This window comes from Sarcophilus harrisii, chromosome 3 (genome assembly GCF_902635505.1).
Source record: "Sarcophilus harrisii chromosome 3, mSarHar1.11, whole genome shotgun sequence".
Classification (NCBI taxonomy): Eukaryota; Metazoa; Chordata; class Mammalia; order Dasyuromorphia; family Dasyuridae; genus Sarcophilus; species Sarcophilus harrisii.
In genome coordinates, this window is record NC_045428.1 from 436,758,252 (window position 1) to 437,046,609 (window position 288,358).

At 34.5% G+C, this 288,358-nt stretch overlaps 2 protein-coding genes across 2 annotated transcripts in view; one reads left to right on the forward strand and one right to left on the reverse strand.

The window, feature by feature from the left end:
* Positions 1 to 14,821: 14,821 nt before the first annotated feature.
* Positions 14,822 to 187,331, forward strand: FLT1 (fms related receptor tyrosine kinase 1). The gene is made up of 30 exons (XM_023499591.2): positions 14,822 to 15,307; positions 38,152 to 38,248; positions 40,719 to 40,945; positions 58,269 to 58,393; positions 61,430 to 61,601; positions 61,691 to 61,827; positions 65,010 to 65,184; positions 66,431 to 66,548; positions 70,748 to 70,917; positions 71,339 to 71,498; positions 91,913 to 92,027; positions 101,002 to 101,110; positions 107,826 to 108,134; positions 113,211 to 113,357; positions 124,292 to 124,423; positions 138,604 to 138,710; positions 144,083 to 144,215; positions 150,621 to 150,725; positions 155,738 to 155,851; positions 157,521 to 157,609; positions 161,724 to 161,880; positions 162,303 to 162,400; positions 164,384 to 164,506; positions 166,002 to 166,113; positions 168,432 to 168,531; positions 178,844 to 178,949; positions 179,037 to 179,179; positions 182,001 to 182,085; positions 184,341 to 184,435; positions 186,411 to 187,331. Exons 1-30 carry the CDS (start codon positions 15,244 to 15,246, stop codon positions 186,610 to 186,612), a joined length of 4,026 nt encoding a protein of 1,341 aa, XP_023355359.1. The 5' UTR covers positions 14,822 to 15,243; the 3' UTR covers positions 186,613 to 187,331.
* A 21,361-nt stretch (positions 187,332 to 208,692) lies between these two features.
* The window catches only part of PAN3 (poly(A) specific ribonuclease subunit PAN3), a 128,622-nt gene continuing 48,956 nt past the window's right edge, over positions 208,693 to 288,358 (reverse strand). Inside the window, 14 exon segments of the mRNA XM_031961360.1 lie at positions 208,693 to 211,716; positions 213,631 to 213,769; positions 216,135 to 216,199; positions 220,685 to 220,814; positions 222,509 to 222,648; positions 227,631 to 227,718; positions 228,422 to 228,587; positions 234,676 to 234,777; positions 234,872 to 234,988; positions 235,164 to 235,325; positions 237,713 to 237,770; positions 239,255 to 239,359; positions 241,768 to 242,015; positions 275,898 to 276,048. Coding sequence (XP_031817220.1) covers positions 211,576 to 211,716; positions 213,631 to 213,769; positions 216,135 to 216,199; positions 220,685 to 220,814; positions 222,509 to 222,648; positions 227,631 to 227,718; positions 228,422 to 228,587; positions 234,676 to 234,777; positions 234,872 to 234,988; positions 235,164 to 235,325; positions 237,713 to 237,770; positions 239,255 to 239,359; positions 241,768 to 242,015; positions 275,898 to 276,048 — 1,812 coding nt within the window. The 3' untranslated portion in view covers positions 208,693 to 211,575.

Consider the following 288,358-nt stretch of genomic DNA (forward strand, 5'->3'; position numbering starts at 1 on the left):
TTGGGGAGAGATTCTAAAAACATCTCTTCTCAGTGGCCAATATACTACAATGAGAAGACATTTTAAAATACTAGCTAAATTGAACAGAACAGAAATGAAGAAAATAACTCTAATATCCTTCTTCTCCTCCAGTCCAATTTACTTAGGGAATTGATGAGTTCAAAGTACTAGCACTAGAAAGTATGCTAAAGACCAATACCCCTCATGTACAGGGAAGAAGAAATTCAATAAAGATTGACTGGCAGGTGATATAAGACATAGGTTCAAACCCTGTCTGTGATACTTAATTGTCCTAAGCTTCTGACTCTAGCTCTATAATCCTATGTGACTTTATCCTGAATTGGTAGAGAAATGCCCATTTTAGCTATCTTAAAGTCTTCTACAGCAAAAAGCAATGCTTCATCTTACTGCATTGGGTTTTGCACCATTGTCATTTGCACCAGTTATATTCTAAGCTACCACATGTGGAAAGTGCAACAGGTCAGAAGACATTGATATATTTCATTATAGTCTTAACTTTAATGTCAGCACATGTCACATATATTAGTTTAGATTTCAAACAAATTATTGCACCTACCAAGGACCTCTACTAAGATCTTATTTCTTTGCCCTGGAGATCCTAGGTTCTTCAAGGTTATGTCAAAGGAGTTTGTAAGCTCTGGGAGAACCTCTAAATCTGAAAAGGATGAATTGCACATCTGTCACCTGAAGTTCAGCCTAGCTAACCCTAGGGAAGCTCAATAGTAGGTTAACTGCAGGCTAATGAATTTTTCAGCCATGGCAACTCTTTTTAAATTACAGAGGGATCATGATCCATGTCATGGTAGTGAGTACCTATATCAATTAAATTATGCAAAATTTGATAAAATTCACGTTCCTATCTTCTAAGAAGTGAAGGGGGACTATGGATGTAGAAAATTTCATTTATTGTCAGAGTCAGTTGAAGGCTTGTGTACTTTTGCTCAACTCTTCCCCCGCTTCTATATGAATCTTTGATATAAGTAAAGGTTTGCTGAGTAAGGGAAGGAAGAGAAATGTATTCAGAATTAAAGGGGATGTAACATCAAAATATATTGATAATTTTAAGAGAAATTGCAAATCAATTAAATTCATTACAGTTAGTTTGAGGTTTGTTGCAGTTTTTGCGGGGGAGGAAGGGTTTGGGGTTTTCTTTGGATCCAGACTGCAATTTTATCAGTGTATGGAATTCCTGGTATGGAAATATCTCTAACATTGCAAAGAAGCAACCTAGTATTAAAGAATCACTTGGAGCACTGAATTGTTAAGTGACTTGCCCATGCTCGCAGAGCTAATTTGTGTCAAAGACAGAATTTAAAAGCCAGGCCAGAATACAAGACTAGCTTTTATATATCATTCGATGGTTTCTCTAGAGATTAACTACACAGAAATGTTACTTTGCTTGAAAAACCTGTCTCCACATAGTATAATGGGAAAAGTAATGCATTTAGAGTTTAGAGGGCCATAGTTCAAATCCCATGCCTACTATTTACTCCTTGATGACTTCTGGCAAATCATTTAACATGATTCAGTTTACTCATCTGTGAAAGAAGGGGCTGGAATATATGGTGTCTTCAGTGTTTCTCTGACACCTCATTTAATGCTTCCTGATTAATTCATTTGTTTGAGAACCAATGTGGTAGAGAAGAAAGAATTTAGCTAAAATTATACATGAGACCAGGGTGCTGTACCTTTTAGGGCCCCTTTACTATTTCTGCCCAGCTTGGTTGGGGTAAATTTAGTAACTCCACACTACCCTACTCCCACAACTATTTAAAAATTAAGCTGGAAATCAATAGCTACTTTGCCAAAAAGACATATTTAAAAAGAGTGGGGAGAAAAAGAAAGACAATTTTAATCCTCTGTTTTCTTCAATAGAAATAGCTGTTTCTGTCCAGCAATTCAGAATCCTGAAGGCTGAGACTGTCCAAATTCTCTGTTGGCATTTTCACCTCTCTCTACTGCTGCCAACATGAGCAGGTTGTTTCCCACAATCTCCTCACAAAAGGATTAACCAGAATTTAAACTAAACCAGACTGGGGCTTATTTTACTGCTCAGCTGCTTTGATAACCTTTCTCTAGAAGGATTTCATAGCATTCTCCTTTCACCTCAGGAGTTTTATCCTCTCCAACAGCTAATGAATTTATAATGCTTGGATTTCAACTAGTCTTTGTGCTGATAGTACATGGGAGCTTAACTCTTGGAGGCTACCACATATGTATCTTACAGTAAAAAAGAAATAAGCTTCTAAGAGCTTTTTAATAGGTAGGGTTAATCTTTTTATCTTTTACACATGACTAAATGAATTAAATCTATGTAGTTTTGTAATTTCAAGGTTTGAAAAAATTCATGGTTTAGAAGGCAGGAATTAAAACAAAATTTGAAAATATCACTGTGAGGCTTATTGTCCTAGGCAATTTGACTTTGGAGGGCTCAAGTACTTAAATATTATTAAGAGGGCTGCTTATCTTCTAAGCAATATGTATGTGATTTGGGCATGATAACATCAAATAGACAGGAATGATTAGGATACAGCCTTGTTTAAAAACCAAGATTCTCCCAGAAGCAAGATTAACATAGTCAATTCAACAAGCACTACTCTTATGTTGTTGTTCAGTCATGCCCCATTTTTTGTGACCCCTATTTGGGATTTTCTTGGCAAAGACATTGGAATGCTATGCCATTTCCTTCTCATTTTAACAGATGAGTAACTTAGGCAAAAAAGACTGAGTAAGTTGCCCAGGGTCACATAGCTAGTAAGTAAGTATGTAAGGCTAGATTTGAACTCATGAAGATGAGTTTTCCTGATCCCATGTTCAGTGCTCTATCCATTGTGTAACCTAGCTGCCCTAAGCAAGATATTGTGATTCTAAAATAAAAATCACATTCTTTTCTTTCAAGAGGCTTGAAGAAATATGTATACAAATAAGTATTATGCAATGAAGAAAGGAGAAATGTTGACAAAGTGCTTTATGAAATTTGTTTAGATGACCTTGAGATCAGGAAGAAAGAATCAAATTCACTCCTATGACATGAAGGTCTAGGTTATTTTTTTCATTTCATTTTCCAGGCATTTTTTTTTTTTTTCAGAATTCATTTGGCTTGAACTCTTATCCAGAAACTTGGAACCATCTTTCAGAGAATCTTGAAATCACAGCTTAAAAAAGCATTCATAGTCCAATTGCTCCTATCTTTAACTGAACAAGAATTCCCTTTACAAACTTGGAGGCAAAAGATCACAATCTTTGCTTGAAGACTTTGTGAGGAATGACATACTCTCAAAGCAGCTCATTACATTTTTGTATCATCAAGCCCATATGTGCCTCTTTGCATCTCACACACTTATTCTTCTTAATTCTGCTTTCTTTGGTCAAGTGGAATAAACTAATCCTAACTCCTTTCCTCCTCCCCCAAATCCTTATTTCTGTTGAGGACTGTCTTTCAACTACCCAGGTACAAATTGAAAGTCATCCATGACTCTCTTCCTTGTCCCCTATTTTCTGCCAATTGCCAAATCTTGAATATTTTGCATCCATTCCCCTCTCTTCATTAATACATACTCCTAGTTCAGTTTCTTGCCCAGACTATTGCAATATTTTCCTAAGAGATCTCCCTGTTTCTAGTTTTCTTTTTCTAAAGTAATATTCATAAAAGTAACAAGTTGCTTCTCTATTCAAATATCATCTTGCTTCTACAATAACAAACTTCTCAACTTGATACATAAAGAGAAACTTCTAGTTGTATTTCATACTCCTTCATGTATTCTTTGTTCCAAACAATATATCCTTCAACTTCTTCTCTGCACATGACATTCTTTCTCTCATCTCTGTGCTTTTGTACACTCATATCCAGAATTCCTTCCCCCTTCATTTCTGCCTCATTGGACCCTAGTTCTTTTACTACCTCCTATATGAGACTTTTCCTGAGACCCCCAAATGTTAATTGTTACTCCCTTTTATATGTATCTTGCATGATTTATGTGTCCATTACTCCCACATGTCACTGGCATTTTAAATGGCTATTGAAATATAGTTACTGGCAAGCCATTCCATCCTAAATCTTTCTAGACTAAAATCCCTCAGTTTCTTTTGGAGGGAATGTAGGTTAGTGGATTAAAGTCCTAGACTTAGGACCAGAAATACATAAGTTCAAATCTCACCTCAGACTCTTTTTATCTGTGCCACTACTGACAAGTCACTTAACCTCTCTGGGCCTCAGTTTTCACATCTGTAAAATAAAGACTTGGATTGAGTGGCCTTTCAAGCTCTAAATCTATGAACCTATCTTTGTAGGACAGTTATCTCTAAAAAAGATAACTTCTTTAGAAAGATTTCCTTCTTTCCTCTTCACATCTTTACTGGCACTAGTTCCCCACTTGTAAACTCTGTGATTGACTTACAAGAACATTTTGTTAGATACTACTACAGAAAATAAAAATCCTTAAACAAGTTTAAATTCTAAATTCTAATCCTAAATTCAAAAGATGCCAGAATTAGCCCTTTGCAAAAGTGACAAATAATTTGGTATCAAGAGTTTTCACATTCTGGGAACCATCAAAGAAGATGCCCCATGATCTTACCTGAAGGACTCCTATCCATGAGTCCATGGGTTACCGTTGTCCACCTGTGCTGCTCAAGATGAGTCTGCCCACACATGATATTTTATACAATCTCCTTTTAAGTTCTGATAATCTCTGTTTCTTAATGATCCTTTCTCTGTTGTTACTTCATGATTATCTCACTGTGGCAGTGATTCTCAGACAAGAAGTACTCCTTAAAAATAACTTGAGTCTTCAGGCAGGAAATTAGCCAGACTTTAGCCTCTATATCTCTCCCACAAAGAGTCATCCCTTCTTTTCCTTTATTTCTTCAGTGCTAACAAGGGGAAGGTCTCAGCTTTTGATCTCACAATATGCTAATTGGATTAGGGAGTCCTACCACATCACTTTTAACATAGTGGTTTTTTTCTAACTCTTCTTGGAACAAGGTGAAGTGCCTTCCCAGAGAATCATGTATTCTACCTCTTTCAAGGGACACATGGGTGCCTTGTTTAGTTGATTCTCAATTACCCTCTATGAAACATTAAGTAATGTAATGACAATTAAGCACATGTAATCAATTTTTGACTTTATAGTAATATTTTCTTGAAGATTTTCTTTAAGGGAAATTAAAAAAGATTAGGATTAGATTGTCTCAATTCCAAAAAAAAAAAAAAAAAAAAAAAAGGCGGGGGATAGACAAACCCGCAAATGAATAAAAGGGAAAAACTACAAGCTGAATTTTTAGATCAGCAAAGAAATCATTTTGAATTCATTTCCATTGTTATATTTATAGTCTATTACTACAACCACTTATTATTTGTTTTTAATCTGTGTTATTGTTAATAATTTGTAATTTATGCATGCACCTTCCCTACTTTACCACATTTGAATTGCTTTCCTGAGTTCTTGGAGTACATAATTGCCCCAAATGGCACTTTTCATAATAATAAAATTATGCAAAATACAATAGAAAACCCAACACATTCCTGCCTTTACCCATAATCTTTAGATCTATGTTAGAAAAGAAATCTTTGTTGTTACTTGTATACAAAGGAATCCTCTTTAATTTTTTTAAAAGTTGACCCCAGAAATCCAAAATGATCCACAAGGGCATTAATCACAGATTAAAATTTTTCTTTCCTCCTCAGAATTGCAAAGTTCTGACCTCAAATTATTTTGAATTAATTTATCTCTCTACTTTTATATTATAGTAAGGTGTAAGTCACAAGCACTATTTTCCATATTTGTTTTTATATCCCTTGTGGCTAGAACAATGCTAGGACACAGTAGGAGTTTAATGCAGGTTTGTTGAACTAAACTGAATTGAACATAATGGAGTAGAAGGAATCACAGCAGAAGCGAGAACAGTGGCACAATCACTTCCTGCCAGACATTCTTTATTGTTCAGTCATTTCAGTCATGTCTAATTCTTGGTGACCCCATTTGGGATTTTCTTGGCAGAGACACTGAAGTAGTTTGCACTTCCTTTTCCAGCTCATTTTACAGATGAGGAAACTGAGGCAACAGGAACAAATGACTTGCCCAGAGTCACACAACTTGTGATGCTAGCACACAGCTAGCAATGACTCTTCTTAAAGTCTCCCTCTTTTGCCTCATAACTTTTAAAGTTCTTTTATGTTCTCTTCAGCATTATTTACTGACTATAGATCATTCTGAGCATTTGCACTTTTTGATACTGTTATAACACCAAGACAGGATTTTGCGTTCATGCTCCATTAATTGCAATCATTCCATCTTCAGCTGTTGTTGAGTTGTTTCAATTGCGATCCATTATTTGTGATTCTATTTGTGGTTTTCTCAGCAAAGATACTGGAATGATTTGCCATTTTGCCATTTCCTTTTCCTCTTCTTTTCACAGATGAGGAAATTGGAGTAAACAGGGTTAAGTGAATTGCTCAAGGACATACAGCTATTAAGTGACTGAAGCTGGATGTCAATTCATGAGGATGGAGTCTTCCTAATTCCAAAACCAATGATTCATCCATGTTACCACTTTGTTTTTTAAAAATCTAAGTTGGTTGATGAATTAGTTCCTTATGCATCCACATTAGAATCCTTTTTTTCTTCATGTAAGAATACTTTGTCATCAAAATCTCATTCTTCAACCTCTTAAGACTGATTTTTTTTCTGTAATATTTTAATCCATAGCATCCTAATTTAGCCTTTCCCTGAGCTCTTTAAAAATCTGCTTTCTCCAACTCTAGATTGCATGACAGGTAGTACCCAGATAAAATTTTCTTTTTCTATCACAAATTCTAAAGTGGAATAATCATTTCCCCAATACTCTTACCATTTCCACTTCAGCAACCAATTACTTCTTGTTTGGTGGAATTAGGTGCAGAATAGAATTTCCCCTTGTCATTTCCCCCACCTCTTGAAGTCCAGCCAGGGTTATATTACCTGCTCTGCTTTTGGCAAAGTGACAGCTGCAGCAGAAGTCTAGGTAATTGAAGTTCCCCATCATACTTCAGTCTCAGATTTGTGATCTGTTTCTTTTTCATCATTTTCTCTTATTTCATTGCAATATAATAGACTTTGATAACAATATCACACATTTTTTAGCCCCAATTGACTTTACACAAATGCTTTCTCCCATACTTCTCCTCTTTGGTTCCTCTATTTCTGGACACAAGTATATTTCCTTAAAGTATAATACTGTTCTCCTTTACTTTTCCCCTTACTAGTCAGAGTCTTTTACTTATACTCAGTGATACTTTTGAGGTTAATTCTGCACTAATTCTTGTCTAATTACTTTGCATGTCAGCCAAAATCTGTGCATGTGTATAGATCAATCTACTGCTCTCTTTCTTGGATTTGGTTTTCTGTGAATGACTAGGTATCTCTACTATTATTCTCTTCCCAATAGTATTACTAGTCTCTATAGTTTGGTGGGTTCATAATTTGTTGAAAAGATCCCAAGAATAGTGATCATTATCAATGTATAGTTTTCAGAGCAGCTAAGTGTAGATAGACTACTAGACCTAAAGGCAGGAAGACTCATCTTCCAGAGTTTAAATCTAGCCTCATAAACTTATTAGCTGTGTAATTAATTTAACCCTGTTTGCCTCAGTTTCCTCATCTGTAAAGTAAGCTAGAGAAGGAAATGGCAAACTATTTGCTAAGAAAACCCAACTCAAATGGGAGTATGAAGAGTTTGACATGACTAAGCAATAACAAGGAAAATATTTGGAAGTATGCTAAGAAGAAATCCCCTTTAAGAATAAACTGTTACAGGGATTAGCATGTATCTAGAAATAGATATTTTATGCTGTTGAACTCAGGTGATTAAAGATATACCAAGAGTATTCCTAATTTTTTCACTAATCTATTATGGATTAATCACCCACAAATTTACTTAAATTCTTTTTGAACTTATTTATCAAATAATTATTTATAAAGAACCTACTATGTGCCAGGCAATATAGCTATACACATGTGCATATATGTGTGTATATATTTACATGCTTAATTTGCCAACTGTGAGAGGAATTTCTATAGCCTTAGGAATTTTATATAGAATATAACTACTTTTCTTTTGGTCATGGGCAATGTCCTCAGGGTATAAGTTAGTGGGATGAGTGTCCCTCCAATCAAGAATTTAAGAATTGTTGACTTCTGGAGAAGCATACACATACACACACACACACACACACACACACACACACACACATACAACCACATACACACATACCACACACACACCTCTCAATTTAGGGCAATGGATAGTGCTACCAGGAGGTAGCAGGAAGGAAGGGGAGAAAGTGAGTGCTGAAGAAGACCTGGGCCTCTTTGTATATGTGCTTATATGGGTTTGTATGTACTTACTATTTAGGTAACCCTGGGCAAATCCCATAGCTTTGCTTGCCTCAGTTTCAACATCTGTGAAATGAGCTGAAGAAAGAAATCACTTCAGTATCTTTGCCAAGAAAGCTCATATGAGACCATGAAGACACAGATATGACTTAAAAACAACTACACAACCATAACTACAAAAACATGTAGTATTAAAGCCTGTGCCAGCAAGATTACAGAAATATCAAGGTTTGTTTTTCCTCAAAGTTTTGTAATGGATTCCCCCATATACTATCTTTAGACTGCTATTTGGGAGCATCTTTTCTTCAATTTTACTTTTGATGTTCATTTGAACATTTCATTTCTAACAAAGCTTTAAACATATTCTAACATTGTTTCACCCTACATAAAGCAGACAGAAACATTGTGAGCCAATAGAGACCCTACAATCCTCTAGAAGTGACCCTAAATTCTGGTGATTTAAAAAATCAAAGCAAAGCCAAACCTCTTACATATACAATCTTTTCACTTCTATGTCCCAACGTCTGAGAGAGAGCGAGAGAGAGCGAGAGAGAGAGAGAGAGAGAGAGAGAGTGAGAGAGAGAGAACGAGAGAGAGAAAGCCTGTTCAAGAAATCCATACCCTTGAGGATTATATAGACTTTAGTTATAGTTGTTGGGTTTTTTGTTTGTTTTTTGTCTAGACGGAGTGTACTTATCTTTTTTATTGTTTTTCATTATTTGGAAGTTGCTTCAATCCCTTGCTTATTTTATCTTCACTGAATCTTTTCTACATTCTTAAGTCTTTGTTAAGGTTGTTGACCAGAAAAAATACTTTTCCATATGGGAATGCATTACAATTTCACATAAGCATAAGATTATGTGTACTTTCTGTTTCATATCCAAAACTTTTCCTGACAGAATCCAGCTTGTTTTCTTTAAGCTAATTATCTAACTTTTTTCTCCCCCCAGAGAATCCATTTTTCACCTCTTTAATCATTTTAGTCCTTCTTCTCTGGACTCTCTCCAATTATTCCATATCTCTTTAAAATGTGAAGAACAAAGCTGGCCACAACACTCAGACTGTCACTAATGAGGCTTTCAAATGTCAAAGCTAGTGAAATTCATCAATCATGAGCAGCAGAATGGTGTAGTGGAAGGAGTGAGTACTGGTGCTAGAAGTCAGGAAACCATGTTCCCAGGCTAAAGTCCACTACCTAGCTGTATGACTGTGGGCAAGTTAATTCACCTCTCTTCTTCCTTTATAAAATTAAAGGACTGGAGAACATTCCAAGATCACTTAAATCCACTCTAGCTTTGTGATTCTAAATGGGGGAGGAGATCTAGGTGAGGGGAGAATATTATATGAGAAAAGATTTATGTGAAAATAGGAATGAACTACATATATTTTGGGACTAGTAAGTAGACCAGACTGGCTGAAATATTGGTTATGATAGTGAATAATGAAATGGAAGGTTAATAAAGGTAAACTATGTCCAAATTGTAAAGGACCTTAAAAGCCAATTGGTTTTCTCTAATTGATAAGAATATTATATGAGATATAATAAAATAAATCATTGAAATATAGCTAGATTATATAATCAGTCAATAAACATTTATTAAGCACTTACTATATGCCAGGCACTTTCTGTCATTCTTATCATGGAATAAAATCTAGGTAATTATCCTAGTTCTGTCACTTGCTTTGGGCAATTCATTTTACTTTTCTAGGGCCTCCATTTCTTTATCTGTAAAATCAAGATGCCAGATTAGAACCCTTTAGGTTCTAAAATCCCAGGATATTATGACCAAATTATCTAAAAGATTCCTTCTACTGCTAAAATCATATAATATTATAATTCTATGATTAAATAATTTCAAAGGTCTCTACTGACTTTAAAATCTTATAAGTTACATCATGTCTTACAGATTTGGGGCATCATGCCTTATAGCTTTGAGTCAATCAATGATGCAAATAATTATAGTTTAGGATATTGGCAGATATTTAAATTAATGACTTGCCCATTCATCCTTAGCTTAAAAGATAGAATTTTTTTAAAAAATCTTTTCCAGTCTTCAGTATGTTTTTGTCCATCACATGTCTTTTCATTGCTCCCTCTTTTGACTTATTTGTAACTTAGATTCTTTCTAAATTATGGCATTACATAAATTATAACACTGCCAGGAAAATACCATTGTGAAGGAGAAATTTTTTTTGTTTTTAAAGAAATTAGTAGGTTGGGGTTATCAAAAACACTACATAATTTTCCAGCTATAACTCAATTCAGTCTCTTCCTACTTTGCTTTATTTTGATAATTGAATTTCAATATAATTGAATTCCTCTATAATCCCATGTATTTTATTTTGCATATTTAAAAGTATTATCCTGCAAAGGGATTTATATGTTTCATCAGATTGCCAAAGGGGTTAATGACCCAAAAAGGGTTAAGAACCCTTGGAAAACTGTTTTTTGGTTGCTATTTATTTAATGACTTTCACACGATGATCTATATTTGATTCAGACTGAAATTTGTACTTTTTTTTTTAGAAGCAATCTGAACTCTTAAAGGCTAGGCAAAATGTTTGCTAATACTGTTAATTACTACTAATTACATTCTCCCACAGTGTGTTGTATTAGTTTGAGAGGAAAACTATCTAAAGCATTTGCTGCTGCAGTTAGCTATTGTTTGTGAGATTAAATATAAATATGAACTAAAGCAAGAATCTTGACCTGATTACTGCATATTTACATTATCTAACTTCAACTGGGCACTCACGGAAATCCTTTTATTCATCTCTTCTTGACCACCTATCACTCATTTCCTTCCCCAGTGGCTGTTCCAAAGTCACTCAGAGCTGTTCTTCTTTCTTCAGCCCTTCAAACTCTATCTGCAGGCGCTTTTGTATCAGCAGATAACCTCCTAGATTATTTGAGAAGACTGAGATCACTATCCAAGAGTTCCCTCATCTCTCCTCTTCTTCTCAAAATAACTGTCTTCTTCCATCCTTTCCTCTTTCCCTCTTGCCTCAAAGAATAATGGTGGCTTTCCATACCTCTCTATTTGTGCAAGATTTCAATCCCTCCTATGTCCTGTGGGACATCCCTACTCTTTTTCTAATTTTCAACCTTTTCTTCCTTATTGCTTTCCTTGGTTTCCCTTTAGTTTAACAAATGGTTAACTTTGGGAGTACACATAGCAGGTGCTTAATGAATGTTGAATTGAATGATTCAATAATAACGATATTTGATTCTGAATTTACTTCAATCAGCCCCTTAATCTAATCTGGCAATTTTGTCACTAAGCCAAGACTGGACATTTATGCTATTAGTGTTAACAATCATGAATTTCCAAATGGAAATTAGAAGGAATCCTCAAGAGAGAATTTTTTATACTTTATAAGAAAAACATAGGGTTTGCTAACTACAAGCAGAAAACAAGCTATTTAGTTATATATTGGCAGAAATAGATTTCAGTTATTTTTACATACATCAAAGAATATTGAATTTTATTTTTCCTATTGATACTATATGTGAAAAACCTATCTCGTTTAGTTTAGATGATTAGTAAGAACTATTACTTTTTTCTCATTCAAGTTCATCATGAAGACAGCATAAACAAATGAAAAAACTCGTTGGATTTGATAACAGAGGACCTGGGTTCCAATCCTTGCTCTCCCACTAAATGCCTATGTCAGGTTGTGCTCAATTAATTCTACATGACTTCATTTGGGGTTTTCTTGGCAAAGGTACTGGAATGGTTTGCAACTTCTTTCTTCAGTTCATTTTACAGATGAGAAACCGAGGCAAACAGGATAAAGTGACTTGTGCAGGGTCACATAGCTTTGGAGGCTAAATTTGAACTCAAATCCTCCTGATTCTGGGCCTACTACTTTATCCACTGCACCACCCAACTTCCCCAAACTATCTGTATACCTTCAGGCAAATCAGCTGTTCTCTCTGGTTTTTGGTTTCCTCATTTGTAAAATGAGGAGTTAAATTACAAAATTGTTAAGGTATATCTCAAATTTTAGCCAATGATCATCCATGTATGAGAGAAGTGCTAGTATGCTTTGATATCTTATATATAATTTGCAATGAAATCACCAACAAAATTTTTTCTGTAGTTATTATTATTTTAAATTCACCTGAGATTATTGCCAGTTACTTAAGTACCTTGAGATAGATCAATTGTGCTGTTTGTGATTAGAAATCTACATTTGGTGTAGTGGGGGGAAATGGTTGTGGAATTGAAGGTCCTGCTCCTTAATGCCTGGATTTTTTTGGCTAAGTCATCAAATTTCTTTGTGTAGCACTTTCTTCAGCTGCTAAAAATAGTGAAGTTGGAATTGGTCATTTCTAAGGCCTCTTCTAAACTTATCACCTTTTCAAATATATACATAATTGTGAAATTTATATAGATATATACTGCAATAGAATGCATGGAAATCCGAGTCTCAGCAAAGCTTTCAAACTGTTCCTTTGTACATTTTGACCCCTATGTAAGGGTTACCAAAAGGGAGTATTTCTACTGATGTCTTAGATCAATTTATCAAATCTGATAGTTAATCCAACTGGCAAACACTTGTGCTGGCTTTCCAAATAACCTACAAGAAGATTCATTTTTGGCAGTGGATTAGAGCGTTTTTTTTCTCTGTTGGTTCAATAGGAAAATGTATTACAACTGGCTAATAAATTATTGATAAGTTATGAGACATAGACACATGTATATACAAAATATATGTAAAGGATAGTGACCAGGAGACAGATTTTAAGGAGAAAAAAGTAGAAGGAAAAACGAAAAGAAAATTCTTAAGAGTGGAAAGAAGCAAAAAATCATCCAAAAGTATGGCAATTCCTAACTTCCCCTCCTCTCCTTTCTCTGTCCCACAAGAAAATGGTGAATCCTACGTAGGTAAGTAGTTTTTTGCAAAGCAGATTTCAATTTCATGTAATGATAATTTCTAAGTCCTGTTCCTCTGACATCTTTCTCGGTGACTTTATATCACTGACTGTCACTGTGACTTTGTACTGGTCTTCTGGGAGCAATCCAGCTGTGTTCAGGGGGCAGAGATTTGCTGCTTTATTAGAACCATTATATTCCCATTTATCATAGTCCTCCTTAACTAGAAAAGTTTAATAAGCTTTTTTTTTTTTTTTTTTTTTTTTTTTTTTTTTTTTTTTTTTTTTTTAGCTGAAGAGTATTTCCATAAGGTTTGGGGAAACAAGTGTTCAAAATGCTTGCTGCTTTGGGAATCACAGATGCATAATTTGGGAATATTTTGGAACTGGTGTCATTGCAAATGACCTAGTGTCTTAAACTTAGTTTGACCCATGAATTCCAACAGAATTGAATTATAAGAATAACAAAGGAACTCATCCTGCAAGGAAGGACCTAGGAGAATCTGTCCTTAATCAAGACATTTGATAAAGATAGAGCTACTTGGTTCTTACTTTTTACTATTTACTATTTACAATGATTGTGGCATTTTAGCTTTTTTGAAAGTAGTAGTGCTGGGTTCAGTACACATTTTTGGTCTTGAGGAGACCCAGTCGCTGTCACTGTCTTCTTGGCCCGTGCCTGTTCCCATAGAAAGTGCCCCAACTGCTTGCAATTAACATGTTTGTCTTTTCCTAAAAGTTTGTCCAATCCCAGTCAAAGTATTGGCAGCCAGTTCTCGATCCTGGTTTCATGCCTACAGAGCATGTCACCGTGCAATAGGAAATGATACTTCAGAAAAACTTTAATTTGGATGGAGTAGGAAAGAATGGGGAGTAGAGGGTGAGAGTGGGAAGAAGGCCAATTATTCAATTAAAATGTGCCAAAGATACCCAAGCCTTATGAGGGTAGATTTGAGAGAAAAGGTGGAAGGAGTTTAACACTCATTGCTGGGACCTGAAGGCTGGGAATAAGGCAGTTTGGATTTTCCGAACACAGGAAAGGGCAAGAAAAGTATAAAGGAGGAAGGGGGGTTCGAAGAAACCAAGTGTGAATCGGGCTTCATCTTTGCCATCTCCTCTTTGCAACTTGTCAGCACTGTTCCTAGTAAGTTGGAGATAGAGGGAGGCTGTATGAAATCTCCTGCTCGGGGTGCGACCGGACTGGACCAGACGGGTTGAGATGGGTACGGAGGGCGGGGGAAGGAAAGACCTGGCTCCTTGGGCTGGCTGACTGTTGGGACCGCAGCCACTAACTACTCAACCCTCCTTGCTCTCCCCTTTTCTCCTGTCCTCAAATCTGCTTTCCTCTCCAAGACCTCAGCGAGCAGCAGAAAAGCCGGAAAGTGGGTGCTTCGCTGCAGGTCCCAAGAGGAAGAAAGAGGTGGGTGGGTGGGGGTGTCCTGGAGGCGGATAAAAGGGGGGGGTGGGGGACCCCTTGACGTCACGGGAAGGAGGTGCCCAAGGGAGGAGGGAGATCGAATGGAGGAAAGGTTATAAATCGCCCCCGCCCGCTGCTCCGCTCGGAATTGATGTCCGCAGGAGGCTAAAAGGAGCGCACCCGTCGGACACTCCCTCTTTTCCTCCTTGGCGGCGGCGGAGGCAGCAGCAGCAGCAGCAGCAGCAGCAAAGACTGCCGCGGCGGCAGTAGCTGAGGAGAGCAGCACGGCGTCCTGGGGACTGCAGCAGTGGGCTCCCCGGCACTCAGTAGCAGACTGGAGGCAGGCGCGGGTTTGAGGATTAAAAATTGCATGGTTACGCTTTTTCCGGGCCCGAGCAGCCGCGCTGCATAGCGCGACAGAGAAACCTTGGGGACCAGGAACCGAAGGCACTGGTGGAGTTGAACCAGAGCGCAAGGGGCCCCTCTCAGGCATTTTTTGGCGCCTCTGGGAAAAGAAGCGATAGTCATCTACCCACCTCGCCGCGTCCCTTACCATGTTCAGCTGGGTGGTCACCGGGGCCGCGCTTTCCGTCCTACTGGGCTGTCTGCTTCTCACAGGTAAGAGTTTTCAACCGGCCGCCGTCTGGCGTGCCAAGGGCCATAGTGACAGAGGGCCCGGAGGATGGAGAAGGGAGGGTACATAGAGCCCCAGGGGAAAGGAACTGAAATGAGGAAGACTATTGGAGTTCCAAACCGCTTCCAAGAAAAGACTGGAAGGTGGGGTTGATGAGACGTACAGGGACGGCAGGTGTGGAAATCTGAGAGGCCGCGAGAGAACCGAACGGCAGACAGATTGGGCAGTGACTCAGGGGACGCTTTCATCTCAAAACTACTGAATTTGCGCCTTGATCTTCGCTCCCAGTTGTCTATTGAGCTGGGAGTTGGTGCAAATCATGAATCAAGATTTGGTTGGCTCCGGGTTGGATCCAGCTCTAGAGCTGAGTAGTGAAATTCAGTGGCCAGTCTTACACCGCTTCAAATCACAAGAGTCCCTGCTCCTCCTCTCTCTGTTCTCCACTTGGCTTTTCTCAGCCTTAAGGGGAGCGCACCGGCAAGATGTCCAAATCAGGGAGAGCGAGCTCACTCCGGGTTTAGACTTGGGGTTGCACATAGTACTAGGTTTCGGGCTATATCTGGACTCAGTAGAACTAATCTAGAAAATTTCTCTGTGCTAGATTAGATTGTGTTGGAAGTTTGTACAATGTATGGATCTGGACTAGAAGAGGAAAGAAAGATAGGAACTAACTTCAACAGTTTGCCGGACTCATATTACAGGAGGAGACCCAAGTAGTGTTCCAGAGTATCCAAACAACCCCAAGATCCCATTCTTAGAATTGGCTCAGAGAAGGCAAAAGGTCCCTGTGGTGTCTGTTAACAGACTCTGACAAACCTCAGGAACTTTTACCGAAACTGTTAGTTGTGTCATCATTGAACAGCGGCTGAGTGGGGATGTCTGGAAACAGACCCCAGCGTTTGGAGACCCCAATCTGTTATCTTGGCTCAGGCGGACCGGCCAGTTCTTTCCCAACTGCTGTTTACGAAGGCGACTCAATTCTCATTGTAGTTAAAAACGAAAAGTCCCTTGCAAAATTGATTAACCTTTAGCGCGACAGTCCCAGACTCTGAGATTTTCACTAAACTGGGTTATATATGACCTTGCTTTAATATTTCAGAGATTATCAGTTTCACCGGTGTGGGTACTCCCCCTACTAATGCATTCGGCAATACTTTAGCAAGGTTTCATCAGGGAAAAATAAAATTTTCACTTGGTAGCCAATCTGCTGCTGCTGACATTATCCTAACTGAAGTAAGCTGGTCCTTGAAGGACCTTCCAAACTCAATCTTCTCTAGCTTGGATGAATTCATAGTCTACTACTTATATTCTGCTGGCATAGCTTTCAAGAATTTCAGGGTCACCTCTCATAGCGTCTGTTTGGCAAAAGGATTAGAAGTAAGATTTTAGTGGCCAAGGGAATGAATAGAAATCAATAAAGGGATAGATACCTTCTTAGAAATTAGATGGACAAATTCCTCTTTGAGATGAAATGTGTCTCCAAAACCATTACTGCTAGGAAATTAAAGAAGTCAGGTGATTGGACACCTTGGGATCAAGAATGTAAAGGAAAATTAATGCAATAATTGAAAAGACCAAGATACTCAAGAAAGGATTGACTAGTTTGGAGCATTTGTGCTTTACTTCTCCCTTTCCAACATCTAAAGGGTGAAGGGATTCATTGTTTTTTGTTTCGTTTTGTTTTGTTTTGTGAAAGGTAACGATCTTAAAGACTCCTTTGCTTCGCAGGAAGAAATGGTAAAAATCAATATGAAGCTTCATAGGGAGAGATGTCAGTATAGCAATGTGGCATGGGAAAATGTTCATTAATCTTAGACCCAGCTAGAAGGCAATAACAATTGAATTTTCTCAGTGGGAAGACCAATTAGACTGTCAGTTCTGAGTAACAAGGAATAACTCCAATTAGACTGGTTAAACTATTAAATTCAGTCAAGAATGGTTTGTAAGGTCTAAAAGTGTCATAAAGATTGGGGGAAATCTCAAAATAACTGTAATAAATTGAATGTTTTGTTTTCTACTCCTAGCAACATTTTTTTAAAAAGTTGTCTGCTACATAGGCATCAAATTCTATTTGCACTTATTAATTAATCACTTAGGAATTGATCTTTATGATTTGTGTAGATGTTGGGCAGCATCTCCCGTTAAATTTCACTAGTTTTACTTTAGGTGGTCAGAAATATTGCATCCCTTTCTTGTCTTTAAAAAGAAACATTCATTGAGAAGAATTTGGGGGGAAAAAAGATTGTCATAGTGAGAGACTATAAGAATACCTCTAAGAATAGAAAACCTCTAAAATCCTAATATATTGCTCCCCTGTTCACAAATCTTTTTCAATGATGTGGCTTTTTTCTTTTTAAAAAAATGAGAAATTTTCTTTTTTCTTTTCATTAGCTAAAGGTTCATTTCCTAACCTTTTGGTTACTATACCTGGAAACAAAAAATATAAATATTTTTATTTTAAAGTTAACCTTTTATCACTTTTAAGAAGAAAGATCCTCAAGATGTTTATAGATTTATAGCTATAGGGCATTTAATTGATACTTATTGTCAAATACTAGCATTGAAAAACTAGGTGAAATCCAGTGTGGGCAACTATAATGAACATTCAAGTAAAGGAACTATGTTTTCCAAGTTGAAAGAGAACTAAATATTAGTGTTGGACTAATTTTTGCTTGACTAAATTTTAAGGTAGGAGTCAGTAATTTTTGCTCTGTTTTGTATGTTAATTGTCCTTTGCTTTTCCTCATATACTTATACGGCAACAAAAAAGGAGATCCCTAAAATTTGAACTGAACTCCAAAAACTGCACACAACAGATTGTAGCAACTCAGTATCTTGTAATCTACATTCTTTACAGGTGTTTCATAAAGGTGTGCTTTAATCAATGCATTTTACAATGTCATTACTTCATCCCTCAAACGGAAAGCCCTGGGAAATGTATTTAAGTGCCTTCTTCTTATTAGTTGTACATTTGAGATCTATATTCCAGAGACATGTGTCTATGATATGTATCATTAATCTAAATCATACTTACTCCCATATACTCCCCATACTCCCATACTGCCATATAAAATGTGAGCAGATCTTACTCTACGCTTCACTTTTTGTGCAGATCCAAATAATTGCCATGCAAAAGTGACTGAAACATTTTATTGTTACAAATTCTAACATTAAATAATAGCAATCAAGTTTCTCCTCTAATAGAAAAGCAGCATGTTTTTAAGTATAGACTTTATGTGTATGTGTATATCTGTCTCTGTTTCTGTGTCTGTCCTTTTCACACATGTCCACGTGCATGAGTGTACACACATACATATCTCAGAGATCTGGAATACTTAGGCACATGCCCATATGTAAACTACAGGCAAAGAATTGTTTTGACCATTGTATTTGATTTTTTAAAAGATATCTTAGTTAAGGATTGAGCAGTTGAGACTGCTTCAATAAACTAATTAATTAAACTAGTTTTTTTTTTAAACTAATAGATTATATCTCTGTGAGCAATAAATTTGCTCTTGGTAAGGATGTATTTTTCAAGAGTTGAGCTGTTGGTATTTGTCACGGATTTTCCCCTGCTATTAGTAATTATTTTATTTTGCTTTTCTTGAACTAGTAGAATTCTGTGTCACGTGATGATATTGCTTGGTATCTTTAACTGTCACCAGTCACTGAAAATGTATATGCTTCAACTTTGGGGAAGAGGAGGGAATGGAATAAGAAAAGTTCACATGAAAGTTCACATATACAATCTCAAAATAACTTTCTAATTAGAGTTTCTTTGGGTGGGGTTCAGGGGGACTGAGCCTCTAAAGCCAAGTTTAACCTTCATTGTATGGCTTATCTTATTTTTTAAAAGAGAGTGCTTTGTTCTACCTTACAGTATTAAGGAAACTGTCAAGACATGACTTCATTTATTTTGGGGACACCATTATGAGTGATGAAAATGCCATGTTGGAAAAATGCTTTTTAAATGGACTAAGAAAAGGCTTAAATCAATGTCATAAAGGAAAAGCATTCTAAACCACTGTCGCCTAAATACCAAATTTTTTATCCATTTTTATTGTTTACTTTGGTTTGGACATTTTATATTTGAAAATAGTAAAATTTAATCCTAAAGTTTAAATAGTATGTGGCAAAGTAAGTTTTTCCTCTTAATATGCTTATTTTCTTTTTACATTAGTTGTGTCTGTATATGGGATAAAGATAGAGATGGATAGGAAATGACTTAGTTATGGAATTCAAAATGTAATTCAATAATATTAATGGAAAACACCAATATTATTTGAATACTAATTATAATTTCGGTTTTTCAGTGTATGTGTCACTAAGAAAAAATAACCAAGATTCTATCAGATTTTTTATTTCAACTTAGAAAAAATGTTCATGACTATTGGATATTTTTTGACATTCTGAATATCATGTCTGCTGCTTTCCAGAACAATTGTTCATTCCACACACTCTTGGGTGGCTTGGAAAATGCAAGCTGCTGATGATTAAATTACTGGATTTTATGCCAGGCTAAGAGAGTGAAAGGAAATAAGAGGGATAGGGGTAATTGAGGAAGGACTTGAAAGGAAGGACTCTGGCTCAGTTTGTGGGACTGCAGTGGGGTTTCATTAAGGAAATGGTTCCATTGAGTCTGCTAGAGATAGTGGGTTAGATTTCCTGCATCACAACTGGAAGCAGGAAGAGGGGATACAACAAGACTGCCTGGGGCTTTCCCACTGGGTTTAGGAAATCTGACAAATCAAATGCCATTTCTTCTCAGTCAACTCCTCTGTTGCCACAGTGGATGCTGAAGTTCCCTCACGCCTCTTGGGCGTTTTTCTTCTGGGAAAAATGTCTTTTTGAAGAAGTAAGAATTCCTCACTTGCAGTTACTTAACACATGGAAAAACATGATCAGGGATGACTATTTTTAAGGGTAAAACATTTTTAGGACATTCATAGTAGAAAGAACTCAGGCTTTGGAAATAGGAGACCTGGGTTCAAATCCCAGATTTTCTATTTTAATCTCTCTGTGCCTCAATTTCCTGGTGTGTAAAATGAGAGAGGACAGAAGAGGCTTGTTTGGATTAGATGGGTTAGGGTCCCTTCCAACTCTAAAAATATGATCCCTTTGAATAGTGGTCATAAAGTTGTCATAAGGTAATGCTATGATTATCACAGAAGAAATTACTGTCTCTAGCTTCCAAGGCCAAAAATAAGGTAAGCCCTCAATTAACAGTAGTTTTTGATGCCTTCATTGTTCATGATAACTTTAGAATAGGTAGTTTCAATGAAGGATTTTTTTTTTTGTCAACCAAAGGTTTAGAGATAGGTTGTCATCTTCTGTTCATGAAAAGAAAACATAAGCTTAGAATCCTAAAACCTGGAAGGAAAGAATCTGAGATGTCCAAACACCTCACTTAATAGCTGAAAATTGATGCCCAGAGAAACTATAAGTTGCCCTTAGAACAATGACAGCTCTTGTTTAAATTTATCTTATTAACAACTTTTTTTTTAAAGACCAATAACTTCCAGATTCCAGCATACAACCAGACATTTATTATCCAAATGAAATTGAGTCAGGAAAATAACTGGCATTTCTACAAGAAATCAGTATGTAAGATAGCAGGTACAGTGAAAGAGTTTCTTAAAAATAATAATCTCAGAACCAAATCAGTTCCAATAGAGCAGTAATGAATTGAACCAGCTATACCAGCGAAAGAACTCTGGGAGATGAATATGAACCACAACATAGAATTCCCAATCCCTCTATTTTTGTCCACCTGCATTTTTTATTTCCTTCACAGGTTAATTGTACACTATTTCAAAGTCCGATTCTTTTTGTACAGCAAGATAACTGTATGGACATGTATACATATATTATATTTAACTTATACTTTAATATATTTTACATGTATTGGTCAACCTGCCATCTGGGGAAAGGAGTGGGGGGAAGGAGGGGAAAAATTGGAACAAAGGTTTTGTAATTATCAATGCTGAAAAATTATCCATGTATATATCTTGTAAATAAAAAGCTATAATAAAAAAAATAATAATCTCAATATTAGGATACCTCTGCCTTAGGATACATATCCATGTAGGCAGCTAGATGGAACAATGGATAAGAATGCTAGACCTGGAGTTAAGAAGATTCATCTTCTTGAGTTCAAATCTAGCCTTAGATACTTACTCGCTGTGTGATTCTGAACAAGTCATTTAACCCTGTTTGCCTCAGTTTCCTCATCTGTAAAATGTTCTAGAGAAGGAAATAGCAAATCATTGTCAAGAAAATCCCAAATGGAGTCATGAAGAGTCAGACATAATTGAAAAACGACTCAGTAGCAAAAGCCTTGGGCAGCGTGTGCAAACTGACTGTAAGAGTAGACAGTGATAGTGCATAAAACAATTCTATTTCCCAAAGCTTTGCTACCAGGAAATAATGGGGAAAACCATAATTGGTTTCTATTATTTCCTAAGGTTGAATTGAAAAAGTACACTATTGCACATAGTAAGTGCTACCCCATCTCTGGTAAATTAGTTTATCAGGTAGAATAATGATCATCACAAATTTCTAAAAACTGGAGATTAGTAAAGATCTACTAAGTCAGAGATATAGCATGGCTTAGCTGAAAGAGCAATAGATATGGAGTTGATAGACCTGAATTCTAATTTCAAGCTCTGCTTCTTACTCCACTTGTGTTTGCTAGAAACAAACAAACAAAAGATGAACAAAACCCTTAGCCTCAACTGTAAAATGATAGAGACAAAAAAAAATAATCAAAACTAAATGCAGTAAAATTTTAATGGCCAAACTTGATCTCAGTGGAGAAATATGATTATGCGCTTCCCTCTTTCCTTTGCAGAGGAACAATAAGTGGAACATTGCATGGTCAGATTCATTGATGTGTTTATTAGTTTTCTTGAACTTTTTTTCCTCTTTTATTTTTCATTACTCACCCCAAGGTTTCCACAACTGCAAATGCTCATTTTTTCAATTCAAACATTTTACTGATTTGGCTGTGAGGCAGCAAGATCATGAATAACACTGCCTCTGAAGATTTCCAGATAAGCGTCATACAGAGGATGATGGGAAGGCATGTAGTAGATGTCAATAGGCTACAACGTAAAGCCAAAGAGGAATTTCTAAAGAAAAGGAATTTTGCATGTTATCAAAGAATTATGTGTCAGACAGAGAAGACAGACTTTCATGTAGTTAGAGTGAGGAATAAAGAGCTATAACAAGCACTGGGACCCTCAAGATATTGGGAGAAAAGCTCATGAGGCACTATGGAGAGACATTCTGTAGAAAACTTTTGGGAGTGCATTGTACAAGAGGAGCAGGCGTGGATAAGTTGAAATATGCATTTTGAAAGGAATTCTTGAAATGAAGTGATCAGAGATTTATTTGAATATTTTGGTTTGCAATATCTGATTGGCACAAGGAGACCATATAAAGGATAGTTTCACTGACAGGATTAGGCAGGAGGAATATATTGGGAAATGTAGATCTTATTAATAACCAAAAAAAGATAAGTATTAGACTAAGTAATATTAAAGGTACCCTCCAGATTTACATTTTTAATATTTACATAGCCTATGGCCGTCTCTCATTTGGAAATAATTCAGGCTGGCTAAATAGGGTGACAAAGACAATGTGAGACAAAAATCTAATAGTAATTCTCCTAAACAGAGGATTCATCCCTCATGGGCTTTGAAATAACTCAGGCTTCCTTCCACCAGGTTCCTTTTCAGAATCCTGTTTCCTCTTCTTTAAGGAGCTTTCAGATCTTAGGAGCCCCAAAGGATCCATAGTTCTGTGCAGCTGCTCCTTAATGGGGCAGGGACAGCTGAAAAAGGATTTTGAGACTTTTCTGACCCTGAGTGCAGGTGGTAACTGCGTGAATCAGCAGACTACTAAAATATACCTCCAAGGAAGAGAAAGGGAGGAAATGTGTTTCAAGGAAATCTTGAATGGGGAAGAGATAGTGGAGTGCATGAGGAGAGAAAAGCAGGGAATGAAGGAACAATGGTCTGCTCTTCGCTAAGAATTCTAAACTCTATTAACTTTGGATAGATAACTAAATAAATCTACACATATATGTAAGTGTGTATATTTGAATACGTGTATGTATATATGTACATATATATAATGTATATATACATATACATGTGTTAATAACTTTTTGAATATAATTGGCTTCCCTTATAATCCTATATATTTTATACACTAAAAATATTATTTTGAGATGGGATCCATAAGCTTTACCTGAGTGTTAAATTTATCCACTATACAAAAAAAGATTAAGAATCCCTGTTTTAGACCAAATGAGAATTTTTAATTCTGAATGAAAGCTTTAATTTTCCCAGACTGAAAGAGGTAAGTGTACTAAGCACTAAGAAGATGTTATTTTTTAGTACAGAACAGTAATAAGCTTCCATTTGATTTTGTGATCAGTGACAGCAGCTATCATCATTATCATCATGATCATCATCAAAAATAAATCTGGTTAGCACTAATTTTCCCATGGTCTGAGCTTACTTCAAAATTTTCTTTTATTCCATGTTAGAGAACCTATATGTTAACTAGAGAAGGCTAAATTGGTACCTAACATCCACTTGTGTTTTCTGCCATTTACAATGAGATATTTTTCAAGTTTAAAATATAGTCACATTTATTAGAATCCATGGAAGATATATAGTATGCCACCTGTAAAGTAATTTCATCTTCTGCATCTAGGAAACATGAAGAGAATAGAATTTTTCTGGTTGTATTGTTAGATAGCCCATTGGCATTGGAGAGATTATTTGGAATTGCAGTTTTCCTTTTTTAAATTGACGTTGGAATAATTGTAACTATGTATGAACACTTGGAAAGAGAGGAAAATATTTGAGAAGATTACAAACAAACAAGTATGATCATCTATAATGAATTTTATTATTTTCTACTTGGGATATGTGGATAACTTTTTTTGACAACTAAAAGCTGATGCTAGATTAGAATTTTTGTCCTTTGTAATTCTTTGGAAACTTCTACAGTTTAATAAATTATCCATTGGGAATTTTAATTTAATTAGAAATTTGGAAAAAAATATTTAGGCATTTAATATTTGCATCAGCCTTGATCTTAGTTTTAAGTCATGAACCAAGTCGCAATTTGAATGAATGTGAAAATTACTTTGTTTTAAGTACCTGATTGTCTCATTTATCCCTAAAACCTCAAATGAAAAAGATCTTCTGCAAAATGTCTGACATATAGGGGTATTTTTTTAAAAAATCTGTGAAAATTTCACGATATGCTTAATTTAAATGGCAATACTTAGAAGGGATATTAAGACTGAAGTTCAATTAATCTATATTTATTTACAAGTTATTCTAGGGGTAAATTTCCAGGACTCACGATGAAAAGGCTTTTTTGTGTTTTTTGTTTGTTTTCAGTTTTTTTTTAAATATGCATTTCCTCTTCAATGTTAAATGATCTACAGGTGTGACTGAATCAATCCATAACTTAGTTAACAATGTAACTTAATAGCTTAAGTTTAACATTAGTAAGAGAGGTTTCTCTTAAGATATACCTTTGATTAAATTATTTTAGAATATTGTACCTCCCTATGTGATTTCACATTGATTAAAAATGTAGTATATTCAACCTAAATTTTTCACTTTATTATTTAACACTTTTTAGTTTGCCATGTATAGCTAACTGGTATGGCAATCAGCTGCTCTAGTCATATTTGTTTTCTGATATGAAATTTACTCTGGTTAGCATAAATTGGCCAACAATTGATACCTGACTAATTTGCATTTAGTTTAGATGAAAGCTTAGTGTGTTTCCTTAACTTTCATTTCTGTGTTGCTTGGCAAATCCACTGGCTACTTATACCTCATTGATTGTTTAAATACTGTAGAATGTGCTGAACCTTAGGAGTTTAGAAATGTTCTGAAGTTTCAGGGATCCCTGGGGGTATACTACAGCCCATCATGATTCTAGAATAATTGTGTAAGAATCAATACTTATCAAAAAGGGTGGGATCCCCAGGAGGAACCTGGGTGGCAGTAATAAATCCCAGGATGTGTTCTTTTTTCTCCTTGAGGTTTCCCACTGGGCACTTTTATACCTTGAGTAATCCTGTCCCTGTTCTGCTGAACCATTAATTTGATTCTAAGATATTAGTCTGTGAGTCATAGTGTTTTGAACTGGAAAGGAGCTTGTAGTACAACCCCCACATTTTATAGATGTACAGCCTGAGGCTCAGAGAAGTTGATTTACCCAGGAGCACAGTCATAGAATTGAGATATGAACTCTGACCCTTTTGAGTCTAAATCTAAATTTACCCCTCCTTTTGCTTTGCTGCACTGCTCTGATTCTTTAGCCGTTAAATCTTTTCTCCTACCCTGAATTCTAATGAAAATCTTTATTTTAAAATTAGTGCATTAAAATGTACAAAATAGTGATGAGTCAATCTGATGAGATGCACCCTGGCATAGTCCTAGAGAGCTGGTCTTGTCAGGAGGACCTGGGTTCAAAACCTGTCTTTGTTTTTGTAACATTACAGTGTCACAGGCAACTGAAACTCTAGTTATAGAACGTTATGACTCGACATTGGCAAAGGGAGCTTTTGTGCAGGATCTTATCTATTGTGATTAAATTAAAAAAAAGGTCAATCTGATGGGAATTATTGATGGCTAATTTTGATTCTGACATTTATTAACAGCTATGGCAAATCACAACTTTTTCAGTCTCATAAAATGGTGATAATAGCTGACTTGCCTCAAAGGATAGTGATGAGGAAAGTGTTTCATGAATCTTAAAGCATTATATCAAAGAGATTGAGTGTTTTCAAGGTGAGAGTCTTCACAAGATGCTAAAGTCTGGCTGTGGTTCACAACCAGCCATTCTCTTCTTGGCTAAAAAGTGATGATTGAAGAGGATGGTATCATGTAAAGGCAGGGAGAAAGTGAATAGAGAAGAGATGGGAACAGTCTCCCTAAAGGATAACATATCAAAGTTTTGTACCTTTTTTCTAATTTTTTTTATTTAACTCTTCATCAGAAGTTTAAATTGCTCATCTCTACCTCTAATTTTCATACACAAAAGCACAAAATAACTAGGATCAGGTATCCAGGAGGTTTAGAAGGGTTGGGTTTTTTGTTTGCTTTGGGTTTTACCTCCCAAAAGCAACTGAATGTGAATATGGATGCCTATGGTGCTTTACTTTTTATAAGGAGCTTGTAAACCAAAAAAGTTTGAGTAGGAAAAGAAACTAATGAAGTTTTTTTCTTATTTTAAAAACTAGAGATGAAAGAGATGTCAAAAAGGCAGGAGTTATTAGACAAGTATAAAGAAAAAACTAACATAAAGGTAAAACTATACTGAAAAAGGTATGGAAGAGAAGAATAAAGAATTTAAAGCCATAAGTAGTTCAATGAAGGTGTAGAAGAAAATTCAGAGTTCTAAAGAGATAAAGTAAAGACAAAATGAAAAGTGAAAAAAAAAGGGATTGTGGACCACTAAAGAACATAGTAGAAAGCAGAAGCAAGAGCTGATTGAGCATAAGGAAAAGTGGCCACAAAGGTAAGTAAGAGGAAAGAGTCTAGGAAGTTATGTCTGTATATTGTATTTAACATATACTTTAACATATTTAACATGTATGGGTCTACCTGCCATCTAGAGGAGGGGAAAAGTTGGAACAGAAGGTTTTGCAAGAGTCAATGCTGAAAATTTACCCATGCATATATCTTGTAAATAAAAAGCGATAATATAAAAAAGGAAGTTATGTCTGCTTAAATGGCTATACTTGGGATCAGATCTTAATCCATTTCTAATTAATCACTACTGTGTTTTATAATTTCTGAAATTTTTTTTCCTAAACAGAATAATTGAAATTGATTAAGAAATGTAAAAAGTTCAGGCTAAGGGCCCTGCATAGGTTAATTATTTGGGAGTATTCATACTTCCAGACTATCAACGCTTTCAAATGATCTTAGACATTTTTTTCAGGAAAGATCTATCATTATATGATAAATTGTACAGACTGCAATAATTCAGCATATCAGCACTCTAGAAAATAACATTTATGATGTGAACATAATTCCTCTAATGGATATGAGTAGAAGAATGCTTGTAAAATCTTAGAAAGGCGCCTCAATTAAAATATGTACAACTCAAGGGAGCCTAGAGAACATATTAAAATCATAGGAATCCAGTATAGAGGAGACCTGTTTGGTCAGCAGGCATATTACTCTCCAAAGTATATGCAAGGAAAATCAATTCATTTTAGCCTGTTAAGTTCAAAACAAAATTAATTTGACAATAGAAAACACAATGGTCTAGTAGTGTTTAATGAGCCTTAAAATGTATGCAAACACAGCATTCAGGAAAGGATTCCCTGTGATGGATAGCTTTATTGCTGAGGGTTGGCAACCTAAAGCCCAAAGGTCAGAGGCTTTGAATATCTCATTTGTGGCAAAGATAGTAAGGTCTTTCTTAATTTACCACCATTAGTATCTAGATTAAAGACATCTCCAAAGGACAGGTTCAAGTACTACAGAAAGATCTCTTCTTTATAGATTAAACTAATAAATATAGAGGAAAAAACAGATGAAAAACAAGAATTTTATTGTTCTCAGATGCCTAGTTAAATATTTCTAATACAAATTCTTGTCTAAAAACAAAGCAAAACCTCATCTTGGCATTATGAGATGACTTATTTTAAAAAACCAACCTTTTAGCTGAAGAATTAGGTGAAAACTAAAATCTGAAAAGTAAAGATAAAACTTTTCAGAATACAAAAATGGCAATAGTTGTAATGTATATTGCATATATTATATATTGCCTGATAATATATAATATATGTAATATTTATATAATCACTACTCTTGTATTTAGAATTTAAAAACAGTCATGAAGATTTTTTTTACTGTGCTAATTACTAAAGCATCAAGCCTATACACTAGAAAAATTAATGTTCATTTTAAAAAAATACACTTTAAGTAAGTTATTTATATAGTTTCCAAATGCTGTATGTGCAACCTTGTTACTATCCAGGGGTCATTATTTACTGAAATGTTGCTTCTGTTCTATTAGACAGCTAGTTTTCAGTTTTTCTTATAACAGAGTTCAATAGACATTCATAAAGCATAATCTGAAAATGATTCATGTATCTATTTGAATAATAGTGTAATACGATTGGCATTGATCAGTCAGATTCTCACTCAGTGGGAAATGGCCCTTCAATTCAGCAATTAATACAATGTTAATATAGTGGCCAATATTACTAATTTTTCCTAATAAATAGAGAAATTAAAGAAATAGCCCTTCTAGAGACAAAATTTCTTTTAAGCATATTTATAGGACTAATGACAATTTTTCCCCTTATCTCCCTATAAATAACTAGCTGAAGGATCTACCAGATTTCTATACCCAACACTTTATAAATTGTATGTTGCATCTCTTATCAACCAATTCTTTGACTTTCAGGTAATTCGGATAACTTGGAATATTATATGACAAATTGGAATGTCATGTTATTAAACAGCTCTGTGAAGAATGTTAATTCTTTTTAATCTCTCCAGTAAAGATTGGTCTGGGCATTGGATGGGCGAAGGATATTTTTAGGGGAAGGTAGCAACACCTTGTTGGCAGGAGATTTCTCATTGACCAAACTTATTAATTGAGGTTGTCACATGAAAAGAAGCTGCGCATGGATATAGGTCATTGTAAGGGTAGACTCTTTAAGGTCACTTGGTGACAGGCAAAATGATAAATGTATATGCCCTGTTAAACTATGACCCTTTAGAGAAGCCAGGGGCAAGTAAAATGCAGCATAGAGAGGCCCACTGAAGATGTAGTCCCCTTATAAATATTGACAGTAAGAATTTCTGTGTTGTCTTAATTTTCCTGGTAAATATTCAAACTATACAGAAATTTCCTTTAAATTACTTTTGTAAGTTAAAGGAAAATGAATTAAGATAATGACCCAATAAATATACGTTATGCAAAAGTTTTAGCTTTTTCCATACAAAGTTCTCTGTGGTGTTGAGACAGTCATCTATTATATGTACTATGAATGCTTTCATTGGTTCCATTGTTGAATATAATCTAAAATATGTGGTTTATATCAAGTCATTTAAAAATAATAAGGCTCCAGTGGAATTGTTTACATTTTTTTTTTGTGGTTAAGTGTTAATTGCTTGTTTGAAATACTTAAAGAAGTTAGTGACTTCTAAATTCACAAGTCTGAATTCTAGACAATAGTTGCTGAAATCCTTTCAATGTGTTTAGGACTGGAAGTATCATATTCTAGATATAATGAAACTGGAACTTTTTATAATAGTTTTGTTAAAACAAGTAAACAATTTCCATTTTTATAAGTTCAGAGAAAGGCTGGAATAAGTATCTTCTAAGTCCAGTTTTCAAACTGATTTTCTGCTGTAAAGTAGTGATTCCAGCATAGTAAAAAGATATATAATAAAATGAAAATCCTTCTGATATTAAACATACCAATATATATTTCAAGTCTGAATTCCTGTGCTGGACAGCTACTTGAATATTTCTGCTCTACTGGCTGGATAGGAATGAAGATCAATTACCTAGTTTAATCTCAGATAGTTTACAATCTAAGTTTGCTGTCTTAAAGTTGCAAATAATCTTATCTGTACAAGAGATTAGTTAGCACTGAATCAGAACTTCATGCTATCTTAATGCACGGGGTGATTTCTCAATCTTGGCATAACAAGAACTTTCTTCACACTCTGCCCCAGCTGAAAGAAAAATGTGATAAAAAAAAATCTAATTCTATTGTTTAAAAAATTGTTTTGAAGTTTTCAGAAAAACAAAATTGTGTGTACAAACACACAATCATTATCACTTTTGTAATTTCTTCCCATGGAGACAAAAGTTTTGGAAACAGAAAAAATTAATATTTTTTCAGTTGATATCATGGTTAGTTTTAGTAGCTACTTTAAGTGCTCTAAGACTCAAGTTGTTCTATTATCATTCAACTTTGTATAGCTTTGACATCTGCTATTTAATCTTTAAGAAAAACAGAAAATGAACCTTTCAATATCCTTACCCCGTTAAAAAAGGAAAATAGAATACTTGTCCCTATTACATGATTGGGAATGTTTTTTTTAAGTTTAGCCAGTAGAATTAAACAGTGAAGAAGAAATGGTTTTATTAACTTCAATTTAAAGACCCCCAACAATTTGAGTCTGGCTAACCATATACTTTGTATTGGCAGATGAATATATAATTAATAATCATAATACTAATAGATTATTATTAATTTATTATATAAGAATTATAATGTGTGATAGTTATATAATTGTGCAATACATAATAAAAATAATAAATCAATATATAATTAAAATAAACCACATAATCCAATGATCTATATGGCCATGTTTATTCATAAATGTTTTTGAACTTGGTTTCTAATTTTACAATAAATAATATAAAATAATTTAAAATATTTTTTAAAAATTTAAAATTTTTTAAATTTGAAATATTTTAAAATAAATCATTAAATTAATCATAGAATAATAAAATGTAAGAGTTGTAAAGAAGCTCTGGCAATTATCTATGTAAGTGGTTCTCATTTAGTAATTTGTGAATTCTTGAGGGTCTGAGACAATGGTCCAAAGGATCCAAACTGGAAATTCTCTATTGGTGCCTTAAATAGTAAATAACTACCCAATTATATTACATATATTCTTTCTCTGTGACAACAAACTGTGTACATATTAGAAATATTAAGTGTTTTTATACAGTAGTTTAAAACTATCATGATCAAGTATGCAACAATTTTGATACTTGTGCAGTGATTACTGCATTAACTCTGCTTCTAAATGCATTGTGTTCTTATAATTTCTCAACATGTCATCAAATTGTTTGCAAGATGCCACAAGGGTTTGACATTAAATTCCCAACATCTGATACAATGAAAATTGCATACTCACATTTATGTTCTGCATACTACAGCTTTTTCCTTTTCTGTATTATCCTTTAATTGTGTGCCCACTAACTGTAAATTCACATGACTAAGATATCATAGTCTACATTCTTGCAGTGCAAATGTTAAGTTGATTGAAAATCATGATTACTAGAACTATACATTATAAGTCATTTTGAAACTATCATAGACCATCATAAATATTCTGCAGAAACAAATCTTTTATTGCCTCTCATTGCAATATTAAAAAACTTTCCATTTTAACTTGTTTTCCAATTTTTTTTTACTTTTCTATTGATTGATTTTCAAATGAATTGGTTAGTTGTTCAGTAGAATTTCTGTGAGAGTGATGCTGGTTTGGCAGAAGAAAACAATGTCATACCTAACAATTTCCTTACAAAGGTTAGTTTATATGTAGAAGTAATACATTTATCATTTAATGCAATATTTGTCATTAGTCAGTAGGGAAAAAAATATTTCATATCATACCTAGCTATTCACTTTTGTCAATTAGTTGTCTAAATTTTTTAATGAATTTTTTGTCTCAAAAAATAACATAAAATTCTCTTATCATTTCTCACATATTTATATGAGAGAATGTCTTCATTTTATTTTTGTTTCATATCAAAATATAGAAATAAAGTTGATTTGGAACCACGTTTAAGACTGTCAAATATTAGAAACTCTTGTTCATTTAAAAAGTCCAACAATGAAATTGTTTACATAAGATTACTATATTAACTTGTATTATGTAACCATGATTTACTTATAACTTATTTCATTTAAAATGTTATTTGATATTTTACATTATTGCACATATACAAACTATATCAGATTGCTGGCTATCTTGGGAAAAGGGGGAAGAGAAGGAGGGAGAGAGAAAAACTTGGGACTCCAAATCTTTCAAAAATGAATGTTGAAAATTCTCTTTATATGTGATAGGAATAAATAAAATACTATTAAAAATAAAATGTTATTTATATTCAACAAGAAACAATTATAAGATAAAGAAACTTAATATGAAGTCTTGCAAATAATAGAAAGCATATGAGATTTTACTGTATTACTTTTAATTCTTACAGAATGTCCCAAATAAAAATTCATAATAATAGCATAATTAAAGTTTTATAATTTTATATTTAGAGTTTTAATAATTTTAGGTAAGATAAAATTTTATATTTTATAATTATATAATGTAATTTTGTATTTGGTGCTTTGGAGGGCAAACGTTATCACTGCAGTAAGCATTTAATGAATAAATCTAAAAGAATGTTATGAATAGTGTCTTAATCTTGGGATTCACAATAGGTTTTTTCCTGTTATTATTGTTGAAATGGTTCATAAACAAAAACCATTGGTAAACAATTGATTTAAAAAAAAACACAAAGCTTAGAAATGTTAAGTTGGACATGTCCACTTGGTAAATATAGTTGATAGACTTGGAAGTCTGACCTCAGACATTTACTTAGCAGTGTGACTTGGGCAAGTGACTTAATGTCTCTCAGCCTCAATTTCCTCATTGGTAAAATAGGGATAATGATAGCATTCACAGGGTTGTTGTGAAATAGTATATTTAAAGTGCTTTCCAAACCTTATAGCACTCTATAAATACTAGCTATCATTAAACCTGTCCAAGGTAACAGGTTATGTTAACGATAATGAGGACTTAAACTCTTATGACTCAAAATCAAATTAATAAAAATGTAGCTTGTGTTTTACAATTTGTATTTGTGGATTATCTTTTTCTTGCATTGGAAATTTACTTCATTATTTTCCACTGAAATGAAAGCTTTGGTATAATTTTAGCTAAAGAAGGTTACTAAGGTCTTAATGGAGCCTAGCAGGCACTGACTTTTTTCATAGCTATCATAGTTAGCTTAATAAAATGACCTAGATGAGGGTCTTCAGATTTCTGGGTAGTTTCTTTATGAAGGATGTATAATAGAACATGGACAAGAATCTCACAAGAGCATAAAGCATGGATGGCTTGTGATCTGTACTTGTGGAGGAAAGAATAACTCCTATTTGTAGAGAACATTTTAAAATTTTCAGTATTTTTCTTACAACAATCTTGTAAGGGTGATAGTGCGAGTATTATTTTATACTCATTTTACGATTGAGGAAACTGAAGTTCTTAGAATTTAATTGATTTGCCCATGATAACAGAGCTAATAAGTGTTCGAGGTAGGATTGAAATTCAACACTATATCCACCAATCCACAATGGCACAGATTTACTGAGGCATTTAAGTATCCTGTTAGCCTGGAAGAACCTTAGAATGGAAATTAATTCTTCCTCTTTCATTTTGTTTAGTTGTAAGCATAAGTTCAGACACTGTTCTTGGACATCACTCACTGCATCTATTTACATAATACATAATTGGAAAAAGAAAAAGAAATGAGAAGTGGAAACTCAAAGTAATTTCTGGATAGCTTCTTTAAAAAAAAAAAGTCTGTGATTAGCAACTGAAGAAATGTTCATCAATTGGGGAATAGTTGAACAAGTTATGTGACAAAATATTATTGTGCTGTGAGAAATTATGAAAGGCATAGTTTTAGAAAAGCCTAAGAAGACTTAAATGAACTGATACAAAGTGATGTGAGCAGAACCAGGAATATAATTTAAGTAGAAACAGTAATATTGAAAAATATGTTATCCACCTATATAGAGAAAACTAATGGAATCAAAATAGAGATTGAAGCATATTTTTCTTTTTTTCTTGTCCTCTTCTCAAACATTTCTAATACAGAAATATGTTTTTCATGCCTTCATATGTAAAATGGATAACTGTGCCTTCTTAATGCATAGTGGAAGGTTAAAATTGAAAGTAAATAAAATATTTTAAAAGGAAGAACAAAAATGGTCAGGCAACCTTCAACTCCATAAACATTTATTGAAAAAAATCATGCAAAGACAACTTTAAAATAAGCAAGTGAAGAAACAAAAAGTAATAGCATAGTAGCATAGAAAGCATAGAATATTTGGTCTCTTCAAAAATGGCTGAAGAGTAAAGTTTTTTTTTTCTTTTGCCACTCAGAAAACTGAACTACACAAAATGCAGTGTGATATAAAGGAAACACAATTAGATTAGAAATCAGAAGACTTGGAGTTCCAATGCTGAATTTATTGTTTACTACCTGTCTGACTTGGGGCAAGACTCTGGGTCTCAGTTTCCCCATATGTAAGGTGAAAAAGATTTATTTTATTTTTTAAAATTCCCGAGATCATTATTATGGCCCAATATGGTTTTAGTGACTTTCTTAACAGTAACAAAAACAATAGTTTCCAGACAGACTATTTTATAGGAGGGGGAGGGAAGAAAGCTATTCTTTTATTCAGAAACCTCAGACTGCTGAAGTAGAAGAGTGGAAAATTCCCATCTGTCCTAAAGCTCCACAGTGGGGTAATTACTTCTAAACTTCATGTGAGATTTATTTTTGGAAATCACCTCCTGATAATGTTAGAATAAGGAAGTGGGAGTCAGTGAACAAAGAAAAAAAATTAGGTTAAATAAAGGTTATGTAAATCCTAATCCAAGGTATATCCCTTTTCAATACTTCAGTTTAATTCAGCAAAGATTTATTGTGTTTCCTTTGTGTAAGGTCTCATGTTGGGCAAAGGAGAGTCAACGATAAAATATAATTTTCGTTTTACATGAATCAATGAGGGAATGAACATTAAATGCTTCTTGTTTGCAAAGTATTAGGGATAATACATACTCACATGTTAATAGGGTGACATGATATAAGGAAAATTGAGATTAAAAAATAGTAACAATTAAAATGAAGGGGAACTATGGAAGGTTTCACAGAGGAAAGGGGTGATTAAGTTAGACTTCAAAAGAAGACAGCATTTTTTGTGAGAGGAATACGAGGAGGGTGTACATTTGAAGGAAGTTGTGTATGTATGACTATGCAAATAGGAGATAGAGTGTTGAGTTTGGGAAACAGCTAGTAACACAGTTTGGCTAGAGGGTAGTATTGGTAGAGGAGAGCAATTGAATAAAGGCTGATTAACTAACTTTCAGGAGGTGCTATAGCCAACAGTCTGATTATTTAGTAGTACTTTCCAAAAGTTACACTCCATAAACAGATGAGATGTTTGTGATGAGATGATGAGAATTTAAGGTTATCTTCATATTATGGTGAGATATTAGGGTAGGATGTTAATGGAAATTAGTAACTTAATATTGTGAAAAATAAACTTAGCCCTAAAGTCAGGAGGACCTGAATTCAAATCTGGCCTCAGACACTTAACATTTCCTAGCTGTGAGACCCTGGGCAAGTCACTTAATCCCAATTGCCTCAGCAAAAAAAAATAAAAATAAAAATAAATAAATAAACTTAATCATTAAGATATTCTCTTGATGCATAGACTTAATCACTATAATATGTAGATAGGAGTATTATGGCATTTAGAGAATTAATAATTTTTATGTATGTAGATAAGATAAAGAGAAGAATATGAAGAGGTAAAATCTTACATTTTTGTTTCACAGACCTATAATCCAGCATTAAATTTGCTACCTTCCTCTTCTACCATCTGTCATAATGTATGAGTTGATGTATTAAGGTAAAAAAAAAATTCTTCTCCTAAAGTGGGGTCAACATATATAGTGCTTTCTCACTCCACCATTATTTTCTGGATCTATAGTTATTGAGTAATAGAAACAACTTCACTTTTCTCATTTGTAAAAATGGGAAGTATATAAAGTTGCATGAATCAAATTATTTTGTCAATAAGTCTGCCAATAATCATTTATTAAACACAATGTGACAGGCAGGGTGCTAGAAGCTAGGAATAAAGAGAAATATAGAGAGAAAGTGAAATAATTTTTCCCTCAAGGCACATATGTTCTAATATGAAAAACATGTAAAAAAGTATGTCACATATAAGAAATATTTGGAGTAGATGAAAAGTAATCTCAGAGAAGAAAACATTAGCAACTGAACAGATCAAGAAAGAATTCCCACAGAAGGTGAGATTGGATCTGAGTCTTGAAGGAAATCACTGAATATAAGAGGTAAAAGTGAAGAGAGAGCATTCAAAGTTTGGGGGTAAGTCAGTACAAAGGCTTGGAGGTTGGGAATGTAGTTTTTTATGTGAGAAACCAGACTAGAGGAGATGGACCTATAGAATGTATGGGTGGAAGTGATGCATGAGAATATTTTGAAGGTAGGAAGAGATCTGCTTATAAAGAACTTTAAAGAAAAAAACACAGGACTTAGGGAACCACTAGAATTTATTGAGTTGAGAATGGAGGTATATGATGTGGTCAAATTGAATTTTTAGCATGTCACTTTGCAGCTGAGTGAAGAACAGATTGTAGTGATGAAATACTGGAAACAAGGAGACTAAATGAAAAGATTATGGCAATAAGTCTAGACCTGTGATGATAATGGTCTGAACCACAGAGGTGGTTTTATAAATGAAGAATTATATTGTGAGTATGAATTGACAATATATGGCAATAGATTGGATAAATAAGATTGAAGAGTTGATACTACTGAGGCTGTAACTGGGAGGAATGATGTTGCCTTTGAATATAGGAAATTTTTAAGAGAGGAGAAAGATAATGAGTTATGTGTTGGACATGATAAGTTTCCGGTGCCTATGGAACATTGGATTTGAGACATCTAAGAGTCAGGTGGTGATATGAGACTTGAATTTTCAGAGGTTGATACTGAAACTATGAGAACTGATGAGATAATCAAGAGGTAGTATAAAGTTAAAGGAGAAATATGCCCTGGGCATGGTGTGGGTAAAGAAACAGCAAAAGATGCTGAGAAAGAGAGGCCATACAAATAGGAAAAGTTTCAGAAAAATATAATATTACAAGAACTCAAAGGGGAAGAGATCTTGAATTATCACGTGATTGACAGTAGAAAAATTAAGAAAGATGAAGATTGAAAAAAGGCCATTTGATTTCGCAATTAAAGGATAACTGGAAATTTTTAACTAGAATAATTTCAATTAAATGTTGAATTCAGAAGCCAAATTGCCGAGTTCAGAAGTGAGTACAAAAAGAGGACAAAAGCAGAGAGTATTGATAGCTTCCTCAAGGAAAGTGTTGTAACTTTATTCAAATGCATTTTTTTTTATTTAATAGCCTTTTATTTACAGGTTATATGCATGGGTAACTTTACAGCATTAACAATTACCAAACCTCTTGTTCCAATTTTTCACCCCCTCCCCCAGATGGCAGGATGACCAGTAGATGTTAAATACATCAAATGCATTGTTAATAGTTTTACATGTATGTGAATATTTCATTTTAAAAAAAAATATGGTTCTATAATTCCATTAGGATAGAGATTTTCTTCTGGGAAAACTCCATGATTTTATAATCTTAGATAATTTCCCAGTACACCATGAATTTTAGCAACTTCATTATACCACATAGCAAGTGCATCTCAAAGGCAGAATTTGAATCCCAGTCTTCTTGACCCCAAGCCAGGACGCCATGCTGTTGCTTCAATCATTTGGACTTAAATGGCAGAGATAGAATTCAACCTGCCTGCTGTCTCTTAAGGCAAGCTTCTGAGAGAGCTGTACTTCAGCATAGTATTCTGACTCTATCTGCTCTCTTTTGGAAAGACTAGAAAAATTAAGCCTTTTTGTTTCTGGAGTATATGGCGTCAGGTTATAGACAAAGAACTTTTCTGTCATGGAAATAAATAATGCCAAGAGAGTAAAATTCAAGAAAGATTTCAACCCTATTTATTATTGTTACTGTTGGCTATTTGAGCAACGTAACTGGGGAGTCTTATCTTAAGAGAAAAATGAGAAAAATTCAAGATGAAAATTTGTTCTTTAGAATGATGGTAGAATTGGAAAAAGAAAAAGATGGGGGCAACATACAAATAATAATTTTATTTTTTTTTCCCTCAGGATCTAGCTCAGGATCAAAACTGAAAGGACCTGAACTAAGTTTAAAAGGCACACAACATGTCATTCAAGCAGACCAGACGTTATATCTTAAATGCAGGTGAGTAATGAGGTTGGTTTGGGATGCTGATTTAAGCAGATGCTGATTTTACTTCCCCCACCCCATGTTTAGTCATTCCCTGGTACCATTTTAAATTAGTCTCTTAGGGAGGAATGGTATATTGAGTGATTCCCCCCAGTATCCAAGAAAGGTAAATGTTGCTTCAAGACACCAATTCAGTTTAATTCCATTCAATCCAATTGAATAAATAGGCATTAAATGGCCTGCTATGTGCATAGAAAGCACTGTGCTAAGTGCTAAAGATACAAAGATGAAAAAGAAATAGTCTCTGACCTCAAAGAATTTATATCCTTTAGAAAGAAATAACATATAAAGTAGTGAGTAAATACTACATTGCCTTTTATATATTTATATATGTGCATATATATATATGCTTGTGTGTTTGTATACATACATATATATTTGATAAGTATAAATACATACAATTATATGTAAGCATATTGAAACTATACATACACATATTTATGTATGTATTTATATAGACACATGTAAATTAAATTTCAAAGGACCAAGAAGGGCCTCATGAAGGAGGTAACATCTGAGGTAAATCTTAAAGGGAGCTAGGAATCCCCAAAAGTAGAGGTAAACATTTCAGTCATAGGGTTCAGCCTGTCAAACACATGGAACAAAGATATAGTTGTTTGTGTATGAGGAACAACAAGAAGGGAAGTCTGGCTAGAATGTACCATGCATGAGAAAGAATACAGGCTAAAAAGAGGTTTGAACTACACTGTAATGAACAATGTTAAATGAGCAGTCTGCATTTTAGTCTAGCATCACTAAAGCTATTTCAGTGGGGGAGTGACATGGTCACCTTTGTGTTTTAAGAATATTGGAATGACTAGTGTGGAAATATGGTTAATATGATTGTACAGGTATAACCTCTATCAGATTGATTGCCATCATGGGGAGGAGGAGGATGGGAGAACAGGAGAAAGAAAAAATGGAAATTAAAATATTATAAAAGTAAATATTGAAAATTAATAAATAATTTTTTTAAAATATTGATTAGGCAGCTGTATATAGAAAAGATGGATTGACAAGGAGGGAGGCTAGAGGTTGAAGTCTAATCAGGAAGCTATGGCAGTAGTCCAGATCATGATAGCTTCATCAATTATGGTAGTTATATGAAAGAGAAGTGCACAGCTTCAAGAGATAATGGAGGTGGAATTGACATCTAGGCAACTGATTGAATATGAAGGATAAAAGAAAGTAAAGAATTGAGAATAACAGCAAGGTTGCGAATCTGCTTAGCTAAAAGGACAGTGGTACTCCTGACAAAAGTGAGAAAGCTAGAAAGAGGGGACTGGTTTGGAGAAAATGATAATGACCTTTGTTTTGGACATATTGAACTTGAGATATTCATTGGACATCCAGGGGAAGGAGATAATCAACAGGCAGTTTGTGAAGTAGAATTGGAGTTCACAGAGTAAAGGACTTGATATATTGAAAACAGCATCCTTGAAAACTGCTCAAAGAGCCAGAGAGTTGAAACAGAGCCCACTGCATACCTGCACATAAAACATTAGATATGGATGGTAATCCAGCAAAGAGACTGAGAAAGAGTTAAGAGGAGAAGTAGGAGAGAGTTATGCCATGAAAATCCATGGAGGGAAAGATGTCAAGGAAGAGGAGATGGTCAAGAAGGAGGTCTGAGAAGAGATCATTGTATCTGGCAATTAGGAAATAATTGATGACCTTGGATAGCAGTTTCAGTAAATTTTGAATATGGAAACCAGATTTCAAAGTGTTAAGGATTGGAAGATGAGGAAATGGAACAGAGAGATTTAAGATAATAGCTTGAGGAGATGGCATGATTAAAGGAAGATTATTTGAGTATAGGGGTGATTCATGCATGTTCCTAAGCAGCAGGGAAGGAACCAATAAAAAAAGATCTAAGGTCAGAGAGGGAGGAAATAATTAAAGGGGCAAATTCATAGGGAATATAGGAGGGGAAAGCATCAAGGATACAAGAAGAAGTGTTGGCTTTGGCATGAAGAGTTCAACTCTTTTTCTGTGATTGGAGAAAAAGAAAAAAGAATAGGGGATGGTTTGGGGGGATTTGAGCTGGAGAATTAGAAACATGAAGGAGTAACCAGGTGGTGTTTATTAATTTGATATAAAGCATGAGTCAGGATTCTCTGTAAAAAGAGAGAAAAGGAGAGGTATAAAGGGTTATGGAATGAAAAGGTTTGGGTTTGTCAGTTTTGAGTTGTTTGGTTATTTTTTTTTAATAACATAGACTAAGGACAAATCAACCTCCAAATCTCTTTGACTCCTTATTTTAAGCATTGTTTTTAAAAATGTATTGCTTTTGTGTGAAGAGGAAGATGTCTACAATTAGAGAGGACCCCAAAATAGCGGTCCAAATAAAAGAATGGTTGGGAACTGAGGCTGTGCCACAATACCCAGAGGTAATTGTTTTTTGTTTCCTTATCTTTGATTACAGGGGGGAAGTGGCCCATTCATGGTCTTTGCCTAAGACCGTGAGTAAAGAAAGCAAAAGGCTGAGCATCACCACATCTGTCTGTGGAAGGAACGGTAAACAGTTCTGCAGCACCCTGACTTTGAACAAGGCACAGGCCAACCACACGGGCTACTATAGCTGCAAATACTTATCCACACCTGTTTCAAAGAAAAAGAGAACAGAATCTACAATCTATATATTTATTAATGGTAAGAATTCCTCTTTCTAAGTATATCCCAACTGGCCACAAATTAAGCATATGTCTTTAGAAATGGCAATATTTCTAGTTGATGTGAATAAGATTAATTGCAATATTGGATATCATTGAAAGAAGAGCTCATTAAAGGATTAGGGAATGACGGAATCTATCTTTAACATTTCCCAAAGGCTAAATGATCTTTTTATGTGATTTTCTTGAGGCCCAAATTTGTCACTTAGAGTAAATAACCTCCAATATATGTTCATTCCTCTATTTGACCCAAAAACTATTATTTAGATATAATGCAAGTCTATTATCCATGCAAATTTTCTCCTTAACAACTTTGCCACTGTTTTTATTTTGGAAGCTTTAATATGGGGTGTTGTTTGCTCTTAATTTAACAATCATCTTGAATTTTCTGGCATATAATAAAATATATTCTATGTCACTGACTTTTAAATTGAGTGGTTAAGCATTAACTACTGAATTATCACAAAAAATAGCTTTGTAGATAGAAAGCTAAAAGAGGACCACTTTTTGTTGTTGTTCCTATTTTTCTTAGATTGCATTTTATTGACAGTGGGCAAATTTAATTGCATGATAGAGAGAAAAATCAAATAAATTAGAATATCAACTTTGTAGAGCCTGAAGAAGTACAAATTAACAAATTTGGGACCTGGAATTTGTCTTCTCAAAAGAGTATGGAAATTGAGTTGCTGTAATTTCATAGTTACTTACTTTTGGGGATGACTGATATACTCAGGGCCTTAAGTAATACTAAATAGAATACAAAGTTGTTAGTGACCTTCTATTAGAGGTCTCAAGCATAGAAGATTCTATCCCATGTGGATCCTATTCCTTATAAGCTAGCTTTGAAGAAGCACTGAGAAGTCAGTGGTACTTGACTAAAAAGGGATTTATATCTTTGATGGGATTCCCACTGATACATTACAAGGGAACACACCATCTTTGACCATTAGTACATTTATTTACAAGTTTTGTTAGCATTTTTCAGAGCTCCTTTCTTTGTGCAGCCCTTTTATTTTTCCTGAGATAGGATGGGGTTCCCACCTCAATTCTTTGACAATTATATTTGTAATGAGCATATTTACCCTATATTTGTATCTCTTTTCTTTCCATTTTTCAAAAAGAGAATTCAGAGTGGAAATTAATTAAAATGCTAGCCTAGAGTGGAAAACTTCAGTGAAAAAATGATTTTTGTGAGGGTTTTGAAAGATATGGAGGTGTGGGAAGAATAAGATGAAAGCTACAAAAAGCAAAGGATCTCATTGAAGGAAATTTGGGGAATTCAGAAGAGAGAAAAATGGTCTAATGGAATGAATGGGAACCAACAAGATTGCTGTGGTTGATGCTATGTAAGAAGCTTTTTCTTGGAAGGGCTAAAAAGAGATTGGAGTACCTTATTGCCCCCTAAAGATATTTGGGGGGCAATAATTTTATAATAAGAATAGGGAGGTAGTATAGAGGGCAGAGTTCCGGGCCTAGAGTTAGGAAGACTCATTCTCCTGAGTTCAAATCTGGCCTCAGGTACCTACTACCTGTGGGACTTGGACAGGTCACTTAACCCTATTTGCCTCAGTATCGTCATCTATAAAATGGGCTGGAAAACGGAAATGGCAAGCCACTTCAATATCTTTGCCAAGAAAACCCCAAATGGAGCTGTAAAGAGTTAGTACATGATTGAAAAATAACTGACAGTTTTATAGCAACTCACATTTTATAGCACGTCATGGTTTACAAAACATCTTCCTCATTCTGACCCTGTGAGATAGGCAGTTTAAGTTTTACTCTCTTTATTCTCTAAGAGACCAAAATTACAAATCAAAGAAGTTATATATCACTCATGGTCACATATTAGTAAGCTAGGATTCAAACCAAGCCTCTAGACACTGAAGTCACAAATCTTTCCACTGCATTATGGCTGCTGTTTATCTACTGTTGCTTTAATTTCCACTATGGTTATTCATGTTTTCCTTCAGTTATTTTTCTCTCTGATTTCTACACTGACATGCTCAAACTGTCTTAATGGCCAAATAGTTATTTGCGAAGTTGCTTGTATTTTGTGCATTTTTTCAATGGAACTAGCATCAGTGACCAACTTTGACTGGAAACTCTGTCTCATGATGTGGCATCATGAAGAAATATTCAGCCTTTTTTTCTTGTGATTGCTAAATCTTGCATGATGAAGCTGAAATCCAAAAGTAGAAAAATGGATGGAGAAGCTCTACAAATGATTGCAGTTACTTTGTCTCTGTCAGAGGAAAAGAGATGTGGAAGAAAAGGTATTTGACAAGATGTACAAGATACAGAATAAAAAAAAAAAAAGACGTTATCAAGAGAAGGAGATGAATGATTCAAAAAAAGTCGTAAGAACCTTTCATGGATTAGGGAAAGTCATACCATACTTTATATGCAGCCTTATATTCTTTATATGCAACGCCTACTCTCCAGGGTTGCTGAAGCAGGAAAGCCCTTCCCACACTTCCCTTATGAGGGAAGAGTTGAAATATTCTTTCTCTAAGACAAATTTCAGAGAACTTCCTTGTAAATATAGAAAGTATAGGTAAGTATATTACCTCATTTAGACACCCCTAGATAATAGAAGTTCTTTCCTCTATTCCTACTCCAGTTAACCCCAGCCAAATTTTTATGTTACATACACAATAGTTCCTGCCTACAACTCTGCCACAGTCTAACTTGTGGACTGGAGAACTGAAAGGAATATAAATTCCTTGTTTCACACTTGCCCTGCTTGGAAAATGACATATAAAACACTTTAAATCCTAGAGTATTTCATAAATGTCAGTTAGTTAAATTTTTTTGGTAATACTTTACCTATGTAATTTGTATTTGCATCACAGCATTTTTAATTGCATGTACTCCATGACCAAAATAACAGCTCCAGTATAATGAATGACTAGCATCTTGTATAACCTTCCCTCATCCAAGTGAAAATTTCTTCACAAACCATAACATAAAACATAGATCTTTGAAACTCAAAGTGAATTTTTAAAAATGTAAGATTTTGTCATATTAAACAAGATAATAAGCCATTCATGTTAGAATGGGACATTAGAATTAAAAGACAGCAAATCTGTAGCATGGAATATTGAACTGGAGTCATGGTGATCTTAATGTGACTTAGGATAAGTCATTTAACCACTCTGAGCCTCAATTTTGACATCCACAAAATGGGGTCAATAATTATTATTATTAATCAATAATGATTAATAATAATATTGATCTTTCAAACATTGTGAAGCCCCAATAAGCTTAATTGACTGAAGAAAACAATTCCAAATTTGTTTCCTAGGCTTCATAGGTACTACTTGAGCAATAGAAAGCAATGCTAGTCAAATCACAAGTTTGGATTCTGCTGGCAGTATATTTATTTTCTCCTACAGTACACTGCACATTTTCTTCCCAATGAATATTTGATTAGTTGATTAATTTGCCACTACATTTAGATTATTTCTTCTCTAGTAAAATATTTTTGACAAGGAAAATTAATTTTATGGGTTGTAATGATGTAGGAAATTTGTGTTTTCTTTCTCTTCAAGTAATCATTCTCTATTACTCTTCCCTTAAATTGTTTTATCTCTGAATGTGAATGTATCAAAGCATTTTCATAGCAGGTTAGATATTTATACAATAGCTTAACTTAAGTTTGAAATGGTACTGTCTGCACTGAAACTAACAGAAACTATGGGAAAATAAGGAAAAATTTTGTAGTCAGCAAAGATTGAGGGGAATCCTAATCATTAAGAATAGCGGGCTTTAACTACAGACAAGTTCATGGTTTTTCTCTATGAGACCATGGTTTAAAACATCTTATTTTTTTTCTTCTCATAAGTAAGATGAAATTGTTCTTTTCTTAAAAGTCTGTCAATTTCTTTTTTACTTTCTTGTTTGCATTGCAGGGGGTGGAACACAACAAATTCAAGAAATGGAAATTTTTATGTTATCTCTTGTTTTAGTCAATTTCCCATTAGCTCCACACAGATAAGCTGTGTGCTTCTTTCCTCTGTTGGAGAATGTCACAAATGAAGGAAAAGTGGGTACTCTATTTATACAGTGAGTAGATAGTTGTTGATCTTTATATAGGAAAATACCACCAACTGAGGGTATTTAACTAGGAAATCCCCTACGGAAGGATGCTCAGAGTTCATTTGCATGCCTTTATTCAGGATTAGGTGGGAATGGAAAGTATCCCTTCTCTATCAGGATGCCTATGTAGCTTTAGCTATTTTGTGACTTTTTGAAATACACCCACGTATTTCCCAGAGATGTGCTTTTCTCAAAGTAGGTTTAATTTAAGGAAAAACACAAGTGAAGTCTAATCTGTTGTAATCTCTTCAATTTATGACATCATAAAATCAATCAACCTATCAATCAGCAAATGTTTGCTGTGTCTCTATTTTATGCAAGGCAATGTGCTCCACAAAGAGCATTCATTATTATAGAGCCTAATGAGAAACTTAAAAGGCAACTATCAAGTTGTAGAATCCTAGCTATAAGAAAAAACTGTATATAATGAATTTTATGAGGTTATAGAAATTCACAGATTTAATGGATGACATGCACCCACATCTATATAAAGGATACACACATTTGTTGTGTATATATACATACATACACACACATATATATATTCATACATACACATTTGTGTATGTATATGTGTACCTCTCTTTCTCTCCCTCTCTGTTTGTCTGTCTGTCTCTCTTTGTCTAACTGCTGCCTGAGGTACTCCATAAATGCATGCCTATTACAAATTAAGAGAGTTTAGCTTGTGAATTTTATAATATGAATGTGACATTGCAAAGTAATGCTCATAGAAACTCAGCACTTTTATAGTACCATATTATGGAACCAATGCAATCTCCTATGGAACCAATGCAATCTCCTATGGAACTTGAAAGTTGAATGAACAGTGCCCTATATTCTCATGGAAGTCAGTTTAGCTTGGTGGATAGAGATGTTTTCAAGATCTGGGTTCAAGTTCTTCCTTGAACTTGAACATACTAACAAAATCACCAAGGGCAGATCACTTAAGCTCTCCGTAGCTCTCAGTACTCCAGGCAACTCAGAACAATGAATGATTTTTTCCTACGATGTGGTGGACATTGTCTACTCCATAAATACTGATTTGCTGATTGATTTGTTAAAGCATTATGATTATAGATAAGGGTAGAAATGAAAAGAATAAGCAAATTTGCACATTGACTGTGAGAAACCTTGTGGTTTTAATATTCTTTTCCTCCTTAGTGAGCTGAAGGGCACTTACCATATGTAAATATGCACAGGATCAAAACTATTCATTCAGAGCTGAAAAGGAGGTGTTAATGTTTTGGCTTGTTTGGCTGACCTGTCAGACACACTGCATTATGCAATGTTATTAATGCAGTTGGGCAGGGAGAACTTTGCATGACTGAAAGGACTCCCAAAGCCTCTAGAAATTTTCAACAGTGTCATTGTTTTGTGAAGAGAAACTTTGAAGTGAAAACATTGGTTTTATTCATGGGAAATTCCTTAGGAAAAACATGCTGAAAAAGTTTACATTTTGTGGGAAGAAAAAAATTAACACACACACACACACACACACACACACACACACACACACCCTCTCCAAACTTGTAGCCTCAATAGTTAGATGAATTTCTTGTAATTGGGTTACCTAATTCTGCCTCATTGTTTCCTCTTTGCAGTCAATTTCTAAAGTTTATGCATTAACCCTCCCCCCATATTTTCAAACATTCATTTTCTTTCTGTTAGTCTTCTTTTCATAGTTGTCCCAAATTGTTCATTTCAGCTATTTCCTTCACTCTTTGCTCTTCTTTCCTGATTTCTGGAATGTTTTTCTCCCAACTTTTTCAGTGAGAACAAATTTCCAAATTGTCAGCTATGCTATTGTCCAAGATCACCCACTCTCTACTAACCACTAAATTGAATGAGAAACAAATTTGTGAATTTACCTGTGGATAAGAAAGAAGTTTAAGTTGTTTGAAAAATTTTTTTGCTAAGTTTCTCTTCTCTGAGAAGGCTGGTCTCTGCTTCAGAAGTTTAGAGGAACTGGGCATGCAATAGAACATGCATGTCTGTAATGGCAGTAGTGGACAGAATGAATCAGAATGTGTAAAGTTCAACCTCTGGTAGTCCAAGAACTGAGAATTTTCTGGTCCCTGAAAATTGTACACAATTTAAATTCAGAAAAGAAAAAATACATATTTACTCCTCTGAAATTTTACAGTTTTCTGGGAGCAACCTGATCAGTTTCCCTCATCCAGCAGGACAATACCAAGAAATGGAAAGTTCAATCAAATGCCAAATAGTATCCAACTGGAGCCAAAAGAACAGAAGAAGCATTATTGACCGAGGAAAAAGAGCTCTAAATTTGGGGTCAGAAGACTTGGATTTAAATTATGGATCTGACAGTGGTTACTTTTTGTGACCTTTGATAAGATGTCATTTCACCACTTTTCTGCTTAATTGAGGGGAGAGGGACGAATGAGATAGCTAAAGCTTCCTATCTTCTCTCAGTCTCTTCAGTCCTTGCCTCAGACTTTTGTGTTCACATAGCTCATTCCTAGAATTTCATTGTAAGTATTTTTTTTGGGTCCCTGCCAGATCTTCTGGCCATCCCCTAATAGAGGGAAAGGACTTAATGGCACTCCCAGAGCTCCATTCTGCCAATTTTGAGTGTGCCAACCTAACAAGCCAACATTGATAATTCATGTTACTTACACTATAGTTATATACCACATGTCACTTAATGTACCTCATATAAATGTTGATACTAAATGAATGGAACATAGTGCTAAAATAGCCACACAAAGTGAATTTTGGAAAGGTTATTTACAGGAGATTGAGGTATAATCTTTGAATTCTGAACACAGGAATGGAGTCTAAATGAAGGAAAATGAAGTGTATTATTTCTCCCCCGCTCCTTGTCATGTAAGATGATTCCAGATGGGAAATGTGAAAAATATAGATACTTTTATCCCTTATTTTATAAATACTTTATATAAAAGTATAAAATATTTATAAAAGTCTGAAGTACAAAAATATCTTGAAGTGTTTATGAATAAAATAAATGGGGAAATTTGTCCAAAATTGTGAAGGAAAAATGTGAAGGAAAGAGAAATGCTTTAAAATTGAGAAAAAATGTTATAAATTTCTGATACTTCATAACTTTCTTTTGGGCAAAAAGTAATCTGGCAGGGAAACAGAATATCCTTCCTACTTAAAGATGAAAAGGCATTGTACTGGTTATTTGGTAATCATTGTAGCTAATCATTGGTTCTACTCACAATCAATACCAACAAAGAGCAAAAGGTATTCATTAACATACATTTATTGATTATTCATTAACATACATTTACATTTACTGATGAAGACTAAAAGGCTTCAGGGAATATGAAAATGATCTAGTAAAGAGGTCTCTGCCCTTCAGGAGAAATGTACAGTCTAGTAGGGGAGATAAGATGTGCACACATGTAGCCACAATAACAAGTGTAAGGCAACACTTGTTGCCATTAGGGATGCTGAGTAGTGCAAAGTGCTGAAGGGATTCAAAGAAGGAAATGATTATTTCAGTGGTTGCTTCTGTGATCTTATGATCTAGTCCAAGCTTCTCATTTTGCAGCTGAGGAAGCTGAGTTCCAAAGAAGTGGAGTAATATATTCACTGTCAATGATAGCAAGTGACAATACTGAAATATGAATAATAGAAGAGGTTTAAGTGAAACCAAGATTGATTGGTAAAAATTTCACAGAGAAGACTGCATTTAAATTTAGCTTTAAAGGACTTTTATAGTTTACTATAGGAGAAGGATAATCTAAGCAAAATGAGAGACATAAAAAAAGAGATGGAGATAGTTAAACAGTGCATGTTCAGGAGATAGTGAATACAGTAGTTTGCCTATAAGATCAGGTCTATGTGGGGGAGAAATGAGAGATAAGACTGGGAAAGTAAGGGAGAATGTTAAATTGTGAAAATTTTGAAATCTAAAAAGAGGCAGAAAAACTGATGCAGCAGAAAATGAGGAATTTTGGGATCCATTGTAGCTTCTTGAGTTAGGTAGTGATAATAGTGAAAACTTCTGGGATATTAATATAGCATTGTAAGTACTACATGATAGCATGCAATAATAAGGACTTGAAGTAGGATATTGATACTCTGATTAAAAAGGAAAGGACAAATTTAAGATATTGCATAAAAGAATTTATATTGATATATTTATGTACTTATATACATGTACATGTATATATTATATTTTTATTTTATATATATATGAAAACAAAGATACCATAACATTGCTTCAAAAAATATAGGTGTTGGCCATATAGTTTTTCCATATTACACATATGTAAAGATTATGTTATGTTTACTGACTGCTGTGTTTTCCTAAGTTGTTCTCTGTCTGTACAGAATTGAAACTCAAAGATCTGGGTTCAAATTTCAATTCCACTGCTCTCTTGTCATCTCTGAGCCTCAGTTTGTCATCTGTAAAATGTTGGGATTGGATCAGTGAACCTCTCCAGTTCTAAATGTTGTGCTTTTTAGATCCCAAGAGCATTTGTTCAACATCAGCTTAATTCTTTCTGGTAGACACTATTCATATCAACTGTTTGAGACTTGGCCATGTGGCAGGTCACTCTGCCATTGTTTTAGTTGTTATTCTCTAGATTATGAGTTTCATTAAACTTAAAATAGTATCTTACTGTGTCTTTTTGGAGTATGTCTTTGATATACTCCTAGAATCACTCACTGTCATGTAATTTTTGGGTTATATTCCTAACATCTATGCTAAATATATGTTCAAACCCCTGAGACTATGTCATTATTCTTCTGTGTTGACACCGCTATAGATATTAACTCAAGAGTTAGGAGTTCTAGATGAGAGAAATAATTATTAGTAACCAATTACTAAAGGAAGGGGGAAGAATCTGGGTTATTTTTCTCGTTTGTTTGTTTTAATTTCCTCATTTAGTTACCAGGTCAAGCAGCCTCTGAAGGGCAGAGCTAATAATGAAATTGCGTTCAATCTTGGGACCCCACTCAATTGGGAAAGCTCAGTTCTGATTAAAGGGTATACCATCTTATCTAGGTGGAATTTTTATTGTAACCCCACAAACCCAGTAAGATCTGCTAGAGCTTTTGTTCTATGGGACTAGTTTTAATGTCAACTATACTGCCAATGACACAATAAACAGTTTGTATTTAAACAGAGTATCCCAAAAGTCTTTGTGCAATTTTAGGCTACTAAAGCCCAATTATTTAAAGTTAATATTTGCTTAATACTTAATTTTGCTTAATACATAATATTTATTATTAAAGCTTAAAACTGAACAAAGACTTCTGGGACATCCTGCAGACACCTATTGGGGTTCTAACTTGATTTTTGCAACAATTCTGTGAAGTAGATATGCAAATATGCTCATTTTACTAGTATAGAAACTGAAACTGAGAGAGGAGAATTGTCTTATTCCGAGATTACATAGCTGAACTAGTTAGAATCAGGAGTCAGCTGCTGGTCCTCTGACTCAAAAGCCAATAATACTCTTTCCATTATATCATGCTGCCTTGGGTGTTCTAGATTCCTCCCTATGCTAATCACTCTCTACTTGATGTGTTCAAACTTGTTAATATAATTTTAAACTGTGGTGCCCAGAATGGAACACAATGCTTCAGATGTGGTCTGACCAGTCCCAAATGCAATGGAAATATTACCTTCTTTGTTCCAAGCACATACTTTTTATAAATACAGCTCAAGATTGCATTAAACTTTTTGGCAGCTCCCTCATACTATCAATGAACTTGCAAGTCAATGAAAAGTTCTATGTCTTTTTCATAAAGACTGCTGTATTGTCATTTCTCCCCTGTGCCATACTTATATAGTTCATTTGTTTAAACTTAAAACATGAGATTTTATATTTGCCTTTTTTTCACATTTAATTTTCTTAGTTAAGGCATACAACCAACTAAGAATATTTTGGATCCTGCTTCTCTAGTCAAGGAAATCTACAGATTTCCTCAACATACTCCTTTTATTTTCATCCAGGTTGCTGCTGATGCACATTGAATACAACAGAAATAAGAGCATGCCATGCCATGCCATGCAAGGCAGTTTTTCTCTTCTATGTTGATATTAATCCATTAAATACTTTGGGTCTAATCATTCAACAAACCACCAACACATCAAACTGTAATAGAATCTGGTCCAAATGTCTCAATCTTTTCCATAGGGAAATCATGAAACACTTCTACTTCAGCCACTAGTGAGTAATGAACACAATGGCAACATGGATATACCATATACTTCATTGGGATTGGGGTGTGCAAGTAGAAAATTGGATTTTGCTTTATTTTTGTGTGTCCTACTTTTCCCACTGTTCTTGAAAATAGGAGCTAAGAGCTCTTTGGAGCATGCATATAATATATAACAAAGCTTCTTAAGCTATAGGTTGTGATGATGAAATCATGATTTATTATCAGTAAATGTTTGATATGAATATCTATTTTATATTCCTATGTACCCAGGGTAGCATAAAAAATTTCTTTGATGAAAAGAAGTCACGAGTGAAAAAAGTTTAAGAAGCCTTGTGCATAGAATGTATATAGAATGTCTTGGAGACCATGGTTGCATTATAAATATTGTTGACCAAATAGAGAATTCTTCTCCAATTAAGAAGCAAATATATTACTTTAGAAAGATATCTTTGCAACCCTGTTCATCAGTTTTTGTTTATTATATTGAAATAGGTACAGAATAGCTTTTATTATATGTATATTAGAGAGTAGAAGAGTGCTGAAATGTGTAGTAATAGCTACCAATACCAATAGAATTCAGAGAAAAGCGAGAATAGTGTGTTCAAAAGTGGTTGAAGGTGTTAAGAGAGAGGATTTAAAGAGGAGGTAGGATATTCCAAGTGGAAGGGACAACATGGACAAGAACCTATAGAACATGGCTGGTGAAAACATCAGAGAGGAGGTTAGCCTCAGTGGAATATTAAGAAGTAGTAGATATTTGACAAGTTAAGGTGGGATTAGAAAACAAAGGCTTTCAAAGTCAGACAGAGAAGTTGATGTGGTAGGAAATGAGAAAAAAAGAATCATATTAGTTTATGGAAGGAAGGAAAAGAGAAAGGAAGGAGGAAGGAAGAGAGAAAGAATGAAAGAAAAAAGAGGAAGGAAGAAAGCAAACTATATACACACATATAAACAAATATAGTTGTCACTCAGTCACTTACTAATTGTGTAACACTGGGCAAAGATATTTAACTCTGTTTACTTCAGTTGCCTCATCTATAAAATGAGCTAGAGAAGGAAATGGCAAACTCCTTCAGAATTTCTGCCAAAAAAACTCTAAATGAGGTCATATCAGACATGACATAACTGAAAGAACTGAACAATATTTTGTTTACCATAGTTGTTGTATTGTGTCCTTACAAGAATTCAGATCTTTCTTTCAAGAAACTTTTTGCAAAAACCAACCTTCCTATTTTTGCCCTTGATCCTTTCCTGTTGCCTACAACCATGCCTTGTTCTTCTCCACCCTTAAAACAAACAAAATAAAATAAAATAAAATAAAATTTGGCACCAACATCCCCTTAAACAATTCTCCTATATTTCTCCTTTCTTTGAAGCCAAATATTTAGAAAATTATCCTACAGTTGTTTCATCTTTCACTTCTCACAATTCTCAACACCTTTGCAATCTGACTTTTAGTCCCACTAACTGAACCTGCCCTCTGCCAGATTAGCAGTGGTTCTTAATTGCTTATTTCAATGACTTTTCCTAGTCTTCATCCTTTCTGACATCCCTACAATTCCCTACAATTTAGAATTTAGAAGACTACCTTCTCCTAAGCTCTGGGTTTTCATGACACTACTTGCTCCTGGTTCTTCTACCCATCTCACCTTTGCTTTGTCATCACGCACGCCAGTCTCTCTGTGTTTGGTTATTGCCTGTGGTTCCCTAAGAGCCTTCTTTCTTTTCTTTGCATGTTTTCTTTCTTAGCTATCTAATCAGGGACTTGGGATTGAATTATCAGTGCATATAACTGCCATCTCTCTTCTGAGCTTTAGACCTCCATTTCCAGTTGTTTACTGAACAGTTTCCTCTGGGTATTCTCTAGGTAGTGGTTCAAACAAAACTCCTTGCCCCTATCTAAATCCAATCTTCTTCCTATTATCTCTGTTTCTGTCAATGGCACAAGTATTTTTCCACACACTCAATCAAGTTCACAATCTCAGAATCATACATGACCTAAATGATTCGGAATACTTATAGCATAGTATAATCTATATAAGACTTGTTAGAACAAACAGATTTTTCAAAATCAATAGTAATAATTCCATTGCAAGTAGCATATTTTTGTTTTTTTTATTTTTAAGTTCATATTTCAAAGAATAGTCCTGCCTTAATCATTTTAAAATCCTTCATTTAGCATCTAGCTATAGACAATATAGCACTGGACATTATAGAGGGAGGATTTCAATAGGCTAGCCTTTGAAGATTTATCCTCTGAGAGTTAGTCCACCTAAATACTTCTGTCTTATAAGAGGGTGTTGCTTTATTTTTACCTCTTACCCTTAAAGATGAAACCAACTCCCATCTTCAAAATAATCATTAGGTGCCCTTATGCCTGCTAAGAAGAGGAAAGGAAAATGAAATCAAAGGGAATCAGGAGAAAGGCTTACAAAAATTATAAGAACATAAATATGCTAGGAAATAAGATGTTTATTGTTGGATCCCTTTAATCAAAACCAGGAAAATGTCCTAACTGCTTTGTGCCACCCACTGCCTTGAGCAGAATAACGGAACTCCCAGCTGATGTCAGTGGGAATTCTATGTGGAATGATGGCAATATCTGAGCCCTTTATGTTTAAATACTTTTAACCTAACACTCTATGATTGCAGATTCAGAAAGAAGAAAATTCTTTAAAAATAGATCCTATTTTTCTTGTGCTTTTCTTTTCTATGTGCAGCATAGTTGTGGAAATATGTATAGAAGAATTCCACATGTTTAACATATATTGGATTACTTGCCATCTAGGAGAGGGGATGGAGGAAAGGGAGGGAGAAAAAAAAATGAAACACAAGTTTTTGCAAGGGTGAATGTTGAAAACTATTTATGCATATGTTTTGAAAATTAAAAGCTTTATTTAAAAAAAAAAGATAGCCTTGGAGGAAAAAATAGATCCTAACTCTATTCATAGGAGCAGGAACCTGTGTTTGATCTTTTTCTATTTCAGAGCCTGCCTGTGGGCTGAAAGGTGAGTGGCAGCATTGATACTTCTGGGTGAGAAATCTTAATATTTGGTGCCAGTTTCCTGCCACTGCTTTTAGCTTGGAAAGTTCAGAGAGGTTATGTGGTAATATGGTCCCCACCTAGATGTTTGTTGGCATACACCTCTGGTGACAGTGTGTCTGAGCCAACAGGACACCGGTAGTCTTTGGAGCAGCTCTTCCTCACTCTTGAAATGTTGAGGAGATGTGGCTTCAGGAAATCGCTCTGTATTGCTGGCTGGTTTTGGAAGTCATTTTTAATTTCATGACAAAGATAAATGAGTCCTGAGGGAGTCGTAAGTGGGTTTCACTGGTGATATTAAAGGAGCAGTGACCTTTTCCGTATCTAAGATCCTTGCAAAACAAACCAAAAAAAAATGTTTTGTATTATAGTACGGCTGGCAGGTTCTTTCTTAGCCTTTCCTTGAATCAAATTGCAAAGGAAATGTATCATTAACAAGTTCACAGAGTATTTTTGTAGCATATGCAGTCAAAAACTCATATAACAACGCAATAGATTATAACCTCACTATTTACTATGACACTAACCAATGTGTTTCAAATGATGTCTTTTTGACTTTTGCTGGAGTGGATATAAATCTCTGAAGTTCTGACATTGTAATTACAGGGAATCCCATATTAGGACTATGTGGTTTTTTGAAATATGGCTAAGTGAGATGTAATAAAAATTTATATTTTTGAAAGAGCCCTATTAAGTGATAAAGAAAAGGAAACAAATTTAAAGAAGCATTGAATCAACCTTCCCCTTATTTTCATTTGGAACTGGCATTCAGTTTGTTAAGAGCCACAAAAATGTTTACTGTTTCCTGTAGGAACTCCTTATGCTAGTGTCCTTTGTTGAGGATGATTACTTAAGGAGACAGTCAATTATAAGGGAAGGATTTACAGTTTAGTTAAATGAATTAAACCATTTCCTGGCATTTCCACTTACCTTGGGACTTACAAAGGAGACAAAAATATAGACTCACAGTAGGAAGGAAAGGAATGATCAAATCCCAATAGTCACTGCCTGAATGTCTGGCTCAGCAGATCTATTTACAGAAGGAATTTAATGCTGATAAGTGATTCCTATTTCAGTGTTAAAAAAAATCTTCTCTGTATATGTGAGCAAACCCACAGAACTTTCTTAATAAGCAAACAATTTCATTAACTATGGCATTTTATGGGTCTTTCTTGAACGCCACACAAAATTAAACTTTAAAAAAATATGCAATTTACATGAAATCATCAAAATAATAATGCTATTAGCTACTTACATTTATTATATCACTTTAAAATATATAAAGTGTTTTCCTTACAAAAGCAGCCCTGTGGGTAGGTAGTATACATATGATCATAACCCATTTTACAGATGAAGAAAGGCTTTGTGTAGAAGGTCGAATTTGATTTGGGTTTTAGTGCTGAAGGTGAGAAGGAAGATCATTCCAGAACTGGTAAAGAGCAAATACAAAAAAAGCACAGAGACAGGAGATGGAGTGTACTTTGTAAGGAAAAAGCCAGTCTGAAAAGATGGGTAATAAGATATTAACAATGCTGGAAAAGTAGGTACAAAAGAAGCACTTTCAAAGTTAAACAGGGAACCACTGGAATTTATCAAGTGAGAAAAAGGATATAATCATGTCCAAACTTTAGGAAAATATTGGAGTAGCTATGTAAAGAATGGATCAAAGTAGAATGAGATGAGAGATAAAAAGTCTAAATAGAATTATATTAGATGAGTTCATATTCTACTGAGTGGGAGTGGGAAGAAATAATTCATATACAAATAACTAAATAAAAATATACAGAAAGTAAAACAAAGAAATTTAAAGGGGATAGAATTATGAGTGGGGAGAAGGGGAGAAAAGGCCTTGATTTTTTGTGTATTTTGAAGGAAGATAGAAATTCCATGAAACAGAGATGAGTATATTTCAGAGGTGACAACTTATGTCAAAGCACAGAAATGGGATATGGAATAGTATACACAATGAACAGCTAGTATATCTATTTGACTGGAATAAAAACTATGAGAAGAGTTTTATGAAATAACATTAGAAATGTAGGTGGAAACAATTGCCAGACTAAGTTTATTTTAACCATATATAATCATTGAAGATTTTTTGAGTACATGAGTGATATGGTCAGTGTTAGTTTTAGAAATATCAATTTATTAGCTTACTGGTAGATAAAATAGAGAGAAGGAAGGTGAATTAGGAAGCATTTGCTTCCTAGGCAAGGAGTTATGAAAGCCTGAAATTAATGCTATATGAAGCTCACTTGAAGAAACTGGGAATGCTTAGCCTTAAAAAGATTGAAGTAGGGTAGAGGGAGAGAGAAGGGGGGAAAAGTTGTCTTTTAAGTACCTTATGGTCTATGTTATAGAAAAGAGAACAAACTTGTCTACTTTACTCCATACAGGAGACCTGAGAGTAATAGGTCAGAGTTGCAAATATTCAACTTTAGGTTTGAACTTAGGAAAACCTTCCTGACCACTAGAGCTATCCAATGGAATGGGTTGCTTCAGAAGTTCATACATTCCTTGTCACTAGAAGATTAGTGACAAGTAGATGACTTTGTTAGTGATATTGTAGAGGGATTCTTGTGAATTCCTTTGAGTTGGACCTGAGAACTCCTACATTCTCTTCTAACTTGAAAATACTGACACTCTTTGATTTTTTTCTTTGCTCAATGCCTTCAACAATCCATACAGCATAATCTGGCACTTGAAATCCACACTAAACACATGAATTTTATTCTGATTTGTCATAAAAGGATCTGAAGATCTAGAGAAAATGAGTGGGTAGAAATCAATGATCACTTCCTCACTAGGAAGAAACATTAGAGAAGGACCTGAATGCAGCTATATGGCTATCATAAAACATAAAAAACTATTTTATATGTTAATTTAAGCTTTTGGGTTTAGCATATCTCCTTTGGATGGGGCGGGGGGGGGGAGGTTCTGCCTCTTTGTTTTGTAATATTTTTTCTCCAAAACAGGTACTCCAAAGATCATGTTGTAATGAGGTGAAAAACACTGGATTTGGAGTCAGAAATTATAGTTTCAAAGCTAATTTTGCTGCCTTATGAACATAGGCTAGTCAGCCTCTCCTGGACTCAGTTTATCATATGCAAATTGATTGGACTAACTTATCTACAAGGTTCCTTCCAATCCTAATGTTCTCTAATTTTTTTCCTTATCTATGACAGGCTGACTGATCTTTTGTCATTGTTTCCTAGCAGGTACCAGCTATGCCATATTGTTTGAATTGTGTTTCTTTGAGTATTTAAAGTCATCTCTTCTTTCCCTGCCTAAGTATGCCATCCATGGAAAGATAAATCACCTTCAATAAAAGTAGCTATATGTCATTGTCTTTTGCCCATCTAGTTGTTCTTATCCCTCAAATCACCAGTATCTTCTTATTCAGTATGAACAAAGCAGTAGAATTTAATGCACAAAACTTCTGTTTTAAATATTTTCTACTCTCATTTAATTCATAATCTTCACCCTCAGAATCTCTGCTATTCCACTCCTCCTCCCCCCCAGCCTCTTGTCATCTTTCCTCAGACAAAATGGCTTTCCTGTTTTACCTGACCCCCTATGACTTCTCACAATCGCTCTGGATGGCATTTCCTGATTCATTTAGCATTGTTATATGAAGGAACATATGCAGAAATTTCCCTGCCCCCACTCACAGTACTCCTTACTTTGTGACTTTTTTCTACATTGTCCTAACCCTTCCTCATTGATCTATCCTCCAAGGAAATAAAGTTGGAATAAAGTGCTAAATTTGCCACTTTTTTTTTTTGCAGCAGAAGTGGAAATGTATACACATACACACACACACATACACACACACACACACACACACACACACATATACTGCATACCTATGAGGGGAAAAGGTATAAAATAAGGAATGGTATTACATTAATAATTCTCATTTCCTAAGCTTAGATTCTTTAATTTGTATGTATATTCATTTAAAAAATGATTCATTTTGTTTTTATTTCCTTTTTAGACACAGGTAGTCCATTTGTAGAGCCTCACAGCACCATGCCTGAAACTGTTCATATGACTGAAGGACAGGAAATGATTATTCCTTGTCGAGTGTCAGCGCCAGACTTCACCGTTACTTTGAAAAAGGTACTATTTCACAATGCCAGGTTCTTATGTGACCTTATAAACATGTGAATGGAATTCTAGTTACTTTAGTTCTGTGACAAGGGGAGCAACAGGGGATTTTTGTGGTTGTTTCCAAAGACACTACATCAGTTGATTGACAGATACAACAAGCAGCACAGAATCAGCAGATGAGAAAATGGAAGACTGGAATAATGAATCCAAAAGTTTAAATTAACATATAAAGTAGCTGTTACGTTTTATGTGATAGCCACCTCTTTTTCCATTCAAGTCCTGCTCTGACATATCTTCCTAGTGTGGAAGTAACTATTTATTTCTCTATATCCATTTTCTTTGATTCTTCAGATCTCCAATACCTTCCTACTCAATATTAGGGAAGCAGTGGAATTTATCCCACAAAACTAATCTTTTAGATCTCCTCTATATTAATTTAAATAATAATCTCTTGTAATCACCCCCCAGCTGAATTCTCAAAGCATATGCCATGGGGCATAAACTGTGGCAAGTTTGCTAAACTAAAACATTTTTAAAAGCATATTACTGATAGACTATCGCCTGGGAATTAAGCTTACTGTCTTCATAGTGATGATTTTTTCAACTATACAAGCTCTCGGAAACCTTTAGGAAAATATAGAGTATTGTAATCTGCATTGATAGAGGTAGGACCCACACCAATGAAACCACAAATTCCCAAAATATTTTACAAAGAATATAATATCCATTCAGTGACTAGCTCTCATGCAAGCTCCTAAAGAGCAGGAACTTTGTGTTAATAAATACACTATGCCCTCCCCTCCCACCAGTTAACATTTAGTGCCAGCTGTGTTTTATCCTATAGAGAGCTATTGCAAAGGAATTAAATATTACAAGTTCTTCCTTTCTTCTTCCTTTTTTCCTTCCCTCCTTTCTCTTCTTTTATCCCTTCTTCCCTTCCTTCCTTTCTTGCCTGCTTCCATTTTTCCTCACCCCAAGAGGAATATATATGGGCATATAAAATGAATCTCTGGAACACATTCTACAGGACAAAAATTCTGCCCTTGTAGCCTGGTATTCAAGGACCTTCATAATATTCTCTTCAATTCATCATTTATTATGAGTTTTCTCCGTGTAAAATGACAAAGATGAAAAATGACAAAGTGCTGTGACAAAATCTGAGGAGGGAGAGATCAACTTCTCCTGAGGGAAAAAAGGAAAGACCTAAATATGTCTTTCTAGGCTTACTTTACACTGTTCTGACTTATGCATTCCCTTAAGCAGCTAGATGATGCAATAGAACATTTGAGTTCAGATTGGGCTCTTTCTAGCTGTGTGATCCCAGCAAGTCACTTAACCTGTGTCTCCCTCAATTTCTTCATATGTAAAATGATAGTAATAATAGTGTCTATTTTCCAGGATTATGCTTAAATACAAATTTCTTCTTAGTTAAATTATGTTATTCACCAAATATGCCTTGTCCTTTCACACCTCTGAGCTACTGCATCTATTATTTCCTACATGAAATACTCTTCTCCCTATATTTGTGCTTACTACCTCTTGCTCAACTTTTAAGGCTCAGTTTAATGTTATTTCCTTCAGGAAGGCTCCCCTGATTCCCATACTTAAATATGAATTTAAGCCTCTGAATATATGTTGTGGTATTTTGTATATTTCTTGTAGCACTTAACACATCCTACTTTATACCTGTAGTGACTTGTATGTTGTGTTTTCCATATTTTGTATAGAATAAGTCCTTAATAAGTATTTGAGTAGCATTTCAAGTAAAATTTTATAATACATAGAAACATGCCAGAGAAAGGAAATTAAGAAGGACATTATCTTTGCAGAAGGGGATGTGGGAAGCCCATCATATAGAGCCACAAATCCCTATTTGCTTATTGTAAGCTTTATAATATATTACATTATTATATATTTTAAGACACTTTAAGGGATCTGTTTTAAAAGGGGGTTAAACAGATAGAGTAGTAGAAAAAATAGTAGCTTTTGTCTGTGGCTACTGAAAACTGTTTTGTTACCTGGGTTTAAGAACTTTTGGAGCCTGCTTCATAAAGACTTAAGGTAAAAATCTTTGTTTTAACCTTGTACTTTTAAAAACTACATCTTTTATTGTATGTACATTCTCTTTTAAAGCAGGCAACAGTATCAGTAGATAATGGGGTCTTTCCTATGTTTTAGATTCATTCTTTCCAGCTTTATTACATTGCTAAGGATAGACGGGTGCCTGCAAAATAGCACCTAAAAGATGTCAAAACTGTGGGAACTGACTTCATGGTCCACCAGCTTTTTCACATCAACTGGCTTAGGAGTAAAATAAAGCAATTTTGTTGACTAAATCAGTTTTTAAATATTAAGAAAAAAATGTTTAAATATATGAGGTTAGGAGAGTCAGAGTTGTTTTTTTTTCATTGCTAGGTTTGGACTAAGCTGATCAAAAGCAAATATGTATGCTTATTATAAATTAACTATTAAAAAGAATTTGAGAAAATTTCCTTCTTAATGAACCTCATTTTAAAAATCTTCTCTTGACTTTCTTTATGGCCACTGATTTCCCCTTTAAGCGGCATAGTTGATTCTTTTTACTATTTTTCTTTATGATCTAAAGGTGATATAATGTTTGACCTATTGATTATAAATAGAATGCTATGTGTCTTTTAAGACTTGTACTTAGCTAAATCTGCAAAATTCAAAAGTTTTTCAGCTTCAGTGGTGAAGATAAGTCATGACTTCTTTAAAAGTAGGACTTTTTATATGGTGAGGATGAATGAAAATAATCTGGCAGCTCCAATTTTAAAAAACGCAAAGATTTTTCAGCTGCTCTACAAAGATAGTTTATTGCAAATATCCCCATCAGCAAAAGGATTTTGAACCATGAACTGAAATTTTGATGTAATCGTTTTGTTCACAATGTGTACATGTATCATGTCCATTGAATTCTGAAGAACTAATAAAGCATTTTACATGCTTTAATTTTTTAAGAAAAATATTTTGATACAATTATTCTGTCAGAGTATCCAATATAATTTTGTGGGTGTGTCACTTCAGTTTCAGGTTCCTGATGTGAAAACTTTTATTCCTGATGGGAAGACAATAATCTGGGACAATAAAAGGGGTTTTATTGTACCAAAGCCAACATACAGATTTATAGGACTTCTGATCTGTGAAACAACAGTCAATGGCCATTTATATAGCACAAATTATCTAACATATCGACAAGGTGAGTGATGCTGTATGGTCATGATAATTAAGCGTCACATGTTGTGGTGTTCTGACAATTTATCCTATTTTCTTGTGACATGTTTGCAGACAACAAAATTATTGATGTCCAGTTAAGTACACAAAATCCAATCAAATTGTTGAAAGGTCAGACTCTTGCCCTCAATTGTACTGTTACTGCTGCCTGGAACACAAGAGTTCAGATGACTTGGAATTATCCTGGTGAAGTGAGTAAACTTCATAACTTGTCTATTTCTTCTTCTTTATAATTTTTTAAAATCTGTAAACAAAAAGCTTTTTTTAAAAAAAAAAGTAAGCAAAATGATATGTTTTACATAATTCTACATGTGTAATTCATATCAAAATTGCTTGCTTTCTAAAGGACCCAGGGTCTAGGAATGGGAGGAAGGGAAAGAATGTGAAACTAAAATTTTAAAAAACGAATGTTAAAAAAATTTTCTTTGCAATTGAGAAAAAATAAATATGTAAGATCTTCATTACTTGCTAAAATACGTTGATTTCTATAACAGTTATAATCATTCAATAAAGTTTTAAATGCCTACCTTGCTTGGCATTTCCTGATTGTAATTCTCATACATATGTTCTTTTGATGTCTCGTGAAGTTTGTGATTTTTTCCCCCCAACTTTGCCATAATTTGATAAACAGACTGGTATTACTATTTCATGACACTGGTTAGATACAAAGATTCTTTCCTCTTTGGAAACTGTCCTCTAGGATTTAGAGATGAGAGAGAAATTTATCACTAAGAGCCAAGCAGGGACTGTCTGTAGTAACAAAAAAGAAAAGTTTTTCAGGAGGTTGTCTCTGTCAGCAAATTCATTTAAGAGACTGGCAGACAGTCAGGCACCTGACTGAAGCATGTTTAGAAAAGATATTACAATTCAGCAATCCACAATATCATTTGTTGTGTCGAGAAAAAAATTCTTTCCTTTAGAAAATAGCAAGAATGAGCTTAAATTGTAATTCAGATATTAGACCCTGATTTGGCAGATCCCTGCAAATAATAATAACTAGTAGGAAATTCATGTTAAAAACATTTTTTAAAAAAATTGACAGTTTAACTGATAGACAAAGAGAAGGGGGTAGCTAAGTGATGCATTGGGTAGAGCACCAAGCTTGGAGTCAAGGAGAGTCATTTTTATCAGTTCAAAACTGACCTCAGGCACTTACTGGCTTTGTGACCCTGAGCAAGTCATTTAATTCTGTTTGCCTCAGTTTCTTCATCTGCAAAATGAGTTGGAGAAGGAAATGACATATCACTCTACTATCTTTTCCAAGAAAACTCCAAATGGGGTGATGAGGAGTCAGATATGACTGAAAAACAACTGAACAATAACAACAAAATGGACAGAGGAGAAAAGCTCAGGGATTCTGGCTACCAATATTCATGTCAGGAAGATTTAGGTATCATAATCTAAGGCATGTCCATTTTTTATATCACTCATATTTTTAGTCACAAAGTTAACTTATGATTGCATTCTGTATGAAAGACTCATGTTTGAGTCTCTGGTTAGTGCTACTGCTTTCAAGAAGTTTAATAACTTAGCAACAAAAAAAGTGTAAAAAGTGCCTTGCAGTTTCAAACTAAGTATTTATCTACCCTTTAAAGTAGAAAAATGGAGAGGACACAATAATGGTTATTTTCTAATATCATCATTTCACTTAAATGAAAGGAGTGAAATTCAAGCCAGTGCTTTCTTAGTGTTGAATGAAATGGAATCATAAAAAGGAACTCAGAAATCATCCTTTCGATCTATATCAGACCAGGAATCCCTTTTGTAGCATTTCCAATAAGACGTTTGGTAGATTCTTTTTGAAGATCTCCAGTGATAAGGAACTCACTACTCCAGATACCCCTTTCAATTTTTGGAGTGCTTTGGCTGTTATGTTTTTTCCTTTTATGAGTCAGAAACTTGTCTCTGCTATATATCCCCTTTACTCCTAGCTCTGTCATATGGGGCCCTGCAGACCCAGTTTCATCATTCTTACTCATGACAGCACTTTGAATACTTGAAGGGCATTGTCATGTCTCCATTAAGTCTTCTTTTCTCTTGGCTCAGCATTTTCCATTTCCCAGTCCCTTCACTATCTTGATCACCTTCCTCTGGAAGTACTCTCAGCATGTCAATGTTCTTCCTGAATAATGCTACTATATAAACTCCCTCAGTATAAACACTTTGACTTTACTAATTCAGCTGAAGGTCAAATTCATGTTTCTACTGGAAATGACCCTTTGTGGATTTATATTGAGCTTTGAGTCTACTAAGGTCTTGTCTTATGTGAACTGTTATCTAAAACATTTCCCTTATCTGTGCTTCTTTATTTGAATCTTTGAATCCTAGTGTAGGATTTTGCATTTATCTCTGTTAAATTCCATCTTTATTAGATTTAATCCATTGTTCTAGACCTCTAAGATCTTTTTGGATCCCATTTCTGTTGTTCAGAGTTATTTTTCCCAACTTTATACTATTCACAAATTTGTTGACGATACCATCTCTGCCTTCATCTGAATCACTAAGTTTTTAAAAATTAAATGGAATTTTCCCAAGAATATATTCCAAGGGCCTGAGTTCTGTTCTCATTACTTCTATTAACATGTTTTATGACCTTCAATGAATCATTTGAGAACTTCAATTTCCTTTAAAGTAAAGTGAGAAATTTAGGCTAAGGTTATTGATAACATTTTATTGAATGCTTTCTATGCAATTAATTGAAAAACCAAGAAGGGAGCAGGAAGAGAAAAAAATATCCTATTCATGTTTCTGTTTTCAGAAATAAAAATATTTATTGAGTTCTAGTGAAAAGCGAAAGGGTCAGCTAACTTGAAAGGTGTGAAAGGGGACAAGATAATGAGCAAGCCTTGAGCCCAAATAATCAATTGGACTACTTTCCTAGATTTTTTCAGTGCCAGGCCATTAGTAGGGAAAATGACCTCTTCTGTTTTGTAAAATGGAATCTTTTTTAAAAAAAATCACATATATGGAAAATAAATTTAAAAACAGGGATTGTGAAAGGAAAAGAAAACAGCCCTTCTCAGAATCTGAGTAATTTCACTTCAGGAGTCTAGTGCTATCTGCCTGGGGCAATTGGAGCCTATCAAATGGGTGCACAATCTTCTCAAACCCATTTAATTTGGTTGGGGAGAAACTAGCAGATTCATTGAGCAAGACAATAATAAAACATACATTATCAGTTCTATTAATAATATGTTTAGCCTTAGTTGAATTCACTTTCTTATATCCTTCATTTCCCTCAACACCTAAATGTTTTCCTGAAAAAAAGAGCTAATAAAATATATTGAAATTAATACTATACTTGAATAGTATGTGTTTATTAAATACATTATTAAGTATTATTTTTGCATCTAAACCACTATTTTCTCTCTAGGCAAATAAAAGAGCTTCTGTAACTCCCCGGTTTGATACAAGTAATACCCAAGCCAATGTATTCTACAGCACTCTTATTATTGACAAAGTGCAAAGCAAAGACAAAGGACTTTATACATGTCAAGTGAAGAGTGGACCATCCTTCAAATCTGCTAACACTACAGTGCATGTATATGGTAAGAGATGTTTCAGAAAGACCAACACACATCCTGCTTGTAATCACTGTGGAATCTTTGCTTATCTGTAGAACTACTATCTATTTCCTTTGGTTGCAAATCATGCTGATATGAATAAATACAAGCTTGCTAGTTTAAAAGCACATGAAAATAGCATTCAAAATTCTTGAAAATGTGATCCCTTTGAACTGAGCAAAAAGCCTTTTTTTCCTTTTATGAATTTCAAATAATGAAAAATTCAGCTAGGACATAAAATTTTCATATGAAATATTTAATTATTTGTGAAATCATCAAATGAAGCAAAAGAAAACATCAATTTTATTCTTTATTGTCTATGCAAAAATTTCCTTGGCAATTGCAGACTCAGTAATGAGTTTTTACTTAGAATTAATACTAAATCATTTCAACTTTAATTTTTTTGGAGAATTCTTATGATATTCTTCAAGTTCTAAAATAGAAGAGCTTCAAGTTAAATGCAATTAAGACTCTACAAAAGAGATTCTACTCCTTGTTCTCATTCTACATATGCTAATGGATGGAAAAAATTGAAAAGAGAAGAGTAAAAGACCATCTCTCAATTTTCAATTTAGCTTTCTCCTCCATCCTGTCTCTTCATTTCTTATCAGTTGTCCAGAGATTTCTAAAACAACCATTCTCTTCTTCCTTGCTTCAACTGTTACCCAAAATGTCCACTAGCTTTTCTGCTGTGATGGTATCAATGTTTCAAGATTTTCACTTATTTTTGTCCATGACTATTTCTGCCTTTAATTTATTTAAGTTCTGTGCAAACAACCACTTCTCCAATTAAGAACAAATAGTACAAATAGTAGATTTGCAGTTTCATGTGGAAATCATCTTTTTTTTTTTTTAATTATACTGTGTTGTGAAAATGCTTGTTTTTTTTTCCATTGAAAATTAAATGATTAAAAAAAAAGAACAAATATGATGCATTTTGCTAGAAAGAGGGAAAAGAAATTCAGATGTTTTCCCAATGAGCAATCTCCACTGCTCTGTTATGAGGATTAAATGAGGTAATGTATGTGAGAGTCAAAAAAGGCCGATGCACATATAATTTATCACTGTTGTTGTGAATATTGACCACAAGAATTTGCACTGATTCATTGGTTCAGTCATAATCTCAACTTCATTTGCAGATATCTTTCTGCAGCCTCCTTGAAGAAGACACTAAATTTATTTGAAATAAATATAAATTTTACTAATATGTCAATCACTTCTTCTTTCAAAGAAAAACCGTTCATCACTGTGAAACATCGAAAACAGCAGGTGCTTGAAACGATAGCAGGCAAACGGTCCTATCGGCTTTCCATGAAAGTGAAGGCATTTCCCTCACCAGAAGTTGTATGGTAGGAACACAATTATTCTTCATTTCAGTTTAAAAGCTATTTGTAGGTGGAGGAATGCACAAAGCTCAGTGATTTAAGTTCCTGAGGGGGAAAAAAATCAAGATAAGTCACTCAAAAGCAACTTTAGTTAGCTGGGACCCTATGTGGAAGCAAAAGAGGAAGGACAATAAAGAAAATGGGATAAGATAGGGTCAAAAGATTAGTTTTATTTCTTCAGTCATCATTTGTTTTGTTATCTACTCATCAAGCCTGTTAGCTTCATTCTAAACAATTTTATCTGGAAATCTTGTCATTGTTCTTTGGACTGCATGTATGTCAGTGATTTTAACATAGCTTATATTCTGAAAAAAGTAGATTTTCCTCTAACAAGGATACTAAAATAATTATTTCATATTTGGCACAATCCAATATTTAAACCTGAGTAGGAATGTCCTATCATAGATAGAGACCCAAACTTGGAAGATCAGAAGATCAGGTTTCAACCACACCAGACATCAATTCTTCTAAGTCTGTTTCCTCATCTGTTAAATGAAGGTAATGACAGTGCCTACCTCACAGATATGCTGTGAGGACCTGAGGAGTGTCTTGCAAACTTTAATTATATAAATGTGAATTAATAGCCTTATTTTAAAGAAAAACAAACATTCGTAGAATTGCTGGAACTATTAATTTTCAAGGAGAGCTAAGTACCCACTTAAGCTAGTTATGTTTTGGCTTAAAGACAGAATAATCAGAAACTCCTTAAGCAATGTTAGGTTTTGGTTTTTTGTTTTTAACTTTAGTCCAACACCTTTACACAAAAATGTAATTTATTTATGATCTCAAGTTATTTTGTTAAATCATATTTGACACTAGTATCTTTAGATCAAATTATTGCATTTTAACAAGGGATTAATTAAGGAAGCAGGAATACATGTTCTCCTCAGTTCAATTTTGCTTCAAAAATCAATGTAGACTTCTAAATTTTAAAAAATGCTGTCCTATTGTATTTAAGCAATTCACACAGGAAGTTAAAGGGAAATATTGAATTGAAAATATTGTCTTTTCTTAATTCTATTTCAGTGAATCTAAGTTTAATATTATTCCCTAGCATCTTTTAAAAATCAGTCAATTTGCTTTACTATTTGATCAAATAATAAATTTCCTTTACTTTCAATTTCCCCTAGATAGCAACCTCAATCATATCTCTGTCAAATGAGGCCATATTTATAAAAAACACTTAGCACAGTGCCATGTACATGGTAGATGTAGTACAAGTCTTCATGCTTTCCTACCTAATAATTTCAGAGGTATCTTAAATCATTGTATCCAAATGCTACAGTTCTATAGTAACTAAATGGTGAACTAGTGATTTGAAAAAAATTAATGCTTTATGTTTAAGTTAGCAAGAGGGGTAATTAATAATCCAACTAAGTGAAGTTGGCCAGCTGCAAATATAACTTACTAAATTTTAATTAATTCAGTACTGACATTTAGTTGTAAGAATTTATTTGCATCTATATAATATGTTTAAAGTAATTATGAACAGCTAAGTATTCCTCAGTTCTAAGTTATTCAGGGCAATAAATTATTAGCCTATTCAGCTGCAGTAATTTCATATTATGCCAAATGATGGACTATTGTAGGACATATGTACAATGCATTTTAGAACTGAACATTTTGGTGGAATCATAACACTGGATTGTAAAGATACTTAGAGATCATCTCAGGCCAGTCTTCTTACTTTACAGATAAGAAAGCAATGATATTTGCCCCAAATCAGACCAGGACTTTGGTCTCCTAACTTTTGTTTCAGTTCTCTTTCCAGTATAATATGTGATAGTTGTATTGGGATGTTATCTTCTTATTTGAAGTAAGGAATTTTTAAAATATAGTCTATCATTACTGTTAGCTAATATTGTTCCTCAAGCATCTTCAAAATATGTGACCCAACCAAATTATCTCTGTGTGAATAAAAATAGTGTACTGTAAAAATATAGAAATAATAGATACTGCTAAAATTACCATTGACATTACAAAACATTACCTGAGCCCACACACAATAGGAAGGTCAATTTTTAATTTTTTCTAGAACTATGATCTGGTTGAAAGAGAGCTCACAGAAGCCTCTGTATAGTTTATGAAACATAATGGAATCAGAAAAATACCTCAGGCCCAAATGAGACACTTTATAATTAGGTTATAGTGAGGCCCAACACTTTACTCAACACATTCATGTGTATAATCCAGAATATGGACATAGTAAGAAAGGAATCATACCTCCCAAGTAAGGCACATCCTCTTTAGAAAAACATATATTTTAGGATTATAGCCTTATTTCTTCATAGACTTTGTGAATATTTGTCTTAAAAGAATGTCCTTTTCACTGGTCCATCATGCATTTTCATTTCAGATTTCTGAATGAAATTCTTCCTAAACTGATTAATATTGAGTGAGAAAAGAAAATGTCACACCTGAATTCATAGTCTTCTTTTATATAGTGTCTTACTAACTGCATTGGCTCTTTCCACCAGTTCCTCACATTCTACCTCCATAATATTTTTTTTAAACTTGAACTGAATATTCATGGATATAGAAATACTCCTGGTGAGTAAAATTCTTCCACCAATGTGCAGATCAGAAGGAAGGAAGAAATAAAAATTTATTAAGTATCTACTATATGCAAGTCACTATGTTAATAAGTACAATACAAATATTATGTGATTCTCATTAGAGCTCTGAAGCCAAATTTGAACTCATCTTCCAGTCAATTGACCCCCTCCTCTATTCACTGAGCTACCTAGAAATCTATAACTACTCTGCTAGTGGTAAACTTAGTTGTAAATAATAAAAATATATGGTAAGATGAATAATCATTTATTTTAGAGATCATCTCAGGCCAGTCTTCTTACTTTACAGATAAAAAAGCAATAACATTTGCCCCAAATAAAAAAGGAGAGATGGGAAGAAGAGGGATAGATGAGGAGAGAGACATCCAGGATAATGAAGAAGAGAAGGAAATGTATAGAGAAAGGAAGATGAGGAGGAAGAAAGAGCAATAGCGAAAGCAGCAGACACAGAGAGGCTTGCTCAGGATCTTTGATCTAATTTGTATTTCTGGGATTTGAACTCAGATCTTTCTGACTCAAAGTCACATATATTATACCACAGATTAGCCTTTTTTAATCTTCTAAAATATAGCTATGATGATATCTTTTCCCTACTTAAAAATCTTTAACAGCTTCTAATTTCCAGCAAATAAAATATGAACTCCTCAGCTCAGCATATATGACTGTCCCCAGTCTGTCCTAATCACTTTTTCTATCCTTACCTACTGCTACTTCTTTGCACATCCCCCTTTAAGCCTTCAAAGTGAATTATTCCTCACTCCTAGAACAAAGCGTGTCCTTTACTGTCTCATTCATAATATTCCCTCAACCTGGAATGCTCTATACCTCTCCATCTATTGGAATCTTCTGTAAATTTCAGAACTAAATTCAAACCACCTTCTTTCAGAACTTTTCCTATCATCTCAGCTGCAATGATCTACCTCCACCTCTCTTATCCTTTAAAACTTCCCTCTTCTTTTATGTACTTTTCTTGAGCAGCCCCCTCACCATGGTTATTCAGGTATGTTGTTCCTCCTACCAATCTGAGGATAGAGTTTTCATCTTATTCACTTCTGAATACCATAAATGCTTCCCCTCTAGTCTTGTCCACAGTAGGCATTTAAATATTTGTGGAATTTATTTCTAAATGAAGAGAAAAGAAGAGTCCCTTTCTTTATTTTGTCATCTGTTAAATGCTTTGAATGATGTAACAGAAATCAGCTAAATACCACAGAGTGAAATGGATAACAGCTATATAAATGTTCACTCAGGTAAGAATTCAAGAAGAAAAAGCTGGATAATTAAGTACAATTTCCTTGAAGCTGATCTCTGGTGTTCAATGTGCTGCCTTTTGAACAACAGGCAGGTTTGTCAGAGAAGATTGATGAGGGTGAGCAAGAGAATGTTGTGCAGAAGTGGCTCTACTGAATTTCCTTAAAATTTCTACCAAGCTTTGAGTTGACTGATTCTCTTGGTCAGTGTGTCCACTCTCCAGGCCTCAGAACTTATAAATATGATGAAACTCATGAACAAGTTTAGTGTTTGGTGTTTATAAAGCTAAAGTCATAGAATAAGCTGGGATTTTATTAATGATAGTTCTCTGAATCACAGGTTAAAGAATGGGTTACCTGCTACTGAGAAATGTGCTCGATATGTGGCCCATGGCTATTCACTAATTATCAAGGATGTGGCAGAAGAGGATGCAGGAGATTATACCATCTTGCTGAGCCTAAAACAAGCAAAAATTTTCAAAAATCTAACAACCACTCTCATTGTAAATGGTAGGTTTCTTATTGGTTTTTAATTAACTAGTTGAAAAAAATCAAATGAAAAATGTAATTGTGTTATTAATTAAACTTAAAAAATATTTATTGAATCTACTCAGACTTTCTTTTACAATAACATTATTAGAAAATATGAGAATTTTATTGTTAGGATGTTGTTCTTGTTGTTTTCCCTAATTTTGCAACCACTAGGAATGTTATAGATAATCATAATAATTATACATACTTCACAAATTTTGTGGTTGTGAGGAATGAAGTGAGATCATCTATCAGTATGTATAAATAAAATAATATATGCAAAACATTTTACAATCTTAAAGCACTATGTTAGATATTATTATTATTAGCTTTTATTATTCTATGACCCAGGAGAATGTGATTATAGAAATTGTTGACATGCCTTGTTCATTCTTTACAGTGAAACCCCAAATTTATGAAAAAGCTGTATCATCATTCCCAGATCCTAATCTCTACCCACTGGGTAGCCAGCAGAGTCTGACTTGTACTGTTTATGGTGTTCCCCAACCTACAATTAAGTGGATTTGGCATCCTTGTAACCAAAATCATTCCAAAACAAGGTAAGGACATTTATTTACATCCGTATTTTTAAATGGTTCATCAGCACCTGGGATTGGAATTCCTTTCTGTATAAAAATGGAATCTGCAGGTACTATAAATTTTTTTAAATGAACAAATTTTTATGGTTTCAGTATATTTTGGATAAAGCTACTCCCTTTTGTTTATTGTGCTAGATGAGAAAGGAGATGTAGCAGAAAATGATGTGGCTGCTGCAGTGATCTCTCCAGTTATTCAGGAATATGAGATGCAATTTATAAATCTTTCCCCTTTTACCTTCTGCTTTCCATCATTTGACCTTTTCTTATGAGGACTGTCTTTGGTTGTGTCCTGAGAGTGGGGAGATATGTTAATAATCAAATTCAAGATAAAAACCACATTTTTGTATGTTTAAGCTGAGCAGAATTATATGTTGGCCTTTATTCTGAGATACGGTTTTGGTGATGGTTGTTGCTTTTACAAAGGAATTCCCAAAAATATAATTAGAATATGAGACATATTTGCTATGAAGCTTAAAGAATGAAAAATACTTTCTCAGAGTCTTTTTTATGTTTACATCTTTTCTCTTCTAACAGATTGTCAGTTCTTTGAGGGCATCTAGTGCATTGTACCTACTATCTACCTAATAAATGTTGTTTGAATGATTATTGTAAAGCCATCCTATAAGTTCCTACAGCACAAGACATGTAAAAGGTTTACCATTTTTCTGCTCATTTTGACATTTTAAAAGAAATTTCATTGTTTGACATTTTCTTAAAATATAAATATTCACTAAAAGCAATGTTTAGATATATGCAGTCTCTTCCCTCTTAAAATTCAATGGATTTGCTCCAATAGTTTCTCATTAAGTTTTACCTATGAGGTGTTTTTCTGTGTTAGGAGGTGAGTCTGGGAATGCCTCATTTGTCAGAGGATGGAGTATCTGCTTCACAAGAATGAATTTTCCCAATAACTGAAACTTACACTTTTAAAATAACAAAATTTTGCCATCATGTTCACAGTTTTTGTTGGGAATCTTCCCATACTACCCTAATGTCCAAAATGATATGTGCTAAATACGCCTTAATCCTTTTTTGGTGACTTAGGGTCATCTTCATAATAGCATTGCTTTGCAACACAGTGTTGCCCTCAGGAGCTCCTGAGGCATATAGAAGAATCATTCATCTCCATCCCATATGGTCCTAAAACTGTTATACTTTTATGCTAATTGTTTCCTTGGTTCTTTGGTTTCCTTGTGTCTACGTTCTTGTTACTTTTAGCTATTGGAAGAATGTTTCTGCTTCTAATCTGCTGCCCATAAAAAACTGGCATAAATGTGTTGTATCTCCTCTCCTCCAATAAGTTAGATGTCTAGGCTTTAGGACAGTTAAGTGACATCCAGAAGCCTTTTTTGTTTGATGTTAACTTCTTTGTTAAGTATATTGTGAATGGTTGAAGTGGGTCAGAAGAACATACAGAAAAGCAAGCCATTTCTTTTTTGAGAAGCTGATATGAAGTTCCAACTTCAATTCATGAAGAGTTGTATATGTGGAATTGGGTAGGTGATATAAAAGGTAATGACAAATATTCTCTAAACTGAAAAGCCTTGTTCTTTTATGTGAAAGTTACTCATTTTTCATCTTTTTTGTTATAACAATTAAGGCAGCACTATTCAGGAAAATGTAATGCAGGTGAAGAAAGCTGAAGAGTGGTTGAGATTTTTGGTATTATTGAAGAAGGCTATTTCAATAGAACAGTAGATGATAAAGAATTGAAGGACGCTAAGTGTAGACAGTTCTTTCTAGAAGGTTGGCAGGTACTAAAAGGAAGGAAAAATAGAAAACTGAAGCCCTGAAATGAACGAATTTAAGATTATTTGTATGTTGTTTTCAAAGAAAGGGAGATATAAGCATATTTATAGCAGTGCTGTAGAGGGGGGAGAGACTAACAGAGAGAACAAGGGGAAATAAATGATAAGAAGAATAGGCTCCCAGAAGATATGGGAGTAGGTAAGCACAAGTAAAAGGTTTAGCCTTAACAAGGAAAATAGCTTCCTTTTCCTCACAGAGAGGATGGGTGAAAACATGGAATGGTTTTGAGATTTAGGACAAGGGTAAAGAGGGAGAAGAGTGTTACATTACTAAACTAATAGTCAGTATGTACACATAAAGGCAACTGTGTGGGAGGGTGTGAAGGGGACAGTAAAGGGACATCTAATATTTATTTCATGAGTTGTAATGAATACAGACTATTATTTGCAGTTTTTCTCTAGAGGCATGTTTGTGTCTGTTTTGGTTTTCTATAAACTATAACTGTCTCTATTAGAAAAGGAAAAAAATCCCTAAGGAGGGAGGTGTGTGTTAATACTTGGCATCAAGAAGCCAGGATTTCCTGATGGGGAATTGTACTAAAGTCTTTTTATCTTGTCCTTGGATGATTTGGCTGGTATGGTATTTTATTCATTTCAAGTCCATTTTTATGTACTATTTGTGGGTAATTCTAGTTCAAGGATCATACATTTTTCCAGAACAAGCAATCTGAAGAATAGAATGTGAAATTCTGGGCAAGGGGAACTGACTGCTCCATTTTTTTGGCCAAATCTACCAAAAGAGAAAACTGACATTAACAGTTTTTCTATGTCTCACTTGATTTTGTTGAGATTCTGGGATTGATACTAAAATTGCTATCAAAATATTCTCATTGGTTTAAGGCCTAAGAGGCAACAAAATGTGTCATTTATCATTTGCTATAAAGAAAACCATTCCTATATAATTTTAAATTGTTCTTTTTATAAACATAAATATGGTACCATTTTGGTAGGGAAATTGTCCAACAAATTTGAAAAAAAAAAATCAAAGTAAGAATTCTTGAAACACGCCAAAAGGAGGAATTTGTTCATTTTCAAGTGTTTAGGAGTAACTTTTTTTCTCTGCAAATTTTCTTTTATGATCTACTCTGAAGTTTGGGGAACCAACTTCACCAGCTGCTTCTCCATGCTGACTATAAGTATTAAGAGGAAATCCATTGGAGAGCTCAGAAAAAAATTATGCTTAAATTCAATTGTAAGCTGATATTAACATTTCAATTTGAGGCATCACTTCTGGAAATGGATTTTCACCCTTTTGCAGTATCTTCTGAGCTCTTCCACTAATTTTTTAAAATATTAATTAAAATAACATGAAGGAAAGTAGTAGATATATATCTTTATATTCTCTTTGTTCATGTAGTTTTTAGTTGTTTCTTACATTTTAATTCCATTTTGATGGGCAAATATTTTAACATTTTGAATATATTAATTTTTACTAGAAGCTCAGATACCTTCTTCAGAAAGGCAAAATTCTTGATTAATTGAATGTGGTAAAGTTTTTTGAGATTATAATCAGAAAGATTTATAGATTTAGCCTAATTTGCATTGTTTTGTGAAGTCATGTAAATATTGGAATAGCTTTTCCAAATTATCTTAATATTGCCCATCTGGATTTTCTTTGTGGAATTAGTAAAAAAAAAAAAAAAAATCCTGCATTCTTTTATTAAGTAACATATCTTATTTAATTAATTTTTGACTGAATTAATATTATTGTGGTTTTTCATTTTCCTAATATTATGTTTTTATAAGGCATTAGAACTGGACATTTTAAAAGGGGGGAACTTATTTTTAAACTCACTGAGCAAATGAGCAAAGAGAGACAATATACAATAAAATTTATTTTCTGTTGGTCTGAATGTTGAGTTAGAAGTAAAGGAACAAATATTATTAATTATGACAGTAGAAATTAATTAGATAATTATGTGTGCTCTATGTAACACTGAATATTCTTATCTTTTTCTCATCCCAAACCATTAGTAGAATTTTCTAATTTTCTAAATTTCTAAATTTTCTAAAAAAGCATTGTTAAGCAACTTCCTTATTGTTAGCTTAAGAATAATTATATATTGCAATTATTTACTAATAGTTTCCTAAATGCAGAGCATTACATTCAGCTCTAGGTGACATGCAAAAGAAACTGACCTCAAGAAACTTATAGGGAGATGACACTAACATATGATAAGATTTATAAATCTTTAGATTTGCAAAGTACTATACACACATTATTTCATTAGCTATATGCAATAACCTCATGAGATATGTACCATTATTATCTCCATTTTATAGATGGGGAAACTGAGCCTCTAGATAAGTCAGTTGTCTATGTTCACACTTCTAGTGAGTGTCAGAGGCAAGATTATAATCTGGATCTATACTGACTTCAAATGCAGTGTTCTTTCCTCTTACAACATACTGCAACAAAGTGCATTCAGAGGGCTGAGAGCAATTCAAGGAAATCAATCAAGGAAAGTTTCCTATAGGATGTGGCTTTTGAATTGTAGTTTAAAGATGAAGAGATCAGGGAAGGAAGAGAGGGCATAAAGCCGAGCCATATTCCAAACACAGGAAAGCATGGTATGTGTTTGGAGAAAAAGTAAGCTAATTAGGCTGGAGTATGAATTGCATGTGAGAGATAAATATTAGAGAACCCTGAAAATATCATGTCATGCTAAGTCTTATGGCAGCCCTTGAATTCTAAACAAGTGACTTTGAACTTGATTCAGTAGGCATTGAAGATTTTGGAGCAAAGACTGACATGATCAGATTTATGTGTAAAGAAGATAACTCTGGAAAGAAGGAACAATTGGAGAGGGAATTGGAGGGAAGATGAAGAAGGATTGCTTAAAGATTTAAGAGGCTTGCCTAAAATCCTATTTCAATTGCTAATTCAAGTGCAATTGCTATGTAGAGATATCATATGGACCAACTTCCCCATAGATTTCTTGTCAATATCAAATGAGAAAAATGAAATCCATTTATGAATACAGAATCTTTGTGAATCAATACAAAAGGGAAATTGTTTTGATGATAAAAGGGGAAAGAGGAGGAGCTCAACATCTCTTTTAAAAGTGCTAAGCTTTTTAGTGTCTCAACAAAGAAACTCTGTCTTCTCTTGAGGACTGGTTTTACAGAAAATGTTGAGAATATAAATTGTGGGAAATGTGGGGCAAGTTGCCATGCATATCATAAGTGAGCATAATAGCAAACATTAGGAATATAATGAGTTGGGAAAATTGTACATTGAAGGAAAATACAATTTTTAAATATTTATCTATATAGATAGATTTTTTACAAAATGAAAATTATGGAAATAACAACTAGAAAGAAGGTAAATTATTGGTTGGAACAGAGATTAGAGTCTTTCCAATTTATTCTTATTTCCAATCATTTATTTCTATTTCCCACATGAAAAACATTAGGAAAGAGTGCTGAGAAGAAAGTGACCATGGCCAAAAGGTTGCGGCCTGGAGGTAGGCCTGTGAGTGAGTCCTCCCCGGTTGGTAGGACCAAGTCTTAGCCCACATCAATTCCTTTGACTTTGCCCAGTTCTCTATGAAAAGCTTATTCACTTTTCTTCTTTTGGGCATAAGAACAAGGACCCCTAAGTCATCCTTGTATTGAATCCAGTGTATTGAATATATTAGGAATCCTCTATGGGTCATCTTTATTGGTTGACTCCAGATTGTTAACTTTTTATTAATGTACTTTCTTTTCCAAAGTTCACTGTCTTCAGGTCATATAGTCCTGAAATTTTCTTTCTTCATGGTAGTTGGGGTTTTAGTCTATTTTTTCTTATAGCATCTTGAACTTTCTACATGGATGAGCTCAGAAGTTAAAGACCCTTTCCTGATCCTGCCAGTGGCTATTAACCTTAGCTCCTTAGCACTAAAGATTACTATACTATATAGAGATATAGATATATATATATAGATATATATATCTCCATACATATATATGTATATATATGTATGTATATGTATATATACATATATATATATATATATATATATATATATATATCCATTCTGTCAGGTCTTCTGTAGAATTTTCCTTAGTTTCTTCTCTTAATCTTTTGCTCATGAGATGATGAATCCAAGCATCCAGATAGTAAGAATTCAGTTGATTCTTAGCTAACAACTTTTTTATTAGATTTTTTTCAGCTAACGTGGTAGATTTTCTAAGAAAATTGACATACTTTGAATCTCAAGGATGCACTTGATCTCCAGAAGATTGGAGTATGAAATAACTGCATGAGTTAGGCACTTAAAAAAGATAGAAAATGGTAGAAAATATTAAAAGTCCATTCTTAGGGCAATTTTTGTCTACTTTATCACACTGGTCCAGGCTTCATGTAGAATCTAGGAAAATACTTTCTTTGATAAATAATAGTTTGCTTTTATTTCTTTTTGCCCTTATTAGTGACTAGATATAAGAAAGGCAAATACTACCAGAGATTCTGTACAGAGCTAGTCTAATTACATTTCTGCATTGTTTATACCAGCAAATTCACAAAGAATGGAAAGCCAGAGTCATTAGCAATGTGTTGGGATGGATCACTGGGGATACACATAATGGTAAGCATCAAGGGGGTTATGGAAAATTAACAAGACAAAAACAAATGTTAATTGTAGTTCATTTGAAATTTGCTGGAAAAATCAAAATATTTTCTGTAAGCCTAGATGTTTCATTTTTTGTTGTGACAGTTTTAATTTCAATTCTGTTTTCCATCTGCAAGATGAATGTTCTTCTGTTTAAAAACTTTCCCTCAAAAGTTACCATTTCCTGGGTATACAAGTAGATCATATGTCAAAGGGAAACAGGTAATTGAAGAAAACTTTTTAGGAAGATGACAAATATGGCCTCTAACTTAGCATTTCTAATATATTTTTTAGGTCACACGCATACAAACACAGAGCTGTTAATGTATAGTACATAGCATGTGTTTGAGAGTGAGAATGTAGACTCAGACTAAGCATGCTATAAAGAATTTTAATTTGTGACAAAACAAAACCTTGAGTCAAATGAGAACTTTAAAGACCACTTCACCAAAGAATGCTTTACCAGGACTTTGTGTTGAGCAAACAACCAAATAAAACTATCTTATACAGTAGTCTTTCATCCCAAGCCAAAAGTGGATGTTCACTTACTAATGAGGAACTTCTTGCAGCCTATTAAATAATTACTGGGTGAGGAAGTGCATGCAGTGCAATGTGAATGTCCCAAAGAGGAACCCTTATTAATATTTCATAAAAGCCCTGAGAACAGAATTCCAGCCCATTTTCCAGTGCCTCTTTGCCAATTTTCTGTGCCCAAGTGTGATTTGCTACTTTCCTGCTTTTCAGCTCTCCTCACATTGATAGAGTGAGTCTGGTAAACAATTATTCCTAATGAATTAACTGTCTCCTGTAATTGCTATAAAAGATTTCATTGTGTCCTTTAAATAAAACAACAAAAAAAGTCTGAGTCATGCAAATTCTATCTTGTATGGGTTGAATGGTGAACTTGCTGCCATGAATGGTGGAGCTTCCCAGGACTGGGAACATTGGAATATAATGACATGGAATGTGGGAAGATGCATTGGAGATGGGGGAATAGGATACTAGAATTCTGTGTATCTCTAAATCTATCTTTATTCAAAGGGGGAGGAGTTGAGTGAATACCTTCGTATTGAATCAGTGAGTTAATTACTTGGGAGAAGATATTTAGACAATGTAGGAAATTACTACATGAGGGAAATTATTTACAAAATGAAACAAAAAAATATTGCAACTAATAAAGTTTATTGTCCCCAGAACTATGGTGTTTAGGATACAGTTTTGACATAATTTCTCTGTCCTGTCTTAGGAGGAAGTGGACTTTTATGCATTTAGAAGATGAAAAAAGAATAAGAAATAGGCCTAGTTATTGTCTTCTTAGTTTCATATTTCAAAGAGGGTCTGGTCTGACCTTGTTCAAAACCAGGTTCATTTTGGTCATGGAAGGCCTTTCAGATTAAAAAAATTCCTTATTCTATCCCTACATGTTGAAATCCTACCCATCTTGCAAATCCAAATGCAGGAGTTACTTCCTCCATAGAACTGTCCATTTCCCCCCCCCCCCCAATATCTCATAGCAATTTTTTATACCTCTTTGAAGCACTTATATTTCTCATATTTGTTAGTTATCTCTCATCACCCTAACTAGATTTAATCTTTTTAAAGATGAAGATTATGTTTTCTTCATCTTTGTATCCCTCAGTAGATGCTAACTAACTATTTGGCAGATTGAATTGAAGTACAAAATTTTAAAAAAACTAAATCTACTCTAGAGGCCTCTCCAGTGATTCAGGTCATTTTGGTCCAGGATGCCCAGGGCAATCAACTAACCAAAAGACATTAAAATTGACATAGATTCTACTACCTTCAGAACTGAGGAAAGTTTGGGATATCTTCCCAAAATTACTATCGAGATAAACTCTCTGGGGAAAATACAGGTTGGATAAAACCCAATCCAAACCCAATGAGTTTGGCTGAAATCAAACCAGTTTCCAGAATGCAGAGAGTCAAAAGTGGTTGAATATACTGAATTGGACTTGTTTTGACATTTTCAACTAACAGTACAGTCCTCTCCTTGTAATTTTTTTCAGTGTGTGGATGTGTTTGATGCCCTGTAGTAAAGCCTCATCCTCTCAATTTATTGCCAGGAATTAATGTCCTATACCAGAGGTCAGAAAACCCTCAGTTCTGTAAAACATCAGCAGAGGTATTGGGTGCATGGAGTACTTTGAGGGGCCCAGTGATGCTCCTATTTTTAGATGAATTGGAAGGTATATTAGGATCATCTGAGGAGGGCATTTACAGATAAGAAAAATAAGAAAGATAGTTGACATGTAACATTTACCAGAAGTAAATAAAGCCTGTTAAAATTTTTCTGGCATGATCATGGAGTGGAGAAAACATTTAGCCAGAGGCATAGAAAAAATGGAGTGAGTACAGGGAAGCAGAGGGAGGTGGAGCAATGTATGGCATTGAAAAGTTTTGACTGGGTCTCCTCCATTTGTTAGTGATTGTGGTAAGTGGGATGTTCTCATGCTGGTGCCAGACAAACATAATGTAATGGTGTAAATGGAATGAGTAATTATGACATTGTCATATCAGACCCAGACTAGTATTGTTTCCCTGAATTTTATCATTATTACTTCCCCTATTAAATTTCATCTTGTTACTCTCCCACATTACTGAATTCTCCTTCCTTGTACAAAACAATCCAATTATGGCTTCCTGTTATCTACTGAGTACCAGTTAGACTCCTCAACTTCACATTCAATACCTATCCCTACTCCCAGTCTGGTACCACTTTGTCTTTCTAGCCTTGTCTCATTTTTCTGACTATAGACTTGATTTTCTTAAAAGCTAGACCATGCCTATTACATAGCAAGCTCTTAAACAAATGCTAATTCATTCATTCTCTATGCTTTGTAGGCCATGTTGTCAATTTTTAGGCATATGAAAAATGAGCATTTTCTGCTATCTTGTCAAAATTCCCTCACTCTCCAGATTGAGGCTGGAATTAATTTCATTCTTCAGTGATGTGGTGCCATTTGGAGCCATGGTTTCATGATAGACCATAGCTGCTGAGATATTGATGAGAAGCTTCTTGAGGCATTTTCATTCTCAGGAATTCCATGATAAGCTCCCTGGGGATTTTAAATGCTAGTCCATCATCCATGGTTTGTAACTAGTGGGTGCCTGGAGCAGTGGTACAGTGGTCAGACCTGCCTGTTTATAGACATTCTCCATAGTAGATAGATTTCAGGGGGTCCATGAATATCGATAGGAAGAAGATTGAATTTTATTTTTTCACTAAACTTGCTTTTTTTTTACCATAGTTTTAAAAGATATTCTTCTGAGAAAGGATCCTTAGGCTTCCCCTGACTGCCAAAGGAGTCCATGACAAAAAAAGGGAGGAGTTAGTAACTCTTGTCTTAGAGTCTCTTTTATAGATACAATTATCAAAAAAGTTCTAGGTAAAATTGTGACATAGAGGAAGTTTGTTTTTTTATTCCATAGTTTGTTTTATCATGTACACCACTCAACCCCCATACCCAGCCTTCAACTTTATTCTGTTCCCAGATATTCACTGTTCCCATTTCAATGTTCATTATCCTCCTACAGTAGCATCCCATGCTCTCTCTTCAAAGTCCCATCAAAACTAGCCTGATCTTTGTCTTATCTCTTCAAGCCTTGTACCTCTTTGTGGCTATCTAAACTATCTAAACTAGTCAACTAAAACTTAAAGATTAACCCTTTTATATAGCATATATGTATTCTGACAGAGTGAGAGATTTCTAGAGACTATATTTTTCACACAGAGTAATTAAAATGGATTTTTCAGACACTGGAGCAGATTGATGTATAAGAGAGCATATTCAATTTCCACTTCTTCCAGGAAGTCCTTGCTTATTAACTACTTGGGATTACAATGTGTTTTTTTTTTTAAGTTTGACTTCCCTGGAATTTATTGCTTATATTAGACAGCTTACCATTTACCTTCTTGTATTGTTCTCTGGGTTTTTCTCCCATGAATCTATGACACCTTCTCAATGAAACTATAAGCAAGAATTATGTCTTGTACCTTTATTCTTATGTAATATGTGGGCTGTGAACACTTGTTGAATTGAATTGAAACACTTACAGTAATCATGAGTTTAATGTTTGACACTCTCATTGAACAATTAGAAACCTGTTGCTATCAAGGTGGAAGACTGTTTCCCCTACATCAGCATCATTGTATATATCATTATATAAATGTATGTTTCTATATTGGAATTCCTCATTTTATCACTGCCAAATAGAAACTGTTGTGATAAGTTTGTTCAAACATCTATAAGATGACCTTTTACTTTCATCCACTTTTGTCATGTTAATAGAGGTGCCATGTCACCTTTGTGAAATAGGTAGGGGGTTATCAAATGATGAATCATTTCTAATTTTAGCAGGTCTGACATAAGTGATTGTGTCTGATTACTTCCTAAGGAAAAACATCTCAGGAGGAATTAGGTAACTGTCTTTTTCTGTGAATTGTTCATAATGAAGAAGTCTGATTTCATTCAGGGGAAAGGTTTTATATCCATATCCAGGTCACTAGCTAACTTGCTTCACATGTTTCTGGATAATTCATTATTTTTGTCTCTTATGGACCATTCATGTTTCATGATACAGAGGTTATTCTCTTGGAATTTAGTTATCTCCTATTTACCACATACCAAGAAGACTCAGGATTCATTGTAACCTAGCAAACCTTACTGAGTAATATTTAGAAGACTTAACATGTGTAAAAAGAAGTAGGGAGAGAAAGATTCTGAGGTTTCTAGGGAGCTATCAGAGGATTCTATCCTTCCTTTCACCACAAATCAAAACATAACTTCCATCATTTGCTTTCCTTAAGCCTTTTGAAAATTCTAACTACATGTGTATTTCATTTGTTTATTTTTCCCCTTCTTGTACTGATAATGAGTTCTTTTCTAACTCAGTAACCATGTTTCAAAAGAAAGCATTGGAAACCACATGAGCAAGTTAAGCCTGAAGTCTTAAGCTAGAAAATAATGGTCCTATTATATCTTTTTAGTAAAAACATTTTCCATACAATTGTGTGTTATATTTCTATACTTTTGGTGAAATTGTGAGCCATCCTTGAGGGAGGAAGGACAATCAGTTATTCTCCCAGTGACTTATAAGATAGCCTTTATGCACTATTCATGGAATAATAATAAGAAACAACGGTGCCCTACTAATTTGCCATTATAAGAATTTAACCAACCTGCTCATGGAAACTATCCAGTCCTGAATACATGAAGTCTACTTTTTAGATGACTGAAGTTTCCATTTTTACCATACCATAGTTCAATAAATTTATTTCTTTATCTTCAGAGATAGTTTAGGACTTGAATATCATCATCCTAATCAAAATCTCATAATATTTAAATAGTACTTTAAGGTTTATAGAATTTTCCATGTTTTTTTACTTGATATTCCAGCAACTTCATGAGGTAAATGTTCTTATTATTCCCATTTTACAGATGGGGAAATTGAGGCAGAGAGAGGTGACCAGAGTATCTGGCAAAATTCAGACTCAGGTCTTCCTAGATCTAAGTCCAGCATTCTACCCACAGTGATAACAATAAGTTTTTTTTATTAAGAATTCTTCTCAAAAGTGTTAAAGGAATAAGGGAGATTGTTTATAGCCACTTACAGCCACAGTTCAAAAGGGACAAAAAGAATGAATTATCCAGAAACATGTGAAGCAAGTTAGCTAGTAACTTGGATATGGATATAAAACATCTCCTTGAATGAAAGCAGACTTCTTCATTGTGGATAATTCACAGAAAAAGACAGTTACCTATTCCTCCTGAGATGTCTTTTCTTAGGAAGTAATCAAACACAATTACTTATCTCAGATCTGCTAAAAATTAGGAATGATTCATCATTTGATAACCTCCTACCTATTTCAATCATTCCTGAATCAAAGTCTGTTTTTTCATTAATACCTTTCCCAGTTAAAACCAATTTCTGTAGTAAATAAAAGTAATGACAATTCCTGTTCATAGAATGCTTTACCTTTCACAAAATGTGTTCCTCACAATGAACCCATGAGGTAAGTATCGTGAGTATTACCACTTTTGTTTTACAACTGAAGAAACTAAAACTTTATAGAGACAACATGACTTGTTCTTCATCTCAGAGCTAATAGGTATCAGAGCCAAATCTAAACTCAAATCTTCTGATCCTGTGTCCAGGATTTTTTCCCCCAAAGTACTGGGAAAGAATGTGTTGGTCCTTTTGTTTTGAAATTCAAGTCTATACTCTTCCAGTCTAAACATTACCCATACTTGATGAAAGACACACTGGCAATGACTCAGATTTTGAGAAGATAAAAGTAAATCCCTGGGACTATTGAAGTTTATGATAGAATCAAACAGAAAAGGGAAAAAAAGGAGGAAGGAAGGAAGGGTTGGGGAAGACAGAATCTTATTCAGAGTCTGAATGGGCTGGAAGGTTGACTAGAGCAGGAAAGAATGTATGCCAAGAAGAACACGAAAGGCTCTTATCTAAACAGAGATGGGTCAGGACCCATGGTCACCTTCACCATTGACCAAAAAAATGGAACCAAAAATGTTGATCCTTTGAAACATATTTAACCCCCCTGCCTCATCTAGAGAAGACATATTGAAGTTTTATAAGACCCAAAGAATCACAAAACTTCCCTTACTGTAGAATAGAACTCACTGCTCCAGATTCTACAGTCTAAGCCTGATTCTTGTACTGGCCACTCTGAAGTTCCAGAACTTTTGCTTAGAGAAAAAAAGTAGGATCTATTCCAACCCAGCATCCCTCCCTAAATTTTCTCTCTACTTCCACACCCTCTCCAGTTCTTCCCCACCATTATCTCCCAGCATACAGAATATATATTATTTGTTTTTAAAGAATGTGCAGGGAAGATAGTTTTTTTAAAAAATAAATTCTATTAATCTAATGGCTCAGATACATTTGTCTTGAATATTCTGACACAATATCTACAGTAGCAAAAAAATGTTTATATCTTGACCCTTCAATAGGCTAACATATTTTAGCTCTAAGAGCCACTCACAATCCATCCTGGCAAGGTTTCAATGGGTAGTTTGTTCTTTCTCCTTTTTTTTTTTTTTAAAGGACATTTTACAGCCTTGATTTGATCTTTACTACTGTTGTAACCTTTTGTTTCCTGACTTGAAATGATTCAATATTCTTACAAATAGATTCTAATCACTTTAGCGCGTGCTGTAAAATCCCATTCAGGAGATAAGCAGAGTTCTCAAAATAGACTCTCAGATTTCAGTATCCAAAGGAGAAACTTTGGGACTTTCTATCTTGGGACTTTCTAGATGTTCTCTAGCTCTTCTTTAAAGAAATTTCTTGTAAAATGCATTCAAGATGAGAATAAAACAGATTAACCTCATTCTATGGTATTTTTACTTGAACTTTGCTAGAAATAATACAGACTTAAAAAACATAAGACCCCAAAGAAAGAAAAGAAAAGAAGCAAACGGTTTTGTTCTATTGTTACTGAAATGATGAAGCCCATCAGGAAGTAGCAAGAAACTCCTATAATTTTAGCATCAAATTTTTTTTATTAAGAATACTCTTCAGTATTTGGATCTACAGGTTTGTGATTATTAGAGAGTTCATTTTCATCTAAAGTACATCATTCCTTTAAAGCATAGCAATGGATCTGTTTAGGACTATTTTTTCTCCATTGAATCACAGAATTTTAGAAATGGAAAAGACAACTGCAGTTTTCTAATTCAACCCATACTTGAAATGAATTCTCACTTTAATATGCCCAACAAGTAATCATTAGCATTAGCATTAGCAAAGATATGCTAGTGTCTTTAGGGTCAGACCATATGACTAGGTAGAACACAAAAGATTTTCCTCCTAGTCTGGAATTATATTTGCAATATGGGTGGATCTCATGTCACATAGAGTCTTAGATCATAGCTTCATGAAATTAGAGCCAAAACGGACTTGGGAAATCATCTGGTTCAAACTCTTTACTTTATATGTGAGGAAAGTGACCTTTATTTACATTTAGGGATGATTTAGATTCTTTGGGAATAAAAAACACTGCTTGGGATACAGTGATATAGGGTCCTTAACTTCTTTGATAAATCTATAATCTCATTAGTATGGGTACTCTTCTTCAAAAAATAGTACAATTGCAATCCTTCTCTATCTTCTCATTTAATGTGATTTTTCTTCTTCCTATTCTCCTATAAATCATCCACATATGGTTGATGCAACATGAGGAGCCCCTACATTTAGTCCTTGACACTCTTCACAGATAAATATTTAGAATAAAATATAAGGTGCTACCATCATATTCTGTTCAAGTCTTGGGTCTTCAAAACCCAAGGGACACATCTTTATTTTGTTGTTGGTTTCCTGATGAAAGATATAGATGATATTCAGAGTTGTACCAACAAATATAGATTATCATAAAATAAACATAATAATCCTTTTCTTCATAACCATTTATTACTTGTTGCATTAAAGCATTATAAATAGGTATCACAGAACCAAAATTTTATAATTGGAAAGATCTTCCAATCTATTATGTATCTAGACAGGAATTTCTCCTAAAATATCTCTGATAAGTATGCATCCAGATTCTGTTTGGGGCCTTATACTGGAAAACAAACTACATCTTAAGACAGCCAGACTTTGGGCAACTCTAATTGTTGGGAAATGATTCCTTAAATCAAGCCTAAATCTTGTGCTCTGAAGACTTACTCAGATATTGGCATATCCTATTCTATATATATGTATATATATATATATACATATACTCTATAATTATATGTATATGTAGTTAATAGATTTCCTTAAATTCTGAGATAATGGTGTGATTGATTTTTTGATACTTAAATTCAACTCATTATTTTAATTCATTTAATATAAACCCATAAATGGCATGGTTTAAGTAAACAGACAGAATATTTTATCTTTCTTAAGTGTTTAAAAAAAAAAAAAAAAAGAATGCACTGGTTTCTGATTCTCCTTGGCCAGACTGACATTCTTCCTTTTAATATTATCCATCATTCTCAAGTACAAAGCTTTGCACACATCCTTACTTGAAAATGTAGTTAATTATAGGAAAGTTATTGGCCTTGTCTATTATACTGGAATAGCTAATTATTTAACTATAAGGATACTAATTTCATTCTTTTATCTACCAATGTGCTAATCCAGAAGAGGCAGGTTGATTTTTCTTAAGCATGTATATGCTAATAAATTTGGCACATCAGAGAGAATTATTTGGTCTTAGTTATGTGAGGCAGAATAGCATAATTCTCCATTTGCCTTGGAGTTAGAAGAACCAGATTTGAATCTTACCTTAGATATTTGTTAGGTGTGTGTCTATGGGCATGTTTCTTAATAGCTTGAATTTTCAGTTTTTTCATCATTAAAATTGCAGTCGTACTTTTACTACATACCTCATAGGTTTGTTGTTAAGGCAAATATCAGATGTCAAAGTACTATATAAGTGTGAATTATTATGACTTACAATAACCACATGTTCACATCTGGACATAAGGTAGAGCTCTCAAAAGACTGATTTCTTTGGTAGAATTTATTATTCCCACTTTCACCCTAATCCAAATAAACCAATACTAAGGATTTAGTGGGAAAATGCTTAAGTGGAAAAGTTACGAGTGTTCTTTGCTTCTTGAAAACTGGATTCTGGTAGGTCTTATTGGTTGACCTAGAAGCGCTGATTTGAAGAAAGTTAAGAAGGGATCACTACCAGATTGGCTCAAGGAACTTTCATGGTGAAAGAACTTTAGAAATTATTATGATAAAATTATAACAGAATTAAATGAATGGGAAAAGTCAGGTAGGGTGGCCTGGGAAGTTGAAATAGTTCCTTTCTAGTGAGAGGGATGAAACCATTGCTACTTGAGATCAATCTTAAATGAAAAGGATGTCTATAGATGTGGTGAAGAAGTCCCCCATGGGTCACAGACTTCTTATCTTCCTAACAGCATGTCTTGTGGATAATAATAGGGAATAGAGTCTAGACAGGTGTTTTCATTGGAATGCGAAATTCTCAGATAAACTCTTTAACAATATAAGTTGGCACCTTCTCAACAATTGATAGTCACAGAGTTATCTAGACCAGTGCTATCTCATTTAGAAATAGGAATCACTCATCTGTGTATAAGGATCTATGTGGGCTGCATATTAACTTCATTTAAAAGTGTAATGTTCTCTGTTTTCATTTATTTTGTTAAGTACCTCCCAATTACATTTTACTCTGGTTCAAGGAGTATTGTGAGCAGAGACTAAACCTCTAGGCTAGAGCACTGAGAGATTAAATATACTCAGAATATACCATGGGTTCGAATTCTATCCACTATATCAGGTTGCCTCTCAATTAAAAAAAATTAACAATAGTCACCATTTCTGTAGCACTTTAAGGATTACACTCATAACAACACTGTGATATGGATAGTGTGTTATTCTTGCTGTTTTTACAGATGAGGAATTCAGACTTAGAGAATTTAAGTGGCTTTCCTAGGTTTATACATCTAGTAAGTATCAGAGCAAGAAATCAAAACAAAGTAATCAGCCCCTAAGTCTAGCACTATTTCCACTTCATCAAAAGGGATACTGGGCAAGATTATTTGCTTGTTATTTTGTTATTACTTGTCTTTTTAAAAAAAATTACTTGGCTCATCATATTTCCCACCACTAATAGTAACAAAAAATCAATCCAAAGTGCCTTCTCTACCAAAAGTATATTAGTAGTGTTCTGTTTATGAAACATAGCATTTCTCCATTATGTACAGAAAGCAAAGTTTAGTGTTAAATCAAATCAAATAACATAGTCCACCAGAGGTCTCCAAATTCGAATTACATGACTGATGAGACTGATAAATACATCATTTACATTGTCCTGTCTTCAAGGGCTATGGCATCTTTGTTTCTTAATATTCATTTATTTATGTCAGTCTTTAGCCTGAAATGAATTCATGTTTCAACTCTAGGGCAGGCTCCATAGATGACATGTAGTACACTCTTACCCCGGAAATTTTTTTCCTTTCAATAGTTATAAATACCCCCATGCTATTGTACTTGGCATGCTGTATGCAAATGGAGGTAGGAGGTCTAAAACTCATTAGGAAAGGGAGAGAGCTGAGGAGTGTATGGAGGATAGTGTAAAACTAAAGTTGATAACAGTGGCCTTGTCCAGAATAGGCCATGGGATTTTCCTTATCTCACTTTGGCAGGAGGCACGGTGAGCTTCCTGTGCGAAATCAGGAGCGTATGCTGCTTTCCTCTTGTTGTTTAGCTTCCTCCTCTCTACAAGACGGTTCCCAGCACCGTGATTATCTCTGCATCTTCAAACATGGCACAATCTACTTCCTTAAGAGCTTGATGTATTCTTAAGGTTCAAGCAAATTCCCTTCCCCCGCCAAGTCTCTTTTCAAGTGCTGTTTCATAGCCAATGCCCAAAATGAGATTCTATTTTTAAGTGTGAGCTTCCCAGTTACCAAAAAGAAAAAAAAGTTCCTCAAATGGAAATACATAAAAAGTGCAAAGAAAATAGCAACTACAGGTCTTTGTGGCTCATTAATACAGTATTGGGCTTTCAAAGAGTGAAATCCATCTATGATCTTCTACTGCTAAAGTTTGTAGAAATAATGTGTGGCTAGGTCAAAATAACTGGCTGAACAAATTCAAGAAAGGAATGGATCTAAGGTCAAACAGGACTGAGTTGAGCCTATGAATTTGGACAGCAAGCCTTCTGTCATCCTTAGTGCTGGGAAATTTCCCAGTCTTATTTCACCCTAGTGTGTAGATTTGCATTTCCTGAAGACAGTCCTATGAGATTAACATCCTGAACCATAACTACATTATCCACATTATGCTGAACATTAGAATAAAAATTAAAGATCTCCTATTCCAAGCACAATTTTTTTTAAGCCATTGTAGATGTAAGCATCAAATGTAAAAAAAAAAAAAGTTTGAAGTTAAAAGTACAAGTTAAGCATATCAACTATGATAAGAGAGAGAGCATTAATATTAGGGGAAGAAGTAATGTCACTTTTATACATGTGTGATTTTTTAAAATTACTTTTAAAAATGCTTCAAAGAGGAGGGGAAAATGGTATTTAACAAATAGCATTACTGCTTAGGAGGAAGTAAATTAAAAGCCTGTTGAGATATTACAGTTTTGGCAAGTATTAGTAATGTAAGAAGAATTGAGAATTGTGTCCAGAGTCTGAGAATTATTTTGGGACAATGATATATAATATATATTAAAAAGTTTTATTGTATATTATATAATATGTATTTATTATGTATATATATAACTATGTATATATGTATATATAAAATATGTATAATTATATAATATGTATATTATATAAAATTTTCACTAAAATATTTTGTTGAAACTTTGACTTTATCCTTCAGCTTTATTACTCATTCATTAATATATAAGATAATTATTTTTCTTTTTAGCTGGGTCATATTTTAGCTGGGTCACAAGAATATTTTATTTGATTTTTCTTCATGCTATGTTTGGAATATTTTTCATTACTTTTATACATTTCCATAGCATTTCATTATTGCTTATGTAATTTTTAACACAATGTCCTTTAGGTTCATTTTTTCTCCTATTTCACTCTAGGAAAATTTTTCTGATTCTTTCTAGGACTCTACTGGTGTACCACATGACCACTATCTAAAACAATTTTTCAGACTGTGGACACAATTACCCTAAGCACTACACAAAATAGCACTGAGGAAAAGTCATTATCTCTAGGGAATGACTTCTTTGAGACTTTGTATTGGACCTTCTGAGTAGTACTAGAGAAACTTTTAAGTGTATGACTCAGGTATTTTCTGCAATATTGCAATGGAACATCTCAGTAGTTGACATCCATCAAAAAATCTCGCAAAATATTAATATTTGCATAAGAATGCTTTTTTGAAGGAGTACATTCAAAGCTTTATCTTGTTTTACTGAGTCAAATGCTTTCCTGCCATCAATAATAATAAACACAGTGAGATCTTCTGTTTCCTATGCTGCTTTGTCAATTGGTTATCTATGAAGGTGTGAGCTCTAGTAGAAAGTCATATGTGAAACTCTACCTACTCTTTCCCCATATTTTCATTAATTATACATATTAATTTTTAAAAATCAAACACATACTAGTTTTAAAACATTCATCTCATCCATCCCTTCATCTGATAGATGATGAGACTAAGACTCAGCTAAAGTAATTTGCTAAAATACTCTAAAAGTTCAGAAGGATTTAATTGAATTTCATAAAAGTTCTATGGTGTTTGTTTCCATTTGTACCTAATTAGCCCCATAAAACAAATGCAGTTTTCTATTATAAAGCCAATTCCTTTTAGATATAATGAGATCTTTTCTTTTTTTTTTTTTTAACATAACTTCAAAGTTGTTGAGTTGTTTTGTCTGTTAGTTCATTTTTTTAAAAAATGTTACCATCTTGGGGTAAAGGATTTTTAGCTTTCTAGTTATCTATTTAATTTATCCTTTATTGTGATTCTTAGGATGGAATTGGTACATAGCAAAGCAATCTTGGGGTCAGTAAGACTTGGATTAAAGTTTTGCCTCTGATTTATATTATTTGGAAATTATTGAATCTTTCAGTGACACAGGAAAGTCTCTAATATTGTCCATTAAAAGTTAGTTGATGATCTATGTTGGTGAAAAATAAGATTCCACACTGGGAGTCCTTCTCACTGTGATGAAATTACAGATTTAGCCAATGCATCTTTGGTAGAATATTCACTTTACATGAAAGATATACACAGCTGTCCAAATGTAACTGTTTTTCTATACAGAGAATGGAAAAAGTGGTCTACACAAAATTTGCATCTTAGTTATTTAAACTCACTGATTTACTCTCAGAACTAATACTTAAAATACCATGAAGTCTTCATCCAGTATTATCACGGCCTTGATACTGCTATAAAAAGCAGTGTTTTAATGACAACTCTTTTGTGCTTCCAGGTATGACTTTTGCTCTAACAATGACAAATCTTTCAACTTGGATGCTGACAGCAATATTGGAAATAGAATCCAGACTATCACTCAACGTATGGCCGTAATAGAAGGAAAGAATAAGGTATTGTTTGTAAAATGCAAAAAAACATATCCTATTTTATTACTTGTGAAACAATAACTTGGAATCTCTGATTGATGAGAGTTAGGTACAATCCAAATATATAAAAACCTAAATGTAGTTTAGGTACATATCTTAGATAAAGCATTGGCATTGTCTGAAGTGGTGAAGAGACCTGCTGAAACTTCTCAGCTGACATATTCTCAGAAATGTTTATAATTCCAAAATAGTAAGCTTGCTACTCAAATAAAGAAAAATGGAGAGGTCCTCTCCTGCAGCAAAATAATACTTATAAACAAGGCCTCCAAAGAGATGTAGGCCAGATAATTGAGATTGTACTGCATTTATTTGGATAAAACTGAACAATTGAGTTGCATAAAATATTGTTCCCCAAATATTTTCATTCCATCTGTGGGCAAGAACTGTCTGGATTGAAAGCTATGAGCTGCCTCTGGATGATTGATTTATGAAGCTATTCTTCCCACTGTTAGAAGTCATTGCCATTATTGCCTGGGGCTGGCTAAGCTCCTTGACAACAAGGTAAAGTCTTTCAAATCTCAGCTCTAGTCCTTTTCCTGACTTAGTTAAATATCCAATTTTGACCAGAATAGAAATGGTGATAATTTTTAAAAGGGGAAAAATTATGTAATTCCTTTTAAAGTTCCTATTTATAAAAGCTTAATGGTCAGTGTTCCATTGTAGATAAAACTAAAAAAAAAAAAAAAAGTATTACCTCTTGTTTAACCTTCAATGTGACAGCTAGATTGAAAAGTAGATTATGACAATGATAATAATAATCAGGATAACAACAGCAATAGTTATATTTATAGAGTTTAGGATTTATGTTACACTTTATAAAGTTTACAAAGTGTTTAGCATGTCTTCTTATATAACACCCTCATGAAAATTATTATTATTATTAGATAGGTACTATCCCCTTTTTACTGATAAAGAAACAGAGAGAGAGATTAGGTGAATTGCCCATAGTCTAGTCCAATATTCTGTCCCCTGTATCATCTAGCTACCTTGGATCATAAAGACACCTGAGATCAAATCCTGCCCCAGACACTTACTAGCTCTGGGCAAGTCATTTAACCTCTGGCTGTCTCAGTTTATTCAACTTCAAAATGGAAATATTTTTCCTGCCTCACAGGGTTTTCCTGAAGATCAAATAAGATAACATCTGAAAGCATTTTGTGAATCTTAAAGGTGCTATCTAAAATCCTAGCCATTCTTTTTATAGCTGTTATTATTTAATCTCTCAGGATTCTAGACAACTCTCTAAGATTATAAATTACAGAGAGAGGGTCAATTTGGTTGACCTCCTTTATTGGCTTCCTATATCAGTTGAAATCACAGTTTTAAAACTCCATGCCGATCCACTTTATAAAACTATGCTTTGATTTGCTGTGGCAAGTATAGAAAGGGCAAAGAGGTGACTCAGCAGATAAGAGTACTAGCTGTGGCATCAGGAGGACCTGAGCCCTGGCCTTAGATGCTTACTAACTGTATGACCCAAATAACAAATCACTCCAATGTCTTTGCCATGAAAACTCCAAATGTGGTCACAGAGGTCTGAAAGAACTCAACAATAAAAACTAGAGGGAAACATATATTTCTATAACATGCAAATATTTGTATAGCCTCTTTATGCTCTTTGTATTTAAAGTTGACAAAGGACCTGATAATACTTCTCAAATTTAGCTCATTTAAAATGGTAGTGTCCTGCTATCCCCAATCACATGCAAATTCTTTTGTTCCTACAGTCTGTTTCATGAGATTGTTTTTAAGTTTTAAGAAAGCCAATGACATGACAGCAGTTTGAAGAGTCGAAGGAAGGAAGGAAGGAAGGAAGGAAGGAAGGAAGGAAGAAAAAAAAGAAGGAAAGAAAGAAGAGAGGAAGGAAGGGAAGGCGGGAGGGAGGCAGAAAGGGAGGGAGGAAGGAAAAAAAGATAAAAAAGAGTGGTCATTAAGTATTAATGAGAACATTAAATAGAACACAAAAATAAGGAAGGGAGTAAACAAGTATTATATTTTGATTTTAGTACTATGTTAAAAAGGACATTTGTTTTAAAATTTATTAACCACAAACTTTGTTACTTATCACTTTTCTACAAGAAATATTTTAGAGCAGAATGAATGCTAATGTTCAGTTTCATTTTGTCCTTTTCCACTTATAATAAACATTGTCTGCTCCTATTTTTACATATTTTTTCGGTTTACCTTTATTTGTAATACCAGTAATAATTGTTACTAACCTGCCATCTTCAAAGTGCTCTCTAGTATGGCAACTTTAAAAGATCCTCTTAGCTCTAAATCAGTGAATCCAGAGCTTAGCACAATCCTTGGCACATCATAAATGGTAATAGGTAAATTCTTGACTGACTCACCATGATCCTTTCCAGAAGCTCTATTGGAATAGAAAATGGGAAATTTATTTTAGAATTCTTATAAGCTTACATAAACATGTTATTTTTTTAAAAAATATTTTATTGATGCCTTTTGTCTTTACATCATAATAATTTCCCAATTATTCTCCATCTCATTGAACTTTCTTCTTAACAATATGTCATCTTGAAATAATCTGTAAGGTTTAAAGTTGGGAAGGGAGGAAGAAAATGATCTGTTCACATTTCCCCTTGCAAGGTTAAAGGACTATAGGTTCATACTTATAGGTAGTCTGTATTGTCTTCTGCTTACAATGGCTAGGCTCAAAAATTGTTGACTAATTGATAATGTACAGGTATACAGTATACAATATAATTTGATGTTTTCCAAATTTGATTGACATATCTTGACAGCCATTCATTTTTAAAACAAATTGAGAGCAGTAATTTTCTTTCAGTAACTGTTTTTTTTTTTCTAAAGAAGACATGTGTGTACTTAGGTAGACTTTCTAAAATCTTTCTAAAGATGATTTATGTGTTTTTATGTAAATTAAAAATAAGTATTTTCATAAGATTAGGCATTCCCTCTCCCAAAGGAAGAAGTATCCAGTGACACAAATAGTCATGGAGAATTCCCAAGCATCTGAGAAAGTCAGTGATTTGCCCATGTGTACTCTGCTAGTAAGGAATAGACAAATCTGAATTTAATGCCTTGCCATTTCACAAGTATCTACATAGCATGTACTGTGAATATAATGTTGTAATATCTACATAGCATATACAGTAAATACAATTTATGTTACTTCAAGGTTGTCCTCATACTTTCTTCCTAACAGTCCTGTAAAACAGGTTGCATTACACAACTTTCTTTTTATAGATATGAAAAAGAATAAAAGATAAGCATTTATTAAGCTTCTAGTTCTAGACACTGCACTTTTTTTTTTTTTAACAAATCAAAATTCACATTTTGGGATGATTTGGCAAGTGTTATCTCATTTGATATTCATAATAAGCCAGGGAGGTGGGTGCTATTGTAGTCCCTGTTTTACAGTTGAGGAAACTGAAGCAAATAACAGTTAAGTGGCTTACCCCAGGATCATGTTGCTAATAAGTGTCTGAAGCGGAATTTGAATTCAGATTTTACTGACTCCAGACCAAATGCTATGTGCACTATCATGCCACATAGCTTCCTTGATGAGATTCCTTGATGATCAGAGTTTAGTGAATTGTAAAGTTATAAGGAAGATCCAAGTCTTTGAGAGTTGGTGTTTTCTTGGCAAAGATACAGGAGTGGTTTGCCATTTCCTTCTCCAGCTCATTTTATCAATAAGGAAACTAAGGCAAATAGGGTGAAGTGAAGTGACTAGCAAAAAGTGTTTGAAGCCCCATTTAAATTCAGGTCCTTTTGCCATCAGGCCTAGTGCTCTATCTACTTTGCTATCCAACCCCTTTTATCACCCAAAGCAACAAAGCTATTCCCTAATAGATTTAAATTATAATCTATGCGTTTCTGATCAATGTGATCTAGGAAAAATCTTAGTATTATTTAGTCAGTTAAATTTTATTTGCATAGAAAAAAATCTATTTTACATAAATTTTTCACTATAGTTAGAAATGGTAGATTCATTTCTGATCAATGTGTACCAGTTTGCTCTTTTGGAAATTATTGTGTATTTTCTCTTCTTCAGTAATTCCAACTTAGGCTACAAGGAATGATGTAGTTACAAATCAATCCTCCCACAGTCCAGTCATCTTTAATGGTATAGAAGAGAAAGCAGATTGGTGCACACAGTAACTGTACAAAAGCTGAATGACACAGCTATCCCAGTGAATTCCTGAGAGGTCTCAGTGACTTTCTTTTCTTTATTTCTTTTAAAAAACTAAGCAAGGAAGGATTTTCAGGGTAATAAAATCTAATTTCCTTTTTGAATGGATTTGGCCAAGACTTGTGAAAAGTGAGTCATTAGTTAGCGCTGCTAAAAACCAATGTGAAGTTTTGAACTCTCTTGTTTGGAGCTGCCAGATTATTGGGTTTGGAGAATTAGAATAGATTAGGAAAAAGAAGAAACCTTGAGTTCAGATAGTTAAAAGAACACAGGAAATGGTTTTTTTTTTAATATTATTAATTCTGCAAGACAGCAAAACTGTGACAACTACAATGTTTAACAACATTTCCGTTGAAACCATCTCAAAAACACCTTTAAGAAACTTAAGTACTTTAATGAAATAAATATATGACATAAGCAATAATATTTAATCACAGAGTTACTGCTTGAGTGACTCAGTTCTCACACGCAACAGAAGTTTAATTCTCACGTTCTACTTTCCCATCAATTGACAAAAATGTGCCTCCCTATGTTAATTTTAGATTCTTCCTTGACCTTTGAATGTCTACTTTTATTCCTCTTGAGCACTTAAAAAGGAAAATATATTAGTAGCAGGCTAAGATTAAAATCACTGTTTTATTTATAGATATTTTTAAGCTAGTACTGGAAATGAGGCTGGCCCATCTAGTCCATTCTATCAAGACCACATTGTATAATTCAACTACATGGAGGAAAAAGAAGAAGGAAGGACTATGAATTAATTTCCATTTTACACTTCCTGACTAAAATTTTTATGAGTGTTTCAGGAACCTAAAAAAATAACTCACAAAGATAAACTGAAGGATTTGTCACTTTTATGTACCCTTGAGCTCCCAACATAATATGGGTTGAGAATTTATAGAGGCATCCCAAAATGTATATTCTGATTTGTAAAAACATGGATCTACTGGGATTTTAAATTGAATTGAATTGAAAATCCCAACCAAAACCCTGTATATGAAATATTCATCAGCTAAAATAACCAAAAAATACAATCAATATAGATTCATGTAGTTTGGATTACAAAAACTACAGATTTAAACACTAGCTTTGTTTGAATAATTCTCCTCTGCTTCTTCCTTTTTTCTAATAGGTGTTTGATTTTTTAATGTAATTATGGAAGAAAAATAGTGATAGAATTAGCACTGATAATATATAAAACAAGAAATTGTGGTATGTTCCTTTGGAACACATTGTAAAAAATTTTAAGCAATATTATAATTTCAAATTTACGTGGAATAAACCCTTTTTTTTTTTTACATTTTTCTTTAAAATGCTAGTTTTGCTTTATATTCTTACCATAAGTTTATTTTTATTCATTTCTTAAATCAGCAGGACTTGGGTCTGGGTATCAAATTATTATTGACCATTTAATTCATAAGTCTGCTTTAGGCCATTCTAGAATGAAACTAAAACTCTGTAACAGTTATTAAGTCACTTTCCAATTCAAATAAGATAAAATTATACATTGACAGTTGAATTTTCTTTGTCTAGCTATATATTTTTGTTTGTAGCTATGAAACTCCTGAAAGTTCTTTTAAGGGGGAAATCTATACATGTGTACTTCTGTGAAAAATTCTGATTTTTTAGAAATAAGAAATTCATGGAGAAATATTCTGTTTCATATAGTAGTGAATTTCTTTGAATAAACAGAATTCTTGAATTTTATTTTAAGCATTTTCAATTATAATTTTTATTTATTAAATATTCATTAATGCATTTACTTGTTTGTAAGTGAAAATGGCAGCATAAATACAAAAAGAAGAAAACAATTGTCTCTGTATGCAACAATCTTTCATCCTTATAGATTTTCATCATCAATTATGAAATAACTCATCAGGGAAGAGCTGATATAAACAATAAAGATCGTTAGGAGATCCACATTATGAATCCCAGTCATTTTTTTATCTGAATACTCCACTAGTTAAATAAATTGTAAGCTATAGCCCCTAACAACCTTCCCCTAATAATATGAAATAAATTCATTCATTTGATGAGTCTCACTGTTGTACATTTTCAAAGTGGAGTCTGATGGCCAGTGTTACAATTATCTAAAGAAGGTTATATAGCATCGTCAGTAGAGTAAGAGAAACACCCCAGGTGGCAAGGGAGCAAGTAAGAGAGGCTAGATATTCATGCTTAGTTAAATGTAGAGTTTGTTGACTCCTTATGTGATCATGATTCATTTCACCTTTCTGAACTTCAGTTTCCTTGGCTGACAAACTAGGATCCTGACCTGTCTTTGGTAAAGCCACTCAAAAATTGTTATCAAGAGTTTTGGTCAACTTTTGATTATATGTTTTCAAACTCTTCTTTATTTTGTGTCATGGTAGGCACAGTGGATAGAGCATTGGCTTGAGTTAGGGGCACCAGAATTCAAATCCAGCCTCAGACAGTTTAGTAGTTATATGACTTGGGGCAAATGACCTAACTTGTTTGCCTCAATTTCCTTGTTTGTAAAATAAGCTGGAAAAAGACATGACAAACCACTTTATTTTCTTTGCCAAGAAAATCCCCAGTGTAGTCATTGAAAAGTTGAACAAGATTGAACAAGTTTTTACTCCCATATTGACTTTAATACATTTATTGGAATATGTATTATTTTAAAATTATTTATTATTAGTTAATTATTTGTTAATTTTACAAGCATTTATTAATTTTTTCTCACTGTCTCCTTACAATGAACAATTTTTAAAGTAAAATAAAAACTCTAACAGTAAATACACAAAATGTAATCAAATTCCCATATTAAGTGTAGAAATAATAGAATTTTAAAACTATCACGAAATGTGATACATCTTATTATGTTTAAGGGTAAATTGCATCAGATTGAATTCTTCTTATTTTTGAGGTGATAGGGCTATCCTATTAATTGTACATTTTTGGTTTTTTCCTTTGATAGAGGTAAGTGATCACTCCATTTGCTTAGCTGGTGTACTTCGCTATATGGGGAAAGCTTTTAAAACTCATTCAGTTTAGCTTTCTAATTAACTGAGAAGAAACTCAAAAGAGAAGGGTAGAGACTGAGAGGAGAATCGGAACGATTTTTCTAGATTCTTTTGCTCCCTATCTCATGAAAATGCCCTGATAAAAATAAGTAATCAGAAGAAGGAAGATATTTGAGTCCTCCTTTACATTCCTCCCTTGTTCTTGTAGCTTTTGTCTAGCTGCTTTTCCTGATTCTGTTTCTTGGTGCATTAGGATGCACTAAGAACGAAAAATATATGCATTCCCAAATCTACCTCTCCCTGAAAATTCCAGGAATAAATCACTTTTGTCTTTAATTTATAGAATAAACTATAAAATACTGTTTTTATATTTATTGTTAATAATAGTTAGAAAAATGGGGAGGTGGATAATCATTTTCTCTTTTCCTCAGTGTTTGAACCACTTACTGATTATATAGGTTCAGCAGCCTGGGGAACTACTTTGAGGCATTTGGACTGCAAGGCAGTAGGCCCTAAAATTCTGTAATTATATTAACAACATATATATATATATATATATATATATATATATATATATGTGTGTGTGTGTGTGTGTGTGTGTGTGTGTGTGTGTGTATGTGTGTATGTGTGTGTGTGTATGTATCCTGATAGCCTCAGACCATCATTGAAGTCTTATCAGCTTCTTGAATTTACTATGATTTGGGGAAACTAGTCTTAACTTGAAAAGTTTTTGAAAAATTTGAACATTTCTTTCAGTGATTCTAAAATCAAATAATCTTGCTTTGGACTTTTTATATTTGCGTGTATGTCATTCATTTTTGATACTGAATTGGATTTAATGAATACCAATAATTATCTTTGTTTATTTAAATATTTTCATGTTACAAATATTTCTTTGGAAGAAGGTATTCATATCAAGCTTCAAATACTATGAACTTTTATTAACATCCCTTTTTTAAAAAAATACAAATTCAGAAAGTGATCCCAAATACACAAATGTATACTATTATTTTCCTTACTTTTCATACTTATTTCTATAAACCTATCATCAACTCAAGCAATTGGAATGAAAACACATAAAATTTTATTGTCCATTTCAATTTTTAAAATCAATTTAACCATAACTTCTTAAAAATCTACATTTCTAGATTAAGAAATTCAGAAATATTCCCTAAAAAGCTACATAGTAGTCTTGTAGTGAATTCTAACTTTGTTAGCAACCCCTGCCCTCTAGTTTGTTTGTTTTCATCATGGGATATAGCCCTTTAAGACAACTCATCATCATCCCCTTTAAGCATATTATAAACAAAACAGTTCAGCAGATTGTTCACCACCACTTTGGTTTACCTGGTGTACCCATACCAAGACTGATGAACAGAGCAAAGCCTCAGTGAGCATGTGATCTAGAGGTCAGCCAAACAAACATCCACTGCTTCCCTTCCTTTCAGTGATCCTCAGACCAGGGTGGGACGTGCAATCCCTCACCTCAGGCTTTATAGAATGTAATTATGACTGCAGCAGCACGAGACAAATAAGCATGAATTGCTCATTCGATCTGCATGGAGAGGCTGTGAGTCTCTTGAGAAACAGTTTTCCTGTTATTTTTCCATTATTTCTGGGGCTCTGCATGGAGATGGCCTTCTGATAATTACCACCACACTACCTTTTTACTGAATGAATGGAACAACACAATCATGTTAGTGGTCAAGGAGCCCTCAGGGAATATTCAAACAATTTCTTATGCTAACGCCAGCTAAACTGACCATGTCTTTTACAGATTGCAAGCACTCTGGTTGTGGCAGACACTAGAGCTTCTGGAATCTATAGCTGTGTGGCTTCCAATAAAGTTGGACACGTGGAAAGAAACATTAGCTTTTATGTCACAGGTAAGCCAGTTCCTGTTCCTCCACCATTAAAAATGACCTTTGAACTTCCACTTTGAACTTTTGTTAGGATCACTTCACTTTGCTACAGGTACTTTTTTCTGTCCTTAGTCTAAATTGGATTTTTAAAGTCGAATGCTATGTCATGTCATTCATAAATTGTTATACTTGGAGAAAGATGGTCACTTTTTGAGAAATTTCATTCTGTGATCATCCTTGAAACTGCCTAGGAAATTATGTTTTTATATAACCTTTGAAATACCTTAAGAATCATTGTGTCACTGATTCTTTTAGCTAAAATGAAGTGAATTATTTTTTTAGAATTTTCTTCTCCAATATAGAATAGCAATAAGCCATTCAATGGCATGGACTTCTAATCAGGAAAGTAATGGTTCCTTTGCCAGTAATAGAAGCAGTAGGTTTGAGCACTGGGCTTAGAAACAGGGTCTTGGAATTAATCCTGCTTTCAACATTTCTTAGATGTATGACTGTGAGAAAATCACTTAACCCCTCAACTCCTTAATTGCCTCATCTATAATAATACTATCTACCTTACAAGATTTTTGTAAAGAAAGTACAAACCTTAAAGTGATGTACAAATGGTATTTATTATGGATAAATGATTTTTGGCTCCTGATACTATTTCCCCATATGTTGTGAAATCAATATCACTTATAATCATCTGGATCTAGTATTTTTAAATCAGATTGATCCACAGGTTAAAAGAAATGAAATATGATTTTGTTTCTTGGGCATCAAGAGTGTTTTAGAGTATTCTTGAACATAAGATACTTCATATTCATTGAAAAAATTATGGTTTCTGCACATTTTATATTGCCCAAGCTCTACAAATCGCCCTCTCTGTGCAACTCTCCTGGCACAGGAAGGATGTAAGAAGCTCAGAGTGTAAAAACAATTGCCCTACTCCACCCCCTATCCCTCCCAAGAAAAATCTGAGGAAGTCTGGGCAGAATGCCAACTCTCTGGAAATTTCACACTATATGTGCTCTGCAGAGTAAGTTATGAAAAGAGTATCTTCAATTTCTCCAGAATTATCCTATTCCCAGATATACATAGGTAGTTGGGTTATGTGAGAGGCCATCTTGTTAGCTAACTCAATATCAGAGAAACTGCTTCATGGGAAATATCAGAATAGAAGAGCATTGAACTTAAAAAATTAAAAGGTATTTTCTTCTTGTGCAGTCACTTTTCAGTCCTATCTGGCTCTTCATGACCCCATTGGGGGATTTTTGGCAAAGATACTGGAGTGCTTTGCCATTTCCTTGTCCAGCTCACTTTACAAATGGGGAAGCTAAAGCAAACAGGTCTAAGTGACTGGCTCAGGGTCACACAATTAGTAAATTTTTGAGGCCAGATTTGACCTCAGGAAGGAGAGTCCTTCTGAATCCAGGGCTTGTGCTTTATCCACTGTACCACTTCACTGACATAATAGGTACCTTAAAGATCATCTTCTCCAAGAGGTCTTAACCTGAGGTTTATGGACTTTTAAAAATAGTTTGATAATCATTTCAATATAGCTGGTTTCCCTTGTAATTGTGTGTATTTTATTGCATACATTTATGATGCAATGATATGATGATTCTGAAAAAGGATCCATAGATTTTGCCAGTCTGCCAGTGTCCAGGACCCAATAAAGATAATCCTTGATCTAGTCCACTTTTCTCATTCTACAGATTAGGAAAGTGAGATTTACAGGTGAGTCTTGGCCATGAATCAAAAGCAAAGCTGAAGCTATAACCCTGTTTAGCCTCTCACGTTAATGAATGAGATACATCTACTTTCTGGTCCTTCTTGTCCACAAAACATTCCTTCCAAATACTTTTATGGATAAACCCAGGAAGGTTTACACTAATGCTTCTTGAAGATTCTGTCAGACCCTTTGCCAGAAGAGACAATCTGATATGTGCTGGGTACCACACAGTAGGGAACATAGGACAAATGAGTGACATAGTCCCTGCCTTCAAGAAGCTCTAGTTTTATGGAGGAGAATAATTTACTTTCTCCTCACTCTTCAAATGGGCTTCTGGGTTATAGGGTCTCTTGAAAGGACAAGCCTCTCCTACCCAATTTTTAGTTGTTCTTTTGCTCAAGAAAAGCCCAAGCTGAGCAAAAACTGACCTGGACCTAAACTCAGGAAGAATCCTCCCCACTTCCTTCCAGTCTCACCTCAGAATCAGTCAAAGAATTAGAAAAGAAATGAGGGACCTTTCATCCAAACTTGAAAAACAATCCTGCCTAAAATTTATCTGATATATATGAGAGGTAGACTCCTGAGGCAGCCCATTCTATTCTGTAAAACTTCCTACATGAAAATTTTTCCTTCCATCAAACCCCAATTTTTCTCTCTGAAATCTGTACCCCTTCTCCCTAGTTTTGTCCTCTGGGGTAAAGCAAAACAATTCCAATCTTTCTTCCATGTCATTGTCATTTAAATAAAGTCTTGAAAACACTTCTTATACTCCCTTTTTCCAGGATAAATATCTCCAACTCCTATGCTAATCCTTATAGAATTGCCTGGTTAAGATCCCTTGAGAAAAATTGATGACTCTCCTACCTCTGGTTGTTTTCTTACTAAAAGGAATTTTAAAATCACTAGGGTAAAAGGATCTTCTGAAATGTATAGTGACCTTCCTTGCTATACTTTCTTTTTCTAGTAAAATCTTATTTTTATTGTCTCCTTACATAAAACCTCAGTATGACTCATGATTGTTTTTCAGATCAAAGAAAAAATATTGATTATAGCTCATCTGCACAGAGCATCTTCCTCACAATAGAGTACCGAGGTTTCTTCTAGTTATATACAAACTGAGGAGACTAAGACTTATTAGAGAAGCTAAGTGACTTCCATTATCACAAAGCTAGGAAATATCAAAGTCAGTCCTTGAATATGTCATTTATGATTAGTATTTTTTACATGTTCTCTGCCATAGTTTTTAGGGTCTTCTGCCTGTACAGTCCAGTAGAATCCTCTACCAATTCAACCTCCTCACCTTATCCAAATACCCTGAACTCTGGCAGATTAGCCTATTGTACCAATCTAACCCATTAAAAAAAGTCTTACTTTTGGGATCCATTGTCTTCTCTATTTTTTTTTTTTTTAGCCTTTCTCATCTAACAATTGCATCCCTTTGTCCCTTGAAACTTAATTTAATCCTTTCTTTTCCCTTGAAGTTTTCCTAAACCAAGCAGAACTTGGGCTAAACAGGTGGTTCAAAACAACCAAATCCTTACTATTAGTAAATAAAGATCAGTGACTCCTGTAGGAACTCTACTCTTTTGAATTAGGGATCCCTACCTCTCCCCCTATTTGGGGCATATAACACAAATACACCACAGAAAGGATGGATGTGGGATGGATATTAAGTTGTGGCTATGCTATTTTAACTTTAGAACTTTCAGAATTTATTTTTTGTTTGAGAGATTGAAGGCAGAGTCAAGAAGACAAGTTCAAATCCAGCCTCAAATGTTAATAGCTATGGACCCTGGTCATGTCACTTAATCACTCTGTGCCTTAGTTTCCTCATCTGTAAAATGAGGCTAATAATAGCATCCACCTCACCTTTAGAGGATCAGATGATTTAATATACAAAAAATGCTTTGGACATCTTAAAGCTCCATATAAATGTTAGCTATTTTTATTAGATGTTTGTCTTTCTGCCTGAGTAACTTGCCTACCATAGTAACTCCTTATCCTCTGGTGGCCTATTAATGTGGGAGGGTGAAACCAATGAGAAATCTCTATATGTAAATGTTAGCCATCATCACCATCATCATCATTATTATTATTGTTATTAAAAAATTAACCTATTTCTTATCCATGCATCAAAATATATAATGAAAATTATGCAAAATTATTTCTGAGAGACTAATGGCTAACCTAAAACATCTGAATTTCAGTAGTAGCAGAAGCAGCATCTACTACAAAGTCAGCCAACCACAAAACATATTTGTCCTTCTCTTTTTTCCTGTGTGTGTGTGTGTGGGTGTGTGTGTGTGTGTGTGTGTGTGTGTGCTTCTTTGCTGGCACACAGCTTGACTATGGGTGTGTTTGCAATTACTGAGGGTGAAACAGGAACAGCACTACCTTATCTCCCTGGTTTCCCAATGTCACTAAATGCATTTTATTTTGAGATTCCTGGTGGTGCTTGGCAAAGATAAACAAAATCTTCCATCAGGAAACCTGGGAGCTATTTCCACAGGAAGTTTCAAATCACTAAAGTAAATAGAAACTCTTTTACATGATCTCAGTGGTGTTAGTTAGCTTTATTTGGACTCTCACCACTGAGATGAGTATAAAAAATTTTAGGGTTTGAGATATTTAAAACAATTTGATTGGAAGGCCATGCCATGTCTGACCTAATGCCTATGTAGAAATTGCACAACATATACCAAATATAAAATGACATGTGCTCTAGCAGATTTAGTTCTAATATCTTAGTGTTTGCAAAATAAAAATTCCTGTCTCCTTTATCATCTCTTGGTATGTTTTCCAATCCTTCTCTTAGAAGCATGAAAGCTTTCATTGGTTCCCACTCTTTGTGAACATTGACAACTTCATAAGCTCCAGCAACCCACATGTTCCCAGGTTTCAAATGAATACTTTGGCATTTCTTCAGACAGATAGTTTATAATAAAGTCCAAACCTAAGAAATCAGAAAAACAAGCAAACAGATTTAGGAAAAGAGCTGATATAATATCTAATTTTGGACTATTGTCCCCTTAAGGTTTAAAGGTTTCTTTATAGCTTTGTGTGCAAAAGATAATAATAATAATAGTACTACATAGTGCTTTTCATCTTCAAAGCTCTTTGCAAAATGTTGGGCCAAATTCTCTCTTCACATACTGACAAGCCACCCAGTAACAAGCAGTAGGTGGTGCCAAAGCCATTAACTAATTGTTCTCCAGCACACCCTGGTATTTGTGGGATTGACAGTTTTGTGGGATGGACAGAGCACTGAAATTGTAGCAAAGGCCTAACTTACAGCCCTGGGCCTGCCACTTAATGCCAGTAGGACTTTGGGCAATGCTTATGAAAATTCATTTCCTCATTAGTGTTGTTGTTAGTCATTTTTAGTTGTGTCCAGTTCTTCATAACTCCATTTGGAGTTTTCTTGGCAAAGATATTGGAATAGTTTGCCTTTTTTTCTCCAGCTCATTTTATAGATGAGGAAACGGAGGCAAACAGGGTTAAGTGACATACCCAACTAATAAGTGACCGAGACTGGATTTAAACTCATGAAAATGGGTCTTCCTGATTCCAATTCCAGTGCTCTATCCATTGCGCCACCTAGCTGTCCCACAAAAATACATACAGAACAAATATAATACTAATAAATAAGTGCTAAGTATTTAAACACAAATAATGTCTCTTCAATTTTAGATATAGGAGCTGAGGCTCAGGAGTGAAGTGATTTTGTCAAAGTCACATAGCAAAGAGGCATAATGGGTGGGATTTGGTCTCATCCAGGTCTTTCCTAATTCTATGAGAAGTGCCCAATGGAGAGAGACAAGCAGACCAAAACTCCTAAATGAATAGCTTTCCAAAAAAATGATCTTAATAAGAGTTACTACCTTTCTTTGCCTAGCTATACCAACATAAACAAGTGGAAACAACTTGAGAAAGCATTTGGATCCTGATTGTCCATCAAATAAAAGTCATGTGAAACAGTGATTTCATTTAAAGGGCATAAAATACATACATAAAACGCTGATTTGTCCATAGTCATCTAATGATTCTGGTCCCTTCAACATCTAGTGCCCTTCCCCCAAATCTTGTATTTAGTAACTTTTTTTTTTGGGGGGGGGGGTGAGGTAGTTGGAATTGAGTGACTTGTCCAGGGTCACACAGCCAGGAAGTATTAAGTATTTACAGCCAGATCCTCCTGACTTCAGGGTCCTGTGCTGTACCCATTGTGCCATCTAGCTGCCCCTTTTAGCAACTTTTTATAATTTGTGTTTATAGTTTATGCTGTTACACACACACACATACACACACACGCGCGCGTTTTATATGTACTTCTCGCCTCTATTAGAATATAAGCCTTGTTTCATTCTTTGTAACTATAACCAAGGTGCCTACTACAGTGTATTGGCTTTTAGGAAGCATTTTTTAAATACTTGTTGATTGATTAACTTCTAAAGCCTATAATCTTTTAAGATCATTGTGACTATTTAATTTTTGTCTATCCCCAGAGCCCAGCACAGTGATTTATATTTTAGAATAAATTTTTATTGATTGATTGAAAGTATAGTTGGCTTTCCATGTAGACAGCTACATCCTTATCTTCAATTCAGCTTCCCACTTGCCAGGGTGAATATTATATTTGAGAAAGTTCTCAAAAATGGGCTCTACCCAAGTTTAAAAAAAAAAAAAGAAAAATTAACTTTGAAGATACCCTTTGGTCTAAGGGGGAAATTGTCATCCTTATGCTTTTGAATGCAGGCTTGAGAGTTTTTTGTTCTGGGTTCTATTTCCTGCTTCACCAGTGACTATATGAGACCTTGGACAACTCGGTCTTTCTGTGCCACATTTTATTCATTGCCAAAGAATAGGGGGGGAAAAGGATTCTCTTTTCTTTGGGAGACTGTAAATTCTCAAACAAGAACAGACTAAGAGATCCTTGTCACAATCAAGAAATGCATAGTAGTAAAACATTGATTCTTCTAGAAAATGATCTTTTTTCATTTTCATTTGTAGATGTGCCCAATGGATTTCATGTTAACTTGGAAAAAATGCCCGCTGAAGGAGAGGATTTGAAATTGTCTTGCATGGTCAGCAAATTCTTATACAGAGACATTACTTGGATTTTGCTGCGAACAGTGAACAATAGAACAATGCACCACAGCATCAGTAAACAAAAAATGGCCATCACCACGGAGTACTCTATAACACTCAATCTCACTATCAAGAATGTTTCCCTGGAAGATTCAGGCACCTATGCCTGCAGAGCCAGGAACATTTATACCGGGGAAGAAATTCTTCAAAAGAAAGAAGTTACAATTAGAGGTGAGCACTGCAACAAAAAGGCTGTTTTCTCTCGGATCTCCAAATTTAAAAGCACAAGGAATGATTGTACCACACAAAATAATGTAAAACATTAAAGGACTCATTTTTTTTAAAAAAAAAGTAACAGTTGTCTCATATCACCTTGATTTCTTGTCACTGTTGCTACCTTTCAGGCTCTGAGGAGGTGCTCCTCCCAAAAGGGGTTTGGAGATGATGCCAGTAATAATGAGACACCAAAATACCAACCTATGGGCTTCCAATTCAGTTCTAATAGGTCTGCTTTCTTTGACCAACTTGGTGCACGTTTGGATTTGGAGGATCCCTGACCTGCATTCTCTGTGTTGTTTTTGTTCTTTGCTGTCTTCTCCTGACTGATAAGCAACAACTTGGGACTGATCTTTTGCTTCCACTTTGATGCCAACTTCTTTTTTAAAAAAAGTGTTAAAGCTGCATAAACTGAATAATTTAAACAAATGATGGTTTCTGCCAAAGATGGACACGAATAAGTTAATTTTCCAGCTCAGAATGAGTACAGTTGAATTTGAGACTCTGGACCTCAATCTGGTTTGGCTTTGTATTTTTTTCATCCTATCTTGTCTTGTAAATATCACCTGCTTATTATTAGCACATTACCATGCTTATTTATTTGAAATGCTTTTCTACATTAAGCACATTATTTCTGTACTGCAACTTCTAAATGAGGCCCCAAAGCTGCAAAATGTTGATATAGCTCAGAGATACTAGAACTATGAACCAATGTTAAGTGCAAATGGATGGTCCCCATTGTTTTCATCTAATGCACATCCAGGTAGTTGACAGTTCCATTTTGTGCAGATTCCCTGTCTTAGACTGGGTTCTTGGACCATGAATGGATTATGCCTCCAATTTAATGCTTTTGTTTCCTGTGTGTTCTTTTAAAAGACTTTATAAAATGATGTCATTCAAAGAAAGACTCACTACTTTCAGTCTATCAAGGAGATAAAGGCTATTATATATTTGGGGGTTTATTGATTACCCTAAATTAAAAAATAATCCCACCCTCCCCATATGCAAGTGTTAATAGGATTTTTTATGGGGATTAAGAAATGGCAAGACTAAAGAATTAACATTAAAGGTCATTTAAAAATACACAAATACTAGAGTGTTTTTAGCATTTGTAGTGGCGGTGGCGGTTATGGTCAATTTTTTTTTTTCAGGAGAGGTTTTTAGTGTCCTATTATAATAATAAAAAGAAGTCTGCACTTGAGAAAAAAAGGTGCCTGTTTTCCACAGGTCTGGTAATGCTTTATTATGTTGATTTGATTTATGATTGATCATTATATGTACTGGTATGAGCCATAGCAAAACAAGCTATAGTGACTAAAATAGCCCCTGCAGGGAAACAAAGTAGCTGAGCAGCTAAACAAGAGGGTGACAACATGACAACTTCTCGTGCTTGGGAACTCACCAGACGGTTTCCTCCTTTAGGTAACCAGCTCTGTCCCACGGCTAAACTTGTCTTTCACATGGGAATTGCTTTTGTCAAGTGTGAAAGAGTAAACAATAGCATTTCCCCAGAATGCCAATTTTATGGAGCCTAATATGCTTGGAAAACAATTAGTAACCTGGAAGTTGTCAGCCCAAAGGAAAGAATAATCAATTGTATCTTGAAATTTTACCTATAACCCTCTAGCCTAGCTTTTTTGTTCATTTTAAGTTGGTGTATTAGCCGTCTGAGAACAATGCCTTTGTACCACAGAACTTGGGGCCTTAAATTTTGCTCAAGCAAAAAAAAAAAAGTAAATGAAAGAATTGGGGCTTGCTTTTGAAATGTGGCAAACTGGGCCAGCTGTACTTAGCATTGTCCTCCCCTAGGAAAAAAAAATAGATATACAAAACTCTCCCTCTTTGGTGGTGGTTGTGGAGAGAATACTTTCCAGAAGGGAGGTGGGCATTATAAAGGGATGGGCATTATAAGGGGTGGGCATTTTATTTTATGAATTCCATTATAACTCTTGTTCACAGGGTAATTGATTCTTGCCAGGGAGTCTCATAAAAGAAAAAACCCCAATGATATAGTTTGATGGGGGGAAGAAGGTGACAAGAAAGCTCAAAGAAAATACTAGAGATGGAGAAGGGATATGAGGCTGGTTCCTTAATCCCTCGTCTGTGTGGAGGCCAAGTGCTTTGTATTTATGGAAAACTGCTAAAATCAAAGCTGCCCACATGGTTTCTTGGGTCCTCTGGCCTCCAGAGTAGTTGTGAAAATGCATCCTCAGAACAGAATTTGGGGTCCTCATTATGAAAAATAAACAAAAGTAACTATTCATTAACACTCCTAGGAATATAGGACTTGGAAGAACTGTCTTTAGTGATGGGCATGCAGCTAGAACATGTTACTCCTGAACCTCCTCATCTTGGACTGAACATCAGCTACATCTTCTGGAAATTTTTATCCACTTCCATCAAGTAGTTTAAACTAATAATCATTGTTTCCATATGCCTTTCTTGTTAAAACTATCATAATATGTTATGTTATAAAATGGGAACGGACAAAATATAATTTCCTGGTTGATTTATGTAACAAAGTTTGCCCATCATAAACTAGCCTAAAGAAAAGTTTTTCACCTGTAAGAACATTTTTTAGAAATGTGTACAGAGAAATAATCAACTCTGCTATGTGTTTGTAACACAACTACACTAACATGAAACACATTTGAAATTCCATATTTGATTTTGCTACCATTCTGCTTTTTCTTGTGTGAGGGGTAGACCTGACGGAGGTGGTTAGGTGAAGTGAGTGGGTATGTTCCTCCTAAAGATATTTATTTGATTAGGAAGTTATCTTGGTGTAAAGAAGCTCAAATATTATATTGATTTCTTTGTAGCCTTGGAAGTAATTGTAATGATATAAACACAGAAGTTAGACCACTTTAATATCAAAGAGAAAAAGCATAAGGAATATGATGTCCTGGGATGAGGAGCAGGGAAAACATCTATGATGAGAGGGGACTAGGTCTCATTCTTAAACTTGATTCTTCAAAGTTAGTTCCCACTATGAAAGTCAATGTATGAATTCAAATTTTAAAAAAATCTAACTAGTCCAAGACATGGTAGATGCACTATATGGCCACTCTTTATTATTGTGGAATGCCTCATTGACATGTTTGGGGTCTTACTGTTGTAACATGTCAAACTTGTAAAGATAAAACATGGGCATGGTGTCATAACTGGAAACCTTTGATGTGCAGCTGTGTTTTCAAGTGAAAAAAGCTGCATGACAGACATTGCCCAGAATGCAAAAGAAGAAATATAATAATATTTCTGCCTATGGAGCCCAGTTAGAGGAGAAAACTCCTGGGCTGGCAGATGAATGAGCACAGTCATCCTCATCTGAAGAAGATTGTGGAAATCAGACCACCTTCTGCCCCAGTCAATACTGTAATTTGCCTTCAGACTTCATGTTTTACAAAAGGACAAAGGACTAATAAGCTACAGAAATCTAAATTTATGAGAAAGTGTTAATCCTAACAGATAGTAACCCTGTAATGTTATACTGCTTCAGCAATGTTTTTTTTAAAGTTATGTGATGGTGTTTTTCACATAAAATTTCTAAATTGCATAAACTAGTGGTGATGCAGAGTTTGCCTGAAGGAATTAAAAAGGATTTAGGGAGTCTTTGGAATCCTGGAGGGTGCCTCAGAATTAATGAAATAATTTAAGTGTATTATCCTTTGCAGCATCGTATACACTCCTGAGCTGCCTTCATTGTTACATTATACCAAGAAGGGGAAACAAAGTAGTTAGCAAGTGTCAGAGAAAGCTGATACTGTATGAGTGAAACTACTGATGTAGCATGTATTAAGTTTTGCCAAAGATGTTTTCATTTCTGTTTCATATTCTGAAGAGGGTAATTTGGGTGGGTGGGGAAAAGACATTAGGCACTATCGTTTCTCTTACATTTTGGAAACTTGGGCTGCCAATCTATCACCAGCATAAACAGAATGTATACATATCAGCAGGACTGACTTAATATTGCCTTTGTAGAGAGACTGTATTCATTGGGGGTACTCCTGTCCTTGTGTGGAATTTTTAATGTTGTAATGTATTGCATCCTATGTATTAGAATTCATCTTGTTGTACTATATTGTTTGGCATTTTATTAAAAATAAATTGTATTGTATCATATTTGTAAGTTTTAAGAGATAAAATGGATAATATAAAATATAATATTTGTACTATTATATAGTGCAAAAAACTACAGAACTGTGCCTCTGCTTCTTGAATTGGTCCTTTGGACTCTCCTGCACTGGGGGAGGAGGGGAGAAGTGGGGAGAAATAATCAATAAAGCTGCCACACTTAACAAAATACCTCTGTTTGTCTGTTGCCTTGAAAGTTATGCTGGGATGCAAGCTTAAATGGAAAGACATTTTGAACCATTATCTTCAAAAATCACAATACTTGCTGTATACATAAATAGCAATTTATTTTTATTTTGCCCTTTAGCATTTTATCAGGTTTTTAGATTTGCAATATCTCTTCTAGAAAATAGTACTCAAAGTAAATCTTCCTGAAGTTGTAGTTATATTAGGGGTTTACACACACACACACACACACACACACACACACACACACTCTAATAAAGATACATGTGTAATTATATCTTCTGCCCCCAAATCCACTATAATCCTAAATAAAACTATGTTGCTAAGTCATGTCTCTTAACAATAGTTCTGGATCCTTGGTTTCTAAAACTAGAGCTTCTCAGGAGAAGAAAATGAATTAGTGAAGTTGTAGTGTACCAACATCTTTGAAATAAAATATGATAAGAACCTGCTATTATTAGTCCTTGCTTAACACTCTTTATGTCATGGTTTTTAATTTAGTGTCATAGTATTAGCCTCCGGAGAGGGAATTTGTTCACCATAGACTCTGGAGAACAAAAAAGATGGTGTGTGAACATCAATAAAGTTTGGTGTGGAATGCTTTCACAATTCACTTTAATATTTGTAGTTTATATTTAAAATGATGATCATGAATCTGAAAGTCAGATGAAACCTGATGAATAACCAAAGCTCCCTTTCTTTATTTACTAGATCAGGAAGCACCTTACCTCCTCCGTAACCTCAGTGATCAGATAGTGGCCATCAGCAACTCCACCACTTTAGACTGTCAGGCAAAAGGTGTGCCAGAACCACAGATAACCTGGTTTAAAAACAACCATGAAATACAGCAAGAGCCAGGTAAGCGGCTCCTTACTCATCTTTCCTCTTTCCAGTTCTCCATTGATCCTCCTCTGACATTCTCCATTACTTCTTCCTGGGATAAAGATTTTACATCAGGGATCCCTCTGGCAGTCTGGTAAAGTCCATATATACCCCCCTTCTCAGAATCATGTTTTTAAAAGCATTAAGCAAAATACATAATATTATAAAGGAAAATGGCTATATTGAAACATTTATGTATGTTTTTTTTTAACCATCCAAATAAATGAATTCGCTGGAATTATTCACAGATCCCAGTTTAAGAACCCCTGTTCTGATGTATTAGTAACTGACAGTGATAGAGTTTTTGCAATTGAATTGCCTACACCAGGATATTTGCTCTCCTTCGGGTTGTAACATCAACAATTAATAATAAAGAATGCCAACACTAACTCTTCAACTTAACATTGAATATTACCAGGGATGTACAAGAGCCAGGCATGGACTTGACTTATAGGTTTGTTGAATTCTAGATTTAAGAAAATGATGGGGGAGGGGGAAGTTAATGCAAATTAAATTTCAAATGCGCTATACATAGACTTTCTTATTCAGAAAGTTGGTTGTTAAACATTAACTGAAACACTGCTTTGTAGTTTTAACTTAATGTGACTCTATCAGTATGCTCAAACAGTTAGACAATTGGAGCGCAAACAATGATTGGCAAACCACTAAAAAACAAACCTGAAAACTGGAAGGTCGTGATCTCTGGTCTTGAAGAAAGAATAATGATGGTGGTGATAGTAGGTCCATATTTATGCAATGTTTTAAAGTTTACAGGATGCCTTCCTCAAGATGATCCCATAAGGAATAGGTGGTATAATATTCTCCCTCTCAATTTACAGAGGAAGTAACTCTGCCCATGGAGGTTAAATGACTTGCCTTGGGTCACAGAGCTAATAAGTGTCAGCATCAGGACTCAAATAGAAATCCCTTGATTCTAAGTTCAGAGTTGCTCCAGAAGTTTGTATCTATGATCTATATAAATCTCAGAAAACTGAATTTTGCCCAGTTAAATTGTTTTCTTTTTTTCTTTCACAACAAACCTAATTTTCCAAGAGATTAAAAGATGTTGCAAAAATCTCAATTCAATAGGAGTGGAACCAATTTTTTTTCCCTTAAAAAAAGAAGATACTTCAAAATCACTTTTCTATTTTCATTGGTTATATGAGACTTTCATTGGCTTGTGTGAACATTGTACCTGTCCTTCCTAAGTTTTAGAACAATTCTAACAAGTAGCTGCCTGTCAGTTGTATGCCTCCTAATAACTAGGTCTACATCATGAAAGCATTTGCCCCTTGCCACAATTTGTAAATTGGCATTCTATAAAATTGTCATATACACCAAATAGTACAGAAAGGAATTTTTCTTCTAATTCCTATTAAGTACTTTCCTTTTTCTAATTCCCAACATAATCTATTTTGATTGAATCTATATTTCTCCTCTTCCCAAATTCTATAACTTCCACTATAACTTCAGGAACTTTCTGTTCCTGAAACCATGCAGTAGCCTCTATAGCTATGCAGAAGTCCCTTTTCTGTTCCAACTTTTTTTTTAAATCATAGATTTGAAGGAAGAAAAATATTATTTGCTTATCAAATTTATGGATAATAAAGAGTTGAGAGTGAATGCAGCAGAAGATAGAAATAAGAGAGATTCTAGAACTAGACAAAATCTAGCGAGATGAAATCTAATGAGAATAAATATGATAACTTGTATTCAAGTTTTTAAAAATTGCATAAATACCTAAGAGAAAATATGACTAGACAGCACTTCATGTGAAAATGGCCAAGAAGCCTTTATAGACACCAAGATTACTATGAATCATCAGTCTGATGTGACAGCCAAAAAATTAATGCCGTCTTACACTGCATTAATAGAAGTATTGATGAAACTCTTCCCTGGTTAGACTACATTTCTAAAATTTTGCTCAGCTCTAGTAGATTGGCTGACAAACTGGGTCCTGACTAGAGGGAGGTGATTATATAGGGAGAAGCTCAAACCATGGCATATGAAAAACTGTTGAAGAAAAGGGTGGTATGTTTAAGGAAGAGGGGGATATATTTTTTTAAAAGAAAAAGTATTTAAACTAAAGGAGAAAAACAAAGCTTGGGAGAATATGATCATTGTCTTCTAATGTTTTAAAAGTTGTCACATTAAAATAGGGTTAGCTTTGTTCTGCTTGACTCCAATTTGCAGAACTTGGATTAATAGGTGAAAGTTGTAGAGTGCAATATTTCAGTTCTATACAAGAAAGAATTTCTGAGTGAAGAGCTGTCCAAAAGTAAAAAAGGCAGTCTTGGGAAGTAGTAAGTTTCCTTTGGTGCCATAACTAGTGATTTTGGCACCTAGGAGAAGAAACTAGTTTCTGGGACAACAGCAGTAAGTGCCCTCTAATTAACCTTGGGTGGAAAGGGAGTGCTAAAAAAGATTTAGGATCTTGCTTTGCTGAATCTCTGGAGGGCCACTACTAGGGAGGTTACCACTCTTGGGAGGACAAGGTTAGCTGGGTTGTGAAAGAATTCACTACGCATATGGCTACCAATAGGTAGAGTGCAGGCCATCTGGTACCTTCCTAATTTAATTAGCCTTGCTAAACAGTTTCCAAGCTGTGGAAGCAGAAAATATACTATCTAAAAGCTGAAAGTTCATATTTTTAAAAAAATCATTCTTGTAATTTTTTTCACTTTTTCTCCATTCCAGTGCTCTGGAGCAAAGCTCCAATTGCTTTGACTTAGATACAGTTCTTAGTTTCCTACCGTTGAAAATACTTGAACCAAAACTAAAGCATAATTTGTCAGAGATTTCAAAGATCTCTGGGTGGGACTCTTCCATCTTTGAGATAATATTATTTCTTTCTGTTCAGTGTTAAAGTTAAATATATATATGCAAGTTTTTTACACTGAAAAAGGTAACTCAGAAAGACCTGGTTTCAAAACCTGCCTCTGAAACATACTGTCTAGGTAGAAGCACTTTAAGTCTATATTTGGCAGAAAACATTTCAGACTGAATTAGTAAAGAGAGTATTCTCATCTGAGAGATGCCTGTATGAGTTACATCATAGGTGAAGTCCCTATCCATTTGCTGAATAGGACAATGATACAAATTCAAAATTTTAAGTAAGTGGGATATCTTAGAACAGTCAGTTTTTTTCAAAAGAGTTTCAGTTATGCTTCATTGTCTGTTTTTCCTGGCATTAAAAGTGGAAGTTATAGAATTTGGGAAGAGGAGAAATATAAGCAACTTTAGGAATAATTTACCCCTGGCTTTTTATTTTACATATGATGAAACAGATTCAGAGAGATGAAGTGACTTCCCAAGTTCATATAGCAAAACACAGAAGCATCTAGATTTCTTTGAATGCATAAGGCTGTGGTATGACTAAGTTAATGAGTAGGAATTTCGCAAACAAATATGAAAGTGATTTCCATACTTTGAGGGTATTCAAATTTTGAGTTTAAAGAATGGAAATAGAAATAGCGTCATCATTATTATAGAAATAGCAAATAATTTCTTTTCTCTGTGGGTCGAGAGAACATTTATTTCCCTTATAATTTTTTGGATGTTGATGGGTTCTTTTGGATGGGATTAAGGCTGCTCTGGGAAGGTCAGAGCATTGGGTCAGAACAAGATGGCTTCCACATCTGAGATACTGATGTCAATGCTCAAGGCATATTGATGTTTCAGAAAAATCAGCTTTCCAGTTATTTCTTTTACTACTCTGGTGACCAAGACTACCAGTCACCTAGGAGAATGTCTATTCTTTCTGTGGTTGTTTTGAAGTGCTATGGAAAGTTTCCAAAGGCATTCTTGATATAAGGATTGTTAACATACTCATTTCAAGCTGAGTATTTTTTTCACAAACTTTTAAAGAGTGAATAAAAAAAAAATAAAAAAAAAGAGTGAATAAAAAAAATCACACAGAGCAAAATACTTATTCCTAAAGACATCAAAAAGGGTCACAGTACAGAGAAAATAACAGCTAAGAGGAAACTCAGACTCACAGAATCTCAAGAGTTGTAAGAGACTTCAGAAATCATTTTTATCCAAGAATTCCTTCTACAATGTCCCCCACAAATTGTCTTCTTTTCTCTGCTTAAAGTCCTCCAATGAAGATAAACTCACTGCCTTCTGAGGCTGCCGGAGTCAGGCCTATTATTATTGAACAGAGAGTCTTAAAATGAAAACTAAAATATTCTAAAAGGAGATCTTAGCTTATCAGAAGGTCTTAAGAGCAGTGATTTAAATTCAAATAGAGATGTGAAATTTACAATGGTAAATAAAAACCCAAGTTTTACAGACCCAAAAACCTAGATTGATAAAAGAGGTTTATTATGGGGATTGGAAGTAAGGTTAGAAATCCTGACAGGCACAAAGTCTGATTAGGGAAATAGGTGAGGATAAGGAGAGGATAACACTGGAAAAGAATATTATTCCAGCAGGCATATGTATGGAAAATGGAGTTTTGCACTAAGAATGCAGTTCTCAATGGACAGAAGGTCCTGACAGAAAAGGGAGCTGCCAAGGTCCATCTGCAAAGACCTTAGTTGATGGAAGCTCATTATATTGGTTGTCTTGGTGGGGATTGGAAAATCAGAGCAGATCAGAACCAATGGGGGCTGGGCAACCCAAGCAAGTCAGAATTGGGCTGGGACAAGTGGAGCAGATCAGAACCAGTGGGGACTGGGAGAGCCCAAGTTGGCTCAGATCCAGTGGGGGCTTCGACAAGTCTGGATCTTCCATTGGAATTCAAAGGGATGCTTTTGACCAGGATTTGTGAATCAAAGGCCTTGGCATCTAGGAAAGACTTTTTTCAGGAGAGGATGTGCCTTAGCCAGGAGGGGCTAAGAATCTGAAAGGAATCACAGAGCAATAGGAAATGTAGTTTCTTAAAGGGACCACAACCCGCTTCACCCTGACTCTGCCCCTGACTCAGTCTATCTCCTGCATCTGAGCCATGTGTGTGTGTATATATATATATATATATATATATATATATATATATATATATGTTATTGAGAACTCTGATTGTTTGCTGGATTCTTGGAGATGATAGTTTCATTCAGCCCTGGGACCAAACCATGGATCCATTTGGTTCCATTATATCTCTCCATTTTTCCAGTATATCTCTCTATTTAATAAACTATTCAATATTCTCTAATCTCTATCTTGCTCAGTTTGTCTGGCATTGCAGTATGTCGGGAACACTCCCCTTTGTCAGATTACAGTTTAAAGCACTTAATATGTACCTTATCACACCTCAAATGTACATCATCCTTTTATAACAAATGATTGATTCCATTGACCCTTGCCTGAACAGTTAGACAGGAACAAGAACTAGACACCTTATACTTTCTTCATGGATAATACCCTGCTTTCATCCACTTTTCCTCTTTTCCTCAAGGATTGATAATCAAATCTGCTCCAAGCAAAATCCCTTGAACTCAGAATTTTAAGAATTGCAGGATTCAGGCACAAGCCTGACTCAGCCACCACTTCCTGCTCCCTTAGCCCCATCTATGATCAACTTCCTTCTGTGATAGATACAAAGGAGAATAAAACACAAGCTCTGCATTCTAGGACCTTATAATCTAATAGGGGATCTACACAAATAACCATACTGCAAATGTCTTATGAAATACTCAGGGCAGGGAGCAATCACTTCTGATTATAATGATCAGTAAGGTTTCATGGAGAAGGGGACATTTAATCTGAGTTTTAAACAATGGCAAAAATTTGTACCAGAGTTGTGAAGGTCAATGATGAGAGATGTCACTATTCCAATCTTTTATAGTAGTTTAAGGATTTGTGAGGACTTTCAAAAGAATTAGATCAGCCATTAGATATTTAAAACAATAAACCTTTATTTGTCCCATTTTAATTCAAAGAAAAACTATATAATATAACACATAGGCACAGTGAGGGAAAGAAGAACAACAAGAGAAAAATCTATCCAAAAGATCCAGTACAGAATTCATCCCCATAGACTAGAGCAGTAAGCCAACAACTTCAAAGCAGGTTAAGGAAAAGCTATAATCTGAGCTATCCCTAGATCCACAAGAACAATGATCTTCTGGTCATAGCAAAAGGAAGAAATACCATGAGGGCCTTAGCACTCACAATACTTTCCTGATTTAATGCTGGATCTGTCCTCACTTTATGGATCAGGACAACTTAGGGATACTGATGGAGGATGAGAATTTTATGAGAAGAAGGTCTCAGCCAAGTGACTAAAGGCTAGAAAATTCTAATATTGAAAGTTCCAGATTCAGAAGCTTCCAGAAAAGCAATAATATCATGCAGGTGAAGTGGATTTGCCTAGAGCAAAGATTGTGCATCACATACACACACTAAAAAAAAAAAATGCCCAGAAAATCAGAAAACCTTTCCAGACTGGTCACAATAGTAACAATTTACAAATTAGATGACTGTAATGTTCTGAGCAGATAATAAAAATCAGTTCATCAAAAAGCATTTATTGCAAGCTCATGACATGTGCAAGGAATAGAGGACATGCAGACTAACACAAAAAACAATCTGTCTTCAGGGAGAGTACATTAATTATGTCGGGGAAAACAACATGTACTCATGCAAGGATACACCTTTCCTAAAATGTTGTGATCAAAACTGAACCTAACATTCCAAATTTGGCCCTGGCAGGGCTGAGGACTCTGTCAGTATCTCCTTGCTTCTTCTGGACACTCTACATTTATTAATGTATCCAAAGATCACATGAAGCTCCTTTCAGGCTACAAGTCACCAATTCAATATGGTCTCATCTTTGTGTTCATCTGGTCCAAACACATTCTAGATGAAACTGCATTACCAAGACTTGCCTATAGTCATGGAAGCAGAAATAGAATACATGTCTCCTGGTTTCCAGGGCACTCTCTTTCCACTGGCAAGTCATCTGATTTCAGTGCATCATACATTTATCATTCATAAAATTAAAAGATTAATTGACCCGTATTGCAGAATATGAATAAATAAGATTTATTACAAAACACTCCAATTTTTATAGAAATCCTACCCGCAATCTGGATTGTGGATATAAGCTTAAATATATAGTCCATTTATAGAAGGTCAGTGTCCTTACTATATAGCAGCAAACCATCATGAAGACAATCTGTGTCCAAAGCTTTCCAATGTCTACCAATTTAATAAGGTGAGATGTGCAAATTTAGAGCATCTCCATTCTAAATGTTCATATGGACTATTTGTGTTCAACCTATGGGAGAGCCTTCTGAGCTCATATTAATCTGATCAGCCACAATTAGACACACTATACTTTGACCATGACATAGTGGTATCATTTTGGACCTCTTTGAGATCGAAGGACGACAGCCAACCAATTTATAAAAGCACTGATACTCTAAAACTATCAAGCCCCTTGAATAAGTTGAATATCCCTACAAAAACAATCTTATACAAATAAAAACAAAAAAATCTAGTTCCTTAGGAGTAATCATCTAGGTGGCACAGTGGATTGAGCACTGGATCTGGAGTCAGGAATACCTGAATTCAAATCTGTCTTCAGACACTTACTATCCCATAAGACTCTGGGCAAGTCCCTTACTTTCCTCATCTACAAATTGGGGATGATGATAATAGTAACCTATCTCCCAAAGTGGTTGTAAGGATCAAATGAGATAATATTCATGAAGAACTTCATACAATGCCTGGCATATTTTAAGTGCTGTGTAAATATTAGCTGCTATTGTTAATTATTAATGATAATTAATTACATTAATTATTACTAATATTAATTATTCTTAGACCTGCCACCTAATAGATACATAATCAATTTTTTGTTTCCTTTCTTCCCTGAAGTTGATGCTATGCTTGCTTGGTACATATATCTTTTCTTCTATGCAGATGGTTATTAAAGACCAAAGAAAGAAAGTTTGCTTGAGCCCTAGGAGAGAGAAAGCAGCTTTCTACTACTACATATCTAGGTACATCCTAAGTGATCCACAATTAGTTATTAAGTGATTAAATAATATCAGTCCCATCTTTTATAAGTAAGCTGTGTTTAGAATTGCACAGTTTATCCCCCAACAGCATCAGGTTAATCAAAATTCAACCAACATATTGTAAGAAGTTCTCTCCTTCCTCATTATATTCTCCTAGGGCAGGATTCACACCCTCTTTTGTATCATAGCTCTTTTTGCAGTCTGGTAAAGCCTAGGGACTCATTTTCAGCGTTGTGTTTTTAAATAATTAAAAGAAATGCTAAATTTCACTTAGAATTAATGAAAATGAAAATAAAAATTTTCCCCAGCCAACTTCACAGACTCCTTGAAATCCCTCCATGGATCCCTTAAGAACCCCTTCACTTAATTATTTGGGTCCCATTTGATTTGTCTTTGTGGAAGTAACAGGAAAGAAGTTAGAGGTGTTTCTACTGACATTTTTGTATTCTGATTCTATTAAATTACTTGACTTTACAGAGGATCTTTTTGTGTTAGATATTATTTGAAGTAGACTTTCATCTTCTGATCATCTTCCTTCCTTCCCTTATTCTCTTTTCCCTTTCCCCTTCCCCATTAAATATGCCAGTGTCCTCCCTCACAAACTAAATTATATTTAAACTTCTCCTACTATTACACACATACATACATACACACACGTATGTACATTGTGTATTTCTTAATTTTAAATGTATAATTGTTGGTGGAGCTGTGAACGAATCCAACCATTCTGGAGAGCAATCTGGAATTATGCCCAACAAGTTATCAAACTGTGCATACCCTTTGATCCAGCAGTGTTTCTACTGGGCTTATACCCCAAGGAGATACTAAAGAAGGGAAAGGGACCAGTATGTGCCAAAATGTTTGTGGCAGCCCTGTTTGTAGTAGCTAGAAGCTGGAAACTGAGTGGATGCCCATCAATTGGAGAATGGTTGGGTAAATTGTGGTATATGAATGTTATGGAATATTATTGTTCTGTAAGAAATGACCAGCAGGATGAATACAGAGAAGCTTGGAGAGAATTACATGAACTGATGCTAAGTGAAATGAGCAGAACCAAGAGGTCATTATATACGTCAGCAACGATACTGTATGAAGATGTAATCTGATGGAAGTGGATTTCTTTGACAAAGAGACCTAATTCAGTTTCAATTGATCAATGATGGACAGAAGTAGCTACACCCAAAGAAAAAACACTGGGAAATGAATGTAAACTGTTTACATTTTTTTTCCCGGGTTATTTCTACCTTCTGAATCCAATTCTCCCTGTGCAACAAGAAAACTGTTTGGATCTGCACACATACATTGTATCTAGGATATACTAGGACATATTCAACATATATAGGACTGCTTGCCATCTAGGGGAGGGGGTGGAGGGTGGGAGGGAAAAATCGGAACAGAAGTGAGTGCAAGGGATAATGTTGTAAAAAAATTACCCTGGCATGGATTCTGTCAATAAAAAGTTACTATAATTAAAAAAAAATTTAAATGTATATTGTATGTATGGTTATCCTTTATAAATACACATGTGTATACATGTGTATTTCTTAATTTTAAATATGTACTGTATATATGATCATGTTTATATACACATAGATGTATACATAGATGGTTCTTAAATTTAAATGTATGTGTTTGTACTTATACATATATGTATACATATGTGTATTTCTTAATTTTAAATGTATATTATATTACAATTATATATATAATACCCATATATATAACATATATGTATGTGTGTTGGCTCCCTCATTATGTGTGGGGATTTTTTAATACTTTTTTTTGTACTTTTATCCCCAAAGCCTAGCATAGTACCTAACATATAGTAGATTTTTAATAAATATTTGTTTTGTGATCAATTAATTAGCTGATAGATTGAAGTTTCTTGTACCTCTTGTATGAGCAACTATTCTATAATTCCATTATAGTTACTTTCTCACACTCTAAGATAAAACTCTACTGAACTCTTTGCCTTGCACTGGCTATCCCCCCATTCCTAGAATGCTCCCTCTGCTCACCTCTGCTTCCTGGAATGTTTTGTTGTTTAGTTTTGTCTGACTCTTCATGACTCTGTGGAAATAGTATGACAGTATTGTCCATGGGGTTTTCTTGGCAGAGATACTGGAGTGCTTTTCCATGTTCTTCTCCAGCTCATCTTACAGATGAGAAAACTGAGGCAAACAGGATTAAGTGACTTGCCAGGATGACATAGCTAGTACCCTCAATGTGAATTCTAGTGCCTAACACTCTATCCACTGAACCAACTAGCCATCTCCTTATAATGTTGAGATGCATTTTATGATCTCCCTTATTATTGGTGTTCTTCCCCTAAAAATAATTCATGTAAATTATGCTGTTACTTATCTATGTGCATATTATTTCTCTCTAGTAGAATGTAAGTTCCTTGAGGATAGGAGACATTTTCATTTTTACTTTTCTATTTTTAGGGCCTTACACAATAGGTGTTTAATAAATGCTTGTTGTTCTGAATTGAACTAGAACTAGAATGGGGAGTCCCTCACTGCTTCATTCTCCATGTTCTTTTTGCAGTGCCATCCTGTGGCATTGACTTGTGTTTATTTCTAAGTAGACCTACTCTTCAGTGGGTGAGACATGAATTCCTCTGGCTTGTCTGCTGAGGGAATGTTTTTCTTCTGATGTTCAGTCTTTAAAGTTGACCTACAGTAAAAGGCTAATATTTCATCCTCTACATTGAGATACATTGTACAGTTCTGCCTTTCCTACTCTGGGCACAATCATGTCAAAAATACTGTAGGAAGATCACAATAGAAAGAAAACATATAACAGTATGGGGCTGGATTAACTGTGTCTTGGATTTCCTTGTCTGAATGCATAATCATAGGAAGCCGGTGGTGTTACAAGTCAGTCACTGTTTGTGTTTATCATTCAGTTGCATTCATCTAAACCTCTCTCACTCCTCAGGTATTATTTTGGGCCCAGGAAGCAGCACGCTGTTTATTGAAAGAGTCACAGAAGAGGATGAAGGCTTCTACCGTTGCAGAGCCACCAACCAGAAGGGCACTGTCCAGAGTTCAGCATACCTCACTGTACAAGGTAAACAACAGCATGGGAAAACAACAAACAAGAAATGTCTCAGACGCCAATTTCCCTGTTTGCTCAAATTCCCACCTTTCCTCCCACCCACCCCCCATTCCACCCTCAGTACTTTTTCCCACCTCCTTCCTTCCCTCAAGGGGGTCTGCCTCTGTCTGGAAAGCCTTTAGGTAAAGAAGCTGGCTGACTAAGCCTTTCTGTGACTGAAAACCCAGCAATCTGAGGGAAGTTTTTGCAAGGGAAATGGATCCGGAAAGAACGGAAGCTGATGGCTCCCAATGTGTTTATGTTGATCTAAACATACTGATTGCACCAGACTCCCACCTGTGAGGAAAGTGGGTAAAAGAGGGGGAGATGGACATAGATTGGAAAAAAAAAAAAAAGAAAATACTCACACACACACATTCATTCATTCATTCATTCATTTTCCAATTTCAGTTCCCACAAACCAAACAGATGCTGCTACTTCTCTGGTGGATATTTTCATGTATTTGGTTTCAGCATGAAATAAACTATAAATTACTGTCAGAGGTTAATATCACATAATAAATGTGACCGTATTTAAGACAAATATTTCAAATGCTTCTTCCTTATATCTCTCAACAGCAAAATATTACCATCCCCAAACAAACAAACAAACCCCAAATCCTGTCCTGGGTGAGTCTCATATGACTCCCATCTAAAAAAGGGCTAGCTCAAAATTTCAGTTCTTTAATGCCAAGAATGAGCAAACCACAGAGTGCAATAGTTTCAGTTAATGCCAAAATAGCACATGTAAAAATGTAAATATCTGTAGCATGTGAAGATAGTGAAACTTTATAATTAAATATCAGGATCCTTTCAATGGCATATTTCAGGAAACAATCCTCTTTTAAAATGGTCAAAGAGAAATTTCAGAACATTGAATATTAAAGATTTTATGTTTTCTAACTATACATATTTAATATGTATATGTATATATATGTATGTATAAGAGTTTACTTAGAAAAATTTTTCCATTCTAAATACAAGTATCTTCACCATCCTCAGAAATTATTTCAATAAGACTTCCTTTGATAATAAACCTTGGAGTTTCAGTATTCTAATAATATAGGGTTTTTTAAAGAGCTGTGTGTTTCAAATATTAAATTTTCCTGACAAGTACTCAAAGCTCTCCCCTTTCTAATACTCTTTCAATTCTTCTGAATACATAGGTAAGGGATCATATTAAGTGATCTCTCCATTGAACCTTGTAGCTTGTGACTCTTTCCAAACAAGAAAAACAACTTATCTCCCCTTTCACAAGGAGTGCCTGGATGGGAGCTTCTGTAAGTAGCAGCAGGCATTGCAGTATTGACATGGGGCTAAGAAGCGGTGTTGCTAAGACATTAGAGATCAAGAAACAGCTAAGTTGCCTAGTATTTACAGGTAGCTATATCCTGGTAGTTAGGTAGTCAGACAGACCTGAGTTCAAATCCAGTCTCAAACACTAAGTAGCTATAAGTCATATAGTCACATAATTCCTGCCTCAGTTTCCTGAAATATAAAATGAGGATAATAGCATCTATTCCTTCCCCCAGAGTTGTAAAGATCAAATATGATATTTATAAAGCATTTACTATAATACCTGGTACATAGTAGTCATTATATAAATTCTGCCTATTATTATTATTATTATATATTGGGAGCAAAAAATATTTGTAGCAGTAAAATCTCAGTCCTTAAATCACAAAAGGAACTTCATATGTCATCCAATTCAGTGCATATATGAACAAGCATCTCCTATACAAAAATCTTAACAAATGTCTCTGCTTAAATTTCTCAAGAAATGGAGAATGTTTTTTTTTTTCCAACTAAATGATCTTAATTGTTAGGAATTTTACCTTTTTATTGATCCCAAATATGCTTCTCTGTAACTTCTACCTAGAGCTAAGCAAAAAAATTCTAATATTTATTCCACATAACAAACTTTCAACTTGAAGACCATAATTATGCTCCTCCTATGAATTTTTTTCATTAGGATAATTATGAATGAGTGAAAAAGCATTTATTAAATATTTACTATGGACAAAATATTGTATTAATCACTGACAATATAATAGAAAATACAGTCCCTAATCTCAAGAAGCTCACATTTTCATAGAGGGAAACAATCATATTAAAGATTTCTGTTACAAATCAGATGTAAATTTCTGTGGTTTTTATAGTGCAGTGACAAAGCAGATGATACTACATCTTCTCTAAAGTGATTTCCAGTGATAATCCATAGCACTTTCTGAAGCTGAAACATTGAGAGTGCCTAGAACTTTGATACTGAGAATTTTTTTCCAGTTCTTCAGTAGTTGTGGCTACTAGGATGGGATCAGGGGGAGGAGGGAATAGAGAGACAGAGGCTACAACACCTGCAGAGGAAGCTGTCAGGCCATATCTCCACAGGAGGTTGCTTCCCTGCATTATGGCTTATGTGATCTAGGCTGGGAGCAGGGTTAATTGTCTGAAGGATGCTGCTATTCCCAGGCTCCTTGGACTTACGAGTTCATCAGTATCACATGCTGCCCTTATGCATCTTCCTTGAGATGCCTTGCTGTTTCAACTAGGCTTAATGTCCTGGACTGTTTGAGTTCATTGTTTGGCAGTCTGGGAACGAGGTGAGATAGTATGGCAATCCGACCTTCAGTTCCTTCAATTGACCCTCATTATCCTGACCACTTTCCCCTGGGAACACTTGAAAATGTCACTCTCTTTTATAAAATGAGACTGGACCAAATTTGAGATTCCAGACTTGCATTAATATAGACTATGATTGCGGTATGGTTTTTGGTCACGATGTCATACCACTGAATCCTTTTGAATTTAAAATTCACTAAAAGCCTCAAATCTTTTTTCACATTGCCTGTTTTCTAAGCTTATCTCCTTCATAATTTACTTACCCAGTGGACTTTTGGAAACCATAATATAGAAATTTAGAGTTGTTTCTAGTCAATTTTGTCTTATTAGATTCAGACTTTTGTTACAGACTGTCAAGATCTTATGGAATTGTGATTCAGTCATCCTTCCAGACTTATATCATCCTAAAATTTGAGTAGGTTGCCAACCCTGTCTCCCACTAAACCACTAATAAGGACAAAGCCAGAGAGATTCCCCCAATACACATATATATTTCATATAATTTTATACTTACAAAAATCAGGAGATGTAAAAAGAATAAATATTTGATTTGATTCAATAAACATTTTTTTGAGCATCTGCTATGTGCAAAACTATGTTCTAGATGCTTTGAGGAAGACTCATCAAATAAAGCCCCAAACATAGGGTCTTAGGTCTAGGAATTCTTTCTCTAGAAGAGAGGGTAATTAATTCATGCATACAAATAACAATGACAGCATATAGCAAGTCCCTTAGTAGAGTTAAAAAGTTTTGTGGAAATCCAGAGTGAAAGATTCATTCAAGAGAATTTACAATTCCCATACAATTCCCATAACAGGAAGGTGAGTGACTAACTGAAATTCCTTGCTGCTTAACTTGCTTGTCTCATTCAAGTTGGGGATAAAAGAGCAAAAAGGAAGACAATCCAGAAATAATACTTTAAAGGATCAACAGTAAAAATTCGGTCAGAGAGTGTTTTGAGGACTGAATGCTTCAGGAGTCAGGTTTGGAAGGATTTGTATAAGCAGACAAGAGAAGGGGAGAGGGGAAGGAGAGAAATAGAAAGGAAGAGACAGGAAGGGAGAAGAAGCGAAGGGAAGGAAGAAGGAACAAAGGAGGAAAGAAAAGAGGAAGGGGAAGAAAGGAAGGGAAAGGGGAGATTATTCTTTAATGTAACATTAGGACATTTCTTGGGATCACTCAAAGTTAGTCTTGGGTTAAAAGTAGTAGTAAGGGCAAAATTGCAGCTGGTTTCTGATACCCTCGTAAAATTTCCTAATGGACGAAGAACTTCACAATCCATTTTCTCTGATATAGCACTGACACTTTTTAGCAATTAGAAAGATATGACTTAGTGTTTTGATGTTTCTGTTTTCCTTTCCCAAATAGTCATAATTGCTTCCCCACTTAAAAATTCTTTGTGTAAAGAAATGAGAGCCTGTCTCCAAAAGAAATTACTGCCTTTGGTCTTTCAGTTCAGATTATCTGGGAGTTTCATTAATCCAAGAAGTTGCTTTATGCAACATTTGTTAAGTTATTGACTCTGTTTAAAATATTTGAGCTTTAACGAATGCACATTGTGACATTTCTTTTGGTCTGTGAACACATGGAACATTTTTGCTTCTTTACTAGATCTTAGCTGTGGTGAAATAATAAGCTTCCTGCCATTGGAAATACACAAGCAAAGACTGGGTGAACACCCATCAGGATGCTGTAGAGGAGAATGCTGCACTAGAACAGAGGTTATACTACACTGGAAGGTCTCTTCTGATCCCATCCAACTCAATTCAATCCAATAGACATTTATTAAGTACCACTACATGCAAACTTGACTCTGGAGATATAAAGAGGAAAGAAAATACTTAGGGACTTTATATCCTATTGGGGGAGTACCATAGGCAAATACATAAAACACATAAAACATAAACAATTATTTGAGAAGAAATTGAGCATGAATGGTTTCCAAGTCTGAAGCCCTATAGAGCAGGGAATCAATCAATAAGCATTTATTAAGCACTGTTGTGTGCCAGACATGAAGTTAAAACCTGAGGATACAATGAAAGGCAAAAACAAAAGCAAAAAATGTTCCTCAAAGAACTTGAAGATTTGTGATTTTAAATTGGTCTTGAGAGACATCACGAAAAATCTTCATATTTCCAGTAAGGGTTTAGATTAAGTAACCTCTGAGTTCCCTTCCAACTCTGAGTCTGATTTCATGAGTTTTGCAGCTAAAAATGGTCTCCAGCTAAGGGAGACATTACTCTATTAAGACTATACATCTGGTATGTTAGGAGTTAAATACATTTCTGTGGGCTAGTCCAATGAGCTAATCATGATTTATAGCATTGTTTCTATGGGAAAGTACATTGAGTTCCAAACACCTGGCAAATGAACTTTGGGAACACAATCCATTCAAAAGCTGTTGACTGCCTATATATGAATTACAGAAGGTGAAGAATTTTCATTAGACACACTTTTTTATTTAAGTTTATTGTCTTTTGTCAACATAACCTCAATAGACTGGACCCCCCAAAAAGTAAAAAAAAAAAAAAAAAAAAGTTACACAAAACCAATAGACTGTATTAGCAGTTTAGGCAACATTTACACTAATTGTCTCCCACCCCTCTGTGGAGATGAATGAAGTATGTTTCATCAGCTGTTCTGCTAGACCAAAGTTGGTCATTAGAATTAATCAGTTTGGCTGCATTTTGGAGGACACATTATTTCTTCCCACTTATCAGTATGATTCATTCACCAGCCATCCTTTACTGCCGCAGTTATCATATCTCAATTCTGATAATAAGACCTTCCACTTGTATAACACCATACATAATCTCATTTGCTCTTCAAAACATCCCTGCAATATAAGAAAGACAAATATTATTACAGATGAAAAAAATTATTCTTAAAGAGATTAAATGACTAGTTCACATAAAAAATGGTAATAGAAGCAGAGGATGTGGGTTCAAATTTTTGCTATTAGGATTCTGTGATCTTAAGCTGCTCATTTAGTTATTCTGAGTTTTCATTACCTCATCAACTCTTGTCTGGACTATTACAATAGCTCTTTTAAGTTTCTTTCTTTTCCAATCCATCCTTCACAACAGTGCCAAAAAAGTGACAGTGCTAAGTGGAGCAGTAGATGAGTGGAGTCAGGAGGACCTGAGTTCAAATCCAGATACTTACTAGATGCATAAACCTAAGCAATTCATTTAACCTGGATTGCCTCTAAAAGAACAAAACAAAACAAAACAACAAAAAAAAAAAAACAGGTCTATTTAGGTTACTTAGGTCATTCGTTAATAAGTTTAATAAGCACCAATGGCTCCCAATTGTTAAAGAAACGAAATGAAAACATCCATGATTATATATAGCCCTATAACTTTCAGCCTACCATTCCAGACATATTTACCATTACATTTCTTCACCCATACCACAACCAAATGAGCCCACTTGCTCTCTTTAAATAATGTTCTATTTTCCATTTTTATACATGCTGTCCCCCTGTAATGCAGACCCCCTCACTGGTATTGCCACTTAGAATCTCTAGCTTCCTTTAGTCTTAGTTCAAACGACACATGAAGCAACTAGATAGCGCCACAGTGTACAGAGCACCAGACCTAGTGTCAAGAAGACTCATCTTTATGAGTTCAAATGTGGCCTCAGACACTTACTAGCTGTGTAACTCTGGGCAAGTCACTTAACCCTGTTTGCCTCAGTTTTCTCATCTGTAAAATTAATCAGAGAAAGAAATCGCAAATTACTTTGCTAAGAAGACCCAAATGGGGTCATGGAGAGCCAGTACCACATGAGGCCTATTCTGCTTTTTCCCTAGTTACAAATGACTTTTTTTCACAAAAATTGCTTAATATGTTGTATTTATTTACCTGTTCCCTTCCCCCCCAGTAAAATGTAAGCTCTTTGAGGCTTCTTTCATCCCCAAAGCCTAGCATAGTGCCTGATTCATAGTAGATGCTTAATAGATGCTTAATAAATACTTGTTGAATGAATGAATGAAGCTGGTCAAAATGATCTTTAAAGTTCCTTCCAGCTCTGTGTCCTGGGCACTTATTCCTGGTTCACTGCCCTAGTTTCTAGTCCTAGACTATTGTTACTTCCACTGTACCAAGTTGATTCACATCAATATTAAAATTACAAGCTGTTGTAGAGCAAGCATCTTATAATTTGTATCCTGCACATTGTTAAGCATAATGCCACAGTTGCAGAGATTCACTTGCTAAATATTTGCTGATTGATTGATTCATTTTTATCTTTAGTCTTTCTTTAAAATGTCAGAAAGCACTCTGGACTTTATCCAAAAACCTTTACAGAGAGAATTCAGATAAAGACTGAAGCTTATCAGAAAAATTAGTGTCAAATGAGTCAAAACTATGAAAATAGTTTATATGAAGTTTAACTACACTTTTGTTGATGTATATTGGTTAGGTCATTCTATGTTGGTTTCCCTGAGGGATGATATAATATTTTGGGGAAAGGATTTTTTTTTAAATTCACATTACATGGATTACATGACAAGTCAGCAGGTGACAAAATGTATTTTTTAGCCTTTTACTCATCAATCTTATAACTTATTGAGCAAAATCTGATCTCTGGATGTTTTTCAGATTAGATGCAGTGTCTGCCTAGAAGTCTTTTATACACAATTAGATTTTTATACATAATAGTGTTAGTTTTAACAATTTTGTAATTCATCTTTGTTGACTTCTCAAGCTTTTAGTAGACTCAGTTTTGTGTACTAGCCATGGAAATAAATTTTTAAAAAGACTAGTATGAATGTTTTACATTGCCTATCTTGTCCATTAGAGCTTAGGAAATGAAGCCAGGCAAAGGACTTATGTCTGAGGCTATGTTTAACAGTTTTGAAAAGAGGCTTGTGAATTAGTCAGGAAGGAAACTGTCTGCTCTTTTTATTTCCTTTGAAAAGGGATTCTTATACTCATAGATAAAACAATGTGTTATTTTTGTATCTGAAAAGGATGAATGGACAGTGGAATCAAAGTCACTTCTTTAAATAATCACAGGACTTGTTTGGTTTGGACTGAGCTCTTGTGGAGAGCTCCCTGAAAAAAAAGCCTAACATTAAAAAGCAGCAACACCTATGACTAGTAGTCAAAATAATAACTTCTGAAATAAACATAGCATTGTCGATGTATCATTTAATGAGCTTATGACAGTGAGAGCATGCCATAGTTATATTCAAAAGGTTTGGGGAAGCTTTATTTCATAGTTATTATTGCAAATAATAGAAGATAAACAAATTGAAGGTGTATTATTACCAAGAATATAAATTCAATACATTCTCATTCATGTCATATAGCATTAAATTTCAATATAGCATACTATTTCTACCGGCATAATTATACCACAAGAGAATATAGTTTAAATGAACAAAAATCTTTTGATAGACATTTAGGAGAAATAGTAATAGAAGTAGTAGTAGTAATAGTAGTAGTAGTAGTAGTAGTACTAATAGTACTACTAGTAGTAATAATAGTAGATATGGTTTTAGTAGTAGTAGTTATAATAACTTATGTCTATACTACTTTAAATTGTATAAATTTTTTTATATTTGTTATCTCTTTTGAATCTCACTACAACCCTATAAAGAAGTATTATTTTTCCTATTAGTAGAGGAAACATTATAGAAAACATGAAAGTACTTCCCCAAAGGCACATAGTTTAAACTTTCATCATCTCCTGAGTGTGATTTGCACAGTACACTCTGCTAGGATCTTACTGATTGTATATCACAGTTCACTTTCTTATCATATTATAGGAGACACATGCTACTTGCCATTAAAAAGATCCCCACAAATCAAGAACAGGAAAAGCTTTAGGCAGAACAATGAAGCTAGCAGGTGTGCTTTTGGCATCTCCAATTGTCCTTCCATTTTATGCCCCCTTTCTTTCATTCAGGTTCCATCACCAAGATATGAAAGCAATCTCTTCTCAAAACAGAAAGTCCCCAAATAACTCATTACATTATCCTCTAGAAATGTTCACCTATTACATAAGGGCTAGGAGAAGATCATATCCTAGCCAAAGAACTGGTAATGGTAAGAATTCTAGCAACAGGGAAGGGAAATAATTAGGTGTCAAGAGATCTGCCCAGTACCCATCAGATCTGATCAATCTTTTTCACAATGTTGTGGAAAAAGTATGGATTTTGGAACCAGAAAAGGCCTGCATTAAAATCCTGACTTGTACATATTTCTTGGGCCATTCTGGACAAGGGATTTTTTATTATTCAGTTGTTTCTCCCCTCCCCCATAAAATTGGGAGAACAAATTTGTAATACATTTCTTATAGAAATATGACATCATTACTGTTCATCTATCATATATTACTTGAGAAAAATCATGACCATCACACCATGTCTCAAGGGAGCCAAGATAACTAATATCATCAAGGAAGAATTCTGTGTGAAATAGCTCAAAACTCCATGGTGTTCTACTAAATTCTTCCTCTATGTGGGCTCAGAGTAGACTGCTTGCCATAAAATCTAAGCCAACTTGGAATTGGCCTCTAAGCTTTCTAAATGTGGTGCAGTCTTGTACCCTTCTTGGCTTAAGGGACTAGAATGAGGACCATAATTTCAACAAGCCAAATCCCATTTTGAATAAGGTGACTAGCTCAGAAAGATTTTCTAGCTCCAGGCAGAGATTCACTTAGCTCAAGCAAGATTCCGGTCAACAAAATTCCAGTTTAACCAAACAACAAAAAAACAAAAACCCCATGATGTCGTAATGAGAACATGCTATGGAACTCTGCCTGAGGAAGTTCCATTTGGGGCAACTATTTTAAACACTCTCAGGATGGAAGAACTTCAAATTCCATTCAAATCTAAATGTGTTTGTACACTGCTGCCCTTTGCAGCCCAAGATGAAGTTGCTTATCTGGTCCTAGAAATATGCAAATGAAAAAGTAGAGGCATTTTTTATCCTTTTTTAGTGAAAATTGTTACTGGTCCTGCTGTCTTTGGGGTTTCCCTTTTTTGTGATGCTGCTTGACCTTTCTGAGAATCAGTAAGCACAGGAGCTGAGCCTCTCAACTCCGTGATGGTTTCAATTCAGTTACATTAGTCTAGGCTTCAAAGGATCATGGATTTAGAACTAGAAGAAACCTTAGAAGTCATCTAAGTCCAAAGCTTCTTAAAAGCTGTGAGTTGTGACCCCATGAGAGGTTGCATAACTTTATTTATTATCACTGTGTTTAGTTTATATACCTATATACATGGGGTCACATAAAAATTTCCCAGGCAAAAAGTCTTTGCAAGCAGAAAAAGTTTAAGAATTCCTGATCTAGTACAATTCTCTCACTTTACAGATAAGGAAACTGAGATCCATCAGAGAGGTTGAGTGACTTGTTCAATACATGAGATGTGATTCATCAAATTAGAGTCAGGATTCAAATTTAGCTTCTCTGGTTACAGATCAAGGATACCCTGTCCCTGATATTGGTGCTACTGGAATGCTGCACTAACACTGTTTCCCTGTCTCCCTTCCAAATATGCTACATGGGTAGGAGCATAGAGGGCTAATTACTTATTGTAGAGAATCATGTATAGTTTCCCCATAGGCTAGTCATTATATTGTAACAATTCAGTAGCTCAATTTTACCATCTATATGATGGGATACCACAAAAGGGTGTAATAAAAATAACTATGACCTATTCGTAGAGAAGAAGCTAGTCCCTTCATCTCTGGGCACTGTATCTGTTTCTTTATCTGTAATATAAAATGATTCTCGCACTGCCCAGGGCAAGAAGGTTTAGAGGGTCTGAATCCATACACCTGCAACAGTTTTCTTTGCCAGGGCTCTGGCACTGCTTAGAAAAAGGAAGTGAATGAAAAAATCTCACTGCATTGTCCATGTCCCCAAATGTTTGTTTCCATCTGCATCTTGAGTCTATCACCTCTCGGTCAGGACGTGGGCAGCCTACTTCCTCCTCAGCTAGGCGCTGCATTCATCACAGTTCCCAAGTCTTTCAGAGTTGTTTGTCTTCAGTGCCATAGAGGAAATCTATAGAGTTTTAATTCATCATGGCCTTCTCATTACCCCCAAATAAAAACAACATCATACTGTACTGACTAGCCTTTCATGCCTCTCATATGGTACCAATATCTCTGTGACCACATGATAAATCATTCTTAATTATTGATGCATCCCACCCCCATTTCCTCTTGCCTTTCCCATACCATGTGCAGCTGGGCTATTTCACACAATGACCTCATCAGCTCTCACTGACTGATCAAGCTTAGGGTTAGTCTGGACAGTAAGTGGATGTTCATCCTTTAAGAAAAAATATCCAGAGACTCTTGTAAAATTAAAAGTTATATATAAATGTGAGTTATTAGTATTAACATAATTACAGAACGTGGTATTGGGGATTTAAGGGGATAATTTGTTTCCTTCTGAATCAGTAAATATTAAAAGAAATAAGTAGCCCCAATATTGCCTAAAGGCAACCACGTAGCACTGGATAGAATGATGGGTCTGGAGTGAGCTCAAATCTGATCTCAGACACTTATGTGTCCCTGACAGGTCACTTAATCCCTATCTGCCTCAGTTTTCTCAATTGTAAAATCAGGATAGTAATGATAATAATAATAATGATATAAAGATAATAATAATAATAAGCCTACCTCCTATAGCTGTGAGGTTCAAATAGAATAATATTTGCTAAGTAGCATTTATAAAGTACAGTGTTTGGCATATAATAGTAACTTTATAAATGCTTGTTTCCTTTCTTCCTGGTAATGGCTTTATACAGACAGTTGTAGATAACAGCTAGGTGGTTCAGTGTATAGAATTACAGGTCTGGAGTAAGAAAGACTCATTTTCCAGAGTTCAAATCCTACCTCAAACATTTACTAGTTGTGTAACCCTAGGCAAATCACTTAACCCTCTTTGACTCAGTTTCCTGCTCTGTAAAATGAGCTGGGAAAAATAAATGGCAAAGTACTCTAGGATCTTTGCCAAGAAAACACCAAGTGGGGTCATGCAGAATCTGAAATGACTGAACAGAGACAGAAAGAGAAAGGGAAATGGAGAGAGAAATAGAGAGTAAACATACAAATCTATAGTACTTGTATCAATAATCCCTTCTCCCCTCTCACTTTTAAAGTTCCATATCCGTGGCATTTGAATTCTTTAAGGAATCCAAATCTTAAATAATTTTTCTTTGGAGTTTTTTTTTTTCTTTGATTACTTTAAAATTACATACTCCAACTACACACACACACACACACACACACACTTTTTTAAGGCCTGATTTAGTCCTACTGAAAGGAATTTTTCCTGAGTAAGGACTATGGAATTAGACTTTTGAGGTCAGATTCCCATCCTGGGGAATGCAATGAAAGAGTTCCCACAATCCGAGTGGACTGCTCCCAGGGCATTCCATAGAAAGAGTGTCTGGAGGGGTTTGTCTATAGACAATCCTGTGTATCCAGATATTATCAGTATTTCCACCCTCCCAGGGCCACCATGCTTTGTGGAGCCTATCCCCATTAAGCCACGTGGAACCCATTTGCAGCATAAACAAGGATGTGTGTGTGTATAAATACTACAAGTCAGTAAAGGACTTTGTATTGTGTAGGAGGAAGCTCCAGCTTGTATTAACTTAGAACTTAAAGTACATTTATCATATGAATGTTTTTGAGGGAGAGGATCATTTCATTGTATTTTTAGAGAAGGCTTCTATATTCCTGTTGTGAGAAGTGTCTCACATGATTTGACTTGAGGCAGCATGAAGAGTACTAGATTTATCACCAGGGGTGGATTCAAATTCTGACTTAGAAATGTAGTGATCTTGGGAAAATAACTTCTGCTCTTTGAAAACTCATCTGTAAAATGAAGGAATTGACATAACCTTCCTTTCTAACCCTAAATTTATGATCCTAAATCAATGAAGTCAGTTTCTACTACATTTTCTGCAAAATCTGGTGTGAACAGAGATCATTCCATAAACTCTTATAATTTATAGATATGACAGTCAAGAGCTAGGTGATACAGTAGATAGAGCACTGAGTTTAAAGTCAGAAAGACCTGAGTTCAAATCCAATCTCAGATCACACTAGCTGTGTGACCCTGGAAAAGTCACTTAACCCTGTTTGCCTCAGTATCCTCTTCTGTAAAAAGAGCTGGGGAAGGAAAAGTAAAACCACTCCAGTATCTTTGCCAAGAAAACCCCAAATGGGGATCACAAAGAGTTGGATATGATTAAAATGATTAAAATTCTTATCCAGTGGAATGATTCTAGGTGGTATTATTGGAGTTTGCTAATGTCCTTTGCTTGATTTGTGTGTTAGGAGAGACCTTAGTGAGGGAGAGATTGTATACTAGGTGAAATTGCTTTCTGTAGTTTGGTCAGTAACCTAAATTCTCATAATTGTGAAAACAAAAATTTAAATTTAAAGAATAAAAGAACTTAATATGCATGTAATCCTGGCCTGAGTGAATTAGCAACTCAGCATGAGTCATTTGTCCCCTTTTAAGTAGGATTAAGAGAGAAGAAAAAAAATTTGTGAGTTACAGGGAAATTTGTACCTTGGGCAGCTTGGGCAGTCACTGTTCTGGTCTACCAGAGAATTCCTTGAAACATTCCAAATTGTCTTCTCCTCCTCTCAAAGGCACCACTTGGACACTTGGGACTCTTTCTTGTCTAAAAGTGTCAGTGCTGAGCTTTTGATCTCTAAAACTCTTATGGGAAATTAAGCCACTGGGAGTGGGCCAACCTCATCTTCTCACCCCAAAACAAACCCATTAGAATCTTAATACTAAGGTCAGATCAGGAGAGTGTAGAGAGGGGAACTTGGATTACGTACAGTTCTTCTTGGTTAGTACAAAAAAAAGTCCTTTGGCTTTATTTAATTTTTAAAAAATTTTTTCTGCTTTGAAGAATTTTGTGAGCCCCAAAGGAACCCTTTTAAGTAATTTTTCCCCCTTTTCTTTAGAATTTTCTCTGAGGGCCATAAGGGAAAACTAATATTTTCCAGATTTGATACTTTAATGGGTTTTTGTTCCTGTCTAATTTTTTCCATTTTTAATTTCTCCATTGATTTTTAATTAGTTGTCTCTGGGATCAGAAAGTTTTTTAACCCATCAAAACTTCTGTGGACTATTTTAATTTATTTATAAGTTAACTTAAAATAATAGGATATTGTAATAGAAATATGTCTACTAAGTCACACTTATTTCTTATCTGAGAGAGATGCAGCCTCAGAGGAATGGTCCTTGGAGCATGGAGCACAGTGAGAGGCCAAGGATATTTGATGTTTATTTGTGTTTTTTTAAGGGGAGGAGAGGGTGTCTTGTTTTTGTTTTGTTTTGTGAGGCAATTGGGATTAAGTGACTTGCCCAGGGTTACACAGCTAGTGTGCTTTAAGCTCAACCTGGGGTCTGATTCCACCCTGGATGCTTTCTCCCCAGAGTCACCAAGCTGCCTCAACATTTGATTTTGAAAGATAATTTCAGCAGATTTGATTTAAAAAAAAAAACTTTAATGACTCCCAACATGTTTTTCTTTCCAGGAACCTCAGATAAATCCAACCTGGAGCTGATCACTCTGACATGTACGTGTGTTGCTGCAACACTGTTCTGGCTCTTGTTGACTCTCTTTATCCGAAAACTGAAAAGGGTAAGAACAGTTCCCATGAGTCCTGTGCTCCCACTCATAAACCCTGACCTGGAGAGGGCCATGATATGGGAATTCTAATTCTAAATCACCTTCCTACTTTACCCAGGCATTCAAAAAATGTTAGTCCTAACTAAGTGGTGCAGTGGATAGTGCACTGGGCTTGGAATCAGGAAGACCTGAATTCAAATTCAGCGTTACACACTAGCCCTCTGACCCTGAGAAAGTCAACTTCAGTTTGCCTCAGTTTTTTCGACTGTCAAGTTGGGATAATAATAACATCTACCTTGCAGGGTCATTATGAGAATCAAATGAGGTAAAAATTGAAAGAACTTTTTTACTGTGCCTGGCATATAAGAAGCACCATATAAATGTTGACTATTACTTTTGTTCTAGCTACAAGCATATCCTTTATCAGATGAAAACCGCAAAGGGATAAATCTTTTAGAGGGGCACAGGGATTTTTTTTGCCCTGATAATTTCTCAAAAACAAACAACAGCTAGAGATTTTAATTTTAAGTTTGGCCTAGATACCTTATTTTCTAACCTTCTTTTCTGGCTGAAAAAAAAAGTTAAGTTTAAAAAACTCCACAAAATCCTGAATTTTCTCCAGATTTATAGAACCACATGACAAAGAGAAAGGAACTTTTAGATAACTTTATAATAAGGAGGCATCTCTTTTCACTTGTATATCTTCATTTTCTTTTTCACAGATAAGATCCTGGAGAGCAGGATCAATTTCATTTTTGCCTTTGTGTCCCCTGAAATTAGATCCATTCCTTCATCCATATATATTCAATGACTATAAGCTCTTATTATGTACAGGCTAATGTATTATGCACTATGTCAGGTCAATAAGCATTTATCAAGTTCCTACTGTGTACCAGTGCTGAGAACACAAAAAGAGGCAAAAAATAACAAAATGAACAACTCCCAATGGTCTTTGCTCTTAAGGAGTTAACTGTCTAAGAGAGAGACAACATGCCAACAAGATATATGGAGAGAATATATTGGTGACAACCTCAGAGGGAAGGCAGTAAGATGAAGAATATGGTCAAAGGCTTCGCAAAAGATGAGACTATAATTAAGACTTGAAAGAAACCAGAGGTCAGAATGAGGAGGAGAGAGTTCCTGGCACGGGGGACAGTCAATGAAAACGTCTGGAGTCCAGAGATGGAGTATCTTTTGTACAGAATAGCACAGTATCCTGACTCTAGGAGAGCTTGTAATCTAATAAGAGAACTAAGATTTGTGCAGAAATAACTATAATTCAAAGCAGTTAAGTGATACAATAGAAAGAGAATTTGTTTTATAGTCACAGGAACTAGGTTTATATTCTGTCTCTACTACTTACTCCCTGTATGACTGTAAGCAAAGAGTCTCAGAGACACTTTATCAACAGCTATAAAATGAGAGGGGCCTTAAGATCCCTTCCAGCTTCTGACTATTTAATCCTAAAATTCTAAGAATCCTAAGAGATTCTATGCTACTTGTGAATTGTGTTATTCCACTTCTGGAAATTAATGCCAAGTTAGAAATTTTGAATGGTTCTCCATTGCCTAAATCATAACACAATTCAGGTTTCTTAGTCTTGCTTTCATAGACATCAATAATTTAGTCCCCATTTAGGCTTCCAATTCTAATTTCCCAACCCATAAATTAAAGCTTCTTTGATAATACTTCTCATTTATATATCTCATGAATATGTCTTGTTTATTCACATTACTGAGCCCTTGGTCATGATGTGATCTCTGACTAAAATGTCTTTTTTTCCCCACTTCATTCTAACAAAATTCATTCATCTTCCATAGGTTATTCTATCCCCCCCAAAATAACTCCTTGATTCTGTGATGCTATACTTAAAAACCCTCCCTCCATGCTTAGGTTCACTTATCTGAATTAAGACACTTTTTAGTCTTTGATCTGAGATAAATAGAAATCTAATCAAGGATAATGGTATTTTCAGTGTTTCCTCTGATTTACTTTAGGTATTTATGGATCACAAATAAAAGAATTCTTTCATTCCAGTACTTCAGATATAATAATATTCTTTCTAAAGACATTAAAAAGGCAGCTAACCTGGAGTCAGGAAGAGCAGAATTCAAACCTAGTCTCAGACACTTACTAGTTGTGTGACCCTGGGCAAGTCAAACCAGTTTGCCTCAGTTCCCTCATCTGTAAAATTTCCTGGAGGACATGGCAAACAACTCCATTATCTTTGCCAAGAAACCCTCAAATAGGGTCACAAAGAGTCCAACACATCAGAAATGACTTAATATGAACACCGCCAACAAAAAACAAAAACATTAAATCCATGTGGTGCTAGTAAATATTTAAAACAGATTCTCTGGGGGGGGAGGAAAAAGGACACACTCAGCATGCTTTTTTTTTTTAAAGATAGCTAGATATCTCAGTGGATAGAGCACAGGGCCTGGAGGCAAGGAGATTTGCGTTCAAATCTGACCTCAGACATTTATTAGCAAAATAAATGAGTCAATTAAACTGTTTGCCACGGGAGAAGGAAATGGCAAATCACCCAGTGGCCTTACCAAGAAAATCTTATAGACAATATTGTTATGCTATAGTTCACAGAATCATGAAGTGCTGAACATGACTGAGCAACAACAAAGCTACAAAGGGGAGAAAACTCTTGGTTACCTTCTCCTATTAGAGGGTGATCTCTAGCTTTATTCACTAACAAACATTTGCTAAGTGCTTACTATATGTAAGGCCTACTGCCAAGATATCCTTCAAGAAGTGTACATCCTACTAGGTGGAGGGTGAAGAGAGGGACTAGAACTAAGGAAACCAATGAATGACCAAGAAGAATGTCAGCTAGGACAAGGGAAGTGGTTTTGTCCATGAAGAGAACAAAACAAATAACAAGAAATGTCAAGGAAGCATATTTGACAAACCTTACAACTTATTGGATGGGGTTTGGAAGCGAAAATAATTGAGGATGATTCCTAAAGGAAACCTAGGATGTTTGCTCTTAAGATCCATGATATCCTTAGTTCTTCAGTGTGGGTCGGAAAATCCCACTCAAAGTTGTTAGTTATATTTTGACATTGAAAGGTTTAGCCAGAGAGGTTGTTCCAGTTGTTTTGACATAAAAAATATGGCACCTCTGTAAATGAATTCACACTCTCTCACACTGGGACACACATATCTGAAAGGTTGTGCTCTCCCAGACCAACATTGATGGAAAATGCATTTTGTGGCACATGTTCCATATCTTTCTCCAATGAAAAAACTGAAAAAACTTCTTTGCCTTAAGCTATTTGTCACCCATATTAACGATAACTTTTGTGAGAAGGGGAATGATTGCAAGTGATGGATGAGGTGAGCTGTGAAAGCCCAAGGCAGGGTGAGTATGGACAGAAGAATGTGGATGGGTGTGAGATTTTATTTCTGCAGTACTTTTCTCTACCAGGGTTCTGGCACTGTTCAAGAAAACAGTAAAGAAAAGGCTCCCAATATTTGTTGAACTAAAATTTACTAAAAAAATAACAAAAATGAAGTTTACATGATCTCTGGGCAACAACTATCAAATTATACTCAATATGGGCAGAGATGTTTCCTTTTTGGTCAGTGGAAAAGTTCATCCATGAAGGTACAGTCATCATTCTCAAGGTCAGGGATATATAATTAATAGTCATAGAGAATATGCCACTTGGAGAAGGACTTATAATGAGACAGAGTGCAAAGGTATATATAATTAAAAATAAGATGCATTTTCTAGAATTTGTGCAATAAGATAAAACAAAAACATGAAAAAAAAAATTCTCCTTGGTCTTTCTATATACCATCAAGAGATAATCTAGTGTTCTGAATGGGCATGTGGATATGTGTTTGTTTTGGTATTGTACTAGCTTGTCAAATCTTCCATTTCTACCTCTAAAATGTTTTTTTACACATAGTTACCACCTTACTTTAAGCCCATTCATCTCTTTTCAAATATTGCAACAGATTCATAATTGGTATCCTGGCCTTGAGTCTTTACCCCATCTCTATTAGTCCATGTTCCCTACAGCTGCCAAAGTGATCTTTCTTACATGTAGACTTGATTGTATCACTTTCCAACTCAATAAATTTTAGTGGTTCCCAATTTCCTCTGAGATAAAATGTCAACCTGTTGCTTGGCTTTTAAAGCCCTTCACAACCTGGCTCCAACCTCATTATACATCTTTTCTGCAACTTTCTAAACTCTATGATCCAGCCAAATTGGCCTTTGTCTCTTCTTCTCATATGTGGAAATCTCCTGTCTCTGTGCCTTCTTAAAAAAAAAAAAAAAAAAGAGGCAATTGGAGTTATATGACTTGTCCAGGGTCACACAGCTAGCAAGTGTTCGAGGTCAGATTTGAATTCAGGGCCTCCTGACTCCAGGAGTGCTCCTTTATACCTTTTTATTGACTGCCTGCCATACCTAAAATCCATTCCCTCTTTACCTCTACTTTGTAAAATGTCTCCCTTCTTTCAAGATGCAGCTCACACACCTTTTGTATGTATACTTTTGGTATAAAGCCGTTTATGATTCCCTAACTTTTAGAGCCCTCCCTAACTGCCTTATATTTATTTTATATTCATTCTGTAAAAAACTATAGATAGACCTATCATGATCATCAGTGAAATGAAAGCTCCTTGAGAACAGTCAGTGCCTAGCATATAGTTAGAGCCTAATAAATGTTTGTTGATTTGACAAAATTCAAATTTCATTTACATATAAAAAATTAGCTTGCATTCCTCACAAAAGGGAGATTTTCTGTTTCTCAGCTTCCCTGATACCTATACCAGAAAATTATTGTGACTTCTGCATGAAAACTATGCTGGTCACTGAATCAGATTTTGAACGTTTACAACAATTCTCTTTCTCATTTGACCTTTCTTGTGAATGCAGAAAAGAAACAAACATCAACAATGAAGCCCCATCTGTTCTATATATTCTTGCTGTACATAATTATTCTATGAAGCTATTTTTAGCCATTGTTTGGAATTACTTTTGTGAAAATGCTTTTCTTTCCTTTTTTTTTTTTAAGAGTCCCTCACATGGTAATTATTTGCAGAAAGCATGCATATGGATATCATTGAAAAATCTTCCTGCATTGTGTACCCAAAATGTAGGATGTCTGTAGAAATATGACAGGGCTAAAGAAGGGACTCTTTATTAGGGATTGCCACGTGGTGTAGTATGAGCTTACATGTATGTATGAAGAAGTGCTTTCTGTAGCCAGTCACATTCAATTAAGTCCAAACTGAGTGACCCAAACCAACAGATGTTGCCAAGCATTGTTTTCTAGTGGATATTCAGAGTCTTTTTTTTTTTAATGACATCTTTTTTTCTTGGTGATGATTTGGACATGCCCTCTATTTTCCAGACTTCTTCTGAAATAAAGACAGATTACCTATCAATTATAATGGATCCAGATGAAGTTCCTCTTGATGAGCAATGTGACCGTCTACCCTATGATGCCAGCAAGTGGGAGTTTGCCCGAGAAAGACTTAAGCTGGGTAATATAGCTATTAAATGACATATACTCAGAATGTATCTCACATTGGGTGTGGGGGTTAAAGGAAGCATATATGTATGAGAGAGAGAGGAAAAAAGAGAGAAGAAATAGAGAAATAGTGAGAGATAGAGAAGAGACATAAAGAACAGACACAAGAAAAGAGAAGACAGAGACAGTGAAAGATTGACATAGAAGAAAGAAGAAACAGAGAGGGCAAAGAGGAAGGAGAACGAGACAGAGAAAGACAGAGATAAATAAGAGAGAGATGACATAGAGAGAACAAGACAGAGATAGAGAAATACCAAGAGAGACAGAGAGAGACAGAGACTGACAGAGTCAGAGACAGAAACAGAGACTGATAGAAACAGGCACACACACAGAGAGACACACAATTGAGACAGAGACAGAGACTGACAGAGAAGAGACAGAGAGGAACACAGAATTACAACTCATCAGTAGCATACTTTAGAAAATACTTTTACTGGAAGGTAGAGATGAAACTTCACATTTCATTTGAAAAAATCCTTCTCTCCTTAGATATGGAATTGGAAATTTCTCCATTGTGATGTGCAAATCACCTTGAATTTCCTTGAGTTTTAGCAATGCACAAACCAAAGCGGGACAAATGTCCTGGGTGAATGGGAGGGGTCATTTAAGTTTAGTTTCTAATTAGGGACGGGCTGTTGTTTTCCAGGGAATTTAGATGCTGTAAACATGTAGTGAATGTGCTTTCTTTTGGCTTACCAGTACCTCCTGTTCAGACGTCATAGTGCAAATTAAACCCCAGTCTGGCCAGCCTGAAATGCAAGAAAACAATTGGAGCCTTAATTACTCCTGCCCAAAATATTTTGGTAGTGGCCTCTGAAAGTTTTCCACTTGCTCCTGCATGAATGCCAGAATCATTAGTTGAAAGAACTAGGAAAACACATTGTGGATCTTACATTCTTGGAGCTTGTCATACATTGCCTGAAAGGAAAGCGATTTCTCCATTGAAGAGTACCTGTGGGTTTCACTGGTTGTGAGAAGTTTTATTAGTAGTGGAAAGAGGTGGGAGGAAAGAAAGAGGGAGGAATTAAACCTTTGCTTGTTGGAAACTCCTCAGCTTGCATTACTCCTTGCCTGATCAAAAACTGACCCTGAGTTTATGTTCTGTTTGGCATGGGAAGAAAACTGGAAATTAGTGAGAAGCAGAGAACAAGCAGAAGGATAGAAAAAACTGCTGACAGATGAGGAAAGGACTAAATTTGGAGAAGTTAGAGGCAGGTGGCACACTGGATGAGTTCCTTATGCAAGTCTAAGTGACATGGCACTTAGCCCAGCCCCTCCATGACCTTGGCAATGAACAAGGGATGATTTTCCCACAATCATGAGCCATTCTTATACTCGGTTATATTCCAACATTATTAGTCACAATTAAATATGATTTCTTTCAATATAAGATATATGTGCCTATCTATCACAAAGCCCTTCTTTTTTTGGCTCTGGATAGTAATCTCCTTAAAGGAGATGTTTATAATTCTACCAGAATTCCTTGAGTGATCCTGGTGGAATAGTAGGCCACCAGGTTCACTGTGCAGGGAAATTTTCTCATCACCCTTTTCCCTCTTGGAGTTGCCAGATGTCAGAGTTTGACTGATGTCAGCATGAGATTCTGGGACATGCTTCAGGTGGATGACGTCTCACTATATCTTAAGTCTGGGAACTTTCTCCTGATATTCAGAGAGGAGGGAACAGAGAAGTGATTCCATAATTAACACAAGACCAAGAAGACCTAGAGTCATTTTTTTTTTTTTAAATCATGTAACCTTGGTCTAGTTGGAGGGGGAAAAACCCAAGATTATATGTTCTATATAAGGATTTTGTTGTTATTTGATCATTTTTCATATTTCTCTGCTTTTTTGTTACCCTGTTTAGGGTTTTCTTGGCAAAGATGCTGGAGGAATTTGCCTTTTCCTTTTGCAAAGTCATTTTTAGAGATGAAGAAACTGAGGCAAACAGAGTTAAGTTACTTGCTCAGGATCACACAGCTAATAGTCTGATACCAGATTTGAATGCAAGAAAATGAATCTTCCTCATTTCAGGCCCAGCACTCTGTCCATTGCACCATCTAATTGCACCCCCCCATGTAAGGATATTGAGGCCCCAAGATTTGCTCAACAAGATTTGCCCACACAGATAGTGATTATCGGAGTCTCAATTTGAACCAAGGTGCTTTGATCCCTGATGGAGTATACTGCGTAGTATGCCAGGCCTTGAAGTATTGAGAAATCTAGTGGCTCTGCAGCCTGCTCCATGCTTTCTGTGATCACATGCTACTCAACATTTTTAATGCCAAGGTTCTAGTGATTATTATTGTTATAAGAATAATAGTATTTGGAATTTATAACTCCAGTTAAGAGCAGGGGATCTTAATTTCCTTTTTGTGTGAACTCTTTTGGCAGTCTGGTAAAATCTCTGGAAACAATTCTCAGAATCATGTTTTAAAATTCAAAATATAAAATACACAGAATTTCAAAGGGTATCAATTATATGACACATAGATGTCACGATATTTTTTTTTTATTTCTCAGGTTAGGAGCTCTGCACAAGAGAGATAAACTTGAGACCTGAATCTCTATATTATTTACTGCTAGCAATGAAATCCCTGGAATTCATGAAAATATGCTTTAAACAGTTTTGTTAATAATTCTCCATTGAGACCTATTAGGGAATTTAAGTCACAAAAAATTTATCACAGATGAAAATGAGGAAAATGTTTAACAACTTCCTTCTATTAAAAAAGCATTTCAAGCAGGAATAGTCCAAAATAGAAGACAACTCAGGGTGTCTGGAATTTGTCAAGTGAGCTAACTATTCCTGGATCTCTGCGGTTCATGTGTTAACACTGAGTTGGGGCACAGTCTGGAAGGGGGCAGGATGGGGAAATTGTAGTGAGCAACCCCTTCAGCGTCCTGTGAGCCCCAGCAAGTCAGGGAAAGTCTGGGAGGAGATTCCAACATCCTGGCATTGTATATAATGATCCAGCACATTCCTAAGCAAACTGGTGGCATTCCAGGCAAAAAAATTAAGGGCAATTTCCGGGGAAGAGAAGCAAAGGATCAAGAGAATTCAATTCCAGCATGACTGGGCCTCCACAAAAAGAGGGAATTTAGATCTTTGGGAAGGGTGCCAGTGCATCAACTTATTCAAGGGAATATCATAGCTTCATGCTGTTTTATGAGGCTGCAGTCTGCTTTCCAAATGAACAATTGAGGAGGCTGAAATGAGTCAACTAACTAATTCTATTGTGGGAACTGGGTTATTCTGATAGAAGCTAAGTCTCCCAACACTTGTTTAAACTGAGTGCATTGTAATAACTGAAAAGAGAATGCATGGTGGCTATAAGTGTGGAAAAAAGGACCCCAAGGAGTCTGGGGGTAAGGGGCCAAAGATAGAGATATTTCCCAACTTCATACCATGCCTTGTACATGCTCCTCTGCAGACAGGAAAGCAGAATTCTAGGAAGCAGAGTTTTTTTGCCTTTAAACAGAGCTATGCCCTCACCATAACAAGAACATTTTATATTGATACTTTGAAGATATTATGATTTATTTCATCTGTTTGAATGTACCTTCGCCCACAGCAAATTGAACACCTCCATGATTTCTCTATTCATTCAACAAGGAGTTATCAAGCACATTGTTGATGCTTATAATTGTACAGTCATTTCTCAGTGGTGTCCAATTCTTCATGCCCCAATTTGGTTTTTGGTATAAGGGATTTTTTTTTGGCAAGGATACTGGAGTACTTTGCCATTTTCTCCTCTAGATCATTTTACAGATAAGGAAACTGAAGCAAATAGAGAGTTAGGGACTTGCTTAGGGTCATGCAGGTAGTAAGTGTCTGAGGCCAGAACTGAACTCATGAAGATGTCTTCCTGATTCCAAGCCTAGTGGTCATATCTATCCATCCTTTAGTAATATCAAATAACTGTGGAGGATGATTCAGAGAGAGTAGAGACTAGGGACAGAGAGACTAGTTAGGAGGCCCTTACTATCATCAAATCAATGGCCAAAAGAGGAGCTGATGATGATAGTCTGAACTGAAATGGCAATCATGAGAATGGTGAGGGGAAAGCTTCAAGGACTGTTATGGAGGGAGAATAAAGAAGACAAGGCATCCTTTATGAGCTGCTATAGTTGAAAATGTCATCAGCTCCTGTGACCAGTCTTCTACTAATGGACTTTCTTAAAGTCTAGTAAGGCAGGTCCCTAGACAACAGACACATACTTTTTCTTCAGTCCCATTATTAGTGACTATCACATATAGAATGCTTTAAGGTTTGAAAGGCATACATACACATATATGAATATAAAAAATAATAAGTAAATATAAGTGTGTATATATATATTTATATACACAGTATATATACTTATATATGTATTTGTGTATATACATATATTTATTACATATATATTCATACATATATACATACACATATACACATCTATTTATATACATATAAATATATGTGTGTGTGATTCTCACAACTTCATAAATACATACTGTTGTGATCTACATTTTACAACTGAGAAAATAGAAGCTAAGAGGTTAAATGACCTATCATGGCTATGTAAATACATTTGAGACAAGATTCGAACATGACTTATGCTGACTCCCAATCTGGCATTCTCTCCAATGCCCTGAATGGAATCCTTTCCAATTCTGTGCTAAGATCTACCACAGAGGTTATAGCAGTTAAGTCAGTCTTCTCATGCTCTTCCTCATCTAGTCTTTCTAGAGTCTAATACAAGTCCAAGTTTTTTTAAGATTAAAGGCATTTTGATCCTCTTCTGACCCATCTTTGAACATTTTTACATGCATAAGGAAAAGTGCAATGCATTCCTCTGTATGTTTCATATTCTGAAAGCACTGCTCATTTTCATACTTATAAAACTTCATTAGTAAGGAAGAAAGGGTCATCAATCAGAAATCTACTATGTTTTGACTGACATTTTAACCTCTCACTTGGTATTTTTCACTGGGGGAATAAAATGTATTCCCATAATGATTTCTGCCTTAGATAATTTGCAGCAGAAGATGTCAAATAAAGGAGGAGGGATGTGAGATATATTGAAAGCAAGAAAGTTTCTAACATAACAAAAGAGAAGAAAAAATTAACTTCAAACAGAAACTTAGAAAAACTTATTTTCTTTGAAGGAAGGGACAGGAGTGTGAGGAAGGAAGAAAGGTTAATTAGCTAAAGCAGGATGGAGGCAGACTATTAGGGGAGGCTGATGGGAAAGTCTGGGTAGCCAATTAATACTGTCCTGCCAGAATTCATTCTGAGAATGTAACCATTTCCAAAGGAGTGACATGAACTCCCAAGAGAACTCAAAAAGCACAACTTGTTCAAATGGAGACTGTTGTAATTTTCACTCATCTTTCCATACTTCAGAGCACACATATCTCTTCTGAATTCTCTCTTATTTGTTTCCTGATGGTGGGATGGGTGCAAAAGAGGACTAATGCAAAGAGATGAAATGGTTTCTATGATACATTCCTAGGAAGCTTGGATTCTTGGGACAATGCATCATCCAGCATGACCTACACTTTGCTTTCTTTGAATACCAGGGGCTCCTTGATGTTGTCATGTAGAAAAGCTGTCATCGTAGTGTGTTTATTGATAGAGATATCTTATGTGATTCCCCATTAAGAACCAAGTTTTAATGGACTCACATTTGGAACCTAAGTTTTTAATAGATTCACATTTAGAATCCTAAGTTTATACAACCATATGAAAAAAGGTTAAAGAGTCTAGGACTATTTAATTCAAAAAAGAGAAAATTGAATAGTAACTTAACTTTAATTCTCCGGTCTGTGGAGCCTTCTTAAATGAAGATAATGACCACCTTGTTCCTTATTCCTTCCTCTGTAGTAAGGAAAGAATACAAAGAAATTACCATTAGCTTCAGCAGGAGCAAATTAAGTTAGATAGATACGAGGAAGGACCTTCTAGTTTTGGGGGTTATTAAATAATAGAATTAGTTTATCAAAAGAGATTGTAAAATTTATGGAAATGTTTGTCAAAAAGGGATCTTAAATGGAACTTTCCTATAACAGATCACTTCTAAGGGTCCTTTTTCACCCATAAATCTTTAATGAGGGTCGGGGGATTTACTAGAAGCCATGTGAATATAGAACTGACTAAGAAAGGAAGAGACAGCCAGAAATGTGCTAACTTATACCCTATCCTTTGGGACCACTCCACTAAGTTCCACTCAAACCCATTCTATCACAGTGATATGCTGGGAAGTAGAAGATAATTTCTGTAGTTCTGGATGGATCTAGGAAGAGGCACTTTTCTGGTAAATGGACTTCACTCTGTTGACTTGTCACACAGTTCAGCAGTTTGTTTTCATTGCAGGAAAATCACTTGGACGTGGAGCTTTTGGAAAAGTGGTCCAAGCAGCTGCATTTGGCATTAAGAAATCGCCCACGTGCCGGACAGTGGCTGTGAAAATGCTGAAAGGTATGTGCGTGTATGTGTGCGTGCATGCATGCATGTATGTGGGTTCTGGAGATAAAGCCATTACTCTGTCTCCAGATAGTGTTCCCTAGGTGTTGGTCAGGGCTGGATAAGATCTGTTGTTTATTTCTCAAGTATACTTTTCCTTATGTTTTCTTCAGTTTCTCAAAATCCCATTCCTTATCATCTCTTATACTATCCTGGATTTGTCCACAAAATAATCCAACACCAGATGCTTGGGAATTAGACTTTAAAGTCTCAAAGGGCCTTTCTCTCTCTTACGTCAAAGATAATGAAACACTGAAGATTCCAGCCTATTATAAGTCAGGGTTGTGATATTTGGAATGAACTGTCATGGTGTTGTAATGGAAATTTAGCAGCTATTCTACACATCATAAATTCCAAGAGTTTAGTTGAAGTTTGACTTAATCATAAAGTGAAGCTAAGGAAGGTATGTGAGAAAAATGGAGTTGATCAAATCTATAAACTATTCTATATTCAAATGTAAGACATGTTCTTTCATTTGGCAAAAAGTCTTCAATAATTTACTAGTGTTGAAAGATAATTGCTGCTTTGTAAAGTCTCAGGAGATAAAACGGATCTCAGAATGATTTACAATCCCTTGTGCCTGACAGATTGAACATAGAAATGAAAGCTCCCCAAAGTTCTAGTGTTCTTTTAAGAACAGAAAACGTTTCATTTCCTCTTTCTCATCAGGATTTTCACATTATTTCCATTCTCAAGCAAGCTTTCTTTAAGACCCCAGGATAAAAGGAAACAGTACTATTCAAACAAAATAAAACAAATAAACAAAACCTTTTAAGGACTGTTTTTAAAGCTTTAGCAATCTCCAGGATATTATCAAGGGAAGCTCACAAAATTGTGTCACATGATATAGGTGGGGGAAATATTTGAGGAAGATGAAGCTCCCAAGATTCTTTCTCACATTGATATTGTGATTTAAGAAGTCTTGGGTTTGATATATTTCTTTCCTGGATAGACTCTTACTTCTTTGTTTGTTTATCTTTTTATTTGTTCATTAGTTCATTCATTCATTCCTTTGTTTTCAAGCTGAATCTCTCTACTCAGAGACCTGATATCACTCTGCCTCTTCATGGAAGCTTTGACCTGCTCTGTTTCCCATCAGAGTCAATTTGATTCCTCCCTAAAAAGCCAGGAGTCCCTTCCCCATGTCATCTTTTTTTTTTTTTTTTTAAATTGTATTTATTTATTTATTTTTTTATTTTTTTATTTAATAGCCTTTTATTTACAGGATATATACATGGGTAACTTTACAGCATTAACAATTGCCAAACCTCTTGTTCCAAGTTTTCACCTCTTACCCCCCCCCCTAGATGGCAGGATGACCAGTAGATGTTAAATATATTAAAATATAAATTAGATACACAATAAGTATACCTGACCAAAACGTTATTTTGCTGTAGAAAAAGAATCAGACTCTGAAATATTGTACAATTAGCTTGTGAAGGAAATAAAAAATGCAGGTGTGCATAAATATAGGGATTGGGAATTCAATGTAATGGTTTTTAGTCATCTCCCAGAGTTCTTTTTCTGGGCATAGCTAGTTCAGTTCATTACTGCTCCATTAGAAATGATTTGGTTGATCTCGTTGCTGAGGATGGCCTGGTCCATCAGAACTGGTCATCATATAGTATTGATGTTGAAGAAGTATATAATGATCTCCTGGTCCTGCTCATTTCACTCAGCATCAGTTCATGTAAGTCTCTCCAGGCCTTTCTGAAATTATCCTGTTGGTCATTTCTTACAGAACAGTAATATTCCATAATTTTCATATACCACAATTTATTCAACCCTTCTCCAACTGATGGACATCCATTCAGTTTCCAGTTTTTAGCCACTACAAAAAGGGCTGCCACAAACATTCGTGCACATACAGGTCCCTTTCCCTTCTTTATAATCTCTTTGGGATATAATCCCAGTAGTAACACTGCTGGATCAAAGGGTATGCACAGTTTGATAACTTTTTGAGCATAGTTCCAAACTACTCTCCAAAATGGTTGGATTCGTTCACAACTCCACCAACAATGCATCAATGTCCCAGTTTTCCCGCATCCCCTCCAACAATCATCATTATTTTTTCCTGTCATCTTAGCCAATCTGACAGGTGTGTAGTGGTATCTTAGAGTTGTCTTAATTTGCATTTCTCTGATTAATAATGACTTGGAGCATCTTTTCATATGCCCATGTCATCTTTCTTGAGGGCTCACTACATTGGAGTGGAACTTAGTATAGACACCACACTGGCTTAGTCCTTGCTAGCTCAGAACTGCTGAGCTCAATTGAGCCCTAAACTCAGCCTCCCCAAGAGCAAGGATCATGGGACAGCCTAAGGAGGTTCTGAGACAGTTTTATATAGGTCCCAATGATATTGTCTTGGATGGTGGGTCAGAGACAGAGTGTTCAGCCTATCAGTAATATTTACTCAGATATAAGCTAACTAAGGTTAACTGGGAATTTTTCTGGTGATTTATGGGATAAAAAATGGTTTGGGGTACTTTTTTTAGACAAAAAAGGAAGATCTTCCTGGAAACTGCCTCCTAGATTAACATCATAAAATTTCCCTGGTCTGATGAAGTGATCTACCTCTTCCTTGCTTTTTATGAGATGATCCTTATTCCTTGGCTACAAGTCGCCCATTTCCTCCCTGCCAATAATTTAGCCTGCTCTAGAGTACTCAGACCTAACACTCATAGAATTCTAGACTTTCTTCTGAAGAAACTCAGACAATATACAAGAGAGAGGAGGAAATAATTTATACAGTGGTCATGAGGTCTCGGAGAATTTGGGATTCTAGGACTTTGCCATGATACTCTTCATTATGTTATATTGGGAGCAGGTCATATATCTAAAAATCAGTTATCACTGGGGTGGGGAGTGTGTATAGGGAATTGAAAAAAGAAATTTAGGAAAAAGGAATGTTTTTTAAAGCATTTAAATATTTATTAGATATGTAATCAATAAGGGTAGTGTTTTTATTTATCAAACTAAAGAAAGTAAAACTTAAATGAACTTAACTTTTAAAAAATTATTAACTATCCTTAAAAATACAAACCTAAAAATGAGATATAAAAAAATCAGTTTTTTGAGCCTTTATGTTATGTTTGGGCTTACACTATACACACATACATGAAAAACTGGTACTAGGCTAACATTTATATAAAAGGCATTTGGGGGAACCTTATGTATTTCTAAGATGAAACATTTTCAATTCCTAGTTTTTTTTTTTTAAAGACCCAGACAAATTAAAATAATATGTATAATAGGCCTAGGCAAGTTTCATTTTGTTTGCCTCTGTTCCTCATCTGTAAAATGAACTGGCTAAGGAAATGTCAAAGCACTCCAGTGTCTTTGCCAAGAAAACCTGAAATGGGGTCATGAAGAATTGGACGTGACTGAAAATGACTGAACCAAAAAATAGATAGAAAGTGGATGTCACTCATCTGTAAGAGTCCTCATCCTATTGCTCCTTTCCCGTTGTGAATATGAATTCAAAGATATATTAAAACCGGCCTCTAATAAAAATCCTAAAAATCTTGTTTTACTCAGATTTCTTAGTCACTTTATCTGAGGTGACAGGCACAGGACAGAATGTCACCCCAAGTTAGAAGCCATCTAGTTTCTTTTCCTTTCTCAGCTCTTCTTTTATTGTGGAAGCTTGAACAGATAAGATAACCTCTCTGGTTTTTGCTTTCCCTTACTGAAATGAGAGAAATAATTATCATTTTTACGATATTCTGCAATACTGTTTCATTAACTTTCCTCCATTATGCAGAATCTCTGAGCATCCTCTGTGTTTTCTTTTCTCCACATACAGCATCCTTTTGATGTTCTGAGATATTCTGAGGGTTTAACTAATAAGTGTTTATAAAGTGGGGGTCATATTTAAATGGCAATTATAGTGATAAATGTATAAGGGTACAAATTATTGGGATTCTAGCCCCACCTAAAACTTTTACTATTTATTATATTATCAAAGGACCTGGATTCAAATACTGGTTCTTGAACTTGCTATTTCTATTAACATGGGTGAATCACTTAAACCTCTGGGACTTAGTTTTATCTTTTTTTAAAAAGGAGATAATATGGGACTAAAAACCTATGAGATCTCTTCCAACTTTAAATCTATAAGCCTATGAGTCTAAATTGCTTAACTCTGGGCATGAAGTTATATTCAGAGATTGAGATAACTCCATGAATCCATGAGGAAGTAAAAGCTGTAATGAGAAAAAAAATGCTTTATGGGGGCAGCTAGATGGTACAGTAGATAGAACACTAGCCCTGAAGTTAGGAGGTTCTGAGTTCAAATTCAGCCTTAGACACTTAACACTTACTAGCTGTATGACCCTGAGCAAGTCATCTAACCACAATTGCCTTACAAAAAATTAATGTTGAGGAAAAAATATGTTTTATGAACATTCCCAGAAATGGTCAATAAGACATCTCATACTATGCAAGAACCCATAGTCAAACTTTCATGGACTTCTTCCTTTTATCTTCATGGTAGGGAGAAGAAGTAGTAGTTAGGAAATAAAAATGGAGAGGGGAAGAGAGAGAGAGAGGAGGGAGGGAGACAGAAAGACAGAGATCGGATAGGAAGGGTTGAAAGAAGAGAAATAATTTTCTTGCTCCTTCCCTCTGGGTCAGTCAGAAGCATTTGGAAGGAGATACATTGTACATTATCCTAGGATTGAGTCAGCACATTGCTGACTACAGCTGGGTACATTGAGAGGAAATGTTCAATGACTAACCCTACCACTGTTCTGGACCTTACTGTAATCAAAAGGATGTTGTGTGGGGAGAAAAGGGAAAAAAAAGAAAACAGAGGAGGCTTAATGATTCTGCCTAATGTAGGGAAGTTAGTGAGGCAGTAGCCAATTCCTGAGCTTTGAAAACAGGGAGGGCAAGAACTTTTCCAAAAGCAGGAGCCTCCATTGTCCAATTGTTTTGACTCTCCCATGCTTTTTTCCAAATAGAGGGGGCCACAGCCAGTGAATACAAAGCTTTGATGACTGAGCTTAAGATCCTGACCCACATTGGACATCATCTGAATGTGGTGAACCTGCTGGGAGCCTGCACCAAACATGGAGGTAAATAGAGGGAAATGACCTGTCTCTTATAACCAGGAATTTCAAGCTCTCCTTTTTCATCTCATTGGAAGATAAATTGCTCTGCAGATGAGGACCATTGTAGCAGCCTTAAAAGAATGGTGCTCCTTTTCTTGCTCATTAGGAGGCAGGTATTTCTCTCCTAGAGTCATCTGGTGTGATGTTAAGTTAACATGATAAGATGAACTGTTATTTAGGGAAGTAGCACATTATTGAGGATAAAACACTGGACCTGAAGTCAGAGGTTCTGTGATTGAATTCTGACTTTGCCTTTTATTTGTTGTATGACTTTACACAATTCACTAAAATTCCCTGAGCTTCAGTCGTCATCTTTAAAAAGAACAAAGTTACTTGCAGCTATGAACCTTATTATAACAGTCAAATGAGATAATCATGAAACCTTTCAGAAGCTGTGAAGTACTAAACAAATATAAACTAATATTAGACAATTTACTGAATCAAACACACAGGGTCTGAGATGTAGTTCATTTTCAAGGAGGTTTCTGAGGACTCAAGATGAAGCCTTGGTTGCCCTCACCCTGCTTTGAATCATTTCACCTTCTCCCAGCCCCCATATTATTACTATGTTGAAAGATTTATGTTCATCCCTAGAAAAGAGGCATTTACATGACTATATTAGTCCTTTGGCCCATTATATAACAGAAAAATATTTCCTAGCTTGGAAAAGGGACTTCCAATCTAGACTCCCAGTGAACCTGTGGGAAAGTAGTGCTGATTCTCTGATTTCTCCCTTCAGCATCCATTGAAGCCTCCAAATACTTTTTCTCCCTTTTCTAGATATGTTCTCCACATATTTCTCTGTGGGAGCAGGGAGATCAAATCATGGATGTGACTTGCTATTATCCATGTCTCAAGGAACATGAGATCAGGCCACTTTCCTCAAGGGTAGTTTTTCCACTTATCAAATCTGATCTGGTTAAAAAAAAAAAAAAAGTAACAGGCAGGACTAACCATAGGTAAAATTGTGAATAGTGAAAACACAGGCTGAAGGTTGTTAGAAATACTTGCAAAGCTTTGCCTAAGCTCTCTATTACTCATTTGAGTGAGTGTATCTTTAAATACCCTTACTGGTTAAAATGCTATTAAGTCTGGGTCTATTTTTAATTCTATGTACAATGAGATTCTTAACCTGAGGTCCATGATGTTTTTATTAAAAAAAAAATTGATATTGTATCTTAATATAATTGGTTTCCTTTATAATCCTTTGTATTTTATTAAATGTATTTTTAAAAACATTCAAAAAAGGCGATCCATAACTTTAACTAGAAGGCTAAAATCTCTACTTTACATAAATGAATATATTTGTGAGTCTGCCCAGATATACCCTGCATCAAAAAAGTCGAAGTGAGACTGGTCAGCTGAAGAACACTGAAGTGTTGGAATGATAAATTTAGGGTTTCTTTTTATCTTTTTTTTTTTTTAAATAAATAGTCTCATATCTGTTTTCTTTTTAAACTTAAATTGAGGTCACCCTGTCCATGGCACTCCTAGATTCAGAGGCCCTCTGGGGCATTTGCCAGTACATTGCTAAAGGTGGTTTGGCTTGAAAATCATCAAGTCTGTCATTTGAGTACTTGACTTTAAGATGTTGAAAATACCTTTTTTTTTTTTTTTTCTTTTTTGGTGTCAGGTCCTCTCATGGTGATAGTTGAATACTGCAAATATGGAAATTTATCCAACTATCTCAAGAGCAAAAGAGATTTCTTCTTTCTCAATAAGGTAAATAAATAAATAACTTAATTTTGTTTAAGTGTATACTTAAGGTGGGTATCTTTTTTATTAAAGCTTTTTATTACTAAAACATATGCATGGATAATTTGCATATTTTCATAATTTGCAAAACCTTGTGTTCCAAAATTTTTCCCTCCTTCCCCCCACCCTCTCCCTTAGATAGCAAGTAACCCAATATATATTAAACATGTGCAATTCTTCTATAATATTTGGTGGGTATATTTTTTAAAGTCATCATTTAGTTGATCTACTTCTGGAGCAGTAAACTAAAAAGTGAGAACATTCAAAAGGGAAACACATAAACTTCCCATTACTGGGAAAATTCAAAATTCAATCTCAACTTTTAAAGCTCCTTCATATTTGAATCCTTTCCAATTTGTTGTAATTCAGTCACGTCCTTTAAAAATAATAAATCCTATTACAATTAATTTCACAACATCCGGGAGATGAGATGTGAATTATCCTAATCTTTTTCTTTCAACTTAATCTAAATCATTTTAATATTAGAAATGTGATAATATACAACACTCCCTTCTTAAGAAAGATGATAAGCATAACTGCTTTCATTTTCAGATGGAAAAAAGTAATGTTTATGTTGGCTAAGGCATTTACCCATAGTCAATGACAGAATTATAAATTAACTCTTAAACCAGATTTACCCAGTTGGTCTTACCTATTATACCCAGTAGGTTTGTCTGGGACCTCAAGAAAATTGAGCAGAGTCTTGGAAAATCAGACAGTGGGGAAGAAAGAATTTAACAAAACATTGTCAACACAATCTGTCATACTAATGCTGTGCTTTTTTAGTTCAGCAATAGAAAAACCTCATTGTCTCTCTAGTATTAACTGGTAAATAGGATGTATTTGGTGTATTTGCTCACACGCTGATGGATCAATTAAACTGAAAGATTTGATGGAGTCACCTCATTATTACTCATCTACATTGTATGTAAAATGGCAGAAGCTCAGTGTTGGCTCCTCTTGTTATTTTTGTAAGTTTGTACATACCAAATGAATCAAGCCCACTGACTCCTTTGCTGAGCAGGTTCAGTCAGTATCCAGGGTCCTCAAGTTGTTGACAGGGAGCAGTTCTAATCTGGCAGCCATTTTCTTACTGGATCTGGTAGAAGAATATATAAAAAGGCACTGTCCAGGGAGTGGGCAAGTGAGGTGTGGTACCACTGGGACCTTTAGGATCAAACAATGTCTCATTCTCAACCCAGCACTACATATTCTCTCCAGCCGTGAAAATTTGGACTGACTTTAGGAAGGACTGAGCCAAGAGAACACTCCAGAGACGGGGCAGGATGGAACTTTTGGATTCGTGCATCCTTTGTTTTGGAGATTCTGTTTCCTTCATCAGCTATATTTAATGACTGGCCTCCCCATGTGGCTTGTTGGAGCGGAGTGTTTTTGTGGAAAGCCTGTGGTTGTATTTCATGAGCTAAAAGATGAAGGCAGAGAGTGATGGGGAAGCATCATCAAAAGCTCAGTGAATTGGCAAGAACTAGTGGTCATCCAGGCACTGTGTTGAATACTAGAGATACAAAGCAAGACATTTCCTACTAAAATGGGTTTGTTCTTCATGAAAATTAATTTCCCTAATTCCTAGAATATTATTTTTAGCCAGTCATTAAAGTTCAGTAACTTGTCTCATTTGGACAGATAACTAATCCTGTTCTTGATTCTTGTTAGCCACCAGAATTTGTTTAATATCTAGTGTCAGATATAATATTATGGCTTCTGGGGGAGTTTGGACATATATATTTATACATATGAGGAGTATTCCCCAAGTCTCACACCCTACTGTGTGATTTTCATCAGAGGGCTAGAGACTCCCCTAGAGAGCAGAATTTCAGCAAAATGGAACTTGAAAATAACTACTTGGGAGTTTTTCTACCGCACGTTGTTTTTTTGACTTTCTTATCCTTTCTTTCCTGGGGAGGAGTCTGTAAAAAATCTCTCTCTGACTGAACAGAAGCCAAATCAAACTTTACTTTATGTAAAAGGAGGAAAGTCTCCATTCTTCTCTCTGGCTGACCCAGAACACTAGGGAGCCCTTAGGTCTGGACCCTCCAGGATTGTAATATGTGTGCACAGGACTGGTTTCCTCCTTTCCTATACAGTCCTGGAAGGTGTTTTTTATTCTTCCAGTTGAACAGCAACTCTATCAAGGCTGAGTCTATTCTCCTGTCCAGTACAGTTATCATTTCTGCTGCCTTCTCCCTGTATCCTCTCCCTGTTCCCACTGTGCCCTCTGGTGGAGGGAACAGTCCGTTTCTTGAACCAAAAGGCAGGCAAAATTCAAGATCAAAAGGCAAACAATTCTGAACCTACTTCTGTCATGGATTTGCTGATGGAAACAGGTCATTACTGAAACTTTCAGCACTTAAATTCCTGCTTCTGTAGACCATCACACTAACCATTTGTGTCTTATATTTGCAAAGCCATATGGAAATAATGTGTTAATATTATCAATCACTAGATTAATTATCAAAGCCAATAAATCAACAAGCATTTATTAAGTACATATTATATGCTAGATACTATATTGAACTCTTGAGATATAAAGAAGAAGGAAAAACAGCCCCTTTCCTCATGGACCTTACCTTCTATTGGAAGGAAACATCACTTCTTCTGACTTTTTATGAGCACTTATAGTCAATTTATCCTTTCTAATGGATTATGAAATCATCAAATATTAGACCTGCAAAGGGATTTAAACACAACCTGATATAATTCCCTCATTTTTATAAAGAAAGACCAGAAGATTAAACAATTAAAGGTCACAGGATTTAAAGATGAAAGGACTTAAGGGAGCATAGTAGCAGACTCTCAGTCTGTATGAAAAGCATTTTATTACATTAAAAATCAATTCAATGATGAATATCCTGCTGAGATAAATTGAGTTTTGCTTGCAAAGAGACAGCAGAATACCACTGGTATTTCTTGGGTATAAACACCTGGGGCCTAGGTGTTTATCAGCAAGTACCATTAAATAGCCATGGAACTAAGCAAAATGCTTCACCACTTTAGGTCTCCATTTTTATCGTAAAATGAGTCAGTTGGCCTAGATGATGATCTCTGTGATCCTTTCTTGCTTTAAAAGTCATCATAAAAAATCATGATGACTTCAGTTTCCCCGATTAAAAAAAAAAAAGGATTCAATCACTAAACTATTTAGCCTAGTGAAATTTCTACTGTCCTAAAGAGATCAAACAAAAAGGAAAATGACCTATACATATAAACAGATATTTATAATAGCTCTTTTTGTGGTGACAAAGAAATAAGGGGGTTCCCATCACCTTGGAGAGCATCTGTTATATAATTAGAATAGCATACTATTATGCCATTAATAATTACAAAAGGTATGAGTTCAAGGGAACCTAGGAAAATTTGCATGAACTGATTGTGAAATGAATAGAAGCAGATCAAATTGTACAAGAAACATTGTAAAGGCAAACAGCTTCAAAAGGCTTAAGAATTCTCATCAATGGGCTCATCAACAATGATTCCAGAAGACTCATGATGAAATATGCTACCCATCTCCTGACAGAGAAGCAATAGAGTTAGGATACAAAATAATACAAACATTTTGAGTATAGGCAATGTGTTCATCTTTTTTGCTTGACTATACATATTTGTTACATGGTTGTTGTTTTTTTTTTTCAAAATTTCAGTGGAGAGGGAAAGGAGAAAATTTAATTGAACTGAATTGTTTATTGAAAAATAAAATAAAAGGAAACAGTTTTAAAGAGGTCCATCATCCATTACCCATATGCCATTGCACTCGATGATGGTTACAAGCTAAAGACTCAGGTGCAGTAAAGAGGAATATTTCATCATAAGTGTCATTATTTCCCATCATTCCTTTTACTTGCCTATAGATGCAATCAAGATTAGATTGGTATGTATTGCACTAAAGGGGATCATTAGACAGCTTTACCCATTGCCTCTCTCATTGCCAGAGCATTAGCACTTTCCTGGAGTGACATGATTTTGAGGGAATCTAGGAATCTACTTATCAGTCTGATTTCTCATTCCATCTTAATGCTCACACTCAGCAATCTCACCCTCTCCCTTTCTCTGGATCTCTTTCAAGGATGCAGCCTTGCAGACTGAGCCCAAGAAAGAAAAGGAATCTGAACTTGAGCATGGCAAGAAACAAAGACTGGACAGTGTCACCAGCAGCGAGAGCTTTGCAAGCTCCGGATTTCAGGAAGATAAAAGTCTGAGTGATGTTGAGGAGGAAGAGGAGGGTAGGTATTAATTCCTTCCTGTTCCTACACTCTGTGATATTTTTACAACAACTGTGCATCTATAACTTTTTTCCTAATTTATCACCCTAATAAACATCCGTGGGAGACTCATAGGGTAATGTCCGGAGGAGATAAGATTTGAATAAAGATTATTTGCAAGGTTACTAATTCTGACAGGGAAAATGTGCAATTGTCTAGCCTGGAGCCTCTTTGGGAATCAACCCTCTGTGTGTGTTGGGGTAAAACTAGAAGGAGACATGGAAATATCTCTGATCCACATGTTGAAACCAAATGCTCTCAAAAGTGAATTCAGATCAGCTGGCCGGTTTCTCTTATATTTTGCTAACACTGTTCTAATAAGCTGGGATTTGGTGGAATAGCAAGGGCCATTATAAACAAGGTCCGAGGCTAATGTTTTCCAGATTCTGATGATTTCTACAAGCAACCCATCACCATGGAAGATCTCATTTCATACAGTTTTCAAGTGGCCAGAGGCATGGAGTTCTTATCTTCTAGAAAGGTCAGCCTTACTTGTTGCTATTTTCCTTCTTTACGAAATACAGACACTCTACAACCATTCCCACACACATCCCTATAGGGACACACAAAATGTATGCACATTTTTGTCTTTGTTTTGCCACAGATAGGCACACACAAATAGTGCCATTTCTGTGGGATATTTATATGAGATGAATTATATTTATATATTTATAGACCTCCATACTTTAGGGATTCATGGTTTTAGCAGCATTGCAATTCTCCTTACCAATGCACCTAGTAGCCCCTACTTGTGTGTGATTGAGGGTTTTTTTTTAAATGTCTTTGTGAATGATTATGGCTGAAAAATGTGTCACTTTGTAACCCATCTGGTGATGAATCTGTCTAAATAGAGTCAGGCTGGTTGTTGAATGACAGGTAGACAAGTCCATCACCACCAGGCAAGGAGACAGTCCAGCTTTGTACAGGAGCTGCCAGAGAGTGCCCCCTACTGGCATAGCCTTCACCTGTATGCTGAGGAAGAGTCTTAGAGCAAGACATTAAGTGGAAAATAAAAGTATTTCTCTGTGTATTACTTATATTTATTCATAAGTGTGACAATTTTCATATAGCTCTAACCGTGCTCTTTGCACTGGCTTATCGAGGAAACATGAAACCCTGCAAAAACACTGAACTCACTCTTGTTTAGTTAGAGCTTGAAATTTGGGAAACTGAAAGTAATACACACTAATGAGTCAAAGAAAAGACCTTTAGGACTTTAGTACCAGGGAAAGATGGTCATTCCCCTAAGTCTTAAGTGACACATTGCATAACGAATACTGAATCTGGAGCCAGGAAGACCGTAGTTTAAATTCAACCTCAGACACTCACTAGCTGTGAGATCCTGGGCAAGTCACTTAACCCTGTTTATCTCAGTTTGCTTATCTGTAAAATGAGCTGAACAAGGAAATGGTAAAACACTCCAGTATCTTCGCCAAGAAAACTCCACATGGGGTCATGAAGATTCAGATATGACCAAAAAATGTTTAAACAACAACAAATCACAAATCCTAGGCAAGTATCTTAATCTCTGTAAACCTACATTTCCTTATTTGTAAAATAGAGATAATAATAGCAATTATCTCACAGTTAGGGTTGTGAGAATCAAATTATATAGACATACATACATATATTTATATATTATTTATATATAGAAATAATTTATACCTCCATTTCCTTATTTATAAAATAAGGATAATAATACCAATTACTTCACAGATAGGCTTGTGAGAATCAAATTATATACACATACATATATATATATACATATTATTTATATATGGAAATAATTTATACATATGCTGCATAAATATACATTTATAAATATGTATGCTTATGTACATATATATGTAGATATGTATGCTTTGTAAATCTTAACACACTATATAAATGCTAGCTATTATTCTCCACATAGCTCCAATAATAATCCTTTGACCAGTTTCTTAGCAGGTATCACCAGCCTAGTGTGGACCTTCTATATTCCTTTGGGATCCCATAGGGATCTTCCATTTTTGACTTTGCACACCCTTCCCTAACTTAAATCTAATTCACTTCCAAGTCATGGCTTCACCTTTCCGGTGTCATGATCCTCTTTGAGAATGAAAGACAAACAATAACAACAACAATCATAATTTTATATATAATTAGATAAGAATCTGATTAATCATCTGATAAAAAGCTGCGAGGAAGACTTACTTGTAGGACTTCAGTTGTAAATGACGTTAAATAAAATCATCCTGAACAAAGCAAAGACCCTGGCCAAACTTAGGACAGAGTTTGACTTTTTGGCCTTTGGAGACCTCTATTTGTAGAGACCTTTGAGTTTATAGTAACTCAGTGTACACTTACAGTGACTTCCTTCACAACATGTGAAATGGAGACTTCAATTATTTTTTTTTTAAATGACACTAAGAACTCTCAGGAAATTTGTGGGAAATACATTTTGATTGTGCAACTTTTATTATAGTGCATTCACCGTGATCTGGCAGCCCGAAACATCCTTTTATCTGAAAACAATGTAGTGAAGATTTGTGACTTTGGACTCGCTAGAGATATTTACAAGAATCCTGATTATGTGAGAAAAGGAGATGTAAGTCAGTATCATGTTTATTTGACTCATTCTCTTACTGTGATAATTTTCAAGCATTAACCAGACCTTTCATAAATATTTAACCCCCTTTAAGTTGAGGTTCCTGAAACTGTTATATGCTTTCTCCAAAGATGAAATGTGCTGTATACTTGGGAAATTCTAGTATTCTTTAACTTGGGGTTCAAAAAAGCTGACTGCCTTACAGATCTCTCTCAAATTGATATCTATCCCTAGGACAGATTTGCCTGTCATTCCTATCCCCAATGTTTTGCCAAATTCTCCCAAAATGTGGTCAGTTGCTGTAAAGATTATACCTCTAATCCTTTTATATTCTACCCCATGGGAGTTCTGTTTACCTCAGCTCCAGAGAACACACTGGTCTCATTCCCTCAAACTCAAATGATTCATTCAGCAGGTTTTTAAGTTTCAGGAAAGGGTGGGGGAAGGTATAATTCTTTTTACATCAGGGATAAAAATGGTTACCTCCCATTTCTCAGCCCTTTCCAGCATTTCCCTTGTTCTTCCATAAGATGGCTTATCTATTCCACTTAGGCAAACCACCTTTTCTTACACTGTTTTCTAACCTCCTTCTATCTATATATAAATTAATGAACACTATCTCTATATGTTTATTTCTTTTCTGGCTTTCATTGTGTGTGTTTTGTGTGTGTGTGTGTGTGTGTGTGCGCACACGCGCAAGTAAAACTGTTCAGTTAATAAAACCTCTCTTCCCATCTTCCCTGCCCCTAATGAAAAAGAATTGAAAAAAAAACCCTTCTAACAGAAATATTCTCTTTTCTTTCTTTTATTGTCCTGTCTGTCTTTCCCTCAATCTTTCTATTATTCCACTCTCCCATCCTACCTTTCTTTTGGCAATGTCCATTTCTTTTTGAATCCTTCAAAGAAAATGAAAACCCATACACTGATCTGATAGTTTGGTTGCTTTTCAAATTACTCTATTCTGTTCTTATTTATTACCTTTTTCTTATATCTTTCCCTATTTCCAGACCTATACTTTGGTTCCCTTCTCTTTCCTCTGCATAACACCCCCATCCATAAAAGGAATTTAATAAATACTTGTTGCATTGAATTGATTGAAAATTTCAAGAGTATCCTCTGAAAATCCCTAATTTCTGAATTCCCTCTGCCCAAATTCAAATTATTCTCTTCTAAATGCAAAGTGTTTCTATTGTCTAAGTTTTTGTAAAACAGAAATTTCTCATTGTTAAACTGAGCTTCTAAGGATTCTGTAACTCATTCTCATGCCCTCAGATAACACTGTACTTAAACCATGTTAATGGATATCCAGCCATGTATCTATTTTAAGATACCATATATCTTCTAAATGGTATAGCATTTATAGGGCATCTTAACTAGTCCCTAAAATGATAAGTAGTTCAATAATTATGATTAAATAAGATGAACAAACAATTACTCTTTAAATATACCTTGTTTCAATATGTTTCTGCTAAATGTTTCTTTTTCCTTTTTGTAGACCCGGCTTCCTCTTAAGTGGATGGCTCCTGAATCCATCTTTGACAAAATTTATAGCACTAAAAGTGATGTATGGTCTTATGGGGTGCTGCTATGGGAAATATTCTCTTTAGGTAAGTTTGAAATGATAAGGAATTAACAGACATCACACGTCTGTACCCTCCTTTCCTCTGTTTACATGCAGACCTGTAAAGTAACTGCCAAGTATTTACAAGTTGATACTGTTTAAGATCTTAAGGTCACATCCTGAGCCTGAATCTATGTAATCCACTAGAAGCACTGGTAATAAATAAATGCATGGCAAGCTTGGCTGATCCAAAGCACCCACCTGTGGAGGGTGAAGAAGAAGGTATTATTGAGAGTAGGAGGTGCTCCTGAGACTATCCATCACCCTACCACAAGGCTGTCTAGAGGCAAGAGTCACAGTTGAGCAGATAGAACATGGCTGTAGAGTCAGAGGATATGGTTGAGTAGAAAGAGTATGGATGTGGAGTCAAAGGATGTGGTTTTCAGTCTTGCTTCTAATGTTTTCCTCAAGCTGTTCAATCTTGAACAAATTCCTTTACCTTCCAGGGCTTCCATTTCCTCATCTATAAAATGTTTTGGGGTTTTTTTTTGTTTTGTTTTTTTTTTTTAGGCTGGGTAATAAAAAAATATTGATTTTGTTTCTTTTATTGCCTATAGACCTTCTGGGCTAAGGGCAGTCTGATAAAGAAATTGAGCGTCTGGTAAATGTTTTCAAAATTGTATTTATGTATACACACATATACCATGTATATCTGCACATACATGTATGGGTTGAAATACAGACTCATGTCAGTGTTCAATAGCCAGCTCAAGATTCAGTTCAAGATTCTTTTGGGCTTTGCCAAGAGTTTGCTTTTCACAGCAAATAAAAGTCTCCCAGTAACATCTCTTATTTCCTGTTAACATGTGAAAATCATTCCCCTGCTTTCGATGACAGGCACCTATTCCTTCCATTCTTTGAAAGCTGCTAGCCAGCCCTAATGGCCCTGGTGCCAGCAATGCACTATTCCCAGCTGCTTCCTACTCACACTAATCAGTGGAAAGTCCAGACAAATAAATGTTAAGGCAGACAGGAGACGAGCTGCAGCTGAGTAGTCCAATGGAAGCCATTGCCAGAAGACCTGCCAGTGTTGTGGGGGCAGCCTGCAGCCGTGATGCTGAGAAGACAGACGTTGGCAATGCACCCCATCCAACACAACATAGATAACAGCAGGCAGGGCTGGCCCTGGGCAAAATGATGCCTCTGCCTCCTTTGAAGGTGCCTGTGTTTTCAGGATGCTTCTCTCCTAGTTGTGCCTCTTCCCTACAATACACACACACACACACACACACACACACACACACACACAAACACACACACCCCACACCCCATTTGCCTTTCAAAAGAGTGGTATGGTAAATCAGAAAATAATGAAGCCCTAATCATAGAATTCCACCAGGAATCTATAACTGGGAAGGATCCTCAGAGGTCATCTAGTCTATCTTTCTCATTTTATATAGAAAGAAACCAAGGAGGAGAAAAAGAAGTTAAATCACTTTCCCAAAGTTACATAACTAGTAAGTAGCAGAGTGAGGATTTTCTGGACAGCCAGGTGGTACAGTGGGTAGAATCTGAATTCAAATCTGGCCTCAAACACCTATTAGCTGTGAGACCTACTTAACCCTGTTGTCCTCAGGGTTACTGTACCTTACCTGTAAAATAAGCTGAAAAAGGAGATGACAAATCACTTTAGTATTTTCATCAAGAAAACTCTAAAAGGGATCATAAAGAATCAGAAGTGACTGAACAAAAAGATTTGAACTCAGCTCTTACTTAGCATAATGCCTGGCATATAACAGGCACTTAATTAATGCTAGATGGCTGGCTAGTTAAATTGAATGGATTCAAATTCCAGCACATTTTGCCCCAGTGCCCATCCATCAAGAAGCAAGTGAAACAATTATGTGTTTCACTGACAAATATTTATTTTGAGACAATGACCTCATTTATTGAGGAATAATGTATACTGAGTTCTGACTGCAAACAATTCCTCTTTCTGAATTTTGTGAATCTCATCATTGTGGGGTGGGGGGGGAGAAGGGAGGGGAGAGGGAGAAGGGGAGAGAGAGAGACAGAGAGACAAACAGAGAGAGAGAAACAGAAAGAGAGAGACAGAAAGAGACAGAGACAGAGAAGAGGGGAGAAAGAAAGGGACAGAGGTAGGAAAGGAAGGAAGGAAGGAAGGAAGGAAGGAAGGAAGGAAGGAAGGAAGGAAGGAAGGAAGGAAGGAAGGAAGGAAAGAAGGAAGGAAGGAAGGAAGGAAGGAAGGGAGGGAGGGAGGGAGGGAGGGAGGGAGAGAGAGAGAAAGAGAGACCCTGCCAAGTCCCATGACATGACTTCTCTATCCTTATATCCTATCTTTAGGTGCTTCTCCATACCCAGGAGTGCAAATTGATGAAGATTTCTGCAGTCGTCTGAAGGAAGGCACAAGAATGAGAGCTCCAGAATATGCTACTTCTGAAATGTGAGATTTGAATGGTTATTTTTATATCTGAACTGACATTTTCAAATTCATACAATCTAGTAAAGATAGGGGAAGTATTTTGTTTTTATCATGAAGACTTAATTGTGGACTCTAAGTACTATCTCTGCCCTCTTCTCCCAGTTAAATCAGGAATTATGACTGCTCAGATAGCTAAAATGCATTTTCATTGATTCACTCCAACCCTTCCAAGTGTTTGCCCATCTTACTTGACTTGAGAGACAGCTAGGTAGGGGGAGGAATGATCTAGGATTAAGAAACCAAAGATAGTTGAGGGACATTGAGGGATGGGGTTGAAGACCTTGGCCTTCTGGAAATAATGTTTTAATCAAAGAGAATGAATAAACCCACAGATTCAAAGGACCAGAAGAAAAGGATGTTGCTATTCCCACTAAAGATAGAATTGACTTAGGATACAAATACAAATGGAGTAGAAAGGATATAGGTTAGAGAAAAAGAAGTTCTTTCATATGAAACTAGCTAATGAAAAAGAGTTGTTCAGTGTAAGCCAGAGAACCTAGAATTTGAGGCAGAACACATGGGTTCAAGTCCTAACAAGGAGAGTGACCAGAGCAAGATACCTTTCTGGTGCATTTAACTTCTTTCAATTTATCTATTTACAAAATTAGAGTGATAAGATTCCCTAAATCTCAATTATAAAATCACAAAATCTGGAAGTAGGAAAGAACTTCAGGGGCCTCTTAAATCTAACCAATACATGAAATAATTTCCACTTTACCATTCTCACAAGCTGAAGATCTTGAAAGAAGAACTTGCCAAAGCAGCTTGTTTCACTTGGGGATAGCTCTAATTATGAGGAAGTTTTTCTCAACATCAAGCCTAAATTTACTTCCTCCCAACCGCTATCTTTTACTTCTGGTTCTTTATACTCAAGCAAAACAAGTCACATCCCTCCTTTATATATCTGAGCCAGGTTATAATGTCTCCTCTTCCTCCAAGTCTTCTTTTCATAGAATGCTCAGGTCTTTCACCTGATCTTCATATGGCATAAACTCCAGTCCCTTCACTAACCAAGTTGCCTTCTCTTCTGCCCCTCAACCTTCTCAACATTCTTAAATCATGGAACCTAAAACAGAATCCAAGTCTATCACCTTCCTGTTCTTAGAAGAGATGCCCTTTTTGAAGTTCCCTAAGATTATATTAGCTTTTCTGCCTGTGACCTCAAGCTACCTAACCCTATTGAATTTACAATCCACCAGGACCTGCAGAACCTTTATAGAACAATCATTTTCTACCCATGACTGTCCCATCTTACATTTTGAGGGCTGGTATTTCTGTGCCCAAGTAAATGACTTTACATTTTTTCCTTGTTGAATTTTATCTTAGATTCATCTCAGTTGCTCTGGCTCATTGATCAATCAGTTAATAAACAATTAAACATATATGTTCTAGGCATTGTGACACAAGGATGTCAAACTCAGAAAGGGGGCCACTAAGCCATTCATAAGGATCCTGACAGCTGAATATTGACTTAGAAAAATATATATTAACATTTTCTCTTTTTATTGTGCTTACATTTATTTTGCTAAGTATTTCCCAATTATATTTTAAGTTCGAACCACAGCGCTTCTTGCACCAGTTTGACATACCTGTTATAACTTGTGAAGACTCTTTAAGGGCTAAAAATAAGATATTATGTATAAAGCACTTTATATGAAGGTAAACTGCTATTGAAGAATAGGATTTATTGCCACCTTTGATGGACATTTCAGTGTGATTCTGGCTGAAGTACATGCATTTTTTTATGCTATGTGGCTATATGATCCTAGGGATGCTTCAGCTCCGATGGGAAAGCCTTGTTGTGGCTTTGGAGAGTTGTATGCTTCTTCCAGATATTCCATTCTCCTTTAGAAACCTCAGGTTTTTTGCAGCTTGAGGCCAGGGCAAGAATGTGATGACAGTTGCAGAAACATTGACCTGCTTACAGGGACCTGGACCTCCCTGCAGCACCACCTTTCCTGAGCCAGCTGTCAGCACTTTCCTATCCATGCCTCCACCCTCCACCAAGGGGTGCCCTTCAAACGTCTCTGGGGAGAAAGCCAATAGGACTGATGGAAAAGAGTACAAGGTCACTGTCTCTCTCCTTTATCATTTCCTTGGGACAAGGCCGGGTCAGCCTTAGGATAGGAAGCCAGACAGGGAGAGAAAGGAACACAGCCCCCCAAAGCCACAGCAATGAAAACAGATTGAGAGTGGGAAGGAAAGAGAGGATTTGTTTTGTCAGCAGCCTAGATTGGATTCATTATGGAAGGAGGCTGGGAACATCAGGATTCCAAGGATTGGTGATAAAGTGAAAAATGAATCCAGGAGACCTGGGTGGATCTTTTTTTGTTTGTTTGTTTTTTTAATAAAGGGAGGGTTCATTTTCATTTTTTTATTTCATAAATATTTATTGAGTGCAAAGACAAACATGTCAGAGGCCCTGCTCTCTGAGAACTTTCAGCTTGGCTCCAAGGAGTGGGGATCTTTTAAGAGGTCAAGCATTTTCCAAACATCTTGTTCCTGATACTGAATGAAGAAGGTATCAAACACTTTGGGGCTCCAGTTTAAATTCTTGGTACATAGGGACTATTACAGGGTCAAATCTACATTTGATTTTTGAATCCATCCCTCAGACCAACTGCCTGAGGAATCTTACTATTGCATTTAATTTCTTTGCTAAAAATCTTCAATAGCTCCCCATTGCCTCCCAAAGTTTAAATTATTTATCCTGACTTTAATCTTCCAGTTCAGCATGATCTTATACAACTCTTTTTTGGCATGTCCAAGTTCCCAGTGAGCTGGATTATGCTTCATTCCTCATTTTACCCTTTTTTTTCTTTCCTTCCCATGCTTTTGCTTATTACAGTTCCCCATCCCTGAACTCTCCTCTTCCTCCTTTCTCATTATCTATCTATTATAGTCCCTCTTCCCCTCCTTTCTTTCAAGGCCCAACTCAAGTATCCCTTCCTCCTTAAATACTTCTTTGACCCCACCCCCCCTTAGGAAAGCAATCTCTCATCACATTTACTTTACTTTTTAACTTCTCTTTCACACATTTTTCTCTCTCCCTCTCCCTTATATCATAGATTAATTTGTATACTTGTCCTTCCCATACTCCCCCCCCGCCAATTCAGCTAGAAGCTCTTTGAGACCAAGTTGTTATTTCTCCCCAAATATTCCCAAGACCAGCACATGATGCCTTATACATTGTAAGCCTTTATTAAGTGTTTGTTGGATAGAAGCAATTTGAACCCCACAGAAGAAATTTTTCTGAGGCTTTACACATGCCTTAAATCACAGAAGGATTTTCTTTCATGTTTTACATTAATCTAAAAGTAGCTAGAGTAGGTCTCTATTACCAGTAGCAGCTTCATTAAGAAGCTATACAAAAAATTAAAAATTGGGTCTTTTTGCAAAGACAGTGTTTCCAAACCCTCTATATATTCTGGTCTGCAATGGCACTGAGGTTATGTTGGGAGAGAGGAGTAATGTGTAGGACCTGAGGAATTTAGAATACTTTACTTTTAAATTACTTTCACTCTTTCAAATCAAATATTACCCAATTAATTACTCATTCAAAAATCATTTATTAAAGGCACCCAAGCATCCTCTCAGGAGACCTATGAAGAAGAAGGAGGGAAAAGATCCTTTCCTCTAAAGATCAATTTATTTCAAAATCAGTGAGGCATAGGGGATCTGTTCTGAAACCTTTGCTTAGAAATGCAGCATTTAGACTTTGTCATTGCTTCAGCTCTTTTGGAAGTTGTTGAAGTGGTTTCCTCCTTGTCTAATCCAACCTTAGAAAGACCTGGGTGGAGAGCAGTTTCCCAGGACAGGGCCTCTCTGACCTGAACTGGACCCAGAATGATATGTCCTGGAATTTTAAGGCGGCCGCTTTAGAAAAGAAGTTTCCTCCTCAAGCTCTATGCCCCTTGCCCCAGGTCCTGGCTTTATTTGTGAAGGACCAAGGGGATGATGGTGACTGATGTCATCTCTTTACTTTTTTTAAAGCTATTTACTTAGTGATGTAAAATTTTATAAGGCAGAATCTCTGGTTCCCTGCCCAGTGTCTGTTTAATCAGATGGTTGTTCAATAAGTGAATAAGCAATGAATGTTTTGATTTTTTTTTTTACTTTGGTGTTTGCTGGGTTGAATTGCATCTGAATTTCAGGCAAAAGGAATGACTAAGAATCAGAGAAAAAACAGTAAGGAATTGTGGGTGGTCTTTTTCACTGGATCTCTAGAAAAAAACCCACTAGGATACTGATGCCCAGAAGCTTAAATCAAGGCCAGTTTTTTCCAAGGAGCCCAAGGAAAAAAGGTCCTGGTATGACCATTCTCACCTCATTTCTACTTGGGGGGAAATAATGTTGCCACTTGCTTTATCTATGCTTTAATTATATGTTTGATTTCCTCATTCTGATAGCCTCCAAGATGCCTACCACAGGTTTAGAGCTCCCTTAATATTATGATCAGCATCATGAGGGTAGCTGAGGATCAACATAAGATGCTCCGGCAGAGAAAGACCATGGAATCCAAGAAATATTCTTTCTCACATTACAGAGCCTAGAGAGCTGGCTTTGCTATCAGGGCGATTTGGTCAGAGTTTTTCTTCTGACTCATATTGCTGTGAATCTGGGCAAGTCAAATAAAACTCCTTATGCTCCAGGCAATTCTGTAAAATTGAGTTACAGGACAGGTACTAGTGTATATTGGTAGAGGGCAATCTTCATGATGCATTTCCCTTTACTACTGAAATAAATCATAGGTTTGGTTTTTTTTTTTTTTTAATTATATATATATGTATAGGGTGATCCAAAAGTCTTAATTTTCAGCTCTTAAAAACTGTACCAAAAAAAAATTTTAAACTACCAATTTATGGAGTATTACATATATGTAATTATATATAGAGAGAGAGAGAGGGAGACAGAGAGAGAGAGAGAGAGAGAGAGAGAGAGAGAGAGAGAGACAGAGAGACAGAGAGACAGAAGAGACAGAGAGGGAGAGAGAGAGCCTGGAATCAAAAAGGCTTGCCTTCAAATCTCACCTCAAACACTAGATATGTGACCCTGAGCAAGACACTTACCCCTTCTTCCTTAGTCTCTTGAATGAGGATCATAATAGGACTGACCTCCCAGAGTTGTAAAGAAAAAATAAGATAATAATTGTAAATCAGTTAAAAGCTGGCATATAATAGGCACTATATAAATTACTAGCTAATATTATTATTTTTATTATTAAAATCACTTTGGAAAAGTAATGTCTGCCTGATTATATAGACTGACTATATGAAAACTGTATCCATAATGTTGTCTTCAACTCTCATTTCCTAGAACATGTCTATTATATATACATAATCTGCACTGTGTAGGAGGAGAAAGACCCTGGAGGTGTCAGGGAAGAGGAGCTTTCTGTGTACAACTCCTCGGTTGTTGTGGAACTTGCAGGTTCTAAAAGCTTGTCTTAGACATCTCATGCAGGAAACAGCAGAATGTCTCCTCTCCATTCAAGGGCAAGCAAAAAGTCAGAACTGAATAAGAAACAAGACAGTCCCCTTTCTAACCCTGTGCAGCCCTTTTAAGGGAACCTGCCATTTATGGAAGTGAAATTTTCCCAAATTGAAAAGTTTGGGGAAAAGAGGCCACAGCAAATCCATTGTTGGGAAAGTAGCAGGTAAACTCAATTAAGGGAGCAAGCCAAGATAAGTAATCACAAAGCCAAAAAGCCAGAGGCCATAAGCAATGCACAAAGCCAAAGCAGAGTCCAAACCAAGAGATTAGCAGGTAAAGGGAGTTAGCAAGTGGGTCAGGCTGCAGGAGATGGGTATGGAGAAAAACCGCAAAATGGTCAGCTGAAAGTTCTGTCCATTTGCCACTCTCAGATATTCCAATGACATGTGTGTGGCTTCATGACTGGCTGTGTAGGTTCCAGCTTCCTCTAAAATTTTTTAGCTAAAGAGCTTCTGCTGTTGCCTTGTTCTCCAATGAAACAACTAATGCCAACCAAATATGAACACTGGGCACTCTTTCAACAGTGGGTATTCCTTCCTTCTGTATAGATCACAACCTCTCCACATCTACACATCATGTACAATTCTTCCTCATGTTTTTCCTTCCTTTATATTTTTCCTTCTTTCCTTCCTTTCTTCCTATTTCTTTCTTTCCCTTCCTGTTCTTTCCTTCCTTCCTTCTTTCATTTCTTTTTCATAATTAAATCCAGTGGAGCTGATGAGATCACTAAGTGCAATAAAGTTTATTTTTTTCGTGGGACTATAGATCTCTTCCAGGAGTTTTTGCAGTGTCTTAGGATCTGGTACAATCAACCCCCAGATCACCCATAAATGGAATCATCTGGAGTACTAACTATTCACAAGACACTACCCTGCAGCTTGGACTCTACAGTGAATGAAGTATCCATCATGGTGGCAAATTACCCTTAGTGAGCATACATCTGCCTCTTTTATGTCTCAGTTGATGTTTATTATCAGAAGCTCATAGAATAAAACTATTTTTGTTCTTATAGTTTCCAAGAACTCCTGAATGACTTTAATGAATAGATGGGAGAAACCCTACTGTAAAAGAGCCTCTAAGGGGGCATTTTATTCTATAAAGTCAATTTTTTTTTTTTCAAAAAACAACAAGCACAATAGGATCATATATTCTGGTCATAATTTATTTGGTTGTCAAAAAGATGTACTTCATTGTTGAATATTATTTATGAAAGCTTGCTTATTCCTTAGTAATATTCTCATCTAGGTTGCCTTCAACTCTTGTACAGATAAGTCTCATAAAGATTTTGTGAGGATGTAGGCGGTGCAGTGCAGCGGGTAACAGCTCTGAAGTCAGGAGGACCTGGGTTCAAATCTATCCTCAGACACTTACCAGCTGTATGACCCTAGGCAAGTCACTTAACCCTAGTTGCCTCAGCAAAAGAAAAAAAAAGATTTTATGAGGATAAAAGAGTTGGTATGGAAATTAGTAATTACTGATGTTCTATTGGTCACTTTTTTGATAAAGATAAAGTCTGAGATTGTTTCCCTGTGCTTTTATTATCATCTCTTCCTTTGAATTTTTTATAGTTTAGTTCCTCAATTCCTTCACAATTGTGTCTTCTCCAACATCTATATGAATATGAACCAATTTTGCTCATCAACATTCATCATACTTCTTTGTTAGCTATAATAGATATTTATCCTAATCTAATGCTGCCTTTGGAAGCCATCACTCTCCCTTTGACAAGTCAAATATTTGCTGACTAAGATGTGTCTGTGTTCTTTTAAGTCTTCTTTTTGTGGCAGATAATTTATATTACTTTAACTTTCAGATGGAATTATTATAGTTAGTGTTGATATCCTTTCTGTTATTTACTTCCCACTTTAAAATTTTCAGTAACTTAAAAATAATTCAGATTATTAAAACTACATACCGTATTTTTTCATTCTTTTTATTTTTTTTATTGTAAATTCTGATCTTAGTTCCGAGAAGTTGGTGAATGGTCTGACAATATAAACTGTTGACTCATGGATAACACCTATATCAATAAGTCGCTTCCTGTTTGCAAAAATGTGGTCCGTTTCATTCTTTCTGATGCTATTTAGTGTTGACCACATCCAGCACCTTCCAATTCATTTTCAAAGAAAATATTTTTAAATGATGAGGCTTCCATATAAACAAGTCTTTTATTTCTCTCATTTATTTCTCCCGAGCTATATTTTCCCATAATTTTTTTCTATCCTTAACTCTTCTCTTCTTTATATTGAAGTCATCAAGTATCAGAAATTATGCGAATTTGATATGGAGAATTTTAATAAATTTTTCAAAGAATTTCTTCACTACTTCATTCTCAGCAACAAATAATAGTGTATAAGCTACAATTATTTCCATGACAGTTTTTTTTTTTTTGCACTTACTTATCATTACTATTGCAATGTGATAATGAAATAATGTTTCTTATAGCTTTTGGACATATGAAAGAAATTACTCTGCCAACTCTTTATTTTGTCTTGGTAAGGAATACTCATTAGCCATCCTTCCATTTTGTTGTACTTTCCTTCTTTTTTCTGGTTTCATTTACCGCAAGAATGTAAGGATTGATATGATTCAGCAACTCCAGGAACATGTCTATTCATTATTCATTGATCTTGGAACTGACTTTTAAAGTACCAGTATTTAAGCTGAAGTTTATGGATGGTCTATAAATATGTAATTCCCTCTGTTCCTTTTTTCACCTCTTTATTATCATCACTTCAGATGCAGAAAGAGGGTGCATAGGACCAAGGATCATTTTAATTTTTAATTTGTTTTATTAGTTGTCATGACAAAAAACAATACAAAAATTGTTATTTGATTACCAGTCTAATAATAATGTGCTTCTTCATTATTAGCTAAGTTGAACCTTGAAGAACAGACTCAGTCTAGTACTGGGGCCATACCTGAAGCCTTTCCAGCCTGATAGAGTTTGCCAATAGTTGGTAGTGTTCCAGACCAATCTACAAAAGCTAATTTTAACTAATAGTATAGCTAGACCATAGCAAAGATAATAGCCCAGAGACTTCCTATTCATCCTAAGTGTCCCTAAGTTTCCCCCTCAAGCTTTCTTGAGCCTCAAGTTTTTCCCCAAATAAAAGAGCCAGGAGGGGCAGAGCCAAGATGTCAGAGAGTAGACAGGTTTTTGTCTGAACTCTTCCTGGCTTCCCTCAGAATCAATATCAGAGTTGATGTTGTAACAAATGAGTGTTAACACATTTCCAACAGAAGATTTTTTGGAAGAACTTTAGAAAAGGTCTGTTTTCTGCAGGAGGCCCAGGGCAGAGAGACCTCCACACATGCAGGGGAAATCTACTAGAAGGCTCTTAGCTAAAATACAGCAGCATTGGCAACTGTGTCTTAGTTCAGAAGCTAGTGAATCAGGAGACTAGCTGTGAGACCTTCAACGCAATTACAGAAGTCAAATAGTGAGCCCCTGAATCCCAGCATAATAATCAGGACTTGGCCATGTCCAACCAGCATGTGAAGGAAGCCGGCAATATTGAGTCCAGGACAGGGAGAAGTCCCTGTCACCCCATAGAGGAAGCTTGGTACAATCTCCCCTTTGCTCCAAGATCAAACCTCAACCTTTAAAAATGAATAAAAAGAGCTCTGACCATAGATAACTATTATGGAGATAGGGAAGAAAAGACCTCAAACCCTGAGGACACTAAAAGCAAACTGAATTCAGATGAAGCCTCAAAGGGTGATGTGAGTTGGTTTCCAATTCAAAAGACTCTCTTAAAGAATTCAAAAAAGATCTTTAAAAAGAGAAGAAAAATGGGGAAAGGAAATGAGAGCTTTGGAAAAGGAAACACAGAAATTGAAGAAAACCACTCCTTAAAAAATAGATTTGGTGAAATGGAAAAAGAAGATAACACCTTGAAAAACAGAATTGATAAAATGGAAAAAGAAAACAACTCCCCAAAGAGAAGAGCCAGGAAGCTCTGTCAGGTAGACAGCTACCATGGCTGCTCAGGCAGCCAGATGAAAAGATGGTGGTGATTAAGAGTGGGATTGTTATGGACCAAGATGGCAATTGCTTCTAGAGTTGCTGCAGATAAGAAGTGGTCAGAAATGTTTGGTATTACTTATATAATCTCTGTTTAAATTACTATATATTGTTTTGTTTGAATACTTCTAAATTGTTTTAGGAGAAAAAAAGTTTAGGACTCTTATTTCTTTCCATTTTACTAATGTGTATCACTTTTAAAAATTTAGAGTAATTTTATAATATTTCATTGTCATAAATTATTTTTCTTACAAACTTTGTTGATGAAATAAAAAGGTTTTATTATGTGATATGATTGTCAAGAGAATTTAATTCAAATCACCTTTCTGAATATTTATGAAGTCCCATTTTGAAGCAGAAAGAACAGTGGGCCTGAATATAAAGCTGTCAGTTGGAAACCTAGCTCCTTCACTTACCTAGAGCCTCATTTATTATTTGTATGTGGTCTCATCATGCATTATTTTTCAATAATTTAATAGAAAAAAGCATTTATCTTATCATATGAAGAATATGGGTCACACATCAGGTGTCAGTTTGTTCAAATTTCAGTTAGAGTACTTTCAATGAAACGAATATCCTCCCACATGCTAGCTTTGGGCAAATCCAAAAGGTTATAGAAAGCACTACTTCCTCTAAAATACTATAATGACAATACCAAATCCTTATTGCTAGAGTGGCACCATATAAACTTCCAACTCAAAAAAGAGTATTAACTGAATTTCATTTGTTTTCCTTTGTATTTCATTTTAACAGCTATCAAATCATGTTGGATTGCTGGCATAAGGATCCCAAAGAGAGACCAAGATTTTCTGAATTGGTGGGAAAACTAGGAGACTTACTTCAAGCAAATGTGCAAAAGGTAGAGCCAAATCTGTATTAAATTACAAGGGATCAAATACCTTTAAAAAGATGTGTGCCATTACATCTTATGTTTCTGATATTTTAGGATGGTAAAGACTATATCCCCCTGAATAATATACTGACAGGAAATAATGGGTTTTCTTATTCCACCTCTGCCTTCACTGAATCCTATTTCAAAGAAGATAATTCAACTCCAAAATTCAATTCAGGAAGTTCTGATGATGTCAGGTAAGACCAAAGGCAATTCAATTCAATTCAGTTCAAAAAATGTATTAAATATTTACTTTGCATCAATTAACTATGCTAAGCAATGGAAATACAAAGACAAAAATGAATAGTTCCTTCTCCCAAACAGTGTACATTCTATTGGGGTCAACACCAAAAAGTCATATAAAACAGGTGATTTATGTTCCCAGAGAACAAAGAATCCTTCACTTTAAGGAAAGATTTGTAAGTATGAAAAACATTATAGACTTTCAGTTAAGAATGCTAAAAGCTTAGAATCCTCAGTTTCTTTTCTTCCCACCAGGACACAGTTTGTGAAGCTTTTCAGAAGCAGACTTCTCAGACTATTCAGGAGAATTCTGCAATAGACAACTGCATTGAATGTAACAGGAACAGACAGAAATTGCATAGCAAGCACATATATTTAGAAAAGGTTTCTATAATCATTGTGCCTTACATATAAAGGGACCTCAAAAATCAACAAAGTCCGGCCTAAGCATAAGCTCCCCTCTTCAGCATCTCCAGATGTCATCCATTCTCTGCTTTAACATTTCTTGTGATGGTGAGGAATCCAGCACAGAATAACAGGACATCTGGATTTAGCTTCCTTAGGAGGGTTTGGGGTTTAAATAGCGACTCTAGGCAAAAGAGCACCTGGCTCAAGCTCAGCTTAGTCCAAGTTGAGTTTGTCCTGCAGTGTTTTCTCTACCCTGGGTTAAGTACTGGGCATATTCCCAGGGCCTGGATGATACATGCCAGTGAGGGAAAAATTCTAATAGCTTTTAGTTTGAATCTACTTCCATAACAGCTGTTTTGTGGGATACAGACTATACTTGTTTTCCTTGGCCCCAGAAAGTAGAACTAAAAATAAGAGATAGAGTTCTGGAGAATCAGATTTCAGCTGAAAATAAGAAAAAATGCTCACAGAGCAATCCAAGAGGGAATAGATTGCTTCTAGAGGAAATAATCTGTCCTCATTAGACATCTTCAAGCAAAGACTCGATAATGACTACTATGGGGATCTTGTGGAGGGGATTCTTGTTCAGATATGGTTAAACCAGATGGTCTCTGAGACTCCTTTCAACACTGAGTTTCTGTAGAATCAGAAAACTTGAGTTTGATTGAATTCCTTTTCTAACACTTATTAGCTTTGGGATCATGGACAAATCATTTAAACATTCAAAGCCTCAGTTTCTTCATTTATAAAATGAGAGGCAGGATGGTAGAGTGGATTTATATTGCTGGACTTGGAGTCAGGAAGAACTGGGTTTAAATCTTCCCATAGACTCTAGCAATTCTGACAAGTCATTTTAGCATCCCATGCCTGTTTCCTCAAATGAGCAATGGGGACTCAAGTTCCCCTCTAGTTTCAAATCCTAAGATCTTGAAAATGGAGACAATAATAGTTGTACCACTTACCTTGGGGTTAAGTTGAGAATAATGCTCTGGAATACTTGAAATGTTAGTGATCAAATTAATTCTTGGGTACAGCCCATTCCATTTAGAAAGGAAGTGCTTCCTTATATTGAACTGAAACCTGCCTCCCTATCTCTTCTATCTATTGATACCAGTTCTCCCTTCTGGAATCAAAAAGAACAAGTGTAGAGGTTGTTCTTCATCATAACCCTTCAAATATTTAAAATTTTAAAAAGTGAATGAGTCACTTAGCAGAGTCTTAAAAATCTGCAACGATATCCATGGCAAGAATGGAAGCACAAAAACTCTTCCCCACAATCTCATCTTCTACTAACCACTGACTTACTCACTCGTGGCCAACTGGCTCATTTGATGCTATTATATGAATTTGCCTCAAGGATTGTTCCATTCTCATGAATTGTCCCAAAGCCAAGTGCTACTGGTCACAAAAGAGTAGCATGGGAGTACAAATGGCTGGACACCAACCCACATAATTTCTGGGCAAATCAATTTATCTCTTTGTGATGTAGTTCTGTAAAATAAAAGGGGTTAGACTCTCTGATCTCTAAGTTCTCTCCATGCTTGAAAATGATAAATATTTAATAATAACTCATTAGTAATAACACTCATATAGTTCTTTGGTGTTTGCAAGGTATTTTATATATATCATCTCGTTTGAGTTTCACTGCAACCCCATCAAACAAAAGTTTAGAAATTAGTATCCACATTTTAAAGATGAAAAAATGGTCACACAAAGAGTTTCAAAGTAATCTGAACCTGGGTCTAATTCCAGGTTCAGCACTTATGATTACAAAGCACTTTAAAAATATTGTCCTACTTTATCCTTTCAGCAATCCTGTGATGCAGGTATTATCCCCATTTTACAGAGAAGGAAAATGAAAGGCAAAATAGTATGCTAACTTGATTGAGATCATACAGATCATGGGGCAGGGACTCAACTCCAACGTTCTCTCTCCTGCATTCCCTTCCTTCTGCAGAGGAGGTAACTATTATCCACCACTGCAGAAGAGGTGACTGTTATCCTCTCTGGGTGGTGATCTTGCTCAGAAAGGCCCACAAGAGTTTGTGGGCTTATTCACTGAAGGATCCCTGGAGAGTGACTGACAAGGCATTTCTGGAGGCAAGGACCTCTGCACAGGGGTCTTTTGGCAATTTTGGGCTTGATACATCAGGATTTTAATGGACTCTACTGGAAGTAGCAGTGATAGTATCAGGGTTCCCAGAAGAAAGTTATTAAAATTTCAACCTGTGGGAAGAGCATATCAGTCCCCACTGATATCTATTTATGTTGGGTACCACCCAGTCCCTCTACAGTTTCCTAGCCAACCAAAGCTTTCATACCTTTTTCCAGACTTGACTTTTTTCTTTCTCTCTGCTGTTTGAACAGATATGTAAATGCTTTCAAATTCACACACCCACAGAGAGTAAAAACCTTTGAAGAGCTTTCCCCAAAGGCTATTTCTGTATTTGAGGTAAGTAATGTAGATTCACATCCTTGATGAATTGCTCTAATCTGGATTATCGACCACACATCAGAGAGCCTCCTGCAGTTCCACTGGCTGGCACCAGTTTAAGACTGCTCAGTAACTAGAACTATACTGAGGGTTCTAAGGGATTTCTCCACAGATGACTCTGGGATCTAGTCTCTCCACTGATTTCCAGTCCTACAGCAATAACTGTATATTGGAATATTTCCAACTGGTTATCTTATAAACATAAATATCTCTTAACTCAAAATGTCCAAAACAGAACTCTTTATCTCTACCCTTCCTAGCCTCCCTCTTAGTCGAAATCTCCCTTTTTCTGTTGAAGATATCACCATTCCAGTCTTCCTAGTTCATAATATTGGTACAATCACTCCTTTACTATTGCTGAGGATTATGTTTCTCTCTCAGATTCTATAATTAAAAGAACACTGCTGACTTTGTAGAGAACAATTTCAGTTGAGTGATGTTGTTGGAAGTCATATTGCAAAGGGTTGTGGGGGGGAGATTGTGGAGGTATTCAAAAAAGAAAAAATACAGGCAGTGATTGTTCTTAATCTTATCAAGTTTGGCTAAGAAATAAAGGACAGTCATAGGACAATAGCTTTAGGAGAGAATAGGGCCTAGTGAAGATTTAGGGGAGGGGGGCAGTTTATGGATAAGAGAGACAATTTGAGAGGTGTGCTAACTGAAGTTGCAATCTGTTGGAAAAGGTGGGATGAGATCAAGTATACACATAAAAGTGCTAGCCTTGGCAAGGAGGAGACTGATTTTATACATTTATTTTTCTTATCGTTTTTACAAGTCTTTTTTCACTATTTTTTTTTCTTTTTCTTTTTGTGTGTGTGTGTGTGGGGAGATGAGGCAATGGGGGCAAGTGACTTGCTCAGGGTCACACAATTAGAAGTATAAGTGTCTGAGGCTGGATTTTAACTCAGGTCCTCCTGACTTCAGGGCAGGTGCTCTATCCTCTATGCCATCTAGCTGCCCCCATTTATTTTTATTATTTAAAGAACATACCAAAAAAGAACATGGCACATGATTCCAGACCAAGGTTTAGTTTTCCCATTCACTGTCTTTCAGAATAACTTCTTTAAAAGTCCTTCACTTCACCATGCCATTCCTTTAGCCTATCATCTTTATCTTATATCTCTTTTTCATTTCACTGTCAAACTCTTAAAATCAGCTAAAAACTGTTATATGCAAGGTTACCAATTTCACCTGTTAAATATGGTGATCTTTTTTTTTTCTCATTTCTCATTCTCCTTGATCTCTGAAACTTTTTAAATGTTTCATCCCTATCTAGACTCCATAACTGCCTTTAAAGTTCTCTTGCTATCTCATTGTTTTATCAGGGTTTTTTTTGTTGTTGTTGTTGTTTAGGTTTTTTTTTTTTGGGGGGGGGGGTTGTTTTGTTTGTTTGGGTTTTTTTCGATGTACTATTCTTCCTCCACCATTTTTGGACCATTTCTCTTACTTTTCTACACCATCTACACCATTTCTATACCATCACACAATCAACACCATTCTCTTTTCTACACCACCTTCTGTGGGTTTAGAAAGCATAATTATTAAGATAATTCTAAATTGTGGAAGAAGTCCAGCTCTGATTCTTTTGTATAAGAAGTCCAGCCCTGGTTCTTCTCCAATGCTCCAGTTTTTCATGATCAGCTGTCTGCTGGACATTTACTCCCCTGCTTTAGGCATGTTCAAAATAGCACTCATGACATTCCTTTAACATGGTCTCTTCCATACCTCATATTTCAGTTGATTTCTGTAATTTCTCACAGCCAGTTTTCCAGATACCCAACCCATTATCTTGGAAACATCCTTGACTCCTCTTTTTTCTTATCCCTCACCACTCTCCCATATCCAGTTTGTCGGCAATTCATATATTCTATTTTTATTCATCTTCTTCATCCAGTCTTTTCTTTCCTCAGATCCCACAGAGAAGTGAAACCTTCTCTGATTCTCCCAAATATCAGTGTTCTCTCTTAAATATTTGTTGAATTCAATTTCAATATATGGGATCATTGGTGACAAAAATAGATTCATACATGACTGTATAATTGGGGGGCCAGGATAGAGGATGAATACCCATAAGGAAAGCTGATGGTAAGTAGGAAGTCATGGAATGGTTTCAGACATACACCCAATGCATGATGAGTCAAGTCTGAATCTTTGAGACTATGTTGTTGTACATTTGATGATCACAGAATCTAACCCTATTCTACCTCTTATAGGATTACCAGGCAGATAGCGGCATGGTGTTGGCACCCCAAGAGCTAAAGCGCTTCACTTGGACAGAGAGCAAACCTAAGTCCACCTTGATGTTTGGGTAGGGAATGTGGGACCCAGGGTAGGGAATGGGGAGATGGGGCAAGGAGGAGTAATTATTTATAAAGAAGAACACTGCTACTCTCAGTCTTTCTCAGAAATATAAAGAAAACTAGATTTTACCCTAGGTTGAGTTTCATAAAAAGCTTTTTCCTAGGGCTATAGGTAAAAGTATCAAATAAGACCCCTTACAGCTCTAAATTTCCACAGTCATAATTTACCAGCCAAGAATTGCTTGGTTCCAAAGAAATGGAAAATTGAATGAAAATTCTTCCCAAGGGAAAATGCTCTCTCATTCTCCATTATGCCAGGATTAGCTCTTGATAAACAGAAAGTAGTTGAACACCCTTTTTTTCTGTGTAGGAGATGATTACTATTGCTCATTAAGGTCACCCAAATTGATCCCTATGAAGTAAAGGTCTTTTAATTCTTCCACTTTCTGGTAGCCAAATGTTTGATTCTTCTATCTTTCCCCCCATTACCACAATGACCTAGACATTACATTACATTAAAAAGACATCACTTGTCTGACTTAAGCAAAGAATACAAAGCTAAAGCATCTAGCTCTATCTTATCATCCCTGTCACTTTTTGTCAAAATACCATGCCCTCTCATCCATGCTCTCTCATCAGCCCCATTCACCCCAATTTCTCTAGCTGTTTTCCTGACCTAGCAAATGGGAACTGGATCCAAGAAAGACAATTCTTGGTGGATATTCTTCCCCTTCCTGGTTAGGCTGATATTGGAAAAGACTGGCTTTTTGTCAAGTCTATTTCTTTCTGCCCTTTTGTGCAACCCTTGCCTACGATGGCAAAAAACTGATCCAAATAGCACATGCAGCTCTAAGTCACAAATTAAAAGGAAATTACAGTGACCAGAATGTTTCCAAGCTTAATTTAATATATTTGACTCCACTTAAAAGCTAAACATTAATATGACCATTATGAGTCATGGAAGATAAGGAGAGAGACAGATAGTAACTTTGCAATGAAGGGGTAGGGATAAAAGGCATCCAAGTCTCCTATGACTTTTTTCTGTTGTTGAAACATTTTTAAGATGAATAGCTGCCTGAACCTATTAGATTATTACACTTGTCTAAGGGAACAATCCAGCCTATAATATCTACTATACTGATTCTAAAAATTTAATCAGGGCATTTGTCCTCTGCCAATCAGGATATAATAAAGACTGACACACTAAATGTAATTTATTTATTACTTCAGGTAGAAGTATCAACAAGAATATTTCAATTAAGATTCTGAGAAGAGGTGAAAAATTGTTTTCCAAATTAGTTATTTGGTTATACGTAATATGTTAAATTGAACACAGAAGTTGTTTTCTCCAATTTCTGAGAAATTATTCCTTTATTATATGATTATGTATAAACCTAACTTGCTAATGCTATACTTACAGGATTGGAAATGCCCCAGGAGAACATAGTAATACGAAGCCTCATTAATTTTATTTTCCACAATGTTTCCTTTCACAGTAGGGAAAGTTTAATGTCAGGGAAGGGAAATGTGTCTCAGGCTTGAGCCTCTATCTAGTATAGAATCTTCTCATGGATCAAAATAAAATAATTGAATCATGCTAATAAAGCATGATTAAAAAAAAAAAAAACCCATGCACAAAAATCATTCTTAATTCTTCTAAATCAATGAGAAAAGTTATTTTCTCATACTCCCCAAAGTTCCTGGGTTGAGGGGAAAACATGTTTCAAAGACAAAAGGAGGCATGAATAACCACTTGAGTGTGATATAGAAGAGAATCTTAAGGTATGGGTTAGGCTTAGTCTTTTAGGACCTTTCCATAGCTGAAAATATGTATTATGAAAATAGTGGCAAAAAGAAAGAAATAGAGCCAAGTTAAAGGGGAAGTGAGTGCATGTACTGGTTAGCACATTGACATAAGTGACATGTTCGTTTTCAGGAAAACAGCAGAACAAAACAAACTTTAAAATTTTTTTTTCTTTGTAGCTTAAAAGTGACCAGCAAAAGCAAGGAATCGGGGCTTTCTGATATGACCAGGCCTAATTTCTGCCATTCCAGCTGTGGTCATGTCAATGAAGTCAATCGCAGATTTACATATGACAACTCCGACCTGGAAAGGAAGATCTCATGCTGCTCTCCTCCTCCAGACTACAATTCAGTGGTCTTGTACTCCAATCCTCCAGTATAAAACTTTAGTATAAAGAAATATTGCAGGAAACAAATGCATATTTATATCTGATATAAATTAGCTTTCTCCAGTGTAATACACTTATGTTTTAACCCCTTTCCTTTTCACAAGAGCCATTTTAATTTTTTTAAGAGTACTTTTCCAAACTAACAAAAAAATAAATAAATATAAGCATTAACAGAGGCATTCTCACTAAAGCCTCTAGATATTTAGTAAAGGATCTAAATTATTTCTGGGCCCAACAGCATAACCCTATCCTCTTAGGCCCCTGGGGAGTCTCACACTTGGTTCAATTGGAAAATCAAGAAAGAATATTGATTGTTCAGTGAAAGAAATCAAAAAGGTAGCATGATATAAAGAGCACTGACTTGGAGCCAGGGATCTGGACCCATATTTCAGCTTAATTTGGGAAAATTACTTAGATCTTGGTTTCCTGACCTATAAAATGAAAGTGTTGGATCAGTTCTGAAGTCTACTTTCCTATTTTCTAAGAGAGCAATAACTATCTTTGGTTTTTATTCTAAAGCTCTCTGGGTTTTAGGTCTGGAGACCCAGCAGTATTGAAACCAAGAACAGAATTTTTTTTAAGCTCTGAGGGACAACAGCAAGCTAAATATTTATCATGGAAACAACAAGTAGACTCAAAATATAGGAATGGGATACAGGAGAGAAGAGTAGACAAAAGTAAGGAAAAGGCCAAAAAAAAAAAAAAAAAAAAAGGGCATTTCTCTGTGGTAGGGATTAGGAAAATAGTATAGCACCTACTTCATAAAGAGGCTTCATGCTCTTCCTAACCTAATATATCTTAGATTTGGAGCATATAAAAATGAAGGAGTGGAAAGAATGATGGAGTAAGAGAAAAAAATTTCCCCTGAATTTTAGGAGAGGAAGAGAAGAAAAAAAGACATTCCTTGGAAATGTTACTGTGTAAAACATTCTCATACCAAGAAATTTTCATTGTGATTATTCGTAGCACTGTACCATTGATCATGTCCTATCCTGCTGGCCTTAACAAATCTCACTGATCTATCTTTTCTATGCTCAGAGTTCTGGACACACTGTGCCAGGATGACTCCTGCTTCCATTCATGGTTCACGTGAAACTTAGGGTCATTAGTTTGGTTTGATGCCTGTTGGGTCTAATAAATGCTGGATGTTGGGCTCAGGGTCTTTTGATAATGAATGTCATTTTCATTAGTAGGATTTATGTACAGGAGCTAAATAAACTATTTATGTAACTTTTGTATCAGATTTTGTATAGTGATTCATAAAAGGAAGTTTAGAGAGAAGATGTAGCTTTTGAAGAGAGACTGTAAAGGCAAGATTTTCAAATTGGCAAAATAAAAGATGGGGAGTGGGAAAAAAAAAAAGTCCACCTCTGAAACCAATTGCACTAATTCATCTCCTACCATATGATCAGGCAATAAGAAAGATACTTAAATCTCTATTTCAGCTGAATAAATAATCTGATTGGAATTCCTTCCCTCCTAGACAGAATTCTGGGGGGGGGAAATGAACTAGATATTATCTATTAAGTACTTTAAAATCCTTGTAAGGTTTTATGTCTTCTATGCAAGCCATTAGAATTAGGAGATATTGGCTAATCAGCCACTACTTTCACTTCTATCCCTTGCCTTAAGTCATTGGGCCTAAGCAGTGAGGGATGAAAGATGCTAGTCAGGATGTCAAAAATGATTTTTTTTTTTTTTAGGGTCTGGAGATTTAGAAAGGCCTGGCTTGAGCTGAAACCCATAAAGGAAAATTTAAAGCTAGAGTTTGGTCATGCTTGAAGATGTCCATAAAAAGCCACGTACTGGGATCTCTAGCCAAAATCAGACAGACCAATCAGAATTATGGAAATTGTCACTCTCTTTAGGACACACTACATGTCATTGTCCTCAAATGTATAAATTGAATGAGAGAGAAATTTATGCTTTCCTATTTGACATACTCTTTCCAGAGTTCTCATTTTGTCGGAGAGTTCCATTTGCAAGGAAAAGGAAAGAACAAAGTTCCATCTAAATGGGGACTTCCCAGCAAGGAAAATGGAAGTCTAAAAGTGAGTAGTGAGTGGGCTCTGATGATCTTAATTTAACAGAGGAGAAATGAAAAGGGGGAAAGGGATAAGGTACAGTACCTGTGGGAAGGTTCTTCCCATGTTCACACTTCCCTCCTATCACAGCTGACTAGAAAGCCAAAAACATCAGGAAATAAAACTGGAATTAAAAAAAAAAAAAAAAAGATAAAACCCCAAGCCAATTCTTTAATTTTCCAAATCAGACAAAAACAATGCTGTAGAAAAGCTTACAATAAGTTGTCAGACCCAGAAGCTCCAAAGTCAGGCAGCATCATTTTGGAATTAAAATTTAAAAATTAATTTCATAATTAATGAGAAGATGGAATGATGCAAGTAGAGTGGAGAACATCTTATCATTTTGTACTCAGCTAAGAAAAATTGTTAATTACACATTCAAAGCAATGCTTTGGCACTGATGAAGCATTAAAGTTATGCCTGGTTTCTCAGTCCATAAGAATATTGAATCAGAAGCCTAATCTTTCTAATACATCTTTCATCAAGTGGGTAGAAACTATATGTGTGTGTGTGTGTATATATATATATATATATATATATATTTATATGTATATGCTTTTGTGCACAAATATTTAAGGAAACTGGAATTTTTAAGTTACTTTTATATAAACAGGATGTATGCTGCAGATATGAATGAGTTTTGATGATGTCTTGTATTGCTAGTCATTTAACAAAATGTTATCTTCAAATAATAAATTAACTCTCCAAAACACTTAATGCTTGATGATTAATTCAAAAGCGAAGCAGTGGAAATATATAAATAACACATTTTTTTAAAAAAAGGTCTTTTCTAAAAAACTTAGGACATTGCAAATAGTAAATAAAAACTAAAAAGTAAACTAAAAACAAAAATTAAAGCAAAATGAGCAAATTTCCCAGAAAAACATACATTTCTTTTTTTTTTTTATTTACAAAGTATATACATGGGTAATTTTTCAACACTGACCCTTGCAAAACCTTCTGTTCCAATTTTTCCCCTCCTTCCCCCCACCCTCTCCCCTTGTTGGCAGTTTGACCAATACATGTAAAATATGTTAAAGTATAAGTTAGATACAATCTATGTATACATATTTATACAGTTATCTTGCTGCACAAGAAAAATTGGATTTGGAAAGAAGGTAAAAATAACCTGAGAAGGAAAACGAAAATGCAAGCAGACAATAACAGAAGGAGTGTAAATGCTATGTAGTGGTCCACACTCATTTCCCATAGTTCTCTCTCTGGCTGCAGCTGGTTCTCTTCATTACTCAACAATTGGAACTGATTTGGATCATCTCATTGTTGAAGAGACGTCCATCAGAATTGATCATCATATAGTGTTGTTGTTGAAGTGTATAATGATGCCCTGGTCCTGCTCATTTCACTCAGTATCAGTTCATGTAAGTCTCTCCAGGCCTTTCTGAAGAAATCATCCTGCTGGTCATTTCTTACAAAACAATAATATTCCATAACAATCCCAACCATTTTCCAATTTACCCAACCATTCTCCAATTGATGGGCACCCATTACATTTCCAGTTTCTGGCCATTACAAAGAGGGCTGCCACAAACATTTTTGAACATTCTGTAAAGGGCTGAAACTCTGAATAGGTGCACTTGAATCAGACAACTGAGCACTTATGGCTAATTACCTATTTGAGATAAGACAATGACTCCATTAGCATGTGTTTGGATAAATGGCTCTTCTCCTGGTTGATGCTGGCTCCATGTTTGGTGTTAAGATAATTGTAGGCAAGGATTGGAGGGTGGGGTGACAGAGGCCAGAGACTCACTTGGTGGCAGGAGGAGAAGGGAGAAAAGTGGAGATTCTGGAGTCCAGAATAGAGAAGAGATCTTCAGCAAAACTCGTGGCAGTTTGCCTGCTTCTCCCCCTAAAGACCAAGGACTTTTACTTATCCTGACTCTGGCTGATCCTGAGGCCTACAGGGAGCTAGTCAGACTTTACACCTTTCCCTTCCTTAAGATCTCTTTGAGACATAAGCCCAGTAGAAACACTGCTGGATCAAAGGGTATGCACAGTTTGATAACTCTATGAGCATAGTTCCAAATCACTCTCTAGAATGATTGGCTTCATTCACAGTTCCACCAACAATGCATCAGGGTCCCAGTTTTCCCACATCCCCTCCAACATTTATCATTATCTTTCCCTGTTATTCTAGCCAATCTGACAGGTATGTAGTGTATCTCAGAGTTGTCTTAATTTGCATTTCTCTGATCAATAGTGAGTTAGAGCACCTTTTCATATGACTAGAAATAGTTTCAATTTCTTCATCTGAAAATTGTCTGTTCATATCCTTTGACCGTTTATCAGTTGGAGAATGGCTTGATTTCTTATAATTTAGAGTCAATTCTCTATGTTTTGGAAATGAGGCCTTTATTAGAACCTTTGACTATAAAAATGTTTTCCCAGTTTATTGCTTCCCTTCTAATCTTATTTGCCTTAGTTTGTACAAAACTTAATATAGTCAAAATTTTCTATTTTGTGATCAATAATGATCTCTAGTTCTTCTTTGGTCACAAATTCCTTCCTCCTCCACAGGTCTGAGAGGTAACTATCCTATGTTCTTCTTATTTACTTAAAATCTCATTCTTTATGCCTGGATCATGAACCCTTATTTTGACCTTATTATTTAGACCTTCTCTTGATGTACGGCGGGATGTACCCAATTTTGGTGGGTCAATGCCTAGTCTCTGCCACACTAATTTCCAATTTTCCAGGCAGTTTTTGTCAAATAGTGAATTCTTATCCCAAAAGCTGGGATCTTTGGGTTTGTCAAACACTAGATTGCTATTATTATTGCCTATTTTGTCCTGTGAACCTAACCTATTCCACTGATCATCTAGTCTGTTTCTTAGCCAGTACCAAGTGGTTTTGGTGACTGCTGCTTTATAATATAGTTTTAGATAAGGTACAGCTAGGCCACCTTCAGTTGATTTTTTTTTTCATTAGTTCCCTTGAAATTCTTGACGTTTTGTTCTTCCAGTTGAATTTTATTTTTTTTTCCTAGGTCATTAAAATAGTTTCTTGAGAGTCTGATTGGTATAGCACTAAATAAATAGATTAGTTTAGGGAGTATTGTCATCTTTATTACATTTGCTTGATCTATCCAAGAGCACTTAATATTTTTCCAATTGTTTAGCTCTGACTTTATTTGTGTGCAGAGTGTTTTGTAGTTTTGCTTGTGTCATTCCTGATTTTCCCTTGGCAGATAGATTCCTAAATATTTTATACTATCGGCAGTTATTTTAAATGGAATTTCTCTTTGTAACTCTGTTGGATTTTGTTAGTGACGCATAAAAATGCTGATTTATGTGGATTTATTTTGCTAAAGTTGTAGGTTATTTCTGCTTTTTAGTAGAATCTCTGGGGTTCTCTACCATCCACCTGACTGTACCATCATATCATCTGCAAAGAGTGATAATTTGCTTTCCTCATTATCTACTCTAATTCCTCTCATCTCCTTTTCTTCTCTTATTGCCGAAACTAGCATTTCTAATATAATATTGAATAGTAATGGTGATAGTGGGCAACCTTGAAAAACATACATTTCAAGATAAATTTTTACAAGAAGAAAAATTAATCTGAATGCAGAGCTGAATGGAAGATACAATGCATTAGATTTAAATGAAACAAAAATGTCCTGACTTACAACAGAAAGACTTACAACTTTTTGCAGAGATAATATAATATAGTGGAATGTGCAGTAAATTGAGAGTCAGTGAATCTGCATTCAAATGCCACTTCTACAACTTATTGCCTTGCTGATCCAGGGTAAATCACTTAAACTATCTGGGTCTTGGTTCCTTATATGTACAATGAAGAATTTGAACTTTTGAGGTCTCTCCTAGCTCTTGATCTAGGATTTTATGATCTTAAATTGTTTTCCATTTCATAAACATGATCTTATTTATAGAAATATGAAAAGAAAATCTCACTCAAGAATTTCTGCCAAACTTCAGAAAAAAAAGGCCAACTTGCATTTGGCAAGTATAAGACTTATTTGTTCCTTTTTTTTTTTTTTGAATATCACGTTTTGGATTCTAGGTAGAGGGAAAATGCCATATATAACTAACCAACATGAACAATGGCTTGCCAAATTGTCTTCCTGCAACCTGCTGTTAGTAACACTATTAGGAAGCAACACCGGAGGTAAAGCATGAGAAAAATACTCCATTATTCCTACAACATTAAAGGTGTGGTTAAGGAACATCAATGAGAAAGAAAAGACAGAAGATTGGAGAGCTGGAAAAAATAAGATATGAAGAACTATGGAGATCATCTCCTACCATTCCCTCATTTCATAGATGAGAAATTGCCCCTAGGAAATTACACAAGGAGCAGAGGTAAAGTTTGGATGACAGGTCTCCTGACAGTGGTCTTTCTAGGTAGGTGGTACAGTGGATAGAAACCTGGGTCTCGAGGTAAGAAAACCTGAGTTCAAATGTGTTTCATTTACTGAGACTGTTCAAGTCACTTGATTTCTCTGCCTGAGTTTCCTCAAATGTAAAATGGGGATAATAATAGTATTCACCTCTCAGGGAGGTTGTTGTAACATCCTTAGAGCAGTACTTGGCATGTAGTAGGCACATAAGAAGTACAGCTAGGAATGTTACTACTGGGATTATATCCCAAAGAGATTATAAAGAAGAGAAAGGGACCTGTATGTGCACGAATGTTTGTGGCAGCCCTTTTTGTAGTGGCTAAAAACTGGAAACTCAATGGATGTCCATCAGTTGGAGAATGGCTGAATAAATTATGGTATATGAATATTATGGAATATTATTGTTCTGTAAGAAATGACCAACAGGATGATTTCAGAAAGGCCTGGAGAGACTTACACGAACTGATGCTGAGTGAAATGAGCAGGACCAGGAGATCATTATATACTTCAACAACAATACTATATGATGACCAGTTCTGATGGACCAGGCCATCCTCAGCAACGAGATCAACCAAATCATTTCCAAAGGCAGTAATGAACTGAACTAGCTATGCCCCAGAAAAAGAACTCTGGGAGATGACTAAAAACCATTACATTGAATTCCCAATCCCTATATTTATGCACACCTGCATTTTTGATTTCCTTCACAAGCTAATTGTACAATATTTCAGAGTCTGATTCTTTTTGTACAGCAAAATAACGTTTTGGTCATGTATACTTATTGTGTATCTAATTTATATTTTAATATATTTAACATCTACCAGTCATCCTGCCATCTAGGGGAGGGGGTGGGGGGGTAAGAGGTGAAAAATTGGAACAAGAGGTTTGGCAATTGTTAATGCTGTAAAGTTACCCATTCATATATCCTGTAAATAAAAGGCTATTAAATAAAATAAAAAAATAAAAAAACAAAAAAAAAAGTTTAAAAAAAAAAAAAAGAAGTACAGCTAGGTATCTTGGTGGACAGAGCACTGGGTCTGGTGTCAGAAAAACCTGAATTCAAATCCAGCCTCAGATCCTAAATATCTATCACCTTAGGTAAGTCTGTTTGCCTTAATCTACTGTAGAAGGATATGGCAAACCACTTAAGTATCTTTACCAAGAAAACCCCATGGGCATTATTGAAAAGTCATGGTCCACGGAGTCACAAAGAACGTGACATCATTGAACAACTACACAACAAGGCATTTAATAAATTCATATTCCTTTCCCATTATACCAAGATCACTCCCATGGATTGCTACATCATCCAAATGGGGAAATGGCAGGTGTAAGTCTAAGAATGTAAACTAATTACTAAGACTACAAGTTGCCACAATATGAATAAGGGAATAAGTGCTTACTTTGTGTGAAATGCTGTGCAAAGTGCTAATGATACAATTTGAAGTCAGACAGTCCCGGCTTTTCAGCTTATATTCTAATGGGGGAAACAACACACATGGAAGATTTCAGCCGCAAGTCAGATGGAAAGGTCTTGTAATCCTTAAGGTACAATAGCAAAGCAGATGGCAATGTTTCTTCTTTTTAATATCATTTCCATTGATGAAATGGTATCACTGTCTGTTTCACTTCACTATGTGAAATCACTTACATTTTCTAGATAGGATAACTGATTTATATAACAGAAGGACAGATTTATAAACTGATTTTAGATGTTGGAGAACACTTAAAAGTTTTCTACAAATAGATTCCCCAATGAAACCTTATTTTTTTTCTATTCCTTGTCAGTGTACTAGCTCCTTAAAACTTTGAAAAGAATGTTTTTGAAACTCTGATTTTTTTTTTTCTTCCCTTTCCTGTGGTTTACTGGGTAAAATAAAGAGATTAAATTATATTTAAATCCATCAAAACTAATCAATGTAGCTGTAGTCATATTGCATAAAAATAAAATCTGAGGGCACTTGCCCTAGTAACACATTTGTACATTTCTTCAGTTCGTTATGGTGGGCAATCAGCTACTTTGGGAATTGGAAGATCTAAGTTCGAATTAGAGCTCTGATATGTCCAGCTGGGTAACCCTGGGCATGTCACGTCACTTCAATCCAACAAATATTAAACTAAGGACACAAGGACAAAACTGAAATAGCTCTAGAAACTTCATTCTTGTGTGTATGTGTGTGATTCGATTCCCAACCAGGGAACTAAATGAAGCAGTTAGGGAACCAAATGATGTGGTCAGTGGCCCCTCTGTGGTGGACGCAGGTCCAATGTGAAAGAATTCACAAACCCGAAAGATTAGACTGGCAAAAAGGAAGTTTATTGTTGGCACTACAGAAGCCAGCTTTTGCGAGGAAGACTGACTTTCAAGTGACAAAGTCCTGGCAGAGAGATAAAGGTCCTAGCAGAGAAATCCTGGGAGAGAGATAACAAAAGGTTTATACCGAGAAGAGAATGTCTCTTCACAGCAGGCAGGGGTCCTGGTAGGCAGCTGTGCCAAGGGGAGAGAGGTCCCTTGATATGGCATGATTCCTGCTTTTAGGCCTCTGCAAAAAAATGAGCCCCAAATTGCCCTTTAATAGGAAATCTGAGACTGAAGTTTCAATTGAATGAAATTACTTCAATGTTGTCACTGTCCCAACGCCTAGATTTCCAGTTGAATGAGACCACTTAAGTTCGAGCTAAGTAGAGAGTGGTCCTGGGCCAATTTTAATGAAACCACTTAACTGCTCCAAGGGTGGATCCCTGTTAGGAGAGTTTCAGGGTTCACCCCAAAAGTCAAGGACAGTTTCAGGGTTCACCTCATCATGTGTGTGTGTGAGAGAGAGTAATAGAGAGACAGAGACAGAGAGAAAGGGAGGATAGAAAGAGGAAGGGAGGAAGAGAGAGAAAAGAAGGGAGGGAAGAGGAGGGAGACAGATGGATAGACAGAAGGAAAGAGGGGCAGAAGGAGGGAGGAAGAGACAAAGACAGAAACAGAGAAAGAACACATGGCAGAGGGGAGGGAGGAGATAGCATTGTAGAAAATCATATACACAGCTAAAGACAAAATGTGTATTTATACATAAAGCCAATGATTCCCTGATCTAGAAAATGAAGGTAACATTTGTATTAGCAGCCTCATAGGGGCTTTTGTTTCACTATTGTATCCAACTTTTCATGACCCCATTTGGGAGTAGTTTCTTTCTCCATCTGTTTTACTTATGAGGAAACTGAGGCAAACAGGGGTAAGGGACTATCACATAGTAAGTGTCTGAGTCAGAACACCCAAAGATGAATCTTCTTCACTCCAGATAGTGTAATGCTGGAGAAATTGAGAGTTTTTAATATTTTATTTGGATTTCTGAGGATCAAAGGATCCATTTTGGTCCCAGGGCTGATGTCTCAAAGCATTCAGCAGCAGCATTAGCCTTAGCATCAGCTTAAACATCCGCAAGGAATGTGAGATTCCAACCATTTTTTAATAGGAGGGAGAACAAAGACAGAAGGATGGGGGGGGGGGGTGGTAGAGTGAGCATAGGTCATTCTGATAAGTTGGGAAGGTCGAAATCATGATGTCTAAGATAGAAGGTCCTCCTTATCTGGGATTACAGTTACAATTTATAACTTTAGAGTAGCCCATTCCAAGTTATATCAGTCCTAATGATCAGGAGGGGGGAGGATTGCAACCAGAGGGATTGAGGCAGAACAATCCAAGGAACTGAGGCAGAACAATTTAGGGAAACTGAGGCAGGACAATAAGGGAAACTGAGGCAGGATAATTAGGGAACCTGAGGCAGGACAATAAAAGGGAACTGTGGCCTAACAGCACTATCTACTATAGCACCTAACTGACCTAAGAAGTGTCTGAGAAATTTTCAAGTACTCTAGAGATATGAGATATTATACTTTGTAATAAATTCCACTGCATATTTATTCTTTTAAATATTTCTGCTTTAAAGATCAGTTTTAGAAAGGTTAATAAGAAAAACATATTAAATATATTATTACTCTTAGATGAATGTCCAAAAAGCAACTTCTGTTTTTACTTGTATCAATTGGAATATTTCTTAAAAAGAAACAATTGAATGCTTACTTTTAAAAATATCATACATTCAAAATTCCTCATGTGTGTTTTCAGATAATTTGAGGTGAGGGATAGGAGCAGGACTTGCAACAAACAGATAATGTTTCAGTCTATATCACTGTGAATAATAAACAATCTCCTGTTTTTGTATACAGATGAATATTTTGAATTAGCATTCTGATCTTTTGGATAAATTGCTTTCCCTGTGTTTCTAAGAAATCAATTATTCTCTAAGACTGCTTAAAAAAAGGAGGACTTAACTGCATTTCTAAACTCTACTCTAAACAAGTAGAGTTCTTGAGATTTAACAGACTAACTAACTTCCCAGCATCACATGTACATTCCAGTGAGAAATTGAAAAGCAAAGAATCACAGTACTTGACACATGCAAACATAATCAACTGTTAAGAAACTGAATCAGGCATAGCTTATATATTTCTTTTCTTCCAGGAGAGATCTTAATGTAAGTGCACTTTTCTGTACTTTGGACCCTAAGTTATTATTTCAACCACATTTTCTTTAAAATTATGACAAATTTTTGCCTAATGTTTATATGCAATGGTATTTATTGTGAGATTTTAACCTGCACACATTCCTCAATCATTGAATACAAGTGATTCTCTGTCCTTGGCTAACCTGTTGAATACTTTTACCCCAAAATTACTTCATCTGCTAATCCTTTTGATATAACTGCTCTTTTATTATTTGCATGAAGAATACATATTATTGCAATAATCTATTGGTTGACCTTCCTGACTGGAGTTTTCCCCTTCTCCAATTCATCTAGCATTCAGATATCAAAGTGATTTTTACTAAAAACATAAATGATATTGCTGAGGTTCAAAAGGAGACCCCCAAAAGGTTGGGGTTACAGACAGGTGTCATAAAATGTCTCAAAAGAATTTGCAGGCTTGAACCAATCTCTAAGTCAAGGAGCAAAATTTATTATAATTGTAATGCCAATTGAAGCAGACTAAGTTCCAAAAGAATTTAGCAAAAAACCAGGCGCAAAAAGATAAATTTATAGGAAAAGACAGAGCGATCTGGTTCTTCATGACACTGATATGCCAATTTTATGGCTTACAGATAGAACTTTAGAGTGGTCTGGTATGCACCTGAATATTAAATTTATGGTTTATGGGGTTGAGGAGTAGTCTGGAATGCACCTCAGCAATTTTGGTATCACTGATAAACATTGATCATTGACAAACAGATTGATAGAACAATAACACCCCTAAGGTCTGGGGGCCTCAGGTTATTGCTTTATCTTCCCTAAAGTCTAGGGGAAGAAATATATAAATATATTACTATATTCCTAATATAAGACCAGGAGACTTTAGGGTCCTTGAAAGATTACTAGAACAATAGCACTCCAAGATGAAGGGACCTCAGGATTACTGCTACTTTCCCCTAAAGGCTGCAACCTTTGAATATTACTTCCTTATTCAATAAACTCCCATAGTTCCTAGTTATTTCCAAGTTGAACTATGAAATCCTCTGGCTTTTAAAGGCTTATTTAACCTGGCCCCTTCCTGTCTTCTTACATCTTATTAATTTCCTGTAAGTACCCTGGCTTCCTTGCTGTCTCTTGCACATAATACCCCATATTTCTATCTTCATTGGCTATCACCCTCATCATCTTCCTTCAAACATTAAGCAAAGTTTCACCTCTTGGAAGCTATTTTTCCTAATACTTCATCTCGGTCCCTTCACTCAGAGAGTACCAAATTTATCCTGCACATATCTTTCCTGCACAAAAATTGTTTGCATGTTATCTACATTGGGATAAAAGCTCCTTGAAAGCAGGGGCTATTTATTTCCTTTTTTGATATTTCCAGGGCCAATCTTTAATATTGGTGAACTTGATTTGTGTCTAGTATAACTTCTTCAAATCCTTTACCTTTATTCAAGCCTGCTTTCTCTTCTCTATGCTCACTAATCATCTCTTTTAATAGATTCTAGAATGTAAAATCAGACATTGAATTCATTGACCTATATAACTTACTTCTTCCATTTTCTTCCCTTTTGGAAAAATACACCTATCCCTTCTCAAACCTGAATACTTCATCCATGCTTCACAAATTTTCAAAGATATCACAGGATCATGGCTCAATAAGATATGCCATATCACCAACCAAGCCATGATTCTTATTCCTCTTTTCTCCAATGCAACTAACTGAAACCTAATTGAATTTTTTTCACATTTTTTACTTTCCTTGCCAATATCTTATTCTTAGCTTTAGTACTAGTGCTACTTTTTAGAGTGCCACTATAAAAATCCAAGCTGGTTGGGACACTCTATGTGCATTTATCAGTCTCTATTGACAATACTTCACTCCACTCCCACCCCCCACTCCCACTGCTTCCCACCCCCCTGCTCTGTTGTAATTTTGTCTTTGGAATTTCATTTTTAGGAGTTCATTTCTGGACTCCAGGAGTTCTTGGAGAACTTTTGCTCTACGGGATCCTGTTGAGGAGAAAGACACAAGATTGGGGTTCCCCCCATGGTGTTGTGGGTTTGTGAAAGAATTCGCACACAAATTTGGAATTCTCCAAATTAAGGGGACAAGATTTATTACGTTGAGTTTAGGCAGTGGGAAATTTAGAAGAGTCAGAATCAAGGAGATAATTATGACAGTGCCACTAGAAGTGGGTTCGTGTTCCAAGGGAATATAAGATAGCAAAAGGAATTTAGCAAAAAGCTAGAAACAAGAAATTACCCCGGAGTTCTAAAGTAATTTGGTAGAGTTAGAATCAAGGAGATAATTTTCTAGGAAAGAGAAACAAAGATTAACTTGATAAGCTAATGTTATGGTTTAGAGGTACAATTGAGTAATGATGGGGCTGGGGTAGTTCCCATCATTGAGTTCTACAGTTTACTGAGCAACAGAATCAGTACTGAATTACTGCTATTGCCCAGCTCCCAATGCCAGGTAGCCTTAAGCTTTCTCAGGCCTTGCACTTTCTCTCACCTCTTCACTTCCAGTTATAGATCTTATCATAGCAAATCTTAGGGATACCTGAGATAAAACTTGTCTCCTTGCCTTAGGATTTTTAGTTCATCTTTGTTACCCATATCTATGCATGGACATTTGAGGCCATTAGATTTATGACTCATTGCTTTAATTTTATCTTATGAGAATAGTGAATATCCAACTGAAAATCCTTTTCTTTGTATTGCAGTTCTCTATATTCTGGTGGAATGTAAATAAGCAATTTCTTCCCTCTTCCTTTCTTCCCAGCTTAAAGCTTTTTTGATTCAATTTGCAGGACTCCAGGGAAATATAACAGCAATACTTATTAAGCACAATATATCCCTAGATAGACCCTATTATTCTTTTAGGTTAGATTTCTAGATCATTATCTTCTTATTCAAATTCTTATTCACTTCCCTAAACTATCTTTCTTTTATGAATTCCTTGCCTTAGATGAGATGAGATCAAAACACTACTTGTACTCTTACTGTCTTTTTAGATTCCCTTTGGTAAAATCAATTTGTTCCAGAATAAATCACCAGAAATGGGTAGTTATTCAGTTGACCAAATCTTGATCATTTCTGTCATGTCAGATGTCTTAGAATCATGCCCTAGGAAGACATCAGATTTTTGAATTCACAAATGGCTGCCTCAATAATGCTAATGATGAGAGGAACCCCAAAACTCTCTGACTTTGGGGGCAAGGCTTGAGAAACTCTTTGAACTCTTGGAGCTTTCCCGAGAGATCCGCCCAGGGTAATCAAGATAAGTGGTTACATTCTGTATATCTTGGTGGGACTAATTGAGTCCAGGACCACTCCTACTTAGCTGGAGATCAAGATTTCCACCTCGGTTAAGTTGGAGATTAGTCCAGGACACTCATTCAAATGGAAAATTTCTATTCAATTCTGAAAATCTGTCTGATTTCAACTCAAACTGCCCCAGCCTCGAGCCAAAGTTTCAATTATAAAAAGGGGCAACTAGGCTCAGTTCCTTGCAGAGGCCAAAGCAGGAATCATGCCAGGCCAAGGGACCCCTTCCTTGGCATAGCTGCCTGTGAGGGACCCTCTGCCTGCTGAAAAGACATTCTCTTTTAAGTGTTAACTTCTCTTTGTTTCTCTCACACATTTCCCTAACCGGACCAACCCCCCCTTCCCTTTCTACCTGGATCTCTCTCCTAGGAACTTTCTCTCTCTGCCAGGACTTCTCTGCTAGACCTTTATTTCTCTGCCAGGACTTTGCCAGTAAGGACGGGAGCCTGCAAAAGCTGACTTCCCAGTGCCAATAAACTTCTTTTACCAGTCTAACTTTTCGGGTTTGTAAATTCATTTACGAAGGACCTGCACCAACCAGTAGGGGTTCCCACAACTCTCTGTCCTGCACCAAACCTCATCATTTTTGGTTCCCTGACCAAGAATCAGGGGGAGCTGAACATCAGCATTAAGACCAACCATCACATTCCTTGTCTCTTCCTCTGATTGTTATGTTATACTACCTCTAGATCTTTATAATTATTCCTTGGAATACAACCAACTACTTTTCAGAGACCAGCTCTCCCCTCTTCAAAAATGTTCATACTTGCAAGGGATGGGGTGCTAGATCCCCTTACCCAACCTGACCACTCAGAGCCATCTTCAGACATAAACAGAAGGCATTTATTTGCTGAGCAGCCAAGGATGGTATATGGCCCTGGGCCGCAAACAGGGAAAGAATTAAGTAGCAAAAGACTTGGGTTCATTGGATGGAAAGAAGGAACCCTTGACCAATGGTCAGCAATGTTGTCCACTTCTTGAAGCTTAGATCTAGGGTGTAATCTTTTCTGTCCTCTCCCCCTCTGAGAATAGGGATCATGTGATTTTCTGAAGCTGACTCACTCCATCTCATAGACTTACTGAGAAATCTCCTACCTGGTCCCAATCAGTCCCCCTTCTTCATACTTCTGAAGATTTCTCACCCCAATCCTGATATATACATCTTCCATTAGGGCAGCTTTGTCACCTGGGCCTTCAGGCTGGCCTCTCTTCAGTTCTAACTATAATCTGCACTCTACCATTTAGAACCAATACCCGCACGTTAGTGGAATCTTTCGGGAACCACTTTAGCTATTCCTGAACTTGGCTTTTCACCAACTCTCACTATCTGTCTTGGAAACCCAGTCCTCCTAGAACAGATTGGCATCTGGCAGCCACAGAACCCTTCCACCTCAAGCAGTCCAGACCCAGAGTCATTTGGTACAAAGGGACCTAGGTCTTATTTTCTGGAGCTGCTTCAGGCTGACAACGGGCATAGAGCTGGCCCTGCCTCGTGGGATCCAGACTGAAAAAGGGAGACAAGTGAGTTGTAGGTGGGGGGGAGGAGGGCAGCAGTGTCCGGTGCTGAATGTCAGAATTAGGTCTCAGGTGAATTCAGGTTGACCAAGTGATTGGATTTCACGGCTTGGAGTCTGGAAAAAACAACTCTCACCAAGTAGATTAAAAATGCAAGGACTAAATATGAGCAAAAGAAAAAAAAAAGCAAAAATGGAGTTAATATGGGGCTTACTAGAGACAGTTACCAGGAACCCCACCCAGAGGAAGACTGATAGGGAGATGAGGCTAACATGAATGTATCTCATCCAGACAACTTTTCCTAGGATAAATACCAAAGAATATTTTCCCCAAATTCCTGTTTTTGTTTCCTAGAAGGAGATGGAACAATGGGTGGATCATTGTGACTCTAGAGCCCTTTCAGTCTTACAAAGGAAGGCTTTTACCCAATTAATACAGGTGTTAACAAAAATCAAAAGCAATCTGAATGTGCAAAATCCATCTGCCAATCCTCCCCAAGTATGCAAGCCTCCTCCAGAGAGGCTTCAGGAGGGGGGTTTAACAGACCTTTTAGAATGTATCTGCCTGGAAGCTATATGAGAGATCATAGGAGTCAGAAGTTGAGGAATTAAAGATACCATGGCCAGGGGCAAATAGGTAGCAGCACTGGCAGCAGACTCTGCAAGGCTATTTCCCTTGGCCTGAAGTGAATCCCCCTTCTGTTGCCCTTTACAAAACATAACAGAAACCTCTCTAGGTCCATGGGTAACCTGCAGTAATTGTTCCCCTGTCTACTTAATGGGGCAATGTTCCATTATCAAAAATCCACCTTTCTTTCCACATAGTTCCATGAGCATGCAAAACATGAAAAGCATATTTGGAGTTAGCATAGATATTCACTCTCATTCCTTTCCCCACTTCTAAAGCTCTGGTACAGGCAAAAATGCTATGGACCTGGTGGGGAGTTAAGAGTCTCCAATGGTTGGCCTAGGGTGAGCTTAGAGATTTCCTCAATTAGACTATAGCAGCCATTGCTCTAGATGAGAGGGCCATCCCAAAGACACCAAATTGCTTTGAGAAATAAAGAATCTGGGAATGATTGAAGACTCCTAGGACCTGGCCCGGCCTTTTATCAACATATAGAGTAAAAGCCTTTAGTTAGGGCTAAACTAATTAGGGAAAAGGTCAGTTTAGCTTTCAAGGTCTTAAGAAACCTTGGCCTTTGGTGTGAAAAGACCATCTGCTCCCTCTGGCAGTGAGCAAAAGGGAGATGGGAGGTGGCCCAAATACTTAACAGACTGATAGGCAAAGCGGGCCTTCAAACCAGAATACTCTCTTCCTACAAAGCCAGAAAGTTAAAGGTTTTATGGCAGCAGCCAGAGAAGACTCCTAGGTTGGGAAGCAGATCAAGATATCATCTACATACTTGTGTTATGGTCATGTCTTCTTCTGACCACCTACTCCGATTACAGAAATTTGCCATAATAGGAAAAAGCAGGGACACGTTCATAATAGTCAAAACTGATCCTTCAGGGGTTTAGCCTGAGAGCACATACCTAACAGGCAGGATAAAGCATCCTTAGCTCTGTTTGACAACCAACCAGGCAGTTAACAAATCCACTTCATAGCCAGACTCAGGTAGGAAACAAAGAAACAGAACTGGGAAACTAAGTCAAAAGGATCCATCTTAAGCAGAGGCTGAGGTTGTGCTCCCAGCTCTTGCCCAGATGAGACATCCACCTGTAACAGTTCAGGAAGGCATCCCTCTGAGTAACTTATGACACTTCTCTCAAATGTGAGTTATTGCCAATGATCTATCAGGCAATCATATCCAAATTCAAAACTCAAAATAAGATTAGTTATAGTTCTAAGAGATTTCATCTCAATAGTAACTTTCACTAAGCAGAGACTTCAGATCTATATATAAAAACAAAACAAAAATCTTACAAACCATTGTGCATAACCTATCAAATGAGACTGCAAGACACAGTCAGAAGTAGTGCAGGGATATCAGCTTAAAATTCTGCTCTAAGTATTTCAAGAAAGCTATAGAATACATTTGTTATCATATTCATTAAACAAGGAGAACATGATGCACTTCAACAAATATTAAATTTTCCCTTGTTTTTAAAATCACTTTTTTTTAACTTTAAGATTCACAATATACGAATATCTAAACAACTTTGGACCAAATTTCATAAAACTTATACATATGTTCTGCAGAGCTAACAAAATATTACAGCACAGGTCATAATTTTTATAAATTACCCAATACATATTTTAGAAATCAACATATTTCATCTAATTAGGGGATATAAAACACTTCTTTAGGTAAGTTACCAGAGTATTTTAATAATCATTTTTTAAACTTAAAATCAAATCAAATATAGATTTAAATTTACACGAGTAATGTTTCAATATTTGCACATAAATTTCTAAGATCTTGTGCCTAAAGTAAACAAACACAATTCTAGCACATACTATTTAAGTGATTGTCTCATATAATTATAATAGTAGGAGATTCATCATATAAAATTTATAACTCATCTTGATATCTAAGGAGTGGCCTTATGTTCAACATTCCTGGTATAAAACCCAATTTTAGAAATTGTTCCTACTTTAAAAAGTTGTAGATTATCTGAAAATTAATCTTTCATTGGGACAAGTTATTCCTCAGGGATAATAATCTTACTCACAACATAGTTTTAAGAAGCCTAACAAATTTATAATATAAGAAGACTTCTAGAAAAAACATTCCTCTTCACTTCCTGCCGGTTTACTTTCCCTTTGACATCTGCTTTGTTTTTCTCTTTTTACTCCCCTTCCCCCAATTTGGAGTTGCATACTCTCAGATCTCCAGGTTTTTAAAGTGAAAAACTGATTCAGATAAAGACTCCCTCCATCCCCCCACCTAATTAGTTACAAGCCAAATCTCAATTCTACAATTTTAGATTTCTTTTTGGCTGTCCATACAAATCTTTTTCCTCAGCAAATCAGAAAAGGCTTTGTGGACTAGGCTGTTTGCTGCCAGATTTTAAAAGCAGTTAACTGCTCTTCTATTTTTTTCCCCCTTAAATTCCCAAACTCTTAAATCTTCTGTTAACAGTCAGTGCAAAGGGATTATAATTTGCATATCCCTTTAGTGGGCTTTGATTAGAGCTCCTTTAAAACTGCTTTTAAACTACTTCTCACACACACACACACTTCATTTATCAACACTGACATTGTACGTTGGTCAAACTCATAAAATTATCAAATATGAAGCAATTAAATCCAATAAAGTTAACATTCCTATAGCATTTATTTTATGCTAAGCCACTTTTGCAATCTCAAAATGACTAATTGCCAAATTCCCCAATCATTGCTCTCAAAAAATAGCTAATTTTATTTCTGTAGCCCCCAACTTGGCCAGAGTAGGGTCTACAGGAAAGTCAGGATCTTTGTCACCTTTTAAGGCAGGGGTCAAGAGTGTTAAGAAATCTTTTCCAGTGTTCTGTGGCATAGAAGATTTTTTTCTTGCGGGCTGCACTCTAAAATTTTCCCAGGTAACGAAATCTAGCTCTCAGAACAGACATGACACAAACATTCTGCACAAAGACACACAAAATTCCACGGAAGAGGACTGTCACTTCCCCACACAAAACATTTCATCAAGTGCACTCTCTGGTAGCATTTGATTTTTTGCTACAAAGATTTGGGTCTGGACTGCTCCTTCCCCTTTCCTTTCTGGGGAGAGCAGCTCTAATTTCATGGACACAAAGACTCAGCCTAGAGGGGTGGCCCCCATCCGGCAGCCAACCACAGCATCCCTGCTTTGTTGCTGTTTTAATCAGGACTTCCTTCTGGCTTCCTAGGCACTGCCCCTTTCCTTGGCTCACCAAGCCTTGATGCTCCCAGGGTCCCCTTCAGCCTAAGAATAGCCCAAGGGCCCAGGCAGGGTTCTTACCTCTGCATTATGTGTGCACAAGTTACCTGTCAGTCCACTCACCCTGGGAGGGGGGGAGGGGAGGGGGTGTGTGTGGAGGGGAGAGAGGGGGGCAGCTTCTCCTTCGGAGACTTCTGCTTCTGTTTGCATTTGGACGTCTCTCTTTAGGCCCCTATTTCACAGAGAGGGAGACTGAGTCTGATCTCAAGGATAGTCAGAGAAAACCCAACCTGATGCCTACCTTGCACCACAACCCCAGCCGTCTGTTTGGGAAGTCAGATTCTGGAGGAGCCCTCATAAACTCTGTGGTGTGGGTGCTAGAACCCCTTACCCAAACTCAAGAGGCACCTTCAGATAGAGAAAGCATTTATTCGGTCCTTGCAAGGAGAGGTCCAAGCACACCGGCTGAGCAGCCCAGCAGAGTGCAGGGTCCCAGCCAGAAACAGGGAATGAATTATATAGATAAAAGACTTGGGGGGTTCATTGGATGCTCTGAAAAGGAAGTAATCATTGACCAATAGTCAGTGATACTGCCTACTTCCTGTGGAACACATAACTTCCTAAAACTTAGGCCTAGGGTCTGACCTTTTCTGCCTTACAGCCATCTGACAACAGGATCATGTGACTTTCTGAAACTTAGGCCTAAGATCTGACCCATTCCATCTCATAGGTTTTTTTTTGAGAACTCTTCACCTGGTCCCATTCATACTGATTTCTTCACTCCAAGTGTTCAGTGGTCCTGCTTTCCATTATACTTCAAGACACAAGTCAGTATCCTCCTGTCTTTTCTAATAATTTCTTCACATTGAAATATTTCTTCCACTTTCCTTTTTTGAGGGTCCTAGCATTCTCCCTGATAACTATGCACATGGGAAGAAGTCACTTGGTCATGACATAAATATTAATACTGAGACCTACATCCTGCCATCTAGGGGAGGTGTGGGGGGGTAAGAGGTGAAAAATTGGAACAAGAGGTTTGGCAATTGTTAATGCTGTAAAGTTACCCATGCATATATCCTGTAAATAAAAGGCTATTAAATAAAATAAATAAATAAATAAATAAAAATTACTGAGACCTAAAAGCGCAAATCTCCCTTTTTCCATGCTTACAGAAATAGAGCTGTTCACTCCTTGTCTTTCTTGCTAGTAACTCTCCAGAAGAATTCTAGTGGTAGGTGGAAGGTTAGCATCTTGTCAAGCTTTGATAGTCCTACCCAACTTTCTTTCCCTTCTTTCATTCATCTCTACATCCTGTTTCAACTCGAATCCTCTTGGAATTTTTCCTTCAGCTGTTCCTTCTCCTTAAGAGGCCCTTCTAAACCTTGCTCTTCCTTTACTATGAATCCTAGTTTAACATCTTCTGTCCTCCCAAATTTCCTCTCCTCAAATTTAATCTTTGGTCTTTCACATCTCTAAAATCCACCAAATAGCCTTCACAATTCCTTCTCTCTCTCTCTTTTTAAACTCGAGTCCTTCCCTTCCTATGAAAACTGAATAGTAGAAAGACTTCAATTTCACTTATAAATTCTCAAAAAAATACATCTGCTTAATGTAATCTTTACTAACAGTTCCCAAGATATATACAGTACATACAAATATCTTTTCAGTGATTAAAAAAAATTATAAAAACAACATTCTTGGACACTACAAAACTTGTAAATACTGTAGAAAAAATTCATGAGTAATGTCTAATTAATAATGAATTTTATTCAAGAAAATACCTGTTAAAGTATTCAATAAAACTTTATTCTATTTTTAAAACAATTCAGTTACTCCTAAATTATAAAGAAGGGGACTGTTAGCAGGAAATCAGAACTAGAAGGGACTACAGAATCAAGTGTATCCTCACACATTTGATTCCTGCATTCTAATGGAAAAAAGGCATAATTTTTAAAAGAAGAGTGGTGTATCTGAAATTAAATTTGAGACTCTTGTAATTTTTAGGAATTCTGTAACCTTAAACAAGCCACTAGAGAAAGGAAAAAAAAAAACCTGTAAACTATTACCAAGTCATAGAAACAATGAAAGCGAACTACAGTTACTACAGTTAAGTTTTTGGTACATGAATGAGTAAGGAAGTCACAATAAATACATCTTCCTATTAGTCACATAAACTATGTAAAGAAACCAGGTGGTATTTCTAAGTAATACCATAGAACTAAATATTTTAATTGAAATGATAAGTAATTTTATAAATCCAATTATTTTATTTATCTGCAGTTATATAAATTCAAGAGCTAAAAATTTTCCAAAAAATGTATAAGAGAAGCACAACCTTTAATATCTACCATCATGGCAAATACTATATAAACTGACAGAAGAAAGAAGACAAGTAGTTTTTTTTTTTTTTTTGGGGTAATTCTTTATTAAAAATACTGCTGTACACATGAAGACTGAAAACAGGATTAAAGATGAGTAACACATATTGGGATCATGACATTAGAACTTAACATACTGGTGTTTTTTAGGGAAGCTTTGAACATCTGAATCACTGAAAAAAGGTCAAAACCAAAAAAGAGGTACCCTCATAAATATTTACAATGTAGTATGTATGTAACAGAATTTAAAACAGGTACAAAAATTTAAATGACCAACATCACATGATTTCTAAGGTTGCCCTTTCTGTGCTTTTATCTGTCAAAACAGGAAGGAGTGGAAGGATTATGTCCTTAACATGTAACTGTGTTTTAGACATTGAAATCTTCCTATGAATGAAACAGATGAACTTTTAGACAACCTCTTAAATGGAATTACACAATGGAAAAGAAGGCTCCCCCAAAAAACACCTAAGCAGAACTTCTGACAGTTCTTGTTAAAATCATTCCCAAGAATGGACTAAATGAAAAAATAAATATAAAACAGAGCTTAAAAAATGCATTACCTGACACCAACTGTTTTCTGGCTGACAATATTTACTTATGAAAACATATCAGCTGTTTACCTTTTATTTTTTTTAACCAAGTCCTGAGGTGACTGGGGGCTGAAGCAAACTGGCATTTTTACTGCAAATACACTTGAGTTTGCGATTTGGACTTGCCTTGCAGAGGGAAATTTGCTGGTCTACATAGAATGAAAATTCAAGCCCTATTTTACCCCTGCCCTTCCTTTGCTTTCACGAAACATTGGTCCACAAATTAAAATTTTAAAGGTTTCCAAACCCCAAAACTAAATAGATGATCCCCTTTCATTTTCAAAGAAAACAATATTGGAAGAAATCTCCAGCCCGCTTATAAATTAAGCATTTCATATTTCTTCTAGAATACAAGTACTTCTTTTTTGTACAAAAGAATTACAATATGATTTGTCAAAAACATATATAAAAAGACAGCTGCTCTTCCTCAAATACACGAGCTAATGATAAAAGACTTTTGCATGTTAACGTCTGCAAATTCCTGTTCCTTTTACATTAAAAAAAGAACAATATTGTGGCAATTGCTAATTATCTTTTTAATAGTGAACATTATGTTCTTTTTAAAATCCATTCAGATCAAATGCAACAATAATTGATTTTTTTTTAAAAACTCAACAACTGATGCTACCAAATGTGGATTCAACCACATTTCTTCAAAAGTGTAAAGCGCTTCTCTAGTCTTCAAAGCTTTCAGATGAAGAGAGATGCTTTTTCTTGATGCATATCTCAAGGCAGAGAATCATTTTTAAAGCTTATAAAAATGGACAGAGAAATATTAAAAACTTCTCTGAAAACTACAAATATGCAGAATTATTAAAATTGAAGTCAGTAACATCAGTTGCAAGTACTTAGAGTCTGTCCTGACCTTTTGAGTTTCCACATTTTCTTCATAGTTACATGGTGAGCACCCAGTGCTATTAAAACATTCAGTGCTGGGAAAGGATACATAGTCTTCACTACTGCATTAAGAAAAAAAATTCCTATGTATTTGGCAGTCTTCAGTATCAAAGTATAGGTGTTTTATCTTTTACTATAAATTCCATGAATACCCATGTTTGGCGGCAACTGCATGTCCAAATATTAAGAAAGTTAAGAGGAGGAAAATTCCATACTTTTGAATGACTTATTCAGGAATATTCCACATGGTGAGTTATTATCAAAAGTAATATTACTTTGGGCTAAGCAGTGACTGCAAAGGCACAGCAGATCATTATCCCTCCAGATTCAGGCTGAAAAACTTCAAAAAGCTCTTGATGCCAGACTACTGCTGTGTTTAGTTAATCTTCTTAACAGTGTCTTTGTATTTGTATCCAGTGTAAAGTACCATAATAAAGCTGTGGTTCAAAGAACAGAATTTTATACAAAAAAAAAAAAAAAAAAAAGTATATTGTAAATAACCTAAAGTAATACACTCCTGAACTTCAGGCCTTTTCTTTTCTTTTTTTTTTTTTTTAAAAACACAATTTCTTTAAAAAAATTTTTCTCTATTAAAAAAATTGCATAAATGTAAATGCATCTGACTAGCAGGGAAACAGACATACAATTTTTTAAAAGGCGCTGGCTGTATTTGGAGCAAACACCTAACAATGCTCCTTAATTACTGATGTTCATCCAAGTATTTCAAATAACATTAGTTTATCACTGCTCAGAAAGTACTTAAATCAACTGATAGGGGAATTCGAATCCATCAATTCAATGATACTTTGCTTTGTGTGTTCTTTTAAAAAAAATCTCCATCTTCTGGTTGGATAACTAACAGCGGATGGCATATAGAGCTTGCATACAACACTCCTACAAGGATTATGCACTATATTGTACTTTAGAGAAGGGAATCTCTATGAAATTATTTACCTGGTCCTTTATATAATTCTGGGCAAATCATATCAAAATGAGCAAATTCTGCAATATCCTCAGTGACAAAAATGTTGCCCAAAACTGTTCTTGCAAATAGTTTCCCTTAATAAGTATACAATGTGGCAAAACTTCAGAGATCAGAAAAGTCTTAAAAAATTAAAATTAGTGCATATACAAGTGGAAAAAATAAAAGCAGGAACATCATGCACCTGCTGTTGTTCCTCCCTCTAAAATAAATTCTTCACAGATAAAGCATCCGGTGGCAGCCATCGCTCTAGGATAAAGGAAATACTCCCTTCACGTAACTGTGTACCTGACTCAAGTGTGAGCAGCTCTGCTCACCTCCTGTTTGCTTCAAAATGTGAAATGAGACATCGATGGTGATGACAACTCAGCGGTAGTGCAATCTGCTACTGGTCAAGTTCCTCAGCAATGTCCCGCATGCTTTTAGCAAATACTACAACTGGCCGTTGGCAGCTGCAATTAGTTCTTGAAAAGTGTTCTCAAAGCAGCGTTTCAAGTCGCTATATGTCACTACAAGGACACTCTTCTCATCCCTGGAAATTAGGCTTATTTTTTCGGGTACACCAGCATCAAGCTAAAAATAGGAAATTAAAATTTGTTTTAAAAAACAACCAGTGAACCACCAGCCTCCTTAATTTCTTTCCTGGAAAATTCAGAAGAAAAAGTCTCATGACAGTTGCCATATTGGGATAATCATGAGGTCCCAATGCTAATGCACAATCCCGATCCCAATGTCCAGTAAATTGTCCTCAACAAGCTACAATGGAACAATAATAAAAGCAGTTAGATTGAAAACTTTGCTCTCCACTCAAAACAAAGATTTTACACTCTATGTGACTCCTCCTGATTTAGGGCTACTTGCATATTGATCTATATAACATGGGTGGGTTTTTACTTTTCACCTGTTCAAAGATAAAGATTTTATGATGCATTCTAGGCCATCTAACTATAAAACTCCTCTCCACCTACCTTTTGCCAAATCATGCATTTTCAAAATTACAAACCTTACTTCTTCCAATGAACTTTTTTCTAACTAATGCCATTCCATTCATGACTCCAATCACTTGAGGAATGCTTCATCGTAAATCATTCCCATACTCATTTCTTTATGATTGTACCTGATCATTTACAGCTTATGTGCTTGTATTCTGAATTTCTATATAATAAGGGACAAACTAATAAGTAAGTGTAAAAAAATCTCCAAAGTTTCTGGGAAATAATACTGTATCTTTTCCATCCTTTTTAGTACCTTGTACTAAAGGTACTAAAAGTAGCTGTTAAAATATAATTTCAAAATTGGTCGTCATTTGATTACATGAAAGACTCTATGATGTTAGGACCAGGAGATCATTATATAAGGACCAGGAGATCATTATATAAGGACCAGGAGATCATTATATACTTCAACAACAATACTAGATGATGACCAGTTCTGATGGATCAGGCCATCCTCAGCAACGAGATCAACCAAATCATTTCTAATGGAGCAGTAATGAACTGAACTAGCTATACCCAGAAAAAGAACTCTGGGAGATGACAAAAAACCATTACATTGAATTCCCAGTCCCTATATTTATGCACACCTGCATCTTTGATTTCCTTCACAAGCTAATTGTACAATAATTCAGAGTCTGATTCTTTTTGTACAGCAAAATAATGTTTTGGTCATGTATACTTATTGTGTATCTAAGTTATATTTTAATATATTTAACATCTACTGGTCATCCTGCCATTTAGGGGAAGGGGTGGGGGGGGGGGGGGGGGAAGAGGGGAAAAATTGTAAAAAAAAAAAAAAAAATGTGAAGGGAGAAAAGGTAATAATGATTATATCCTATAAAAAAAAAAGGCTATTAAATAAAAAAAAAAAAAAATTAAAAAAAAAAAAAAAGACTCTATGATGTTAAAGATAATAGATTTTAATTTTTTTATGGTTTCAGCCCGTGATTTGTCTGTTACAGGGAAATAAATGGTAATGAAACTCCTTATAACAATTCCTACCAGCAATGCTTAGGAATTGATTCTTTCAGAACTGGCTGGGACCTGGAAACATTAAAAAGTGACTTGCCTAAGATCATTCAGCCATCACGGACTGGAGGGAAACCTGGCATTGCTAATTCCAAGGATGGTGATCTGGCTCTTGATTTTAAAAAAAAAAACAAAAAACTTTAAAATTATGACAACACTCAAAAAGGATAAAAACCCTAAAAATACTAAATTTCATGCAATGCAAAAGCCTCCATAATATTTGATATTTGATCCAAAAAGAGATTTCTTTAAATCAATTTGAAATGACTTAGTGTGGTCCTGAAAACCTCCATTCCACAAGGTAACTAAATGAAATTAAGCACAACCTCTTCATTATATTTCTTTAAAAGCTACAGTAATGGCAGATTCCTATTTTGCGTATTTAAAAATCTTTTTACAAAACCTAACATCAAAATCAACAAGTGGAAGGCAGCATCATGATTTTAAACTAGATATAGGTTACCTTGTTAAGACAAGAAATAATATGACTGAGGTCAATCCATGGGGCACCTGCTTCTGTCACCTGATGGAAAAGATGATCTCTGAACAGTTTCAGTAGATACCTATCTCCAGTTTCTGACCAAGTGGGATCTTTTTGAAACCTGAAAAAGGATTGATTTTTCACATTAGGAATAAAAATTACATACAAAGCACAAATTAATTTTGTGATATGGATGTTTATCTGGCTTATTACGAGAGAAATCTATTTATTATAAAATTCTGAAGAATTTTTCCCATTTTATATTTTTTTATAAAATAGAAAATTGTAGGTCACTTTTTTTTTTAATGTATTCTGACATTCTTTAAAGTATACTTTGTGGGGCAGCTAGGTGGCGCAGTGGATAGAGCACCAGTCCTAAAGTCAAGAGGACCCGAGTTCAAATCTAGTCTCAGACACTTAACACTTCCTAGTTGTGTGACCCTTGGCAAGTCACTTAATCCCAATTGCCTCAGCAAAAACACACACACACACACACACACAGTTTGTGTTAGTTATGTCTTTGCAAATCAATTACTACTCACTGACACTTGAATAATTCACATTTTCAAAAAAGACTATGGTAAAGCATTTGGTGATGCTCCTCATCTGCAATGTCATTGTTAAATACAGGTTCTTTTAAAAAATATTCAAACGTGTTTTAATTCTGCTAAAACCCTCTGTAAAGTGGCTTAATTAAATCAGTAGACCTGAAATTACTATCTTCAGATTTTCCTTAAGTCTTCCTATTCTCACATTATAAGGACCCTTTGAAAGCAAAGGGATAAAATTCTACCATTTATCCTTAAATCTTCTTATAAATAAAAATATGTGTCTTTGACAAAGACTGAATTATATACTTGTTATGCTGAACTTTTCCCTCAAAAGATAGGCTGGGAAAAAACAAAAAACAAAAAACAAAAAAAAAAAAATAAGAATGTTTAATTTGGGCAAAGAACTAGTTTGATAATTCACCTCAGTTCATTCAAATCTACTGGGAAAAAAGAGAACATGTTAGTAGTCTGGATATAATGGGGGAGGGCAATGTGCTTTTAGTACTCCACTGCAGCTGACAGGGAATCAAAGGAGTAAAACTCTTAAGAGAAGCCAAAAAGGTGTTCCGCTTCAGTGGGAGATAAGCAAAAAAGAAATAGGTAAAAAATTGGGATGGAACAAAAGCACATGGGCTTCTTTGCTCTTCAATATACTACATCAAGTGGGGGGACTAAAAAAAAAAAAAAAAAAAAAAAAAACAACAACAAAGATAAACTGACACTCAGATTTTCCCTAGAAGTATGGAAAGGAATTAAAGCAAACTGTCAACTAAATATGGCCAAAGAACCATCAGTAAAACTGATAAAGATTCTCAGTAGTTTTTATTTCCTTCAAACCTTTCCACTGGCAATTTGTGTCTTCCAACAAATCTTATGCTATATGCTTTTAATATAAAAGAACTAAGTCACTGACAAAATGTATGAAAAAGAGAGAAAAAATGAAAATGATTATGTCTTCTCTTAAGATAAACTTGAAAATTACACAAGAACAGGTCACACTTTTTTGACATAATAAATTTCATTAATTAGGGATGAACAGAGTTGTACCTTCAACATTCTACTAAAACATCATAATGGAGCTTATGGGGTTTGAAGAACAGAAGGTGAATTATCACACATTTGGAGGATTCCTCATCATTAAAACTATTTACCCATCATCCACTTCCAAGTAGGTAGCTGCCAATTTAATGTAATATATGTTGAACGACTATAAACTAGACTTCTCTTGATTATTTATGAATGTCATTTATATGGTACCCTTCCTCGATGTGACCCAGGTAAGTCATTTCTTTATTTTTCAAGAAGCCTAATGTAATCTCATTAACTTCCACACATGCCCCTGAAGATATAAAATTAGACTTGTAGACTAAACAGAAAATCAAAACAAAAGATCATTGTTCTGGTGTCCCTTAAATCAATTTTTAAGTATGTAACAATGTGGCTTAAATCAATTACAAAATATCAAGGATAACTTTGGAAAAGGTATTTTCATTTTCCTAGATCATCCCCTCTAAATTTTTTCTAAAGCTTATTTGGAAAACACTTCCTAAATATGGTTAAAAAGAAAAATATGGGAAGAGTCATGTTCTATGATGCTTATTGTTAGAAACATAAAAACACAGTAGTACTTTTGACTATTATGTTTTTTCTCAAATAAAAGATCTAAATTCAGGGATTACAACTGTTTTTTTAAGAATACATAAAATTTATATATTCATGTGCCTTTATGTGGGTAATTTCTTAAGTAAATGTTCCCAATCCAATACTATTTACAAACAATGCTCAGAAAAATACTTTCCATGATTAATTATTTCATTTTTTTCTTAACATTTCAGAAAGGCACAGATAATAGAGATTCCTTTTTCAATTCTCAAAAAAGAAAAAGATGCAACACAAACATGAAAGAAAGAATATTAATGTACTGTAAATCCTTACTCTGGTCTCTCATTGATGGTTCCCAATTTTGCTAGAAGTCTAAATAATCTTCCATTCTGAACCTCCTGTAAAATAGAAAAGCATGTTAATTTAAGTTTTTGAATATAAAAGTTACAAAACAGAAAAATACTCTAGTAATCTGTTCTATTCCTGGTTTCTCCACTCACCCATTGTTAGTATCAACTCTCCGAGATTACCTTCATTTTACCCTGTTCATATCTCTGCATGTACCTGCTTGTGAGATCTTTCAAAGCAGGAACTGTTTTTACTTGTCTTTGTATATTCAATATTAAGAGCTGTGACTTACACACAAGAAGCAATTATTGAATGCTTTTTACTACTCCCGTGAGAAAAGTCTACAATTTCTAACCTTCAGATTAAGATCTGAAGATGTGTATTCAGGAAAACACACACACACACACACACACACACACACACACACACACACACACACGGTTTTATATTGATTTGTTTTAAAATAACTTAAAACTAAAATTTCATAAACTCTTTTCTGAAATTTAGGACCAATTAACTCTACAAATTTTGTGAACATATATCAATCTATCTTTTATTATTCTGTTATTTGATCCCTACTATCTCTGGTTAAGTTTTCAATCTTGTTTCAAGTAACATCAATCCTCACCAGGCCTACTCCAAAAAATGGTTCACCCATCCTATTAGGTCTACTCCATTTGGCTCTGTGGAATCCATGCTGAATTTTCAAATTCCTCTACAGTCACAAATCTTTCCTTCAGCATTCTTTCCATCTCATCACTTTAATGGAAATCTAGTTTTATAAGAAGGATAGCACAAATTTTGCAATTCTATTTATTCACAAGTATTCCTACTCCCAAGAATTCAAAAAAATCTATATGGGAGGGATTGGCATCTTGGTGGTGAAAGAGATATAGCAACAGATCTAGAATCAGGAAGATGGGGGTTCAAATCTGATGCTGAACATTTACTGTGTTTCCTCACCTGTATGAAGGAAATAATAATAGCACCTACTTTCTGGGTTGTGGTAAAGATCAAGCAGGATATCATGTGAAGCCTTTTGAAAACCCTGAAGTGCTATTAAATGGATAGCTATTACTATGTTTTTAAAGTAGAGATAGTAGCAGTAGAAGTAGCAGCAATAATATTAACAGTAATATACTCTTTGTTTCTAATTCTACTACCTAATAGGTCTCAGTGATGTCCATATAATCTGCCTTTTAAGTTAATTTTTTTTTTAAATCAGTAAGTATTTATTTCTTTTCTGATCTATTATTTTGCCTCTCCCCACTGGGAAAAAATAAAAGAACAAAATGTGCATAATCAAGAAAAAAATAAACTCAACACCTTGGCAAATCTATCAGTATCTAAGAAACTCTCCCAACTTACTCAATGCCTAATACTTATTTCAAACAATCCTTCCTTCCAGCCCATCCATTCAAATGTTCATGTTGACAATCAAAATTCCTAACTCCTCTTGCCTGTATCAACTGCTTCAGCTATATACTGAAACAATCATACCTTCAAAACTTTGCTGTCCCACAAGAATCACCATCAGTTCTGCATCCTAAACTTTGACATTATACTCTCCTACAGTAAAGACCCATCCCAAGTGTCTCACTTTTTCCAGCTCACACTAAACTGTGATCACCAATGCAGTGCCGCCTTTGCTCCTCTTTAGTCTCTCCTTCCTATTTTCCATTTCCTTACCCTGGTTCCACTTAAGAACCAAACCTCTCAAGTACCTAAAAAGGGTTCGCTGAATATAGCAAGTGCTTAATACTTGTTGACTGGATTTGAACTGGTATTTCATTTTAACAAGATTCATTCACCCCTCAGACTTATTCTTGTCCTATCAAATCAAATATATCATCTATATTGTAGAATATAGAATCTTGGACAAACCTCCCAATTTTCCTTCTTCCAGTCATGTTTCTGTAATACTGAGCACTTGTGGAGAAAGTCATGAGGCAGATATGAGAGGAAGAAGATACCAGGCAGGGTAGCCATTCCAACAAGGAGAATGCAGTACTTATTTTCAAAGGCTGCAGGACTTTTAGTGAATGGCTAGCTCAGTATGTAACAAACAAAATACTAATGTTAACTGAGATTACATTAACATAGCATCTGGAATGAAGGTCATTATATTTCTGTCACACTTGGCAATGGACAGACTAATCTGGGCATCACATTTTAGGATACAACTGTCCATATTCAAAGACATCCAAGGTGACCAAGATGATAAGACCAAATACATCAGGACAATGTCTAGGGCAGAGTAACCAGGAGAGTTATGGGTCCATATTATATAAAGGACCAGGTGAAGAAAATAAGGATGTTCAGTCTAGAAGATTCAAAGGAAACTTGATGGCTATCTTTCAGGATGCAATCATGTGAATTCTTCTGTTTGTCCCTAGCGAAAAGAACCAGGAGCAATGAGCAGAAGTTAAGAGGCAAATGTAGACTTTTTGTGAGGAAAACTTTCTAAGAATTACAGCTCTCTGCCTTAGGAGTCAGTGGAGTCATGTTCCTTAGAAGCCTTCATGTAAAAGGATGGATTATCACTTCCCTATCTCTGTCATAGGCACAATCCTATGTCCTAGTCACTAGGATTATAACTTTAGCATTATTCCTGATTCTTCACTCTCCCTTACTCTACTTGTCTAATCTAGTACAAAACACTTATCATTTCTTCCTCCATAACATCCCTTCCTTTCATTCAATCAAGTACCACTTTTATTCAAGCCCTCATTATCTCTCACCTGGATTATTTCAAGAGTGTTTTCTTTGGTCAGCCTGCCTCAAATCACTTACCATTTGGTGTCTCCTACACACTGCTGCCAGGTTAATTTTCCTTAAGCTTGGATCAGACTATGTGACTCTGTTCTTACCAATGCGGCTTCCTATTGTCTCTAAGACAAAATATAATTACCTCTTTTTAAATCCCTTCATAATCTGGAACCAAAATACCTCTCTAACCTCAAAGAATGTTACTGCTTGTCTCACATTCTGCAATCTGAAAAGCTTTTTCTCTGTTCCTCACACACAATACTACATCTTCCATCTTTATCCATCTTTAGGGAGTACTTTTGCCATCCAACATATTCCCTCTCCTTACCTCTGCTTTGTAGGGTCCTTTTTCTTCCATTATATATCTTAAGCACCTCATGATTCAGTTCATGAACATTTCAAACTAGATGTCCTAAAGGCATCTCAAACTCAACATGTCAAAAACAGAATGTGTCCTTTCCCAGACCCCAAGAAATTCATTCCCTTACCAAATTGCCAAGGTTATCACCATCCTTCCAGTCACCCAGATTTATAACTTTGGAGTTATATTTGACTGTTTGTTCAATTATACTCATTCTATATAACCAAAGAGTAAATAATTCTTGTCATTTCTATTTCTACAATATTTCTTTTATCTGTCCTCTTCTCTCTGACACAGGCATTATCCAAGTTCATGCCTTCATCACCTCTTATCTAAACTACTTACTTAAACAGAGTCCCCACTGGTCTTCCAGCCTGAAGTCTCTTGACTCTCTAATCCATTCCTTATACAACTATTAAAGTAATTTTCCAAGCCTAAACTCTCTAGCTCAATAAATTTCAATGACTCTATTATCCTCTGAATCAAGTATAAATTCCTCCCTTAAGTTTTTTAAATCTTTTATAACTTTGCCCTAAAACTATTTTTCATTACTTTCCTATGCATACTTTAGAACTGAGTCCTTGTTCTTATTCTCTTTCATACCTGACAGTATAAAACTAGACTTAATGTTCATTGATTGTGAGATTCCCCTTTAAGCACATTCCACAATGCAGACACACCACCATCTTCTTCCTTCTGAGGCTGTTTTCCAACCATTCTATTCAAATATGACAGCATTTTCTCCTAGCTTACAATAAATAAATTCGCGCACAGATTTCTGTCAAAGGAGGTAAAAAAATGTTTGCTGAACATAATTGACTCTCCTTTCTATTCTGACTTTCTACCTACTTTTGAAAAACTATTCAAAAAGCACTTCTTCAGGAAATCTTCCTCTAACTGGCAATAACCTTTCCCTCTCAAAATTCTCAGCAATTCTGTTTAAACTGTATATATGTCAACCTTCCTCTTCCCCCTTAGCCCCGTAAACTGAAAATTCTACTAGGACAAGGATTATTTCTTTTCTAAACTATGCATCTTTTCTCAGGCTTAGCACAGTGTTCTACACTTAAGAAATGCTTGTGGAATTACAATTACTTCTTTTTCCAGATTATGCTAGAATATAATTATAGGGTAAGCAGCAGTATCATGGAGAAAATAAAACGCTCAAAATCCAATAAAAAAATCCAAAAATAAATTAATATATGTTTAGCTTGACTAAAATATAGAATGAAGAAATACGGACTTTAAAATATTAAATATTTAATATTTAAATTATTTAATATTTAAATATTTAATATTTAAAATATTTGTGTAACACGCCTTTTAATTTAATAATTGCTCTATTCAAAGAAAATGGTTGGCATTTGTGACATTTTGTGTATTGCAGATGATTACTTTTTTTTACCTTAGCCAGGTCTTCCTCTATGACATCATTTCTCATTTGAGCAGCATCCAATTGAGTATAGAATCGAGCACCAATCATTGGCATGATGTCATTTACACTTCGTAACCTGTTTTGGTCAGTCAGCAAATACCTATCAACAATAAAGAGGAATCATTTAAAGATATCACAATTAAATAGTTGTTATCATACTGATATAAACTATATTTTAGAAAACATTTCATCTTTTGAAAGAAGTTATTTCTAAAATTTTAATGGTCATATTTCTTTCCCCTATAAAATTTTAAGAACCAATGGAGAAGCAGAAAACATACCTTTCCTCTTAATTTCCTGCTGTCATGGAAATAAGAAGGGGAAGTTGGATAGGGTCAGGTTTAAATTCTTTCCTTTCTCACACTCTTCCTCAAAATAATGCCTGATGAGAAAGCTGTGATGAACTTTTATTGGAAACAAAAGCTTTTTTTCCTACTACTTTTGAATGACAAATTTCAAAACCAAAGACTGAGTTTCAGTTCGCCTATATCAACTGGGTCACAGCTTAAAAAAATTAAGATCAGTGCACTGAGACATACTGTTATTAATAAGAACCCTGGCTATCACAATACAGTATAGGAATCACTATTGTTATATGAAGATAAGATATTTTAACAATGAAACAAGATATGGACAAATTCTCATATCTGAATATTAGCAAAATCAGTCAGACACTTGATACCAAGTAAACCTCCCTCTCTTGCACAACAGTGCTATCAATGATAGTGCAATATGGGATGCCCCTTGTGCTCCACACCTCCCAAAATGATTACAGAAAGATCCTGGCCCAATCAAGGCTATAAAATTCTGTTATCTGGGACAAGTTTAATGCCATAGCCTCAATTTCCACATCTATAGACTGAAGGCAATATATATTCAACCTATTTCTCAGGGTTGTTATGGGAAAATGATTTTGAAATCTTAAAGAGTACTAGAGATATGAGTACCTATACACCTGGAAGTTAACTTATCTGAAACTGCACTCCCTAAGAAAGATCTTACCAGGACTTAAAAGGACTTCAGGATTTCCAAGTTACTTCAGGAAAGTTTTAAAAGGTTTATTAATACAGACTTTCTGATAAATGATGTAGTGTCTTACACTACTAAGAAACTAGGATACCGCCTGTTCCTTCATAATTTTTCTGAGCAACCTGGATCTGGAACAGATGATCTATGATGGTTTTGGGCCATGGTAGATCTTTGTCAAATTCTAGTCAAACCCACTCCCCAGGACTATCTTTTGTCCCTGGGCCTATATCCCTGGCCTATATCTTCTGACATATAAGCACTTATATGTACTTCCATCAAAAATGGGAATTTGAAGCATCTTCCTAGAGGTTGCCCAGTTGTCTTTCGAACAAACTCATTAAAAAACAATTTATTCAACTTAAAAATAAAAACCCAACATTTCTATCTATATTGTGGTATCTATTGGAGCAAATAATTATGTTGTAAAATTAGCTACCTAAAATAAATTAGTTTTTTTGTGACTAATAGTAATAATTTCAGAAAAAAAAAACACTATGCTTTTACAGTTTTATTCTAATTATCAATAACTCATTAGATGATGTTTCTGGATTCATTTCAAGGAGAATATATAGTTGACAATAATGAAAAATTAAAATGCAGCTTTGCTTTAAAAAATTGTGGATTATTTTTCAAACAACATATAGGTTGTTTCACTATTAAAACAATAAATGGAAAAGATGTCTGGATTCATTCTTAAGCCTACATTTTGGTCATATTCTATAGAATCTATGATAGTCTTTTTAGCTCATTGTATTTAAAACTTACAAAATCAGATTCTTCAGATCAGAGGAATAGTTGATTGTCACCAGTTCCATTGCTTTCTGCAAATTTTCCCGCTGTATTCCTGCCAAAGAGTTGCAAGCCAAAGCCAACACAACTTTTCCTAATGACATCAGATCTGCTTGCTGACATGAAAGAATGAACATAACTTTTAACTTTAATCTCATAGAGATAGATGTTTAATGCAATGATATTACTTTGCCTTCCAGGAAAGAGCAATGGCACTTTAGTCATTTACAAAAAGCAAATCAAGAGCATTCAAAGTCAAACTATTGAATTACTGATTTCTTTAGGCTCATTTTCATAAAGCTGATTGGAAACTGATTCATAGGTAGCTGTAACTTACACATGATTACCAACATTTGAAATATGAAATTTTATACAGCTCTACTGAATCTGGAGAATTTGTCCACTTATCTGAAGAGAAGCTCCTATTGAAGAACACGATACTGGCAATGTCAGTTTAGAGCCTGATCTCTCAGGATTATGCAAACCTTACTGATAACCCACCTGGACTTTTTTCTAAAGAATGAACTACTTTATCCTGTAACAACCTTCCCTAGAGTATCTTTACTCTTTAATACTCTGGGGCTTTAATTTAATAGAATGTTTATAGAGGGAAGTGATTTGGAGGTGAACACTCTGTATCTTTAAGGGATCAGAATACTCACTCCAAGTAAACCTCATTTATAACAATTAAAACAAATGCAAGGGGGAATGGAATAATTTGAGGAACTCCCCTTTACTAATGCAGACTGGCATGTTCCTTAAAATCTGAGATTTAGGTTTTTAGAAAGTTTTCTAGTACATGACAGGTTAAGTGACTTGTCCATGAACCTACTTCCAGTCTGTATCATTGATAGGATTTGGACAACTGCTGTTGAGTCAAACACCTGCTTTCTGAACACTATAAACCATGCTGCCTCTCTTGCTGCAGTCTAATAACATAGCTAAATAGTCAACCTACTGAATCCACAGAGGATGACTGGAATTCAAACTACTGACAGGTGTAACTACTCAAACACATTGAATATTTTAAAAATCATATTGATTACTTCAAGATATTACCTAAAAGAAATTTTAACACTATATGCTATTGTGGTATTCTCAATGAGACACCATAAGTTTAAAAACAAGTCAATTTAAAAGGAAAAAAAAAGAGAACACTAAGATGTAATTTCCCCCAATTTTGTAAGTGAGAAAAAACCCCCACTATTTTTTGAAAGTAAAAGCTTCACAAGAGATGAATAGGAGCCACAGACACAAACCAACTCAAGGATATTTGCAACTATGTATGGAAGACTCTGGTTAGGTGCAAGACCTCTGCTCAATGGTCCAGCTATGGGAGCCTGGGTTGTGCCAGGGGTGAAAAGGATCTGGGAGGGTAGGGGGAGGGGAGGAGAGGGAAAAGGAGAAGGTGGAGTGGGAAACAGCTGTCTGAGGAGGCCAGGAAGAAGATAATTCCCATTTTCCCCAAGACCTCAGACACTAGCTGGGTGATCCTGGCCAAGTCATTGAGTCTTTCTCAGCCTCATTTTCTTCATTGATTACATGAAAGGCTTGGACGGGATGAGCTCTAAATCTATGATTTTATGAAAACAACTTCTCCTGAGATTTGAGATATACCACTAAGGAAACAGTGCCAGAGGGAGGGGAATAAAAATTTCTCTTAGGTCACTTAGATTTTGGGACACTGAACCAAGAGGGAAAACAATCCAAAGTCATCCCATTTAGTAATAAAAGTTCAAAAATGTATAAAAGAGAGAACAGGTCATATGTAATTTCATGACATTCTGATGTATTTACTGGTACAGATATTTAAATTCAAATGTATGCATCATACATATTAAGGTTATTTACAAGTAATTTAAGATAAGTGTTGGGCTGGCATGCATCTACTCACTAATTTCTTCTCTAAGAAGAAATTAAATTTCTTTCTACTTCTAAGCAGTAATACAATGTCCAAAGCACAGTTTCACACTTTGCTATTTCTCCTATGAACAGATTCACGTTCTTGGTCTTCCTCATAATTTCATGTAAGACTGGTATTACCCAAGGTAATGACTAGACTGACCAAGTTTAAAAATAAGTGGCTATCTGGTTTAAATATATTTTTTGCTACCATTTCCCTGCATTTGAATCAAGGTAGAAAATCTCACTTTTAAACAAAAAGACTCTGGGAAATCCCAACCCAGGCCTGAAGTTTACCACCTCAAAAAGATTTACCAACTTGCTGCTTAATTTTAAAATAACATGGTTAACAATACAATATCTTAATCACTTTCCTTTTAAAAACATTATTTCCCAACTAAATATTTTCCATTAGTTATTTTGCTTCTTACCTCCATCTGTTTTTCCCCCCATTTGTTGCATTCTGGGGGGTTTCCCCCCAAACTCATTTTCAGTTTCTTCCTGGTTTTCAATTCTTGATTTCTTTCTGATTCTATCTATGGCTCTACTTATGTCCATTTTACTGTAAGTCAGTCTCTATTCACGTGTCTGAAACAGACTATGAAAAATAGACTGGAAGAAACAATGCATTCCTTTTCTCATGTACCCTCTTCTCTGTCAATCACACTCCCCCTTCTGTGACAATTTCTTTCCTATCTGTTCATGTTACAAGTTGTAAAGAAAGACAAGTAGGTGTCTCTCTCTCTTTCTCTCAAACACAAACATACATACACCACTCACTCTCTGTCTCTCAAAATCTCTTGCTATTAAAGAAACCAAATGAAAATAAAACATTATTTAGCTGGGTTCAACAAAGAAAAAAAAAAAAAAAAAAAAAAAAAAGCCCCACCTCCTTGTCAATATTCACTAAGTGGGTAATAACGTAAGAGCAGTGAGTTAAGAGGTGAGAAAAAAACTATTAGTACTATCCTATACAAATAATTTCCAAATTACAAATCAAGACTTGTTGGATTTTATGGGTTACAAGTTGAAATGAAGGTGTCTGGAACTCAGAACAGATTGACCCTTAAAAAACAGGTTCTCAAATAGAAACAGAAGCCTATTTTTTCCACATTACTATCTGAAATACAATATAGTTCTATTTTAAAACTTAAGGAATATTATATTTCTTCTGACATATAAATAAAAATAATGAAATTAAAATTTTAAAACTAGTTAGCATTCCTTTTGATTTGGGTACTTAAGTAAAAATCTCTGCAGATTATCAAAAGTGATTTCTGTGTACATAAAAGGACTTTTAGAAGCTGATGTCACTGATTCTTTGCAATGCTTAACTAATTTAAAATTTCTAGCTTTGCTCTTTCTTGATCCTAAAATCATTGGGACTAGGATAAGGTTCACTTTTTTAGCTCCTAAATGGAATGAACAAAATAAAACTTATGGCAGGAAGAGAAAATCACATTGAGGAAAGAAGGACATGCTTAGAAAGAGAAATGAATACAAACTGTTCCCTGCCTTGCCCACCAGGCGACACTGCTGGAAAAAGAACTCAGTAGCTTGATAGCTGGGAATATGTGAAATAGATGTGAGAGTTAGAGAGATGAGGAAACAGTAATAAATTGCCAGGGGTTTGTACAGGACTACATGTCAGTTCTTTTCAATCCAGACAATGTCTGTATCTCCTTTGCTTCAATAAGAAAATTCTGGTTCAGAAACTGACATGGGGGAGGTAAAGAGGGGGAGGGAACCCAAACAAACCAAAACACTCTGCCCCTAGCTTTCCCTTTATTCCCTTAAGAAGAATGAAAGGAAAGCAACAACTAATGTTTCCAACAGAAATCAAATTACAATTTTTTCTCACATACGCATTTTATAATGTACAGATAAGAAAAGCAGATGATATAACACACTTGGGAAGAGAATGATTGTGTTTCATTATTCTTTATATGTTAATGTATTCTCTACCAAAGTTATTTTCAATAAAATAATTTTTATTTAAAGAAATAAAAATAATTTGCAAACTGAAAATCTTATACCTTAGAGAGTTTAACTATGTTTTATATTAATGGGCACTTAATTAATACATCATAAAGTATCGCAACAGCAAATGTTATGGAGAATGATGAATTTGCTCTAAACTAACATAGAACTACATACACCTTGAAAGAGTATCCTTCCATTAGGAAAATCACTATTTGAACTCTCTCAAAAACTGACATACTTATTCTTTCACATTTTCTAATTAGGAAATTATTTTAAAATACTAAAAATCCCAAAATTATACCTGTTGATATGGATATTCACTAATGTAAAGTTAACCTTTTAAAAATCAATGTCTTCCTCAAATTATATTTTAAAAATGAGTTGCAGATTTTGGTTACATAAAATACCTTATAGTCATAATGTTTGTCTTCTCAATAGGGTGGGAGAGGAGAAGACTAGAGAGAGAGAAAAAAACTTGGAACTCATTTTTTTTTAAATTGCATTAACAGAAACACTAAAAGAAAAATCCTAGTTGTAAGAATTCAGTTTCTTTGAACTGAATTCCTCAATAAGTTAGTTCTTCAATAAATAATCTTAAAATATATAATAAATTTTACTTCCTGTTACAAATGCCTTGATCCTTAAAGAAGAAAGTAAAAGATAGGAGAGAAAGATGTCACTGACACAGAATGTTCAATCTTTTTCAATGAATGCAATTAAACTTCTTGAGGAAAATAAGAAATGGGCCTGTGATAAGAATAGTAGAAGCAATATATTCATTGACTGATCATTTTGTTTTATACATATTTTAACACAAAAAATTAATTTCTATTTTTAAATGGAGTGAATTAAATGAAATGAGTGTTTTGAGTATGTGCCTATGCTAGACTGCAAACAACACAAAGGCAGATATAAATTATCTTCCCTAATTCTGTATTCCAAACAATGCTCAGCATATATACAAAAAGCATATGCTGCTTGTTGAATATGAAGAATTCTTGGCTGGCATTCTCATTAAATTTTGAATTCTCACAAGGTCCACTCTTGAGGCATCACCACAACTTCTACAGCCTCAAATTGAAGCTATTTGGAAAGTTTACAAAAGCATAATAGAATTTTGAAATTAATTATTATTTACTTTTTTAAAAATAAAAAATAAAAATAAAATAGACCTAACCTAAAATGGTAAAGACCATATCTGAGTTAAACTTACCTGAAACTGAGCCATTAGCGCCAATGGATTATTCTGACTGTTATCAAATGTTAAAACATCAAAAATGCCAGCACAATTTACTCGCAACCTTTAAGAATTAAAGAATTAGAGAAGAGACAGAAAAATTAATTTTTATTTATATATTATTGTACTTCTTGAGATTTCTATAATAAAAAAATTTTCCCCCCAATAATGGCAAATCTCATTACCAAAAGGATTTAAACAATATTTAGGTTACAATATGCCTCCTGAAACAACTATATGTTATAAAAGCTTAATTCCAATCTTTATGGAGCATATGAGTTAAGAATCCTACTATTCCTTTCTCCCTCCCAGTCTTCACCTGAATGCCAATTTATAAGGTTTTATAAAGAAATTTCTATATACTTTTTCTTTCTCTGTTTTTTCTTTTTGCTGAGGCATTTGGGGTTAAGTGACTTGCCCAGGGTCACACAGCCAAGAAGTGTTAAATGTCTGAGATCAGATTTGAACTCACATCCTCCTGACTTCTGGGCTGGTGCTCTATCCACTGTGCCAGTGCCACCTATCTGCCCCCTTGTATACTTTTTAGATGGTATCAAAAATTATTTTTGTTTTGCTGATTAAATCTTTCAAGCACACATCAAATAAAAGAAAGAATTAGAAAAAAAAAGAATTCAAAACCACAATACCTGAATAAGATATACGAAAGAGCAGAATTAAACTATCAACTACTAATTGTTTAAATATTATTAATCTCTCAAATATTGGTAACTAAGTAGAAAACAACATAACATGAATAGTGTGAGTACCTTGTTTTGCCAGTTATCAGAATCTTTGTTGGGTCCATCACACGACATGCCAGACCTGCTGTATGAATAGTCCTTAATGCAGAGCTGAGCTGGACAACATACGCCCAGATTAGAGATTCTGGCAATAACCCAGCATGCTGTCTTGGTAATGGCCCATCATGTTGACCTAAAAAGCAAAACAAAACAAAAATTTATATATGTGTACATTATGTCATAAAGTTTTATTTCAAACAAAAAATTTAAAAATATATCCCAAAATCAAAATCAGAAAAAAAAAAAAAAAAGGGCAGCGGGGGTGGCGGGGGGAGAGGGGAAGAGAGGGAATGGGAAGAGGAAGAAGACAATATACAGAATCTAACACAGCATTCTCCACAGTATAGGAACTTAAATTGTGAATAGAAATAAAAAAAAACAAAAACAAAAACAAAAACACAGAATATGAAAATTCCAAAACTACAATTTAAAAGGCATTAAGATACTTATATGCAATTTAAAAGCGATTTAAAACCTCCCAAATACTTGCCCACTATGGATATATTCAACAAATGAATGAGTGCCACTTTAAATAAGATGAAGAGTTCTCCCTATTTCACCTAACAATATTGTCAGTTATACTATATGATTTATCAATTCAGGGAATAGTATGCTATAGTTTTTGCAAATTAAGTGTTGAATTGAATACATTTTCAATTGTGATAGAAATCTGTCCACTTTATAAAGTCAATAATAAAAATAGATTCTTGATCAATGAAAAATCATTAGAAATAATGAACTATTTTAGTGAAAATATTCCTAAATGCTTAACCAGAATCACCAAAGAAATAAGAAGACAAGATAAGTAGGTGACAATAGCAAAGTAGCAAATGAAAGCAAAGGAGAGATAAAGAACAAGAGTTTACTGTGAGGAACTTCACATGATTGCCTGGGGACTTGGATCTAGGGAACAGACTTTGATTTTCTACAAGAATGAGCAATAAATTGTTCACATCTCATTACTGATGATTTTTTTTAAAAAGCTATGCCTGTAACAAAAGCACTAAGAAAGAAATGCTCATTATTCTACCAGGAACTTTAGGGTTTGACAAAAATTCAGGTGAATAGTATTGAACAAACATACAGAACAGAATGGAGCTGCTGAAAGCAAGAAGGAGAATAAATGATCCTTAATATTTGTGGGTTCTGGACAATATTCCATAATCTTTCCCTGACCAATTTTTTTAAAAAAAAGTTATTTAAGTGATTTTTTGATATCATAAAATGTTTTCAAAGCAGGAGTTTATTTATAGTTCAAAGTGCCTTTTTAATATTTGGAAGAAAATAAAAATATCCACAAATTTTAGAGTGGCAATTATCTTAAATGAAATGAAATTTGTGACAAATAATGCATACTGCTATTGTGACATAAAAAGTTATTCAAAACTTGCCGTGGCTATATGACACAATGATATGTATGTGTATGTGTGTGTGTGTGTGTATATATATATATATATATAGCAATTTTTAAAGGATGCAGCGCCCATGATGTGGACAGAAAATTTAGCTTTTAATTTCTTCTAAAGTAGTAACTTTTTTTCTACAACTTTAGAAATCGATTTCTCGATTTCTTAATTGTAAGAATGATTCTAATCACTCAATTTGTGACTCAGTCAAATTAGCAAGCATTTATTAAGCTCCAAGAACTGTTCCAAGTACTAGAAACACAAAGAAAATAAAAAACAGACACTGCTCGAGGGAGCTTACATTCTAATCAGGGAGACAAACATGCCAAAAACTCTTGGGGAAAACACTATTTGTGGGGACGAAAAAGGTTGGAAAGTCACTTGTAAAAGGGATTGTATGAGTTTAATTTGAAAGCAGTGAGGCATAGATAAGGAGGGACAACATTTCAGTTGCCAGTGTACTGTATGAGATAGGGAGATTCGTGAAGCACTACAAGAAGGCCAGTATTGGTGGTAAAATATATGAAGAAGAGTAAAGTTTAGTAAGATTGAAAGGATCAGATTATAAAGGGTTTTAAAAACCAAATTAAGCATTTTATATTTGATGGAATATGTAATAGGGAGCCACTGGACTTTATTGAAGGTGGGAGAGGGCAAATTATAGTACCAGACCTATAATCCCAAAGTAGCATTAAGAAAGAAAGGGGGATATAAAAAAAATATGTTACAAGGACAGGACAGAAAATAGGAACAGAATGTTTTGGAAGATGGAATGAGGAGATAGGAGTTGAGTTGAAAAAGCCAAAGATGAAATACCTGAGTTATAAGGTAGAGAGGATAGTAGTATTCTCAGCTGTAGGAAAGTTAGGAAAGAGGAGAGTTTTGAAGAAAAGTTAGGGACATGTTGAATTTAAGAAGTCTATAGGACATTCAAGTAGAGATGACCAACATGGCATATGGAGATTCTAGACTAGAAACCAGGAGAGGTTAGGGCTGGATAAATAGATCTGAAAATCATCTGCATAGAGATAATACATCCATGGGAGATGATAAGACCATCACTAAGTAAAATAGTATATATAGAACAAGCACCCAGGAGAGTCCCTGGGGAATACTCATGTTTACTGGTATGACTTGGATAAAGATTTCACAAAGGAGACTTGAGGGAAAGAGAAAGGGAGGAGTATAACGAGAAAAGAGCAATGTCTCTTTTCTGGTTATATTCCAAGAAGAGTATTTTCCAAGAAAGAGTTTCAAGAAGAAGATGGACAGTGTCAAAAGCTACTAAGAAACAAAAAAGTTGAACACTCAGAAAAGAACATTAGTTTTGGAATTAAGAAATCAATAATATCTTCTTGAAAGCAGTTTCAGTTGAATGATGAGGCTTGAAGCTAAGACTGCTTAGAGTTTCAAGGTCAGTAAAAGAGGAGATACATAGCCATCTATTATAGAGAGCTTTTCTTAAGCAACTTAGCCATGAAAAGTGAGGTGGGATAAGGAATGGTAGCCAGGGGAAATGGCTGGATCAAGTGAGGTTTTTTTTAAAAGTTGAGAGAGACATAAATCTGTTTTTCAAGCAGCAGAGAAGCAATAAAGACTGGGGAAGAAGTAGAATATTAGAGGTAGATGGTGCTGAAGACCATAGATAGAATGGGTTGGAGTAGGCACATAGGGGGATCTGCCTTAGCAAAGAAGGGCCACCTTTTCATTTGAGTTAGTGAAGTAGGAAATAATGAAAGAAGACATCTGAGTGACATAAAATGAGGAAGAGAGGAAAAAAAAGTGGCTCTTGATAAGTGATCTCAATTCTTTCAGTGATGAAGCAAAGTTCTCAGATGAGAAGGTAGGAGAATGGGACAATTTGGTAGGGATGAAAAATTCTGGAATACCTGACATCGTGAATGAAACAAGAGATTCAATTAAGGAAGGGTAAAAGTATCTTCTGGCAGTAATGGCCCAGTTGAGATTGTATAAAGTAACTTTGTACTTGGCCTATTCAGCAAGATTTTGTGATTTTTCCCAGCTCTGTTCAGCAGCACAGATTTGAAAGGAAATAAATGGTATGGTAAGGGTAATCAAGGAATTGGTCCTTGGCAAAGCAAGATCATATATTGAGATAAGGGAATTGAATGTACATGATACTGTAAAGCTGAACTGGTTCACCAAGAGGGCAGGACAAGAAAAGAAGGGAAGAGAATGAAGCCAGCATAAGTGTAATGGCTTTAGGAAGAGCTGAAAGTCACTATTAAAAAAGAGCAGCAGGGCAGGGAGCTGTAAGACAGACAGAAAGAATAATAAAAGAATATTATCAGATATAAAAATTTCAACATTCATGAGCAAGGAAATAAAAAACAAGTAGGATTTAAACTATAATCATCTCTGTGTATAGTTGAGGAAGAAGTGGAGAAGTCATCACAAGGAAGCTAATATACCATTAAATGCTTTCTTTTTTTTTTTCAAATTAAAGAACTAGAATTTCTCCTGCTTCTTGTTAGGGTTCAAGAGATTTCCCAAGAATAAAAGCTAATTAGAAAACTAAGAATAATGAAAATCGTATTAGCTATTGTCAAGAATAAACTCTGCCTGTCAGTGAATGAGCTCTTATGAAGTCATAATTTAGAAACAGATAAAATTCACATCTGATCTTTTCTCTGTAAAGTATACATTATACCATTCCTACAAAAGAGATAATGAATTGCCTTCTAAGAAAACAATTCTCATTGTCTCTGAGGATAGCTTCTAATCATCCTAAAAGTAGTAGAGTATGTCATCAAGAAAAATGACCACTGACCTGACAGTTCCTCAATACATATATACCATTTCATTCATGAAGAAGGTAATAATTTCTTTTAATGTTTCAAGCTTTTAGTTGTCAAGGGAGTAAAATCTCAAAGGAACTCAAGGAAATTAATGGTTAATAATAGTGAATTTAAAAATTTAACCAAGATTTTATGTACATTCTACATTGTGGATTATTATCCAAAAGTTTGTTGTATCTAGATTTAGTACAAAAAGGACTCTGCTAAAAGGCTATGATTTGGAGTAACAGCATTAGAAACTTCATTGCCTTGCAATTGAACATACAAAGTATTTTATTCAATTTGATAATACTTCAACATGTTTTCAGTTTAAATATTAAGAAAAAAATTGCTATTATTAAATCAGTATTGTAATCAGAAAAATTGACATATTTATGATAAATATGAATATTTTACTCCTCGGAAATGTTATATTTATTATATTTAATATTCTTAACATACCAAAAACAGTAAATACAGAAGCTCCAGAAGAAATCTATAAATTAAAGAAGTTAACAGTCATTTCACAGGTGTTCATTACTAAAATAACCCAAGTTCTTACAACTATATTCATCTCTCAAGGAAAAGCTGTACCTATACCACATCCCTTTCAACAAAATTCTATGTACTTGCAAATGACATAGCAAAATGGAAAACTATACAACTGACCACACTTCGTGACCAAGAATTTTATGAGAAACAGCCATGTAACCACAAATTTCTTGTTTTAACTGTCAGAAATCAGAGAATAAAATAAGCAAAGAAAGATTTTAAAAGTTCTTTGGTTTTGTGTTGTTGTTTCCCTGAGTAGATAGTTCTGCAATCTGAATGTAGTCTTCATAAGACCACAACTTTCAAAACATCTGCTAGATCATGAATTCAGACTTTATAAAACTAGAACAGTGGAACAGAGCTCATCAAAGATCTGTTAAAGGAGCAAAAAAAAGCTCAAATCTTTCACTAGCCAAAAAATCAGAAAATAAGATAGCCAGAATAAGAAACTCAGAGACTCAATAGGAAGAACATCTATTATGTAAAAGTACTTTTTATTTTTCTTATTATGCATCTGTAGTCACTCACTCCCACTACTAAAAGAAATGCTCACTTTTAGAACAGTATTTTCGCAGACCTTGATCTAAACAGACCTACCATCTTCCTACCAGAAAGTTGACACAAATGAAGAACTCTCTGTAGAATAAATACCTTTCCTGAGAACCTCAACTGACATCAATTCTGCATCTCCTACCTGTAATGAAATAAAAAAATTCTCTTCACAGGAAAAATAAAACTATTTCTCTCAAATTTTATGTCAACATGAGATTAAAATGGGGTAGCAAAATGGTGCAGGTAGTCTGCCGGGCCTGAAGTCAGGAAAACCCGAGTTCAAATCCAGCCTCAAACACTAACTATATGACTCTGGGCAAGTCATTTAACCTTCTTTGTTTCAATTCCTCATCTATAAAATGATCTGGAGAAAGAAATGGCAACCACACAATATTTTTGCCAAGAAAACCCCAAAAGGGGTCACAAAGAATTGGAAACAACTTTTTAAAAATACTAAAACAAGAAGAAATTAAAATGTGACTTTATTTCTCCACTTTTTTTTTAATGAACAACTAGCTCAAAGGAACAAAAAAGAAATGGGTCTCTGTTTAAATTCCATTTTTCTTGAAGACCCTTTACAATATTTATTTTGAAGCATGACTATCTATACAACTAATTTTCATATTCAAAAAATATTTAATATACTCTCACCCTCTTTGATTCTTAAAAACTTGGGGGTTTATTGCCCCTGCTCTTCATTAATTCTTTAAGCCCACAAATATAAGTCATAGAAAATTAAGATAATATGTTATCTAACCCTATTTCTTTAAGCTATTCTTTATTAAAATGAAATAGGATCCATTAGCTGAAAGATTAAGGGTTGAATTTATCCACATCTAATAACCAAACATAACACCTCTTCCAGGGAGCATTAAGTAGTTTTTAAAATACCATTCGCTTATCATTTTCTTACCCCACTTTCTCTTTGTGAAATAGGCATCAGCACCTGGGTCATTAAAGTGTCTGCTCATCATAGTTTCTCCTCCAGCATGGAAATCATATGCAAACACAAGGGCTTAAAATAAAACACAAACAGGCAATTTGTTACTTAAATTTGGTTTCATTTGCCAATGAACCCACTAATAGAAATGTAATTACAAGTTACTCACAATGCTCTCCAAATGCCTTAGTGGTAAATACTTCACGCAATGTTACAATATTTGAGTGTTGAATTTTTTTCCACATGTCAACCAATACCATACATTTTGTATTAACAAGTCGAAAACCTATCAAAATAAAAACAAATTATATTTATCTTTTATACTTACCAGATAGTGGAATTTTCATATCACAAGTCTAACAAAAGTGTCTTGACTTATAAATTGAAAAATAAATTGTATGAATTGTTTAAGTCATCTTAGGTACAATAATATTTCAGCAAAGATAAATGATCTTGCTTACCATGTATTCTCCGAAGGCAGTATGGCAGATCATCTTTGCTGTTTACAGCTTTGTAGCATGATGTGATATACCCAAAGTTACTTGATTTCTGTATACGGTTGGGTGGTGGCAGTGGTTCTAAAGGGAAAAGGCTATGGTAGCTGTCGACTTCTGCAGGAACTGCTACAGCAATTTATAGGAAATAACTTTAGACTCTCAATACTTGGAAAGTTATTCAATAGTATTAAAGAAAACAAGAAAGTTACTGAAAAATCAATGAAGTATCTGAATATACTTTTATATTAAAACTCACAGAAAATATTCAGAAATGGCTCTCTAAATCAAATTCCCATTTTTGTCTTTTAGCATTCTGGAACCCATATCATAAAATTAACAAAAACAGTAAATCCCATGTTTTAAGTTAGCATGAATCTCTCATCTTAGTTAGACTATAATTCAAGTAAGTTAGAAAGAAAAAAGAAATATCAGAATATTCTCAATTTTGCTTTTGAGAAAATAACAGCAAAATTTGAAGAGACAATATTGCATTTTTTTATATACATTTATATATTTTATGGAAAAAAAAAAAAAACCCAAACAACAACAACAAAAACACCTTACATACACTTAAAGAAGGAGGCAGAATATGCCCAGACTATCTCTTTCAACTAAGTCCTGACTTATCGTTCAAATGTGATTTCCTCAGTATAGGAAACAACCACTACAACTGCAGATTGGCAACCTGTCCTTGATTTCTAAGAAAGTTATCCGAAGCACTGAGAGGTTAAGTCAGTTGCATTTCATTATATAAATAACTGAAGCAGGACTTAAACCCTCTTTTTTCTAAATTCTCAGGCAATGCTCTATCAAGTATACCACAGAACTTCATAATCAAAGTGCACTGAAACTATTTTAAAAAGTAGTCACAAAATTAAATTTATAAAAAATTTTTGACTCTTACATGTAACCATGCTTTAAATAAGTAGATATTTAGATGGCACAGGGTAGAGAGGGCTGGACTAAGAATCAGAAAGACCTGAGTTTAATTCAAGCCTCAAATACTCACTAATTTTGTGATGCATCAGTTTCTCCATCTTTAAAAAGGGAACCTTATTAGTACCAGCCTCAAGGTTATTTTGTAAAAAAAACAAACAAACAAACAAAAAAAAACTATCTATCTATCTATATCTATCAAGTATTCAACAAACTTTTAAGCGCTAAGTAAATCCTAGTTACTATTAAATGGAATACAATCCTATCAGAAGTATAGAAGATGTATGCAAAGTGGTCTCATCTACCATACATAATTGTCAATGTCCAGTCTAAGAAATTTTCAATTTTCCAATTCGAGCAACTAGAAAACAAAAAAGTATATTTCCTCAGTACAATACAACCAATCATCTCCACCATCATTTGATGAGTGGGTAATCATCTTAGTTTGAGACTGAAATCTTTATTTGGAGGATCATCTTTAAAATAACTGAATAAACAAATTTTAAATGTATTTATTCAGTAAAATTAAGTATGGAATTATTTGAGATAGTTACATATTAACTTCCACATAAAGTATATAAAATGATTCTAAATAGTCAACAACGAAAGAAATCAGGATAATGCAGTTTCTATAACCATTCATTTCTGAAGAGCTAACACACAAGAATGTCTTCTAAAATCAGATTATTCTTACATGACCTGTAGCTGTCCAACTTTTGCCTACAGACTTGTAGGGAGTAACAAACTATCAACTTCTGGGCAGCAAATTCTAACTAATGAATTTTTTTCCCCCCTGACATTCAAACTAGATCTCTCTTTCCAGCTTCCATGCATCTTCCCTGCTCTTTTTAGGTGCTCGAGAACTCATCAATATCCTTCTTAAAATATCACACCCATAAATGAATGTATCAGGTGGACTCGATGAGAAAGGCAAGGTAAAGTGAGGCTAATACAATCCCTTATTCCCAAACTCTGACTTTTTGGATTCAATATAAAATCTGGTTAACTTCTTTTACTGTCATATAACATTATTGACTCAAGGTGAGCACTTTGCCCACTGAACCCCGCAGATCTCTGGCAAACAAGCTTTTGTTTAACTATATAACCCAAATATGACTCATCTATAGACAAAATGTATTTTAAAACAAAAAATAAGAAAAAGCAAAATACTAAATCAAATCATTTAAACTGGTTTAACACTATATAAAATTGTAATCATATTACACAAGCAATCATAAGCATATAATGCAATTATAGTAAACATAACACATAAAGAAAGGCAGTGTGATATAGTAAAGGGCTGGCACTGGAGTAAAAAAGAATTGAGTTTAAATCCTATCTCGGACATATAGTAGGTAAATAACTCTGGGCAAATATTTTAACCCAAGAACCCTAACAAATTTCCAACTCCTCTTTCCTCTCCCCCCCCCCCAAAATGCCCCCAACAACTTATTAAAGGTATTTTCAATATGGATTAGTGGGAGAGATCCTCAAACAATTTAGTCACAAGGGTACACTCAAAAGAAAAAAAAATACTGTCTCACATGCTCTCTCTCTCAAGTTAATTTGCTTTTTACCTGGAATATCTGCTTGATCAATTTGAGCCATTGTTATTAAATGCCTGTTGATCAGCTCCTAAGGGAAAAAACATAGGAACTGTTACAACATAGATCATGACTACTGAAACTTCATTTTCCTATCTCAAAATAAACAGATATTCAATTGCCCAATTACATACATTGTCCAATATAATACCCACAAAATATAACATTTCTGAAGGGGTAAAGAATTCTGTAACTGGGTAGGCCTGCATTTAGACTGAGTAGACTTATGAGTCCCATAACCTATTATTTCTTTTTTTGATTCTGTATAGTTAAAATCTAACTTGAAATTAATTCAGTCCTACAAAACACTACATATGTAATCCCAGAAACAAAACAGTTCATTTTAACATTTACAGCTTTGTAGATTAACATGAGATAGATAAAACCACGTTTTCTCTTTATGATTGAGTGTTTAAAGTGTTCCTATAAGGAAATAGCCTTTAGAAAAGTTCTAAACAGCAGTTATCAACTTCTGTACTGTAGATTTTCTTAACAGAATCATTTATAAAGATAATAGGATTTAACTCCAGGAATGGCCTCAAATATTACAAGCCAATCATATTATTTTTATAGGGGCTCAGTGAAGGTGAGTGATTTTCTCAGTTACAAAATCTAGTGGAAAATAGAATACTAGTCCTCTTGACTTGTTCAACAGAATCCTTTTATGCATATATGAGATAGAAAGCCCACCACATTTTCTTTATTTGTGAAATGGACTAACTGGCTTCTGAGCTCCTTTAATTTCAATTCTGAAACTATACAATAAAACATATTCTCATAGAAGTTGAGTGTAAATCAAAGTTTAAGTATGATATCTTTATATAAATACTGATTTCAAAAAAAGTTATATTAATACACTTGTAACGACATTTAATTTTTGTTTGTAAGTTCTGTAAATTGATAGGTTCAGTTAATACTAAATATAAACATTATGTGTATAAGTATTAGTCAAAAATTACTTACTCTTCATCTACCCAAAGTAGCAGCAAGATTAATTAGGCCTGTCTACATTTGAATTATTTAATTGACAGTCTATAAATACTTTCAACCTGTCATCTTTAAGAGGTTATACATTTAAATAATGTTTTATACTGAAAATCAAAAACATCTTTATTTTCCTCTATCAATAAATTTCCTTAATCATAAAGGAAGGTCCTAAATAGTACAAATAATGAATTCCCTAAAGTCACATTATTCAAATTAGCATTGCATATTGGGCCAGAATTATTTACCATAGTTTATACAATCATACCTTAGAATAGTGAGAGTTAGAGTACAAGGTACCATTTCAAGGGATTCATTATACATGGAGTGAGCAAATTTCATATGCATACCAAGTAAAAATGTTTATTTTTGTTTAGTTTAATGTATATCTTACTGCCATATTGATACTGATAACACTTGAGACTACTTCAATACTGCTAAAATATCACATTATTTCTTAGAACTGATTCTTTCTTCCCCAAATTCTAATAGTTATTTTATGAATTTCTATTCTCAACTACAAAAGCATACCTGCCGGAGTTCATCAGCCATGAAGAAGGAAGGTGCATTTGCTTTTGGTTGCATATATGCAACATGAGGTGCAGTTGGAGGGTAAATATGATAGTTTGGAAATACCTAAGAGGTGAAAAAAATAACGAAGATTTTTAAAAAAATATATCACAATTCTGATAAATGTGTAATCTTTAGATAAAAAAAAGTTTAAGTTAGCATTAAATATTGAATCAATTTATTTTAATCACATATATCATTGTAAAGTATTAAAATAAGTAATGTGAAACAATTTGTACATTTACAGATACAGAGTAGGATTTTAGTTTTGGTGAAAAAAACATGAGCCATATGGAAAAGAAATACTTATGAAATTTTGGCAGATTTTTTAGTGATTATGAAAAAAAAACCGAGAAAATAGATGCTAAAGAAAGCTTAGAGAAACTTCCATGTACAAATTTAATACTGCTCTGGCTATCAAACCAGAATCCAAAGCTATCCCATTGCTAACAAGCTTTTTGAGGGTCAAAGATCATAGTGCCAATGTACTTTAAAATCCAAGTGAACAGAAGTTTGTAACAAAGTACTTTACTCCCATTTTAAGAAACACCTAAGAAACTATTCTCTTCTTTTCTTTTTTTGCCTTTTCTTCCCTCTCCTCTATCTACTCTCACTTTGACTGATCCCATTTCATCTGGGAATGAAGTGTAAACAAAAATATACAAATAGTATATTTTATATAAATATTACTTTTTACAGAGTAAATATTTGTTCTAAGAACTGAGCTGAATGTTTTTAACTACTCTTTTTTTATATAACAATAAATTACATGTTGAATTCTTTTTCCACAGACCCCTATTGTCAGTGGATCACAAAAGGAAAAAAATTCCCCACCAATCCCTTACCATAACTGCAAGTTCCTCCCCCCGCCCCAATCATTTATTATATTAACTGACATTTTTTTCTTGTTTTAGTTTCCTCATCTCTAAGTGTAATGCCTTTGGTCATAACATAACACAGCAATAAAATATGAGTATTAGGCTGCTTTGAAAAGCTGAGACACAAATGAGCTATTTTTAAGCTCTAAAAGTAGCTAACAATTTGGAAAAGGAAGAAAATTTACATAGATACTCTATTAAAGAACTCAAATAAAAATATAAAGGAAATATCCTTATCCCATTAAACACATACCACTTTCCTTAAAATTGGAAATGTTTATTTTGAAATTAAGTTGGCTTTTTCCCCTCTAAAGATAAATAATGTGGCCACATTTACATTTTAAAATTAACTAAAGGTTTTTTTTTTTTTAACTAAGATCCTGAGTCATTAAAATTTTAATGAAGAAATTAATGTATTTATTTTTTTCAAGAAACAAAACAAACAAAAGGAATTACTCTGGGTAATATTAAGGGCATGGCTCTTAAAAAAGGAAAGAAAATATGAAATACTATTTGAAAGGATGCTCCAATGAAAACCCCATGAATTTGTGTTTGATTATCTATTCCATGATCACTTTAGGGGAAAAAATGTCTTTAAAAACAAACAAATTTAATGCAGTATTAAAAGGTTATTAAAGATAGTTACAAGTTGTGAATTGGTCATTTTTCTGAGACACAATTATGACCAATATATTTTCAGATAAACACCTTGAATTTTATTATCTCTACAGTTTACAAAAGCAGGTCTAGAAAACCATAATATTTGCTTATATACCAATAGCAGCTTATTACTGAAATGGAGAATGTGGTTTAATCAGCTGCAACTTCTATATTAACACCTAACAAACTGGGACAAAGAGGGGGAGATAAAATATTTTTAAGCAGATTAGTGGCAGAGTCTATTTGGCATAGACCAAGGCACCCTGACATATCTTACATCTCTGATAGACTGTTCAGTTGTCCCATGTCTCTTGGTCTTTGTTATTTATCATAAATTTAAGCCATGTATGACTTGTGATGCCTTTCTCTCTCTTCTGAGCTGTGGTTCACCCAGGAGATATCCTATCCAATCATAACTTCATTCTACTGGCCATTATAGCTGATAAGAAAATGATTAATGCATTCATTTTCCAGCTGTCCCCTCAGTTAACAGGTACATGTAAGTTTCTAACATGATTTTCTTAGATTTATTGCTTCTATTTGAAAGCCTAACCATAAGGCTAACAGGAACTCATTTTTATAATCACTGTGAAGAGATGTTTTTATAAGAAGGAAATAAACTGAAATTGTAATAGGCAAGAAGTGCAATTTGGTACACCAATTTATCCAAAATTAAAGGAATCTGAAGAAAGTAATGGGGGGAAAAGGATGAAAAGAGGAATTGTGAGAGATTTAAACTAAAATAGAAAATCAAAACTCTCTTTAAGAGAGTGAAATTAGGAGGAGAGGGAGGCAAGAGAAGTTAATGCTTTTAAAAACTAACCATCATTCACTTCATTTATATTTGAAGTGGTAAAAATGAAAACTTTTATTTTAAAGGGCAATTTAGGTTGAAATGTTTTAATAGTATTGATTTCTTCTCCAAAATACACATACCATTCCAGTCAAAGGTGCTGGAGTTGTGTCAGTATAGAAGTATGTTGTTCCACCTACAGTTTCCTTCTGGATAACCTGGCCAGTAGATGAAGTCTGAGAAACAGGATTATTAAGAGGTGTAGAGGCACTAGAAGGCACCAAGTAATTTGCTGGGTTTGGAGTATGACTTCTTCTTCTAGGTGCAGGAGATGTGTGTGGAGTTATTTTAGGGGAATGAAGAGGCGAGGATCCAGCAGAGAGTGACATTCCTGAAGAAAATGTAAAATATTTTCTTAACTAAATCATCTGTTTTTCATAAAATAGATTAATAACCATTAATTTATGAAAAACTCATTTTAGTCATTCTAAATCCTACTCAACAAAAGGTAATAATAAAGCATAATTTTGAAGAATTTTTTGAAGAGAATATGTTCAAAGTTTCCCTGAACATGCAGTAATTATTATCAAAGACATTAGAAAGCACACAACACAAATTTCTTCTACATCAAAATTTATATAAAATATATCAACGTTATAAGAATCAATAATTTCTCAAAAGAATTTTAAAATTCTACTGTTAATGGCAAGATTCTGTTTAACAATTATCATTTTCATTTTTAATGTAGCTATACATATCACAATCCCAAAATATATTCTAAAATATTAACAACTGTCAAAGGTAAATATACCTATTTTCAACTCAATGTAGTTAATTACACTTTTTTAGGCACCAGGCTTAATCTGTTTACTCTAAGAGTGAGAGACTGAATTGATTATTGAAATAATTGAAATGATTAAGCACATGATTTTTTAAAAGTCAAATACCTAGGAGCAGCTAGGTGGCATAGTAAATAGAACACCAGCTTTAAGTCAGAAGGACCTGAGTTCAAATTTGACCTCAATCTCTTAATACTAACTAGCTGTGTGACCCTAGGCAAGTCCCTTAATCCCAACTGCCTCAGCAAAAATAATTAATTAAAATAATAGTAATAAAACTTTAAAAAAAAATGAATGTCAAATACCTTTTTATACAATCAAGAAAAAAAGAATGAAAATTAGCTGTTAAGTAGAAAAAAATTAAAAATTTTATTGAAATTATGGCCTGGACATTCATTTAACAATGATCACCTGGGAAATAAAATAAGCCACATCTACCTACATCTACAGAATCTAAGCTCCCTAAAGGTAGGGACTTTCATTATTTTCTTTCTATTCCTAGGACCCAGCAGACATTTAATAAAATGACTGTCGACCGACTGAAACACAGTAGATGAAATAATAAACTATGAAAAAAGTGACATTGTCTTTGCTCTCCAGGAACAAGTGCTATTAGTACACTAAAGTCTTTTAAGGGCATGATGCCAACCAATAATGTGCTATGTAAATGCTAGGCAAACTCAATTTGAATTAATGAAGAATTTCAATAGTGGGAAATATAGTTAACTGAATATATTATTTATAAAAATAGTGAGAATATCTTTTATCTGAGAACAGACTGTTGGGATAGAAAACTTACAAGGCTACAGTCGAGTTTGTCAAGCAGTAAGAATTTTTGGAATATCAACAGATGTGTCAACATTCATAAAAGTCAAATTACTTTTTGGTAAAAGAAGTATTCTCAAAATCTTGTCAAACTATAAGGCCAGTCATAATTATTTCTCAGTACTATGACAACACAAATGTGGTATCAAGAAAAGTAGGTACAACACAAAATAAGGAAAAAAATTTGAAAATCTTCCCTCTTCTATTATGACATGTTTTATCACCAACTATACCCAGAGATCATATATTTTAAAACACCATCATATGGAATTTGTGGTTTACAACTGTTTCACAATTTCAGCAAAGCAGAATGACATTCCTGAAGAAAATGTAAAACACATCCTTACCTAAATCACCTGTTTTTCATAAAATAGATTAACATAATAGATGAAAAACTAATTTTAATCATTCTAAATTCTTTTCAATAAAAGGTAATAAAGTATAATTTTAAAGAATTTTACAAAGAGAATATTTTGACATTCCCTTTAAAATGCAATTATTTTTAAAAATTGGATAACACACTATAAAAGAAATCTTTCCCACATGCTAATCACCCCTTAAAACAAAGGTGTACAGATAAAACAGACTTTATATTGATGCCATAGCATGTCAAAAGTGAAGAGAAAGGAGGGAGCTGCTATTACCAAAGCAAAAAATTTTGAGGAAGTAGTGCTTCTTAATTTTTTCCATTCACCCCCAAATACTGAATCAATGCCATTACATACAAAAAGGGTGGCAACAGCATGTAACAATATATGTAGTAACAGAATATAAAAATATTAACTTCATATGAAACTCAATATAATGAGAAGAGAATTTAAAAATCAAAAGACCAACAGTGATAACAACATGTAAAAATATTAAATTCATATGAAAAATAATATATAATGAGAAAAGGACTTAAGAGTCAAAAGACCAAGAGGTAAAGTTATGTTCACTTTAGATATAACATATTACAAACCTTTTTCTTTTTTCTTTTATTGTGAAGCAAAAAAATAATAGTACCATCTTTATACAATGCTTTACAACAATGTTGTATATTAATTAGAGAATTAATTAATTAGAAAAGATGAGTAATTTACTCAATCACATAAAAAGTAAATATTAAAGCCAATTGGCCTTCTGAATTCATTAAGATCTCTGTCTACCATGTAACAGCATCTACCAAGGAGATGTACTTGGGAAAAATTACTAGGGTTTTGCAATATATATGGAAATACAGGTAAGAGGAAACACAGCCACATAGTTGAAAACTATATAAACTGGCAAAGATGAAAAAAAGATAGGAACAGTCAATGTTGGAGAGGTTGCTGAAGTAAAGTTAACACTACTGCATTTTTGGTAGAGTTGTAAATTAGTATAATCATTCCGAAAAGCAATTTGGTAATATGCTTTGTTACCTTTTAATTGGAATATTATAATAGTCCCCTTATTCTTACAACATACTGTAAAAGATAAAATGCAAATTAACTGGCTAAAATGTCCATATATCCAAGGATTACAATATTAGGCATATATCCCTAAGGAGGCATATATCCCTGACCAAGGCAAGGGGGGAAAAAAGGCCCCAAATATACCAAAATATTTATAATAGCACTTTTCTATGATAGCAGAGAACTGGAAACACATTGATTATAATGGAATATCGTGGTATCAAAAAATTTAACTATATGCTGAAAACAGAAAAACATAGAAAGACCTGTATGAACTAATACAAAGTGAGGCTAAGTAGAGCCAGAAGAATAGCCTACACAAATGAAAGTGAAATATTATGGGAAAAAATTTTACAGAGAACAAGTCTACCTAGAAGAGTTATGAGAAGACCCACCAATTCTTTGCAGAGATGGAAGGTATGAAGTCATGGGTATATAATGCATATAATAAATGCTGAATTTTTTTCTTCTTTTTTCTAAAAAAAAAAAATCCTTCTCATAAGTAATGGTGAAGAAGAGATATAGAGGAAAATTTAGACAATGTAAAAAGAAAGATAATAAAACTCGTTTTATTTCGTTTTGTTTTAAAGAAAACAGGGACAACCCATTCCAAAGGTACTAGATTTGGAATCAGAGGACCTGGGTTGAAGCCTTACTTTGATTTTTGATCTTGGGTAAACCACACTGCTTCTCTGGGCCTCAGTTTCTTCATCTATTATATAATAAAACTGGGGTGGATGACTATAAGGTCCCTTCTACCTTTAAATCTATGACTCTATGATCTGTGTGAAAATCCTTTAAAAACGCACCAACTTCACAATCAGAAGGGGTCTTGGGTCTTTTTTCTATCACAAATACCTTTGGTGACCTGGGGAAACCCAGGCTTAAAAGGAAACCTTTTATAATGAAATTCAGAGTATTCCAAAACCAAATAAATTGTTGGGCCCCAGAATAAGGACTCCTGACTGAGAGGAAGAAAATCATTAGAGTAGTTGGGGAGAGAGAAGAGGAGGAAGAAAAGTAAAAAGCTCAGAACAATATTTTAGGAGTGAACAGCAGTTGTCTTGTGTTTATGTTAGCATATACCCAAAAAACTAAACGGCAAGTATGAGGTCTGACAATGATTTGCCTAAGTTGTCAATTCAATGTTGAAGTAAGCCTGAGTAGAATTGACTTGTTAAGGATTTTGAAAGTCAGGCCTCAGTCTCCACCTATTCCTGCTTGTACTTCTTCCTAACAGCCAGGGATGTAGAATCAGAATCTTTGATTGAATTTCCTTTAACCTTGGGGAGATAATACATTCAACCCTCGTAGAGAGCCTCATCAAAAGTGTTTCTTCCCTCTAATTTCAACCAGGCCTCAAGGAATCTACCAATCTCTGATCATCACACTGACCCAACAATAAATCATTTGTTCTACCAACTCATTATAGAGTTACAGCTATTTCATAAAACTTGTCTTTGATTTGCATTGTTTAAAGGGTTTATTTATTGTCAAATCCATTAATAATTGCTTTCTTATAGGACAAATTTTTTTTCTTTCATTACCTAGTAAGTATTTTGAATTCTTTTCCTTGGTAAAACAAGACTTTTCTAAAACTGTGGCTGTATCTATGTATTTCTTATTCAAAGAAATAATCAAATTATCATTACTACTGCTGACTGGAAACACAATTCCAATGGTTTTACTCCAAGTCTAAGTTGTAAATTGTCTAAGTGAAATCTCCTTTCCTTGGACACCATGTCCCACCCTCTCATAATAACCCATGTCCATTTCATTTCTACCTTTATCAGGTACCATACTAAGTGCTTTACAAATCCCTTCTCCTTATGGCTTTTGGAACCCCATTCTATCAAATTATCCTTCAAATCAAACTGTATGTAGCTCTCTCCAGAAATTACTTTGTATAATTTTAAATAGAATTTCCTAGACAGATATTGTTTCCATGCAATAAAACATAAGCTCTTCAAGTGCAGGCACTACTTAATTACTTCTTTTTGTTTTTATATCCTTAGCATATTGTACATTGCTTAAGACATGGCAGGTATTTAATAAATGCTTTTTAAATTGAAATTCCGGGGTGTGAAACACTCTTCCAACAGTAATTTGAACATTATAAGAGATTTGAATATTTTTGTGTCCAGAAAGCAGATAATCCAGGTTCCTGATAGCTGCTTAATCCAAAAAAAAAGCTGCCTTTGTACAGGAAGCCAGTTTTAGAAAAGTCTTGCTTTTAGCAAAGAGTGCCTTTGCTAACCAAGGAAAACAATTCAAAATGGTTTTATGATAATGGTTTAGAAAGAAGTTCAATCTCTAATGTGTACACGATGACATGCATAATGAAATTTGGTGCATTTATATGGAAGGTTGATCTCATCTTTTACATATATATAACCAGTCATACTCAATAGGTAATAAAAGAAAAAAAGTTTTGTCCTATAAGAAAGCAATTATTAAAGGATTTGACATCAAATAAACACTTTAAAGAATGCAAATCAAAGACAAGTTTTATGAAATAACTATTACTTTAATAAACTTGAATCAAGTATTTTTTTCATGTAGCAACTATCTTTTTCTCTGAATAATTGGATAACCATTTCTGTGTCACTGAGAACTTGAGAACTTCTTCCTTTCTGGAAGCAATAAAACAAAAGATGACTTTATATATTTTAGAGAAAAAAAATCTTTTTCAAAAATGCCCATGTATGTTCCCTTACTTCAGATCAGTTCCTTTTTTGCCACTATATTTTGTATTTCATCAAGTATTCCGCCTCTTTCATGATAAGCAAGAAACATGATCAATGAAAGGTTGCTTGCAGGGGATATGCATTAATGATTTCATTTGACACTTATGGAATCTGGGAAGTGGAGATGATTATTACAATTACTGTTATTAACTTACACATGAGAAAACAAGCTTTACAAGTTTAAATGATTTGCTTCTAAGGCTGCATAGCTGACAAGAATTATAATCTGAGATCCAAGCAAACTCAGGTTATCACTCAAGGAATGGTACTTAATCACTGACCATCTCACAATAATTCCTATGCAATGTATTTTGTCATAATTCTTGAGTGTGATAAAGTGTTCTATTGCCTTAAAAGGGAAAAAAAAAATACTAATATGATAATGACAAGTACATTTGTATACACCTAAACTTTCTCAGGACATCATATGCCAAAAAAGCAGTGGGCTTCTTTCCTTCCTTCTTTCCCTCCCTCCCTTCCTTCCATCCTTCTTTCCTTTTTTTTTTTTTTTTGCCCCAGGGATTTTATTGCCCTTCTATAAAAAAGCCTACCTTTAGTTAACAAAAAAAAAAAAAAAAAAAAAAAAATTGAGTTCCTCAGAGAGCCCTTCAATAACCAACAATACAGGTTGCAAAATATATATACTTACACACACACACACACACACACACACACGCTTATCTATATACACTTTTGCTCATAAAGAGAAGCAAACTAACTTGAGACTTCCAAATCACAGCAATTTATGTTACTTTTCTAGTAACATAAGCACCTATTACTTTTTCTTGTCCAACGACTAGATAATTAGGGAGGACAAAGATCATAATGATGAAATAGTTTCTGTTTCTGTTAAAAACTTTCTGTTTTTAAGAGGAGGAAATTAAAAACTTGCTTTTCACAGAGCTTATGAAAATGTAAATAAACTCTCACAGTCAAAAAATTCTCAGTAATGGTGAATGTATCAGACATCATAAAGGGAAAGGCAAACACAAGTTTAAGAGAAATAAAGATACAGTTTATTTAACTAACTGTATTTTAATTTGGCAACGTTAAGTGTTTACTGTATATAAAGCACAGGGCTAAGTAGTCAGAGACACAAAGACAAAAATGAGATCTAATCTCCATGATCGATCTCTTGGGAAGATAATAATATAAGTAATCAAGTAGGAAGTGAGTACTAACAAATGGAGAATCATGGAATGTTTCATCAAAGAAGTGACACAGGCCAAGCTTTCAAAGATCAGAATTCTAAGAGGCAAAAAGGGGATAAGGGTAAGAATGTATAGAAATAAGAAAAAGAATGTTAAGCTTCAGTTTGTTAGGAGCATAGAGATATAAAAGAATATGAAATTAGGCTGCAAAAGTAAGTTGAGAGTAGGAAAGGGTGTCTTAAATGCTAGGCATTATCTCTTTTAAACAAGTAGCAAAAGGGAGTAAACAAAGATTTTTTTAGCAGGAGCAACAGGGTTAGCTATGATCTAGGAGAATTATTTTAGTAGCTGTGTAAAAAATGGCTAATAGAGGAGGAAGACTGGGGACAGGAAACCAACAGGGACACTACTAAAATAGAGGCGGAGCCTACATAAGGCTGATGGCAGTATCATCATGATGCTAAGATATGATACTAACTAGATAAGATATGATACTAACTAAAAGTAGAACCAAAGAAGAATGATTTGAGGATGATTTTTACAATAAAAACTCAAGTGACTAAGAAATAGGCTTGAAAAAAAGCAGGTGAGAAGTTTTAAACATTTTACTTTCAGTTACTGGGACACAATAGGATATCAAGTTTGATTTACTGAACATAAACTTAGAGAGCTTAATGCACTCAAAAGAAAACTGTCTTTCCCTTCATAACAATTAATTTGAAAATAATCTCTCTTAGCTAGAGCACAAGTTAACATAAGAAGCATACCTAATCATACTAAATATAGCAGACAAGAATAACTAAGGATTATCTATAGTTAATGCCTACTATTGGCAAATTATCTATTACAGTGCAGATATTCTAGCCCACCTGAGATGATCTAAAATTTCCAAACCATCCACTATAACAAAATTATACACAGAACAAAAAATGGACCAAAAAAAACCCTATTTATCTTAAGTCATTTGTTTCAAATTTAGCACAATTCCCATAACATAGGATGCCTCAAAAACTGTCTTATTGATAAAATGGAATTAAATGAACAGAGAGGGTCTTATTAAAAGATAAATGCCTATACACAATTCAGAGTAATTCTTTTAACGTGCTAATTAAGTTCTAACCACAAGTGACAAAGTACTTATTATTTTAAGCTGACTTACTTCTTAATTACAAAAATTTAGCTACAGAAATATAACATGGATTCCTCATGATAAAAGGATACATGTCTTGCCAAATTACCACCTAGATATGAAATATTGTATATTACTGTATAATACTGTATAACAATAACACTGTAAAAGAAACAACAATATGCAATTTCAGAGATGAAACCTAAGTTCTTCTGAACTTCTTGAACAGTTCTTGAACTTCTTCAGTAGTTTACATACACCAAATACATTATTACCCAGGAAGTAAATGAAAATAAAAAAACAGTTATTTATCACTATCCCAAGATCTCATTATAATGCTGTTCTTAAAAATACCAGCTAAAAGCTAGAGGACTTTCAAATAATATACACAAAATATACTAATAATGGGCTCTTTTCAGAACTTCAAAGACATAACACCTTTAATGGGCCCAACACCTTTTTGCACTTGAGTAATACCATTTTAATGAGGTTATAATAATATATAACTTCATAATATATACACATAAACAAGTTTTGAATTATTTTCTAACAATGACCAAATAGATTTATACTGATTCAACTATTCTCTGATCACATGACCAACAATAGTCAAGAGCTAGTAATTACAGCTGCAGTCTACAGAGAGTAGCTCACTAATTGAATTCATGGCACCTTAGGTTGGTTTTGAGAACATCAAGCTGAATAGGTAACTAGTAATAGACAATACATAGAATATAGTTTAAATAGAATTTAAATTGATTTCCCTAAACAGTGAGAAAATCAAGATCACTTTTCTTCTACTGTTACTGAGTTAAATGACAAAGGTCATTTAAAAAGCAAGCTTTTTAAGGTTAATAACAGGAACATTACAGTAATAAGAGTAATATTTGTTATATGTGGGCATAAAGTATAAGTCATAAAAGACCTCAAGGGTTTGGATCTCAGGACTGGCCTTAAGTAAGTCACTCAATATCCTCATACAATACAGATATTAATAAACTCTTTCATAGGACCAAGGTGAGGAAAGTGCTTCATGAACCTTATAGCTCTAAGTAAATGTATCATCATTATAATAACTGTTATTGACTCATAAAATTAGCTTAAAATGTCTGATCTCCTAGATATGGTTTCCAAATTAAGTATATAATAATGAATGAACTTTATAAACATGTAAAATGTTTTAACTGCCGCAATTCAGTGCTAAGTGTTGACTTATATGGGGAATATTTAGCAATTAACAAAAATGCATCTAAGTGGTATGCAAAATCTTAGGAGGTAAACCAATTCTGCTATACAAATTGGAACATTATCAAATGCCAATCAAGGCTGCTAACATTTTATTCATCTGTCATTAAAAACTTTGTCCCATACTAAACAAATGCTTGAGTCAATAAGGAAATGATGTAGAAAACCAGAAATAAATCATTTGAATGTTATAATAATAACTTACCATCGTAAGTCAGTTTCTTGGGAGTACCTCTTGGGAGGTATTCTTTTTAAAACTTCATTTAAACTAAGATCCCTTACCTGCTGTAATAATTGTAATAATATTTATAATAATAATAAATGTAATAACATCATAATTATAATAAACTGCTATACTGATTCATAATATTTATGAATACCTTCACTGAATGGCAATTGTCATACAAAGTTGTCCTACATAGTCCACTTTGTGTTAATATAGGCCATCAATTCTTTTAAAACATGTATTTAAGCTCCTACTATATGCTTGACATCGGAGATTTAAACCTAAAATAACAGTACCTGCTTTTTACTCAAAGTATACAAGAGAGGAGGAAAAAAAGGACAAATTAGAGGTAGCAACTCAACCAAACTCTTCTAACAATTTCAAAAAATACTTCAAATCAAGTTTGGGCAAAAACACAAAAGGAAGGGGAGTGGTGGGGGGGGATGTGGAACAATCTGTGGGACAAGTTGGCCAATATGTAGAGCATATAAAGAGAAGTACAGTGCAAAACTCAAGAGATAAGCAAGAGTCTAAGGAAGGGATTTAAATGTTAAATCAAGGTATTTTTGTAGAGGTAACTGGGAGTCATTGAAAGTTCTTGACTAAGGAGGAACAGGGTCAGATCTGGATTATATGAAGTAGAGAGGGGAACTTCAATTAAGAAGCTATCTCAATAGTTCAAGTTAAGATAGCTGCTTTCACATGGGTCAGACTAAAATTGTGGCCAGAAGAATAAAAAAGATACATGCTAGAAAACAGTTAACTACAAATATGGTCCTAATTAATTTTGTAGTATTTAAGAGTACCTGTCATAGAGATATAGTCACCATAGAATTTTTAAACTTTTAAAATTTAACTCCTCTCATTCACAAGCCAAAGAATAGAGTGACTTATTCATAGTCACATGGCTTAAAATAGCAGAATCAATAGCAGAATGTCCTGATTAAATCCAAGTCCCATGCTCTTAATAATACAGAAACATACAAAAGATTCAAACTCTTATTTCTGGACTAAATTCAACTACCAGTAAGTCTTAATATTTATGTCCAAAGCTATTTCTCATGAAAATCTTTTATAACATATGAGTTTATCAAATTTTTTTTTAAGCTAGCTATTCAAAAACAAATAAATAAACCTAGCTATACATAAGACAGTTTCACATATAATTCTCTTTTTCTATTCTCTATATTTGGAAATTTTTTCTTGTTTCTATTAAAATAATGAAGTAATTAAATTAATAAATAAGCATAAATAAAATCTGCACTGTCTATCCCAAATAAAAGTAGCTCTTTGTTTAAAAAAAACAAAAAAGGCTTAAAAAACCAGAACTGCAGGAATTTTCCTTCTATTATACTAGACAATAGGAAATTACACGAACATTTAAAATCTTCACTTTATTCTGAAAAAATATCTCACCACCTCTCCTTAAGATACCATATCAATAGCACAACCTTAGTTTTCATGAACACAATTTTTAAAATGATTCCATCTCCAGATAAACTGGAGTGAAATTAGGGTTCTTTTAACTTTGGTCAAATTTATTTTCTCTAGCAATGTGAATAACAGCCAAACTATTGGTAATGATCTCAAGGTATTATTATTATTACTATTGTTGTTGTTGCTGCTGTTGGTGACTTAAGTCACCAGTAAAAACCACACTGTAAATGAATAAAAACAACTAACCTAAGTTTATCATAATAATATTTACTATGGAATATAGACTATAAGCTTAATAGCTCTATATCTACATCTTTTCCTAATTATATTAAAAGTTTGAAAGGCATACTACTAATAAAATATTTACAAAATCATATAAATAAGTTATAATGTAAATGATGCCCAAAGTGAACTTTGATAGTTTCAATAGGATATCTCAAAAGCAACTCAAATTCAACATACTTAAAACAAAGCTCATTATCTTCCTTTTTAACTGTGGTACTTTCTCATTTCAGTTTTTTCTACAAAAGGAACCACCAATCTTTATTCAGATTCATAATCTCAGTCACGCCTGAATTGTTCCTCTCTCCCAGCAAAGGCATAGGCTCTCACTTAACTATCAAGTCTTGTCAATTCTTCCTTCACATTATCTCTTACACTTCTCCACTTATACAGCCAACATCCAAGCCCTCACATCTCTCTCCTATTGCCAAAGTCTACCAACTGATTTCCCTCCTTCCAGTCTCTCTTTTAAAATTCATCCTTCACATCTGCGAAACTGATATTCCTAAAGCAAAGATTTAATCAACATTATTACCTTCCTCAAGAATCTTTAGGGACTCAAAATTGCTAAGACCAAAATCAAAATCCTTAGCCTGAAATTTTAAGCTCTCAACAATTTAGTTAAAGCATAACTTTCTAGAATGATTGCATTTTACATTCTAGTAAAAAAAAGTGACCTACTACTTTCTTTTCCCTAAAACTGTCAATCCATAACCTATCTTTAGTTCTTTACACAGGCTGTCCTCCATTCTTGGAATGCAATCCCTCCTCATTTCTGTTTCTTAAAATCCTTAACTTGTTTAAAGGTTCAGCTAAAGGGCTGAACTCTATGCCTATGAATCTATGCCACCACTGATACCCCTGACTGCTAGTGTCCTTTCATTCCTCAAAACAGAGAAATTGTGAACTACTTGAAGGCTTTTAAACATGGCTCTTCTGCTGTCTTACTCAAACACCCTAATTTGGTATGAATATAAACCTTACATTTTAAGCTCTTCATGTATATCACAACAAATCCTAAGCTTCAAAAAGGCTTTCCAAACTGGAAAGAATGTGAATTTGATCATGGACATCTATCTTTGGAGGACCAATCTAGCTAAGTCTGGAGTCTTATCCTAGAAGATTGGCTACTAAGTGATGATTTTTTGGGCCGCAGCCTCATAAATATCATCAAGCTCCTCAACATGAGAAAAATCTCTATCACACAAAAATGAAATTGCCAGGAATCTTTGAAGTATTGACTACATATAATTACTGATACCATACATTTAAATGACTTTTTCAAAAAATTAAAATAACAGTAACTGAAGTAACCCTTCAGTTGTCTACTATAGAATCACAAGGCTATAAAGGCTAACGGTGATATATTCTGTACTCTTCTTATTGGCATTACTATTTGTTATCTGGAAAAAAATAGGAATCCATCCAGTTTCAAAAATTCTCCAAAAAATATTCCACAAGAGCTTTCAATAATCCATTCTAGCAACTAACTTCATAACCATAAAATTTTCATTATATTTAAAATATATTCCTCAGGCTAAAGATAAAGCTGATTTAATTAAGCATTGTCAGTACAATAACAATATCACCACTATGGACAGGATTTTTTTTGTTTTATCTCTAATAAGTATATTATATTACCCACAAGGAGTAAATAAAACATTCATTTTTACATCCAAGTACTTTTTTACTAAGTTATTCTGATCAATTTAATCCTAAATGTTTAGGGCCACAAACACATACTACCTTCAATTAGAAAATGGAACCTATAATTCAAAGAGTAGGTAATATTCAAATACATGTCTATGCTTGTACCATGTGGAGGGAAAAAATAAACATACTGCAAAACCCTATGCTAACCATTTTTGCTAGCAAGAGGTTTAGAGGTAAAGTTTCTCCAGTTTTAAGGGATATTCCGTGAACTTCCATGATAACATAGAAACACCACCAATAAAAATATAAATGTTAAATGCCAAAACTAATTCTTTCACAAACCCGATTTTCAAAGCTAATCGGGGAGTTAAATTGCTGAACTCAACAATCCCCTCAGTTAAACAAACAGACCCCTTATAGAGCTGTCCAACGCTGCCCAAACTATCCATCCTTTAGTCGAATCAGTCAGTTTCATGAATTGTAGGATTTATCTTCAAGTCCAGTGCTGACTCAGAAGGTAGCTTGTTCCCTAGAGAAAACAACCAACAAAAATCAGAACAGCTACTGTTCATGAGATCTTTCAACACCCACGTGGAAAGGCTTGAGATACAATTCAATGTATCCAAGAAAGGCTAGCATTCCTTTATCTCCAGTAGCTGTTCAATCTAAGCAATCTATTAATAAGTAAGCAGCACTTAAATACTTTCAGTTACCAAAAATAAAAAAGTTCATGAAACTCTGACTTTTCATGTACAAATTAGCTACCACACAAATCAGCTACTTTCCCATTAGTCACTGAAGAAGGCACATTAAACAGAAATATATTTAAATGAAAAATGTTATTAACTGTCAAAGTTTATTATGCACAAACATTATTCTTACTAAGAAAAAGAATTCCACAAAGCATGATACTCACATTATACTTTCAATAACAAAAAGGTAGCTGTTAGCATCTCTGATAATTTTTGATGTACTGATTCACCAAAGTCCTGAGTTTGGCATGTTGGACATCTCCACTATGTCCAATAACATGCCCCAAATGGAATTTTTCCTTAAAACCTACCCCTCCTTCTAACTTCCCTATTTCTAATTAAGGTACAACCACCTTTATAGTCATTCAGATTTTCAACCTCAAAAACCTTCATTTTTACTCTTACCAATGACATCTAATCAGCTACCAAGTCTCTTTGATGTTAGAATTTCTGCAATCAGTCCCCCTTCCTGTCACTCAGATGGGTACCAATTAGCTTAGGCCTGAACTTCCTGATTCACGTGGGAATATTGCAAATGCCTATTAACTGCTGTCACTGTTTCCAGACATCCCAATTTCAAACCCGTCCTGCACAATGCCAACACATATATACATATTTCACCAGGTCAAAACTCTATTAAATAAAGATCTTCAATCACCCTCAATTGCTTTTAAAATGTAAAGAGTTTTTTAAACTCTTTACAGCCTGATAAAGTATTCCATGCCTATATTTCTAAGTTTATTTCCTATTTTTTCCTCCTTTGCATTATCTGACAATCCCAATTGGAAAACTCATCTCTAGTCATTTATGGAAAACATTTAATTTACCTCCATACTTTTGTCTAGGCTCATCTCTAAGACCAGATCATTCAAAGGTTTTAAACTCCTTCAATACTGGTTTCAGTCTAAATATAAAAATGTCCAACACTCCTTTCTCTCAGTGTGGATATTCATTACGGGCTCCTAATTCTCAAGACACTAAAAAATTAGAAACCATAGAATCACAATTTTTTAGATTGGGAGATGTTTTAAAGTAGCCATATAGTCCAACCCATACCAAAATATAACTCTTACTACAACATACTCAACAAATAGTCATCCAGCCTCTATTTGATGATCTCTAAGAAAATCTTCCTATCTTCTAAAACGGCACTTTTGGACAACTTTAACTGAATTTTTCCTAATATCATTGCTAAACTTACTTCTTCTATTTATCCTGATATGCCTACTGAGGAATTTATTAATTCTCATAAATGATAAGTATGATATCATTCCTCTTCCTATCCTCAAGTCTTCTCTTCTAAACATGCTAAAAATACCCAGTATGGCATAATAATGCAGTGTTATATTTAACCTCTTCTACACATACATCCATTTAACATTCCTCTTAAATTGAGGTTTTTGTACCTAAGTATAACTGCAGAAGTGGTCTAACCAAGATAATGTATAAAGGGAGTAAAATCTCCTTGTTCCTATAAACTATGCTGCTCTCAATGCTCAATCTCTCTAATGCCTTATTTTGAATTTTTCTGACAATGTCTTCCCATCCTGGACTTTTAAAGTGGATTTTTTTGGAACCAAATGTAAGGTTTTGCATCTGTTTACTTACTTTCATGTTATTAGATTCAGCCCAATATTCTAGACTTGTGCCTATCAAGATCATTTTAGACCCTGATGGCCATCTAATAAATGTTGTATATAGGTATACTGATATAAGTAATTTGAAAAGGCTATTGTTTAGGGAAAAGAATGTAGAATGCCACTTATCCCTTTATCCAAATCATTGCCATACATATCTAAATATCAATGGGCCAATCAAAGACCCTGGCACTCCACATAATCTGCCAAGCTCACACTGAACCAGTAGTGACTACAATGTGTCTGACCAAATAACTACTTCCAAATTTATTTTAACTGTATTGGCTTCTAGTACATACTTATCCCTGTTCCACAAAAACATTATGAGATACTTTTAATTAATGCTTTGCTAAAATTTAGATATACTGCATCTACAACATTTCCTTGACATACAGTTTAGCAGCTCTGTCCAAAAAAAGGAAATACTGCTAATTTGGCATAATTGAATCTAGATAAAACCATATTAGCTCTTTGTTATCACCATTTCCCTTCTCCTAGATATTCACTAATTAGAAATTTAATGATGCAATTTAGAAAATTTCCTAGGAATTGATATTGTCCAGTTTACCGGAAATTCTTTCTTAATTATTCCAAAGCTATGTCTTTTTTAATTTAAAACTTCACTGACGTAAACAACAGGGTTGTTTTTTTTTAATCTCTTCTAGTGAAATTAATCTACATACCTTAAGTCAGGGTAGGTCAGGAGAAGGAGAGAGACACAAGTGCTATAATTAAAACAGACATTCATATAGATATAGCATTGCCTTTATTTTAGTACCTTATTTTAACATATAACACTCTGTATTTCAGTCTAGATGATTTTTACTGATAAGTTAATAAAACAACCTCTCCTACTGTTGGTATAATCTGGATTTAATCTTTTTTTTTCTCAACTAAAACACAGTAACAGTAAATTTAAAATGTGATGATACATCTTTGAAAATTTTAGAGTTGACGACTTTTCATATGGGATACACGGCATTTGGCACACTCCCTTGCACAAAATAGATGCTAAGTTTTAGTTGACTGAATTGGAAGATCAAATGACAAAAGCTGTGATCAAAACAAATTTATCATTATGAAACAGGGAATGTGCTACAACAGATTTCTAGTGTGTTAACTTTAACCACCTCTTTACTTGCCATCAACCGAAGTCCATTAATCAAAACCTTACTAGAATGTAAGCTCCTCAAGGGTAGGGCTGCTTTTAACTTTTGTTTTCCCAGTTCTATAAACCCAGTATAAGTGCCCAGTACAAAGTAGACACTTAATAAATAATTGTTGAATTGAATTGTGTCAGATTATGATTCACAAATATATTAACACTATTGGGGACTTGTAAAGTTGTATTTAAATTTAAAATTTCACATAAAACCTTATTTAGGAATTCAGGAATCTTAAAAATACTATTTAATTTCCCAAATGTAATACAACCCCATCTATTTATCCTATTTAATTCTGGGCTTAGAGTTAAACTGTCCATCTGTGATGCTCATCTATGATATACATATTATGGATTAAATGAATGTTCTGTTTATTAATTAGCAATATCATACTCTTAGAATGGGTATTGTTCATCAATATGATTTAGGCAATGAAGGCTACTAAACCTGATATCTTCTGAAAAGTCATGAATGTCATTAAGAAAGTCCTAAAGTTTTCTAAGGCTTGATATAATTAACAAAATAAGTCTTCATTTATGAGAACCCCTTCTTTCCACCTGAACATTTACAGGATATTTTCAAGATAGTGTATACTTCTTCCTATTTTATGTCAATGGTAATTAAGATCATTAAATTTTAATTTGTTTTAAATTAAATAAGATTTAATTTGCAGCAATTTTATGGCTGCATCTACTGCTTTTTGATACAAAAATCCATTTTCTGAACACCAATATCCTGGTGATGCTTCTTTTAATTACAATTCAAAAATTTCTATAACTCTTGAAAAATCAAAATGGCAGGTGACTCAATGGACAATGGAAACATACAGAGAAGTCAAAAGTAGAATACTAAAAATTATATACTTACACCCAATGAGCAGAATAAGATAAATTATCCAGGAATTGCAATTGAAAAAAGAGTGTGTCTCCGTCACTTAGAAGAGTAATAGATGATAGAGACAGCTTAAGTGTGATACTGGTATCCAGATTGTTTAAAAAGACCTAAAAGATGATCTCTGTTGTGTTGAATGGATTCTCTATGAAAGATTAATAGGCTAAAATGATCAATAAACATACAGGATAAGAAAGTGTGGATGGGTTTTGTACTGCACAGATGAATGGAGTGCTTACACATATTCAAAGACAGAGTCAAATACTTCTAGAAATAAAAAAAAAATTTTTTTTGTTGAGTTTTGAGAGTTAAGACTAGTTGAGACTTTAATTATATTTAGCATCAAACTAAACATGATTGAAATAACATTAAGTTTCAGGCTATAAAACAACAACAACAACAACAAAGGATTTTGTAAAACTTGGAGGACATGTAAGAAAATCCAAGGATAATTGCAATACTGAAAAAAGACATTTCAGGAAACTTTGATCATTCAGTGTGAAGAAGAGAAGACAAGAGATATAACTTACAGAGTCTTTCAATTATGAAAACTATATTCTACTACTCACAATGTTATTTTCCATTTCAACTATTCCCAAGACACTTAAAACCTTAAAAAAAGGTTTTAAGTTATTAAAAATTTTTAAGGACCTAAATTTATTAAGTCATTGCCTGATCATGAGAGTTGGTAATAGGTTTTTAAAAGGAGGTTATAAATCTCCGGTAGAGATTTAAGAAAATTTCAATTTTTGTAGCACAGATTAAGATTAATCCTGAAGTTTGATTAAGAAACCAAAGATGATAGCCTTACGTTTTCAACAAACATTGATTAAGTATCTAATATGTGCATAAAGTTCTAAGAATCAAAAGAAAAATAGGGTATGTGCTGACCTCATAGCATTTGTAGCTAATTTTGAAAGATATTTCTACATCAGTGTAGGTATAATAGTACTGATGTACTATACATCAGTGTATAATAAATACACAAATAATTTACAAATTAATATACAAATAATAAATGATTATTTGTATAATTGACAATATAGCATGAAATCCAATGTAGCTCAAAAAGAAAACCCTCAAAGACAACATCTTTGTCTTTTCCTTTTTAGAGAGAATGAAATGAAAATTTGAAGCTTACTACTATATGTAGAAATGTTTAGGCTTAAGTCTTTCCTTCTATCTCCTCTAAAAAAAGTTACCTTTATATAATGACTGACTCTCACAAGCATACGGTAAAGTAGGTGATATTACTGTAATCCTTTTACAAGAAGGCTCACAGAGGTTAAGTGAGTTGGTTCAAGGGTCACATAGTAAGAAAAGGTGAGAGAAGGAATTCAAACCCAGATCATGCCAATTCTAAGTCCAATACCAAATGCATATGCCTATGCTACGCCGCTCTAAAATGTATAAAGTATATGAGTTAGATATGAGTAACCAGTATCTTTGAAGGAATAACATATCCTATATTTTAATAACACTTTGAATTGTATCTTTTGCCAATTATTTAAGATTCAAACAAGGATTTTGTTTGACAATGGATGATACATAGCAATTACACTCTTTAAAATATTCCTATCAAAAATTAAAATCCAAAACTATATTAAAAACTAGAATGTCAGGATTACATGTCTTACACTTAAACTAGTTTTACAGTAAAAACTTTAAGCAAAGTGTTTTACATACCAATTTTTAAAAGAGAACATGAATAAACATTACCATAAAGATTTACACATTCTTAAGTTTTAGTTTTAAAATATATAATTCTATTAAAACAAGCCAAGTCTGAACATGTGCTTAAAAATTTCTCAAGGCAAATGGCAATAGAATTTTTTAATGTATGCAATTAAGAGTAGAGATCTTATTCCTCCATTCCCGTGTATTTACAAATGTTTCTTCAATAATGTATAAAAATATATGATGATTAATCTTATCAAAATAAAAATTTAACAACTTTTAAGCCAAATTTAAAATTGAAAGCAAAATTGTTAACAAATATTTGATTTATTAAGATGCTGAAATTCTCATTTTTGATTTTAAAATCAAGGATAGTTAATTGGTATAAAGTTTAAGATTGAAACAATTTCTCATTAAGGAGATAACATGGATGAACATGACAGCAAGGATCTGATGACAGACAAACTATTTCATTTTTTGATGATGGAGTGAACTAGGTCCTCATCTAAAAAGTTTTGTTACAGACTAAATTATCTCCAAATATATCACTATCTATATTAAGATACATTGAAAACTTATGGAAAATATGACACTATGAAATGTTTAGGAGAAGAGAGTAGGACTGAAAGAGGTATATCAGAAAAATTCAAGTATTGTTATTGATCAAACAAATCATAACCTTTCTGAGCACCTATTTAAATATCAAAAAGTAGGGAATCAAAATGACAATCTACTTCAAAATGGTGCAAAGAAATACCTAGTAATAAGTATGTATAATGACACTTATTAGAGACTACTTTGCTAAGATTAAAAAGAAAAAATATATTAAGAGCCTGAATATTCATTGAAATCAGGGTCTTCTCTTCGATTATATTTTAAAATAATTTTCTTATAAAAAGGGAGACAGAGAATGTAGTTTGATTTTGAATGTTCTAGGGTTCAATTTAGCTATAGATTTTTAATCAGGCTACAAAGTATCTCTTTCTAATTTTATTCTTGTTTTATCGATCATAGATATGCAGTGCTATATACTGTCATCCTCTTAATCACACCAATGAACTGGAAGTCACAAAACAATCAATGATATAAAAAAAGTTCATTTGTATTAGATGTCTATTGATTTATTTAAAGGAAAAAAAATTTCTGTTCTCTATACTTGTTGTTTTCAAGTTTCACAAAACCCTAATTTGAAAATTTTGTTAGAGGTATGATACATGCAAAATGTCTCTCTTCATCCCCATACAAATTTTAAGTTATTTTTATTTAATTTTAATAAAATTTTAATTAATAACTTTTACCCAAAATTACAATCAAAAAGAAACCTTTACATCACTTACTTATAAACAGAGCCTTATGCTCAAGCCAGAAACATGGATTTCCCTGAAGAAAAACAATTTCATTAAGTTTTTAATACATGTAAAAATAAATCTATAGCTATTATCTGTTTCAATGTCTATCAAAATAAAATTCTCCATGAAATCTATCTCATAGCTTTGTATTTACTCCAAAACTTAAGAGCGTCAGATTGTCATATATAAAAATATTCAACCTGGAGGTAAAATAAAGTCAAATTATAAGCTATTACTATATAACACATTTCATCAAATGAGAGAAAAGAAGTTACTTTTTTTTAGGACTTCAGAGATCATTTTGTTCTCACCATGTTTTAGCTTGAGGAAACTTTTGAAAGACACCCTCTTTTAAGACATATTCTATCTATAATTCTACTATTTTTCTATAGCTATGCAAGATTCAATATCTCAATGTACACTTGGTTCCAAAGATAAATTAGATAAGAGGAAGCAATATCCTAGTTTTTATGTCTAACTTTCACAAACTATTATTAACTAAGTAGAAGCCTACAAAATATTTCTATTTAGATGAAAAACAGAATGGAAAAGACAATGAAAATCCACAAATGAAACACACATATTTCATTTTAGAACTCGTGTTACATTCATAAAGTGTTAACAATATCCAAATGTTCAAAAACTCATTTATACATATAACATCTATTTCATTTATCTAAGTTTTCTTAAGGTGAGTAAAATTATACTACTTATGGTTTCGTACCAATTCTCTGAGAATCCAAGATTTATCATGATATAATAAAGATAATTTCATATAATGAATGCTAGCAGGAATCATAAAAAGATCCAAGTTCTATAAAACACAAATCTTTATAAAGGATTTTTCTTAGATCATCACTAACAATTCCATCTGTACAATAGAGGCAGTTCTGTTGTTCTAAATCCAAATGATGTTCAAATGAAAATTTAGCAAATCTCTAACTGTGGGCAAATCATAACCCTGAGCCTCAGTTTTCTCATCTGTAAAATGGGAATAAACAAAACTTAGATCTTCTATTTCACAATATTATTATGGGGGGGGGGGAGGAGTATTAAAACCCTACATAAATGTGATCTATCATAACAAGTTTTTCTGAGTTTTATCAATAAAATATTTTAAAATACCATATACTATCAAAACTTTCTCAATTTTTCAGTTAAACCTAACACTTTTCTTCATCTTGAAATTAGTCTTCACTGTTTTTGTATATTTAACTATAGCACAGGTTCCTTTCATACAAGGCAATAAAAAAGGTAATCCCAACTCTAATTCGAAATGTACAAAAGCTAACTCATTCCTTAATTCCCTCATCTGGAAAGCTGTTTTTTATTGCTAGCTGAGTTTTTCATATACTATAAAACCAGAGGAATTCTGGTATTTTACCTACAAGTCTGTGGAGAGTGACCTGTACTTCAGTAACTATTTTATGGGAAAGCAAGTAGTAGCAGTCTTTCTCTTATTGAGCTCTGAATTATAGCAGAAGTTATGTGAACATCACTTATCTTGTTCAGTACAGAGAACCCTGTTAAACACAACACAACTATTTGACAACAAAGATGAACAAGTTGTCATCATTTAATAATCAACAATAGAATTGCTGGTTTTAGTCTAGTAAGATACATAAGATATACTACTAAAATTAAAAGTCTGTCATTTATCCTTCCAAAATGATTCAGCTCACAACATATATAGCAATGGTGGTATTTTTTTAAGAGAAAGCACTAGATTATAGTAGAAGAAGCACAGGACTAAGCTTTAAGAGGGTGTGATTTTGCATCCTTCCTCTAACACTATATTAGTAGTCACGAACAAGTTACTTAAATTCTAGTCTCAAAAGTTGACCTCCTCTATATAGAGTAAAAAAAAAAATGATGCTTGTAGTACTTACCTCACTGAGCTGTTGTTAGGATCAACAATGTTTGTGAAAAGAGCTGTCTGGAAGCCTTAAAGTGCTATATAAACATTATCTATTACCATTATTTAATTCAGTCATACTTTTATCTCATATTAAGAAAATTTGACAAAAAATTTTAATCTTATATTCTGAAAAGGTAAAGTGAATATTTATGGATTAGATAACTTTTCGTACTGACTGTTTATAATTTTGAAGCTGCTTTCCCAAAGGTAAAAAAAAAAAAAAAAAAAAAAAAACTTTCCAAAAGGCATTTGGTATATTGAGATTTTTAATCTTAATATTTACTTCAAGAAACATCAAGTCATGATCAATGAATAGTCTACATACATTTAATTATTTTCCTATATCTTTTTTTTTATATGACTTTCACAAATTTAAAACTGAATACATCTTAAAATATCAACAGTTAATTTCTAACTCATAATTAATTCTGACTTCATGGAACTCAAAAAGTTAAGCAGCCATTAGTGGCTAAGCAAATATCAGAAGAACATTTTCAAAAAGCTATTAGGTATTGTAATAACTACTCTGAAAAACTCGTAGAGATAACAATTCCAGATAAGAGAAAATTCCAGCTAATGGTTTTATTTGAAATGTAAATACAATACAACCTAGAATATTAAAAACATTTTTTTAAAGGTTCCTTATATGGTAACCTCAAACATGTGAAAATCAAGAACTGGACGGAAGAGGAAAAATGATTCTGAGTAAACAAACTCGTCACTAAATTCATGTACTAAATTTCATAAATCTTACTAATGGAACGCTAAGCTTGGTTACTGTAATTTTTTAAAAATTCCAACAATTTTATCTATTTGTTTCCTGAGCCTTGCAATAAGCCAGAAACAATAGATTAAGTGAAAGGCACACTGAAAAGTTGTAAAAAAGGCCAATCAACAGTAAATGAAGGATCAACACACACACCTACACCCACACCCACCCACACACACACACACACACCATCAAAAATATAAGGGATATCACTTTGGACCTTAATAATGTGGAAGAAAAGGCACTGCACAACTCAGAAGATCCTTGAAAACTGTCAACAGCAAATTATAATATTTTATATTTGTAATGATTACCTGGAACTATCCCCCCAAAAGTTAAATTCTGATTAGAATATTCCACATATAAAAGTAGAGAAACATGTCATACATTTGAGAAATAATTCTCATGCAAAAATAAAATTAAAATGAAAAATGCTTTAATACTTGGTGTGGAAAGAGAAATGACTCAGTTATTTAGACAATATAATTATGTAGAAAACCTCATTCTCCTCAATGTTAGATAAAACACTGAATCATAGAATTTCAATTATAAGGGATGCTCAACTGCCATCTAGTCCAACCAACCCATACTTGAAAAAGAACCTCTACTACAACATACCTGAAAAGTAGTCATCCAGCCTTTGCTTGAAGCACTCCAATGAGGGGTACCCACAATCACCTGGCTGACCAATTCCAGTTAAAGACAGCTCTATAACTGCTAGGACATTTGTTTTTTCCCCCCAACATCAAGCCTAAATGTTCTTTGTTGTAACTTCTACCCACTGAACCTAGTTCTATCCTCTGGGAGTTAAATCTAAAAAAAAAAAATTTTAAGTATTCTAAGGAAACATCTGTATTACTATGCTGAGCAGTGTGTTTGAAGTTGTTTCTTGCAATTTTTGAAGCAAAGAAAAATTAATTTCCAGGAGAGTAAAAATTGTATCTGAGAAATCTAAATACATTAAGGTGAATCTAATATGATTTTCTCATGTGTTAACTTCCATATATGAACCATATGAAGCTGAGCTGTAAGTGGAGTTATCATCCCTAGAAAGGAAAGAAATGGAATTCATCAGCCTAACTGTTAGCGTTATGGAACTAAAAACCTACAATTTTAAAATCAGTGTATTGCCTGTGATATTACCTAGTATCAATAGCATCTAGCATACAAGATTACTGCATTTCATTCAGCAATAAAACCTATTAAATTCTGTATGAGATTTCTGAATTTGAACATACTAAAGAATTCAGTATATTCTGAAATTTTGTTAGAAGGTAAATCGGAATAGAACTTTTAAAAATACCACAAATAAGTAATCAAAACGCCATCACAAAACAGAGTATTTCAATACAGTAACAAAAATGTTGAAGATGATAGACAGCAAAATTCTAATTTTCTACAAGCCTCTTGGGGGAGAAATTCACAGCCTTATTAAGTATGTTGGTCTTTCAGTCACTACTATACAACTGTCCCTTTCTATGAGGCTCCATGGAAGCTCAGAGGAAATAAGAAAAATGAGAGGAGGGGAGAAGGTAAAGGGGGAGGTGGAGAAGGGCAGGAAGGAGAAAAGATAGAGGGGGAAAAAAAACCTTATCCATCCCAGAGGCACTATTGACATTCTCAAAAGGGTCAAAGGAACATTTTTTAAAATAGTTTTAAGGAAGATTTTAACCCTGCTGGTCCCAGCACTGAGCACATTATCTTGCACATTCATTTCATAAAATGCCTTACTAACTGGTGCTCTCTTGCAGAGTGGTTAACTTATCTTTGTTTCTGCCTAAACAGCCTAGACCCCATCAATGATTAACAATACCTACAGAAGAAAGGCATATTATTTAGTAATCAGAAGGCACCATATAGATCATTCCAATCAACCTCTTCAAATTACAAGTTTCCTCAGTTTCCTGAAATTTGCAGCCAAGAGGGAACAATTGTATAGGAAGCAGTAGTGGCTTCAGTTCCACAATCCTCATTTCTGAAACATCAGAACCTATGAACAATATCCATGCACAATAACTATTATTTGAAGCATATCTAAAGAATCTAAGTATGTGAAAAGTAACTTTCCACAAAAAGTTTGTGAACATTTAACAGTAGTCTCTGATTAGCATTAAAAATAGCAATTTTAAAAATAAGAGAATCTCAAAATTCTTACACAAGGATTTCACAAAATACATAGATGAAAAGCCAAGTTATTACCAAAAAAGTCATACATTTTTTCATGCTCACACATTTTAAAAGACATGAGAATATAAATAAATAACAAATAATCCACTCTAGACAACCAAAGTAAACAAAAAAACAACAAACAACAACTGCAGGTCCTGTAGGCTAAACAGTATGTACTTCACAAATTATTCTTATAAACTGAGAAACCACCTAGCAGAATCTTTTTATGAGACAAATACAGTGCAAATAACCAGAAAAAAAAAAATAGAAGTAAATCTATCAGCTGATATCATTAATTTTTACTCAAAACTTTTTTTTTTAATCATGTTGGACTACACAATTTCTCCACAAAAATCATTCATTATGACCAAGTGAATTTTTTACTAGGGACACAAAAATGGTTCAACATTAGGGAAATAAAAAATATGATCATATTAAAAACTAAAACATCCCAACATGAATACCTTGATACAAACAAAATGTGTTTGAAAAATAATATACATATTTATGCCAAAAGCCCTACAAAATATAGGCATAGAGGGACATTTTTTTAATATCACAAAAAGCAACTAACCAAAATCAAACATTATAATTAAAAGGAGATAAAACTATCATTGTTTCTTGATGATATGATGGTCTACACAGAAAATTCTAGAGAATCGGAAGATATCAATTGAGGCAATTAGCAGCTTTGGCAAAGTTGCATCCTATACAATAAACCTGAAAAAAAAAAATCAACAACAAAAAAAATCAATAGTCTTTCTACATAATAACAAAATCCAAGAAGAATAGAAAAGATAAAAACCATTCCAAAAAACCTAAAATAGCTATAAAACATCTAAGGCATCAACTCTCTGAAGCAAATAAAAGATTTGTAAAGATTCAATTAAAAATTGTTCTTTAAAGAAATGAAGAAAAATTTAAATAGCTGGAGGAATATTTATTGCTTAGGCCAAGTCAATATAAAAATATGACAATACTATAAAATTAATTTATATTTTTAATGCTATACCAATCAAATTTGAAATTTTAATAAAATAATAACCAAATTCATATGGCAGAGGGGAGAAGATACAGACTATGAAGAGAAGTGAAGAAAATAGGTAGGGATGAAGAAGGAATAGCTCTTTCAGACCTCAAACTGTATTATAAAGCACTAGTTAGCAAAACCAAAGCAGTTAAAAAATAGATCAATGGAACAGACCAGACACAGAAGAATCAGATACTCAAAAATTCAGTTTTTGATAAAGTAGAAAAACAAGTGACTTAAGTTAAAGTCCTGGAAAAAATGTTAAAAACTGCTGGAAAAATTAGAAAGCTGTCTGAGAGAAAAATAACTTTAGACCAACTTACACCATATAACACATCCTAAATGGATACATGACCTAAATATTAAAGATCATAGTATTTTTAAAAATTAGATTATATACCCCTCACAGTTATGGGTAAAAAATATATTCTTAACCAAATAAGAGATAGAAGTAATTAGAAAGGATAAAAGATAATTTTGATTACATGAAACTGAAAACCTCTTATACAAACAAAATACATATGGGGTAAGAAATGAAGTGGTCAAATGAAAAAAACAACAACAAAAAAAACCTTTGTATCAAATTTCCTTGATAAGGGTTTGATATCTAAGATATGTAACCAGTTAAAACATATGTAATACTAATAGCCATTTCCCAAAGGATAGTCAAAGGAGATGAACAAACAATTCAAGAATTACAAAGTACTTACAAGCACATAAAAGAATGCTCCAAATTACTAATAATGAGAAAAGAAAATCTAAACAATAATGAACTTTTTACCTTATATCATGCCAATTGGCAAAGACAACAAAAAATGGCTATATTTAATATCAGATGGGATATGGTATGATAGGCACACTAACATAATTACTGGAAGAGCTGTTAAATGGCACAACCACTTTCAAAAGAAATTTTCGAGTTACTGAAAAGGCCTTATCTTTTGACCCAGAGATACCATTACTGAGCTTTTACCCCAAAGAAGCCAAGAAGAAAATCCACATACATACCAAAATACCTATTAGCAGTACTTTTTGTGATAGAAATGGAAACAAAGTAGATGACCATTCTCTGGAAAATCCCTAAAAAAATTGTAGTACATGATTGTAATGGAATATTATAACATTATAAGAAATGGTGTATGTGATAAATACAGAGAACATAAGAAAGGCTACATGAATTAATGAAGAATGAAGTCATTAAGAAAGGATAATGATGAATGTTGGAGGGGATATGGGAAAACTCGGACACTAATACATTGTTGGTGGAGTTTGTGAACTAATCCAACTATTCTAGAGAACAATATGGAACCATGTCCAAAGGTTATCAAGTCTTTTGTTTGTTTGCTCCTTTGTTCCAACAGTGTCTCTACTGGGCCTGTATCCTAAAGAGATCATAGAAAAGGGAAAAGGACCCACTTGTGCAAAAATGTTTGTGGCAGCCCTCTTTGTAGTGGCAAGGAATTGGAAACTGAGTGGATGCTCATCAGTTGGGGAATGACTGAATAACTTATGGTAAATGTATGTTATGAATATTATTGTTCTATAAGAAATGATCAGCAGGATTTTAGAGAGGACTGGGGAGACTGACATGAACTGATGCTAAGTGAAATGAGCAGAACCAGGAGAGCATTATACACAGCAACAAGAAGATTACATGATGATCAATTCTAAGGGACATGGTTCTTTTCAACAATAAGGTGATTCAGACTAGTTCCAATGGTCATCCAAAGATGATAAAGAGAGCCATCTGCATCCAGAGACAGGCCTAAGGGTCTGAGTGTGGATCACAACATTATATTTTCACCTTTTTTTGTTGTTTGCTTCTTTTTTTTCCTTTCTTCCTTTTTTTTTTTTTGATATGATTTTTCTTGTGCAGCATGATAAATGTGGAAATATGTTTTGAAGAATTGCACCTGTTTACTCTATATTGGATTACTTGCTATCTAGGGCAAGGGGAAAGAAAAATTTGGAAGAAAGGTTTTATAAGAGTGAATGTTGAAAATTATTTTAGCATATATTTTGAAAAATAAGTTGTTATTTTTTTAAAAATGAAGTCATCAGAGCAAAAAAATAAACCCTACACACAATAACTTCAATAATATGAATGGAAAGGACAACAAACATATACACACATATACATATACATACATAAGTTAATGTTATATAAACACGAAGAACAAAAATGACATAAATAAAGAATTATGAGAGGTCACTCCCAATCCAACCAACCCTTCATGGATGTTATACATTTTACAATTTGGGATTTTTTTCAGGGTACTAATCAGTTCTGCTCATTTTCTATCCCTCTTCTCTCTCTCTTCAAAAAACACTATTTGTCATATGAAATGGCTCTCTAAGTGGAGGATGGAACAGGATACTGGGTCTAGCAAACTATGGTAACGTTAAAAAATGGAAAATAATAAAAACACGGTTTAAAAAAAATACCTAAGCCTGTATTACTACATAGAATAATTTGTTTCCAATAATAAGGTTTCTTTATTATTTGCTTACTATTTACTTGAAAATTATAGTATTTTAGAAGTTAAATCACACCTCTAATACATTCTGACAGCAAGACAGGGTTTTCTGCAACATTTGCAGGGAAAAGGTGCCAACTTGTACTGGGAGAGGAAGCTATTTATTAGGAACTCTTGATATCAATGAAATCTGAAGTCCAGTACAGTCCCTGTCCCTAAAAAATCCATCACAATTAAAAGTCACCAACCTCCATTAAATATAATGTTTATTCAAGAAAGGGCATAAACTTCCTCGTCAATCAAATACTTATTGAACATCTTCTATATATCCAGATATATGGATATGGGATAGTCAGTAAAGATTCTTGGAGAGAACCTCTTGGAGAGGTCCTTGAAACACAGCACAAAAAAATAGATAATTCTTATAAGAACATTGATTTTTATGACCTTGTAAGAGAAAAAGATCGATTTACAATTCAATCAATCAAAATGCAGTGAACAATTTTTGGATTACAAAGCATTATTTCAAATCTACAAATTGTTAGGCAATTCAATGAAACATCAATTGATTCAAAATTATTTGCAAAGAAAAGAAAAACAGGTATATATATGTGAAATGCTTTTGCAAATCATCTTTGGTTCATATCACATAAAAAGGGTCAGAGACCAAAAGCTGAAAGGGAATTCAAATCATCTAGTCCAATCTTATCATTTAACAAATGGAGAAAATGAGGCATTCATGAATACTCTACCTAAAAATAATACTGCCAACATTATTTAAAACATTATATCATTAATAGCATATAATGATCTAGAACTACCACAGTGCCTAAAAGCCCCACCACAAATTATCCCTAATCAAGTTCACAAGTATTTGTTATGTCTTGATTATATGTCAGACATTACTGGTACAAAAAAAGGCAAAAAAACAAACAAACAAACAAAAAAAACAAGCTAGTCCCCGCTCTCAGGGAGCCGATTGTATAATGGGAGAGATAATGTGCAAACTAATATAAACAAATCTATATATATATACACACACACATAATTGGAGATAATCTCAGAGGGAAGATTTTAGCAGTAGAGGAGCAGGCAAGGTTTCCTGCAGAAGATAGGATTTTAGCTGAAATTTGAATAAATCAGGGAAGCCTGGAGACAGAGATGAAAGACTGAGTTCCAGGTATTGGGGACTACCAGACACACATAAGATGGATTTAACAACACTGTCTCTACTGGGTCTGTATCCCAAAGAGATTGTAAAAGACAGAAAAGGACCCACATTGCAAAAATATTTGTAGCAGCCTTTTTTTCTAATGGTGGGGAGCTGGAAACTGAGTGGATGCCTATCTGTTGGAGAATGAATAAGTTGCGGTATATGAATATAATGGAATATTATTGTTCTGTAAGAAACAATAAGCAGGATGATTTCAGAAAGGCCTGGAGAGACTTACATGAATTGATGCTAAGTGAACTGAGTAGAACCAAGAGAACATTCTACACCGCAACAAGATTATGTGATGATCAACTGGATTCTATCCAAAAAGAAGATAGAGACTGAATATGGATCAAAACATAATATTTACATCTTTTTTGTTGTTGTTTGTTTGCTCTTTTTATTCTCATTTTTTTCCCTTTTTGATGTGATTTTTCTTGTGTAGCATGATAAATGTGGAAATGTGTATAGAAGAATTGAACATATTTAATATGTATTATATTGTTTGGTTTTGCAAGGGTAAATGTTGAAAACTATCTTTGCATGTATTTTGAAAATAAAAACCTATTATTTGGGGGAAAAAAACCTAATAAGTAGGATTTAAACTCTTAGCAGAATTAACTCCCCTGGAATCAAATTGTTTATCATTAGTATAGATCACTGCATGTGCCTAATGACTGTTTCTCTGAACCAAAATAATATTAGGTGAGGCATATCTGGAATTTAGCTATATACTCAGATAATCATTATCTTCTAGCTGCTAATCATTCAATGAACAAGTCTCTAGGCTCTCACTTCTTAAGATTTCTCATTTTTAGCTCTAGTCAAAGAATCAATCTAGAAACACTATCTTATAGTTTTAAGTTATTCAAGACTAATACATAAAATAATCCATTAGATAAGCAAAAACTCATTGAATTAGATGCAATTAAAAAAAATTCTAAACCATACTGTTACCTGCCCTCGATCTTCCCTACAATAAAGGCAAAGTCTTTACTACTCTGGTGAACAACATTTTTAAAGGCTTCTGATGCTTGTTCTATATATTAACTAAAATTCTACTAAACTATAATTTTGGTGTAATTTCTACTTCATTTTGTAACAAAATTTCAAAATACCACCTATAAATGCAAATTCCTCTTTTTCTATTAAATAATTTCAGATATTTTATGGTAATTGTTAGTAGGAAGGTAGCTGGATGCTTTCAAAATAGAAAGTTATCTTTCTAAAGTCTACTAATAAAGTATACGTTCGCATAAAAGAAAATCTAATTGAAAAAGAAAGTCAACTAACTTTAGTAATGAAATCCTTGTTCTGTTGTACAAAAAAAAAGAATACTATCATTGTTTATATATACTTGGGGGTAGTCTTGCCTCTATTCTTAAAACTCTAGCTTTTTCCTTAAGAACAAATAACATCTCACATTTATATAGTACTTTTATGTTTATGGTATTCACTCTCCTCCCCCCCCCCCCAAAAAGCCCTACGAGCTAGTAAATATAAGTATTATTTGCATGATTTTACAACTGAGTAAACAAAATAGCAAAAGAATCATGACTTATTGTGACTTGCCTAAAGTCATGTAATTAATAAATTTCCTTGGGAAAAAAGTCAAGGAAAATATCTTAATTAGAAGACCTGAAGACATGTACACAACAACAGCTATGTGCCTCTAAAAGAAAATTAATTTAATTAAATGAATTTTGTTCAAAAGATTTTAAAACAATTCCTCCACTGCTATTGTTTCTTATGAGAATTGTTTAAACTTTACTTAGTCCAATGATTTCTTTTCTTAAAAAAGATAGGCAGAAAACAAAATGACAGCTAATATAATAGTAGCATATCCTATTTATATATTCAATTTTAAAGGGCCTTTAATTTGCTATCAACTCAAAATCAAAGCATATAGGTTGCCAAACTTTTACTTCTTTACATTTAAAACAGAAAATAAGCCCATGTTTTTTTTTAATAATGGAAAAATTTAAATCCTTCATTTCCATTTTGACAATAAAACTTAAAAAAAGAAGAACAATAAAAGAAAATTCCCATTCTCTAATTTTTGGTATATTTCACTAAAAGTGAAAGGTTAAATTCAAGTGTACATTTCCATACTATTACAAAATACATCAGATGAAAAGACATTGTTTTAGCTTGTATGAAGTTGACTAAAAAAGTAAGTACAACTTTTTAAAGATATATATATAATGAACATGTCAATTTCAATACATTTTAGTTAAAGAATCAATGAATAAGCTATGACTAAATTTCTGACAAGTGAAATTCAATCGTCATTTAGAAGACTGAAGAATGCCATAAGAAGACAGAAATAATCTCTAATAATCTCTAGCAAACTGATTCAAGTATCAGTACTAAGTACAGAATAATTTTTTTTTTTAAATGCACTAAACTGCATCTTCTGTATGACCCTGATCTTGCACCTTCAAATCACCACCGTTTCCATACCCTGAAAGATAATATTGTGAGTTAAGATTTTAGTTGATGACAAAACTATTTATGAAAGTATAGCTTTGGGAAGCAGGATAAAATTTGCTCTTATTTTTAGATAAGCCATTTAAATCCAAGGAGTAATGTATCAATGGAACCTGATATTCAATTCAATTTTTTTATTTTTTGTGCAAGGCACTGAGGTTAATACAAAAATAATTGGCAAACTTTCACTTCCCTAAAGGAGCTTACAATGTAGTAGGAGGAAAAAATAAGATGTACACAAATAAATACAAAGTGATATGTAAAATGCATTAAAAATACAAAATAATATAATATATTCATTATATTAATAATTTTAGAGAAATGTCAGTTTAGTTTATTATCATGTGAATAGGGAAAAATTCTTAAAATGATTGTTATAATTGCCCATGTTTGTGAAAATTGCCCCCTCTATTTAAGGTATTACTTAGCTATTTATTTTGGTCTGTCTCTGATGGCTTTAGGGTATCTTTATCCATTCATGAAAAGTGTCAATATATTAAGTTTTAAGTCGCCTAAGACAACTTTGTACCTTCCAAAACAGCTTTAAATGTCATTTTTAAATTGGCTTTGCTGAAATATCCTCCTAACATCAGAAAGCTAGGTAAATATAAAAGTCTTTATGTATCTTCTAATTAAAAGATATTCTTATTAACATCTCCTTCAGCATTTTCACCTAAATATTCAAAAGAAATTAATGCTATAAACAATGAACAAAAAACAGACATACTTCTTTGAAGCAAAAAACTGAAAACTATTTTTCAGTCCCCAACTTCCAAACCTGACTTCTCTACCCTCTACAAAAAAATTAAGGGAAGAAAGTTTTAAAATCTAAGCCCAGGACCACTGTTTGTCTTATTACTGAAAAGTGATAAATATGTCAATATTCATTTTAAACAGGCCATATTTTACATGCTTAATATTCTTTTAAAATTTCTTAAGAAGAAATGTTATTATTATTCATTTCTTCTTTAAATCTATTCTTTCCCTACTTCCTAATTTCCTGGGTAGAAGATGAGAAAATCAGAAAGAAATAATAAAAACAGTCAGAGACAGACACAGAGACAGAGGCAAAGATGGGGTGGGGAAGGAAGGAATGGGGGAGAGAGAAAGGAAAAGAAGAGAAGAGGAGAAGGAAAAAGAGAGAGAGGCAGAGAAGAGGGGAAGGAAGGAAGAGGGAGGGAAGGAAGGAGGAAGGGAGGAAGGAAACTCAGTGAGTTCTACAGTAATCTTATTAACCACCTTCTAAGAAACTTAGAAATAATAATCCATTTTTCCAAATATTCTAGCAGTTTTTCCTCTTAGAAATATTCATATTAAAACTGAGTGGAAGTTATATCAGTTTCAAACCCAGTACAAAACAAGAAATATTGTATTAATTTAAACTAAAACATAAAAAATTATTTAAAATATTAAAAATTAGTTTCAAATGTCAAAATAGCTTTGTGATGGTATTAGATACCCATATGTAATAATATAGATTGAAATTCCAAAATTACAATATAGTATAGCATTTCTAAGACACAAGTAGATTAAGGGGGAAAAAATTGATTTTTGTGCTTTAAGGGGTATCTCATTCATTAAAGCGACATAAATGTTTGGATTGTGCAATTGAATTTTAGTGTTGTGTATGTTTTACCTGCACTTCCAATTCTGAAGCACAAATTTTATAATATCAAAGATATACCATTTTCCTCCTAAATTTTTGGCTTCAGTAATTAAATATAGTGTTTAGAAAGCTCATATTTGCAACTAATATAGCTTCTCAACTTACCTGGTGCTAGTCCAGCAGCAGCAGGACTTCCCACAGATGGGTGAGAAAACAAGGCTTGAGAGAAGGCAGACATATTTGACTGGGACAGGTTACTCAGCCTGGAGGTTGATCCTCCTTTAGGAATAAATTCACTTGCAGTAGGATTTGGTGTCTATTTAAAAATCAAATATAATAAGTTAACACTCCATATTTATTGACAACAATTATAAAAAATAGCCATTATTTCACAGTTTTAGAGATGTTTTACTTTTTTATTTGTCATTGAAAAAAAAGTTTTAGCAACTTATTTTTATAAACAATGAACAATAATTTGCAAAGCTTTAATCATTTAAGAGAAAACTTAGTAGTCTTACTTGAGGATTTTAATAATTATTTGCAATATTTAAAGCTCAAGGACAATTTTTTTCCCTTTACAATGAAATAAATGATTTCCAAACTACTAACTCTTACAATGATTACCAGACTCTACTAACATTTTAGAGAGAAGTAGGAGGTTGAACTACTTCAAAATTAAACAAATTTCAAGATTATGCCATTAAAAACCACTTTCTACTATAAACTATGTATTTACCTTTATTTAGAATTGTAAAACCTCCTTCCTTCAATACAGTAAAACGTTTCCTAAAGATTACGGTGACATATTATGCACACAATGAAAGCCAAAAAATATTTTAAAACCAAGCACATGGAATGAAAGTTGACCCTGGGTACAGGAATAGCAAACTGAAAACATTTCTTTACCAAAAATGCAATACTAATATTTAGCATCCCTTTAATAAGGCTCAACAAAAATAAAAAGTACAATAACTACTTATAGAGTTAATAAGCATAATATCAGCTAGTCTTAAGTAAAACAAAATTACATTTGTGGAACTAAGAAAAATTTCAAAAGACTCTAAATAGTGAAGGGTTTTTTTTGTTTGTTTGTTTTTGGCCTACATTGAGACAAATGTATATCCTTTCATCTTTTTCTACTTTTAAGACATACATCTTTATTTGCAACCACCTATTTGGCATGAAATGTTTGTTCAATTTGCACAGTCCATCACAGGATCACAGACCAAGTAAATCTTTTTTGATAAAGTTGATAACTATCATTCATAAAAATATTTGCTTAATACATATTAAATTTTTTAAATTTTCTGCAAAATTTACTGCTACAAAATCCAGAATAACGTAAATGTTAAATGATTCATTTTAAACTATATTATTCAACATAAAATTAACTTTAACAAAGCTGCGATGTGATCAGCAAAATGTGGCATAGGTTACTTTATTAAGTAAATCATGAAAGCAACTATTAAGTGACAAATTAAGTTATTTTAAAACTTAAGGAATTTCTAAAAATCAGAATATTAAAAAATATTAATTGCAAGGAAACCAGAACAGTATAAACAAAGGATTAATAAGAAATCTAACAAAAACTTGTCATATTAAGTACAAAGAAAACACGATTTAATTTATTATTTATTAAGAGGACAGAATTATGATCCAATAAGCTCTCCTAACATTAAATTATAAGTTTCTTAGGTTTAAAAAAGAAATATTAGGAAGAAGAATATTCTGAGGAAAAAATCATGGAACATAATTTGTATAGTCAGCAAATTCCATGTTAAAGGTGATGATATCTCTTGGATTAGAGTCATGTACAACTGGAGGTGAGAGGAAAAGTTAAATTAAATCACTTGTGTAAAACAGACTATATTATGTATATGTATATATCTCCTATAACAAACCATTTTGAAAGAATTCATTCTCCACACAAAAAAAGATTACATGTAATAAAGGGCAATTCCCAACCCATTAGTCACAGGAATTTCAGATAACAATTACTAGGTCAAGAGAAATTACTTTTACTAAGTAAGGCAGCAAGGCATAAGATAGCATTTTCTTAATTAAAAAAAATTTTTCCTATGAGAAAATATATACAGACTATACCCCAAGTCTGTAGAATACAGTATAAACTAGAATACTTTATGATGCAGAATTACTTAACAATCAGGAAAATAAATTATAAACAAGACGTACAAGAACTATATAATGAAATTGGAATACAAAAGACAAAGTAAAGACTTATGACATTCTAACCTGAAGAAAGCACTCAAAACAACAGGAATCATATCTTACATCAAAAGAGTATAGATTAATCATTTTGGGGAGAGAAGGTACTAGAAAAGAAGAAAGATTATGGCCAACAACTTAACCGTGAGAGCAACAAGAATAAATTCATATTGATAGAATTAGTCAACAGTTTACAATGCATTTTTTCCACAATAGGCCTACAAAGATAATACCATAAGCAGCTTTAGTTCCATTTCATAGATAAGGAGAAAAGCTCAGAAAAATTTAAATGACTTCCATATGGTCACAGATCATTGTCAAAGCTAAGATTCAAAACTGATATTTTAAATTAGTAACTAGGGCTCAGTACTACCAATACATTGCACTGCCTCTCAGTGCTACAAATTAACAGATTTATGATTTTATATGCATGTTATATTTTTCCTGTGAGACAGATATTGTCATGTTTGTGTTTTGATTTTCACAGTGTAAAAAAAAGACGTAATCTTTGTCTCTGCAAAAGTAAGAATGATAAGTCTGGCCTGATATGTTCCTTGAGATACACTGATAACAAGACAGGAACTGTAAAATTCACCCCAAAAAATTTAAATCAGAAAAAATATCATCCTAATCAACTCTGCAGAATAGAATATCTTTACTAAGAGGCCACTATGTACAACTAAATCCAGTAAGATTTATCAAATAGCTAATACATAAGTTAATGAGCAACAGTTTTACCCTGTGTTCAACAAATTTTTAGACAAAAAAAGTAAATTTAACAATATGAAGAAGGAAAAGCAATTAATAATGAGAACAAAGAAAAACCTTTATTGGAAGATGTCCCTAGAGAAGAGTCTTAAAGAAAGTTAAGGATTAGGAGAAAGAAGAGAAAAGAGAATTTATTCCAAGAATGGGGACTGTGCCAAGGCACGGAAACTGGAAAAGGTATATTCAAATTCCTAAAATTAACAGGGAATTATACAAAATTCTTGAGTAGGGTAGTAATACAGTCAGACATATGCTTTAGGAAGGTAATTTTTGCAACTACAGGGAAAAAGCATTAGAAGCAAGTGAACCAATCATAAGGCTCCTATAAAACTCTATGTGACAAATTTTAAGAATGTGGATTATACAGGTGGGTTATAAGAATAAAAAGTAGAAAGATAAGGGGTTATTTTATGTTTTATTTTTATATACACAGCATCCAGGGTATAAATTTGTACATAACAGACACTTAAAATACTTATCTGATTGGACTAAAATAAGCAAATGGATGTAGGAAATACTATGTAGCCTAAAATTAACAAGAATAAAAAGACTAAAATTGGAGAAAGGGAGCCATGGGGGTAAAGTAAAAAATCAAGTTTAACTCATCTTAAAAGACAGCGATACCCTCATAGTGGTACCTAAAGAAAACAAAATAGAGTTGTTTGGAAAAGTAAAATGTTTTGTTTTGTTTGGAGGGGAAAGAAGAATAGTTTCATTTTTGGACCTGCTGAACTTCTGAAGACGCCTGCAAGGCAGACTGCTGCTGCTGCTGCTAATATCTTCCACTCAGAAATTACCTTTAACCTTCTCTATAGATATCTCTTATGTACTTACTTACATGCTATCTTCACCCCATAAGAATGTGACTTCTAAGAGGATAGACGCTTTTTTTTTTACCTTTACTTGTAACTCCATTGCCTAACACAGAGCAAAGTTAATCACCAACTATTCCAGACCCTACCTTTTTTAGCAGAGAGATTGTTTTTCCCTTTCTTTGTCTCCCCAGTGCTTAGAATAAGACCTGGGAAATAATAAGTGCTTAATAAATGTTATCTGACAAAAATTTGTCCACTAAATGTCATAAGAAATAAGGTTGGATATAGAAATTTAGTAGTCAGATTGCTCTGTGGGAATTAATAAAATCACCAAATAAAAGTGCAGAATCTTGTGGAAAGAGAAGGCTATGGAAAGCCTTACATAAATAAAGATGAAGAATTACTTTTTCCCCAGTCATGGGAAATAACTTCTCAGAATACATGAAAAGGGGATGAGGTGGTGGTGGAATGATGGCAAGTTTATAGATATCTGTTCCAGGTTAATTGAAACAAATTAAGAATTCCAGGATTAAAAATGTTTGTACTTGATCAATTAAGTAGATCTTAAAAGCCTTGATTAAAGAAGTTGCACAGCTGGACACACAACATGAAAGATTATTTTGGCAAGTATTATTAGTTTGTGGAACATGGATAAGCATAAAGAATCTGGAAGCAGAGACATATAGAGGCTAACAGTTCAGTGAAAGGATGATAAGGGTCCAAACTACAGCAGTAAATATACAATTAGAGGGAAATGGAAAACAGATTTACTTTAGGAAGACAGAAAGGAAATTGGGGCTTGGTAAGTGAAAGGATACAAGGATGAAAAAGAGGAAAATATCATGACTATTCAAAGATTATAAATAGAAAGGAAAATAGTAGTCTTAAATACAGTGAAGTTCTAAGGTGGTAAGGATTACACAGTTTATAACAAAAAATGATCAAATGCAGAACCTCAATTTATGAGACATTAAGGTTGGATACAAAAATCTGATTGTCACTGTTGACCTTTGAAAGAAGTTTCAATACAGTGGTGGGGATCAAAATCAGACTATAGTGATGTATAACTTTTCAATAGGTTTAATATATAAGAAATTTTGGGAAAGATTAGGTCATAAGAAAGCTTTCCCCCTCCATTTTTTTCTAATAGACATGAGAAATGGTAAAAAGAATAATTGAAACTACATTAAAGAAGATCATTAGAGAGATGTTCTGGAAAATGCTGGAGGTAATAGAATCAAAGCTATTGATAAAAAGGTGAGCCTTACATAGAACAGGGTTACCTTTTCTGAGAAAGGTAAAAAGCAAGATAAATTTTCTTATTAAATAATTTATTTTATAGAGCAGTACTATAATGAATTTGAAGTACTTATTCTTAAATAGTAGTTTCTTCTTATCTCTCTCCTAGAGTAAGCCTTCTAATTTTTTTCTCCTTGCCTCAGGTCTCTCACAATTCCAGTCCATCCTACACAATGTTGTAAAGTAATAAAATGCCACTCTCTTATCCCAATTTTAGTAGCTCCCCATTGTTTCTAGGATCAAATTTAAATTGTTTAGCTTTTAAAGGCCTTCAAAACTCTTTCCCAACCTATCTTTCCAAACTCATTAAACATTTCTCCCTTTACTATCTCCTATGACTAAGCCAGGCTGGCTTTTATTCCTCATGCATAATGTGTCATCTTCTATTTTAATTAACCATTAAGGAGCTTTCTTGAGTAAGCTTGATCTAAACTGTTGTCTTTTCATATGTTTCTTCCACAGTTCTCATTTCTTTTTAAAAAATCATGTTTTGCTTGTTTTTTAAACTCTTCTTTTATCTCTTCAAGGAATTCTAACTGGACTTGTGCCCAAGATGCTTTTTTTCTTTCTAGTTTTGTTTGGAAATGTTTTCAAGTCTTTCTCTTCTCTTGGTATCTTAGTATCTTGAGCTTTCCTTCTTGTTAGGATAGCTTTTTATGGTGGGATTATTTTTTTGTTTGCTCATTCTTAACATGACACTTCTTGACTTTGGACTTGATGTTAGGATGAGGCTATCTCCACTTTTAGAAGGGATATTTAGGATTTAGGTGAACCATATGTCATCTTTTGCCTTGCTGCTTTCATAGCTCAGACTGGGAACAGGTAAACTTCCCCACACACACAAACTTTCAGTTTTCCCAGGTCTGTCTGATACAGGGTTAAAGTCTGATCACTGTCCTAATGATCTGAGTTCAACCAAATTTCTGACCCAGGTTTGGGTCTATTAGCCTGTTCCCTAGTTGAAAGTTTCAGTAGACTACTTACACAGTCACTGAAAAGTTCTATGAAATCAAAATGAACGAAGTTTCCTTTGACCTATAATTACTGCCCTGGTTTTTTCACCAAGGATTTTAGCTTGAGCTGGAGCCTAGAACTGAATCACTTCTGAGTTCCTGGGATGAGAACCACATTGTTATTGTTTCCTTCTGACCTTATTCATTGCTTAGAACACAGGTATGGGCCAGTACTGCTAGTAATGACTGATCCTCTCCATCACCTCTAAGTGCAATTCCCTCTTCGTTAGCTACCCCGGATCTGTCATATGGAAATGGCTGGTGGACTTAACAACCAGATGACACCCATTCTTGAACCCCATGCTATTTCTGAAATTTCTGAAATTCCTGAAATCTCTTGCTATCTTGATGTCCAGTTCGGGTCTATAAGCCAAAAAAAGTTCTATACATGACTTATTATTCCTAGCCAGACCCAAAGTCCAGACCTCTCCCTCTCTATTTCTAAGATGCTCTGGACTCCCCCCACCCCCCCCAAATAAAAAAGACAGTGACCTCTTTTTGGTTTTACTAATCAGAATTTGGTCTACTGTATTTTCTACATCTTTGTAAAGGGAGTGTCCTGAGAGCTGTGATTCTTTCTGCTATATTGTCATCCTAACTATTCCTTAGTTTCCCTGTCTGGATTTTTATGACACGATTTCCTCCTTCTCTTTTTCTTAGTCTCCTGAGGTCTTGTCATTTCTATTACCACAACATCTCTTGTATACATCCCCTCCTCTCCGTGTACAACGCCACCTCTCTAATTCAGGTCCTTGTTTTCTCTCACATGGACAATTATAGCATTCTATTTGGCCTCCCTCCTTCAAGTCTCTTTCTCTCTCCATTCCCATCGATTCTACAAATATCTATACCAAAGTGGTTTTCTTAAGGTGCATGTCTGATTGCACTATCCCACCTCTATTCAAACTTTAGTGGCTCTCTATTGCCTTTAGGAATTCAACCATACTGGCCGAGGATATGGGCTGTACCACACCCATAACACTCCAAATTCTGGTCTTTGCACCATCTGTTCTTTATGTCTAGAATTCACTTCCTTCTTATTTCTTCCTCTTGGAATATCTGATTTCCTTAAACATTCATGTGAAATATCATTTTTTAAATAAAGAATGGTACCCCTAGTTGCTGTTATATCTAACCTGCCCACCCATTCAAAACAGTCTGCTATGTTTGCTATTGAGGGATATATATTCTATATATTTACATGTTGTCTCCCATATTGCAACATAAGGTTAATGAGGGCAGAGACCATATCTTTTTTTTTCATGGAGTGAAAGATAAAGATTGTTTCCATAGCTGGTATTTTACAGGGCCCTGATTTGTAGAGTAAGCACTTGTAAATGCTTGCTAACCAGCAGAAACCAATGATTGTTGAAAAATATATAATTTTTAAATTTGCTGTGCCTAAAACAAAAAAAAAAAAATATTGTTACTATGGCTCAAGGAAAAATTGTGAAGAGTTTAACCAAACACATATACACACACACAAGCAGCACTATAATGAGTACCAATTGCAAAAGGATTGCTATTACTAAGCAATCTAAAAAAGATGATAATTTAATTAATCTATAAATATGGCTTAAAATTCAGATTGAAAAAATAGTTTAAAATGACAAAGAAATAGTAAACTGCTGAAAATATACCTCCATACAAAGTGATAGGTAAATTGGAAGAAAAAACCTGAATATACTAAATTGATTACTCTAAAGCAAACTAAAGTTTTAACAGACTATCTTTATCAAATACAGACTATCTTTATCAAATGAGTTTTTATTAATTTCTGGGACAAAATTTTCTAAGAACACGAGGGAATAAAGTAAAAAAAAAAAAAAAAAAGAAAAAAAAAAGGCTAATTTTTTATTCCATAGAGGGGGAAAAAATCCATAGAGAATAAAAGGGCAAGACAATTACAGAATTCCAAAAAAATATACAATATGCATGTATAATATGGTCTATAATATAGCTTCTTTCCCAATTGCCCAATCTTAATCTCATGATACATTTTAAATCTTTCTATAAAATAAACTTAAATTATATTTTAAGGTTTGTCTCACTATTAACATTAAAAGGCCAGAATTTAAAACAACCTTAAAGGACTAAACTATGCCAACCAGGGGCAGGTAGGTGGTGCAGTGGGTAGAGCACCAGCCCTGAAGTCAGGAGGATTTGAGTTCAAATCTGGATTCAGACACTTAGCATTTACTAGCTGTGTGACCCTGGGCAAGTCACTTGACTCCAACTGTCTCAGTAAAAAAATTAAATTAAAAAATAAACTATACCAAACAATACAATGCATTACCATAAGAGAAAGAATAGGAGGAAGATTTTTATCTCAAAGTAAAATCAGAATAATATTTTTACATCACTTCATGTATCTAATCATTCTAATATCAGCATGGTTCTCACAGGAAACAAATGAAGTTCTTTTTAATTTCTTTTTCCATAGATAAACATCTCGGTCTATTTACAATCCATTTACACATTTTTTTATGTTTGACTCCTAATATGGCTCCTTTTACCTGCTAATAATTAACCAAATTTTTTTTCCTAAGAAAATTTAACACTTTTTCTGCCTAGCTAATCCAGGTTCAGATAAAATGTTAATTCCATGCCTGGATTACAACACTCAATCTTACCATATAATTGTAAAAAATATGAACACATTTCTTAAAATCACCTTGCTATCTTCAAAACCAAGATGGTTCAAGATCAATCAGACAATTTACCTACCATCAATGAAATCATGATGTTCAATGGAGCTGTCAAAGGATTTAAACTTGGTACAATGGAAATAGTGGTAGATTTGGAGATAAATAATCGGCCTCAAACTATCTACTATTTAGTACCTATGCAACCTTATACAAATTGTACAAATAACTTTCTAAACCTTAGATGCCACATAAAAATTAAGAGAATTGGACTAGTTGATTCTGAAAGTTTCTTTCAGATCTCAATTAATGCTCCTAAAGGGTAATTTCTGGTGATAAAATTATCCTGTTTATAACTGAGGAGGTTACTTTAAAATAAACATAATTTTAAGAGGTTATTTACTATATATTTACAATTGTACACTAATTTAGCTGTAATCAAGTAAAATAATTAAATTCATTCACACAAACTTCCAACTTTGTACTTTTTAAAAAATTTATCTTTGCTATAATCACTTCTTTTTCATGATTAGTTCACAAGATTTTGACACATACTTTAAATTCATCATGAAAGTACACTTTTTTAATCATACTGGATATTAAGCATATCTCTGATGAAAAATACCTTTATCTGAGATCAGTCTTAACTAAAGCTTACTGGATTTAAAAGGGGCTTAAATAAGGTAATGTCCCAGGCCATTGAAATATATTTAATGCCATCTCTACAATAAATTTCTTAAATTTTCATGATGTGTAGGATGCCGCAAGAACTGTTGGTTGCTGTATAACATATCCATTTGGGAATTTTGGAAATTCCATAACAATTTGCTTCTTTGCATGTAAATATATTATCATTCTCCTCATAAGAATGGGCATAAAAATTACAGGCCCATTGAAAATATAATTTAATCCCCAAACATCTTTTAGGATAGATGTTTTATAGTCTGATGAAGACACTTTGCTCTTAGAGACTCACCTGAACTTCTTTCAAAAGTGATGTGGGTTTAACTTTTAATTAAAATGGATTTCTTCAGTAAATTCTACTCTTTTCCAATCTTCAGAATTCTATTCTTTATATTGCCAGTATATATTATCTTGCCAATAATAAGTATTTTTTCTTCATTGCAATGGTTAGCAGCTTAAAAAAAAAAAAAAGTGGTCTTACTGTGCTTCTTAGTCTGTAATATACAGTAAAGGAATCAACAAAAACTCCTTATGCTGGCAGATCCCTTTGAGAGTCCTAGCTGCTTTTCTGAAGAATTCTGAAGTAACTGTTTTGCCAGTTCCTGGACCAATGTTTTTTGCTTTTGATTGAACTTTCCTTGGTGCTTTGATGTAATTCATTCTATTTCACCATAGACTTAAATGTAAATATTTTAACTATCCCATATCAACAACCACTTCAATATCTCTAATAGTCACTCTCTTTAAGAGATTTCACATACGTCCTTGGAATAAATATTCATTCTTAAAAACTAAGAATTTAAAACATAACAAGAACAATGAAATGTGTATGACAGTAAATCCAACATTCAACTCGTAGAAAACTAAAGGTTTCATCCAGTTTCATCTAGTGAAAGCCAGTCACCCTGTGTCACTTTGGTAGCAAGAGGAACACTTATGTATGATCAGTGCTATCACAAACTTAAACATCAAAATTACTGCTTTTCCCAGGTAATTTATTGTACTTGGATCTGTGGCAATCCATGTGATTAGTTCTCCCTCCAATGATACAAATTGTAATCCAGTCATACCTTTCCAACCTGAGGGATTCTTGTCAACATTCTCTTGTAAATATTCTATAAAGGATGGTATGGGTCTTCCTCTAGACCAAGTTAGCAAACTATGGCTCCAGGGCTAAATAGGACTTACCACAGGCCTATGAGATAAGAATGGGTTTTTACTTTTAAATCCACCAAAATTTTATTTAAAAAAAAAAGTAAAATTTCTTAGCTCATGGGCTGGATTTGGCCCACAGGCTATATATAGTTTTCTGACCCCTAATCTAGACCTCATAGCACTGGACAAATCCCAGTAGAACACAAGACTTACTGATTAGGTATCATTCATTCTTGTGTTATCAGTCCATCTTTTCCTTGACTTGTACTATGTGATGGCAACGACTATGCTATTTTTTTCCAGTGCAATTATTCGTTAATAATAAATGGCAGGCTATTCAGAACTATCAGGTGCCTTTCCATAACCTTTTGTGTGACTGATAATTCTTCCAACCAATGACACAGTGGTATTCTGATTTATATCCATACTTGTCAACAGAATAATACTAATATTAAAAAAAAAAAAGGCATTAAAGTAAGACTTTGTGATTATTACTGGAAATAAGATAAATACAAAGAAAATAAAGTCTGTTCAAATAAAGATTTACTTATAAATCCTGATAATCTACAACAGAAATAAACCTAATAACTTATCATACTTCTAAAAATCTTTCATATAATCACAAGAAAAGATTCTTATCTACCTCTAATTTGGCTGTTATAATTCTAATCTGATGTTTCTAAATATAGTTTAAAAGGTTGGGGAGGAGAGGGAAACAGATCCCAAAGGAATACCACACAAAGCTAGGATCATTTTTCAACTAGAAAATCTTTTTAAGTTTTTCACAAATTTTCAAAGAGAAATACAGAGAACAATACAGAAATACAGAGTAATTTCTTTGTTCACTGTTACTTCAAGGACTAGCTACTCATCATCTGGGAAGATCTACAGGGTTAAAAAGGTTTAAAGTCTCTTTTTGGTACAACTTCTCAAGTTAACAAGAAGAAACTCAGTCATCTATTAAGTCACATGAAAAAATGCTCTAAATCATTATGGAGATTAGAGAAATGCAAATTAAAACAACTTTGAAATATCACTTTACACCTCTCAGATTGGTTAAAATGACAGGAAGAGATAATGATAAATGATGGAATGTAAGAAAATGTGTAATAAATGCTTCTTGATAAATTGATAAATAAAAAAGATGAAAACATTTACTATTTTAGTCTTGTTCCTTTATTTCCTTTTTCCCAATTTACTCTCTTGCCCAGTGCCTAAAGTATATATTCCACCCTTTATCCCACTTTTATCCAGTCCACAGCTTAATGGCAGCACTAACTCATTTTTCTACAGTACATGATAGCTTTCCAAGCCCTCTCCTCGTAACAAAAATCTTCGCAAGTATTAATATTCCTCTTTTACAAATGAGGAAATGGAGGCACAGAGGAGGTGGATGACTTGCCCAAGGTCACAGAAAAGAGAATTTGAACTCTGATCCTAGGCAGTTTCTGATCCAGGAAGAGATGTTGAAAGCCAGTGATGTGAAACAATTCATCTGACAGCAACTGAAATTATTCTCTGCCCCTCTGAAAATAGCCTTAATGCTAAAACAAAAACTTTACCTTCTAATATATACAATTCAGTGAATCAAGGACAATCTCTAAATATATAATAATTAATGCAAATATTTCATGTACCAGCCACATATTCACTCAATTAACTTCAATTCACAATTCTGAATTTTATCTTTAGTATCTCATTTCCAATGGAGAAGTAATGAACTGAACCAGCTACGCCCAGAGAAAGAACTCTGGGAGATGACTAAAAACCATTACATTGAATTCCCAATCCCTATATTTATGCCCACCTGCATTTTTTAGAGATACTGTATCTAAGTATCTACTGTATCTACTGTATTTAGAGATACTGTATCTAAATGGCATTTTTTATTTCCTTCACAAGCTAATTGTCCAATATTTCAGAGTCTGATTCTTTTTGTACAGCAAAATAAGAGTTTGGTCATGTATACTTATTGTGTATCTAATTTATATTTTAATATATTTAACATCTACTGATCATCC

Coding starts and splice junctions, on each gene's coding strand:
- FLT1 (XM_023499591.2), top strand. CDS start 15,244: ATGTTCAGCTGGGTGGTCACCGGGGCCGCGCTTTCCGTCCTACTGGGC. Junction 92,028..101,001: donor TAATAGAAGGAAAGAATAAG/GTATTGTTTGTA, acceptor TGTCTTTTACAG/ATTGCAAGCACTCTGGTTGT. Junction 184,436..186,410: donor AAGTCCACCTTGATGTTTGG/GTAGGGAATGTG, acceptor TTTTCTTTGTAG/CTTAAAAGTGACCAGCAAAA.